At 47.3% G+C, this 287,526-nt stretch overlaps 6 protein-coding genes, 2 non-coding genes and 1 pseudogene across 11 annotated transcripts; 5 read left to right on the forward strand and 4 right to left on the reverse strand.

The window, feature by feature from the left end:
- The first annotated feature begins 18,082 nt into the window (after positions 1-18,082).
- On the forward strand, positions 18,083-19,335 carry MESP1 (mesoderm posterior bHLH transcription factor 1). Its single transcript, XM_075558385.1, has 2 exons — positions 18,083-18,781; positions 18,997-19,335. Exons 1-2 carry the CDS (start codon positions 18,083-18,085, stop codon positions 19,072-19,074), a joined length of 777 nt encoding a protein of 258 aa, XP_075414500.1. The 3' UTR covers positions 19,075-19,335.
- A 6,921-nt stretch (positions 19,336-26,256) lies between these two features.
- On the reverse strand, positions 26,257-121,936 carry WDR93 (WD repeat domain 93). 3 transcript variants are annotated; one of them, XM_075557833.1, is made up of 19 exons: positions 121,792-121,936; positions 76,059-76,156; positions 74,920-75,264; positions 74,120-74,312; positions 70,257-70,321; positions 66,186-66,264; positions 65,479-65,588; positions 63,903-63,941; positions 56,310-56,391; positions 45,139-45,310; positions 43,266-43,336; positions 42,659-42,745; positions 40,448-40,567; positions 39,041-39,254; positions 32,851-32,914; positions 31,670-31,826; positions 31,148-31,349; positions 28,543-28,691; positions 26,257-26,522 (listed from the first exon to the last, which is right to left on the reverse strand). In XM_075557833.1, the coding sequence occupies exons 1-19, from the start codon at positions 121,832-121,834 to the stop codon at positions 26,452-26,454; spliced, it is 2,361 nt and encodes a 786-aa protein (XP_075413948.1). In that variant the 5' UTR covers positions 121,835-121,936; the 3' UTR covers positions 26,257-26,451. The 3 variants fall into 3 exon arrangements, with proteins under 3 accessions (XP_075413948.1, XP_075413949.1, XP_075413950.1); XM_075557834.1 differs by lacking the exon at positions 28,543-28,691; XM_075557835.1 differs by lacking the exon at positions 76,059-76,156 and having other exon boundaries at positions 121,792-121,900.
- LOC142457482 (U6 spliceosomal RNA) lies at positions 81,147-81,253 on the reverse strand. The gene has a single exon (XR_012786210.1). It is a non-coding gene; the product is annotated as a U6 spliceosomal RNA (small nuclear RNA).
- PEX11A (peroxisomal biogenesis factor 11 alpha) lies at positions 88,617-94,742 on the forward strand. Its single transcript, XM_075557832.1, has 3 exons — positions 88,617-88,756; positions 90,962-91,077; positions 92,773-94,742. Exons 1-3 carry the CDS (start codon positions 88,701-88,703, stop codon positions 93,336-93,338), a joined length of 738 nt encoding a protein of 245 aa, XP_075413947.1. The 5' UTR covers positions 88,617-88,700; the 3' UTR covers positions 93,339-94,742.
- On the forward strand, positions 101,255-113,480 carry PLIN1 (perilipin 1). Its single transcript, XM_075557448.1, has 8 exons — positions 101,255-101,299; positions 105,049-105,253; positions 106,704-106,786; positions 108,314-108,578; positions 108,866-109,041; positions 111,361-111,558; positions 112,000-112,248; positions 113,151-113,480. The coding sequence occupies exons 1-8, from the start codon at positions 101,255-101,257 to the stop codon at positions 113,478-113,480; spliced, it is 1,551 nt and encodes a 516-aa protein (XP_075413563.1).
- Positions 121,937-122,144: 208 nt separating the features above from the next.
- KIF7 (kinesin family member 7) lies at positions 122,145-138,439 on the forward strand. 2 transcript variants are annotated; one of them, XM_075557838.1, is made up of 19 exons: positions 122,145-122,347; positions 124,762-125,117; positions 127,795-127,995; positions 128,298-128,691; positions 128,868-129,372; positions 129,794-129,910; positions 130,483-130,710; positions 131,336-131,463; positions 131,817-131,932; positions 132,084-132,236; positions 133,205-133,407; positions 134,041-134,238; positions 134,486-134,611; positions 134,710-134,886; positions 135,751-135,966; positions 136,525-136,731; positions 137,099-137,297; positions 137,367-137,516; positions 137,696-138,439. In XM_075557838.1, exons 2-19 carry the CDS (start codon positions 124,790-124,792, stop codon positions 138,022-138,024), a joined length of 3,975 nt encoding a protein of 1,324 aa, XP_075413953.1. In that variant the 5' UTR covers positions 122,145-122,347; positions 124,762-124,789; the 3' UTR covers positions 138,025-138,439. The 2 variants fall into 2 exon arrangements, with proteins under 2 accessions (XP_075413953.1, XP_075413952.1); XM_075557837.1 differs by having other exon boundaries at positions 137,099-137,516.
- TICRR (TOPBP1 interacting checkpoint and replication regulator) lies at positions 138,395-191,105 on the reverse strand. Its single transcript, XM_075557836.1, has 22 exons — positions 190,353-191,105; positions 180,802-181,081; positions 177,780-178,015; positions 175,998-176,232; positions 170,926-171,052; positions 169,916-170,055; positions 169,131-169,349; positions 166,007-166,158; positions 163,897-163,997; positions 163,558-163,651; positions 163,377-163,456; positions 162,822-163,049; positions 162,289-162,385; positions 160,024-160,078; positions 156,674-156,820; positions 150,443-150,533; positions 146,580-146,641; positions 145,760-145,894; positions 144,682-144,836; positions 140,652-142,698; positions 140,220-140,345; positions 138,395-139,526 (listed from the first exon to the last, which is right to left on the reverse strand). Exons 1-22 carry the CDS (start codon positions 191,013-191,015, stop codon positions 139,414-139,416), a joined length of 5,583 nt encoding a protein of 1,860 aa, XP_075413951.1. The 5' UTR covers positions 191,016-191,105; the 3' UTR covers positions 138,395-139,413.
- LOC142457553 (small nucleolar RNA SNORA69) lies at positions 164,631-164,761 on the forward strand. The gene has a single exon (XR_012786268.1). It is a non-coding gene; the product is annotated as a small nucleolar RNA SNORA69 (small nucleolar RNA).
- Positions 186,914-188,127, reverse strand: LOC142456442 (surfeit locus protein 2 pseudogene; annotated as a pseudogene).
- Positions 191,106-287,526: the final 96,421 nt, after the last annotated feature.

Genomic DNA, 287,526 nt, shown 5'->3' on the forward strand with positions numbered 1-287,526 from the left:
CCAGCACATGGAAGATTCCTACTAGTCCTGGACTTCCGTCTTCGAATTTCCCTCACGTCTGAGAAAAGAACCCACCAGCATGTTTAAACCACGGTCATTTCAGGTGTGCCTGCTTTGGGCAGCCAAATCTAATGCCTGTCTACAGCAGTTCCCAGCGTGTCTTCATCAGTGAACTGGGCCAGGTGGATGACATGCCAGTTTGAATCAGGGCCGCTACCCTGTCCCTACAGTTCACTTGGAACAAGGTGTCTAGCGATGTGCCACAGGCTCTGTCCCAGGCTGCGATATGCTCTTGACTAGCTCCATATGAATGGATTTAATCGGGGATAAAAGGAACTCTGATGGTTTAGTATTTACACATTAGCTGCTAACCCTAAAGTCAGCAGTTTGAAACTATGGCTCACTCTCCGGGGGGAAAGAAATGGGACTTTCTACTCCCGTACAGAGTTAGTCTTGGAAACTCACAGGGGCAGGTCTACCCTGTCTTATAGGGTCCCTGTGAGTCAGCATCAACTCGATGGCAGTGAGAGAGTGAGTGTTTGGGGTAAAATCCAAACCTAGAAAATGCACCGGCTAACCTCCAGGATAAACAGACTGGCGCAGACAGCGCATCAGACCCGGGCAGGTGCCACCTACTGAGCTGGGGGTCAGGAGCCTGGTGTGAGTCGCAGTACACGTGGAAAGGGATGGCAGTCATGCCTCCACCAGTGTTGGGCTCCCAGCAGCAAATGTGGTTCCACACTGTGTTCACAGAAGCAGGTCTGCCATCTAAGGGTTGATGAGTCCTTACCCACTGGGCGGGATGGGCCATTCCCTAGGAAGTGGTCAAAACGGGGACACTGTCTATGAGGGAGGGGTCAAACTCTAGCTAGTGGGAGGAGGAAGACTGGCAGGGGGGGTTGAAGCTAAGCCATTAGAGAAATAGCTGAAGGTCATTGGGGTGTTTAGTGCAAAAAGAAACAAAAATCTTAGGGGCTAGAATCATGAGCTCCTGAGATGCAGAGGAAAAGCGGCAGGAATTATCTGAAGGGCGTTCTCTGAAACCCAGAGGACGTGTTGGGAGGGACAGAGTGCCCTGGTCCTGCAGGTGGTCAGAAAGAGGCCAGCCCACATGCAAGAGCTGGGGTGGACAGCCATCCTGGTCTCTGTCCTTCCACGCGGTCACGGTCCTGGACACACAGACCTGTGATCCTTGAGGCACATCAAAGAACAAGGTCGGATGAGGATGGCGGGAGCTGCTGAAGGTGTGGGGGGTGAGGAGGGCAAAGGGAGGCCCAGGGCCTCTCAGGGTATCCTGGGTTGGGGGAGTACAGAATGAGGCCTCCCCCTCTCTCCTGCCCCTGGGGCTGGGACCACAACTTGATGCTGGTAGCATGTGGATGTTCTTTCTCATTATACAGGCGAGGCAGTTTAGGCCTCTTTTCAACTTCCATGGATTTTGCCCATACCCCCAGCCTCTAACCACCAGGCAAGCCTCGATTGGGCTCCCAATGCACTCACGCAGTTCTGTCCCTGCCAGCACAGTGGGAGACCAGTCAGCTCTGAGGACACCATTTTGTGTCTCTGGCCACACTGGTTCTTGGTTAGCCCAGCACAGGTGTTGCCCTGTCCCATCAGCCCCCTGGCTGCCCAGGGTCCTGCCCCAGCGCTCTCCACCTGCTCTTCTCCCTGGGCAGGCCATGCCCGGCCCTGAGGACAAGCCCAGTACCTGGAGAGAGTCTTTGCCATCACTGGTCCTGTGGATGGAGTCCCTGCAGGCCCCGGGGGCAGGCAGGCTGTCGGCGGATAGGGCGGGGAGGGACCGGTCAGGGGCTGCGGTGTGGGATTCTCATTACCAGAGGCGCCCCGTGGCTAGCCCAGCCGCTCCCTTGGCCACTGCGGTTGCCTTCACACCTCCGCCAGCCTGTTTACACTAAGGTCACCTCCCAGACCCAAAGGTGTTGACTTGGGAACGTGGGTGTCCAGGGGCCTCCAAAACAGCCCGGCAGCAGGTCTCCTCAGAAACCCCACCAAGCATTCCTGGGGTGGGATGGGCGGCCTAAGGAGGCGGAAGGAGGGGGGCCATATTCCCGGGTTGGGAAACGGAAGGGCTGAGAAAGCACAGGGGCATATCTGTACAAGCTCCGATCCAGGAGCTCACCACTCCCTTCCCCGCCTCACGCACAGGCTGATGCACAGGGACGGTTAGCTTCCTACTCTGAACAAGAGAACAAGAGAAACAAAAAACTCACTGCCGCCGAGTGGATTCGGACTCAGTAACTCCCTGGGACAGGGTAGAACTGCCCTTATGGGTTTCAGAGCCCGTGACTCTCGATGACAACAAAAAGCCCTGTCTTCGTCCCATGGAGTAGCTGGTGGTGTCGAACTGCTGACTCTGTGGATGGCGGCCACCTCAGTACCACGAGGCCACCAGCGCCCCTTCATAGAGAAAAGGGGCAGTGAAAACTGGGAAACTGCTTACCAGAATCAGTAAGCCCATGTTTCCCACGGGGGTGTGGCACAGGGCAAAGCCAAGGAAGCCCCTGGCACGCTTACCTGATGACTGGCACCCCGTCCACCCGTCCGCTGACTCACGGCAAGTGTGGAGATCAGAGTAGAGATGTCCTTCGAGTTTCTGAGGCCGTGAGAGTCTATGGGGGCAGGTAGTTTCCACTGCCGGCCTCACGATTCGCCGCCCAACATTTCACCCTCAGCGCCACCTGGGTGCCTGGTCTCCCTGTCGGGGGCTGTGAACCTGGAAAGAGGCATTGATTCTGCAGGAGGGTACTGTGGGGTTGGGGAGAGAGAGAGAGATGCCAGGCATATCCAGAAGCAGAATTTCTGATATGGTGAAAATGTAAACTTGTTGGCTACAGATTAGTTAAGTAAGCACAAGCAGGCCTGTGCTTACCGGACTTATTAATCAGACACTGCTGGCGTGTGACACAGGTGGCAGGGCCAGAGAACCCCTCTGGCATGGTCCTGCCAGGCAGATCCATCTCGGGGTCACCCGAAGGCCCAGGCCCTGACAGCCACCAGGCCAGGTCACAGGGCCGCATCCTGACATGGCTCTGCCCACTCCTTCCAACTGGCCACACAGGCCAATGTCCAGAGCTGTGAGTGTGGTGCGGCAAACCCCGCCACCTCAGCCCAGGCCTCTCCGGTTCAGCGGAGGAAACCGTCCAGAGAGGCTGCATCGCCCTCCCGAGTGAGCGGCTAAGCTAGCCAGGGAAGCCCCTTGGAGACACTGCTCCACGCAGGCCTCCAGGAAAGACCAGTGCCACTGGCCCTCAGCACCCTGGCCAGGCTGTTCCCGGTGAGGGGGGTGTGTGCATGGGAGACAGCCCACCTCGGGCACAGCGGGAGGAAGCCAGGGCCTGAGATGGCAAGCTGGCAGTGTGGTGGTTACTCATTAGACTGTGATCCGCCCGGCCAGCAGTTCGAAGCCACCAGCAGCTCCTCAGGAGAAAGACTGGGCTTTCTACTCCTGTGGACAGAGTCAGCTTTGATACCATGGCATTGGTTTTCCGCGTGGAGAGAACCGGTTCACCGGGAGTCAGGTGGGGCGTTGCTGGCCTGGGAAAGGCTGTGAGGCAGGGCCTGGAGATGGGGAAGCCTGCCCCTGCCCCTGCCCTGGGAAGTGCCAGGTGGGCTAGAACTCAGGGAGTGTGTGTGTGTGGGGGGGTGGGGGTAGTTCTAGGAGTGGAAGTCAGGGAAGCTGGGGTAGGGGGGGGGAGGTGGTTGGTTGGAAAGTACTGGGAGGAGTTCAGGCTCTTACAAAGATAAGCAGATAAGCCCACAGCCACCTGAGGGAGCGGAACTATTGAAAGATGCACAGAATTGGAGCCTGGAAACCAGTCCGGAAGCTGGGTTTAGCCAGGGCAAGGGCTGACTGGAACCCGGGCAGAGGCAGGGGCGCCTCAGCCTGCCCCATTCGAAGTGGGTGCAGCTGCTGTGAGAATCCAGTGGGAACTCAGTGCCGCCTGCCCTGCCGGACAGTGAAGGGCAAAGGGGGAGAGTGGATGACACCTACCCCACTGCGGAGGGAGACCCAGCCTCCCAGCTCATCCCAGAAGTGGGCCCGCGTCCTGGAGTGCCAGGAAGCTCTGAACCCATTGCTGTCTGTCAGGAAAGTGTTCCATTCACTCAGTCATCCCTCCCTCCCTCCCTCCCCCCTCCCTGTCTCCTCGCTCTCCTTATTACTAACGCAATGCCTGCATGCTCAATACAGACAAGGGAGGAAATAAGGAAACTGGAAATGTCCCTGGTTCCACCCACCCGGAGATCACCACTCTTTTCTTGTTGTTGTTGTTCATAGTTTTTAAAAAAAATTTTAATGCTTTATTAGGGGTTTACAACTCTTATCACAATCCATACATACATCAATTGTGTAAAGCACAGCTGTACATTCATTGCCCTCATCATTCTCAAAGCATTTGCTCTCCACTTAAACCCCTGGCATCAAGTCCTCTTTTTCCCCTCCCTCCCCGGCCCCCTCCCTCATGAGCCCTTGATAATTTATAAATTATTATTTTGTCATATTTTGCCCTGTCCGGCGTCTCCCTTCACCTCCTTTTCTGTTGTCCATCCCCCAGGGAGGAGGTCAAATGTAGATCCTTGTAACCGGTTCCCTCTTTCCAACCCACTCACCCTCTACTCTCCCAGTATCGCCCCTCACACCCCTGGTCCTGAAGGTATCATCCACCCTGGATTCCCTGTGCCTCCAACTCCTATCTGCACCAGTGTACAAGCTCTGCTCTATCCAGACTTGCAAGGTAGAATTCGGATCATGATAGTGGCGGGGTGGGGTGGGGTGGGGGAGGAAGCATTTAAGAACTAGAGGAAAGCTTTATTCTTCATGGGATCACCACTCTTAACGCCTCTCCCCACCCCCGCCCCAGCACTGCTCCCTAACCTGGCCTGGGTGTCTCTGCCAATGAGCCTCGAGCTGAGTGCGAGCCAGAGGCACGTAGTTCTTTCCTCCCTGCTGAGTTCAGGATGTTTCGCGTGTCTGTATTTCTACATGGAGACTTCCCAGGCACCCCTGGTGCTCTGTGGTGTGGTGGTGACAGTGTAATTAATCAGTTCTCTCTGTTCATCAGGACGCATCTTTAGACCTAGCTTTAAACCAGCGGTTTTCAACCTTCTTAATGTCGCAACCCTTTAATGCGACATTTTTAATTCCTCATATTGTGGCGACCCCCCCCCAACCATAAAATTGTTTTCGTTGCTACTTCATAACTGTCATTTTGCTACTGTGATGAATCGGGCCACCCTGTGAAAGGGTTGTTCAACCCCCAAAGATGTTGTGACCCACAGGTTGAGAACCGCTGCTCTAAAACATTCTAAAGCTGCACAGGGAACAGGTGAACGCTGCCCCCTGTGAAAAAGTTTAAACGTGACAGACAAAACTAGGCCCCACCCCTTCGCTGAGTCCCCTTAGAATGCACCCTCCCACTCCCAAGTAATTCCTATCACGTTATTATAGTTGGGTGCGCTTCCTGGCCTTGTCTATGTATTTACATACATTTACAGGGAGGGTCTTCTGGAAGTCTGTGGGAAATGAAAAGGTGATGGAATTTCTCCGTGGAGGGTGTGTGTGTGTGGGGGGGGGGGTTCCCTTGCAGTCACCTGAATAGTCTGAGAACTTTCACCTATTTGATGTAGGTTTTCATGTTTTCAAATTCAAAACGACCTCAATTCCGTTGGAAGCCAGCAAGCTCTGGCTGTGTTCCACAGGGGTGTGAGCGCTCAGATTTACCGGAGGAAGTAGGAAATCCTTCAGCAGAATGTTTCTTCATGGAAAGGAAAGACAAGCAAAAACATATGCAGCAGTCTTCCCTTCGTTACGCAAAATGAGCTCTGCTTTCTGACAATTTTAAGGTCCCAACTTTTATAACTTTTTCCCTAATCCCAAAAAACCCTCATAACATTTTGAACACGATGTAAAAGCCAGTGTTTATGCATGATTCAATGTTTTCCCTTTTAATGAGATCTCTTTGCTTTAAAACAACCCCCCCCAAAAAAAAACGAAGAAGAAAATGTTTTATCATAGTTTCTTTTTTATTATTGCTTTTTAAAAAATCATTTTTTTCTTTTCCCCAATATTTTTAAAATCTTTTTATTGGGGCTCATAAGGCTCTTATCACAATCTGTACATACATCAATTGAGCAAAGCACCCTTATACATTCGTTGCACTCGTCACTCTCATAATTCACCTTCCACTTGGGTTCCTGGAATCAGCTTGGTTTCCCTTTTTTTCCCCCCATCTCCCTCCCTCCCTGATCCCACCCCTGGTCCCTTGATAGTTTATAAATAATTATTATATCTTATCTTACACTCCCCGGCATCTCCCCTCACCCGCCTCCCCCTTGCCAATCTCCCAGAGAGGAGGTTACACATAGATCTCCGAGATCGGTTCTCCCTTTCTACACGCCCTTCCCTCCTGGTGTCGCCACTCCCACCGCTGGTGTTGAAGGGTTCGTCTGTCCAAAAGAATTGTATGAGTCCCTAATAAAATGTAAAAAAAGAAAAGAAAAAAAAAGAAAGAAAAGAAAATGATTAGGGCAAAGAATGTACAGATGTGCTTTATACAATTGATGTATGCATATGTATGGACTGTGGTAAGAGTTGTATGAGCCCCTAATAAAACGTTTAAAACAAAAAAAATCATTTTATTGGGGGCTCATACAACTCTTCTCTCAATCCATACATCCATCAATTGTGTAAAGCACATTTGTACATTCGTTGCCCTCATCATTCTCAGAACATTTGCTCTCCACTTAAGCCCCTGGCATCAGCTCCTCATTTCCCTCCTCCTTTCCTGCTCCTTCTCTATCATAGTTTCTACAGCTGTGAATGAATTCTTGTTTTTCAGTTTTGAGCCCCCCTTTTAAGTACAGTTGTTGATAGTGACTGAGAAATCTATTCTGACTCATTATAACCAACGTGTCAAGAACAGGGCTTTCAGGATTTTCTAAAGCAGGGCTATATTCCTAGATGCCTCTAGGTGGGTTTGAATCGCCAACCTTTTAGAGAGTAGCTGAGTCTTAACCATCAGTACCTCTCAGGGGCGCCTGTTGTTTTTCTTCGGTAACAGTGAGTCCGGCCTGACTCACGGGGACCCAGTGTACAACACAGTCCAGTCCTGTGTCAGCCTGACCATTGTTCTTATGTTTGAGCCATTGTTGCAGCCACTGTGTAAGTCCATCTTGTCGAAGGTCGTCCTCTTTTTCACTGCCCCTCCACCTCCAGGAACCGACCTCTCCTGATAAGACGCCCAAAGTACGTGAGACTCTCTAGCCATCCTTGCTTCTAAAGGGTAATATCGCTGCACTTCTTCCAAGATGGATTGGTTTGTTCTTTTGGCAGTCCACTGTACTTTAGCTATTCGTCACCAGCACTGTATTTCAGATGCATTGATTCTTCATCCAACTTTCTCGTGCATATGAGGCCCACCTGAATCCTCAAAGTTACATCCTTGATTTTCAACATTTTAAAGAGGTCTTATGCAGCAGACTTACCCAATGCAATGTATTGCTTGAGCTCTTGACTGCTGTTTCCATGAGCATTAATTGTGGTTCAAGCAAGACAAAATTATTGACAATGTCAACCTTTCCTCCACTTATCATGATGTTACATAATGGTCCGGTCGTGCGGATTCAGGTCTTCTTTATATTGAGCTATAATCTATACCGAAGGCTGTAATCCTTGATCTTCATCAGCAAGCATTTCAAGTCCTCCTCACTTTCAGGAAGCCAGGGTGTGGCATCTGCATATCACAGGTTGTCGAGAAGCCTTCCTCCAGTCCTGATGCCACATTCTCCTTCATAGAAGCCAGCTTCTCTGATGGTTTGCCCAGCATGAATAAGTATGGTGAGAAGCTACACAGCACACCCCTACAAAACATAGTCATTTGATATTTTGCGTTCGGGTAGTTGTTTGTTTTCTTTGTTTGTATCAATGGGGTCATGCCAGATGCATTTTCTGCCACTTGGTTCTGGCCTTCATCAGTTTGTCTTAATTTTCACCCTTTTATCTTTTCTAATTAAGATTAATCCCTCCCCACCGCCCCCATCAGGGGAGCTGCTGGGCCAAGACCATGCCCAGGCTCTTCTGCAGGCCCAGGCCATCCCTGTCGAGCCTGTGAGGGGGGGGGTCAAGGAAGTTGACGTGGTTCTACACAGCCAACAACACACGCCCGCAGCACCTGAGGGGCCGCAGCCTTGCACCTGGCGGTCCTGCAACCGATCCTGGTAGCCTGCGCGGGGCATGATCCACAAAGAGAAGACAAATTCCTTGCCTCAGGCCAAGGGCTGTGTCTTGGAATGACTTTGGTGGAGGACCTGAGGGTGCTGGCAGTAATCAGAGCCTTGATTTGGGGGCCATAAGCAATACTGAGCATGCAAAACCCTTTTCGTTTTGTTTATCATCTGGTCCATTTAAGAGGAATCCTGGTGGTGGAGTGGTTACAAGTTGGGCAGCTAACTGCAAGGTCAGCAATTCGAAACCACCAGCCGATCCTCAGGAGAAAGACGGGGCTTTCTACTCCTGCAAACAGTGACAGTCTCTGAAACCCACAGGCCAGTTCTACCTGTTCTTTAGGGTCACGATGAGTCAGCAGTGACTTGATGGCAGTGAGTTTGGGTTTTCTGCTGGTCAATTTAAGCTCTATCCTCTTCCCTTAGATGTCTTCCAGCATGTCCAGGATGTCCCCATCCTCAAGCCTCTGACCAAAGACTCCGGCCCAGGAGTCCTCATTCCCTGCCGTGTGGCCTGGGCAGTCCTACTTAGTCCTAGAGCCCCTCACTCTGCTCTTCACTGGTTTGACAGTCAGGTACCCTGAGGGGAGGAGGAGGATCACCCCAGAGAACGGAGTGTGGGTCCCAGGCCAGGGTTTCTTGCGCCAGCTCTGGCTTCATGGATAAATTGTGCCCAGAGGGGCCAGTGGCCTGGCTGGAGTCATACAGTCCTTCTTACCAGACCAGAGAGGGTCTTCACCCCTTCTGAAGGCAGCCCCAGCACCCCAGATACATCTAGGTTGTGTCCAGCACACCCCAGCCCACATGCTCCTCACTGTTGTTGGGCCCACTCCAGCTCCTGCCCACCCAACGTGTAAGAGAACTCAGTGCTCCTGGTCCTGTGTATCTGCAAGGTCACCTGAGCCCATTGTTGCAGCTATTGGGTCAATCCATCTCCCTGAGGATTTCCCCCACTTCCCCTGGTTCTCTACTTTACCGATGAGCTCTGGTGGCGCTGTAGGTTAAATGCCGACCCAACCACAAGGTTGGAGGTTCATCCATGGGAGAGAGATGAAGCTATTGCTCCTGTACGATCTAGTCTGATCAAACCCTCTAGGTGAGCCAGGATGCCACTTTGGGGACAAAGGTGTGCCTGACCCAAGCCAAGGTACCTTGATTGCCTCATTTGCATATGAAAGCTGACATTGAATAAGACCAAAGAAAATTCCATGCATTTGAACTGTGATGCTGGTGACGGATATGCACATACTGTGGACTGCCAACAAATCTGTCTTGGAAGAAATACCGCCAGAATGTCCCCTAGGGGCAAGGATGGAAAGACTTTGTCTCACATACTTTGGACCTGGCTGGAGAGACCAGCCCCTGGAGAAGGACATCACGCTTGGTAAAGTAGTGGGGCAGCAACAAAGAGAAAGATCTTCGATAAAATGGATCGACACAGTGGTTGCGTTAATGGGTCTGGGCCCAGGTTATCCACCTGTTCACCTGCATCTGTGTGCACACCAGGAAGGGTGAGAGGTGCAGGGAGAGAGATGAGGAGAAGGTGCTGTGGGCTCAAAAGCACAGGAGCCAAGCGGGCGGGCAGGGGGTGGGGGTGGGGGGTAGGGGTGTGTGTTCAGGTTTTCACCTTGGGGAGTGAGTCGGAGCTCCAAGCAGGGAATGCCCCATTCGGTGCCCTCACCACCTCTCCAGAGAAGGTTTGCAGGCTGAGCTCAGCTGCCAGCTTGGGGCCCGTCCAGCCGGCACAAGAACATGACTAATTGTGAGGGTGGCGTAGGACCAGACAGTTTCATTCCGCTGTGTAAAGTCACTATGGGTTGGAACCAATTCGACAGCACCTAACAATCACAACAATAACATGAATCAGAATCGACTCAATGGCAGGGTTTAGATTTTTTTGGGTGGGGTTGGGGGGCAGGCCGGTTGGAGGTGGAATGGCCTGTGTTTAGGTCCCAAGATCACAGGTGGTTGGGCACCACCCTCTGCTGGCTGCCACTGGAAGTGCAAGGACACTGGACACTGCTTGGGACTGGAGTCTTCCAGTCAGGGATGCAGAATTCTCCAGGATCCCCTCCACGCAAGCAGCTGAGAGTCCCTGCTCCACTTCACAGTTGGGAAAACCGAGGGGCCATGCTGAGTTCCCCTGTACTCGCAGACCTCGCCACCTGTACTTCAGCTGCTTAGCACTTTTGTGCTTCCGTCGCCTCTACTTCCACTTACCCCGAGGCTGGGATGGGGCATAAAGGCACACCCCCGCTAAGGAGCGAGGTGTTATCTTCGCCCTGCATTACCAGCTGGGGTCCCAGGACCACCAAAATCCTGGCACTTCCTCTGGAGCCTTTCCCGGCATCTGCCAAATCTCGCTCCTTTCCTCCCAGCCCCTCCCTCCCTGAACCCCTGAGCTGGGAGTCCAGCTGACCCACGGCAGGATAATCAGATTACCAGGGTCCAGAATAATCTATTCCATATGGCCTGCCAGCTCGGTGGCTCCAATGGGCTAAAGGTGTCAGGAGTGGGTGTGCTCTCAGTGGGAAGGGGCTCCCCTCCGAGCCTTGGGAGTCTCAGCTGGGAGGCTGCTGGGAAAGAGGGGCCGACAGAGGAGAAGCCAGGACCCCTGACCACTCTGGAAGGTGGCAGCCCCTTTTCCAGCCGAACCCAGACTCCGGGCCTCATCTATCCCTTCTTCAGATTGGGGGAGGGGAAACCATTCTAGGGCAGTGTGTCTCAAAAACAACCAACTCTTAGAATTCTGGGGGGAATTCATTCATTCCCACAGTCACTTATGTGCTGTAAAATTAAACCCAAACTCACTTCCATCCAGTCGATGCCGCTCATCGCAGCCCTAGTAGGAGGCTTTATTTCTTGACCTGGGTTCTCGGCTCCAGCCTCCGGGGATTCTGGTTTATAGCGTCCAGCATAGAAAGTGGGTTTTCTTTTCATAGGTCTCTGGGATGTGTCACAAGGTCTAATGGAAGCTAGAGGGCTCCCAGGCCACCAGCCCCTGCCCTGCCCTGGCCTTCCCCCTCTGAACAACCCTGTAGAAGCCAAGGGCTCAAGTAGGGAGGGGAGGGTACGGGGAGAGCAGACACAGGCTTAGCCCCCCCCCCCCCCCCCCGCACAGAGCCAGGCAGGACCCCAGCTCTACCCTTCTAAACTGTGTGGCACAGACAGACACCCTCTCCTTATCTCCACTGTCATGGACACTGTACCTCCGCTTGGCTGTGGGCAGAGCCAGTATGCAGCCCTGCCCACAAAGTGCAGGCCCAAGGACTACCGCCTGATGCCCGGCGGGAATGCCCCGATCTGCACAGTATACTTTGTCTTCACAACCTGGGTACAGCTGGTGCTACCTCCGCCCAGAAGCAGAAGGCCAAGGTGAGGTGGAGAGCAAGGCACCCAAGTGACACGGCTAGTATGAGGTCACTCGAAGTACAGCAGGGCCAGTCTAGGGGTAGACATGTGTCTGCCCACTGCAGAAGCTGCTGGGTTGCCCTGCTTGGAGGGAACACCCAAATCAGTCATTTCTGAGATGGGCGCACTGAGCGGGCTGGAGGGAGAAGAGCTGCTTCCTTCTCCTGGGCCCAGTGTGGTGGGGATTAGGGGCTGCAAGGGGCGTGTTTACATAGCACCTTTGATTAGCACTCCTATGTCAGTGGGACTGGTGGGGGAAATTAGGGCATCATGCAGGAGGGGGCCAGCACCCAGGACCCATGGCCTGACCTGAGGAAACAGGCTGAGTGCAGGCACGGGGAGGGCTGCCTTGTCCCAGCGTCTGGCCCCCATTCGGGCCAAGGATCCCGACTGAATGCCTTGACTACATTCTCACCTCTGCCAGGCCTCCTTTCCCAGCTTTGCACGTTGGGCAGGGGCAGGCCCCCAGGAGCCTGTGGCTCAGGCACTTGTCAAAACACAGGCCCAGGTCCCTGAGGTGTGAAGTGTTCACCCCAGCAGGAGGGTTTGCAGGGTCTGGGGCTGGAGAACTCATTTACTTCAGCAGCTCCCAAATAACCGGCTGGAGGCTGGGGATAAGGACATCAAAGGTGAGAGGGACAAACGCAGGGAAAGGGAAAAGGAGACTGGCTGATTGGGGGTGGGGGGGTGGGAACTCCTATCTACCCCCCACCACCACCACTTGACTCCATCGGTGGCCATAGCCATTGCAAACTGGGCCCCTGAGTTCGCTTCCCAGAGGCTCCTGGAGAGGGAGGGGTGCACATGTGTCATGGACAATGTGTCAGCTTTTGTTGTTGTTCTGTGCCTTCCAATTGGACAACTCACAGGACCCTGCCCACTGCAGAAGGAAGCACTGCCTGGCCTGCTCCCATCCTGGCACGCGCTCGTAGGACGCTTGAGCCCAGCATTGCAGCCATACAGAAACCCATTGTATCGGGGTTTCCTCTTCTTGCCGCCCCTCTGCTTTACCTCACGATGGCCTTTTCCAGGGACTGCCTCTCCCGATAACACGCTCCCACACCGTGTCCACAGCATATGAGATGCCCCCGCTATCATGATCCCCATTCTGCCTTACCAAGCTGGCTAGACCAGAGGATGTGCACTGGGACAGATAGCAACTGGAAACACAGGGAATCCAGGGCAGATGATCCCTTCAGGTCCAGTGGTGAGAGTGGAGATACTGGAGGGTAGAGGGAGGGTGGGTTGGAAAGAGGGAACCGATTACAAGGATCTACATGGGACCTCCTCCCTGGGGGACAGACAACAGAAAAGGGGGTGAAGGGAGACATCAGACAGTGCAAGATATGACAAAATAATAATTTATAAATTATCAAGGGTTCATGAGGGAGGGGGGAGCGAGGAGGGAGGGGGAAAATGAGAAGCTGAAGCCAGGGCCTTAAGTGGAAAGCAGATGTTTTGAGAATGATGAGGGCAATGAATGTACAAATGTGCTTTACACAATTGATGTATGTATATGTATGGATTGTGATATGAGTTGTATGAGCCCCTAATAAAATGATTTTTTAAATTAACAAAGAAAAAAATGTATATGAGAGAAGGTCTCACCAGCCTTGCTTCTAAGGAGCATTCTACTTCTATTTTTTCCCAAAAAAACTTGTTCTTCTGGCAGTTCCTGGTACTTGCAATATTCTTCACAAACACCATGATTCAAATGTATCTGTTCTTTTTTAAAAAAAACATTTTATTAGGGGCTCATACAACTCTTATCACAATCCATACATCCATTAATTATCATGCACCCTTGATAATTTATAAATTATTATTTTGTCATATCTTGCCCTGTCCGGCATCTACCTTCACCCCCTTTTCTGTTGTCTGTCCCCCAGGGAGGAGGTCACATGCAGATCCTTGTAATGGGTTCCCCCTTTCCAACCCACCCTCCCTCTACCCTCCCAGTATCACCACTCAAACCCCTGGTCCTGAAGGGATCATCTCATCTGCCCTGGATTTCCTGTGCCTCCAGCTCCTATCTGCACCAGTGTACATCCTCTGCTTTATCCAGACCTGCAAGGTAGAATTCGGATCATGGTAGTTGGGGGGTGGGAGGGGAGGGAGGAAGCATTTAGGAACTGGAGGAAAGCTGTATTCATTGGTGCTACATCGCACCCTGACTGACTCATCTCCTCCCCTAGACCCCTCTATGAGGGGATCTCCAGCAGCCGACAAATGGGCTTTGGGTCTCCACTCTGCACCTTCCCCTTCATTCACTATGGTAAGATTTTTTTTTCTGATGATGCCTTATACCTGATTCCTTCGACACCTTGTCATCGCACAGGCTGGTGTGCTTCTTCCATGTGGGCTTTGTTGCTTCTGAGCTAGATGGCTGCCTGTGTATCTTCAAGCCTTTAAGACCCCAGACGCTATCTCTTTTGATAGCCAGGCACCACCAGCTTTCTTCACCACATTTACTTGTTCACCCGCTTAGGCTTCAGCAGTTGTGTCAGGAGGGTGAGCATCACAGAATGCCAATGTAATAGAAGAAAGTATTCATGCATTGAGGGAGTGCTTGAGTAGAGGCCCAAGGTCCTTCCACCACCTTAATACTATAAATATAGGCACATAAATCTATTTCCCCATCTTCATATATATATTTGCATATGTACATGTCTTTGGCTAGACCTCCATAAATGCCCTTTGCCTCCTCGCTCTTTCCTCTATTTCCCTTGACTTTCCTCCTGTCTCACTATCATGCTCTGTCCCTACCTGGGTTTCAGCTATACCTCTCTGTTACATTACCCTTGATCATTCCCTACCAGGCCTGCCACTCCCACCTCACCACCAATTTGGATCCCTTGTTGTTCCCTTGTCCCTGGGTTTGTTAACACCACTTCCTTGCCCAACTTTCACATAAATGTGAGGCGATTGAAAAGACCATGGTTTGGGGTCAATAGGCCAGGAAGGTAGAGGGGGAAGAAGGAAGTGAGGAGAAGGGTGTGGTGAGTGGAAGGTGTCATGGACAGGGGGACAACTAGGGAAGTGGAACCAGCATCTAGGAGAGGGTAGGGATCCTGTGACTATTAGAGCAACACCAAGCTAGTGGAGAGGAAGCACTAAGAGGTGGAAGAAGGGGGAAAGTGATGGCGGGGCAGGAGGAGGCACAAGGAAACCGAGGCAAGCTCTAGGAAGCAAAGGCATAGAAAGGGAGATGAACACAGGTGTGCACTTACGCAAATACACTAATCCATAATAATAGTGGTATTGGCCGATGTACATCTATTTATATGACAATACACTGAAGCTGCAGACGGACCTTTGGCCTCAGCTCATACCTTTCCTCAATACAAGAACACTTTGTTCTAACAAATTGGCATTCTGTGATGCTCACACACACACACCCCTACACACACACAATCGCTGGAGACAAAATGGGTGCATAAGCAGATATGGTGAAGATAGATGATGGTGCCCGGCTATTAAAAGATACAGTGTCTGGGATCTTAGAGGCTTTAAGTTAAACAAGCGGCCATCAACAGTGAAGCAACAAGCCCACATGGAAGAAGCGCACCAGCCAGTGCGATTGTGAGGTGTCATCCAGACTGGGCAATGGGCACCAGAAGATTCACAACAAACAGTAAACAAACAAAATGCATTGGTGGGGATGGAGGGGGCTCGGAGTGGAGACCCCAAACCTATCTATGGACAATGGAACATCCCCCCCACAGAGGGGTCACAGGGAGGGGGGTGAGTCAATCAGGGCATAATAGAGCACTGATGGGTCACACAATACACCTCTGTTCCCTGGAGGCCTCTTCACCAACCCCCCCCCACCCCGCTATCATGACCCCACTGCCGCCTCCCAATCTAGACTAGACAGGAGCATGTACACAGGTATAAGCCAGAGATAAAACTCACAACACATGGAACCCAGGAACAGGAATGGGAATAGACATACCAAAAGGGTAGGGGGAAGGAGAGGAGAGGTGGGGAGGGAGGGGGGCACCGATGATCACAATGAATGGCACAGAACCACACACCCCCAGCCAGGGGGAAGAACAACAGAAACCGGGGTGGGGGGGCGGGGAGACAGCGGTCAGTCTGAGATTTGAAAATAATTGACAATCTACAATCTATCAGGGTGCCAGCAGGGTTGGGGGGGAGGAGGGAGGGGAAAAAAGAGGAGCTGATCCCAAGGGCTCCATGGAAAGTAAATGTCTAGAAAAGAGCGATGGGATATATGTGCGAATATGGCGAATACAAGTGATGCATGGATTGTAACGAGTTGTCAGAGCCCCAATAAAATGATTAAAAAAGGAGAAACTACCATGGCTGTGTCGGGTTCACCTTAGCGTTCACCACACCACCCTTGCCCTTCCAGACTGCTGCTGTATTAAAAAGGAAGAGCTTTATTAATACAAAAATACACACAAACCATAAAGCACCTGCTGCCATCCAGTTGATGCTGACTCATTGCGACCCTCCAGGGCAGGGTGGAACTGCCTCTCTGGTTTCTGAGACTGTGACTCATCACCAGAGCCAAGAGCCTCAGCTTTCTCCCGCAGAGTGGAACCATGGCAGATCGTTAAAACTTAAATATCATCTTAAACGTCTAAGTCATAGCAAGCATGTGACAATTCAACCTCCAGGGTCCACAGAACGCGTCAAGCAGACTGCAACAGATTAGACTCCCCTGGGAGAGGAGGCGTCTCCACAGGTCTATGAACTGCTGTTGGCCCACTCCTCATAGAGGGCGACGGAGTATTCTGGGGCTGCTGGGACAGACTGCAGAGGAGGTGTAGAAGGTAATAGAGGACAAGGGCCTCACACCTCACTGCCATGGAAAATCAATTCTCAGAGCTGTCAAGGGCAAGACGCTAAAGATGTCAGTGGCAGTGATGGGTAGAGATGTCCAAGGAGAAGGTGCCAGGCTCCTTCGTTTTCATTGCTACCAGTCAGTTAACCCAGAGGAGATGCAAAGCATGAAATCCCCTGTGCTGTTAGAGACCCCAGCTACTCCTCCTGCCAAAGACCAACAGCCCAAGACCTGATCCAAGGTATTTCATCATCCAGTCGGATGGCAGTCGACACCTGAGGGACCAGAGGTAATGCAGGATACTTCGAGATTTCCTTTGCAGACTCTGCTGTTCGCATATTTTCTTTAGCACCGTGTTTTCCGTTTATATGGCCTCACTTCTTTTCCTTTCTCGAGTGCATTGGCTGGAAGCCCTGGTGGGATGCTGCTTACCCATTGGGCTGTTAACCACAAGGTCAGCAGTTCAAAACTACCAGAGGCTCCTCGGGAGACAGAGGCTTTCTATTCCCATGTAGTGACAGTCTCAGAAACCCACCGGGGCAGTTCTAGCCTGCCCTCTAGGGTCTCTATGAGTGGGAAATGAATCGATGGCAGTGCGTTTGGTTTGGTTGGTTTGCATTGGCTAGAACTTCCAGTACAATGGTAAGCAGGTGTGGTGAGAGGAGACATTTTGCTAGGTCCCCAATATGAAGGAGAAAGCCTTCAGTCTGTCGCTCAAGTCCAGTGTTAGCTGCAGTCTGCAGGTGCCTGCAGCTGAGTGGAGGAAGTTCCCTTTATTCCTGCAGTACTGAGAATCTGTATCCTGAAGAGCTGCTGAATTTTATCCAGTGCTTTTTATTTTTGCGTGTCATTCCCACTCATTGTCAACGTTCAGTTATACCTGCTGCCAAGAAACTGTAGGCCAGTTGTGATAACTGTAGCAACAGGTAAACCTCTTCTCCTGCCGGACTGAGCCAGAAGACTCACTTCTCCCTCTGCTCCAGCAACCTGACCAAGCTCACTACCCAGCTTGTGGGATTTACCGGTAATGGCTTCATCACTGCATCCCTCTCTGCCAACCCACACATCGCTCAAACCACCAAAGGGCATCTGGGACCAGCCAACCTCAGACAAGGATTGGGTTATTGCTGGGTGGGGCAAGGAGTACCTTCTCAAAATCTGCTCTCTTCAGTCTAGCATGCAGCATGGCCCCAGGGTCCCATTATACAAATTGCATAGAAAATTCAAGGATTTACATAAGGTCCTCAACAGGTAAAGGTGAGCCCCGAACTACTGGACTTTCCGCTTTCTGACCTCGCCTCCTTCAAGCTGCTGAGCTGACCCAACACCTCGGCGGGCACCGCTGGCCACTGGGTACAGGCAGGAGGCCCCAGTGGCTGGGCCTGGAGCCCAAGTGAGGGCCCCGGTGCAAACCAGACGCAGCCAACGGGCCTGGCACCTTCTTGGTGCCCCCCTCCCCTCTCGCGTGGTTCAAAGGGTCAGGTCCCACCCACGCCAGGCCCCGAGCCCTCTTTGAAGTGCTGATGCGGCCTGGAAGGGGCCACTTCACACCTCGGGCCCAGCATAAAGCGGCCACGGCCGCGGCCGGCAGCCCGGAGACGCGCCGCCGCCGCCGCCATGGCCCAATCGCTGTGCCCGTCGCTCCCGGAGTTCTGGACGGCCTCGAGGACCGCCTGGGGCCCAGCGCTGCCGCCGCGCTCCGCCAAGGCCCCCGGCGGCCCCTCCGCGCCGTCCCCGGGCTCCTGGGGCAGCAGCCCGGCCAGCAGCCCCGAGCCCAGCCCCGCGCGGCCCGGCGCGCGCCCGGCGCCCCGCGCGCCCCCCGGCAGCCGGCGCAGCGCCCGCGGCAGCCGCCTGGGCAGCGGTCCGCGGCAGAGCGCCAGCGAGCGCGAGAAGCTGCGCATGCGCACGCTGGCGCGCGCCCTGCACGAGCTGCGCCGCTTCCTGCCGCCGTCCCTGGCGCCCGCCGGCCAGAGCCTGACCAAGATCGAGACGCTGCGCCTGGCCATCCGCTACATCGGCCACTTGTCGGCCGTGCTGGGCCTCAGCGAGGAGAGCCTGCGGCGGCGGCGGGGGCGGCGGCGGCTCAGCGACGCGGCGGCCCCTCGGGGCTGCCCGCTCTGCCCCGACGGCGGCCCCGCGCAGCCGCCGCCGTCCCCGCCGCCTCGGGGCGCGTCCGTGGGCGCCGCGGGCCCCTGGGGCTCCGCGCCCGCCTGCCTCGGAGCCTTGGCCGCGGCCGAGCCGCGCGACCCGCCGGTGCTCGACCCTCCGACGGTGCGCGCCGAGGACCCGGCAGTGGCTAGAAGCCCCTCCTCTCCGGTTAGTACCGCTTCCCTGCGCGGACCCGCTCCCGGCGCCCTGCCGGTGCCCTGGCCTCCCGCCTCGCAGCGCACCACCGGTCCGCTGCTCTGCCTCCGGAGCAACCACTTGGGGGGGGGGGGACCACGCGGGTGACAGTGGGGACAGGGGTCGTTCCTCGCCAAAGACCCCCGAGCTGGGAACACAAGTGCACTCACCGTACCCTGTCTCTGCAGCAGCTCCTTCCTGGCGATATGCTGGCCCTGCTGGAAACCTGGATGCCCCTGTCGCCCCAGGAGTGGCCGCCAGCCTGAGGAGCCCACTTGAACACCTGGCACGCAGTCATCGGGCACTGACACCCTCTTGGCCTCTGTGCCTTTGAAGCAGCACCTTTCCAGACACCCTTTCCCAAAAGATGGCACCGGAGATGCTGACGTGGGTGCTCCCCCGGTGGAGAGCTGCCCTGTGGGGACAGCCCAGCTAAGAGGACCTGGAGGGTGGATGCTCCAGGGCGGCCTGAAGACCCTGTTTACTCTGTATTTATTTATTTGTGAATAAATGATTTTGCCGTGTCATTTGGTCGTTCCTTTTTCCTTTACATGGCCACAAAGCACCCCTATCTCCCCTCCAAAGAAAACAGAAGACTTGGGAGGGTTTCTTGAAAAAGACACTGCTTCCCAGTGTGGGTCATCCTGGAAGGGTGTGGGGGCTTCACACAAGAAAGGGCAGCTACTAGAGCTGGCTTCTGCAGCTTTGCTTTGAACTTGGTGGGGAGCTGAATTTTTTTTTAAAAGGGGAAAAAATCTCTCTGTAGCAACCTGGGTGGGGGGCTGCCGCCTGGGGTGTGTGCAAATGGCTAATGGTGCTCTGATGGAAAGGTGGGAGGTTTGAGGCTACTGGGAGGCACCAAGGAGGAAAGGCCTGTTGATCTACTGGAAAATTAGCTATCAAGACCCTGTAGGAGACAGTTCTATTCTGGCACATGAATCAGAGTCGAGTACTTCTGAGCCTGGGGTTCTTTACACCTCTACCCACATAACCGTTTCTCCAAAGAACAGGACTCGAGACTGAGCTCTCAGCCTTCGTAGGAGTTTGCCACCTCTGTCCTTGGAGCCCTGGTAGTGCTGTGGTTATGCAAGGTCAGCAGCTCGAAACCACTGCCTCCGCAGCAGGAGAAAGAAGGGGCTTTGTACTGTAAAGTTACCGTCTTGGAAATGCGCAGGGGCAGCCCCACCCTGTTCCTGTTCAATAGGGCCGCTATCAGTAGTAATCGACTCAATGGCAGTGAGTTTGGGGCTTGGTATCCATGGGTCAGAAAGCCTTGGTGGCATAGTGGGCCTTACACTGAGCTGCCAATCAATAGATCAGCTGTTCAAACTCACCAGCTGCTCCTTGGAAGAAAGATGAGGCTGTCTACACCTGTAAAGATTTAAAGTCTCAGAAACCCAAAGAGGGTAGTTCTACACTGTGAGTCAGAATGGAGTAGCTTGGTAGTGAGTTTTGATATGCATGGGTCACTATGAGTCAGATTGACTTGATGGCAGTGGGTCTGATTTTGATGGGTTTTTTTTAACGGGAAGGAGTCTTGGTGGTACAGTGGTTAATCGTTCTGCTGCTAACTGAGAGTTAGAGGTTCAAATCCACCAGTCTCTCCTTGGGAGAAAAAGGTGTTGGTCTGCTTCCAGGAAGATTTGTAGCCTTGAAACCATTTGAGGGTTTGTCTATAGGACTGCTATGAGTCAGAATCAACTCAGTGGCAACAGCTGTACAGGATGTCTCCTTGCAATGGCACATCCTGGCCCCGATTTTCCCCTCTCCTTGCTCTCAGTTTCCACCCATGTCGCTTCAAAAAACAAATCTCATTGCCATCCAGTCGATGCTGACTCACAGTGATCCTATAGGACAGCGTAGAACTGCTCCTGTGGATTTGGGAGGCTGTCACCCTCCGGGAGCAGAAAGCTGGTGAGTTTAAAGTCCAGGCTTTGCAGTTAACAGCCCATCTTGTAATGCACTATGCCACCGGGACTTCTTCCCATGTTGCTTAGGGACATAAAACCCTATCAGTGGGCCAGGCCTGAGTTCCTGTGCCCTTCTAGAGGCCCAGCAGAAGTGCAGTGAGGAGCCTATCACTCAGCCTGGCTCCAAATCCGTCCATATTCACACAGCTGACCTGGAACCAAGCCAAGATGCCCTCCAATTTAACTGGATGCAGATCAGAGAAAGCACAGCAACTCAGAAAGAGTGTCCTCAGCCAGTGACTATCCTGTTCAACAGGGCAGGTGATGGTGGTGGAGGACACCTTCCACGATGCTCAGTTCTCTCTCAAGTGTCTTTGAAATACTCTGTGTGTGTGTGTGTGTGTGTGTGTGTGTGTATGCTTTGAGATAGAATTCACATCATAAAATTCAGATTTTAGTTTAAGACTGTAACCATCGCTACTATTCAAGTTCAGAACATTTTCTTCACTCCCTAAAAGAAACCCTCTGCCCATCAGCTACCATTTACCCTAGTTCTTGGCAGTCACTACTCTACTTTCTGCCTCTCAAGATTCGCCTGCTAGGGACAGTCCACGTAAAGGTGATTCAGTGCCGTTGATCTGGCCCCAACTCACAGTGACTACACACAACGGAACGCACGACTGCCACACTGAATTCATGGGAAGAGAAAAATACGATATGTGATCTTTTGTCACTGGCTTCTTCCACTCACTCAGCCTGATATTTTCCAGGTTCACCTAGGTTTTAGAATGTGTCTACTTCATTCCTTTTTATTGTCTCACAAAGGTCATCATATGGATGTGCTGCATTTTGTTTATCCATTCATCCTTTAATATTGATCATTTTTATTTAAATAATTTTACTGGCATATATTTACATATTTTACATTTTAATCTTTTTTATTGGGGGCTCATACAACTCTTATCACAATCCATACATCCATCCATTGTGTCGAGCACATTTGTACATTTGTTGTCCTCATCATTCTCAAAACATTTGCTTTCTACTTCAGCCCTTGATATCATCTCATTTTTCCTCTCCCTCCCCATTTGCCCTCCCTCATGAACTCTTGATAATTTATAAATTATTATTATCTTGGTATACCTTACACTGGCCAACATCTCCCTTCACCCACTTTTCTGTTGTCCACCCCCCCAGGGAGGAGGTTATGTGTAGATTCTTGTAATGGGTTCCCCCTTTCTACCACATCCTCCCTCCACCAATTTAATCTTTCAATCATATTACATTTGTATAATCACCACCACAAGTTCACAACATTTTCTTGTCAGACTCATTGTTAGCTTCCCATTTCCCCCTCTCCTCCCCTACCATGCCCCTATCCAGTTACTGTCTTTCTAGATCTACCTATTCTGGATTTCATATACAGAAAATGATACAAAATACAAACAGGAAGCAAACAAAACCTAACAACGACTCAACAAAACAGAAAAACCTCAATCAAAAAGGAAGTAGAAAATAGTAAAAAGCTGATGGGCCACAAGGGAAATCAAATGATAAGGTATTACACTGTAACTTAACGACATCTGTCGTAATCAACTTTACAGTGCTGTCTGAGAGCAAAGCCACATCCCTGGACCGTGATCAGAGGGAATTCACTGGAGGCTTAATCCATGTGGAGACCCCCCAAATCTACCATCATCCACAGCCTTCTGCAAACGGTGTGAACAATCTCAGCTCTGATACCGTTCCCTCCTTCGGATTTGGACTTTATTATTTATAATCACACAGGTTGGTGTGCTTCTTCCCTGTGGATTTAGTTGACACCTTGATAGCTTTTGTTTGTTTTTCACTTTTTATCGTGGTAAGATATATATAAAATAAAAGATGCCATCCTGACTAATTACACTTAGATCACATTCGCTGAGACCCAAGCTCTGAAGAAGCACAGTGGCCACCTAAGGGGGCTAGCAACAACGCTTAGCTTCACAATGCCGTGCGGCCTTCATCACGGTCTACTTCTGACGCATTTCCAGCACCCCAAATTCTGTAGAATGGATCCCTTTTCATCCACCTCAGTGCTCGGGCCCAGGCCTGCAAGGCACAGGAAATTCAGAGTAGGGTGGGGCCCACCACCCTGGAGTTCAGGGTGCACCTTGGCTAGCGTTTGGCTGCCCAGAGTGTGATCCCAAAGTTGCATTGCCTCACACCTTGGCTGACTGCGCCTCTTTCCCACACCTTCCTCTCCCCCCCCCCCCCCTCGCTCCAGGACCTTAACTAGGGTAGAGCAGGAAGTCTGCTCCTGGCTTACCTAGTCTAGAAAATCTATTTGCATGGCAAAGGCCCTGTGTTTTAGGATAGGGAATTAAAGTTATTAGCAAGTCTTTTCACAGATAAGTGGGGCTCATTGGCAAGCCCTCTTCCTTGCCGCGGACCTCCCCTCTGGCTCCAGCCCCGGAGCAGCCCACTGTTTATTAGCACCTGGGTGTGAGTTTTCATTAACACGCTCCTGCTAATAGCGGCCACAAGGACTGGAGAAAGGAAGGAGCTGTCTCCCACTGCTCTGGCACCCCCACCCCTTCCTGGCCAGCCCTGTCCCATATCAGAAAGAAACCCTGCCTCCCATTCCCAGCCAAGAGGACAATGGTCACAGTAACCAGTGTCCGGCAGGGCATGCAGCATGTCAGTCAGCGGAGCCCAGGGCACAGGCTCTCTTCTCTCAACTCTCAGGCAGCCCGCGAGCAGACCACAGTGAATGGTCCCGTATCCGGATGGGACCTTGGAGTAAGGAAGAGCCTGAATCCTGTGTCCCTGCAGATGTTAGGCGTGGCCCGGTGGGATCCAAACTCAGGGCTGTCTCCAGAGTACGTGGGTCAACCACACAGCTTTGCTACAGCTGAGCATGGGTGAGGTCCAAGAACAGAGGGTGCTGAGCAGCGCCTTTGCCCTCACCTGGTACCCTAGCAGGCTGGCTGCCTTGGGTTGACCCACTGAGAGGTGAGAGTGAGTGATGGCGTAGAGGGAGCCTGGCCAGGGCTCTCCTGTCATCCCTGGCTGCCGTCACAGTGTGGACTGGCCAGAACGCCCATGAGAGTGAAACACTGAAAGAGTAGCAAACGTGCTCCAAACCCCACCCTCACTACGACTGAATCCAGGTCGACTCAGAGAGCTCCTATAGGATAGGCTAGAACCTCGCCTGTGAGCTTCTGAGACTCTTTATGGGAGTTGAAAGCCCGGTCTTTCTCCCTTGGAGCAGGCTGGTGGTTTTGAACTGCTGACCTTGTAGATTGTCGCCCAATGCATAACCGGTATGCCGCCTGGGCTCCTTTTAACCATGCGCTGTCTAATTTCCAGTCACTTTAGCCTCAGGGCCACCAGTGGTGGGGCTGGGTGTACGCTTATACCTCTCTTTCAGGAAATGTGGCGACGGAGGTGAGGAATAACTGCTGGTGGACGTTGCATCTGAATCTGGTCATTGGAATGGGCCTGATGGGTACATGTGGGGTGGGGAGTCGCTGGGGCGGGTGGGTGTCAAATAAAGCCTTGCTTGTCCCTGCCACCACCTGGCTCACTTAGCTGCCCAGAGTGGCTGTGTGTCGCTGGGAGCGCTGCTCCTCGTATTTCAAAGACCAACAAGGTCACCAATGGCCGAGAGGAGGGCCCAGTCCTTTGGGAAGGACCTCATGCAGTTAAAGTGAGGAAGACCCTCAGTAAAATGAACCACACGGTGGCACGGTGGCTACAACAATAGGCTCAACCAAAGCAATATTGTAAGACGGGACAGGATCAGGTATCATTCTACACCACACCACCTCCCTCAGGGCACTGGTATTGACTGACTGCCCCAGACGCTCTGCTCTGTCCTCTCTCCTGTAGTGTGATAGAATGGGTTATATAAAAGGTTGCTGTCAGTGAGAAGTGACTTAACAGCCCCTAAGAACAACAACAACATGGCCTCACCAATTCCCCTCTTCTGCATCTCACCAGTAAAAGAAGAGGTGGCCTGGTATGGGCAGTGCTCCGCTTTGGAGGGTAGAGCTGGTTTCTTTACACAGCTCCTCCTGGGCGGGTCACCTCCACTGTTTGGCTCTCCGTGACAGTTAAGGTGTTGTGTCAACGTGGCTGGGCCAGGGTTCTCAGGGGGTTGGCAGTTAAGACCTAATAATCCGCCAGATGTGTGACCTAATACAGTGTAATTGCCTCCGTATTGGGATGTTATGATCAGTCCTAAGAAGATCGGGGAGGAGTGGTACAACACGCTTACTCAGATCATAGCCCTGATCCAGTAAACGGAAAGGATGTCTCCTCAGAGGTGGGGCCTGCTTCCAAGATAAGTGGGCACTGTTGAAAAGTTTGCTTTTTTTTGTTGTTGTTGTTGTTTTTTGTGCTGGGTCTGGAACCTGCATCTGGCTCATTCTTTGATCTTTAGAGAGTCTGGTCGGACCAGAAGGAATTCCTGTAAAGATTTGGTTTTTGCTGTTGTGTCTTCACACTACAAGAGAGAGGAGAGAGAGCAGGCGTCTGGGGGAAGCCCCTCCCGTCAGGGGCAGTCAGTCAATACCAGTGCCCTGAGGGAGGTGGTGTGTGTGTGGCAGAGGCAGAGGGGCGGGGCGGGGGAACAGATGGAGCAGTCAGCACAGCCACCTTCTGGGCTGGGTTCCGGGAGGGCAGTGGTTCTCAACCCTTTCAGACAGTTTCTCAGGTGGTGGTGACCCCCCACCACCATAAAATTATTCTCATTGCTACTTCATAACTATAATTTTGCTACTGTTAAGAATCATAAGGGAAACATCTGATATGCAGGATCTATTTTCATTGTTATGAATTGAAAATAATTAAAACATAGTGATTCATCACAAACAATATATTGTGAAATATTTATGTGTCTTCCAATGGTCTTAGATGACCCCTGTGAAAGGGTGATTCGACCCAGCAAAGGGGTCGCAACCCACAGGTTAAGAACCGCGGCTGTAGGGTGACAGGGACGTGGTTAGCCATCTGTAGTTCTCAGTGGAACCACGTGGTGTCCTCAGAGAGGCAGACCGGTCCCTTGAGCTGCTGAGGACCAGAGCCTTTGTCCAGATCTCTGAGGAAGGGCAGCTTCTAAAGAAGAGGAAGGAGCCGAGCCCCTCAGCCCCTAAGGCCTCTAGGGTCCCCTGGCCAGCAGGAGGGGACAAAGAAGCACCTGTTGCCTTGACAGCTTGCCCAAGCTCTGCCTCGCACCCTGTGTGGCTTCCGGCAGTCAGTCACTCACCCTTGCTGAGCCCGGAAACTTTAGAGCAATTCCCGACCGATTTTGAACCAGCGTAGAGTGGAGAATAGAGCGGGTGGAGAGGAAAGAGGGCCCTATCGCAACTGGAGCATGTTGGGGAATCTCACTCATTTGATGACAGTGGATCCCCCAGACCTATACGGCAGTGGCCTTCAGAAGACCTGGGACTCTAGTCAGAATCATTAGCTGGGCCCTGCTGGGGTCAGGGTAGGGCAGGAATAATGAGATGTACACCAAAGAGACCTGACTTCTGCAAGCAACACCACTGTTTATTTGGGCAGTACATTCTGCCCACCCAAGGATTCTGACAAGAGGCTCCGGGTTGAAGGGCTCCAAAACAGCACCCAGGTCCCTTGGGCCTGAGGAGCTCAGCAGCTGTCACTGTGCTGGGTCCGCAGATGCCCTTGACTGCAGGCGCCTCCCCCGCAGGCCGAGTCACTTGAGAGAGCCCCCTTTCTGCAGCATCAGGGAGTACCGCCGAAGTCGTGTCCAGTGCTCCTGCTCCCGCACCGTGTTCTTCCCCAGCTTCTGGAAACTGTGGGCACACAACGGGTGAGGAGAGGGACCCACTTTGTGCCAACCGTAACCACCCAGGATGACACATTGGCTTCAGCCTGGTGTGTACCGGGCACCGATAAATCTAGCACACTAGACCGTGAGGGTGTAGAAGGGGTGGGGAACTTAGGGAAGAGAAGCCCAATTTAAATCCATCAGAATGTCAACAAGTCCATCCGGCAAACATGTCTTCGGCAGCACCTCATCAGCTCAGGAAGGGTGACAGCAGAGGGACATTGGCAGCACGATGCACCTCACTGCTACGAGTTGATGCCCAGGACAGTGACCCTGCAGGCCAGGGCAGAGCGCCTGTGTGCATCTAAAACTGCTACCCTTGATGGGAGTAGAGAGCGTCCTCTTGCTCCCACAGAACAGCTGGTGGTTTCCAACTGCTGACCTTGCAGTTAGCAGCCCAGCCTGTCATTCAGCCCTGTGTACTCAGAGGGCAACGGCTACCCAGAAAGGAAGGGGGGAGCGACCCTGTCCAGAGATGAAACGTTTCACTGGAGGTTTTGCGAAACCAAGAGTTGTTTGTTTTGAAGACTAACAGGGGCGGGGCATAGTGGGGAGGGAGTAAGAGGAGGGCGCCACCCTAAACATTTTGCCCCAGCCCAAAGTGAGCGGGAGAGCTTGTTAGGAGCTTCGGACCAACAGGATGGGGCACTGCTGAGAGGAGAGACAGTGAGTTGAAACGTGTCTATAGGGGCTGGGGTCTTTTTCAAAGAGAATGCCCAAATAAACGGCATGCACACACACAATGCCTGGAACCTGGCTGAAACAAGGAAGCGAAGCTTGCCTTTATTCCCATTCAACAGTCTGACTATGTGGGGAAGTCGTGAGGAAGCCGTGGTTCAGTTCCGACAGGGTGGTTTTGCTCCGGGGAGGGAGCCATGAGGTTCCTTGAGCTGGTCATAGGGCTGCCCACCCTCTGCCCAGGGAGCTGGTAGGGCAGCCACCCCTGAGACCCACCTCCTGAAAGAAAGCCAGGTGGACAGAACTTGCGGCTTCCTTGGCCTTGTATTTGGCCAGAAATAAAGGGGGAGGAGGTCGTGTTGTGAGCTTGAAATGACAAGCTTGGTGGTTCAAACCTATCACTTGCTCTGCCAGCAAAAGAAGTGGTCTACTCCCATAATATGAGTCAGAATTGGTTTGTGGCAGTGGGATTGGTTTCTGGGGAAAGGGGGTAAAAAGGTGTCTTCTTTTTGTCTGCTGGCTGGTGTCCTGAAATTGCTCTTCTTGTCATCAAAGTAAGGAGGACCCAGGCAGCCAGGCTGGGCAGTAAAGCAGACAACACAGAGTCGGGTGGAAGCAGCACCACCTGGAGGTCTGGGCAAACATCGGCACCGGTGCCTCCTTCCAAAATCCTGAGTGTTTGCTCCTTCCACACTGACGAAAGTGGCACAACAATTGGGACAGCCTTTTGCAAGTTGGAAACTTTTGGTGTATTAGCACATGATCCACTACCTTAAAGTTTCACCTTGTTTGGGGGCCCAGGAGTCTGTCTCAACCTCAAGGAATAAGAAGGGGGGTGAGGAGGTGATGGGGATGAAAGCCCTTTGACCTGGATGGAGATTTGTGGGCAAGATTAATGATGATCCAGGCCGTGGATGATTACTGAAAGTTCTTCCCACAGCTGCCATGTAGTTGACATTTCTCATCAGATGACGTGAGGGGCGAGGGAAGCGTGTTCTTTGGAAAAGAACGCAGGGCAGGTAACAGTTTCTTTCAATCAAAATCTTCCAACTTCTCTCTAGAACCGGATTCAGGATGGGGTTGTCATGAGGGATGTAATCTGAATACTGTGACTTGGCCCCACTAAGTGTTTCATCAAATCGGATCTGTCTAAGGGCGCCCCCCAACCACACACTGTGCCCCCTTCCACTCAGTCCTCCACTGCGGCCTCCTAGTTCCCCAAGGGCCCAGAGTTCACCCTGCTTTCTCAGTGCCGGGTTTGGTCAGCCTGGCCGATCCAGCCCTCTTCCCGACAGAAGGTTTCTCACCGGCATTCCTCTCCACCCCAACCTTGTGGGGTCTTCCTGGAGGGAAGTCGGAGGGCGGGGGGTTGTGATGCCAAGGAGCTAAGCTGTGTTGCCAGAGAGGAGAGACAGCTGGGTAGGAGGATGCCAGGAGGCCTCTGGTATTCTGGATCCTGCGAAGGTCAGGGCAGAAATGACTCTTCTCGATATTAGAACAGTTCCCACCATCAGAGAATTACGCACCCCTTCCCAGACGACTCTTATGCAGGCAGTGTGTGAGGTTTACAAGGAGGGTTTTTCTGGACAAACAAACATCAAATGATATTCTTGAGTGGCATAAAGCCAGACATAAAAGGGAATATGAAAAATGGCCTCAGCTTAGTAGCGACACCTGGAAGGACGGCATCCCGGAAGGAAACGCATGCGCACAGCACGGGTCCTGTGCTGCCTTTTGGTCTAGGGACAAGAGTTCTTAAACTCTTCTTATTTGTTATGTTTCTGAATTCTTCACATTTCTGTAAGGGTCTAGATACCCGGTATCAGAAAGAATCGAATTTTTTAAATGCAGGATGACTCTGCTATGGTAATTATTCTACACCTGAAGCAACTCTGGGGGACAAAGGAAGGCTCAGGGGTGTCTGAGGACCGGTGAGGGGTGTAGCTGAGGGACTGAGGCACGGCAGTAGGAGGTGAGCCTTTGAAACATCGGATAAAGTGGGGCTCACCCTTTCTCAGCTAGTAAAAAGGGGGGGATTAGGTGAGAAATGGGAGCTTGTCAAATGAGCTCATTCCAGGAGCCTCGCCAAGAGAGCGATCAGGAAGCTCCACGCCAGTGACAGACCCCACCCAGGAACACAGCTGGGGACACCCAGAAAAAGGCCCCCCTGCCCCCGCCCTGGAAAACAGCCTTGTCACAGCTGTGGCCTCGCTTTGCACTCTACTTTTGCGTTTTGTTTCATGCCTGCCTTCATCCATTTATCTAAATGCATCTTCGTGGCAGGAAAGCTACAAATAGGGAAAGACAATGCAAAGAACCGTTCAGACTAGTGGCATTCATATAGTGAGTCCTCCTTCACGCACACTCTAAAGTTACAGCTATAACGGATAGATGCTAAAGTTGTTCGCCAGCGGCAGCCCCATCGTCAGTCGCTGTGGAGTCGACACCTACCCCTTAGTGTCCCAACATGGACCCCAATAGAACTGTGCTTATTGGTGCTTCGCGAGGAGCCAAATTCATTCCTGGGACGTTCTGAACATCGCCACTAGGTGGCCCTCCCTGCTTTCCCTCTCCTGCCTGCACTGCCAGCGAGGGAGGCAAACTGGACTACAGGCACTAGGCTCACCCAGTGTTCAAACCCTTCAGCTGCTTCCTGGGCGACAGACCAGGCTTTCGACTCCCGTAAAGAGCTGCAGTCTCAGAAGCCCACAAGAGCCGTTCCAGCCTGTCCTACGAGGCATGAGCTGGAATCAACTCGATGGCAGTGAGTTTCGGTTTGGAGTTTGGGGAGGCAACCCATCACCCCCCTCGTCTTGTTGCTCACGTTGCGTGAGCTCTCGGCTCTGCTCATTCAGACCCCACGCCCGGTGGAAGGAGACACTGCCCAGTCCGGCACCATGGGAACCATCCCCTCCCCACTCTTGGCTGTGGATCAGCCACTGTGATCTACAGGCATTTCATGCTCTTATTTCCCAAAGTAGCCTTCTTCCCAGCCTGGCTTAGTCCGAAGGCTCCGTTGAAACCTGGTCAGCATCCTAGCAACACACAAAGCACCAGTAACAGGTGGGCAGCAGTGCCGCACAGGAAGTGCCCTGGCGGGGAAACAGAATTTGGGTCTCCCACCAAGCCATCATTGTCACACAAACCAAACCAGCGGCTGGGGAGTTGACACTGACCCATGGGCACCTGGCTAGAGGGGAGGGACGTGAGATTAGGGTCGGCAAACATTTTCTGTGAAGGGCCAGATAGTAAGCATTTGCGGCTTGACAGGTCATCTGATCTCTGTTTCAGCTCTTCAGCTCTGCAGTATCAGCAGCTCATAATCAGACAGGGAAAATGTGTCACCAAATAAGGTGCTCTGGTGGTGTAGTGGTTATACACTGGGCTGCTAACCACGAGGTCAGCAGTTTGAAACCACCAGAAACTCCAAGGGAAAGAAGTGAGGCTTTCTAACCCCAGGACGCATTCCAGTCTCGGAAACCCTCAGGAGCAGTAAGAAGTTCTATCGTGTCCTATAGGGTCACTGTGTCCCCTATGAGGTGGCATCATCCCCGTGGCAGGGAGTGTTTGGTTTGGTTTTGGCCTTCCAATAAAACTTTATTTACAGAAACAGCCGCTGGGCTGGATTTGTCCTTCTCCGTCTTAAATTATGATTTCTAATAGAATGATTTTAAGAGGAGAAAGTAGAAAGAAAAGATAGTACTGATAAACCGCACCTCGTGGAAGCCCTTCTCTTCAATCAGCCAAAGCCATGACTCCTTTCCTACCAACCTGCACCGAGAGTGGTTCCTGGGACAGAGTGTGGTGACATCGCTTTCTACCGGAGAATTTAAATGCCGAGAGGCTTACCGTCAGTCACAGCCGGTTTCCCTCAGCCCAGACACGGGCAGGTTTCGCAGCAGAATGCCTCACCTGTCCTGAAGGAAGTGCTCACATCTCTTCTCCAGAGAAAGCACCGGGAAGGCTGCCTTGTGAGATGCGAAGTCACTCTGAGGGATGAGGCAGCTCTCTAAGATCTCTTCCAGGAGGGCGTGCGCCTCGAAGTTAAAGTAGAAAATAGAATTTCGGATCTTTCCAGCCGCGTCCTTGCGTTCCGTGTCATCTAGGCGGTCGTCTGGGGAGACAGCAGGCCATGTTCACTATGTTGGCCGCGTTCTCGGTGGTCTGTGTGGGGCAGGGTGGTCTGCAGAGCACGAGGCCCCAGGCCCAGGTGGTGGGCACATGGGGCTGCTCTCTGTTTTCAAAGGCTGGGCATCTGGGCGGGGCCAGGGGGGCTCCTGTCCGCTGACAGACCTCACCTTTACACAAAGTCGTCCCTCCTGGCCTGTGGTGGGTGGGGAGGGGTCTGGGCGGGGCTGCCTTTGCCAGGTGGAGCATTAGGAAGTCAGGGAAATGGGCCGTGGCCACAGGTCACGATGTGCTCGCCTTCCATACCTCGAAGCAGGAAACACGGATGGTGTGAGGACACGACAAAGACCGGCTTCCGGGCGGCGGCCAGGCGGTGGGGTCTGGGCAGAGCAAAGGCACAGACGGGCTCAGCCTTGGCCACGTTCATGAGGCGCACAGAGCCGTCCCAGGAGAAGATGAGCAGCTGGGAAGGAAGGGAAGGGCTGCGTGTGGGGACGTCGGCGGACTCTCGCCCACACGGGAAGCTTCGCTGAAGCACGGGGCCCTCCCTGGGGTCCATCTTCCTAGAAGCCCTCCCTCAGCTTCGGGGACCTAGTCTCCCATGCCTCAGTCCCTGCTGTGAGCTCGCCTTCCTCTGCCTGCAGCACCCTCGGGAGACCTCCTTCCTCTTCAGCTCCTCTCTGCCTAGGCGTTCTCTGGCTCCAGCCACCACTGGCTCGGGGTCTGCTGAGCTCTGGGTCTGCCTGTCCAGCTGGGCTCTCTCGGGACCTCCTTGGGATTGCCTACAGGTCACTTGCAATCAGGAGGGCCACACTTGGAGGCACAGGAACCCCTCCCCGTGGGACTAGTCCAGCCACAAATGCCTGTGGATTCTATCCCCTCACATGCAGCAAACCACTCTCATCCCTGCTCTGTACGAGCTGTGCCCCCCCCCACCCCCCTGGGTCAAACCCCATCTGAAGCAAGGTCAAGCCCATCCCATTTGCCCCCTGTGGCTTAGCCCCTGGCCCAGCCTGCAGCCATGCCCCTACCACCACCTCCCAATGTGGCCTGCAGCTGTGCTGAGCTTCCCTTACTGCCTGTGGACACCCAGAGCTCTCTTGCCCCCTGGTGGCTGCCTTCTTAGCTCCCCTGGCTCAGCTAAGGTCAGCGACGCTATCAGCTCCTCCATAAAATGCCATCCTCATCCCTGCTGACTGTCCAGACTCTACCCCCACAGCATTCGCCCCACAATCCTTCACGGCCCTTCTTGTGCTAGCAGGGATGCAGTGGGGGGTACCCGGCAGGGGGAGATTGCTTGGTGACTTGTCAGCCTTTCCAATTCAGAGAACTGGAGGCTCCCCGAGGGCAGGGACATTGTCTTTCATAGCTGTGTACCCCAAAGCTAGTCCAGTGCCTGGCACCTTGTAGGTCTTCAGAGAATATTATTTGAAAGGAAGGAAATGAGCAGATTGACTGAGAAGGACTGCCAGGCACTGGGCACCTACCATGCCAGGTAAGGCTGGGACTGGGGCCACCGCACAGACGGTTTCGTTCACGTGCTTTCTGGACCTGCAGGAGCAAGCAGACACACAGACATTCTGCTTCCGGAAGAGTTCCATGGTGTTATTGGTCTCTCCTGGGCAGAACCCCTGGAGAAGCTCTTTTACATGGGCACTAGGAAAAGCCTAGTCCACTGCTCACAGCAGACGAAACTAGGAGCACCCCAAATATCCATTGGTAGGAAGATGGTTAAGTGATTGGGGTTTATTTTAAAATGCAATGAAATAAGCAAAAAAAATTAGTATTGCTATAAAAAGAATAGAAACCTTTATCCAACAAAATATATCAAAACGGGCAGCTAGTGTTTCTTGACATAGCTTCCATCTAGGTCTAGATACACTGCTGAAGGAGTTTTGTTTCATTGTTTTCAATCTCATTCTTTCCCAAATAAATTGGTGCTCCTCTCTTGGCGCCACACTGAAAACGGTGGTTTTAGCACCTGGGGCCCTCACATTGTGCTCCTTTTCAGTGCGTGCCTTGGGGTGCAGGCGTGACAGCAGGGCGGGAGGGTGACGGCATATGCTTTCCCAGTGACATTCGTGGGGAACACGCTTGCTGTCCTTGAAGAAGGAGCAGGGGCACTGGCGTGATGCAAACACACCCCTCGACTTTCCTGCACTCTTCCTTTCAAGCGATGTTTTCAAAGTTCTTAAAGCTTCTTCACAATCAGCCCCTGACACCATCCTGTGTCTGCTGAGAAAACCCATCAAGAGGACCCTTTAGGGATCCCCAAGCACTCCCCACACCTGCTCAGCTGACCTCTCTGCCTGGAGCTGAACTGATCCAGCAGATCTGCTCAGAAGCCCCCATATTTTGACTGGACCTTGTTCTGTGGATTGTATTGGTAAATCCAAGACTCATTCCTCGTTATGACTCATTCTATAAAAATTCCATAAAATCATCTTCACTAGCTTCTTGCTTGAAAGCCTGATAGAAAGATCAGCTCTTGAACTAACTCATCTCTGCATGACATTTGGGGTACCTATCAGCCCCAAAGCTTGGGAAGGCCAACATGTGCGTTTAAAATTTAAAAAAACCAACCCAGGTGACCATGGATATCCATGGTCAGTCTGCGGCTCCTCCGCCACTTTCTGCACTTCCACCGCCATTTCTTCGTTCCTTGGGATTAGTGGTCTTCCTGTTCTTGCTACCTTTGATAGCTCCCTGGCCTTTCTTAAAATGCTTGATACATCTAAAATCTCGATACATTTATGGAGGACAGGACTCCCACAAATTCCCTACAAAGCTTTAATGATTTGGGAAGATATCGACTAGAGTTTTGTTCCAAAATTGATGTTTGCCCTGATTTCCAAATAGAATTCTCTGTGGCACAGAAAGAATATAGATATGTATATATTCTGGTTTCTACATGCACAACTTTACCATGAAGAAGTCCTGTTTAAACTGGTCTGTATGACCAGTGGGTAACTGCTGACAGGTTCTCTCAGTGATACACTGGTCTGAGTCTCTTTAGGGTCTCTTCAAAACAAAGGTCCCTCACAGCTGTGGCTTCCGAGGGCATCGGCTGGGTCAGTTCCACCCCCCACAGAGAGGTCAGCTCCAAGGGATATGGCTGTGGAGGCTGTTCTTGAGCATTCCACAGGGGCAGTTCCTCACAGGACATAGGACAATCACGAAGGCTCATTATGAAGAAGCTTGAACAAGGAAAACTAGACTGGTGCCGGGGAGGAGACGAGCCAATCAGGGTGCAGGTAGCAACGATGAAACATACAACTTTCCTCTAGTTCTTCCTCCCACCCACTATCATAATCCCAATTCTACCTTACAAATCTGGCTAGAACATGTACACTGGTACAGATAGGAACTGGAAACACAGGGAATCCAGGACGGATGATCCCTTCAGGACCAGTGGTGTGAGTGGCGATACTGGGAGGGTGGAGGGAGCGTGGGGTAGAATGGGGGTACTGATTACAAGGATCTACATGTGACCTCCTCCCTGGGGGATGGACAACAGAAAAGTGGGTGAAGGGAGACATCAGACAGGGCAAGATATGACAAAATAATAATTTATAAATTATCAAAGGTTCATGAGGGAGGGGGAGGCAGGGAGGGAAGGGAAAATGAGGAGCTGATGCCAGGGCCTTAAGTGGAGAGCAAATGTTTTGAGAATGATGAGGGCAATGAATGTACAGATGTGCTTTGCACAATTGATGTATGGATGGATTGTGATGAGAGTTGTATGAGCCCCTAATAAAATGATTAAAAAATAAAAGAAAACTAGACTGGTGATAAAAAAAAAATGGTCAGGAAAGTTGCCCCGAGGAATTTCCCCTTTAGGACAAGGCGCATGGTCAAGCCAATCACAGCAGGTCCCTCCTCCAGGCCAGGAGTGCCAGGATTGCTGAGTGAAGCTGAAGCAGCCAACCTTGAGGGCAAGGGCCGTGGTGTGGGAGACAGTACCAGCTGCGGCAGTCAGTCCCATTCCACAGACAGGAATTCCTACGGAGGGGTGGGCCATCACTGGATTCCTCAACAGCAGGGCAGTACTTGACCCAACCTTAGAAAAGTCGCACTATGTCAGGTCAGCTCTCGTCCCTCCACAGCCGATCTGTTCAGTCAGGATCTGAAGACCCAGCGCCGGGGGACAGCAAACAGAGCCATCACCACAGATGAGGGCAACTTTATTCTGCATGCCCCCAAAACCTTCTGGGAGCCACTAAGACGGGAGGAGATCATCAGCACACAAAGCAAGTCTCTATATTTTTAAGGCACCGAAGGAGATGAAGCCAAATGACGTACTGAGAGAACTTGTCTGCAGCCATCCACTGGTCACAGAAGCATGAGAAACAGGTTTTGTTTGGAATAAACCAATTGTGTTAGGCAGGGTTCTCTAGAGAAACGGAACCAGGACACATGACTCCACAGATAAAAGGATAAGAATCCTTTCAGTGAGCAGGATAGGAATCCTACACAGTGGGGAGGAATGAAACCGCAAACTCGTCCACAGAGGGCCCAGTGCAACTCCATTCCACGGAACACATGACATTTTGAAGTTCCTTCCACTCCTGCGGTGACTGGTCCAAGGCCAAAGAAACCATGGAATGTGCCCTCAGGCAAGACAAGCAGGTGGGCAGCTAGAGCAGGCAGAGAAGTTGAGTGGCAGCAGCAGCAGCGGCGGCTGCGGCGGCTAGTCGAGCGGGAGCGGAGGAAGCAGTCCGATGGATCCTCAAGAACCGCTGAGAACGGAACAGCAAGGGAATGGAGTGGCAAGGTCCCCAGGGAATGCTGAAAGTGGACTTCGGGGCCAGGGCGTGGTGCCCCAACAGACTGGACTGGAAAACGCTCCTAAGGGCCAGCAAACGATCCCTGAACTAACTACAAGCTTTTCTCTTGTGAACTGTTTTATTCTGTTCTTTGTCAGTGGTTTGTTTTTGTTGTTTTGTTGTCTGGTTGTATACTGTTGCTTTGTTTTCCTCTGTCTAGTTTTCGTGCATGTTAGTGACTCCACAGGTCTGTCTGAATAGGACAGGCTGGATGAACTATCTGGAGGAAAAACAACGGGACCGACAGTTTTGGGGGGACTTGGGGTGGGGGGGTAGGAGGGGGTAAGGAAGTGGTGTTAACAAACCCAGGGACAAGGGAAAACATGGGACCCCAAAGGGTAGAGAAGTGGGAGCGGCAGGCCTGCTGGGAAATGATCAAGGGTAAGGTTGCTTAGAGAAGAGGTATACTCTAGCCCAGGTGGCGATGAAGCATGGTAGTAGGGCAGGAGGAAAGTCAAGAGAGATGGAGGAAAGAGCTAGGAGTCAAAGGGCATTCATGGAGGTCTAGACAAAGACATGTACATGCAAATATATATAGGAGGATGGGGAAATAGATCTATGTGTCTATATTTATAGGTCAAGTATTAAGGTGGCGGAAGGACCTTGGGCCTCTACTCAAACACTCCCTCAATGCATGAATACCTTCTTTTATTAAATTGGAACTCTATGATGCTCACTCTCCCGACACAACGGCTGGAGCCAAAGTGTGTGAACAAGTAAATGTGGTGAAGAAAGCTGATGGTGCCCGGCTATCAAAAGAGATAGTGACTGGGGTCTTAAAGGCTTGAAGATAAACAAGCGGCCATCTAGCTCAGAAGCAACAAAGTCCACATGGAAGAACACACCAGCCTGAGTGAGCGAGTGGTCCCAAAGGGATCAGTTACCAGGCATCAAAGAACAAAAAATCATATCATTGACTGCACACCTCCATGATAGGATCGCTGAAGACAAATGGGTGCATAAGCAAATGTGGTGAAGAAAGCTGATGGTGCCCGGCTATCAAAAGAGATAGTGTCTGGGGTCTTAAAGGCTTGAAGGTGAACAAGCGGCCATCTAGCTCAGAAGCAAATAAGCCCACATGGAAGAAGCACACCGGCCAGTGCGATCATGAGGTGCCCAAGGGACCAGGTATAAGGCATCATGCAAAAAAAAAAAAGATATAAGTGTGTGTATGTATGTGTATATATGTGTATATGTATATATGTATGTATATATATGTATATATATATCATATTAAATGAAGGGGGAAGTGCAGAGTGGAGACCCAAGGCCCAAGTGTCGACCAATGGAGATCCCCTCATAGAGGAGTTTAGGAGAGGAGATGGGTTAATTAGGGTGTGAGGTAGTATCGATGAAGAACACAGCTTTCCCCCGGATCCTGGATGCTTCCTCCCCCCCACTACCATGATCCGAATTCTACCTTGCAGGGCTGGATAGGACAGAGGCTGTACACTGGTGCATATGAGGGTTGGAGGTACAGGGAATCCAGGGTGGATGATACCTTCAGGACCAAGGGTGTGAGGGACGATGCTGGGAGAGTGGAGGGTGAGTGGGTTGGAAAGGGGGAACTGATTACAAGGATCCACATGTGACCTCTTCCCTGGGAGAGGGACAGCAGAGAGGGGGGGAAGGGAGACTCCGGATAGGGCAAGATATGACAAAACAACGATGTATAAATTACCAAGGGCATATGAGGGAGGGGGGAAGGGGGAGAGAGGAGGGGAAAAAAAAAGAGGACCTGATGCAGGGGGCTTAAGTGGAGAGCAGGTGCCTTGAGAATGATTGGGGCGGGGAATGTATGGATGTGCTTTATACAATTGATGTATGTATATGTATGGATTGTGGTAAGAGTTGTATGAGTCCCTAATAAAATGTAAAAAAAAAAAAAAAAAAAAAGAACCGCTGAGAAACAGGTCTCGATGGGACCTCAAGCTCTAAGCTTGGCAAGGAGACAAGATCCGATCCACAGGTTGGCTCGGTTCACAATAAGGCAGCGCACGTTGGATGAGCTCCGGCAGCAGAGCATCGGTCCCCCAGCCAGGGAGAAAGAGGGAAGAAAGCCATTTATCTTGCACCCTCCCATCAAACTGCAACCTGAGGAAACTGCATCCACATGTTCCCATGGAAACCTAGTTGGCACAATAACCATAGCACTCGGGCATGTATGAACTGGAGGTCCTGTAAGAGTATGTTTGGGACTCTTCTCTGGCATGACGATAGGCTGCTTCATGTGACCAGCCTTGCCCAGTGAGATAGGCAAACTGAGCCCCGGCCAAATTGCTGTCTGAAGCCAGTCAGCATTGGGTGGTTTGCTATGAAGCAATCCATACCTCAAAGGCAGTTACCTTCCAGGGAAGAGGGAGAAGGATGAAATCCAGCAACAGTCTGCAGGGAGCCTTGATGGAACTGGAAATGATCTGTCTGTCTTAGGCTTGGGGTTGGGGAGAGGGACTTGTAGCTCCTTATTCTTCACACTGGATACATAAATTGTATTGATTCATTCACCAGCTGAAAACCTCTTAAATGTTAAGAACAAACCCGGAAGGAAACCGATGAAAGATTAGACGATTTTTTTAAACAGAAATAAAATCCTATTTTTTTCTAAGAAATAGAATTCTCTTTATGATGATCCAGGATGTGAAAATAGTAATTTGTATCATTGCACACATTTTTTTTCATCACCTAAAGCAGAAAACAAGCCATTGGTGATCTTGAGACGCTGTCTGGGAAAGTGATGACTGGGGGGCAAGTGGGGCCCCTGCGGCTGGTGGTGAGGTGGTTGTTTTGATACTGCCAAGTGCCACCATCTGTCTGGTGACCCTTTGCTCCATCCTGCCCTCCAGCCACTGACCTCTCAACAAGCACACTGATGGTGGGTCCTTGGGTCCCTGTGGCCGTCACCAGGTGGATGGAGGCGTCTGTGCCCAGCACCACGCATTTCATTTTGGATTTCACTGGCTCCTCGGGGTACATGTTCAGCCGTTCACGAACCACGAAGTAGTGCAGGAAGTGAATGCTCTGACAGAGACAGCCCTCGGGGAGAGCAACGACCCCATAGGGGAAGCCTGGGGAACCAAAAACACCACACAAACAGGTTTGAACAGGGGTTGGGCGCCAACACGGATGCAGGGGCTGTGACCAGCGAGCACAGCAGGGACTTGTAGGTGTGGGGCAAAACCAGAGCTCTGAGGGGGACGGGGACCGCCCCGTGTCTTTTGGGAAAAGGAACGGGTCCCTTTCTGAGGCAACTCCTTTGTGTATTGATAGAGGGGTTGAAGAGGTCAACTAAGCCCTGGAGGAGGCTAGAGCCAGCACTGGGACAGCCCAGGTGGGTCCTGAGTGGAGGCTGACAGCTGACTGTAGAGGCTCATCAGTAGCAGAGGAGGTGTTTCAGAAGGAAAGGAGGTCTTTGTGTGTGTGCCCAAGCAAGAATCCCTCGACATTCAGCAGAATGAAGACCAGTGAATGGGCAAGAGCTTGTGGAGTCCCATCATTCTTCCTCCTCTGGGGTCTTTTTGGCGGTCACGATCGTGTGGCTGGTGCAGTACACAAATTCAGAAGGGTCTGTGGTCCATATTGATCTTAGTGCCATGTGGCAGAAGAGCGGGATGGAGACTCCCCGGGACAGGCCGGTCCATAGGGAGCAGGGTGTTCCCACTGGGTTGTTTTCTGACCTCGCTGCTAGGAGGGCTGCCTACCTCATGCTCAAGTGAAACCCGCGTCCAATGGTAAGATGATAAGGCACTGATTCATGAATCACTGTTTTAAAAGTTTGGTTAGCATCGACACCTCTCTAGCAGCTGATCGATCTGGGGTAAATGGACAGACAGGTGATTGATTTTTTGCACCCGAATGAATGGCCTCAGCCCTGGGGGTGTTGCTGGTTTTGAGCTGAGGGCTTCCTAAATGTCGCTTAGCTCCAGTACCAAACCCGAGTGGATAAGCAGGAAAGTCTGTGGGCTGGGAAGCGGTGAGGGAAGCCATCAGCCCCTCCCAGAGGGGTGCTAGATAAGGCAGGCAATGGACCTGGTACAGATCAAGCCTGCAGAAGTAGGTGGGGGGTGTAAAGATTCAGTTTGAAGTATGTGCAAGGGATGCCTATTGACTGAATGAGCGAGGCAGCAGAGACACACCCCAAGGGGGGCTTCAAGGACTTGGGGGGTAACAGAAGGCCGCAATCTTCACAAGGGTTCCGGAGTTCTGGGAGCCCGTTGCCTGGCGCCCCACGTGAGCGTTAGGCAGTGAAGCGGGCACTCACCTTCGGCCAGGTTCCACAGTGTGAGCACACCGTCCTCGCAGGCCAATACCAGGTCGGAGCAGGAGCTGCTGACCGCCGAGGCTACGATGGGTGCTGCACATGGCCACACGCCTTCGGGGTCTGGAGGTGGGAGGACACTACTTACCAGGCTGCCCCCCTGGGCCCCAAGCCTGCCCATCGACTCCACCCGGACACTGGAGAGCCAGGCAAGTCTACTTCCTGGGCGTGTAGGCACGAAAGCACCTTCCAGCACTCAGCCGGCTCCCTGCCCGCTACACAGTGCTCCCCTCTTCCCTCAGGGGAGCATCCCTGGGAGTTGCAGTTATTATTCTGCTGCGCATGTTGAATAAGAATTTGCTCAAAAAAATATTCAGAAATCAATTTTGGTGAAGAGGCACAACTTGTTTTACCCCGACTGACTTTTAGAGATGTGGATTGCATCTAAATCATAGTGTCTTGAAAAACAATATTTGAAAGCATGGAGAATAACATATGAATTCTTTTCCAAATAAATGTAAACAAATAACAAATGGAGTAGCTCACTTTAAAATAGATGGCTTTCCCGGAAAGCATTTTCATCTACTGAATAGCTAATTAAACAGCCTGAGTTCATATTGGGAAAAATGTACTCTCTTCTTTGTGTATCATACTAAAAACAATGGAAATGTGGATTCCTTTCTTCCACTTTGCCTCCTAAAAGAATTTATTAGACTTACTTTAGAAATAAAGTGATTTAAAATGAAAAAAAAATGTAAAAGGAATTTGCTTGGTGCTAAAGATGGTGGTCAGAATTTTACCTGCGTAATTTAGTTGAGTTCTCTCAAAGAGATCCTAGAAGTTAGGTCCAGTAACACTTTTAAGGATGAGGAGACTGAGGCAGAGATAAAAATGGGCTACCCATGTTTGGGTCGGGTCCAGACCATGCAGCCGCTTCCCCCAGCTCTCCTGACAGATAGCCTGCTGGACTGTGTGGCCCTTGTCCCCCGCCTCTCAAGGCCAGAGCTGGACTGTGCAGCCCCTGCCTCCAGCATTCCAAGGAGCTTCTCTCTCCGGGCCGGGTCTGTCCAGCCCCTTCCCTCAGTGTTCCGGGATGATTTATTCACAGACCACATCCAGACTCAGACCCTGCAGCGGCAGCACCAGAAGGCCTTCCTTCCCCTTATCAGCCCATACGTCCTTGGCTCAAGCCTCACTGCCAGCTCTATTTCTCTGACCTAACTCCTTGGGTCTCGGAACCTGCCCAGGGGCTCAAAATGCCCCGCCCCCTTTCTCTGCTCTCCCTTCCCTCCCAGAAGTTCTTTCCCTGCCTCGGTAAAGTCTTTCTCAACTTCACATTCCTGGCTGAATTCTACCTCTGCTGGGCATCTCCGTCTCCAACCTCTCAGCCCAGTCAGTATAAAAGCTTAGATGAGAAGCGAGGCTGCTTGGGAGAGGAATTAAAGGAATGTAATCGCTTCTCTGACTTTTCTAACAGTACTCCTGAAGCATAACACTGAATTATACCACAAAGTGAACTCGCTTATATGACTGCTTCTCTGAATTTGTGGAACACAGACACAAGGGGGCTTCAAAAAGTTGGTATATATAAAAGAATGAATGAACAGCTACAGATATTTTTCTATGAACTTTTGAGGACACATGGACACGGACACATACACGAGATCCCATGTCCACTGTCACTGAGATGGATTCTGACTCACAGGGACCCTAGGGGACAGAGAACTGTCCCATAAGGGTTCCCACACTGGAAATCGTTACAGGACCTGAGGAGAGGCTTGGGGGGTGGGGGGTGGGGATTTGAATGAGTGACACCACCACTACCTTAGTGTTTTTCCATTTCAAAGAGCTTTTATATTCAGAAACTCTGGATTTCACTATTCACAGCAAATGTCGGCACTGGATAAAAACGGTCTAACTAGCTCCTATTTCAGACCACAAAATAGGGGACCAGGACAGCGAAATGACTAACCTGGGCCACAGGATTTACGGGAGGTGGGCCCCTGTGACAGGAACTGGCCTTCCAGTCACGCCATCTTTCACCTTAGCTGCCTAAGGGATCCCATGAACCTATCCTTGGAGGCATGATCATTCCAGGTTAGACCCCGGGGTTACACCACAACACCAAGCTCCCCCCGTCTGGGGCCCCACACTCCTAGGAACGCCCCTGAAGCAGGTGTGCTCAGGGCCCTGCGCAGTTCGGCAGTAACGTACCAACTTTGTCCTTCAGAGTCCGGTTAAGTGAATAGAGGAGGAAATTATGACTCCCGGACCAGTACACACCGAGGAGACAGGCTGCCCCTGAGAAAGGAGAGAAGAAAGACACAGGGTCGCCTTCCCATCGGTTCAGCGGGTGTTAGCCCAAGAGGAAGCTGGTTTGAAATCCAAAATGGTTGGTTCTAATGGGCACCACCCACTAGAAAGATGGGCTTCCCAGAGAGGAGGGGCTGGCACGATCCTGAGGGCTGACTCTAGGGCCCACCAGCCTATGTAGGCAGGAAGTGTGGTCACAAGGGCACTTAGGCTGCTTCATGCCCACTTGGCTGCAAATTTATATCTAGAAGTAGACTGGGGGGATGGGCACTCATCCCCTCTTCCCTGGAGACAGCACCAGCCTGTACTACCAGGAAGTGTGGGCTCAGGGACCCAAATCCAAACGGAAACCCGTTAAGTTACAGCTAACAGCTCAAATTCCACCTTTACCCCCTCCCACCAACAATCATCCAAACCCTGGGCCAAGCAGGGTTTGCTCTGTGGAAGTCCCTAGAGGGGAGCTTTGCAGAAGGATGACCCAAGGGGCACAGCACCCCAGGAAACTCACCTGAGGGGCTCTTGACTTCCGTTGGCATGGCAAAAACCGAGCTCAGGGGCAGGAAATGGAAGGTAGCCACGCTGGAAGGGAGAAGACATCCGTTAGAGCAACGGGAGGCTCTTTGGCAAGGAGAGGAGCTGGTAGATCCGAGGACTCAGGCAGAGGGCTGGTGACGATGGCCTTCCTCCTGTTGCTGGGCAGGCCACCAGGCAGAGCGCCTTTTATGGCTGGTTCTGGTGGGACAAGCAGACCCGGGACCTGCTGAGGGCAGGGGGAGACCTGAACTGCCACGATCCATGTGAGTGGGACTAGCTTCAGACATCACCGTGAACATGGACAGGTTGAGGTGCTGGAGATGTTCCCAGACCAGTGGGGTGCAGGGCAGCACCCCCACCCCAGAAGGGTTTTTTCTTGGAAATCAGCTGTGTCCTGAGAAAGGATTCCTTCACTTACAAAGCTTCCTTATTCTCTTCCCCTGGGGACAAGACAACCTGTGGGGTGCTGGTTGATCAGCTCTCTGAGAAAAGAAGATAAATCCTGACTTAGAGGGTGTGCGGATTTCTCTGGAGTAAATCAGCCTACCATGAGCAAAGTGCCAACTGACATGCAAACTTCTTCAGTCATCTCGGTAGCTGGTCAGGGGATCCAGCTCAGGGCACCACGAAGCCTTGCTATGGTCCCAGGGCAGGCGACCATCGCTATAGCTGCTATAACCGAGCCTCGGTAGCTTGAGGAGTTCCAGGCCCACTTGGCAATGAGAGGAGCGGTTTCTCTTTGCACCCACCCACTTGGGAGCCCACCCCAGCTGTGAGAGATGACACTCCAGGGAGAGAGCCAGCCCAGCTCACACCCATCAGCAGCCTCGGCTCTGTTTTCACCATTGACACACAGGAGGGTAAATGAGGCCCTAACTGCCGACCAAGGTGCGGGCAGCGACACACGTCAAGAAGCACACACACAGGTTACACTTCTAGACTGGAAGCAAATGGAGAGGAATGGGAACAGTGGCGGCTGACGTTCTTCAGGACCACCTGTGGTTTTTAGATCATCTAGAAAAAAAAGTTTTTTCCTCTCTACCCACTACCATGATCCGAATTCTACCTTGCAAGTCTGCATAGAGCAGAGGATGTACACTGGTGCAGATAGGAGCTGCAGGCACAGGGAATCCAGGGCGGATGATACCTTCAGGACCAGGGGTGTGAGGGGTGATACTGGGAGAATAGAGGGTGAGTGGTTTGGAAAAGGGGAACCGATTACAAGGATCCACATGAGACCTCCTCCCTGGGGGACAGACAACAGAAAAGGGGTGAAGGGAGACGTTGGACAGTGCAAGATATGACAAAATAATAATTTATAAATTATCAAGGGCTCATGAGGGAGGAGGGAGCGGGGAGGGAGGGGAAAATGAGGACCTGATGCCAAGGGCTTAAGTGGAGAGCAAATGCTTTGAAAATGATGAGGGCAAAGAATGTACAGATGTGCGTTACACAGTTGATGTATGTATGGATTGTGATAAGAGTTGTATGAGCCCCTGATAAAACGTTTAAAAGAAAGAAAGAAAATATTTTGAAAAAATATGTCCTGTGTCAAACTAAAACAAATTCTGTTCTGAGTCTCCACAAGCACATCGCTTTCTTTTAAATCGCTGTCATCTTTGTTCTAACAAGATTTAAACCGTCTATACAGTGTCTCAAAAGATCTGCTGACATTTCCTGAAAAGCCTCCTCTCTCAGAGAGCGTTTCGGGCTGGGCTGCGTGGAGCAGCTCGTGTGTGTGTGTGTGTGTGTGTGTGCGTGTGCGTGTGCGTGTGCGTGTGCATGTGCGTGCGCGCGCGCGCCAGGAGAAGAGGAGCCTGGCGGCTCCAGGTGGTCCTCTTACTCACCTGAGTGGCTCCTCCTCCCAGTCCCCTTCCAGGTATTTCTTGTACGTGGCGTTGAACACAGCCCTTTGTTGCTCCCACTGACTGTCCTTGATGAAGTGGTTCTGGCCAGAGCCCAGCCCAGAGCTGTCCTCGATCTTGGCAAAGACTTCCAGGGGGCTCTTAAATGTGGTGCCTGAGGTAACAATCGTTTGGAATTAATCAAGTTACTGGACTTCCCTCTCTGGCCCATTTCCCCTCCCATGCTTCCCATCAGCCTTGCTCAGCACCTTGGTCTGTGACACCCCATGCTCAGCCTTCTCCCCTGTTCCACACACGCACCAAGCCCAGGAAGAGTAGATGCTTCTACAGCTCCACCCCCATCATTTCCTCGGTTGATGCTGTGGACATCAAGGTCTATGATGCTCCTGGAGACCTAAAATCGCCGGTGTCACCTCCCCAGCTAAGCTGGGCACCAAGCCACTCCCCGCTCAGCAGCCCTGCTGAAAGCCCACATGACCAGGCAATCCCATTGTCTCCTCAGGCGGATGTGTAGCCAACTGCTTTCATTTAACGACCTATTTCCCCCCTGGCAATCCGTTTCCTCCCACTCCCCCTGCCAATAACCTTTCATTTCCTTTTGTTCGTCTGGTGCTAATCCCACAGTGGAGCCAGATGATCTATGTTCCGGTTCACACTCCGAGAGCCAGAACTTTGCTCTCTTTGGAAGGTGCTTATGTCCTGCAAGTTGGCCAATAGGCCCCACCGTGCTCTAGGCCCCTCACGAGGGCAAACCGTGGCCAGCAGTTTCTTGCACAACTCATTAGAGGGAGCCCTCTTGGTAGAAACAAATGTGTGCTATAAGGCAGTAGTGCCTAAGTCTGGTCCCAGATCACCCGTTTGACCACCTGGAAACTTGTTAGCGTAGCCAATTCTCAGTCTCCAACCCTGATCTGTTGACACCGAAACTCAGCTGCTGGGGTCCAACACTCCAAATGATTCTGCGATTGATTGCTAGAGTTTGAAAACAGCCCGTAGGTACTGTACCCCAAAACCCACACCACTTGCCACAGAGCTGATTCCAACTCCGGTAGCCCTAAGTGTTACAGAGTAGATCTGCTCCATAGAGCCAGCTTTCCTTTCACGGGGCCACTGGCCGGGTTCCAAGAGCCAGCCCCTCGGTCAGCAGTCAAGCACTTAGCTGTTTGTGTCCCCGGGGGCCTGGTAGGTACGACACCCCTTGCTTTTTCATTTGACAGTGCCTTTTGGAGATCACTTCATAATGCTTATTATTTATTCAAGCTTTTAGATTGTGAAATGTATCATGTTCAGAAAGCGCATGAACGTAGCTCTTAGGAAATGATTCTAATGTAAACATCTAGTAGTCTCTACTTAGGCCGAAAATGGAACCCAGCCAGGTACTTAGAAGCTTCCGGAAGGGTTCCTTTCCCATCCTAACTCCTTCTCTCTGCCCAAGAAGCAACAGCTTTCCTGTCTTTTATTGCAAGCCTTGCATTTCTTTATGTAGTCTGCCTCTCAATTAGGCGTGTTGGTTTAAAATCAGATGTGTGAAGGTTTTACTCTTTCACTCTACTTATTCAATGTGAATGGTAAACAAATGCATTCACGAAGTACCAGAATTACGATATGCAACCTGTGACGTGCAGATGACACAACCTGGCTTGCTGAAAGCCAAGAGTACTTGAAGCACTCGCTGATGAAGAGCAAAGAGTGCAGCCTTCCTTTTGGTTTACAAGTCAAAGTAAAGAAAACAGCAAATAGACACTTAACACCATCGCTTCGTTTTACCAGACTTTGAATTATGCGCTAACGGAGCCGAGCAGCATTAATTCTATATCGGTTCTCCTGTGCTCAATATGACGCACGTTTCGGAGAATTACCCACTTCGCTTAATGAGCTGCGGTTGCTTCATTTTCTTGGCTGTGTAGTATTCCATTGAACGCATAGACCACAATGCAGCTGAACTCTTATTGAGGGACATTTCAGTTGTTTCGGGTTATTTAAAACAGTACCATGATTAATATCCTTGTACGTGTCTCTTGGTCCCTATTTACTTGCCAACCTAGAGGGTGTACACCTAGAGTCACAGTGATCTGCTTGACCTGGCTTGCTCAGGAATTTCCTAGGGTTAGCAATGTCAGTGGCACATCCCAGGAACCCTGGAGCCCTGGGCAAACTGATGGTCCACACCCTCGCTAACACGCTGTGTGGTCAGCCTTTAAAACATGTAGCTATTCTGGTGTGTAGCGATCTCTTCTTGTGCTTTCACTCTGCATTTTGTCTATAACTGATGATGCTGGGTATCTTTTCATGTGCATTAGTCAGTTGAATGTTTTATTTTATGGTCTGTATAATATTCTTCACTGGCTTGGTACTAGGTTATCTTTTTCTTAATCTATAGAAATCCCTTATACATTGTGGCTATGGATTATATATGTTTCCACTCCATGGTTTATGCTTTCATGATCTATTTTTGGAGGGGAGGTTGGCATTTAAAAAATTATTATTAATCATTTTCTTGGGGGGGGCTCTAAAAAATCTTATGACAATCCATCATTCAATTTTATTAAGCAAAGTTGTACATATGTTGCAACATTTCCAAAACACTTTATTTCTACTTGAGCTCTTGGTATCAGCTCCTCTTTTTCCCCCTCCCTTCCCTACCATCCCATCCTCATGAATCCTTGATCAAGTATGTTATTGCTATTATTTCATGTCTTACACTGTCCATTGTGCCCCTTTACCCACATTTCTGTTATTCATTCCCCTGGGGGGGTGGACTATATATCCAACCATGTGATAGGCTCCCCCATTCTTCCCCTTCACCGCCACACCTACCATCCCCCTACCCTCATATCATCGCTACTGTCACTACTGTTCTTTAGGGGTTTACCTGTCCCCAATTCTGTGTGTCAAGAGCTCTTATCTGTACTAATGTGTGTACTCCGGTCTAGCCAGATTTGTCAGGTAGAACTGGGTCATGGTAGTGGGGAGGAAGCATGCAGGACCTAGAGGAATGATGTGTGTTTCATCAGTGCTATACTGCACCCTGGTTGAATTGTCCCTTCCTTGTAACCATTCTGTGGGGGGATATCCAATTGTCTACAAATGGGCTTTGGGACTCCCCTCCAACCCCCTTCATTCACATCGATATAATGGCTTGTTTGGGATATTTTGATACCTGATATGTGATACTTTTGACACCTCATGATCACACAGGCTGGTGTGCTTCTTCCATGTGGGCCTAGTTGCTTCCCTGCTAGATGGCTCCTTGTTTCACTTCAAGCCTTTAAGACTCCAGACACTATATCTTTTGATAGCTGGGCATCCACTTTCTTCACACACTTGCTTATGCACCCATTTTGTTTTCAGTGATCGTGTTGGGAAGGTGAGTATCAAAGAGTGCCAAGTTATTAGAACAAAGTGTTCTTGTGTTAAGGAAGGCCTTGAGTAGAGGCCCAAAGTCCGTCTGCTATCTTAATACTTATAAATATATGTACATTGGCCTCTATCCCTTTCAATATAAATATATTTGCATATATACATGCCTATAGCTATACCTCTGTAAATAGCTTTTTCCTCCTAGTTCTCTCCTCTCTTTCCTTTCACCTTTCTCCTGCTCCACCATCCTGCTCACCCTCGACTTGGCTCTCAGTAATTCCTCTTAGATACGCTGCACTTGATCAAACCCCACCAGGCCTCCTTGCCATCACTGTTAGATCTCTTGTTGTTTCTTCATCCTACGTTTGTTGGCTTCCCCCACCCCCTCTCCTCCCTCCCCTCCCCATCCTCTCCCATGTTCCCCCTGGACCACCGTCCCATTGTTTCCTCCTTGGGATTGTTTGTCTTGCCTGTCTGATATAGACAGACATAGGGCGGGAAAAGAAACAAACCCATAAAAAACCGATCCTTCCAGGTCTGTCTGCTGATCCATATGAGTGTTTCCCAATAGGGTCTGATGAGGTGCCAAGCCCTGTCCCCCGAGTCAAAAGTCTATTTTTAGGATTCCCAGGGGACTTGACTACTTTGCTCCCCTTGCTACCCTGTTACACCCCCTTCACATTTCACCCTGCTGTGTGTGGGGCAGACCGGGCTCACTTTCTGCACAGTGTCTCCAGTGCTGTCCCCCATAGCGCCATGGGTCAGTGAGGGCACGTCCTGTCTTGGGATGGGGTCGACCGACAGTCCTCTCTCTGCACTGGCTGCTCCAAGCAGGGATGTTGTCCCTGGGCCTGGGTAGGCCAAGATGAGGTTCTCTCTCTCTCCTTCTCCCTCCCTCTCCCTCTCCTAGTGCTTTCATAATCTTAATGGTGTCTTTCAATGACTAGAAGTTCTTAATTTTTTTTATTTTGCTTTTAAAAAATAGAAATTTATTTCATCAGTTTCTCCCTTGTCTGTAGTCCTTGGTGACTTCCTATGGCACCTCTCGTCCCTGTGTATAAACAACCCCGTGTGAAATCTGTTCCTTCTTTTAATCATTCAGTCATGATTACATTTAGAATCCATCTTTATAATGTTCTAGTTAACCTAATTTTTTTTTTTTTTACAAAACCTGTTTTTATAAAACCATTTTATTGGGAGCCTCATACAATTCATCACAAATCCATACAAACATTTTCCTTTTTCTACACAGAGGCCATAAAGATATATTATTTTCTAAAGCATTTTATATTTGGAATTTTTAAAATATATTTTGAATTTTACATGTATTCCTCCAGTTCATCTAGGACTTATTTTTCTTTGGTGTATGTAGGGTCTGGTGGCAGCGTTACTGAAAACAGCAACAAGAAGAAACAAACAAATCTTTACAAAGCTTATTCTGCCCATCTTTCCCACCTGATTAAGTGTCTTAAGCTTTCTGAAGCTGGCGCCTGTCCCATTGGAGTTAAGGGCACCAACCAGAAAAATGCTCAGGATTCATCACGTCTACATATTTTATAGATGGCCCCAAACATCAATACTGTGGGATTTCCTTTGTCTTTGCGTGCTCTCTCGCTTCTCACCCCGTATCTGAAAAGCCAGCTCTCTCTGCAGACACTTCCCAGGCTCAGACTCTCCAAGGTCGGTTCAGTCCAGTCCGGTCCCTGCTGGCTCCTGCAGCAGAAGCAGTGGCTGTGGCACCAGAGCCCTTTAACTCTTTCCTCGCCAAACTTTGTTGCAGCTTGTTAGTGGGTCTGTATTAGCCCTAATTTCCTCTTCCTTTCTGAAATAGCGGCTCTCCTGGTCTCTATTCCTTTTAAGTCAGCTAATTCTCAGGCTTTAGACAACGGGCCAGCTCTACCCTTTATGTGGCTATCCTAAACCCCTTTCACCTCATTTCCTTTGACTTCCTGTTCCCTACAAACCTCAATAAATCTATTGAAGGTCTTGCTCTGTCTCTTTGAAAGATTTAACAGTGTAAGGCAGGAGCCAAGCAACCCCCTCCCACCTCCTGCCCCAATATAGACAAGAACTATTAAAATGATCACCAATTCTCCCCTGCTCTATAGTGCTGCCTCTATCATGTACCAAGTGCCCATTTACACATGGGTCTGCTTCTAGCTTTTCTACTGTTTCTTTTATCTATTTTTTCCTATCTTATTATTGTAGCCTTACAATATATTTTGATAGAGCAAATCCTATCACATGCTCCCTTTTTAAAGTTTTATTAGTACTTTTTCTACATCTCATACAATTCAATCATAGCAAGGACTACAATTGTCATCATATTTAATTCTAGAACATTTTCTTCTGCCTTGTAGTCATTGCTATTCGTGTATTATTTTTTCTAATTGTGACAAAATGTACACAAGAGAACTTTCTCCAATCCCACAACTTCTACTTGTACAATTCAGTGTCACTGATGACACTCTCTGTGCTGTACAGCCACTAATGAGATCCTTTTCCCAACGACTCTACCACCACTGACATAGACAAACTCAGTGCCCCTACACAGCAGCTCTTCCCCCTTCGCCTGTGGTAGCCACTGGGCAAGGCTGTTCTCTTTTGTTCTTAATGTGGTATTCACATATCATATACCTCCATGTTAGATAACGTTTAAAATAAGATGTGTATCACAGTTTAGTGCTCCCCCTCCTCCCGAATTCATTGTCTGCTCCCCAAGTCCTCTCACCCTCCCTATCTCCTTCCTGCCACCCCCAACCCCCTATAAACTTTGCATCAGTTATTATCTTTATGATCTGCTCCTTCTGTGCTTCACAACTGGGAAAGCCAACAGAAACCAACAAAATAAAGTGGTAAGGATAAAACAATAATATAAAGATAAAAAAGTTACAAATAAGGAGTGAAAAAGAAAAGCCCACCAACAATATTTTAAAAGCCAGGGAAGACATGTTTTGTCATGGAACAAGGAAGAACTACTTGGACCTAGAACAATTTCAGGCTGGGTCATGAGGGAGGAGAACTGACCAAGTATCAAGTTTGATCCAGCATAATCAAGTTTACAATGATCTCTATCTGACAGCAGAGCTGTTCCAGCCCCTCGCCTGAGTACTCTGACTGGTCACTCTGCAGATCAGGTGTTCATGATTTGAACTCTGATATTTCCCCCTCATATATTTGGATTTTGTTATTATCATCTTCGGATCACGCAAGCTGGTATGCTTCTCACCAGGTTCTTTTACAAAAATTGCCTTTGGGGGTCATTTTAACCAATTTTTAAAAAAAGCTTTTTACTATGAATGATAGCAGTTTATAAAGCAGATCAGTATTCCATTCAATGATTCTTTCATTGACTGCAGTCCCCACAATTTCACATCACTTAGCCCACTTCCTCCCTGTGTTTCTGTTAGGTAGCTTAGCCTAGGGAATTGGGAAGTCCATTGACGCGTGCCCAGGAGAGCCCGCAAAGGACAAAGCTGGATTTTCCCTTGGGTGGGCTCGGATGGGCGGTACACCTGGAGCAGCCCACCTGGGCCAGGTGACTGCAATTCAGCCAATGGGATCAACCTGGGGTCGTTCACCACACCTCCCCCGGGAACCCTTGAAAAGGCAGGGACCGAGAGGGAGAGGGGGCTTGTCTTGTCTTGTCTTGCTTGGCTGGCTGTCTTCGTGGGAGGAGAGAGATCCTTGCGTGATCTGGGGCAGTCTCTGCCAGGCCGCATGGTCAAAGGAATCCTAATGGTGCTGCGTAAAACCTGAAACTTCTTTTAACTCTCATTAAATTCACTTGGATCACGAGCCCGGCTTCGGCGTGAAATCTTTCTCACGCGGAGCCAAGGATTGAAGTTGGAATCTAGCCCGGAGAGAGAAACCTAACATTTCCACTCCTTCCGAACTTTGCCCTTAGGTAAATGCTGTCTTTTGGCTCGTAAATGGTTGATTAGTCTCAGGATGTTCAAGTGCTCGTTAGTCTATTAGAGTCACAGTTTCTACATCTTTGGGTTCCTTCAGTCTCCGTTCTTCTACCAGGGAGAATCAAAGCAAACCCAATTTATTGTCATTAAGTCAAGGCTGACTCCTTAAAGAACTTGCCCCTATGGGTTTTGGAGACTAACTCTGTACAGGAGCAGAGAGCCTCATCTTGCTCCTGAAGCGCCTCTGGTGGCTGTGAGCTACCGGCCTGGCATTTAGTAGTCCAATGTATAATCCACGACACCACCAGGCTCCGACCAGGGAAGGCAGGAATTAGCTATTCTTGGTCATTTGCATTTCCCTTTTGTTTTTAACTGGTTGCAAACTATCCCTTTGTGCACGTGTACCCTATTTTCCCTAACCAATCCTTACAGATGCATAAATGATCTCACACTGGGCATCTTTATTCGCATAAGGGGGGTACACCCCCAGAAAACGGACTTGCGCTGGGCAGAGTTGAGCTCTCCTGGTATAAATGCTTCCCCCTTGGCAAGCATCAGCAACTTGCTCCGAGTTTGTGCACCCACTGGGAAGGCTCTCTCTGGTCAGCTTTTTTCATAAAAGCAGTTTCCCTCAAACCTTGCGATGGCTGATTGGGCTGAGCTGAAGCAGGTTAGGGCCCTGCTTCCCTGCACATCCCCAGAGGTCAGCAGCAGACAGCAGTGAGGCCAGATGCTCCAGGTTCAAAGAAAGCCGCAAGGAACCCACAAGCAGTTCTCGGAGTGGCCAGACACCATATGCAAACTGCCATACATTCCACTGCCCGTTTAAAAACCCGCGCCCCTAGCCACTGAGCACGACTTCCCTGACCTGTTGGCCTCGGTCATGGAGCCTTGTCAGGGAGATCCCTCTAATAAAGCTACTTCTGTTTCTGCTCTCCCTGGTCCTCGTTATGTCTGTCCGTCTCCCTGTGCCTTAGTTTCACCTTTATATTTGGTGCCCCAAACCAGGGAGAGGTAGGGACACGGGCTCTGTGCCGTCCCAGTCCTGCTTCAGCTGGGACTTAGCCCACCCCTCCTCTCCTCTCGAACCTCTGGAGCCTGTCTGAACGAGTGGCTTCTGGTCAAAATCTCTCTGCGTATGTTCGTTCTGTCTCGTTTGTCTTTCCGGACATTGAGGACCAGCAAACTCATATGGGAACAGAGGGTCCCCGTTTTGGGGTGCCACGAAATGGGTTTATGCTTCCACCCTAGTACTAAGGGGAGCTGGAAATAACTGCCTTCCCCCAAAGGGGTGCCACGCTAAGGATCGTTTCTCCGGTCTCTCTTCCCTCATGTAGCCCCCAGCCCTTTGTCTGTGTCTACTTTCTGGGGTTTCTACTGGTAACAGGACTCCTGGCTCTGGGCCTGGCAGTCACTGCGCCTTCAGACTGGACTAAGGTGCAAAAGTTATCTCTGAACCTTTTTCTACTTACTTGTGTGCTTTGGGTCTGCAGCTGCGCAGTGCCTTCTCTAACATTTTCTACTTCCCCCTTTCTCTCACCTTGAACAAAGACCTCTGACCAACCTCCATTATATCGGCCCCAAAGCCTGGCCTCCTCCCTCTCCTTGGTTTCCATGGTCTCTCCCACTGATCCAAGGTCCCTGCGCCAGGGAGCCTTCCTGGCTGGGAGTAGTCCAGGACTCTCCGCTGGGCCCCGATCTCTGATCTGGATGACCTCAGGGTTACCAGACTTTGTGTGTTAGGTGCGGATGTGGATCAGGGGATGCCCTTTTCCTCTGCCTGTACACCCTGCAGTTTGAGACACCATGGAAAGTCCTCTGTCTGAGCCCCCTAAGGACAGTTCTTTGGGGTGCCTACTGGCCAATCGTACTAAATTGGATTTGGCTCCTGATCTCTGTCCGAAGGGCCTGGTCTCTTTCTGTAACCAAGTTTTGCCTTAAAACCAAGTGGACAAAAAAAAGAAAATGACTAGGGCAAAGAATGTACGGATGTGCTTTATACAATTGATGTATGTATATGTATATGTATGGATTGTGATAAGAGTTGTATGAGCCCCTAATAAAATGCAAATAAATAAATAAATAAATAAATAAATAGATTTAAAAAAAAACCCAAGTGGACAATGAGTCACGCGGGCCAGAAAACGGCACTTTCAATTTTAACATTCTCCGCGACCTTGACAATTTTGTTGATGAGCTCACAAGTGGTCAGAAGTTCCATATGTCCAGGTCTTTTTCTTTCTTTGCTCCCGTCCCTCTCCATGTACTACCTGTCACCCTGCTCAAGTTCTCTTAGCCAAATACTCTCTTAATCAGCCCCGACAGTATACCCCTCGTCTTTCTCCAACACCCCTTGAGTCTTTGTCTCTGTCCCCAGTAAGGCCTCCTCCATATTCTGGGTGCCCCTCACCATCACTTCCCTCCGCTACGCCCTGTGAGCATGCAGCTGTGAAATTATGTCTCCTGCTTGGGGAAAAATGCCAAGGAAACTCTTGGACACAGCTTACAAGAACAGCACTATGGGGAAAATTCAAGTGTATACATGGTTTTCTTGTTTCAAAAAAGGTGAAATGCCGATTGATGACAAATCTCATTCTGGATGTCCATCCACTTCCCGAAAGGATGAAAATGTTGAGTCCGTTCCACCAGGTCAGACTGTTAATCATGCTTTCTATTTAGAGGCTCTGAAAAGATTGCCTAACAGTGTGCGACACAAAAGACCTCATTTGTGGCAGACGGCCACCATGACAACGTACCTGTGCATGCAGCCATCTCAGTGTGCTAGTTTTGGCAAAAAAAAAAAAAAAAATAGCATGCCTGTCTTGCTCCATGCACCTTACTCACCTGACCTCACTCCATGGGACTTGTTTTTGTTTCTGCGAATGAAGAGGGACATGAAAGGACAGCGATTTGATGATGTAGAAGAGGTGAAGTGAAAAAAAACGAGGGAGGTGCTGTCAGCCATCCAAACAGAGGAGTTTGAAAAATGTTTCCAAGAATGGAATTGCAGGTTTGACAAATGTATTAAATGTAATGGAGAGTACTTTGAAGGTGATAAGGTTGTTTTATAAAAAAAAAATTAATACATAGCTTTGAAAATTTTTTCCTTTTTTGGGGGAGAGGGGGTGCCCCCTCGTATAGCTGATATCATGTGTGAGACCTTATCCAATGTCCTTTCCTCGGAAAGAGGATTTTCCTGCTTGCTGCGCAGACTTCAGCATAACTCCTTTGACCACGTTTTTGTGGTGACGAGATGCCCCCCCCCCCCACCCCAAGCACCTGAGGCAGGTAGGACTTAGGCTCTCTGCTGCAAACTGCAGGAGAAAGCGACGTGGCAACGTACTTCTACAGAGTTCAACAGCGGTGACTCTATGGGGCGGTTTGACTCTATCCTGCAGGGTCACTATGGGTCGGAATCAACTTGACAGCCATGGACTTTTAGGTATTTCTTCCTGCTGCATTGAGTCGGCACTGACGCAGTTGCAGTGAGTTTGTTTGTTTTTGTCTCCCTTGCTAGACCATCATTTTCCTGCTCTAGTGCAGGAGCCTTGTCTTACTGAACTCACCTTTGTACTTGGTGCAATATTAGTCTCAGCAAATTGCTGATAAATGAATTAACATGCGTGTACGCTTGAATTCCAACCAGGAAACATGTCTAGCTGGAATTTCCAGTTCTGTTAGTTAACTGTATCCTTAAAATATTCGTGTGTGTATAATTTTTAGGCTTTAGCGTTTATGAGGCTTACAATTTTTCCTCTTCAAAACCATGTTTGCAATTTAGGCATTGCTGCTAATAAATAGAAAATATGTGAAATGCAGAGAAAGGCAAAAAAGGGGGAAATGGCAATAGAAAGGGTGGACTGGTTGAATTATACTGACCTGTAATTGGCTTGAGTGGTTTAATCTTCATTAGGTAAACTGGAAGACTCATTTTAGCATCTCCTTTAATAACATTTGCATCCTGCAACATGGAAGAGTTTCCAAGAACCATTCATGTAGGCCGTGGCCTCATTCCTCGTTTCCCCAACAAGTTACAAAAGGCAAATGACTGCCTTGGGATCGCATTATTAGTGACCGGGTACAATGAACTGCACTGCATGTTGTCATCCCCCAACCCCCAAATATGTGTTGTAAATCCAAACCCCTATACCTTTGGTTGAAATCCCATTTGAAAAGAAGGTTTTCTTTGTAGGCTACTGATGCATGTCAGTGTAGAGTGTATCTTAAGCCAGTTTTGAGAGAGAAAATGAGCAGATTAGGCATATAAGCAAGAAAGCATGGGGTGGGGGGGGGGGCGGATAGATACCAGGCCACATGAAAGAACAGAAACTGAAGTCATAAAGGCCTTTCCCTCCCTAGTTCTGGAGAAAGCCTTTCTCTGGAACTAATGGCCTACATTTCTCCTAACGGTGGGAAAACACAGTTCTGTCTAGTAAAGCCACCCACTTGTGATATTTCCTTTATAGCAGCCCTAAGAAACTGAAACTTCTAGAATGCTCTACCGAGTTAGTACTTAAAACCAAAGGCGAGAGCCCCCACAGAGCCTTGAAGTAGCCCTACCCCCAGCCACTTTCACTTTCTGACCCCACCAAGTTGCCAAGGGAAGGGCAGTAGCCCCGGGAGCCTCCTGAGCCATGTGGGAGGGCGAGGATGAGCAGAAGCAGGCAAGACCAGCAGCTGAAGGAGAAAAGAACCAAAGAAGAAGGGCAGACTTAAGGGAGCGCCAACACTAAGATATGCAAACAGAGAGCTATCTTCTTTGTCCTCCCCAATTCCACTGGAAGGATCAGCAGAAGACCCCTCCTGACTGTCTTTCGTGACAAAGCTTTTGACAAACAACTTTGAAGGTGTTACTATGTGTCATTTGTCTCTCGTTACTGAAAGAACCAAACCACTCCTAAACGTGCACGAAGTGCTGATCCTGTATTCTTTGAATCTGCTCATATGTGGCTTTCATGGCGTGTCATTTTCACACCTCCCTTCCCTTTACTGCACATATCCAATAAAACTGTCTTTCCCACTATCGTGATTTTGTGATGACTTTTCCTGAGGACACGACATCATCAGGCTCTCATTTCAGCTGGCTGGACACAGGGGTGGTAAACTAGCATATAATTTTCTTTTTTCAGACAGAAGGGCCCAGGAAACCTACAAGCACTTTAAACACAGAGACACAAATACCCGGATGCTCACAGAAGCTGACCTAGCAGGCAGCGGGGCACAACACAGAGGCTACACCGAAGGACTTAACATAGAGGCCGAGCTGAATGAACTGAACCCTACCTCAAGGCTGCTTGCACCTTTGGACTGAGGGCCGGGGTTCTTGGACGGGAGAGGAAGCAGAATGTGGCCTCCCCAGGATTGTGTAAGTGGTGGCCATTGGATCTTGGGGAGAACCCCTGGCTGGGTGGGTGTCCAGTGGAAAGGGACCCAGGACCACCATACCTGCGGTACCTCAATGCCCACCCTGCAGTGACAGGTTGGAATCCCTAGAGCAGTGGATCTGTACTTGGAAGAATTGACTCAGGAAGGTCCCCACTGACATCGGCCCCATACTTAGGGTCAACAGAGCCCAGTAGAAGGAGAGATGGAACTGTGCAGGACAACCACTCATGGGTGCGGCTCAAGGTAGAATGGTACTCGCATCGTCTCCTACAGTGTCGGGAGAGCTGGGTCATTGGGAAAACTGATGATGATGATGATGATGATGATGCAATCGACTTATACTCCAGGGAGGTGATTGGCAAGGCTAGACTTCTTTGTTTATGTGGGTTTTTTGCTCTCCTGCTTATAGCTTGCTTTTTTGTGTTTTTCTTTCTCTTTTTCTTTTTGCGGGTGTGTGTGTTCTGTTTGTTTGGTTGTTGGTTGGCTGATAGCTTCTATTCATGCAGTTGATATTATAGGGTTGTGAATTTGTCATATTGCAACTGTCAAAGTAATCCGGAGATGTGCAAACCCAAGCATACGCAGATGGAGTCCTACCTAACTCTAGCCCCAATTCAAGAACAGTTAGTTCTTACACCGTGTCCCTGCTCAATACTCAACTTCATGAAAGGATCACTGAAGATAAGGGTGCTACAGCAAAGTCTGGTGAAGAAAGTAGATGGTGCCCAGCTATCAACTGGAATAGTGTCTGGGGCCTTAAAGGTGTGTATTCAAACAAACAGCCATCTAAGCGAGGAGTCAACTAAGTCTACACGTAGGAAGCACACCAGCTTGTGTGATCCAAAACTGACCATTTAAAAACCCTCAGATGGTGAAGGGAACAGTATCAGAGCTAAAATTATGAAGACCCACTTTGTAGAAGGCAACGGAAGACAGTGGAAGCCCAAACCCATCTGCAGAGTCTCTAGTCAGACTGAGCCGCTGGCAGGTCCGCTCTAGCCCCAAGCAAGTCTCACAGCCTTCCTATCAGGCACAGACCAATGCCATCTTGATTATGCTGAGCCAAACTCAACCCTTGGCCAGGTGACCTCCCTATAGACCTGACCTGAATTGGTTCTGGGCGCAAGTATCTCTTACTTGTTCCACGACAGAAATGTCTTCCCTGCTCCTTTTGAATAATGGTAGTGGTCTTTTCTTTCTTACTCATCATTTGGATTTTTGTGCTTATATTTTATTATTATTTAATCCTTACCACCTTATTTTGATTTTGGCTTTTACTGTTTCTGTGGGGTTTCCCAGTTTGTGATGCACAAGGAGTGGATGCGCAGTGATAACTGATACAACGGACGATAGGGGATGCGGGCGGGGGGGAGTGCGTGATAGAGAGGGAAAAGGGGGTTTCAGGAATGAAAAAGGAAGGCTGGCGTGGGGAGGGAGCACTACAACTGACTGTGATCGCACAACTCATTATCCCTATAATTAACCCTATAACATCAACGGCATCAATAGAAGCCATTTCCTCCATGGCGGGGGAAATGTTCTAAAATTGATATGGTCATGATTGTACAATGCTCATTGATATGGTTGAACTACTGAATTGAATAGTATGTAAATTATGTGCCAATAAAACTGTTTTACAAAGACACAAATATCTTAAAGGCAAAAGTTTGAAAAATGATAAACCTTGTTTAAAATACTGAAATTTGCAGTAGCTATATTACAATAAGAAACAGTAAATTCCCCCAATAAAATGATTTTTTTAAAAAAAGAAGAAGAATTACTCGAGGGGGAGAGTGTGGAGTGGAAACCCAAAGCCCATGTGTAGGCCCCTGGACATCCCCTTATAGAAGGGTCTCAGGGAGGAGATGAGCCAGTCAGGGTGCGATGTAGCAATGGTGAAAAATACAACTTTCCTCTAGTTCCTAAATGCTTCCTCCCTGCAACTCACTATCATGATCCCAATTCTACCTTGCAAGTCTGGCTAGGCCAGAGGATGTACACTGGTACAGATAGGAACTGGAAACACAGGTAATCCAGGGGGAGATGATCCCTTCAGGACCAGTGATGTGAGTGGCGAGAATGGGAGGGCAGAAGGAGAGTGGGTTGGAAAGGGGGAACCAATTAAAAGGATGTGCATGTGACCTCCTCCCTGGAGGGCGGACAACAGAAAAGTGGGTGAAGGGAGATGTCGGACAGGGCAAGATATGACAAAATAATAATTTATCAATTATCAAGGGTTCATGAAGGAGGGGGGAGCAGGGAGGGAGGGAGGGGGAAAAGGAGGAGCTGATGCCAGGGGCTTAAGTGGAGAAGAAACGTTTTGAGAATGATGAAGGCAATGAATGTGCAGATGTGCTTTACACAATTGATGTATGTATGGATTGTGATAAGAGTTGTATGAGCCCCTAATAAAAAGTTTTTTTATTTATTTAGAAATTATCAAGGGTTCAAGAGGGAGGGTGGAGGAGGGAGGGGAAAAATCAGGAGCTGATACCAAAGGCTCAAGTAGAAAGCAAATGTTTTGAGAATGATGCTGGCAACAAATATGCAAATGTGCTTGACACAATGGATGTATGTATGGATTGTGATAACAGTTGTATGAGCCCCAATAAAATGATTTTTTAATTGAAAGAAAAAAAAGAAACAGTAAATTTCAGAGTAAATATTACCAATAATAAAGAGGGTTGTTAGAAGATGATTAAAGGGTCAATTTATTAGATTATATAATGTGTCCAAATGCTAATAGCACAGTTTCTAAACGCATGACGTAAAAACCCACAGAAGTGAAAGGATCAATAGAAATCTACAATTTTAGAGATTTAAATACTCCTCTGTGAACAAATGGTAAAATAAGTAGGAAAAAACAGTTAATATATAGCAGATGCGGAGGAAAATCAGGATATAGAGGACTTGAATTAGTTGACCAGTAACTTAATGAATAGAAATTATTTTAAAATACACATAGAACATGTACTATAAATAATTCATTGGTAAAGAGAGAGATTAAAAAAGTACTTTCTGAATGAAAATGAAAATGCAGCATATTACCATTTATGGACTGCAGCTAAAGCAATACTGAAAAAACAGAAAACATATCCATTACAACAAGTCAATTCCTACTTTTAATCCTACTGATGGCGAACCTGTGTGCTAGAGAGTGAAGTTGCTCCTGAGGACTTTCTTGACTAATCTTTACAAAAGCACTCCATCGACCCTTTGTTCTGCAGAGCCCTGAGGTTGATTCACCGACCTTTGGGTGAATAGCCAAAAACAAACTACTTCTATCACCCAAACTCTTTACAGCAGTGCTTAGATATAGATTTAAAGCACTAAATTCTTATATTAGAAAAAAAATCCCAAACCAGTGACAATGTAAGCAGAATAAAGGAAACCATAAAAATAAAATTGGAAATCAATGGTACATACAAGAGAAAAGTAGAAAGAACAAAATAAAATGAAAGCTAATCAAGAAAAGTTGAGAAGATCAATAAAAGTCACATATGTATACTACCTATCCTGTTAAGGCATTTGTCTGGTCCTGTAGCAAGATCTTATAAACAGTGGCAGAAAACTGCCAGAGAAAAGTGTTAAAGAATTGTTAGAAGAAAACATTAAATTGTGAAGAGACGCGCATTCAAGAAGCCATATGAATCTCAAAAAGAAAACCACCATGCCATATCATAGTCACACTTTGCAAGACCAAATAATCCTGACAGTAGTTTGGAAAAAAATGAGAAGTTACCTACAAAAGAGAACCAATAAGACAAGCTCTGATTTTTCAGGAGAAGCCAGAAAGCAAGAAGACAAATGAGATGCCATATCTAAAACCCTGAGAGAAAAAAACTGCCAATCAAGAATCATACACTCAGTAAAACTGTTCCCTAAATATGATAGCAAAATTAGGGCATTTCAATATAAACAGGAATAAAAAGAACTTGCAAACACCAGATTAAATTTACAAGAAATTCTAAAGAGAGTTCTTCAGATAGAAAACCAGCAAGAGTACACAACAACGTGATGTTAACATAAATGACAATAGTATGCATTACTCCATCTAAAAATAGAAGCATCCAAAGTAGAACAAACCAACAAGGCTGAAAAAAAGAAACCAGAGGTATTAATTTGTAACCAGGACAATGACAAGCAAAAAGAACTTCCAGATAGAGATGAATTTCCAAGTGGAGAAGTCAAGTAAATTTCAAGATTTAGAATAGACTGTTTTAAACTTGGACTCCGGATAGGGCAAGATATGACAAAATAACGATGTATAAATTACCAAGGGCTCATGAGGGAGGGGGGAGGGGGAAAGAGGGGGGAAAAAAAAGAGGACCTGATGCAAAGGGCTTAAGTGGAGAGCAAATGCTTTGAGAATGATTGGGGCAGGGAATGTGCAGATGTGCTTTATACAATTGATGTATGTATATGTATGGATGGTGATAAGAGTTGTATGAGCCCCTAATAAATGTAAAAAAAGAAAAGAAGAGAAAAAAAAAGAAAATGATTAGGGCAAAGAATGTACAGATGTGCTTTATACAACTGATGTATGTATATGTATGGACTGTGATAAGAGTTGTATGAGCCCCTAATAAAATGTTTTAAAAAAACTTGGTAATAAATAAATTATAGGGTAACCTCAAAGAAAAGAAATAAACTTCATCAATTTAAAAAAGGAAAGTCATGAAGTTTTGGTAAACACTAAAACAATAACAATAAGGAAAAGGACAAGAGCCCCACAAACAAAATTAACTCGGCACAGAAAATTACATGGAACAAAGAAACCAGCGAAACCCATACACACACACACAGAGACAGAGAGAGCACAAAATGACAACACTGAAAAACAATGACTCTGAATGTCAGCACCATATGGACGAACCTGGAGAACATTACGCCGAGTGGATAACTCAGTCACGAAAAAGCCAGTATTGTATGATACCACGATTGTAAGAAGTTTAGGAAAGGTTTTCACACTACGGAAAGACATTCTTTGTTCGTTACAAATGGTGAGAGGGAAAGGAAGAAATTATCGACTAGAAGATAGGTAAGCATTAACTTGGGTGAAGGGGAAGACACTACACAGTAAGAGGAAGGCTGGGGGAAACCAGCATGAAAGAGGTGGGGGAACACTGAGAGGGGTGCTACATATACAGTCCCACCACGAGAGTGACTGACACAGACACATGGACAGACACTCAGGTAGCACCAGTGTGGGAAGGCACAGGAAAATATGCCCACAAATATAGAGAGGGCTGTTACAGGAAATTTCTACCTGGGTAATGACGTTTGCCACAAATAGATGCATACGCATCGAAGGGCATACCGAAACGTAGGCATATCCAAGTACCTTAGCAGAATGAGTCACCGTGCCTGGGAGCTCAGGACCATGGACTCCGGGGACAAGGTCAACTGACATAGCACAGCCCACAGAGACAATGTTGTACACTGCTTTGGTAGGTAGTGGCCGGGGTCTTAAATTTGTATGAGCAGCAACTTAAGGTGCAACAAGTTATCAATCCCTATCCAGAGAAAATAAAATAAAAATGAAGGAAAAAAAAAGAAGAAAAGCAAAGATTCACAGAAATGATTAGTCCCACAGAACACAGGAGCGCATGAATGTCAGTCTTCACGATGACGAGCCCAAACTAGACGGACCTCTGAAAGCACCGCCAGCTGCTCTGAAAGCGATCACACCAGGAGGCCAGGATAGGGTGGAAGGAATACGCAACAGAACTTAGAGACAGGTGAGGCCCCGAGACTCTGGTCCTTAGTCACCCTGCGGGTCTGGAAACGAACTCGCCTCCGTAGCACAGTTTTCAGTCAGATATAAACGGGTCTATCAGGGGACCGATAACAGCTGAGGCTCTGAACACCGTAGAAAAAGCACTCATTTGGGCTGCATTTACCCCAGGAGAGAGTTCAGAGGGGTTAGGAAAGGAGGTAAAGAAACAGGAAACACAGGGAGGAAGCGGGATTACGGACGGTGTATTGTGCGGGCTGTAACCAATGAGATGAAACAACATGTGTAGGAAGAGTTAGTGGAAACATCCAATTTATAATAAAAAGTGGTTTTTAAAAAAAGTTTCTTACCATTTCTAAATGATCTGTGGTTGTGGCATCAGTATTGTTCTGAGGAAATAAATGAAAAATTAAAAATAGATTTTCTAAACCACGGGGTAAGGGAGACAGTAGTGTAAGATATAAAAGTAATAATCATTTATAATTTATCAAGGAGTCATGAGGGTGGGGGGAGAAGAGGTTCAAATAGAAAGTAGATAGAATATGATGGCACCATATGTACAAATATGGTTGATAAAATTATGTGTGGATAAAGAGCCTCCAACAAAATAATCTTTAAAAAATATTTTCTAAATGTCTGTTCCCTCACACTGTAATCTTAGATTCTCTTTCTAGCCCCTCAATTAATCTTGTGATAATGTGACATAATTCAGGAGACATTGAGGAACAATGTCTATTGACCCTCTGGCCCATCCATAACCCTGTTAACAAGAAATCGTTCAGATGATGGGTGAATGGGGATAGCGAGGCCAGTTAGGAGCTCTTTATAACCATCTAAGTTGACGTGAACTCAAATGAACAACTGTCATCAACGATGTTGACAATTATATTTCAGGAAGATGAGCCTTAGAAGGCGCCCTGGTGGTGTAGGAGCTACAATTTGGACTGCTAACCACCAGGTCAGCATTTCAAAACCAGCAGGGATACGGTGAGAGAAAGATGGGGCTTTCTACTCCTGTCTGCCGGTCGTCTCAGAAACTCACAGGGGCAGGTCCGCCCTTTTCCACAGGGTTGCCATGAGTCGGCAGTGACTCAATGGCAGTGCATTTGGTTGGGTTTCTAATGAGACCTGGTGACGCAACCAGATAAGCATGGGACTGCTAATTACAAAGCCAGAAGTTCAAAACCACAAGCCAGAGAAAGATGAAGCGATCCTTTTCCCTTGAAGATTCACAGCCTCAGCACTTCTATATTAGGTGGCAATGGGTTAGAAGTGACATGATAGCAGTGGGTTAAGTGTATTTTATACTAAAATAACTACCACTATAGTGGTTATAAGTTGGGGGGCTATTCGAGACACACACACACACACACACGCACGCACGCACGCACGCACGCGCAACCTACCCAAACCAGTGCCATCTAGTCCCTTCCAACTCAAAGCGACCCTGGACAGGGTTTCCGAGACTGGAGATTGTTACGGGTGCAGAGCCTCGTCTTTCTCGTGAGGGACAGCTGGTGGATTTCAACCAACTTTGCGGTAGCCCAACACCTAGCGCACAGCACCACCAGGGCTCTTTGGAATGGGAGGCGTGAAGGAATGGTTTCCGTGAAGGACAGGGGCAAATCGATCTCTGAGGCAGCTGACAGCACAACAGACCCTCCTCCCAGAAAAATGCTGCGGGTGGTCTCTGTGGGGGGGAGGGGGACTGCCACGCAAGGGGATACAGAGGTTCCCACTAACAACTGCACTTTCACGGTTTCCTGTCTTGTTGGAACCACAGTGAATTGATGGGGGAGACCGTGCTCCTGTCGCCCTTCCTGCTTCCAGCCGTGTCCCTCTTGACGTTCCAGTAAGACAGTCGGCTAGAGATTCCGCGGAGGGTTGGGAAGAAAGAGACCCTCTGAGCAGTAAGATAGCTCCTACCAGTTGCGCTGCTCTCCCTCTTTTCTTCAGAGCGTTGGTGGGGTGCTCCAGTTCCCTGAGCCACGCCTCCTTGGGCAATTTATACACATCCAGCCAAATATCTCCGGCTCCTGCGTTGGGAAACCAGGGACCCATTGAGTAACCAATTGCAAGCAGGCGGCCTGGCCTGTCTTCTCAGAACTGCTGGCAGCCACCTCTGTACCAGGCACCCTCCAAACAGCAACCCTGACAAGCTGGCAACGCAGGTCTGCAATCGGTATTGCACACCACGGCACGCCCCCTCGGGGCACTGCTGTCTCGGGGAAACTCTGCTTCGCGCCCCCACGTGCTGCTGCAATACCGCTTTGAACCAATTGCGGGCTGTGCCCCATGCCTAGGGTTTCTGTGTTCCAAGTGGTGACTTTCATCGATGTTTTGGTCTCAGACTTATGTGCGCCTGGGGAGGAAGGTGGCAAGCGCAGAATCGGTAACTGGGAGGGCGAGTGGCTAAGAAAAACTCCGCATTGGGAAAGGGGCCCCCAAGAGCATTCCCCTGACACGTATTGGTGCAGTTGTGGGAATGCTTCCTGCTGCAGGGACGTCCTTAGCTTCTAACTCGAATACCACCTGCCAAGCTGGGAGAAAGTTGCTCTCCCGTGGTGTGCGTTTCTGGCTAAAGGCGACCATCTGGAAGAGACGGCAAGTCTGAGGGCCGTAGAGTGGCTTGCCTTGTAGGAGGAAGGCTGCAAAGTCGGCTCCGTGAGAGACCTCCGCCTTCAGACAGGTGGTCTGCTTGCTGGTGTCGTCCTGGAGAAGAGAGAGACATCGATAGAATCAGCTCGGCCCAGGGACAGAGACGAACCTGTTTGGGGGGGCTTTGTGGCTTCCTGGAGTGCGCAGGGCAGGCAAAGATGCCTGCGCGTCATGGCTTCCCACGCCCCACGTTGGGGGAGGAACTGGGTGTAGAGAAGGGCACCTTGCATTATAAACACTTGTGGGGATTCAGGCTTCCCAACCTTACAGACGTACACTGCCACTCAGTCACTGAATGGGAATGAGTTCTACCTGACACAGAACATTCTAACAGTTGCCGAAAGGATGGCTCCCTCTAGACGCCCACGGAGATGGAATGTGCCCCTCCATGAAATCTGTTCAAATTTGGGGCGACGGGGGAAAGACTCAAGATGTATGGTTAAAATGCACCTTTCGGCACTCAGAGGAAGACAAAAAGGCGGCTAGGTTAGTGATAAGCAGCCTTGGTGGTACAGCAGGTTAAGCTCTGAGGGAGAAACCCCAGGGAGCAGCCCTGCGCTACTCTGCCCTAGAAAATGGCTCTGAAGTGAGAGCTGCTTTCATGGGAGTAGGGAGACGAATTATAGGGCGCATTTGTGGCTCAATACTATTAACTAAAAAGCTGGCAGTTCAAACCCACCCAGCACTCCTGGAGAAGGCTCTCTGAAGACCTGCCAAGAAAACACTATGAAGTAGTTCTGTTCTCTCCAACAGTCACTCTGAGTTGGAATCCACTCAATGGCACACAACATCTTAAACTAACAAACTCCTCAGTCTTTTAAGGGGACAGCTTGCTTGAAAATGCTTTATACCATTATCAACTTTTTGCTATGGACATTTCTAAGCATATGCAGAGAAGATATATTCAAGTTGCGCAATTTTCTACAGCATATAACAAATATTATTTTATTATCTTCCACACTTATTAAATATTTTTGTATTTTTTAAATTAATAAATCTTTTTATTGGGGCTCATACAACTCTTATCACAATCCATACATACATCAATTGAACAAAGCACCCTTATACATTCTCAAAATTCGCCTTCCACTTGGGTTCCTAGAATCAGCTCGGTTTCCTTTTTTTCCCCCTCCCACTCCCTCCCCGCTCCCCCTTCCCCCTTAATAGTTTATAAATAATTATTTTATCTTATCTTACACTGCCCGGCGTCTCCCCTCACCCACCTTCCCATATTTTTTGTATTTACTTTTATTTTTTAAAATCATTTTATTGGGGACTCATACAACTCTTATCACAATCCATCCATCCATTGTGTCCAGCACATTTGTACATATGTTGCCATCATCATTCTCAAAACATTTTTTCTACTTGAGCCCTTGGTTTCAGCTCATTTTTGCCCTCCCTCTCTGCTTCCTCCTCCCCCCATCAACCCTTGATAATTTATAAATTATTATTTTGTCATATCTTACCCTGTCTGACATCTCCCTTCACCCATTTCTCCACTGTCCGTCCCCCAGGGAGGAGGTTATATGTAGAACCTTCTAATCTGTTCCTCTTCTCCCTCACTTTCCCTCCACCCTCCCAGTGTTTATCACCACTCTCACCACTGGTCCTGAAAGTTCATTTGTCCTGGATTCCCTGTGTTTCCAGTTCCTATCTGTACCAGTGCACATCCTCCGGTCTAGCCGGATTTGTAAGGTAGAATTGGGATCATGATAGTGGGTGGGGGCGGGAGACGGGATGAAGCGTTCAAGAACTAGAGGAAAATTGTATGTTTCATCATTGCCACACTGCACCCTGACTGGCTCATCTCCTCCCCATGGCCTTTCTGTGAGGGGATGTCCAATTGCCCACAGATGGGCCCTGGGTCCCCACTCCCCCTCATTCACAATGTTATATTTTTTTGGACTTTGATGCCTGATCCCTTCGACGCCTCATGATCTAAGCCTAAGAAAATTAACAATAGTTCTTTAATACCATCTAATATATTTAAGGTGCTTTCAAATTTCCCCAATTGTAGCATAAATCATATATACATAGTTTTTTTTCTTCAAATGAGGATCCAGATTAGGTCCATACATTTTATTTAGGTAATAAAGTTCTTACTAAACCCAATTCTGATTCAGAAACTCTACAGGACAGTATAGAACTGCCCCCACAGTGTTTCTAAAGTTGTCAATCTTTGCAGAAGAAAGCCACTGTATTTGTCTCTTGTTGGATGGCCGCACTTCGCTACAGCACCCAGATCTGCAGTGATCTCTTTGTGAGGCCTAATGCCAAGTAGGGTCATGTCATAAGAGCTAATTGTTCTTAGACTGGGACTATGTGTGCGGGTTTTTGTTTGTTTCAAAAAGTTGTTCAATTCTGTTGGCTATGATTTTGTTGAGAAAGTTTGTCTGTGTTCATGAGGCGTGGAAACCCAGTGGTGTAGTGGGTTGAGTCAGGCTGCTAACAGTAAGGTCAGCAGTTCAAAACCACTAGCCGATCTGTGGGAGAAAGATGGGGCTTTCTGCTCTCATAAACAGTTACCGTCTTACCCACAGGGGCAGTTCCACTCTGTCCTATGTGGGCAGAACCAACGGAAGGCAGCAATGGATGCTCATGAGAAATATTGGCCTATAATTTTCTTAGTTACTGATGTCTCTGCTTGTCTTTTGGATTAGAGTTTATTCACTTCTTAAAGTGAATTTGGGAGTATTTAATCTTTTTCTATATTTTGGGATAGTTTAAGTAGAGTTGATATCAGCTCTTCTGTGAATATTTGGTAGAACTCACTAGTAATGTCATCTGGGTCAGGATATTTTTTAAATGGGGATAATGTTTTAAAATGGTTGATGGCAATATTTGTACACATCTGCTTGATATAATGGATTTACGAACTGCTATAATATATGTAAGAGCCCCCAATAAAATGATTAATAAAAAATTTAAGCTGGTATAAAAATGGATTGAAAAGATAATGACATTTTTCTACAAATTTTTCCCCTTTTAAAATCATTTTATTGGGGGCTCGTACAACTCTTATTACAATCTATACATACATACATACATTGTGTCAAGCACATTTGTACATTGGTTGCCATCATCATTCTCAAAACATTTTCTTTCTACTTGAGCCCTTGGTATCAGCTCATTTTTCCCCTCCCTCACGAACCCTTGATAATTTATAAATTACTATTTATAAATTAGTATTATTGTGTCATGTCTTACACTGTCTGATGTCTCTCCTCACAACTTTTCTGTTGTCTGTCCCCCAGGGAGGGGGTTATATGTAGATCTTTGTGATCAGTTCCCCCCTTCTGCTCCACCTTCCCCCTCCCCTCCTGTCTACAAATTTTTAAAGCTTTCTTGTAAACAAAGAAATGTAGCGGGTGTGAAACTGACTGCCATTGATGTGATTCTGACTCACAGCAACCTTACTGGACATAGAACTACCCTCACAGGGTTTCCGGACCCTAAACCTTTACAGAAGTAGACTGACTCCTCTCCTCTCCTCCCTTTCAGTCAGTAGTCACGTGCTCAGCACACTGTACCATCAGCGTTCCTTAGGGAAGGTGTGGAAAACACCACCTCAATCTGGTGGTGGCGGCTAAAAGATGGGGTTGCTCCATTGGGGGAAGCATCTCAGAGGAGGACGTGTCTAAGTTGCTCTTGGCGGATGGGACGGGATTAACAGGCACACAGGATAGGAGGTAGAAGGCAAGGGTCGGCCAGCATTCCAAGCAGAGGGACAGCACAGGCAAGGGCACAGGATATGAAACAACCTACAAGGCTTGGGGATTTTGTATTTATTAGACACGGGTCTGGACTGGAGTCCCTCCGTCATTTTCTTCCCGTGACAGCAGGGCAAATAAATCCAGAGCACTTGGCATGTTCCTTCGGATGGTGAGGCTTCTTTAATTGCTTATTTCTGAGGATGCTTTCTGACCCCAGAAGTCTCTCTTCCTTCCCACACTAGGACAGCTCTCATCACCTCTATTTTAAAACTACACTTAACATGCCACAGTAGCTAGCCCAGTTTGATGTGAGAAAGGACAGGAACTCACCACTTCATTGATGGCCTTGATCAGGAAAAGGACTTCCTTATAAAAATAAAATAGTCGAATGATCCCTGAAAGAGAAACGCCAGTGAAAATGGAAGACAAAGAAATGAGGCAAAGGTTACGTTACTTTGTGAAGCTCATGCACTCATGTTGAGGCAAACTAACCAAAGCAACTCCATTTTGTTGGCTGTTAGATGACGTGCCGCTTCCCCCTCCCATCTCAGAAAGCCCTGCTAGTAATTGATTTCAGAAAATACTCATGTGTACCCAGAATCAAGCCATTGTAATTAATCCTGTTATTCTTTAATATTGGTCCCATTTGATGTTGTAACCAAGATATTATCATTAACCTTCCTATTCTTATTTTGTTAACCAGTGTCGGGGTATAAGGCCAGCCCCCCCTCACAACTAATCGCAAGTTCAATAGGTGCAATTGTACGGTTGAAATATAGAAATAATACAATAAAGTCATTGAGAGCACGAGAGATAGAAGAGAGATGGAAATAATGGAGTCAGACACATTTCATGGTAGCATGCTCACCTCCTGCATGGCCATAATCTTACTAGCCAGGTCAGCGCACAGCATGGACCGAGGTGAGGTGGGGAGGAGACAGCCGGCTGGCCAGAGAGAGTCAGCCCAGGCCGGAGACCCTGTTTATTGCTAACCAAAGGTTATATCTACTTAGGGGGGTGTGATTATAGGTAACTACACAGGAAGGGGCAGTACAATATAGGCATACAAGCAATAGGAGGGAGATATACAATGGCCATAGGTTTAACAGGAAGGGGATGAGCTAGGGCTGTACACATGATAGGCAGGGGAGGGACTAGAGGCAAACATGTGACAAGATGGGCGGGCCCTAGATTCATGATGGCGGCCTAGCCTTGGTCACCCTTGGGTGGGCTTCACCTCTCTGGGCTCTCAGGGAAACAATTTATTACTATCCTTATCAGAAGGGAGTGGGTCCTACTTGTTGTGGGATAAACAGTGGTGACTGCTTCTCTAGATGGCTAATAACCCTTAGGAAGAATAACCCATGACCTACTTCTTTTTTTTCTTTTTTTTAGTGTGTGTGCTGCCTAAGCCAGCACAACCCCTGACCTACTTCTGTTGACCTCCAAGTGTATAGGCATCTGCCAAGTGTAGCTAGCAGCTAAGTTTGGCATGTATTTGGGGGAGACAACTTGGGAGAAATCTTTCTGTTTCCCACAAACCAGGATGTTATAATCAATCTTGCTATTGCAGTTTAACAAATGTACCCTGAACCACTCACTTACTCTAAAGAATATTAATATCAATTTTGCTTCTGTCACCCCCATTTGTTACAGAGGAAAGTCCCTGATAAATGAGTCAAATTATCTTTGTGATCTTTGCCTCTATAAGCTGGTTAGTAATTTCTTTTGCTGCTACTGATTAGGGAAATGCTTTTCGTTTCCTGGTAGCCCAGCTAGCTGAATAAAAAACACTTCTGAATTTCCAAGACATTTTAGTGGCTGCCATTTATTTGAACCCACAACAATATCTCCTTCCCCGCCCTTGCACTGCCCAAGGTCATCTCTCCCTCTCTGCTTGCTTCTGTGCCTCACTTCAGATGCTCAGGTTCCTTTCTCTCCTGAGGCCTCTTCACCCACCCGAGGCCTACCCTCCTCTCCTTGAAGACTCCTGTAAACCCCCCAGCCACCCCACTCTGCCTCTGGGTGTCCATCTACCTGCGCTGGCATATCATCCTGAACGGCTTTGCATTGTAACCCAGTTGTTTCATAGATTCCTTGAGCTCATCTTTCTACTCTCTATGCGCAGGCTTTGCCTTTATCGTCATCATGTCGACATGAAGCCAACTAAACACAGCACCATGTGATGAGTGAGATGGCTTCTTTGGGTCACACGCCTCCTGAATATCAACATCTCCACTCAGATATCCTCCAAGTGCCTCCAATCTGCGCATAGTCAAAGTCAAGCTCTTCAGCTCCTGGAGCCCTGGAACCTTGTTTTTGAAGGGTGGCTAACATGGAAAGCAGCACCGTTATTGCCCCACCAAACACACATTTGGCCACTCACCAAGTTTGTTCATCATATTTGTCTTCTCAGCTTTTAAAACACTCCTAATTTTGAACTCATTTGGGGCGTCCAGATCTACCCAGTAGATGGGTGGAAGAGACATCTGGCACTCCTCGGTGAAGATGACAGTCAACTACGCGTAGGCAGTTCTGCTGTCATCTGGGCTCATTATGAGTTGGAGGAGACTCGTGGCCTGAAACAGCCACTCTTGTAGACTTACAGAAACGATATTTTTTAAAAACTCAGCTCAACAAGCTCCTTTGTTCCTCACTACACTTCCCCAAGTGTTAGTATTTTACACAATGATAGTATAATTTTCCTTCTCATTTTAACTGCCCCTGCTTTGGTGTGGACGCTTGGAAATTTCTCATTGATGAATACAATAGTTCCTTCTTCCTAGCCTCTCTGACTCTCACTTTGACTTTCTAAACTCTTGCAGGGTGCCATGTCCCTCTCTAGCTTCCTGTTCTTCAGTGTGCCACTGCTGGTGTGCAGACTCTCTGCTTTGAGAAATACATGCTGTGATAGAGGATCCCCATGACCACAGGCACTTTCTGCTCCTCGGGTTGAAACAGTGCCAGCTCCCCAACCCCCCGCTTCCTGGTCAATGCTGGTACTTGCCTTTTGATCGGCAACAAGTGGAAGTTCCCGGCGTTCAAAGACAGTAGTCCGGGTCACCCAGAACCACAGAGGCTTCTATTTTCAAACGTAACAACAGGGCAGAGGGCCCTGCACCCAGTATATGAGGAGGAAGCTGTCTGTCTGCAGTCCCTCGGTTTGGTTAGCTTGACCTGCCCAGTGTTGGGAGCCCTTCTCTGTGCCTGCGCCACATTCTGCTTCATCAGGAGGCAGGCCCACCCACCCTCTGCACCACCCCTTGCTGCTGCTGTGCTCTTTTAGTATCTGGAGACGAGCAATAGCACCAGCTCACCGATGTAGGCCAGTCTAAGGTCTTCTGTACCACAGGATGGGGGCAGGGCTCCTTCTCAGGCTGACTGAGAAAAGCAAGCCCGGGCTTATGTGGAGGCAGGATTGATGAGTGGGGCTGCAGTGCCTAGTACTGATCTTGCCTGTGTCACTTACTTCTGCAGGGCTTCAAGTAAGTTATTGACCCTCTTTGCCTCAGTTGCATTTTCTGAAGATTAGGAGTAATAACTTGTCCTTACCTCCTAGGGTAGAAGTGAGGACGGAGTGGGCTAACTCGGGAAACAACGGAGTAGTGCCCTACTTGCTCCACAAGTGTAATTTTATGAACAGGGAGCACTCTCCAAGCCTGGCCCCACCACACCTGGAAACCCAAACCGAAAAAACCAAACCCCCAGCCATTGGGTGGAATCCAACTCATAGCCACCTGACACAGGGTTTCCCAGACTGTTAATCTTTTTTGGGAGCCAAATAACCTCATCTTTCTCCCCAGAGCAGCTGGTGGGCTTGAACCGCTGGCCTTGCTGTTCGTAGTTCAATGCTTACCTGGCAATGCCATCAGATGTCCTTCCTCGCATCTAGACAGGAGATTAAATTGAACAACAATCTCAACCCTTATATTCTTTTCTTCTCTATCGTGCCGCCAAACAATGTTAACCGACTGCCACGGAATGAATGCCAACTCACAGAGCACTAGGGGACGGCGCAAAACCCTGCATGGAAGTAGGCTGCCACACCTTTCTCCCACCGCGCCAACTGATGAGTTTGAACTGCTGGCCTGTTGGCTGGCAGCTGCGCATGTTAGCCACTGTGCCACCAGGGCTCTTGTACACGCCCACAGGCACCTGCAAATGAGGCTACCAGGAAAGTGAGGAGCAAGTACCCGTTTCATCCAATGGAGCAATAAGTATTTCATTCCCCATGTCTGTGACCACGACGGACGTGACATCAACCTTCAGCTTCTCCCAAGCACATATTTGCGTAGCTTTGCACACATTATAGACTGAGAATCCTTTAGCTCCTCCAATAAACAGATAATCTTTGCAAATTGCCATGCAATGTGGCGTTGTGCTGAGCTGGGAAGACAAAAACAAACAAACACGGATGATTTTCAGTTGCCATGGTTTTTAAGCAACCGTGGTATAACTTTCGAGGCGGGATGAGAACCTTCCCTAGACCCAATACCATCCATAAACATCGTGCATAGTTCGCTCTCTTGCCGAAGCAGCAAGAAAGCCATTACACCACTTCTGGAGGAACACAAAGCAGCTGAGAGTAAATGCACCCTCACAACACCAAGTGTGATCACAGGCCCTGTGCTACGTGGACAAAAGGTCCATTCCCTGTACTTGATGCTTCTAGAACACTGTGGGTGGTAGCTGAGGCACTGGCAGGTTCTCCACCACCAAACAAGAGATTGAATGAAGACATTCAACAAAAATTCTCAATAGCAACCTCTGAGTAAAAAAGAGCTACATAATCTTCAGTGAACTACAATACCCCTTCCCTCCCTCCCCAGGCAATTACCAAATTCATTTAAATCAATACTAGCATGTCTATACATCCTCTTTCAAAATGACACCCATCTGATTGGTAAGAAAGGCTTTTCTTGATCAGGTGTTTTCACTTATGAAGCCTCAGCTGAGAAACGGAGATTTCCGATCTCCGCCTGCAGCTTGTTACCTTGATCTCCACAAATGGAGGGTAGATGGTAGGCTGGATCCCCGTGAACTCGGATTCCCTTGATGCCTCCCTTTTCTCGATCATTTCCCACGACCGGTTAAACAGAAGGTTCACCAGCTTGTTGATCATTCGGTAAGGCTGAGGCAGAGAGTCTAGTTCCCGATCCACATCCCAGAAGCCATAATCAGCTTCATCATCCTTAGGCCAGTCATCCTCTGATGGAGAGGGCACCTCCAGCCGGCCTCTTTTTGTATAAATGTTTCGCTTCTTCTTCTGGGTCTGACTTCCCTTAAGAGACGACATCGTGAAAAGCAGTACTGGCGATTTCTGCGAGACTCTGAAAAGCTGATGAAGAAAATAAGCAACACACTGAGAAGAAAGGGAAGCCACTGGAAGTCAGCACTTTCCCCGCACGACAGCACAGGGGAAGCATTTCTTCTAGAGATGGGCACATCGTTCTAGGAGGACGGGGTCTTCCTATTAGTGATGAGGGCAGCCTGTGGGCGTTGATGTTTCCGACGCCAGCCCGAGGTGACATGGCTCTAATGGAAGGACAGGAATTCTGTGTCCCTGTTGTCCCCTTCACCTCCTATCAGGAGAGTAGCTGTCAGTCCGTCCCAAATAGAGCTCACCCTCCAACCCACTTGGGTTTTCCATCTCTGCAAAGGTTATGCCCAAGGTAGCTGGGCAGTTGGCCAGGCCTCTCGAGCGCTCCAACCCCACTCTGATGTCAATTCAGGCACTTCTGAGCCTTGCTGATTACTTTGCTTTCTTCTCCACCGTTACTGCCACCCAGGAGCTCTGGAGGAACAGTCCCTGTGGGATCCAGCCCCACATCCAGATGAGTCCTAATGGGCAGTTGTGTAATTTCGGGGTAATTTAAGGAGATGTAAGACAAGGCGTGCGAGGGTTCACTTCTTCCAATGGAGACCGGAACCAGAACGAGGGAGTAATGTGTTTATCTCGGGCATGCAAGCCACAGTGAGCACATATGTAACAGGAAGGGATTGTGTTAGAGGCACACAGGGAACACGAGGGAGACAAGCAATAGGAACGTAAGGCACTAGAGGTATACATGTGACGGGAAGGTCCACATATAACAAGACAGGCAGAATCTAGAGTTAAGAAGGCCGCCTAACCTTGCTTGTCTGTGCTGGCTTGGCCTTCGATGTGATGTCTCGGAGCTCTTCTCCAGGAGAATAATCTATGACCCTCATCAGAAGGGAGTAGGCCTGCCCTAGGGTGGGGAGACAGTAGGGTCTGATTGCTTTTGATGACAAACAACCTTCAGGCAAGTAGCCTTCCAGCAGTTGACCTTCGAGTATATAGTAGCACCTTAAAATCGACATCACTATGGGGCAACATCATGGGGAATAACATTTACTTAGGATAATGTGACCCCATGAATGTGAAGCTCTCTGTCCACAGGAGCCCCAGCCTCCCAGCCCCCTAGCATACGAACAAAGAGAATTTGCCTGCATACACTCCCTTCTCCGTTCTGGTTCCCACAAGGACTCAGGGCCTATGAGATTTTTCAAAGGCTTACAAAAATGTTGGAGACATTGAAGGGAAAAAAAGTTACTTTCTTGAAAAAATAGAACACCAAGATCAAAATATTTACATAGTTATCATTTCTAGCCTCTACTCTGTGTGTATGAAATTCAAGTCTAAGAGAATAGAATTAATTCTCTGTACTTCAGCAAACTCAAATGATACACATTATAAAAAGGTATTCAACATGTTACAACTAATAAAAGTAACGTGGAAGATGCACACATTTTGAGATGTCTCGTACGTAGTGGGGTAGTCTTGCAATATCTGAAGGCATGGGGCCCATGCAGCTTTGTAGAGTTCTTGCTGTCATCGTCTCTTCTCATCTGGATGCTCACATAAGCCCACACCTAGCTTCCTGATGCCCACCTCAGGCCCACTGGAGCCAGAGGGGAGAGTCCACATCCGAGAGAGGCCCTGCTACCTAGCCCCTACTGCCTCTCAGCCTCACCTCTTCCCAACGACTTCCATCTCCCCTACTTCAGCCATAATGTACCCCACCAAGATCCCCGTCATTCTTCCAGCGTCTTCTCTTCCCTCCTTCCCTTTCCATCTATTCTGAATCCAGGGGCAGAGTGCTTCATTTGCCACCATGAGAAGAAGAGGGTATAGTATAGAGAAAAGTGGAATGCTATTCAGCAAAGTAGAGTAGCTTTGTGGACCTTCGTTAGCTGATGTGACACATCTCAAAACTCAAAGAAACAGCTGCAACTCTCCATTCATAATCGGAAGATGTGGTCGTCTGAGGCAGACTACAGAAACAAACTCATGGACACACATATGTGTATAAGACGGAGTTTTATATAAAGGGCAATTGTACATTAAGAAAGCATCCCAACCTAGTCCAGTCCAAGCCCATAAATCTGATATTAGCTCATATGTCCGATACCAATCTTTAAAGTCCTCTTGTGACCCAGGAAACACATGCAAGAAGATCGCAGCCCAGTGGGATGGAAGTCTTCTGGGTCCAGTGGTGGTGTAAGCATCTCAGTGCTGGCAGGGGTCTCCATGTGGCTTCTCCAGCACCCAGGGCTGCATCAGGGTAGGTCCAAGTGGCTTCTCTAGCTCAGGTCACGAGCATAGTTCCAAGTGTCTTGTCAGCTGCAATGTCTCCCAGGGTGTGAGTAAAGTGAGAGTGTGTCTCCCGACTCCAAGGAGGTAAAACAGGATTTCCCAGATTTCTCAGAAGGCCATGCCTACACAGAGACCTCATTGGCTATGACCCGATTGACAGGCTAGACTCCACCCCTTCACTCTTAATCCTCTCAAGTCCCAAATGGACACAAGACTATGTAACTACTACAGCAGGAATGTATGAAATATGAATCTGAAAAAATTGAAAATAGTAAAAAAAATTAAATGAAACACATAAAGATTGATAGCCTAGGCATTAGTGACCTGAAATGGGCCCTTATGGGCCATTTCTAATTGGATAGTCATATGCTCTACTAAGCCAGGAAGGACAAATTCAAGAGCAATGGCATCACATTAATAATAAAAAAGAACATTTCAAGATCTACTCTGAAGTACAGGTAGCAGATGACTGAGTGGAGAGCCAATGTTTTCAGAATGATGAGGGCAATGAATATATAAATGTGCTTTACACAATTGATGTATGAATGGATTGTGATAACAGTTGTATGAGCCCTTAATAAAACAATTTTTTAAAAAAGAAGCAGCAGATGACTGCTACCTCAAGGGCAGTCATCTCAAGCGTGCCCAATGAATGGTGGCCTGGAACTAACTGTATAACTAAAATAGTATATTTACTCTTTGAATGCCCTCGTTGCTTCATTCTGACACATATTAATCTAGTAGACATACCTCTGCTGTTATGAATATTATTGAAGGTTTTGCCCTATCAACAATCCCCAACCATATATGTAAATAGTATCCAGTCACTTAGGATTTAAACTGTATAAGCCAACAATTCATATATTATGGTTCATAGCTAGCCTATACTCATATAATTTCCTTTCCTCAACAGTGTTTTAAATACTCTACCATTGGCTAAACTAATGACACTATTAATGAACGTGTAGTGGTTAAGTATTGGGCTGTTAACAGCAAGGTGAGCAGTTCAAAATCACCAGGCAACTCCTTGGAAGGAAGATGAGGCTTTCTACTCCTGTAAAGATTTCGAGTTTTGGAAATGCACGGGGCAGTTACTCCTTGTCCTACCAGTGGTTCTCAACCTTCCTGATGCCGCGACCCTTTAATACAGTTCCTCATGTTGTGGCGACGCCCCCAACCATAAAATTATTTCAGCTGCTACTTCATAACTAATTTTGCTACTGTTATGAATCGGGCGACCCCTGTGAAAGGATTGTTCCACCCCCAAAGGGGTGTCGACCCACAGGTTGAGAACCGCTGTCATATATGATCACTATGAGTTAGCAATGACATAATAGCAGTGGATGTGATGCCCTAGGGGGATGGCTGATAACATTCTCTAATATAAAATGACAACGACGTATCTAAAGTGAGCCAGAGACACATATAAACCATACACGAATGGATTTGGAGCTTGCAATTAATTGTAGCCCCAATCTAAGAATAATTAATTCTTATGATATGGTCCTGCTTGATTCTTGACCTCATGAGCGATCACTGAAGATATGGGAGCTACAGCAAAGTGGAGTGAAGAAACTAGAAGATGCCCAGCTATTAGAAGGAAGAGTGTCTGGGATCTTAAAGGTTTGTTTCCCAACAAGCAGCCATCTAACAGAGAGGCATCCACTAAGTTCACATGGAAGAAGCACTTGGTCCAAGAATTATAAATAATATAATCCAAATCTAAAGGAGGGAATGGTATCAGAGCTTAAATTGTGAATGACTGGTTTGCAGAAGTCTATGGAAAGCCCAAAATCCATGTGCAGAGTCTGCACATATATGAAGCCTACACATATGTGAATCCCCTGACCACAGCTGAGATGCGTATAGTCTAATGAGCATTGCAAAGTGAATATGGAAGATGTAGTTAGGTTACAATGTATTATCATTTGATCTTTTGACTAATATTTTTTTCTTGGTCTTTTTTTTTTAAATTTTATTAGGGGCTCATACAACTCTTATCACAATCCATACATATACATACATCAATTGTATAAAGTACATCCGTACATTCTTTGCCCTAATCATTTTCTATTTTTTTCCCTCTTTTCTTTACTTACATTTTATTAGGGGCTCATACAACTCTTATCACAATCCACTCATATACATACATCAATTATACATACATCAATTGTATAAAGCACACCCATACATTCCCTGCCCCAATCATTCTCAAAGCATGTGCTCTCCACTTAAGCCCTTTGCATCAGGTCCTCTTTTTTTTCCCCCTACCGCCCTGCTCCCCCCTCCCTCATGAGCCCTTGATAATTTATAGATTGTTATTTTGTCATATCTTGCCCTATCCGGAGTCTCCCTTCCCCCACTTCTCTGCCGTCCGTCTCCCAGGGAGGAGGTCACATGTGGATCCTTGTAATCGGTTCCCCCTTTCCAACCCACTCACCCTCTACTCTTCCAGTATCGCCCCTCACAACCCTGGTCCTGAAGGTATCATCCACGCCGGATTCCCTGTGCCTGCAGCTCCTGTATGCACCAGTGTACAACCTCTGCTCTATCCAGACTTGCAAGGTAGAATTCAGATCATGGTAGTTGTGGGGGAGGAAGCATCCAGGATCTGGGGGAAAGCTGTGTTCTTCATCAGTACTACATCGCACCCTGACTGACCCATCTCCTCTCCTAAACCCCTCTATGAGGGGATCTCCAGTGGCCAACAAATGGGCTTTGGGTCTCCACTCTGCACTTCCCCCTTTATTCACTATGGTATATGTATGTGTGTATATATATATATATATATATATATATATATATATATATATATATATATATATATATATATATATATTCATGATGCCTTATACCTGGTCCCTTTGGCACCTCGTGATCACACAGGCTGGTGTGCTTCTTCCATGTGGGCTTTATTGCTTCTGAGCTAGATGGCTGCTTGTTTATCTTCAAGCCTTTAAGACCCCAGAAACTATCTCTCTTGATAGCCGGGCACCATCAGCTTTCTTCGCCACATTTGGTTATGCACCCGTTTGTCTTCGGCTATCGTATCATGGAGGTGTGCTACCAATGGTATGATTTTTTTGTTCTTTGATGCCTGATAACTGATCTCTTCGGGACCACGTGATCACACAGGCTGGTGTGTTCTTCCATGTGGGTTTTGTTGCTTCTGAGCTAGATGGTCGCTTGTTTATCTTCAAGTCTTTAAGACCCCAGACACTATCTCTTTTGATAGCCCAGCACCATCAACTTTCTTCACCACCTTTACTTGTTCACCCGCTTTGGCCTTTTGACTAATTTTAAAGTATCTGTTAAAAAAAAAGTGAAGAGGAAATATACATGGATTAATCCTCTGGTGAAATCTCCTATGATCACAGACCAGAAATGTGCATAGCCTTGCACCAGGCAGAATGCACTGGCAAGTGGAGCATTACAGATTCAGTTAGGTTAAAATTTAATACCTTATCATTTTATATCCTTTTGGTCCATTTTAAATTTGTCCTGATTTTTAATATTTTTCTTTCTTTTTAACTGTGATTTTAAAGTTTTCATTTTTATTGTTGATAGTATTTAAAAATCTTTTAAATAATTTTCTTTTTTAAAAAAATATGGAATGCTTCACGAATTTCCATGTCATCCTTGCACAGGGGCCATGCTAATCTTCTCTGTATCATTCCAATTTTTGTATATGTGCTGCCGAAGCAATCACTTAAATAATTTTTTCTATGTGAAATATAGTTAATCTACAGAGTCAGTCCCTGGATTAACAGTTCCTTGGGGGTATGGAAGGGAAGGTGGGGTGAAAATGGGGACCAAACGATGAGCACAAGAATGAAAAATTTTTTTTAACTGATTGTCGTAGATGTGATTGAACTATTGAATTGTATGGTATATAAACTATCTTCCAATAAAAAGGTTTAAAATAAAAAGATCTATCCTGTGAAATATACAATTTTCCTCTAGTTCTTGAATGCTTCCTCCCCCCCACTATCATGATCCCAATTCTACCTTACATATCCAGCTGGACTGGAGGATGTACACTGGCGTGGATAGGAGCTGGAATCAGGGAATCCAGGACAGATGAGCCCCTCAGGAGCAGTGGTGAGTGGTGATATCGGGAGGGTGGACGGAGGGTGAGGAAGAAAGGGGAACAGATTACAAGGTCTACATATAACCTCCTCCCTGGGAGACAGTCAGCGGAAAAGTGGGTGAGGGGAGACGTCGGATGGTGTAAGATATGATAACATAAAATAATTTATGAATTATCAAGTGTTCATTTGGGAGCAGGGAGGGAGGGGAAAATGAGGAGCTGATACCAAAGGGCTCAAGTAGAAAGCAGGTATTTTGAGAATGACGATGGCAACATATGTTCAAATGTGCATGATAAAGTGATGTACATGTGGATTGTGATAAGAGGTGTAAGAGCCCCTAATAAAATGATTTTTTAACAAAAGAAAAGAAAAAGATCTACCCTTAAGTACAATGTTGTCAGTAATAATAGAATAATACACACCTACAAGGAAGGTTAGTTAATACTACTATTATTCAAATGTGTGCACCAATCACTAAGGCCAAAACTGAAGAAATTGAGACTTTTTATCAACTTTTGCATCTGCAATTGCACAAACATACAGTCAAGATAAATTGCTAACTACAGCTGATTGGAATGCAGAACCTGGTGCAAGGAAGGGTTGATAGCTGGAATGTATGGCTTTGGTGATAGAAATAACATTGCAGACTGCAAGACCAACAGCTTCTTCATTGCAAATACCTTTTTCGACAACACAAAATTTAAATTTGTTCTAGTTTTTATTTTCTGTTTTCTTTTGTTACAGTTTTTCTGTGTTCTATTTTGTTATTGTCATTGGGGTTTTCTGTTTGCTTGTTTTGATATGATTTTCTTTATATGAAAACCAGCCTCAGTAAATCGATGAGACAGTAACTGAATTAATCATTTCTTTGAGTTATGGCAAGGGAGGTTGGGGGGAATGGGGAGCTAATAATAATGGATGCAAAAATTAAGAAAATGTAAAATTATTGTGGTGACTACACAACTCTTTTTAAATATATTCAAACCATTGACTTGTCTTATATGGCAATAAAACTTTTAAAAACTTTAAAAGGTAGAGTGTTATTAATAAATTATAATATATAACACACGAATAATTATTAACAAGCTACATGGTTTGTTTTTTGCTGCAATTGGTATGGTTTTCAGTGACTAATTTTCCAGCGGTCTATTTTTCCTTCCTGGTCTGTTCTTAGTCTGGAGGCTCTGCTGAAACCTGTTCACCATTGTGACCCTCTCATACCAGTGGAATTGGTATTACACGCAAGCTACCACAGTAGGACAAGCAGGCAAACTAGTGGGCTCGGGAGGGCAGGGGATCTGTATTGGCCTTTAAAGAGATACATATACCAAGGAAACAAAGTAGTGAATCAGAATGAGACCTACACATTTATCAATAATTTCTTTTTGACAAAGATGCAAGAACAGCTAAGTGGAAAAAAGGATAGTTTATTTTTCTTTGTTTCTTTTTTAAATAACTAAATGATTTTATTGGGGGCGGGCTTGTACAACTCTTATCAAAATTCACACATACATCCATTGTGTTAAGCACTTTTGTACATTTGTTTCCCTCATCATTCTCAAAACTTTTGCTTTTTCCTTGAGCCCTTGGTATTAGCTGCTCAGTTTTTCCCCTCCCTCCCCACTTCTACCTCCCGCATGAATCCTTCATAATTCATCAATTATTATTATTCTGTCATATCTTACAAGGTCCCACGTCTCCCTTCAAGGACAGTGTTTTTAAACAAACGTGGGATCAGTCAGACCTCCAGGGCAGTGAATCACTGAACGCGGCTCTTCTAGCCATAGTCTTTGTACCTCCCACAACAACTGATTATGTCCTGATGGGTCTGAGTAAGAGAAACCAAAAAACTCAGTCAATTCTGATTCAAAGCAACCCTATAGGACAAGGTAGAACTTCCCCTGTGGGTTTCCAAGACTGTACCTCTTTACTGGAGTAGAGAGTCTTTTTCCCCAAGGAGCGGTTGCTGGTTTCAAACTGCTGACCTTGCAAGTTACCACTATGCTCAGGTAGAAGATGGAGGGAAATGTTGATATGATTCAACTGTAAGTGAATGCTAACAAGGCTACTTGTGGTTGTAAAACCTGTAATGCTGAAATGGGAATTGGTCAATGTTGCCATCCTGCTGGGTATAAAATGAAACATACCGGAAGCAGGAAGGGAGCAGGGGGTCTGACTAACGAGAAAGAAGAACCACTATGACAAACCTGCTCCAAACTGCTCTCTGTTGCTTTTCCCATGTCAATGTCTTCTCAACACTGCCCACATTTTCAGCATAGGGTTGAAGCACCCTAATGATTGAACTTGCTTTCTCTAATGCCTTTGTAATGAGTCATTTCTCAGGGACAGAGGATAAGTTTGTTACAGATAAGATGAAAATAAGTCTTTTCTTGTGATAAGTAAAAATATCCTGAGGGCCACGGGCTGGTGAGACCCAAGGATGTATCTGGCCATCTTGCTTCTCTTTTGTCCTAAATCGGAATGTATTCATGATGAGTTCTGCCTGCTGCTGTAACCAGAGGTGCTCTGAAGAGCAGAGGGAAGGGACGTGGCGGATGCGGAACAGAAGAAAATGACGCATGATGCTACTGCCTCTCTGGACAAGGGGTTTCAAAAGGATGCAGATGAAGAAATAGATTGTGCTCTAAATGCACTTTAAGGAATAAACTATTTAAAATGCAAAAATAAGAAGAGTCAAAAGTGGAGTTCGTCTTTTGAACACCAAGATTCCTGCACATAGAACCCCCTCAATCTGGGGGTAAAAAGCTGCGACACCAGAGAAGGAGCAGCAATGGAGTGAAGAGTCAAAGCCCAAGGCAGAGGGGTGGGATTTCCAGCCCAGGGATCAAGGAAGGCAGTGTCAGTGTACGGGAAGTTTGCTGCTGGCGTGGGGGGTGCGAGGCTTGCTGACCCACGCAGCTGACACGGAATGCCTTCTGGCTGAGGCTTAAGGCGCAGTGGTGTGCTCTTTGGGCACTTATCCGCAGCACGAACCGAGCTGCGTAACAGTGCCTGAGCAGTGCTGAAGTCAAGGGGCCATGTGACTGCGAGAGGAATGCCTAGGGGCACAACTGAGAAGAGGCTGTCCAAATCCGAGCTGTATCCTGAGCATTTCGAATCCTGAATTGTAACCTGTTAAGTCCCCTCATACACTCCATAGTTGCGAGTATGCTGTGCGTTCTGTATGGCCATTGCAAGGGCTTAACAAACCCAGCAGGAAACAGTGCTGGGGGAGGGGAGCAGCTGGAGTCAGGAATTGATAAATAAGGAAAGATAATGGAATCATTCAACTCTGGAATTGTAGGATATGGAAATTACGTGCTGATAAAACTGCTGGGAAAAAAAAGGTTGGAAGGTGGAGACTTGTTCTGGCCTCTGCCCTGTAGGACTGGGCCTGAATTTGATTATCTGCCCTGATGAAGTCAGAGGAGGTCAGACACCTCTACACCTCCCTCTGGGGAGAAATAAGGAGCCCGGTAGTTAGTGGTTACAAGTTTGGGCTGCTAACTACAAAGTCAGCAATTCAAAACAACTAGTTGTTCTTTGGGAGAAAGACTGAGCTTTCTACTCCTGTGAAGAGTTACAGTCTTGGAAGCTCACAGGGACAGTTCTACCCTGTCCGATAGGATCGCTGTGAGTCAACATCAACTCCCTGGCAATGAGTGAATGATGGGGAAAAAGAAAAAAGAATTCCAACCCATATCTTGTACCATATACAAGTGGATCATAGACCTAAATGTTAAACTATAAAACTTTATAGGAAAAAAGGACAAAAAAAGCTTTTGTAATCATCTATTCAGAATATTATCCATTCTCATATATGTACAATATCAAAAGGACAATCTATTGAAAAATATATAATTTAAGCTTTTTTCAAGCTTCAAAACTTCTCTTCAAAAGACACAGACTAAAAATAAAATAAAATCAAAAAAAAAAAAAGAAAAGAGGAGAAAAAAAGAAAATGATTAGGGCAAAGAATGTACAGATGTGCTTTATACAATTGATGTATGTATATGTATGGACAGTGATAAGAGCTGTATGAGCCCCTAATAAATTGTTTTTTTTTTAAAAAGAAAAAAAAAGACACAGACTGAAATTTTTTTTCAAACATATAATTGGTAAAGCACGTGTATCCAAAATACTTTAAAAACAAACAAAAACTCTCAAAAGTCTTTAGTAAGAAAATAAACAGCCTACTTAAAAATGGGCTAAAGTTCTGACACTTAACCAAAGAAGACACACAGGTGGCAAACGTTGCGTGCCTCGTCTATTCTGACTCATAGTGACTCAATATGACAGAGTGGAACTGCCCCTTGGGTTGCCTAGCGTGTTATCTTGATGGGAGCAGATCATCTGGAGGCCAGATCCTTTCTCCTGCAGAGGCAACGGTGGGCTCCAAGTAGCTGTTTTACCACTAGGGGTCTTCAGATGGAAAATAGGCATAAGAGAAGATGCTCAACGCTGTTAATCACGAATGAGATACACATTTAAATCATAAAGAGCTACCATTCCATGTGTTAGAATACCTAAAATGTCCAAGCCTGCTCATACAACGAGTTGGTAAGGGTGTGACGGAATAGAAACAGTCATCCACTGCTGTTGGGAAAGTAAAATAGTCCAGTTTGGGAAACTGTTCAGCAGTTACTGAAACACAAACATCATAAGAGTAACTCATTCCACTCCGAGTCACTTACACAAAAGAGTTGAAAGTGTATGCTGACCTATTCACTGCAGTTTTTTTTAGTAAAAGTCCTAAACAAACAATGTAAATAGTCATTAGTAGCCAAATACAGAAATACACTCTCATGGACAGTGGGAATACAAAATAGTACAGATGAGTTGGGAAATATTTGGGCAATATTTTTTTACAAAGTTAAAAACACTAACTATATCATTTGGCAATCACATATGCAAGTATTGGCCCAAGAAAAATCCAAGTTTATGTTTCATATGAAAATCTTCACTTGAATAATGACAACAGTTTTATTTTTAAGTGCCCCAAACTGACACCATAAGCATATTTCAACAGGTGAATGGGTAATGGGTTACGATATGGCCATATAATGGCATACTACTTAGCAATAATAATGTACAAACAGCAGAAAGGTACAACATGGATGACACTCAAATGCATTGTATTTAGTGAAAAAAGTCAAATACAAAAAGCTATATACGCGCCCCCACTATCATAATCCGAATTCTACCTTGCAAGTCTGGCTAGACCAGAGGATGCACATGGGTACAGATAGGAACTGGAAACACAGGGAATACAGGGCGGATGATACCTTCAGGACCAGGGGTGTGAGTGGTGGTACTGGGAGGGTAGAGGGAGTGGGTTGGAAAGAAAGGATCTACATGTGACCTCCTCCCTGGGGGATGGACAACAGAAAAGGGGGTGAAGGGAGATGTTGGACAAGGCAAGGAATGACAAAATAATAATTTATAAATCATCAAGGGCTCATGAGGGAGAGGGGAGCGGGGAGGGAGGGGAAAAATAAAGAGGACCTGATGCAAAGGGCTTAAGTGAAGAGCAAGTTTTGAAAATGATGAGGGCAATGAATGTACAAATGTATTTTTTGTACAAATGTATTTTATACAATTATGTATGTATGGATTATTATAAGAGTTGTATGATCCCCTAATAAAACGTTTTTTAAAAAAGCTATAAACCTATTGTAAGATTAAATTTATATATTCTAGAAAAGAATCATAGGTATGAAAATCAGCTTATATAATTGTGCTGTTTCCTCGCCTCCATCACTAGTTGACATAAGATCAATATTCAACAAATGCATATTGAATTCAGTATTGTCCTGCCGTAGGCCATAAACATAAGAGACTATCACTTGCAGGGAATTCCATTGCCAACAAAATGAATGAATAAATACATGAGGCCAAGGAGATCTACTTCGAATGCCCCTTCTAGAGTCTAGAAGATGTGCAGGGCACCTATACCCCTGGGATTCTCTGTCTACATGACCACAGAACCTCCATGAGTGCCTTCCCCAGCTCTGTCCTGAGGGCAGAACCAGTTGCAGTGAGAGCACTTCTAGAGGGCAAGGGTAGCCACCACATGGCTTTTTTTCAGGGGCATTGGCAGCATTTGGATGTGGCCAGTTGCACCCTTATATGAAAGGTCAGCACAGGAAGAGAAGGGTAGAGGGAAGGACAGGGGGCCAACCCTCCCCACAGCACCACCTTTCAGTGATAGTCAAGGAGTCCAAGAATTCTGAAAGTAACCCTGGCCTTCTAGATCATTACAAAGGTATCTTTGTTAAGGTAGCAGAACAGAACAGAACCTTACTTGATCATGTGCTTGCTTGATCTACAACTTTTAAGCCTCAAAGCGTGTGATGTGTGAGTCTCCAGCTACATCCTCTACCCCAGGGGCTGCAAGTGTTAGGGCAGGCTTGTCCGAGGAAGTAACGACTACAAAAATCAGTGATCTTACACTGTGCTACTCGAAGGTCCATTTTCTAAAATGCCTGCTAAGGGATGGTGGGTCACCAGGGCTGCACAAACGCCCAGGGGTGTAGAGTCACTATACATGATGTTTGTTTTGACCACCACACATAAGTTGTTAATATTGACCCTTTTAGGATTTCCTTGGGTAAAAATGTCCTTTCGGTCTTCAATAACCCTCACAGAAAATTCTCACATTTTACTCAGCCCGCACGCTAGGCGTACAGGACGTTAAGCGACTCGTCCCCGTGATAACCGTTGGTTCCCCAGGATCTGGAAACGGAGGGATCGCTCCGGGAAGGATTGTTCCCACCACGCACAGACTCAAGGAAGTTGTCGAGCAGGGCAGATCCACCCGGGATTCCACCCGACTCGGGATTCCTCGGCATCTCTTCGGGTGCAGACCTGAGCGGACCTAGGGGAAAAGGCGGGTCGAGGAAAGCTAAGGTTAAGGCGCCGCTTACCTGGCCGGGCGGCTGGGGCGTCTCCCTAGTAACGGTCACTTCCGGCCGCGACCGGAAGTCCGCGGAGTCGCTCGGCCGGCAGGAACCCCGCAACAGTCCGCCGGCGCACCTGTTTGCGCGCGCCCGTGGCCCGGGCGCGATGGACGTCTTCACTCACTTCAGCCAGCAGACCCAGGGCCGGGAGCGGCTCTTCAGGTGAGTCGGCGCCGGCTCCGGACCAGAGGGGAGTGGAAGCCGCGCAGACGCCGCGGAGGGAATTTGCTTCGCGAGCCCCGCCGCACCCTCAGTGCAGCGGGCCGGACCCCCGCACGCGAGCCCCTGGCCTAGCACCCAGCCTCCGCGAGCCCCCGCGAGCCGCCGCGGCTGACACCGGCCCACGGTTCCGGCCCAGGGAAGACGGTTCTCCCGCCCCAGTCTTTCGGAGCCTCCCCCTGCTTTTTCAAGAAGGGAGCTTGGCGCTAGCGATTGGGGGCCAGGGCACTGCCCCCTCTGGTGGCCTCACTTACCCCCTGGAACACGATCCTTTGTGGGATTATATATATATATATATTTTATCTTCCATCATTTTTCGATCCTACCCCATTGCAATACATGGCAACGCATAATACATCGTCGGAGGGTTGCAGACAGGGCGCCCTGCCTCCACATGCTGGGCTACATGGAATAGCCAACGGGGATTGTGTTGTGAATACCACGCACCTGGTTGATTTTGCCCAGAAAGTAAAAACCACAACGTGGGTTACAGTTTAGCTTTCTTTAGCAGCTCTTCCGAGCCTGCAATGCTGTGCTGACACAGAGACCGATTCAGATCGGCCATTCCAATAAGTTGGAAGCCGAGTATTACTGTTAATGCTTTTTTTCTTCCTTTTTAAAAAAAAATGTCAATGCTTTTTACAACTATTAACAACTTTATGAGGTAGACTTAAATTATCCCCATTTCATAGATGGTGAAGCTGAGGCAAAAGGGAGCTAAACGTGTACTAAGTTCACGAGCAGAGGTTCGGGCCCACACATTGCTGCTACATTGCTCACTTCATAACTACCAAGCCCTGCTCAGGAGTTGCGCATCCGCTTACAAAATGGTTCCCTTGTGTGCAAATAGTGAAGTTTGCCAAAGCGTTTGGTTTAGGGTGCACTTAATTCAGCAAGATGGGAGACCACTAGCATTTCTCAGCTCTCTTGCTGAGCGCCCTAAACAAACTGACATTTAGAAAATGCCTGGTGTTTGGATCAACTCCGAGTCTAGACCAAATCTGAGAAAGGAAGATTTATTGACATGGCCAGCTTGAGTTCCCCCTGACCAGAAAGCATGGCACTGAGACTGACTGACTTTGATTCTGATTCTTGTATTCCCCCTTTGCTTTATTCCCAACCACAAATCCACCATTTGGGAGAAATGTTCCACCTTTTTCTTGGGAGTGAATTTAGAGCCAAACGAGGTTCAAATGAGGGCAGGAGGAAGCAGCAACTTCTTTATCCAGTAGATTTGTCAAAGGCATTTGGCTGTTTGAGAGAAAAATTCATTTATTACCTTTCTGTCAGTAAGGCAGTTACTCACAGGTATGAAAATAGTCACTTTAAAAAAACTTTTGATAAGAAGGAACAAACCCAATGCAGTTGTGTTTATTTCAACTCTTAAGAACCCTAGAGGGCAGAAGAAGGGTGTTCGATACTGTGAATCTGTAGGGAAGCAGACCTCCATCTCTTTCTCCCGCACAGCAGCTGGTGAGCTCAGGCTTTTTGGTGAGCAGTGGAGAGCTTTGACCACCCCACCATCCGACCCCACATTTGAGGATATAAAACCCCACACCAGTCCACTGCCCCTGAGTGCTTATTAAACAGGAGCTTATTTATATTTTATATAAAATATAAAATGCAGTTTTGAAAGACATATTAGATATACTAGTGTGTATCTGGTCTTTTCATTTGTCAAAAATTAAACGGTTTTCAGACTGGCCTTTTCATTTGATTCTGGTTCAAGTTTGTATCGTTTCATTTAGGTAGTAGGTTAACTTTGGTTAAAAAATGTTCATTGTAAAGTCTGGAAACTATCATACACTGAATAAAATTATTCTACCTCCTTCCCAAGCACACACCTCATTTCCAGTGAAAATTTCATTAATAAAAGAATGAATCTTACAGATTTAACATGAGGGAGATTTTTGTTTTAACTTCCCACTTGGACTACATCTGTTTTTCTGCGTTCCTGCAGAGTTCTGTTGCATTGCCATTGTGTCCCATTCCCTACCCTTTTGCCCTGTGGACTGATGTGGAGAATTCTCTTCTAAGAGCTGCTTCTATCTCAGAAGCTTTGCTTTAGTAAGTCGTGTTTCTCTTTCCTGTCCTTCATGAATCAAGTTTTAATTTGTAAATCATTTTCATTTTTCTTTTCCATTTCAGAGCCACTCAGTACACATGCATGTTACTTAGATATATGTTAGAGCCTAAAGCTGGCAAAGAGAAGGTGGTCTTGAAACTCAAGAAACTGGAGTCCAGTGTGAGCACTGGCCGTAAATGTAAGTACCCTGTCTCTATAAGGGACAGTGACTCGGTTTAGAATCCGTACTCGGTCTCAGCCCCTGTGGCCTCAAGAAACACTTCCACGGTCATGAATTTCTAGTCAGTCAAGTTTATTCATGAAATCAGTATGTAAGGCTGCCCTCATGAAATGACAGGCCAACCAGGTTGGAGGTTTGTCTGCATACCAGGCACAGATGCGCTCCTACGTTCAGAGGTGAAGCTAAACCAGGTCTTTCTGTGTAATCAGAAGCACTGGGACTCACAGTGCATGAGTTCGCCTTTCGTTTGTAGAATCACAGGTATTTTGACAAGCTCAAACAGGACGATCTGGCTCCTGAGAGTTCTTGGTGTGCTAAGTCCTGGATCCCCTGCTTTTTTTGTGATGGTTTCAGTTGAAGGGAAGTCAGTGTTGTATACTCATTTAATTCACTCATAATAAATCATACTGGGATAGCACATGCTTTTATTACGAATACTATGATCATTTATTAATTTTTGATCAACTATTTTTGAGCACCATTCAATACAGGTTTATCGTCCCAAACTTTCTGGGAGAAATAAGGTGACCTGGTACAAAGAAGGATAAGAAATTTAGTGTCCAGTCCTGTCCGGAATAAAGGAGAGTAAAGGCATTTGGGAGGAGGTAGAACTAAAAAGAAAGAGTGTGTCTCAGGATGGTTTCTTACAGCAAAAAAGACTAGAGTTCAGGGCAAACCATTGTTGTGGAGGCTCTATGAGGAAACTAGCTTGATAGGAGACCGTGATTGTCAAAACAGGAGGGGGTGAGCATTTTAGGTGACATTAAAGGCCAAGAGTCATTTGACTTGAGATTCTTTAGTATGTTAGAGTTCAGAGGTCCCTAGTTTCAGAAGCCCATAAGGGGCTTATTCAGTCACAAAGCGAGCGAATGGAAGTGCAGTTACGGGAACTCAGGAATAGCCATGGCTTATACTATTCTGTGTTATTTTTATAAGATCCTGTCAGACATTCTCCTGAAATCTTAGGTTTCCCGAGGTAGCTGCTTGCTGAATGTAAGGGTGAGGAACCTCGTTGAATCCCTTATAATATTTGAGGCTATGACTCAGTCATCCTCAGTTGACACGTGATAAATTTGTTGAGTGACGCATCCCTCGTTGACTGAGTTACACACCCACCTAAGGACATGCTATTGCAAGGGTTATTGAATTCAATTAGGAGTTGTGTTTCAAATTGCCTCATCTGCTAAAACCTGTCATCTCTACTTTGTTTGGAGTTTGGACACAGAAACGGCAAAGTGAACATGGTATCTTTTAGCACTTTTATGTGGAAGCGAATAGAACTGTCAGACATGGGATGCTCCGGGAGAACGTTTCACCTGGCGTTCATGCTCTCTGGGCACCGTCTTTCCTTCTCGAGAACTGTAGCTGGCAGTGCTCAAATGTAACAGGTCCACATTCACTATTGGCCTTCCTGGAGTTGGGTTTCAGCTGTTCCCGGGAACGAGGAGGTGAATTTTCAGACCCACTGTCCTTTGTGCCTTCCAGGATCATTGTACGTGTCTTGAGCACACTGTAGAACCCTTCTCCTCTCCTGGGCAGACAGCCTCAGACAAAAAGCCCGTGCTGACCTCTCACTCAGATGCAGGAATGGATTCTGCCTTTTCGTTGCACACCAGTGAAGTAACTGTTAACCATTGTGGGTTCTTCTTGCAGGGTTCAGACTAGGAAATGTGGTACATGCTGTACAGGCGACTCAGCAGAGCATTCATGTCACTGCCCTGGTGCCCCGCTTATGCCTAACACTAGCCAACGTAAACCGAGTGGTTTATTCCGTCTGTGACACCATCCTCTGGGTGAGAAGTGTAGGGCTCGCCTCTGGCATCAACAAAGAGAAATGGCGAGTGTGGGCTGCCCGCCACTACTACTATTCTCTGCTGCTGAGCCTGCTCAGGGATCTGTATGAAATCTCCCTGCAGATGGACCAGGTGGCACGTGACCGGGCCAAGAAGGAGAAGTCCCAGAAACTTCCTGGGCACAGTGTGGCTGATGAGGAAACAGAATGGCTCCAGTCCTTTCTCCTTCTCTTATTCCAATCCCTGAAGACACATCCTCCCTTGCTCCTGGACACAGTGAAGAACCTTGGTGATATTCTAAACCCTTTGGACCAGCTAGGGATCTATAAGTCCAATCCTGGCATCATTGGCTTTGGAGGTCTTGTGTCCTCTATAGCAGGCATCATCATGGTGGCATATCCTCAGATGAAACTGAAGACCCACTAGGACAAGATTAGCACCTGCTTCAGAGAGTGACCTACTAGTAGAATGGACATTTGCATTCATCACAGACCGTGTCATACTGAGCTTAAGGACTTGTTCATGCATTTAGCAACCTGTGCTGTGAGAAGTGGGGCCAGGGTTGGAGACGAGGAGGAACATGAAGGTGTATGGGAAGAAACCCATCCGGACAAATAAAGAAACATCAGGATTCATTAACTTTTGGGTTGTTGGATGAGTGGTTTTGCACAACTCTCGTAGGTGCGGTGCCCAGCACTCTCATCGATCTAGAAGAAGCCCCTTCTTATCTGTGATCAATGACTTTCCCTCCACCACAGATGCCAGTGGTAGAATGGAGGGGAGCTGGTTGGCCTTCCCATCAGTGCATTCCTGTCCTTGCACTGCCCAGAGACAGAAATCCCCGGGCGTCTTCATGCTCTGTAAACTGTGCTTTTGGAAGAGGTCAGAAGCAGGCTATGTAGCTATGGCAGATAAGACATCTGAGGTGGGAGAAATTGAAGTAGAGCTTACATTGAAGGCCAGTATCTCAGTGCTGACTTATAACCCAGTTTTCTTTCTGGGATGCCTCGCGGCCTCTGGTTTTGCAGAAGGGTGAGAATCTCCTGGGGCCTGTTTTATGCCTTTTACCCACCCCAAATTCAGAACTTCCGTTAGCCAGTGATTGATCTTCCATTCTACAAAAACTAAAACCATAATTAACTTACCAGCTAAATTGTTTTTTATCAGAATCCAATAATAGTGCAGTTTTATATTAATTAAATGTCATCTGGATTGACCCAGTTAAAAACTTGATAACTACTTAATCTAGTATCATAATTTCAAATCAGCCTCCGAGGGAGGTAGGAAAGAATCATAAAGAGCCAGGGAAGAGGACTCCTGCCACAGCAGCAGTTGTCAACCTGCAGGTCGTGACCCCTTTGGCGGTCGAACAACCCTTTCACAAGGGGTCACCGGATTCATAACCGTAGTAAAACTACAACGAAAATAATTTTATGGTTGGGAACTGGATTAAAGGGTCACGGCATTAGGAAGGTTGCGAACCACTGTGCTAGAGTATTACACGGATGGATGGTCGTCTGAGTGTTGAGTTATTTGTGATCACAGGTCTAGATTTCGGGAAGTGAGGTAGAGAAATAGGATACCATCCAGTGGCATGTCAGTGGCAGCCCTACCAAATGCAGCCATCTCACGTATCTGAGTGGAAATGAGAAAATGTGAAATAAATTCCTCATGAGTATGATGGATAAAGACAAGACTCAAGTTTTGGGCGCTGTGTTTTTAAAATTTGTCCAGCAAGGCATGAGATTTGAGAGAATATTTTAGGAATTTTAAGAGAAACGAAAGGTACTATAGCAGGGCAAATAAAAAATTAACTATTTTTACATTTTCTGGGTCCTCTACTGTAATAATTATATTTAATAAATTTCTAGACAAAATGAACTCCTTGTATCTGTGAATTTGTTCTGGGAATGGAGAAGCAATCCAGCCGATCTAATCCTTAATCTGAGTTCACAGGTGGAAGACTTTGCTCTGATAAAGAGTTCTGATAAGAAAGGTTTATTTAAAGGTATAGACTTGGGGTTGAAAGGCCTCTAGAGTGATCTCTTGCAGACCACTCCCCTGAGAAGGATCCACTACAGCAGCCTGTCCAGGATTGCGGACTTGTGCCTGGAGAAGCCTGCTCTGAGCTGTGGTGGCAATGTTAGGTAAACTCCATCTTGGCACTTGTGTTCCTGCAAGTTGGGATGGCTGGTGGGGAGTTTGGGAAATGGCGCCTTCTCTAGCATTTGGTACGTTTCTGTGCATCTGTCTCTTCTCTCACCAACCCTTCCCAGCCCCAGCTGTCACTGTTCTCTAAGGACTGAACCGAGCAAAGAAGCCCCTACTAGTTGTACAGACCAGCAGACTCCCAACTGAACATCGTTACCTGAGATGTTTGAGTGCAGGGCTTGATTCTGGGGCTTTGCCTTGTAAACAAGGTGGTCAGGGCCCCTGTTCTGGGGCAGGAGCAGGGCAAAGGCCACAAGGAAAGGAGGAAGCACTGTTTTTCCAGCTGCTGCTGGAAGCAAATCCTTCCCTCTCCCTCAGGGACTCCTCTGGGCCCTTTCACCACTTCTCACCTCTCACCCACATTCCACACTCCCAGCTGAAGCTGCCAAATGGGCGGCTTTGTCAGCAGAGCTTTCATGCCCGGTGCCCTATGGTCGCTCTGGCCCAAAGCCACAAACTTCTCCAAAGGCCTAAAGCTGCCCTTTAGCCCTGGTTTCTCTTCAAATTCACTCACAGATGATTTGTCCGGAATCTTGAAGTCAGGGCAGCTACTTAGCGATCTTTCTCCTTTTCCATCACTGTTTACATTTTAATTATGTTCTAAAATTGATTGTGGTGTAAATTTTTAATGATAATTATTGAATCGTGAACTATATGTCAATAAAGTTAAAAATAAAGGGCCAATTAGATAAATATTAAATTTACCACATTTTTTTTTTCACAAGAGAAAAGCTTGTAGTTAGTTCAGGGATCGTTTGCTGGCCCTTAGGATCGTTTTCCAGTCCAGTCTATTGGGGCACCATGCCCTGGCCCCAAAGTCCACTTTCAGCATTCCCTGGGGACCTTGCCACTCCATTCCCTTGCTGTTCCGCTGCACTCCCCCAGTGATTTGCCTCGATGTGGTGGGATCAGGTCAGGTGCAATTCCCACACTGTGTCTCCGGTGTGGTCCCCTGTATCGCCCTTAGTCACTGATTGGCATCATTTCTCATAGTGGGGCCAGCCATGTTGTTCTCTCTGTGGACTGGCTGCTCTACTCAGGAACATCATCATCACGGCCTGGTAGGCCAGGCTGTGCTCCACTCTCTTCTGCCCCTTCATCTGCTCCCGTGTGCTGTGATCAGATAGGTTCATCTCCCGGAGCTGCAGAGTCAATGTCGTCCTTTGGAACAAATTCTTTTCGGGGGAGGGGCAGGAATCCCCTTAATTTTTGGTGCTGGGGCCAGCCTCCCAGACCTCTCCACTGGTTCCCTACTCCACGCTGGGATATTGCATTCACACCTTGCGACACTGGGTTGAAGTCTGGTCCCACTTTCCCTGTGGAAATTTACATTTTTATTACTTATTTTGGGAGGTGCTTGATTTGACTCCTTTTTCATTAACAGTCTTAATGGCATCTAATTCATGTATATAATCCAATAGGTAATCATATTTAAGAGAGTTGTACAATCACCACCATCAATTTACTCTCTTAGATTCATGAGTATTAGAGCCCCCAGCCTCCCCTGCTATGCTCCAAGAAAAGTCACTGACTGTAGGATTCTGTATATTTCAGATACAAAAAGCACACTACCCCCAACAACAACATTAACGAAACAAAAACACCAATTGAAAACAGAAAATATCAAAAACTAGGACAAATTTTAAATAGGTCAAATGGGAGATCAAACGGTCAGGTGTTCAGTTGCAACAATCCACACTTTTCAATGCACCCTGCACGATGGGAGTGGTCAGAAGGGATTCGCCAGAGGACTAAGTCACGTATATTTCCCCCTCTTTTTTTTAACTACTACAACTGTAAAATAGTTCAAAAAGGAGATCAAGTGATAAGACAATTACATGTTAGCCTAACCACAGCTGCCATAATCAACTGTACAATGCTCGCTGCTAACAAGGCAATTCACCTCCCTCAGCTATGCATTCACGTGTGGATTAAATGCAAATGGATTTGGGACTTCCACAGTTAATCCACAGCTTCCTGCAAACAGGGTTTGCAATTTAAGCTCTGATACCATTTCCTCCAGTGGATTTGGATTATATTATTTATAATCCTGGGATCACAAAGGGGGATGTGTTTCTTCCATGTTGACTTAGTTGATGCCTCACTCAGAGGGCTGTTTGTTTGAAGGCAAACCTTTTAAGACTCCAGATACTACCGTGTTTCCCCGAAAATAAGACCTACTTACAATTTTGCCTCTTGCTGAAATAGAAGGCATCCCCCGAAAATAAGACCTCCCCGATAAGGTGCCGCAAAGCTACTGTAACTCTGGACTCTGAACCGCAGCTCACTGTTGGCCGCAGGGCAGCCAGAGCAGGCAGGAAGTGCGATTATATATACACCACAGATTGTTGTCCATGGAAATAATGGTAGTAACAAGAAATTCTTGTAGGATTCACAGTTTGTCTGGTTATGCTGGTTTGTGATAACTACTACTGTATCATATACAGGTAATAAATTTCCTTTTTGTTGTTCAACAATAAATGTGTACCGTATTCTTCATGAAAAAACAAGACATCCCCTGAAAATAAGACCTACAGCATCTTTGGGAGCAAACATTAATATAAGACACTGTCTTGGTAGTGTTGCTTAAAGCCAGGGGCCATCTAGTTTCTTCACCACATTTTACTAGATAGCACCCATATCTTCAATGATATATATCTTCATGATGGCGCGTGTCAAGCTGTGCCACGTCTTAAGAATTAATTTTTTCTTAGGGCTGGAATTAAATGGGAGCCCCAAATCCATTCATATATCTATGGTTTATATATGTCTCTGGTTCACTTCGGAGACATTTTATTAGCAAACATCCCCCTGGAGTATAAGGCAATACCATTGATAGTCATTAATTTAGCCAATGTCATAGAATTTGAAACATTATTGAAAGAAGGAAATTATACAAGTATAGGTCAGCTGCAATACTTGAATTATTGACTTTTAGAGATTAAACTCAAGTGACTGGATACTATTGATATTAACAATGAGTGTTGGTGATAAGAGGGATACTTTCAATAATGTTCATTCACATAGGCAGAACCAGGCCTACCAGATTAATGCACGTCATAATAAAGCAAGGAGGGCCTTAGAATATGAAATAGATGGTAATTCCGCAGCTATTGTTCACTGTGTACCCTCGAGAGATCTAATTGCCAGTTTTATACCTTGGGATAGCAGTCCTCCGCTGCTCACACTGAGCAGTGGTGCTCAACCTTCCTCATGCCTCCACCCTTTCATTCAGTTCCTCAGGTGTGGGGACCCCCAGCCATACAATTATTTTCATTGCTACTTACTTCATCACTGTCATTTTGCCACTGTTATGAATTGTTAAATCTGATAGGATATATTTTCATTGTTACAAATTGAACATAATTAAAGCATAGTGATTAATCACAAAAACAATGTATAAGTATATATTGTGAAATATTTACTTCTAATGACAAGTAAATGAGATTTTGTCTTGAGGCATGGTGTAGCATGGTAACAGTCTTCACACCAGGTACTCGTATGTGGGCGTATCTGCGTGTGGGCGGACCCCCCTGGAGGACCCGCCTGAATAGAGGAGCCGCGCCTGGGTTCCTAAGACCATTGGAAATATGTGTTTTCCGATGGTCTTAGGCAACCCCTGTGAAAGGGTCATTGGACCCCCAAAGGGGTTATGACCCACAGGTTGAGAACCACTGCCCTAGGGAGTTTCAGCCATAAGTCTTAGAACTACAGGGACATTTGAGGAATAGCCCAGTTCCCTTCGTGGGGTTTCTACATCTAAGTGCTTCTGATGTGCCACCTCCCTCTCGTGACCTCTCATCCCTTGCATTGTCAGATCAGAGATCCAGATTTATCACCAACCCTGTGGCAGAGAGCACTGCCTCTTCCTCATGTTACTCGCAACATACAACTGAATAGAGGAGTGGATAATGGGTGTCATTCCACCCACAAGGAGATGAGTTTTGTTTCCTTACTCACTTTAAGAGGCACAGTTCCATCATCTTTGAAGCCAGGCACTAAAACATGGACTCTTGTCTGAGTCCTTGCTAAGAAAGGGATGGGAGGTGATGGTTGTTTGTGCATTGATCAGTAATGTCATCCTGGTCAATACTATCCCCTCTCCAGACTTAAGGGAACAAAAATCCAGTTGACTCACTCACTGCACATTCTGGTGGCATCTTAGATAAAGTTGAATACACGTTCTTGAACTCTAGAGATTTACAGAGGTTAGAATTGCTGCCCCAAAGACTGGATTCCCAAGAATTTAACCTTGAGCCCCTAGTTCTCGTTTTTCAACAAGCGATTTTAATTCTGGGTTTAAAATCTTACTGTTAAACATTCACTCCTTTCACTTGAATGGGATCTTTTTATTAAATTAAAAACATTCACTCTTGTTAGTAAATCATATAAGATAAAAGAAATGGGTTGAAATCTGTCCCACTGGCCCCTCTATGGAAAAGCACTGAAGATTGCAAAATGACATGGACCCTTTGAGTTTATACATTTAATAACACATGTCCCAACATCTTTCTGGAAAAGAAGGTTGCTTTTGTTTTGTTTTTGATAAGTGGGGGCTAGAAACATGTTACAGAAACGAGATTTCATGCCTCTGGAGTAGTAACTCCTTAGCCTGGATCTCCTGCAGCTCTAGGATCCTCCTCCAAGTCGGCTGAATCTCCCTGGAGAAGTTAGGATATGCCTAGGAGACCTGGAGTCAATTAACCATAGCAACCAGCTCCCCCCCCCCACCCCTGCCCTGTACTCTTCCTCCCTGCCCTCCTCTAACTGGGAGGTGTTAGTAGCATTGCCCAAGACTCCCCAGAGCGACTGGAATCACTACTGTCCAAGGAGACATTCTCTAGCCTGGGACTCGGTGGAGCTGAGGAGGCGGTGAGCTGGATTAAGGGTGGGAGCAGCAGTTGGGGGTGAGGGTGGGGGGTTGGGGAGTCCTAGGGCATCCTTTTTACTGGGGGTGGTTCCTGAGGATTAAAGGGAGGGTGTCGAGAGTAAGAATCTGGTCTGGGTCACCTGAGAAGTTGTCTAAGGGATGGGGTAATCTGCAGAAGACAACTGCGGGACAGATTATTCCGGGCCCTAACCTTTTCCAGGACAAGAATGAAACAGCCGCTTTAAGAGAGGAGCCTTGGAATGATGAAGGCAATGAATGTACAAATGTGCTGTGCACAATGGATGTATGCATGGGTTGTGATAAGAGTTGTATGAGCCCCTAATAAAATGATTTTTAAAAAAATGATTAAAAAAAAAGAGGAGCCTTGGTTGTACGACAATTAAGCACGTGGCTCCTAACTAAACGGTTGGTGGTTGGAACTCACCAGCCGCTCAGCGGAAGAAAAAACCTGGCCCTGAGGTCTTGTGACGACGTGTAAGCCGTGCTGCCCCGTGGGCAGTTCCACTCTGCCCTCGAGGGTCACTCCGAGTCGGAACTGACATGACAGCACACAGCCACCTTTTCAGCTGACTGCACGTAGAGGGGCGGCCTGTGGGTACACTTGTGTGGAAGTTGAGGAACTTGGACCCATAAGACTGTGCACGTCTGTGAAGATTTAAATGTCTCAGAAACCCACAGGGGCAGTTCTACTCTGTCCTACGGAGTGGCTCTGCGTCAGAATTGACTGGGTGGCCGTTGAGTTTGGTTTGGTGGTCTGCAGACTTGAAGGAGGCCTGGTGACATGGTGGGTTACTGCACCAGGTTCAGGCAGGAGAAAGACGAGGGGTTCTATTCCTGTGTAAGGACAGCCTCTGGAACCCACAGGGACAGTCCTGTTGTGACCTCTAGGGTCCCTATGCCCGGAATCAACTTGATGGCAGTGAACTTGGATGTTGTTGTTTTTTTAAAGAGTTAATCTAAAGCCTTTTCTCTCTTACTGCTTGCCCATCATTTCTCACCCTGAACCCGTTCAAGAAACATCTGGCCTTGACAAGTGGCTGGTGGAGCAACCCATCCCTAGGGGCTCCTTGTGTGTGACATTCACTCTCTAACCTCCCTCTCCTATCTGAGGAACTTGAGATCTTAGGCAGCCTGGGCCCGGTTGGTGGCGTGCAGGGGTAGGGAACTGCCTTGGGGATCTCAAGCCGGTGGGCTCTCGGATGACCCTTGGACCTTCTGCTTTGCAGCTTGAAGAGCTAGAATGGCAGTCAGCAAGTGTGCAACCATGCTGGATGAAGAACTCCCTGTAAGTGACTTGGGTTTGCATGAGCCAGGGACTATTGAGGAAGGAGGCAAGGGCAGGCAGAGAGGCAAGGCTTAAGGGCAGGGGTCCTCAAACTACAGCCCGCGGGCCACATGTGGCCCAACGAGGACATTTATCTGGCCCGCCAGGTGTTTTTTGCCCATTTTGTTTTCTCACTTCAAAATAAGATATGTGTACTGTGCATAGGAATTTGTTCGTAGTTTTTTTAAAACTATAGTCCGGCCCTCCAACGGGTCTGAGGGACAGTGGACTGGCCCCCTGTTTAAAATGTTTGAGGAACCCTGCTCAAGGGACTAAGAACAAGCTGTATCTGCATTATACCAGAGGCTCCAAAAAGTTTGTGGGGAAATTTAATCCTCTTTTAATTCCAGTTTTCCATGAACTTCTTGTAGCCTCCTCCTGCCTGTGCCCGAGCACATTAACTTTCATCTCTTCTTCTTGTCCTCAGTGCCTTTTGCAAGGGGCTGTTCGAGGACCTGAAAGACCAAAGGCACCTATTAAAAGCCAGGCCCCTTTGGGGAAAAGGACAAACTCTGGCCTTGGAGAGGGAACTACTGTTCTGAAAATCCTGCCAGGAGTGGGCCCTGTCCACTGATGTACTATGCATGCATATTTGGTTATATGAATAGAGACCCTTATTTTGACCCCAGGGGACATCCTTCAAATTGCAGTCTCATTAAGTGGCACCTATGGGAGTTGCAGGATGCATAATGCGCACGGCTATATATGGGAATGGGCCAGCAGCTCAATAGGTCCAGTCCGAAGTCCCTGATCTAGTTGACATTATGACGTGAACTGGTTTTGACAATTTTAGGTGTGCCTAATACCACTTGACGGGGTCTGTGTGATTCAGGCACACTTCCTATGAATTGTGAAACCTAAAATTCATGAACTCATGCAGTGCCCACATTGCCCCAAGGTAGGCTTCAGCTAGTCTTTGTACTAGGAGATGCTGTGTACGGGTAAGTACTGAATAATCAGAGTCCACCCACTGCTCTAGAGGATGGAGGAGAACTGCTCCACAGGGGTTCTGGAGACTGTCGAGCTTTATGGGGGCAGACAGAGTCATCTCCCCCTGAGGACCTTGCAGTTAGTGGCCCGATGCTTGATGCACGTCACCACTAGAGTTTCTTCCATCAGAACACAGGGGCATGAAAAAATCAGATGCGTACGCCAGCCAGCCTAACAGAAGGCCGACTACTCTCTGTCCCTCTTTGGCTTTGCCTAAGCTGTTTCTGAAAGCTCTGTCCAAACAGTTAATGCAGATGTTTTCTGGTTCACAGTCATAATCTTGGTCCAGTTCAGATTTTAAATTGGCCTACAGGATCAAAAGTTGAAAAACCGTGGCCTGCTTTGCCTACATTCATATGGGTCTCCTTGATGGGATTCCTCAGGAGCCCTTGTGGCATAGTGGTTAGGAGCTGCACTGCTGACCATAGAGTCGGCAGTTTGAAACCACCAGCCACTCTGTGGGAGAAAAATGGGACTTTGTGTTCCTGTAAAGCAGCAGTTCTCAGTCTGTGGGTCATGACCCCTTTGGGGGGGTTGAACGACCCCTTCACAGGAGTTTCCCAATTCATAATAGTAGCAAAATTACAGTTATTAAGTAGCAACGAAAATAATTTTATGATTGGGGGTCACCACAACAGGATGAGCTGTATTAAAGGGTCACGGCATGAGGAAGGTTGAGAACCACTGCTGTAAAGAGTTAAATCTTGGAAATTCACAGGGGCAGTTCTGCCCTGTCTTACAGGGTCCCTGTGAGTAGGCACTGACTTGATGGCAGTGAGTTAGTTTTGTTTTAGTTTTCTAAGGGTTTTTCTAACTGGGCTTCCTATAAATTGAACACTCCCCCCAACCCCACCCCCAAGCACTGCCATATTCAAGGCCGCAAAGAGGGCTTGTACTTGTGTCAGACCCTAGAAAGGTTTCTGTTGTAACTTTTTAATTTAGAAAATTCTTAGCATCCATCAGCGTAGACAGAGCCCTTCACTAGCTCCAAGCATCCGTAACCCATGGCCACTCCTGCCTCGTCCTCACCCATCCACTGCCCCCCTTGAAGTGTTCTGAAGCAAACTTCAGATATCAGGCCAGTTAAAGCCTGAGCCGGAAGCCTGGCTCTGCCACTGACTGGTTGTGTGATCCTGGGCAAGTCATTTACCATCTCAAGTCTATCTCCTCATCAGCAAAGGGGTAATGCTAATGCTGACCATGGTTAAAATTACCCAGACCCGTGTCTGAAGCAGACTGACACCGAGAAAATAATGGTTTCCTCCACGTGGCTGGAACCCACATGCTTTTACTCAAAGGCCAGGGTTGTTTTGTTCTTATTTCACTAATTCTTGCAGGCACAACGAAGTTTAACGATGTCACTACTGCATCAGTAAGAGCACAGAAGTGACTACTGAGCAGTGGCATCATCTTCCACGATAGCCACAGACGCAGGCCATTCCTAGAGCACTGTCTTCACGTGCCAGTGCTTGGTTCTAAGAATGACCACTCCAGACTGCACGGTGTCCAGAAGAGGCAGCACCAAATCAGATTGTTCATAAATGACGAACTGGAACCAGTTAGTAGGTAGTAGGACTCTCCGAGGGACTGCTTTTAAATATGTAAAGTGCAAGGAACCCTGGTTGCACTGTGGTTTAGGCATTGGGCTACAAACCACCAGGCCAGTGGTTCAAATCCACAAGCCACTCTGAGGAACAAAGATGAGGCTGTCTTCTCCAGTAAAGACCGACAGTCTCAGAAACCCACAGGCACAGTTCTGCCCTGTCCTGGAAGGTTGCTATGAGTCAGATTCAACTCTACGGGCAGTGAGCGAGTAGATGAAGCTCGTGAACGATGAAATTGATTTGTTCAGGGTTGTTCCCAAGGTCAGGACTGGAGCCCTGGGAAGAGACAGATTTCAGTCCAGCAAAGCTGTCTAATCGAGGTCCAGGCCATTCTGAGGGGTGAGCTCCTATCAAAGGAGGCTTTCAAACAGAAGTCGACCAGAGACCCCGTGGAAAGGATTCTTGCTTCAAAGTTCCCCTGTAGACTTGAGATTCTGTGATGTGGGGCAGGAGGGCAGATCTGTGCTTAGCCATCCTTCTACCCCTCAGTGCCATTCATTTATTCAGCTAACATGACTATGGGCAGGCTTTCTGCCACGCACTGAGGATACAGAGATGACAAAGGCTCCAAGAGGCGCTCAGGAAAGGAAGGGGTGGCTGCGAGGGAAGAGAGTCAGGAAGGTGGTGGTCGAGCTGGGTCCAATGGGAGTGGCACTTCAGCAGGCAGAGAGGTCTATGGGAGGGCAGGTGGGCCTTCTAGGCAGTGGGCCAGTTTACACAGGCAGGAAGACAGAATCCCAGAAAGGCCAAGGAAATGTTTGGATGACTCACCAATCCTGGGCAAACTCTAACTCTGGACAGGGGTGCTGCTGCCCCCTGTAATTTGGAATAGGTTGATATTGAAGTCTTTGGGATGGGGTGGAAGTGAGGTAGGTTTGGCCCTTGGAGTTCAGATGGCAGTTCTGCAGAGCCTGGATCATGACCGGCAGGGCATAGGAGACTGGCTCTCAACTTCCCTTGTGGGAACTCTGACCAGGACTGGGGTAGCCTTGCTTTCTCCCAGATTGCTGGATTCACCCTAGTCCCATCCATGAATTTCCTGGCCCTGGGGCTGCCCTCCTGGACGAGGAACAGGGAGGCAGGCTGATTTAACCGTCTCCCTCCCTTCTATACCAGGAGCAGGAGAATGTGCTGCAGAGGGTCCTGCAGCTGCCGGTGGTGAGCGGCACTTGCGAGTGCTTCCAGAAGACCTATACCAGCACCAAGGAAGCCCACCCCCTGGTGGCCTCTGTGTGCAATGCTTACGAGAAGGGTGTGCAGGGCGCCAGCAACTTGGCTGCTTGGAGCATGGAACCAGTGGTCCGCAGGCTGTCCACCCAGTGTGAGTCCTTGTGGCGGCCTGCAAGCTGCCTACCTGTTCACTGCTGCTCACTCCTGCCTGCTAGTCTATTGAATTTCCTGGTACCTTGCGTGTCTGCCTGTCTGCCCGCCTGTTTAGCTATCTATGGCTCATTACATGGTCTGCCAAAGCATTTTCCTAGGATGGCAAGCACGGGCCAGAGAATTGGAAGAGGGTGTAGGGATAAGCACAGGTGTACAGGCGAGCCCCCAGCGGGAATCCCCAGGCCATAGCCTGTCTGAGCTTAATGCAGCAGCGGCAGCAGCAGCAATAGGAACAAGCAGACTCTGGTACAAAAGCAGACAGCGCGCACTAAGGCTGACCTGGAAAGGCTTGGAGCAGCGGAGAGGGATGGTATTAGCTTGTGACTTTGGGGGGTGGTGGTGGTGTCAGCAGAGCGTGCATGTGGGTCTTACCCCCTCACCTCCCTATCTTCCACCTCACCTCCATCTTGCTCTAATTATTCTGCCTCATTTGAAAATATGGTCTCCAAGGCTTTTTGACAGAGTTGAGGGAAATTCTGACCGCGCTAAGTAGACCAGGACCTCCCACCATTTTAATTAGAGAATGCTGGGTATCTGAGGATTCTGCATAGCCAACAGAAGAGGAGAGCCAGGCCCTGGGCCAGCTGTGCTGCCCACAAGCTCCTTAACGTCCCAGAGCCCCACTTTGTCCAAAGAGAAGACGGCCAACTCACGTGCACTGTGCTGCTCGAAACCGCTCATGACGAAAAGCCAGCTAGCTCAGGACGGAGCAGACACAAGTTCATGGAGCACCACAATGAAAGGCATGGGACTTTCCCACGGGCTGGCTGAAGCCCAGCTCCGGGCAGGGTCGCTGGAGGCCTTTGCTTTCTCCCTCTTCTTCCCCGTGACCCTGTCCAAGCCCCGCTTCTTGGAACAGAGTGGTTAAAAGAAAGGCCCGTGTGGGGCCTGCATGGACCGTGATCGGCAATTTGTCACCTTTAGACCCAAGGCCCAGGCCTAGCCCAAGATGACCCAGCCCAGCGCCCCACTGCCTTCCACACTCACACCTCCGTTCTCCTCCCTAGCGCTTGCCCATTGCTTCTGGTTCCGGGGTGAAAGCCAGGGAGGAGAACCAGAGAAGACGCCGTTGGTGCTGTTTCACACATTTCCATCTCCGGCACCTCCCCACAGGTCTGCAGGCCAGGCACCATGGTTAGCTTCCTTGTTAGCACCAGGTGCCTGAGGCTCAGCTTGGCTGTGTCTCACTGGGTTTCAGTGCAGGCAGGTCGAACTCCAGAGCCCCCCACAGAGAGAAAGGATCACCCCGCTCACCGAGTCACAGTGGGTAAGAAGTAAAGATGGCAATGGGCCTTGGGTTGAGAGATGCGAGGCTCCTTCCTCCCTGGGCCCAGAGGATGCTCTGAGATGCTTACAGGATTCACCCCCAAATGGCTGTTTGCTTCCAGTCACAGCTGCCAACGAGCTGGCCTGCCGAGGCCTAGACCACTTGGAGGAAAAGATCCCGGCCCTCCAGTACCCTCCCGAAAAGGTAAGCTCCCTCCTCTCGTGTCCCGACAGCGCAGCTCAGGGAGGGGAGCTGATGCGTGGCTGTGAGTCTTTTTGTTTCTCTGGCAAGATGGAAAGGGCTGCCTGCCCACAGGGTTGCAGGCTGGGCTTCCTTCTCCCCAACCCCATCTCTGGATCACCCCACACCCACACCCCACACTCTGCCCCTTGCCCCTCACCAAAGCAAGTGCCGTTTGGTCTGTGTTTTTCTCCAGTGAGGGGCTGGAGATTTTGCCAAGGATGGTCGGGAGGGGGCTCCCAAATCTATGCTTGGTGGAGGGCAGAAACTATCACCAATGGAAGGGGCTGCTTTTGGGTCCAGCCTGGAGCCCGCCAGCCCCCTGTGTACATCTGGGCTGCGAGGAGCCTTCCTGGCCTGGGCCCTGGCATTGGAGCTCAGTGAACTCTCACTGGATCACTGAGTGACTCCATCCCCTTAAGCCCATGGGTCACACTTGTCAGGATCCCAGGGTTGTAGCTCCATGTCCCCAATGTCCAACCTTTTGTGGACCCTGAGACAAAGAGGGTCACTTCATCTGCATGCACAGTTGTTAGGTTGTTGCCATATAGGCCCCTGAGGGAGCTCTTGGGAATAAACTTCAGTCCCTGCCCTCATTCATCTCACTGGCTACCTCCCATCCCACAAGCATTCCCTGACTCTTACTCGGGTCAGGAGCCGCAGCATGCCTCATAGGGAGCCTCTCATCTAGTCCTTGCATCGGTCCTTTAGGAGAGGGGTGCTGATCCCCAGTCCACAGATGAGAAAACCAGTGGTGGGCCCTGCAGCCTTGGGAGCAGGACACAGGAGTGCACGTCCACTTGACCTTGAGGCTTTTGCTCCTTGCCCCCAGTGTCCAGATAAAGGGCATGTCTTTGTCCCATAGGAGCTTCCAGATTAATAGGAGAGAAAGACAAGGTAAATTCCATCCAGCCAAACCCCAAACCCATTGCCATCAAGTTGATGTCCACTCTTGTTGATCCTGTAGGACAGAGTAGAATTTTCCCACGGACTGTCCTAGGCTTCCATTGATCTGAAAGGAGCCCTGGTGGTACAGTGGTGACTAATCAGGCGGCGATCCACGTGGTGGGCAGTTTGAAGCCACCAGCAGTTCCTCGGGACAAAGACTGGGCTTTCTACTCCCATAAACTCAGAAACCTACAGGGGCACTGGCTTGATGGCCATGAGTTTGATTCTTTGTTAATGCATCAGACAGCCATCTTTCTCCTGCAGAGCTGGTGGGTTTGAACTACCAACCTTTTGGTTAGCAGCGGCTGAGGGCTTCCCCACTGTCACCAGTGCCCCTCGATACCCATAAACCAACGCACGTGCAGATGGCATACATTCTCTGAGAAGGACAGGGAACACAGACAATGCCAGTGTGCATTAGGGTGTCAAGACAGGATGACCACGGAGGTGGCCTGTGGGGATGCCCTCCTAGGATGAGAAGGCCTTCCTGGAAGCTGGGCTCAGGGGCCCGCAGGACCCACACGCTGCCCCTCACCCCTCCAGATTGCCTCTGAGCTGAAGGACACCATCTCCAGCCGCCTTCGCACAGCCAGGAATAGCATCAGCGTGCCCATCACAAGCACTTCTGACAAAGTCTTGGGGGCCGCTCTGGCCAGCTGTGAGCTTGCCTGGGAAGTGGCCAAAGACACGGCCGAATTTGCTGCCAACACCCGAGCTGGCCGGCTGGCCTCTGGAGGGGCTGACCTGGCCCTGGGCAGCGTGGAAAAGATGGTAGAGTTTCTCCTCCCTCCAACCAAGGATGAGTCAGGTATCTACTGCTGGGGTCAGGACAGGGAGCCCCGTCCCCGGGGGATTACAGGAGGCAGCCGGGGCTCCCCAGATGTGGCTTTGGGCTCTGCAAAGGAGAAGGCCCCATGGGATTCTCAGAGAGATTCCTAATCATTTAGCCTCCTCCCCAAGTCTGGAAGTGGTGAAAATGAGTTGCCCAATTACTAATGAGTCTGTGGGGTGCTGCTTTCCAGCCCCGAATACAACCCACATTTCCCCAGCCCTCTTTGATCAATCTCCCCATCTTTCCTCCAAACCCCTCCCCAGTCCCTGGTCCTGGACACCCGAGGACCCAGAAGAAGTCTGCCAAGGACAAGCCCAGCCTGATGAAGAGGGTTGGTGCCCTGGCCAACACCCTCTCCCAGCAAACCTTTCAGACCACAGCCTGGGCACTGAAGCAGGGGCACGCTGCAGCCATGTGGGTCCCAGGTGTGGCGACCCTGGTGAGTAAAGGCCGTGAGCACTGACAGGCCCCCAGCCTGGCCGTCCTGTGGGCTGCCTCTACCTCCTGCTCCTCACTGTCCCTGGCTGAGCTCTCTCTGCTGCCCAGAGGACATTCTGTCCTGGCTCTCAGAACTTTAGTTTCACAGACAAGAAGCCATCAGAGGGATGGAGGGCATGTCCACAAGGTGAGAACTTCAGGGCAGGCTGAGCTTGCTGGGATGGTTGATACCCACTTCTGTCTCATCTGTGCTTCCCCGGAGCACCTGCCCCAGCTTCTGTCCCAAGTGGACCTCTCACTGGGGTGCTCCCCACCCCCGCCTACATGGAAGCAGAAACTCATCTGTTGCCACTCCTCTTAGCACCCTGAAGTAAACAAAGCACAAACCCCACAGAGAGCCCCATGTGGCTCCGTGTCCCTGGCTTCGCCTCTAGGTCCTTCTATAGTGCACTCCCACTACACTTAAGAAAAAGCTGCCTTTTGTAGACCCGGGAAGGACTAACCTCTCCACACTGGCCCTACCTCCCCATGTGCTTTAGCAAAGTGAGCTGGTTGGTTTTGTTTGTTTTTTTCATAAGGGACTTTCATAAGAAACCAAGTCCAAACAAAGATAAAAAAGACAACATAAAAGGTTAGCCAATAAGACAACCACTTTTCAGCCCTCATTTGGATGATGCTTTAAAAGCATCATCAGTCATTTGAACCTACTACGCGCCGCATGCCGTGGCTCCGGTGGGGAAGCAGGCCGAGGCGCTCCATTCTGTCCTCTGCTACCTTGGTTTTGGCAAGCTCCAGGGTTAGTTACCCTTGAGGGCCAAGGCTAACCCTCCTGCCCCGCTGTGCCATCCCACACCTGGTAGAGTCCACTGTGTGACACCATTGACCTTACATATAATGGTGGGGGTGGAAACTAGGCACTGCCATCAAGTCAGCTCTGGCTTATGGCAACCCTGTGTACTAGAGTATATAGGGTTTCCAAAGCTACAGCCTCATCTTTCTCCCAAGGAGTCACTGGTAGGTTCGAACCACCGAACTTCCAGTTAGCAGTCTAACACCTAACCAACACAGTCCCACCAGGGCTCCATAGGGGACACCCAGAGGTGCTGAATGAATCAAGCTGTGTCTGTGTGAGCACCAGTTTAGGTCCATTGCCTCCCATGGGGACACTTGATTTTTTTCATCCTTTAAAGAGGTCAGGAATATCTGCTAAAGCTAACACACACACACACACACACACACACGTACATGGTGATCCAGAGAGTCCATGCCTGGGTGTAAACCCCTCAGAAACAAGTATCTTTGTCTACCCCCTGAAGACAAGTAGACAGGAGCTCTGGTGGCATATGGTTACATGTTGGGCTGTCAACCACAAGGTCAGCAGTTCGAAACAACCAGTCGCCCCAAGAGAGAAAGATGAGGCTTTCTACTCTAGTAAAAAATTACAGTCTCCGAAACACACAGGGGCAATTCTACCCTGTCCCATAGGGTCGCTATGAGTCAGAATCGACTGAGTGACGAGTTTTTATTCAATTTTTTTTGACAATGAGTTTTGAAAGATGAGTAGAATGTTCCTATATGCTTCATCCTTCGCCAAGACCTAGAAACAAATGTCCATGAACAGTAAAATGGTTAACTAACTGGTGGCATAATTACACTGTACAGCAGGGGTCCTCAAACTACCGCCCACAGGCCACATGCGGGCCAACCAAGGACATTTATCCCTCCCGCCGGGTGTTTTTGCCGCCGCTGCCTGTCCTGCTTAGCAGCCTACTCGTTCAGTGTGCATAGAAATTTGTTCACAGTTTTTTTAAAAAAAACTATAGTCCGGCCCTCCAACGGTCTGAGGGACAGTGAACTGGCCCTGTTTAAAAAGTTTGAGGAGCCCTGCTGTACAGTGTCACAGGAATGAACCAGGAAGGAGCTCCTATATGCCGCACACCCAATGAATCTCACAACAGAATGTGGAGAAAAAGAAGCTATTCATGAAATTACTGTACGTTACATGATGTCATGTACACAACATTCACAACGTACACAAAACTAATCTAACGCTACAGAAGTCAGAATGGCGGTCCCCTTGCTGGGGGGAGGGAGACTGGGAGTTTTGTGATCTTCTGGGTGGTGGTGCACCAGATGTATGTTTGTAAAACCTCACGGAGCTGTATCCTAAACACATGTGTGCATGGAGGAGCATTCGGCTTCTCACTCCGTGAATCACCTGCTGAGGCCAGGCTCAGCTCCCCTCAGTCCCACACGTTGGGGCAGGAGCCCCTGGCCGCTGGGGCGATGGTGCTGAAGCCAGTGATGCTTCCGTCCTCAGAGCAGTCTGGCCCAGTGGAGCACCTCAGTGGCCATGCAGGTGGTGTCCCGGCGGCAGAGTGAGGTGCGGGTGCCCTGGCTGCACAACCTCACCGCCACCCAGGAGGAGGATCACAATGACCAGACAGACACCGAGGGGGAGGAGACAGAGGAGGAGGAGCAGGATGGCCATGCAGAAGAGGAAGAGGAGCTGAATGAGGTGAGAGAGACAGAAAGAGCTGCGGGAGGATGCAGGCAGGGCCAGGGCCCACGGCAAGGTGGGAGGGGTGAGAAACAGGCACAGGGTGACCCGCCCCAGGGACATGGTACACAGGTGCAACCAGTCCCCCCACCCCCCCCCACCCCCCCGCCCCTGCTAACGAAGGACTTCTGTGTCATTCTCCCAACTGACCCTCCCAGTAGGGTCAGGCATGGCAGAGGTGATTTTCCCATTATGCAGCGGAAGAAACTGAGGTTCAGAGAGGGAAAACAACTTACCCAGAGTCACCCAACTAATGCAGACTCAGGCCTAGAGAGATCTTGTTTATTTCTCAGAGTCCGTGCCCCCTCCCCTGCAGCTCTGGGAACAGAGCTAGCAGTGGGGCCAGGGGGCCTGGGAGCTGCTGCAGGTAGCACTGACTGACCCTGCTCTGGCCCCCAGGTGACAGCCCTGCCTGGCTCCAAAGGCCTTTTGGGCAGGGTGACGCACACGGTGTGGACAGCCCTCCACAGCAGCCTCTCGGCCGTGACATGGGCACCTGCTGCTGTGATGGGCATGGCGGGGAGGCTGCTGCACCGCACACCTGCTCCCCAGACGGTCTCTTCAACCAAAAAGAGGGCTATGTCCCTGTCCGATGCCCTGAAGGGCGTTACAGACAACGTGGTGGACACGGTGGTGCACTACGTGCCGGTGAGTCCCACCCTGGGCCAGCCCTCCCTCTCCCCTTGGGACTGGAACAGGATGGAAAGAGTGAAGGGCCTGCAGTGTGCCCTTGGGCACCCTCCTACAATCCCCAGTGCCCCAGGAAGACTCTGCTGTGATGGGGCCTTGACTGTGTCTAAGGCCCCTCCCAGCACCAAGAGGGAAGAAGCTCAGGGCCTCTCCTACCCTCTCCCTGTCCTATAGGATGCTGGTGAAGGAGCCTCCTTCTTTCAGGGGGCCAACCCTCCCCAGCTCCCAGCGGGAGGACCAGGCAGGTGTGCTTGCTGCTCCCTGGGAAGGGGTTGGAAGGAAGCTTCAGGGGGCTTGGAGGGGTGGACCCTAAGTCCCAGGGGACAACAACTGTTCCATTCTTATTCCATCCCCAATACCAAACCCAAGGGATGCTGATATCCCTTTTAGGGAGTCCTTGACATGCCCAAATTAACTCTGGGAGGCTGGGCAGGGGAAGGGACCCCCTTGTAAGAGGCTGAGCTAGTCAGTCACTCATTTGCACTAAGAGGTCTGGGCAGTCGGTCTGATCCCTTTGAGCAGAGGGCCCCCAACTGGACTGGGCAGCTGGCCGGGGGTTTGGCAATGGTTTGCAAGCTCAGTCTCTAATTCTGGTCCCAGGAATTCCGCCTTTGAGAGCTGCTGTTCCCCCACTGAGGGATCTGGATCAGAAAACTTTGGGAGGGGCTTGGTTCACCTTTCCTGAGGGGCCTGGCCTGTGGAGACCTTCAGAGCGCCTTCTACCCTGGAGTCCCCCGCCCTTCACCTGAGCCTGTGACCCACCCTTGGGGGATGGGGGGGGACTAAGTCTGGCAGGTGATGGGTCTGAGGTCATGAATGGGGGCCAAGCAGAGACCCTAATGTGACAGCCAGTTCCTCAGCTCCCTAGGTTATCACTGATGGAGCCAGAGAGCGAATTCCGGGACATTGACAACCCGCCCAGCGAAGCCGAGCGTCGGGGCTCCGGGGTCCCTGCCACCAGCCCGGAGTCCTCCCCGCGCCTGGCTCAGCCCCGTGGCTCGCTGCGCAGCGCGCCCGCCTGCCCGGATCTGGGAGACAAGCTGGGGACGCCCGTCGGGCCGCGCGCCGGCTTCCCGGTGGTGCCGCGCGAGAAGCCCAAGCGCAGGGTCAGCGACAGCTTCTTCCGACCCAGCGTCATGGAGCCCATCCTGGGCCGCGCGCAGTACAACCAGTTGCGCAAGAAGAGCTGAGCCGCGGCGCTAACCCTGCGCCTCCACCCAGTGCGCTAGGGGCATTTTCTTTGTCAAATAAATAGAGTCTGTGCGTCCAATTCACGTGTTCCCCGCCCTTAAAACTCCGAGCCTCGTTTCGCCACGCTGCTGTTCACATCCCAATCTCCTTAGCAGCTTTTTTTGGCCTAGCTGTCAGGCCAAATTTGAAGGGAAGTGGCCTCCTGATTCTATGACTTGTTTTTATTGTATTTTTTTCCCTGAAAGAATAAATAGTCAACTGGAGGGTTCCAACAGGAGTCCTTTTCATTATACACCGAGTCCTATATGGAATTAAGTAGTTTGGCTCTCAGCAGACTGCTTGGAAGGAAACTCGGTGAACGAGCTCCTCTGTTTAAAAATGTTCATGTGGGTTCCCGGCATCTCTGACAGTCCCAGGTCTTCAGTAGCCCGACCTCCATATTTCCGCCCTTCCGCCTGCCTTCTGAACACTGGTGCCCTCAGGGGCGTGGGTGACAATGGTTCTCTCACCTTATAGTCCTTATGACAGAGATCCTGGTGGCCACAGCTCACCCCAAATCCCACTGTAGAAAATGCTGCTGGTAGCTGTTTTAAGATGGCCCCCAATTCATGACCATCTGGGCACAAGGAAATCAGGGTGCTGCGATCAGAGGGTTTTCACTGGCTGATTTTCAGAAGAGATGCCCAGGCTTTCTTTCTAGTCTGTATTTATCTGGAAGCACCACAAACAAAGCTATGGGCAAGCTCCACCGACAGGTGACAAATTAAACCCAGGTCTCCCACAAGCATCAGGGTAGCCAGCCCCTGACAACATCACAGGTCCGTAAGAGCAATGGTACAGTTATAATGTATAGAGTTCATAGTAAAGTCACGGAAGATAGAGAGAATAAAATGAAGGAGTCAGACACAGTTTATGGTAGCATGCTCATCTCCTGCGTGTTCATGATCTCAGCAGCCCCGTCACACAGAGCGGGGGCATAGGAGAGAGATTTATTTCTAGCAAAGGCTTATATATACTTGCGGGGGGGGGCATGGTGAGCAAGCCCCCTGATTACAGGTCACTACAGACGTCACAGGAAGGGGTTGTACCATAGGCGATACAGCAATGGGAGGGGGACGATCTAGAGGTATACATGAAATAGGAAGAGGAGGGATTAGGCGCACAGATGTGACAAGATGGGGCGGATCCTGGATTCATGATGGCAGCCTAACCTGGATGGTCCTGGAGCTGCTGCTTGACTTGTTCTGAGCGCTACATCAGGAAAGCAAGCCACTGTCCTTAACACCAGGGAGTGAGCCCCAATAATGGCAGGACAGACAATAGGGTCAGATTGGTTGAATGCCTTCAGGGAGAATATCTCCATGCATCTGACCTCCCACCATGTGCCGACAAGCAGCCTCTTAGGTTTGGCATATATCTGAGGGAGACAAACTGGGGGAAAGCCTTTTTGTATCCCACACACGAGAAGGTGAGACTTCCACTACAGAACTACTGCACACCACTGCCCTACTTTCCCTGCCTGCCCCCAACACAACACACCATTAATCGTTGTTAAGCCTAGAAAATACTTGCATGGAGTTGAAAAAAGTCAAACATTGTGAAAACACACTGCAAAAGGGCATGTAGGTTCTTCCCTGAGGTTCCCAACACACCCGGACCCCAAAGAAGCAGGAGAAAGCCCAGAGACCTCTCCGTCTTTGTAAGCACCCATACATGCACGTCCCCCAGTGTTGCAGTGACATGCCAGCCAGTCGGTTTCAACTCGTAGAGACCCTGTGTACACTAGGGAAACACCGCCCCATCCTCACCATTGTGGTTCGAGCCCACTGAAGCATCCCCTGTGTCAATGCATCTTGTTGGGGGACTTCTCTCTCTCTGCTGACCCTCTACACTTTACCGAAGCTTGATATCATTCTCCAAGTACTGCTTGTTCCTGCGAAAAACAATACTCACTGCCATCAACTTCATTCTGACTCAGTGATTCTGTGGGACAGGGCAGAACTGCCCCTGTGAGTGCATTGGACAGAAGTCAAATCCTGAGATTCACTTTTATGGGAGTAGAAAGCCTCATCCTACTCCTTCAATCGGGTAGTGGTTTCGAACTGCTGACCTTACAGCCCAATTTGTCGCCACTGTGCCACCAGGGCACCTTCCCGCCCAATAACATATCCAAAATATTTTTTTAGATGAAATCTCACCATCCTTGCTTCTAAGGAGCATTCTGGTTGTATTTCTTCTAACATAGATTTGTTAGTTCTTCTGGAAGTGTGTGGTAATTTCAATACTCTGTGGCAATTCCATAATTCAAACACATCCATTCTTTTCTGGTCTCTTTTATTTTAAAGCTTTCATATGTATATGAGAACACAATGGCTTGGGTTAGGTGCACCGCACTCCTCAGAGTGACAGTTTCTCTTTCACAAGGCCTTTTTGCAGCAGATTCGAATACTTCATTTGATGTCTGGCTGCTGCTTCCATGAACTCCACAACTTGACCAAGTATATTGTGGAGCCAAGTATAATGAACTCCTTGACAATGTCGATCCTTTCTCTGCTTATCCTGATGTTACCTATTGGTTCAGTTCGAGGATTTTGGTCTTCTCCCCATTGAGTTGTCATCCATATTGAAAGTTATAATCTGACCTCATCGGCAAGTGCTTCCAGTCCTCCTCACGTTCAGTAACAAAATTGTGTCAACAATATGACAGGTGTTTGAAGAGCCTTCCTCCAATCCTGATGTCACCCCCCTCCCACCCTGCCATAAAGTCAAGCTTCTCCAATTATTTGCTCGGCATTTAGACTGAATCAGTACGGTGAAATGATACAACCTGACACACATCTCTCTGGATTTTAAAGCACACAGCATCCTTTGTTCTGTCTGAATAACTGCCTCTTGATCTAAGTACATGTTCAGCATGAGCACAAGGAAATGTTCCACAGTTTGTTATGATTGGCACCGTCAATTGTAAACACAAGTGCGCATGATTCTGGATTCTCTGCTTTTAGCTAAGATCCATTCTGACAGCAGCAATGAGATGCCTCATTCTCTATCCTCTCCTGAACTCGGTTTTAACTTCTGCAGTTCCCTTCTGATGGACTTCTGCAAGTGTTTTTGAGAGGTCTTCAGCAGAATTTAATTGATGTCATATTAATGCTATTATTCATTAATTACCACATTCTGTTGGGTCACCTTTCTTGGGAATGGGCACAAATATGGATCTTTTCTATTTGCTAGGCCAGGTAGCTAGTGGTCTTCCAAATTTCTTGTCATGAGTGGGTCCGGTTAAGGGATCTTTCTAAAGCTACTATGACCAGAGCCCATGGGTGATGCAGATCGTTCAGTACTCGACTCCTAGTCAAAAGGCTGGTGCCGTGAACCCATCTGTATTGGACAGGGTTCTCTAGAGAGACAAACCAAATTTCTAGTAATTATATATAAATATATTTATAAAGGTAGATATATAATTCAAGAAATGAACCATTAAATTATATACAGATAGATAATACAAGAAATTAACAGTTAAATTATAAAGCAGTGAGACACTAGCAGTCCTTTAAGGCTTGAGAGCTGCCAGTTGCCAGTCCCCTTTTGTAGAGAGAGCTGGGCTATATATATATCCAGGCAGCAAACAGCAAGGCAGGTCCCCAACTGTCATCAACTGTCAGTCCCCAGCTCCAGAGTCCACAGGCTAGGCATCCCACAGGTAGTGTACCCCTTTAAACTGAGGCACAGAACAACCAAGCCATTTATCCCTCTGCCCTTCAGTTAATCCGACTTGTATTTATTGGCCAGGCTGGCACAATAAACTATAGCACCATCTAAGGTGCCTCAAAAGACAGGCCAAGCAACCTGCTTCTGGAAGGTCGCACCTATAAAACCCTCTGGACCCGTTCCGTTCTCTCCACATGGGGGTCACCATGAGGCAGAACCAACTAAGAACACCACCACCAGGATGAGATGACAGGGCCCAGCCTCGTCCTGGCAGGGCTCCCTGGGGCAGCTGCTAGAAAAGGGACTGGGTGTGGAAATACTCGCTGTCCCCAACCTCGCAGGCAGAGGAGCTGCCCTCTCTGCAGCCCAGGAGAGCCAGGGCCTCCACAGCCTGCAGCAAACACCCACATGCTGGCCTGACCCAGGAGCCTCACTGGACCTTATAGAACAAGACAGTCCAGGAATAAGTCATACAAGTCCTTTTCACCAATAAAAGTCTCTTGATGAAGGGACAAGATGCTCTGAGCCTAGCCTCAGGAATTCTGAACATGTCTTGGCCAGGCCTCTGCTCTAAGGATGTTTGCATCCTTGGTTAGGCTGGCTGCTCGGGGAAGTACTTTGGGGAGCCTTTTTTGCCATGTGAGTGTAAAGGTATCGTCACACTCCGTATCCTCAGTAGCTCTAGACTAAGAAAATCAAAGGCTCCCCTCCAGAGAGCTCATCTGTCCCCCTTACAGATACACCGCCAACTGAATCACAACTTTTGGTGATAGAAAAGGACTATTATACTACATTTACATTTTTTCCTCTCTTAACAGGTATTTTTCAGTGAGCCCTGGTGACGTAGTAAGTTCCATACTGGGCTGCTAACCTCAAGGTCAGCAGTTTGAAACCACCAGATGCTCCACTGGATAAAGACTAGGCTTCCTGTTCCCACAAAGAGTTAACAGTTTCAAAAACTAAGAGGCAGTTGTATTCTGTCCTGTAAGGTCCTGATATGGCAGGCTCGACTCGATGGCAGTGAGTTTTTGAGAACAGAGAATGACATACAGCTACACTTTCTGAGCGTGCTAACAGTTTCCAGGGCTCCTCACACTTTTAAACAGGGGCCAGTTCACTGTCCCTCAGACCCGTTGGAGGGCCGGACTATAGTTAAAACAAACAAACAAACAAACAAACAACTATGAACAAATCCCTATGCATACTGCACCTATCTTATTTTGAAGTGAAAAAACAAATGGGGCAAAAACACCCGGCGGGCCAGATAAATGTCCTCCATGGGCCGCAGTTTGAGGACGCCTTGAACTTTAGGCACATACCTACTAACTAAAAAATGGCAGGTGGGTTGAGTCCACCCACAGGTATCTCAGGAGAAAGGCCTGTTGATCTAATGTTGAAATAGCAGCCATTGAAAATCCATGAAGGACAGTTTCATTCCAAGCCACACGGGGGCGCCATGTGTTGGACTCGACTCCAAGGCACCCTGTTTGCTTGGGTTTGAATGTTGAATGAGTCTTAATTCTTAATCAGCTTTGTCCAAAAGTAGTGCTTCCAGTAATTTCAATAACAAGTGGTGCATGTACCACTAAAGGGCTAAAGAGGACCTCTTCTTCCCACCCCCTAGGTTTTGGGTTTTTAAAAAAAATCATTTTATTAGAGGCTCATACAGCTCTTATCACAATCCATACATCCATCCATTGTTTAAAGCACATTTGTTCAATCATTGCCCTCACCATTCTCAAAACATTTGCGCTCCACTTAAGCCCCAGGCATCTGCTCGTTTTTTCCCCTCCCTCCCCGCTCCCCCCTCCCTCACGAGCCCTTGATAATTTATAAATTATTATTTTGTAATTTCTTACCCTGTCCGTCGTCTCCCTTCACCCACTTTTCTGTTGTCCGTCCCCCAGGGAGGAGGTCACATGTAGATCCTTGTAATCAGTTCCCCCTTTCCAACCCACCCTCCCTCTACCCTCACAGTATTACCACTCACACCACTGGTCCTGAACGGATCATCCGTCCTGGATTCCCTGTGTTTCCAGTTCCTATCTGTACCAGTGTACATCCTCCGGTCTAGCCAGATTTTTAAGGTAGAATTGGGATCATGATAGTCGGGGAGGAGGAAGCATTTAGGAACTAGAGTAAAGTTGTATATTTCATCGTTGCTACATCACACCCTGACTCCCCAAGACCCTTCTGTAAGGGGATATCCAGTGGCCTACAAATGGGCTTTGGGTCTCCACCCCTCCTCCCCCCTCATTCACTATGATAAGATTTTTTGTTCCAGGACCTCTTCTAAAGTGTCCACTGCACGCACCTCTTACAAATTACCTTTAGATTGACAGAAAACTCTCAGGTAGTGCAGAAAGCCCCTGTATGTCCCTCCCCTGGTTCCCACCATCCTTGCCATCGTATATTAGGAGTGAACAGGTCTGAGTCCTGGGGGACATGAGATCTCTGGGAAAACCATTGGCAGAGTTCCCAGGAATGCTTTCCTTCACCCAAAGAGAGCACCCCACGACACAGCTGTCTTCCTCTGGCTGTTTTGTGTCTGAAGGTAGTGCTCTGACACTAGCATGGATGGTAGAAGGGAGTCATGGATCAATCAGGATCCTTGGTCATGTTCCCACTGCCTGGGCCTGATCCAGAGCCTCACTCCCTTTGGAACTCCCTATAGAGAGCTAACCAATGGCCCAATTGCTAAAAGTCTTTTAACATCATGGTTTCTGTTCCTTGGGGATAAGGGTTTCCTAACAGCAATCTAGTTGCAGAGAGAGAATTTTTATAGCCCTTTGTCATCTAAATGGAGCCCTGGTGGCATAGTGGTTATGCACTGGGCTGCCAGCAGACAGGTCATCAGTTCAAAACCACCAGTCACTTCCCAGGAAAATGAGAAGGAGGCTTTCTACTCCTGTAAAGAGTTACAGTCTTGCAAATCCACAGGCGCAGTTCTACTCTGTCCCACAGGGTTGTTATGAGTGGGGATTGACTTGATGAGAGTGAGTTTGTTATATTGCTTCTCCATGACAATCTTCTTCAATATACGTAATAAATCTCATGACATTAGAGTTAGCTATTTCTGATGACATTTTAAAAAATCATTTCTATTGGGGGCTCATACAACTCTTATCACAATCCATACAGACATCAATTGTTTTTTTGTTTTTTTTCATCATTTTATTAGGGGCTCATACAACTCTTATCACAATCCATGCAGATATCAATCGTGTAAAGCACATTTGTACATTCATTGTCCTCATCATTCTCAAAACATTTGCTCTCCACCTAAGCCCCTGGCATCAGCTCCTCGTTTTACATCAACTGTATAAAGCACATTTGTACATTCCTTACCCTCATCATTCTCACAACATTTGCTCTCCACGTAAGGCCCTGGCATTAGCTCCTCATTTTTCCCTGCCCCTCCCCGCTCCCTTCTGAAGACATTTTAAGCAACAAGTACACTTTCAGATTTTAATGAGAATCCAACCATGCATGGTGTTCCCAGTGTAAACCCTCCATCAGAGATTTCTCAGATGAGGACTCCATTTCCTGAAGCTTGGGTGTGCACAGCCCCCATCATGTCCCCTGTCTCCCCAGGGGCCAAGCTTCCCTGGACAGCGACTTATGTGCAACTCAATTTTTAAAATGTTCAAATGTGAGAATGTGCACATCTTTTTAACCTGGGAAGATGGACATTTCCTCTTTGTTTTTGGCTGAGGATGAGGTTGGTACTCCAGGATCCAAATTCCCTGCTGTCCAAAACAAAATAAAACAAAAACTCCAAGAAAACCAGATTCACTGCCATCCAGTGAAGTCTAACTCATAGTGAGGCTACAGGGCAGGGTACAACTGCCCTTGTGGGTTTTTGAGATTGCAACTCTTCAGGGAGTTGAACTCTCACTCACTCACTGGCTGTGGATATGGACTGATAGGGACCCTTTAGGGCAGGGTGGAACTGCCAGTGAGTTTCCAAGACTGTAACTTTTTATGTAACTTTTAACAGGAGTAGAAAGTTCCATCTGTGTCCTGCAGTGCTGGTGGTGGTTTTGAACTGCCGACCATGAGGATCACAGCCCAACTGGTAACCGCTACAGCAGCAGGGCTCGAGTGGAAGCAAGAGATGGAAGAAGCGGGGACTCTGAACTGGGCACAGGGGCTGTCTGATGTCCTCTCTGGAGAGGTGATTTCTAGAAGACAAAGATGCCCTCTGTGGGACTTGTTCTGTTTCCAGGCATGCTCTGTGGCTGCAGTGTGGGCATAGAAGCCACGTTGTTAGTTGCCATGGAGGTGATTCAAGCTCGTGACTGAATGTTTTCAGTGGAACGGCTCCATGGGGTCATTTCAGAGGTAGATCTGTAAGTTTGTTTTCAAGGGGCCCCTGGGTGAGTTCCCGAGAAGCTAGCTGTGCCATCTTTCACTCTTTGGGCCGCACAGGTATTCCTTGCATCAGTCATAGTGACCAATAAGTCTGCCTGACAGACAGCCGCTCTGCGGGAGAAAGATGAAGCAGCCGGCTCCGGTAAAGGTGTACAGCCTCAGAATCGACTGATGGTTGGGTTATTTTCGATCGTCTCCGGGTTAGCAAATGCATCCTTTACTCACGTGGTCGGAGAAGTCCCGAGTTCGTTTCCAACTCCTCACTCATTGCATCTTGCCGCGAGACTCGCCTGTACTCGCTGGCCTCGCTGACTGAATCCTCAGCGCTTTGCCTGCGTTCCCAGCAGGAACTGCGCGCCGGGGCTGAGACGCCAGGCAGCGCTGCGGAAAAAAGGGACGTGCAGCGCCGCCCACCAGCCCCGCCCCGCCCGCGGGCCCCGCCCCGCCCGCGGGCCCCGCCCCGCCCGCGGGCCCCGCCCCACCCTCGGGCCACGCCCCAATCATCGGGCTCCGCCCCGCCCGCGGGCCACGCCCCCTCCCCGGGCCCTCGCTCCATCATCGGGCCCCGCCCCGCCCCGTCCGCGGGCCTCACCCCGTCCTCGGGCCGGCTCCGCGGCCCCGCGCGGCTGGCGCCTCCTCCTTCGCTAGCCCCGGGGGGCGGAGTTGAGGGTGAGGGGCGGGATGGTTTTGGGGCGGGGGTCCAGATGACGGCATCGCAGCGCGCCGTGCTGGGGCTCCGAGGCTGACTGCTTGGCCCAGGACTGCGCTCCTAGCAGAGCAGGTGGGTGCTGTCCAGGATCGCGTGGAGGGCGAAGACCCGGAGGGATTGGGGGAGGCGCGCGCCCGACCCCTTCGTGTGCAGCCGGGGGCCGGGGGCGCCGGGAGCCAGGGCGTCAGCGGAGCTCTGAGCATGAACGGAAAGCGTACCCCCGCCCCCCACGCCACCCCGTGTCCACTGGCCTTCGTCGCGCCCGCCCTGGACTAGCGGCGCCCCTTCCAAAGTAGGAGGGCTGAGGCCGGGGCCCCGGGCCTGGTCTGAATGAGCGAGCGTGCGGCTGCCAGGCCGGGCCGCCCGCCCGCATTTGTAATCACGTCTCCAAAACTTTTCGTGCCGTCGGTGCGCGGAGCGCTGTGCTGGGAGCGGGGCGCAGTGGCGTGAAATGGGAAAGGATTCTGGAAGCTAGTGAAACCCGGGTGCGAGTGCACGAAGGCCGAGTTACCTCCAAGCCCCAGGGCTGGACACCCTGCAGGGATTGAACGAATGCTTGCCTGGCTGCGTGAACTTGTGCTGAAGTAAAAATAATATAATAAAGTGCTGTGGCCTGAGGGAGGATGGGGATGCATCTTTGGATAAAGATTCTTAACTCTTTGCTGGGCAACGTCTTAGTGTAGGACCTTGTGCTGGGTGCTGGATGTATAATACAAAGGGGACAAAGAGGGCCCCTGTCCTGGGCTCCCAGAGGTGGGTAAGATTAACAGGGAACCAGAGTGGTCAGTGGCCTAATGGGGTCGGTGGGTGTGAGAGAAGAGTAGAGTGGCAGGAAGCTGAGCTTCTCCTTGAGATCCTTACAGGAGGGTATGCCCAACTCAGTCCCTCAGGGGTGACGCCCCTTTGATCACATAGATAGACAAGGGAAGACAGACATGGGCTGATAGGGAAAAGTGAGGTGACAGGGTCAGCAGGTTTTGAATCCCAAGGGTACATACGGTTGGGGATGGCATGAGCTTATTGGCGTTTTTTTTTTTTTTTTGAAAGATGCCCCTGGCTGCAGGGAGGGGCCATGGAGGTTGAGACTGGAGAGAAGCTGGTAAAAAGCTGGTCACCCTGTTTTGCTGACCCTGCCAGAGCTCCCAGGCCTTGTGAGAAGCGATAGCCTTGATATCTAGATGCTGGACTGGGCAGAACTTGGGGGTGGGAAGAGGAACCTTGGGGTCTGGGTGGGTTATGCATTGATCTGCTGTCAGGGGAACCAGTCCCTCACAAATCATCACAGGCCCGGCAGGAGAAATTGTACAGCGATAATGTGTAAAGATTACAGTAAAGTCATAGAGAATAAAAGAGATTGGAGAGAGAGTAAAGTGAAGAAGTCAGACACATTTCATGGTAGCATGCTCACCTGAGGCCCGCTTGGTGGTCCACGTGGGGATGTGGAAGGTGGGAATGGCAGGAGAGTGGGAGCAGGGCAGGAGGACAGGGTGAGAGGGAACAGGGGAGAGTGACTGGGGGAGAGGGGTGAGGGCCAGAGGAGAGAGGAATCGGGGACTAGAGAGAGAGCTTTTTTTCTAACCAAGGCTTATCTATCTTTTGGGGGTGTGCAAGCCTCCTAATTACAGGTAAAGACATACATCACAGGAAGGGGTTGTACTATAGGTGATACAGTAATAAGAGGGGGAAATGTAAGGGTATACACGCAATAGGAAGGTGAGGGATTGGGCGGTACACATGTGACAGGATGGGCGGATCTTAGATTCAGGATGGCAGCCTAACTTTGGATGTCACTGAGCAAGTTTGACCAATTCTCTGGCTCTCCATGGAAATGATTACTATCCTTATCAGTAGGGTGTGAGCCCCACCTACAGTGGACCAGACAGTAGTCTGATGGCTGAATGCCTTCAGGGAGAACATCTTTAAGCATCTGAACTCCCACCATGTGCTGGCAAATAGCCTCTAAGGTTTGGCATATCTTTGGAGAAGACAAAGCTGGGGGAACGTCTTTATATGCCACAGTCTGCTACCCTGAAGGTCAGTAGTTTGAAAACCAACAGCCACTCCGAGGAAGAAAGATGGGCATTCTATTCCCATGAAGAATTGCAGTCTTGGAAACCCCTAGGGGCAGTTCTACCCTGTCCTATAGGGTCCCTACAAGTCAGCATCGACTTGATGGCAGTGGTGGATGTGGTAAAGCAAAGGAAGAGACTGGGAAATCTGGGAGGGTGTTAGCGAAAGGACTTCCTTGGCATTAAGGCCTTATTTAGCAGCAATCGCACCAGGAACCTGTGTGTCTGCAGTGTGTTGCCCATAGCACCCAGGCACTAGACTGTGTGTGTGAGATGTTCAGAACTTTGATCACTCTCCTCCGACACCCCCCATGCCCCTCCCCCATCAGGACCGTCAGGACCTGGCTCCTGGTCACCTTTGGGGCAAGTCCAGTGTCAGAGTCAGGTGCTAATGGCGGAGACCTCTTCTCTCTGCAGGACCTGGGGCAACCCTCCACCTCTGCAAATGGGGCTGGAGGCCCAGAGACCTCCAGGGGCGGAGGAAGCCCCAGTGAGAGTGGCACTTCGCGTCCGACCCCTGCTGCCCAAGGAGCTGCTGCACGGGCACCAGAGCTGCCTCCACGTGGAACCGGGATGCGGCCGAGTCACTCTGGGCCACAATCGCCAGTTTGGCTTCAATGTTGTGCTGGCTGAGGACACCAGACAAGAGGCTGTGTACCAGGCCTGCGTGCAGCCCCTCCTGAAGGCCTTCTTTGAGGGCTTCAATGCCACCGTCTTTGCCTATGGCCAGACGGGCTCCGGGAAGACGTATACCATGGGGGAGGCCAGTGTGGGTGAGTGACCCTCCTAAATTGCTGCTCCTACCCTCTTGCCCCTGTATGCTATTGAAGGGGGCTGGAGGAGGGGAAGCAGGGGGCATATGCAGAGATCTGCAGCCCAAGTGGTATCGGTCATGTGGGCTGGGCAGGCCAGGAATCAGCCTTTGGTGCCTCGATGGAAATAAAAGGGTGTCGGAGGTGAGGGGCCACACTGCTGATTCCAGGAGGCAGCCAGAGGTTGGCATGTCTGGAGTTCACCGGATGGCTGTGAGAGATCAGGAACCTGTGTTCTAGTTGGACAGTTGGAAATGACAAGTGTTTTGGGGGAGGCGTCCTGGAGTTAGTGCAGGAACACCCCCCCCCCTTTTAGGCAACATGAACTACTTTCTCTTAGGTTATACGTGTTTATGGTAGAAAATTAGGAAACTACAGAAAAACCCATGCACCAAACAGAACCTACTTGCACCAGCCTTTCAAAGCTCACTCTGTTAGCTTTTGGTTTCTTTGTGAGCATCAATAGGCTTTTCAGAAATGGGATTCTATTGTACCTCTTCTTTTGTATCCTGATGTAGTTTCTTAGGTCAAAGCCATTTCTCTGTACCATGAGATATCCTTCAGTCTCATTTTGAGTGGCTGCCTCGCATCCCACTGTGAATATAAAGCCTTTTTTTTCCCACCAGGGGCCTTGTGGCATCGTAGGATGGCCTTTTTTTTTTAAATTTCTTTAGGACACTTCTTTTTTTTAAATACATTTTATTGGGAGTTCTTACAGTTATTATTACAATCCTTAGTTCCTTTAGATCAAGCATAATTGTACAATTGCTGCCTTCATCATTTTCAATACATTTTCTTTTCTTCTGGAACTCCTTATCAACTCCCATTTATCCCCTCCCCTCCCCACCCTACCACTCCCGTTATCCCTCAATATATTATATGTTATTATTATCCAGTTACCTAAAATTCGGATGTCTGCTCTGAGTAGGGTTATATAGTCATCATTGCTATCAGTCCCTGCTCTACTACTTCCCCTCATCTTTGTTCCTGTGTCCTCAGGGAGTTCTTACTCCCCTTCCTGTTTCTGAGGGGGCTGTCTAGCTTGGATTTCATGCATTGAAAGAGCTTGATTGCACCATTATATAAACGCAGGTCTAGCAAGATTAGTATGCTAAACTAAGGCCATACCAGTAGGAGGAGGAAATTGTAAAGAACTAGAGGACAGTTGCGAGCTTTGTCAGTGCTCTACGGCACCCTGGATATATCGACCCTTTAATGGCTCTTCTGCAAGGGACGGTCCCATTGTCTTACAGGTGGGCTTCACCTTGCCTCTGCTCCTTCATGTCATTTTGATTTACTTGTTTTCGAACTTCCAATACCTATTTCCCATCAACACCTCATGATCACACACGCTGGTGTGCTTCTTCCATGTGGGCTTTGTTACTTCCCTGCTAGATGGCTGCTTGTTTAACTTCAAACCTTTAAGACTCCAGGTGCTGTATCTTTTAATAACCAGGCACCTTCTTCACCACATTTGCGTACGTACCCATTTTGTCTTCAGCGATCGATTGGGTCAGGAAGACGAGTATCATACATTGCCACATTCTTTGAACAAACCATTCTTTTACTGAGGAAGGATTTAAGTAGAGACCCAAGTCTGTCTGCTTGCTTATTGTATTTACTTATATATACATACATAGACAAATGCACCTATGTTTATATAGTTATATCTTTACATATATACATATCTATGTGTATGTATATACATACTTTTCACTCCCTGGTTGTTTCTTCTGTTTCTTTTTTCTTTTCTCTTGCCCCACTATCATGTTTGCCATTGTTCATCTCTCAGTAATTCCTCTTGGGTGCATCTCACTTGATCAAACATCACCAGGGACACTACACCCTCTTCGCCATCAGATGTGGGTCCCTTGCTATTCCCCTGTCCCCAACATATTCACTCACCATTCCTTTCCCCGCATCTCACTGCCCTCCAACCTTCAATCCCGTTGTCTCCTTGAGATCGCTTGTCCTGTCTATCTTAGATAGATAGACACATCCTAGATATAATCCTTTTTTAAAGGCTTTTAGATACCCCCAGTGGTGGTGTGGGCATGAGACTGTAGGCTCCCATAAAGCTACATAGTCTCAGAGAACCTAAGGCGCAGTCTCTTCTGTCCCTTACAGGGTCACTCACTGTGTATGGGACTCCACATGATGGTGGTGTGTCTGTTTATTTTCTTGGTTTGGGTAATGGAGTATAGTTGATGGGAATGATGTTCTCTCAGCAGGACCTGATCTCTGTTGGGGATGTAGTGTGGAGGGGGTGCTTTGAACCATTAGAAAACCCAGACTCTCCCTGCCATGAGCCCTATAGGACAGAGTAGAACTGACCCTGTGGGTTTCTGAGACTAACTTTACGGGAGCAGAAAACCGCTTCTTTTCTCCAGGGAGCCACTGGTGGTTCAAACTGCTGGCTCTGTGGCTAGCATTCAGACACGGAGCCCATTACACCACCACCCAATCCTCAAATGCCACTAGCCCTGCCTAGTCTGGCCCCTGACCACCTGAGCATGGCCTGACCCAGCTTGCCCAGCCCATGGCGGCTTTGGCGGTTACCTTGTCCACCTCAGGGTCCCAGCCTCTAGCCTTGGCCAGCTGCAGCCACGGCAGCAGGCTCCCTGCGGTGTCCCCCCAGCCTCCCTCCATGAGGATGAGCAGGGCGTCATTCCGAGAGCCATGGCCGAGGCCTTCAAGCTGATCGACGAGAACGACCTGCTGGACTGCCTGGTGCACGTGTCCTACCTGGAAGTGTACAAGGAGGAGTTCCGAGACCTGCTTGAGGTGGGCACTGCCAGCCGTGACATCCAGCTGCGGGAAGATGACCGAGGCAATGTTGGTAGGACCCTGCTCTTCCTCTTCTAGTAGGCTTCAAGAGGGGCACCTGGCGTGGGAAAGCCTCACCTCTGCGAGGGGACGTACCAGTGTGGGAGGGGCACCTCTCCTGTATGCACAAGTTCAGTACATACTTCTGCTCCCAGAGTGAGTGGCATTGTGGTGGGCATGGGGGGACACAGCCAGGATGGGAAGGGTGCTCTGTGCATTGGGTGGGGGAGGGGCGACCTGGGCCAGGAAGAGCAAGTATAAAGGGTGGTGTAAGGTAGCCACTGCCCTGGGTCTCACAGTTGGCTGTGCCCACAGTGCTCTGTGGGGTGAAGGAGGTGGACGTGGAGGGCCTGGACGAGGTGCTCAGCCTCCTGGAGATGGGTAACGCGGCACGGCACACCGGGGCCACGCACCTGAACCGCCTCTCCAGCCGCTCCCATACCGTCTTCACCGTAACCCTGGAGCAGCGGGGGCGTGTCCCCATGCGCCTGCCCTGCCCCACCGCGGGCCAGCTGCTTGTCTCCAAGTTCCACTTTGTGGACCTGGCGGGCTCCGAGAGGGTGCTCAAGACCGGCAGCACTGGCGAGCGCCTCAAAGAAAGCATCCAGATCAACAGCAGCCTCCTGGCGCTGGGCAACGTCATCAGCGCCCTGGGCGACCCCCAGCGCCGCAGCAGCCACATCCCATATCGGGATTCCAAGATCACCCGGTGAGCCATCCATTTCTGCCCTGCCGCTTACCTGGCCGCTGGGAGTGGGGGCGTCAAGCGTGCTAGCAAGGGGTGGGGACGCCCAGTGTCCGAGGCCACGGAGGTCTTTGCACAGAAAACAGCTGGGTTTGGCGGGGCCTGGGCGTCGCTGACCCACCTCGCCTCCGCACCCTCAGAATCCTCAAAGATTCCCTCGGGGGCAATGCCAAGACGGTGATGATTGCCTGCGTCAGCCCCTCCTCATCTGACTTCGATGAGACGCTCAACACCCTGAACTATGCTAGCCGCGCCCAGAACATCTGCAACCGCGCCACCATCAACTGGCGGCCCGAGGCAGAGCGGGCGCTGGAGGAGGCAGGGGCCGGGGTGCGAGGGCCGCCTCGGCACCGCTCGGAAACGCGCATCATCCACCGAGGCCGGCGCGCCCCGGGCACCGCCGCTGCCGCACGCCAGGACACCGAGTGCGCGCGCTGCCGGGCCCGCGCCGACGCCGCCTGCAGCCTCCTGCGCCAGCTGCAGTCCGAGCCCGGCCTGTCCGGCGTGGCTGTGCGCAAGGTGCGCGACTGGCTGTGCGAGGTCCAGGGCGGGCGCAGCGCCCTGAGCTCCGCCTCCGGGCCGGACAGTGGCATCGAGAGCGCCTCCACCGAGGACCAGGCTGTGCAGGGCCCACGAGGGCGCAAGGTGGACCCCAGCCCCTGGACAGGAGGGGAGGAAGGGCCGGGAATGGAGAGGGTTTTTAAACAGCCTGTTCTGCCCATTAGCGGAACTCCTTCAGAATTCAGTCATTTCTCTTGATTGACTGGTCACATGTCTCTTAGCCTCAGTTGACCCCAGGGCCTGCCTCTGTGAGGTGGACCACCTACCTGCTCACCTGGGGGTTCTGTGAACGCAGGGAGAACTCAGCATGCTGCTGAAGACTTAGCCCATTCTAAAGCACTGGGGACATTAGCAATAATAGGATTCATTAGCTGAGGCTAGCCTTGGAGACTCCGGGCCAGGTGGGGGCTGCTGCCCTCCTGGCAGGCAGGGCAGTCCGGTGTTCCAGGGAGAGACAGGCCTGCCAGGTCAGCTCTGCCCTGAAACTGCCCTCCCTGTCACCTAGGAGGCTGAGGGGGGCCAGCAGCTGCAGACCCTGCAGAGCCAGGTGGCCCGGCTGGAGGAGGAGAACCGAGACTTCTTGGCGGCCTTGGAAGACGCCATGGAACAGTACAAACTGCAGGTGGGATGCCTGGGGCTGATGAAAAGGGGGTGTGTGGGTGGATGGACTTCCAGGCGGCAGTGTTGCTGGGTGGTCACGAGCATGCTGGACGATAAGGCTGTAAGGGCAGTAAGATGGGACATAGCCAGGCCCTCCCTCCCTCTTGGTCCTCAGTGACCAGAAGGTCGGCGCTGGCACCCTCTGGTGGTGGTTATCGGCAGTAGTTGGATGACTGGGAGGGACGGGGATGGATGGGCAGGGGAGTGAGACTGGTCCCTGTGGCCTACAGGTGACCAGGATGTTGGACATTATGGCTCCCTCATCTGGTCATCTCTGGCCTGTATCCCAGAGTTATTGGTGCTTAGCCTAACCCCTCACACTGGTTATGTGGCCTTGGGGTGTCCAGTTTCACTTCCGCATCTATAAAATGGGTACGCAGATTCTCATTCTCCTTCCCGGCCCATAGGCCTTGTAAGTTTTAGGGTTCTTCAGTCTCCCCCATCTCCTGTTGGTAGGCACCCGTGGCTCTTCCACCCCCATGTCTGTGTCTCCCATCTCCACACCCCGTCTCAGCGCCCCTCTGTCCCTTGCAGAGTGACCGTCTGCGTGAGCAGCAGGAGGAGATGGCGGAGCTGCGGCTGCGACTCGAACTGGTGCGGCCCAGCTTTGGGGCCCCGGGGCTTCTGTGGGGCCTGTCTCCGAGGTCTCTTGTGCTCCGGCCTCACACAGCCCCCCTAGGTGCTGCCCATACCCACCTGCTGGGCATGGTGCCCCCTGCCTGCCTTTCTGGAGAGGATGTTGGTTCTGCTCAGTGGGGAGAGGTGAGACGGGCTTGGGGCCCAGCTGTGAGATGAGGTGCTCTGTCAGGTGCCCCTGGCAGAAGGGCTGGGAGACCTCTCACAGGGGTCAGGTGCTACTGGGTGGCGGGTCCCCGGGATGGTTTCTGGCAGTGAGTGGAAAGTTTGCACAACTCCAGAGATGGAGAGCTCACTCCTCCAAGGTCACACCCTGTCTTTGGATGGCTCTTCGCACCTTCACTGTTCTGAGCTGTCTTCTGTCTCCTGCTCTGTCTGCTTTGACCACACAGGCTTTGGGACAACCTCAACTCCCTGCCTGGAGGCTCTGGTCCTCCGTTTTAAAGCCCACAGGGCTGAGGTGGGAGGACTTGGGTGTGCAGAGGTCTGTAAAGAGTAGAGTAAAGGCATGCAACCCCACTTCCAGAAGGGCATTGCTTGCTGCTTGTGGGGATGCTGATATGAGAGAAGCCTTGGGGATAGACAACCTGTGCGGAACATGGAAAGGTGACTGTCACCTGTGGTGATTGCCACAGAGATGCAGAAGGCAGGTAGAGATGTGGGGAGGCTGTGTGAAGCAGGCACACCGCAGCTCAAAGATGGCTGATGAGGACGGAGGCACCCCGTTGTGAAACTGTCACTCCCCTGGCAGCTGACAGGTGACAGCGAGGCCAGTGCTGGGCTGCTTGCGGAGGCAGACAGGCTGGGAAGCAGCTCTTCAAGTACATCGGAGGAGGAGCAGGGCGGAGAGCCTCCAAGGCGGAGCTTACACCTGCGCAGGTGAGGGAGCCCTGCCTGAGCCTGCTGAGCATGAGGCCTGGGTGGGTTGAGACCCACCTGCAGCCTCTGTTCCCAAGCTGGAACTTTCACCCCTGCTGGCCAGGTGCAAGAGTGGGAGGGGCTGTGAGCTTTGAGCTGAGCTGAGGACTCACTGGGCATTGCGGGGTGGCCCTCAGTGCCCCCAGTTGCCAGGCACTTCCTACGCTGAGAGTTTGGTGAGATTTGCCTCCTGGGTGACATCTGACCCTAGGCTGTGGGTGAAACAGTGACCTCTTTCTCCATCCTAGTCTGGGAAGTGACTAAGTTGGGACAGAGAGTGGGGAGTAGTATGCAGCCCTGCTTCCACCTTCCAGAAATGGAATCAGCGGCTGGAGCCCGAAGGCGGGTGCCCACCAGAGGAGTCTACCAGACAGGAGAGGCCCAGAGCTTCCACTTCAAGAGCTGGGTGTAGCCCTCCCGGTGCCCAGAGGTGAGCTGAGTGCGGTGTGGTGAGGGCCCCCTTCCCCTCGCTATGGTCCTGGGCTGACACTCCCCCCTTTAACCCTTTGCCTCTACCCTCTCCCCCCGCCCCCGCCATCACCAAGCGCCCCCGACCCCTCTGATCAGTCTGCCTGTTGCAGCGGTTGGAGGCAGCAAGGCCCCGGCCCGGCACCGCCAGGCCCCCGCTGCCATGGCCTCTGAGTGGCGACTGGCCCAGGCCCAGCAGAAGATACGGGAACTGGCCATCAACATCCGACGGAAGGAGGAGCTCATCGCAGAGCTAGTCCGCACAGGTCGGCGGTGGCCCCTCCCCAGCTGCCACGTTTAAGTTGTTAGAAGGTGCTGCTAGCTGAAAGGTCTGGCAGGAGAAAGCTGTGGCCATTTGCATTTGTAAAGATCGAAACTTTGGAAAGCATGGGGTGGGGGCCTTGCTACTGTCCTACAGCGTCTGGGAGTCAGAGCTAACTCTGGCAGTGGGTGCACTGTGGTGGTGCCGAGCAGGAGTTCTGGAGCTAGCCGCTCCCAGCCGGGTGGCCTTCAACAAGAAGCACAACCCCTCTCCAAAGGATTGCTGGGAGGGGAAGAGTTCATCCAGGTCACGTGCTTGGGGTAGTTCTCTGTAAGCACCGCCTAGATTTTGTGGCATTTGTCTCAGCTCGCCATTTTGTTCTTTGCAAAATCCCAGGTGTATCAGATAATTTGATCCCCACGCCTCTCTGTATGCCTCTTTATAAAACGGGCCCTTTTCCACCCAAACTTAATGCCACCAGCCTGCCTGTCGTATCATGAACGTCACCTACTGAGCACATACCCTGGCTGATTGCACGGTGACCGTTTCTGGCTGGCTTGCTCGAAGCGGGCTGCAAACAGTTGCACACAGTAAATGTGCTGGTCCGGTCTCCAGAGTTCCTCCTCTCTCACCAACTCAGCCCTGTGGAAGGCTCCGCGTGTTCTGGACTTCTCTCTTTACTTTCTCATGGGGTCAGGCAATTTGTTCTTCTTTCCCGCTCTCGTGTTTCCTGCAGAAATGGAAGTTAATTCTGGAAGCTTTCTTAGAAGCAGCTTCCAGTTCTGGGTTTTCATGTGTGTTAGGGAAAAAGACAACTGGCTCCCCGGGCCACTGCTGAGGATGAGGCTAATGTCGAGCGAGCTGACTTCCAGGGATATGTGCAGCAGTGGTGATCGGGCTACAAGATCTCTTGGTAATGCACAGGGTGCTCTGGTGGAGGGGTGGCCTGTGGTAAGGTGGCTCCACTTCCAGGGAAGGCGGCCCAGGCCCTGAACCGCCAGCACAGCCAGCGCATCCGGGAGCTGGAGCAGGAGGCTGAGCGAGTGCGGGCTGAGCTGAGTGAAGGCCAGAGGCAGCTGCGGGAGCTGGAGGACAGGGAGCCCCAGGACGCCGGCGAGCGCTCCCGGCTCCAGGAGTTTCGAAAGAAGGTGGCCGCAGCCCAGAGCCAGGTGCAGGTCAGTGTGTGGGTCCTGACACCCTCCGGCTCTCTGGTCAGGCTGACTCAGCTTCAGGCTCTGCAGAGGAGACAAGTGGAGGGGTATGTTGGGAGTGGGCACCTGAAGGAAACCTACCCTATAGTATATAGCAGGGACTTCAAAATGTTTGTGGGAATTTCCATCTCTTTATATTAAGCTATCCTTCCTTTCACCCCTTCCTTATCAACCATCCTTCTGTCTGTCTGTCATAGACTCAGCTGTCTGTCCATCATGCTCAGCCCTTCTTTCATCAGGTGTCCAAGAGGCCACACACTAGACAGGCTGCCTGGGTTAGAATCCCGGCCCCACTTATTGGCCATCTTCTGTCACGCCTCCCAGCTGCTCCATTCCTCAGCTTTCTAATCTGTGGATAGGGGCGGTAACAATCATGCTGGGCCCTGGTAAGGCTTTTAGGATTATTGAGTCCACATAAAACCCATGAAGCAGTGCCCGGGCCACAGGAAACGCCCCAGAAGGATTAGCTACTGGTACTGTTATGGTGCCCCAGTCACCTGCCGGTTCCCCATCTGTCCGCCCCTCGATCCATTCATCCCCGCTGGTGGAGCACCCGGCCCCTGGAGGCTCAGGGGAGGCGGTATTGGTCCGTCCCAGGTGCTGAAGGAGAAGAAGCAGGCGACAGAGCGACTGGTGTCACTGTCTGCCCAGAGCGAGAAGCGGCTGCAAGAGCTGGAGAGGAACGTGCAGCTCATGCGGCAGCAGCAGGGCCAGCTGCAGCGACGGCTGCGTGAGGAGACCGAGCAGAAGCGCCGCCTGGAGACCGAGATGCACAAGCGGCAGCACCGCGTCAAGGTGGGACCCATACCTGCAAGGAGTCCTCCCGGGGCGCCCTGGCACCCACCGCCTCTTGAACGCAGGAAAAGCAGGCCACTTAGCCTCTCGGGGTTTGTGTTTTCTTCTGAAAGTGAAGAGTCAGAACACACAGGCTAGAGAGAACTGGGTGAAATGTCAGAGGGGGTCTGGCACCTGGGGAGCTCTGTGCGGGGCTTTCGGGAGGGGGCGCAGGCAGGGCTCTAAGGAGGTGCTGCTCCTGCCCCAGGAGCTGGAACTGAAGCAGGAGCAGCAGCAAAAGGTCCTGAAAATCAAGACGGAGGAGATCGCAGCGTTCCAGAGGAAGCGACGCAGCGGCAGCAACGGCTCCGTGATCAGCCTGGAGCAGCAGCAGGTGGGACCTGGGCTGAGGGCCAGGTGCCCCTGGGGGAGCGCAGCCTCTTCCCATTGGACCTTAGCTGATGGCTCAGCCGCCTCCCCTCCACCCCTCAGAAGATCGAGGAGCAGAAGAAGTGGCTGGACCTGGAGATGGAGAAGGTGCTGCAGCAGCGCCGCGCACTGGAGGAGCTGGGGGAGGAGCTGCACAAGCGTGAGGCCATCCTGGGCAAGAAAGAGGCCCTGCTGCAGGAGAAGACAGGCCTGGAGAGCAAGCGCCTGCGGTCCAGCCAGGTGAGCTTGCTGGGAGCGGAGTTCCTGCCTGCTGAGGTCCGGGGAAGGGAGTCTCCTCCAGGTGCAGCTCTGTCCTACTGGCCTCTGGATCCTCGGGGAGCTCAGAGCTGCCGTGTACGATGATGACGTGTGGGCAGCAGACCCTCCAAGTTCCCTTCCCACAACCACCTACTCAGGGCCTGTGCAGGCAGAACCTGGAACAGCAGGTCCAGGAAGGTAGTGTGGCCAACCAGAAAGAGCCTGGCTGGCGATGGAGGCAGACAGACCTGGGGTTGGAACCCGACACACATGCACTCCCTTTTCAATAAGAAAGCCAGATAGAAAGGCCTGCTTCCTGTGGTCAATGGAATCTTACATTGCCAGAGGGCATGTCAGATGCAAACCCACTGTTCCAGTGGCATGTGCTTGTCTTGAAGGCCTAGACCAGTGTGCAGGAACCCCACCTGGCCTTCATGGGCACATTCTGCCAAGTCCAGCCAGCTTCATGCTACAGCTGGATCATCCATATGCCCCTTGACCTCACTCTGCACAGCAGGCTCCCAGGACTGCCGATGCCCAGAGCTAGCCACTTGGCCCTCTGCCTTGGCTTAGGAATTTGTCCATGTCCTCCCGGCCATCTCTGGGGCCCTTGCTCTAATGACCTGGCCTTAGCAGCCATCAGGCCCCAAGTTTCTGCATTATTGATAACCAGACCCCTCCCTGAGCAGCGTGCTCTAAGCTGCTATCAGGGGGCCGCTTCTCTGCGCCTGGTTGTTGGTGTGGATGGAAGATGGAAGGCCCCATGTCTTCCCTGACCACGGTGACGGGGTTGTTTTGTCGTCTTTGTGGTGCTACTACTGCTCAATCGTGCTGGTGCTGCCCCAGGCCCTCAGTGAAGACATCGTGCGAGTGTCCAGCCGGCTTGAACACGTGGAGAAGGAGCTCTCTGAGAAGAGTGGGCAGCTGCGGCAGGGCAGCGCCCACAGCCAGCAGCAGATCCGCGGGGAGATTGACAACCTGCGCCAGGAGAAGGACCTCCTGCTGAAGCAGCGCCTGGAGATTGACAGCAAGCTGAGGCAGGGCAGCCTGCTGTCGCCCGAGGTACACCATTGCCCTCCCATCTGCCCAGTGAGCAGCGTTTTGCTCGGCCCGCTGCTGCATGCCAGGCCTGGTTAGCCCTGTGTCTGTAACGCAAAGGAGTTGGGCCTGGCTGACCTCTCAGTTCCTTCCCAGCTGGAATGTGGGCTCATTGTCATCAGACATCTCACCCCGCTCAACCCCCGCACAGGAGCATGTGCTGAACATGCTTCACGTTCCTGTGGCCCATGGAAATGTGCTTCCACACAACCCCCCCAGCAGTTCTCAGGAGCCCGTGGCACACATCTCCTCTCCCGGGACTGCTCCTGTGTGCACATCCTGCAGCCCCTCAGAGGTGCCTGGCTGGCTCTCACCCATGGGCAGTGAGCAGCCCATTCCGGCCATGGAGGGTAGAGAACCTTTCTCTGGACGTACTGATGCCTCAGGATGAGGGGCTACAAAGGCAATTTGTGGCTGCGTGTTGAGCCTTGTAATTCCTGTGGGTGCCTACGCCTTCTTATGGAGCGTGTGTGCCGACGTGGCAGGAACCCTGCACCTCTCCCACACCCCCCTTTCCTGCAGGAGGAGCGGACGCTGTTCCAGCTGGACGAGGCCATCGAGGCCCTGGATGCCGCCATCGAGTACAAGAACGAGGCCATCACCTGCCGCCAGCGGGTGCTGCGGGCCTCGGCCTCCTTGCTGTCCCAGTGCGAGATGAACCTCATGGCCAAGCTCAGCTACCTCTCCTCCTCGGAGACCAGGGCGCTCCTCTGCAAGTACTTTGACAAGGTGGGGCCCCTGCCCAGGAACGCATGCGGGAGAGCTGTTGGCACCTCCAGCCAGTGCCCCTTGTCCTCCCACTCTGAGCTGCCTCAGTCTCTTCAGAACCTATTTTTGGTGACAAAACCGAAAACCAATGCCCCTTCTCATGGGCCCTTCACAGGGGGCTGAGTGAAGTGCAGATGCTTTCCGTTGTTAGCATGGTGGGGCCCGTGGGTGACCTTTAGCTGGCAGGCATTCTGTCCGTGCAGTCCAGCCCAGCACGCACTGAGGCAGCCCTGGCCCCGAGCTCCAGGCTCTGCCCAGCTCAGTAGTGAGATCACTTAGGACTTGTCACTGGAAGGCGGCGCCTGAGTGTGGCCTGGCCTTGGCGCAGGTAGTGACGCTCCGAGAGGAGCAGCACCAGCAGCAGGTCGCCTTCTCGGAGCTGGAGATGCAGCTGGAGGAGCAGCAGCGGCTGGTCTACTGGCTGGAGGCGGCCCTGGAGCGGCAGCGCCTGGAGATGGACCGGCAGCTGACGCTGCAGCAGAAGGAGCACGAGCAGAACGTGCAGCTGCTCCTGCAGCAGAGCCGAGGTGAGGCCCTGCTCGGCCCACCTGCCCAGCCCGGGCCTGCAGCCCTCACCATTGCTCTCTCCCCTCTAGACCACCTCGGGGAAGGGCTGGCGGACAGCAGGAGGCAGTATGAGACCAAGATTCAAGCCCTGGAGAAGGAACTGGGCCGCCATGCGCGGATCAACCAGGAGCTAAAGCAGAAGCTTGCCAGTCTGAATGCTGCCCCCGGCCAGAGCAAGGGTAATTTTTGCCTGGTGTCACTCAGCCGGACGGTTCTCGGCCCTGCGCTGGGGGAAACGCGTAGACGTAGAGGCCAGCGTCCTTGGGCTCTTCCTGGGTCACTCACTGGTGGCTTGTGGTGCCGGGGCACTGGGAAGGTGTTTGTACCTTTATGACTGACAGTTTCCTGCTGGTGGCAGGTGGTGAGAGGAGGACCCTAAGCCTGGAGAATCGACCATTCTCTGGAAATGACGAGGAGCCTCACCCAGCCCCAGAGCATCCCTGGCAGCCCCCCCTCACTGAGGGGCCCCCCCGCACCCTGGTCCGAGCTCCGCTGCCAGCGACGTGGAGGCGCTCGAGCCTGTGCACCGACGAGCAAGGCTGCCCTGAGGAGCTGAGGCAGCGGGAGATGACCGAGACCCTTGGGGGGTGGGGACTGCCTGGGGCTGAGGGACCCCTGCCCAAGCCCCGGTGGGAGCTGCGGAGAGCCAGCCCTGGGATGATTGATGTCAGGAAAAACCCCCTGTAGGCTTTGGGGCAGACAGCAGAGTCTGGTCCTGCTGGGAGGTACTCCTGCCACCATGGTGCTTTTAGGACAGCCCTCCCTCACACCCTGGTCTCCTTTATGTGAATGGGAGTCAACCAATTTGGGTCATAGGCCAGAACTAGACTCAGTTAAAAAGTAACCTACCAGCACCAGGTGGCCACGGCGGCTGTTGCTCAAGGGCGTCAGAAGGGCCAGCCCAGTTCCAAGTGGAGTCCACAGCCACAGCCAGGGGTGCACCAGACACCCTCCAAATGGTCAGTGGCCACAGGTTTGTAGTTTAAAGGGTCATCTATGCATAGATGTACATACATATATATGGGGAGGTTGGGCACTTCACACATTTTTAAAAGGTTTTTTTAACAGTCATTTTATAATAAACAATGTCTAAAGGAAGGAACCAGGAGTCTCACTTTGAGGTTGATTTATAATAGTACAAGTCAAAAAACAAAAACATAGTACAAGTTAGTGTGGGGTAGTGTGGCGTCTTGGATAAGAGCCTCAAAAGCTTCCGAGTAAGATAGTTTTGAATCGCCCTCCCTGCTAGCCAGATGCCTGGCCAAGAATGACCACCACACTGGTCTGGGGCACTCTGGGCCTGCTAACATCAGGGGCCAGTCCTCCACTGAGTCAGGTTGACTCTAGGAACCATCAGCTGGACTGTGGCCAGCCAGCTGGCCTCCAACAGGACCATCCGACAATTCAGCCAGAGGCGATGTAAAAGCCCACCACGTGGCCACCTCCCACACCGTTGGAGCTTCACATTCTTGTTTGTCCCATTTACTGAGCACGCCCTGTGCCACAGCAGCGGTGAGGACACCCCCCAGGGAGGGTCTTGTCTCCCATTTCATAAGCAGGGGACGCACACAGCAGTCTTCTGACTTGCTCCCCGTGGAACTGGGGGACCCCCCGGTGGTGTAGTCCCTGCCGGGTTTCCTGACCTAGGCAGCTTGTGAAATTAAGCACCAGCCACAACGCCCACTCTCTCCTTCAACTTTCCTACTGAGGGGCAGTCCGCGGGAGGACGGGTTCCAGGAGGGGCATTAAAGCCTGAGGCCCTGGAGCCGGACTCTGAAAAAAGACAAAAAAAACCCAGCAGTGGGCGAGCCCAGGACCTGGCCGGCTGCCCTGCACCTTTGGCCTGTTCTCGATGGGGCTAAGCAGCCCCGGTGGCTCTGGCTTAGGTGCAGCAGGGCCCAAGCTTTCACGTGGCGCAGGAAGGCCCGGGTCGATGAACTGCAGTTGTGGGCACAGTGCTGAGAACTCCTTTATGAGAACAGTGGGATTTCTGACAATCCAGGCACACGGCTGCTCCCAGCACCCACTCGGTAGTGTTTCTGTAATTACGAGTCCCACAGCCTAGTTCTGGGCCAACTAGCTAATCAGCTTCTTCCGCGTGTACGTTCTGCTGATGGGGCGTCTCCTGGAGAACGCACGGCTGAAGGGAGATTCTTCAGCATTGGGGGGAAATCCATCCAGCTCCTCATCTGGAAAGAGGCAGAGACTTAGAATTCAGGAAGTAATGGAAGGCAGCGCAAAAGACAATGGGCTTAAACTGCTAGAAGGTCACCCCTGGGGGTGGGCTTGCTGGCTAGTGCCCCACCTCCAAGTTACCCATGTCTTACCACCCGCCACCCTTTATGCCGAAGCACCCAGCTGTGTGTGATTCACCTGCTGGCCCCAGGGGAAGAAGTGTTGAAAACAGTCATTTCACCTCCTACCACACCTGCCTTCTCCCTCAGTTCTATAGCAGGAAACCCCTCAAGTCAGTGCCCTTGAACAAGCCAGATGTTTTCACCCCCTCGGAAGGAGGAGGATACCCTAAAGCCTGAATACACCAGAAAACATGGGCATAAAGCATGGGAATGCTGGCTCCCAATGTGCCCTTCAGCACGGCTGTACCTCCAAACCCTTTCAGAATCTAATCATCAAACCAGCAATGGCAATACACTCTACCCTGCCAACGCCTACCACGTCTGTTTCCTGGAGACGGCACCATCAGCACGAGTTTGTGTGGGTTTCTATGGCGATGCACAGAAGCCCTACTGCAGGGTCTCTCTGGGAAGGGCACACGACACTGGTGGCAGAACTCACTTCAGCATCCCCCAGAAGCCATTTGCCTGACCACCTGAGCTAACTCGGGAATCCCCCAGATCCGGGACCTTTAGCAGACAAATTACCCCTGGTGTCTGTATGCTGAGAGGAAGGCGTCCTTCCCTGGAACAGCAGTGGAGACTGAGTCAGCGCCTGGAGACCACTGGCAGAAAGGCAGCCCCGCACCACAAAGCCGGAGGGCGGGGTGGAACCTAGATATAGAATCCATGGTTAATACCGTCATGCAGGCTCCCTGCTCGAGAGAAAGCAACCCACTGCCAGCGAGTGAATTCTGCAGGGCAGGGAGGACTGCTCCGCAGAGCTTCCCAGGCTGTAAAGCTTTATAGGAGCAGACAAGCTCATCTTCCTCCTGCCAGGGGGCTGAGGGTTTGAACCCTGAACTCTGTGCTTAGCACCCAATGCTCAGCTCACAGGGCCCCCAGGTTCTGGCTCCTTTGCCTCCTCCCATGACCCGCTTCCCAGAAGCCACTCAGAAGACGAGTTTCACAAACACTCACCTGACACAAAGGCCCCTTCCCCCATGGAGGGGAGCTGCCCTCCACCGGCAGGGAGCGACCTCTCTCCACTGCTCCCTTCCTCGTCTTCTCTCTGGCTGTCACAGTGGGTGCTTCGGGCCCAACCCTCAGCTTCTTCCTTCGCAGAGAGGCATCTCAGGGAGCCCCACCCAAACGGTTCCCGGGAGAAGGCGTCCTCAGTCATCGGTACACTGTCCCTGGGAGGTGATTGGTCTGGCAGCTGACACACCCCAAGTTCGAAATCCGCCAAGATTTGAATCTTGCTGAGGGGTCGGTCCATCTCCTCCGGCTCGGCTGCCCTGATGCCTGGAAGGTCGGAGCTGGCCTCCCCCTTTCCCCCACCGCCCGCGCTGCAGTCCATGGCCCGCTTTCTCCGGGGCCAGTCTTTAATTGTGTCCGGAGGCGTCTTCCCATTGTGCTTGGGTGATGGTGTCCAAGGAACCCCAACCTCTGCTTGAAAAGGAGAAGGGGTGCTGGAGGGGCAGCGGGTTGGGGTCCAGGCCTGGCAGATGTGTATCTGCCCCCCGCTCTTGCCGGGGGTGCTGTGCGAGGAGCGGACGCAGGGGGGTGACATGTAGCTGCTGTCGGGTTTAGCAGAGGGCCTGTTGCCCCAGGACCCCAGCTCTGGGAAGGCGCTCTCCTCTCCCAGCCGGCAGTCCTCCTTTCTTAGGGGAGGCTCAGCATCTAACCCAGAACCCGCTTCAATCTTTTTAATCCGAAGCCTCGGGAGGCCAGACGCTTGCATCTCCAGCTCAACCTCGTAGGTCTTCGGGCTGGTGGGGGCATTCTGGGGTTCTCGGTGCGCTGCCTCCTGGTCCTGCTTCTCGCCAGCTGAGTGGCGGAGGCTGTGGGAAGGCAGCAGGGGAGAGCTGGACTCAGAGGCAAAGGGCGGAATCCCCTGGCGAGACAGAGGGGCCTGCTCGTCACAGACAGCAGTCTGGAGCACCTGGCCTCGTTCTGGTGAAACGCTCTTTCCCAAGTGGTCCCTGTTATGGGGGGCCTCCTCATGGAGGGTGAGGCAGTCCGTGTCACTGGCAATGAGCAAAGGGGAGGAGAAATGCCAGTCTCTTCCCAAGCCAGCCCTAGGGTCACTGGGGCTTTCCGGAGAAGACCTTGGGGCGAAGCTCCCTTCCTTCTGGCCGCCAGTTAGGCTACCCACAGGGGACCCTGAGGCATTAGGCTGCGGCCCTGGGAAGCACTTCCCCACTGGGTTACAACTCTTTCTGTTCCTTTTGGCAACTTTTGAGGGAGGTGGAGGAGCGAGGGTATCAGATTGACCCATGTGTGAGTTGGTTGGGGGGGTTGAGAGCCCATGGGGTGATTTCTGGGGCACTTCCCAATCCAGTTCTCTAGCGGGGGGAGAGTCCACCAGAGACTCCCTCCGTGGCCTCTTCCCAGAAACATCACCTGAAGGAGAGCTAGCTGGCTCCTCTGGGGAAAGGGGCGAGGACGAAAGCACAGGTGGACTTTCTGCTCTTGCTCGGGCTTTGACCAATGTGCTGGGTGTTTGTGCTTGTTCTGCCCCCTGGGACGTTCCAGGGACCTGGGGAGCCTGGCCTTGCCGGTTCTGGTGGATGTCTACCGTCTCTCCTGGCAGCCCCAAGGCAGCCGTTTTCAAGGGCTTTTTAAGACAGTGTCTGACAGGAATCAGGACCCCACTCCTGGTCTGGACATTTGGCGCTGGGCTGGAAGGTACTGACTGTGACCAAGTAGCAGTCTGCAGGCTCTCGGCGGGCTGAGCAGCGTGCCCTCTGGGAGTCCTTGGCATCTTCTTTCGTGGAGGGCAGGTGAGGCCTTGTGCCAGCAAGTATCCTTTTTGAGGCGTTAACGTCAGTGCAGAGGGTGAATCACAGCCAGACGAGGAGGGGTCCTTTGGGGGCTCCTGAAACGCTGCCTGTTTTTCAGGGGTCATTTCTGCAGGGGATCCCAACAGCCTTTCTGGGGGGTAGCCTGGAGCCTGTGGTGTACGAGGGGGCCTTCCTGGCGTGGCTGTAGATCTTGGGGATTTCCAGGAATTCTTCTTGGGCGTCTGGAAAGACAAGTGCACATCTCAGGGCTAATTGTCCTAACTGGCAGTCGCTAAGGCAGTGGTTCTCAACCTTCCTCATGCCACGACCCTTTCAGACAGGTCCCCAACCATGTTATGTTCGCTGCTACTTCAAAGCTGTCAATTTGCTACTGTTATGAATCGTAATGTAAATCATCTGACATGCAGGATGTATTTTCATCGTTACAAACTGAACATAATAAAATTAAAGCATAGATAGTGAGTAATCACAAAACAATATGTAATTTTATCTTGTGACATGTGTATGTGTTTTCCAATGGTCTTAGGCGACCCCTGCGGAAAGGTCGTCCGACAGCCCACAGGTTGAGAAGCGCTGCTCTCGGGAGTGCTTCAATCATTTCGAAGATGATCAGGAAGGCCTCTAGCGATTCAGTCAGCCAAAGGAACGAACCCTTTCTCCCACCTCCCCACACACTCAGATTTGACTGTGGACTTGCTCCAGCACCTACCCGTTCCCAATTCTCCTCACAACAGTGACGCCGAGTATCTTGCATAGTCCAGTGGAAACATACTTGGCCTCTCATTGGATCACTCTGCTGACAGTCATCCACTCGCTCTTCCCCTTTCTTCAGCCAAGACAGTCATTTCTGCTCTTTGCCCCGAGGAGCCTCTGGGCACCCCTCATCTGCTCACCCCCATTCGACAAGGGCCTAAGTGGTTATAGGCTCTGTATTAGCCCCGAGGGGGGCTGGTGGTTCAAACTCACGCAGACAGATGAACAGATCTGCTTCTGAAGGCCAGTCTTTCAAGGCTCCCTGGAGCAGTCCCACTCGGCCCAGACGGGGTCAGCAGGATGCCACCACGCCACCATCACAGTGCACTCTTACTTACTAAGCAGTGTGTAAGGAAGGGGACTGGGGGTTCCACTTCACACGCCCAGGGGCGTACTCCAGAAAAAAACTCGTTTTAAAGTGTCTCTGGGGTCAGTGGATGTCTGAAGACACGCTCTGTCAGGAACCCACTTGACTTAGTCTTATTAGGGTGCTTTCGCATAAGGGTCCATCAAAATGGTGAGCTTCAGGGGACCAATGGGATTCAAGAGAGCAAGGAAGTCTCGGAAGGTAATTTGCCTCTGGAAAGATCACAGCCTAGGGAACGATGGGGCAGTTGCACTCTGTCACAGAGGCACCAGGAATCACTGGGCCCAGCTGGGGAGGGGAGACGTGAGCAAAGGCAGAGAACAGACAGGTAACAGATATGCACCAGCCAGTGTTGCTGGGAGGGAGGCGGGCTGAGGAGTTAGGGTGGAGAGCGCAGGAGGAGGCGGCCAAGACACTGACCAGGGCTCTAGAGTTCTGTGATTCTTTTTGAACCCAAGTTCCATTTTAGAAAAAACAGAATGCCCTGCTTCAGCAGACAGCAAGTCTGCAGAGTTTCACACCAGATGAACGTTTCTAGAGGCCACTCGCTCTGACCCCTGTAGAGGACGGATCTGAGAGGGCAAAGTCACTGAACTGTCCCAGGTAGAACTCAGGAAGAGTCTGAACAAGAGCAGGAATTGCCCATAAAATGGGCAGGACGGGGCTGACTGGGCCAAAGCAAAGGGTGACTTCCAGGATTCTAACACGGGTGACTGGATGGAGTGGACAACCCAACTCAAACAAATGACCAATTACTGTCCAAGGGGCTTCAGAAGGTCTGTGGCAAAACGGAGTGAAAATAGTGGATTCCCCCAGAACTTTTGGAAGCCCCGTACAAATTCAGACCAAGCTTCTGGGGAGGCTAATTGGCAGATGGAGTTACTTTCATCTCCTCCCGACAATCTTGGCCTCAACTAAACCTGCCATCTTCAGTCCCCACCTACCCAACAAGCATTCCTCTGATCAACCCCAAACCCAAATTTCTACCTGCTTTTAATTCCGTAAGGTGGTCTGTGGGGCCCCTTGGCCATGTCTCTGTATTCCCCTAAAGCCCACCACTTTGAATGTGCTAGAAGAAGTATACCTGATAAGCTGTAGATAGCTTCGAATCTGTGTTTCTTGAAGGCCTTTTAGCCTGGGCTGAGACCTTCTCCGAGGGGCTGGTCATTTCAGACACTGCCCCAAAAAGAAGTCTTTTGGGAGACCGAATACTTTGAACTGGGGAATTTTCTCTTTGACCTACAAATGAAAAACAAACAAAAAAGATAATATTTTATTCCTTCACCTCGTCTATCTTCTCAATACTGTCACAAAGAGATTAAAGTCCTTGAAAGGTACTGGGAGCAGAATCGTACCAATTACATCAGCAACTGCAATGACTGACTCTGGGTCAGACTTCCCATCAGCCCCAGCCCCAGCCCATCCAGAAGAGATGTAGGCAATGGGGAGATATGGTTCCAGTAACAACTAAGCTGCAGGGGCATGACGACATTTTATCAAAGCCGTGTCACGAGTGAATGTTACTTTCTATGAGCCAGAGTCACCTCTGACTCCTCGCCACCCAGCAGTCCTGTGCCGCCTCACAATTGCGAATAGTTTGAACCCACTGTTGCAGTCACTGGGTCCATCCATCTGAGGACCTGCCTCCTTTCCCTCCCTCCACTCTGCACTGGGTGTGATGCCCCTTGCCCAGGACTGGTCTCTCCTCACCCTCACCGCTAAGGAGCACGGAGACCGTAGCTCCTCCGAGAGAGAGAGAGAGAGAGAGAGAGAGAGCTGGGTGTTTTCTGGCCGTGTATGGTGCATTCTGTTCACCACCAACACTGGAACCCAAATGCATCCATTCCTCTGCGGCCTTCCTTCTTCAGGGGCCACCTGGCACATACACGGAAAATACCGTGACTTGGGCCAATAGCCGCTTAGTCCTCAAAGTGACACCTTTGATGATGGTGTGAACTTCACTGTAGGAATCCACAGGACTGACTTGATCTTGGCAAAACATCTGTTCATACAGCCGTTGCCTGAGCCTCAAATACACAGACCTGTTCTACTATGCACTTTCCCAATATCAAAGGAAAAAGGCTACAATTCCTTTTCCCCCCAAAACACACTTCCCCCACCACATCGGAATGGATCTATGAAGCAGGCGGGCGCCATGTTACCTGACTTGTCGTGCTGAAAGGAGTGAACTCTCTGAACGCTTCGAGACTTTGGGTGAGATGCTGAGTAGAAGGAACAGGAATGTGTCTTGTTGGCTAATAGTTGCTTGATTCGAGGACTGCGTCTCAAATTTTGATCTACAAAACCAGAACCACAGTCAGTACTACTGAGGAGCAGGGCGTGCTTGACGTTTCCCCATGTAGTCAGAAATGGGTAGGGATCAGGCAGCCCAAGTACAGGGCAGCAACTCTGAAACGCACGGCTTCCAGTGTCCCGAGCCTACGAGGACCTCTGCAGAGGCCCCCGAGGTGCACTGGACCGCCGTCTTCAGAAGTCTCCCAAACTGCCGCCCTGAGGCGTGGAAATCAGCGTGGTGACTCAGCAAGTACAGAACATCAGGTGTTTGCATAGGAGGAACATCAGTTCAAATATAAGAATATTTCAGAGTTGCGGGGTTCCTAAGGGAATCTGAAAAGGTTGGCATGTCTAGACTTCCCGATTTCTGCACTGAACAGGAGCGTTCTGCACAATGAAAACAAGAGAGAGAATTTGTTTGGACTTGGCCTCCTATTGGTTTAGGTACGCTGTAGCACCAAGCACAGCGTAGGTTAGACTTCACCCTCGATCCCATTTCTATTGGGCAAAAGCATTTCTTCTCCAGAAATTCTCTAAGTAAATTCAGTGTCAAAGAACATTCTGCTACGGACACACATTGAGCCAAAATGGTGAGATCTGGATCGTCACCGTTTCTGTGAAACACCTGAAGATCTGCTCGGTAACAACACACGTGCAGAAAATACACTAACTGTGGGTTAGGCTCACCAATTCCTTCTTTTTCAGGGGACTCCTCAACAATGTCAACGTCAGGACCAGGATCAGAGGACCTTGAGAAAGGAAAAAAGCACGAGGGTTGTTCGCATCACTCAGCGAGCTGCAGCCCACGATCACCGGGCTGGCTGACACTGGTGTTGCCAAGTACCCTCTTTACATGACTGTCGAGCAGAAAATTGATAGAAAAATTTCTTGATAATTAATTTCGCAACATCAAATTAATCCATCATGTTCACACCCAGTAACTTAACTTCCCCTGCCTTCAGCATGAGCTTGATCGGGATGAAATGGAAGCACAGTGCAGGCAGAGCAAACAGATAGTGATGAACCCAGGCTTGGCATGAGCCTGGGTGTACCAAAGTAGTGCAAATAAAGCAGGTAAGCGGCAGTCAACGGCCAGGTTGGACAGGGAAGCCGTGGTCAGGAGCAATGGGAAGAAACCTGCTCTCGCATACAGGTTTTAAGATCACTCTGCTTATGTGGGTTGGATGGAGGGGTGAGAGACCAGTTACAAAGCTACTGGAAGAGCAGAGGCAAGAGGAGTTGGTGGCTGGGAGATGGCAGGAAGTAGTCTTCCTTGGGAAAGAGAACTAATGTTGGATGTGTATGAGATGACAGAAGGGAGAGTTGAAGATGACTCTGAGACTGAGGTAGTTAAGAGTGCCATGAAGTGATCATGTCAAGACCAGGTGGTGGTAATGAACAGGTTAAGTAGTATGTTATATGTGCTAGGAGGGAATTACGAGCAAGGTGAGAGGGCTGGCCAACCGGACACCAAGATTTATGAAGCTAAAAAACAATAGAGAATCTTAGTACATAACAAATGAACATAAAAAGGAAGTCTCAAACAGGCCAAAGCATGTGTGAGAATCTGAAAAATGGAAGAGATGGTATTGCAACCGCGAGAAGTAGAACAAACTAGCCAATTAGTGGCACAAAAGTGACTGATCATGCATTCAGGGAAAGGTGTTGCACAAACAAAAATGAACTCTCCCAAATCGGGAGTGAAAACCCATGTCACCCTGAAGTATTTAAATAGTCACTGGAATTCTCTATATAACCAACGGCCAAAGCCAGCTCACTGCCATCCAGTCCGTGCTAACTCAGTGACCCTGAGTTTCCGAGACTCTGTTTATGGGAGTAGAAAGCCTAACCTTTCTCTCGTGGAGCAGCTGGTGGTTCTGAACTGCTGACAGTGTGGATCACAGGCAAACTCTCAAAACACACACACACGAAACAAACACGCAGGAGGGATGGTAAGCATCAAATTCAGCAAGTAGAAAAAATGTGACGTGCTACCAGTGGGCTTCAACTAAAAATCTGAAGTTTTAAATTTATCTTTATAATATGACAATTTGTATAATCTATTTGATACTGCTGGAAAGTATTTTAAAAATTGTTATATAATTCACAAGTTTGCTCTTTCAAGACAAAATGTACTACACTTAATAGTCTTTTAAAAGTATATTTATAAAGTTATGCAAATCTTCACAACTACTTTCAAAACATTTTCCACATCCTTAAAAGAAAGCTTGTATCTGACAGTCACTGCCCACTCTTTCCTTCCCCCACAGCCCTGGCATCCACCAATCCTCTTTCTGTCTGTATGAATTAGCCTATTCTGGACATTTATTTTATGCATTTTTATCTCCATATAGACATAGTATCATAGTATCTCCAACATAGTGGTCTGTTTCCTTCTACTCAGTGTGTTTTTAATACTCACTCATATCATAACATGTTTCCTTTGTTTTCATGCTGAATCGCATTCCATTGTAGGTATCTTTTGTTTATTCATGGTTTCCTTATTCACCGATTGAAGGACATTTTGGTTGCTTTCTCTTCTTGGCTTTCATCGACATTACTAGCTATGAACACTCGTGTGTAAGATTTTGTATAAAACGCTGTTTTTAAATTCTGTTGGGAGTGGAACTGCTGAGCCATGTGGTAACTGTGTTCAACTTTAAACACACACATTTGTGTGTGAAAACATGCATGGATCCTTTTGCGTTTAACTTTATGAGGAATTGCCAAAGTGTTGCCCAAAGAAATGGCATCACTGTACAGTTACTCACAATGTGCGAGGGGGCTCAGTTTTCCCGTACCTTTGCTTGCAATGTTTATTACTGTCTGATTTACTTAGGTTTTATAAATTATTATGGCTGCCTTGATCGTTAAAGAGATGGGTCAACACGTGGCTCCCAGAAGGGGCTCCACCAGAACAGCTGCAAGGCTGGCGCAGGGCGGGCTGCACTGCATGCTGCTGCCCACGGCAACATCCTAAGGCAGCGTTTCTCAACCTGGGGTCTCGATCCCAAACAACCTTTTCACAGGAGTCGCCTACGACCATCAGAAAACATATTTCCGATGGTCTTAGGAACCCAGACACCGCTCCTCTACCTGTCTCTGGGCGGATCAGACCATGAGTACCTGGTGTGAAGACTTACCCATGCTACACCATGCTTCAAGACAAAATTTCATTTACTTGTCATTAGAAACCAGTATTTTACAATATATAAAATGGCATATTGTTTTCGTGATTCATCACTATGTTTTCATGATGTTCCATTTGTAACAATGAAAATACATCCTGCATATCAGATATTTACAAGACAATTCATAACAGTAGCAAAATAGCAGTGATGAAGTAGCAACGAAAATAACTTGATGGCTGGGGGGTCACCACAACACGAGGGACTGTCTGAACGGGTCACAGCATGAGGAAGCTGTCCTAATGAGTACAAAGCAGGACCTCACTGTGGTTTTACTGACATTTGATTCTCAGTCTTGCCGATCCTATGGCTGGTAGTTCTACTCTGTCCTACAGTCACTTGAGAAATAACTTGTCAACATTTATGCTATTTTTAAATACCAATCATGCTCAGCACCTTTTAAGTGCAGACTGGCCATTTGTGTATCTTCTGTAGAAACATGCCTAGTCAAATCCTTGGCTCAGACTTTAATGGTTTATCAGCCTTTCCATCATGAGACGTAAATCTTCATATTTTCTAGATTTAGTCCCTTATCGTACACATGACTTAAAAATATTTTCTCCCATTCTGTGGGTTGTCTTTTCACTTTCTCGATCGTGTCCTTTGGACATGAAACTTTCTACTTTTGATGTTATCCAATTTATTGAATTTTTCCTTCTATTTGCATTTTGGTGCCATATCTAAGAAGTTAATGCCCAACCCAAGGTCACAAATATTCACGCCTATGTTCCCTTCTGAGAGTTTAATGGCGTTAGCTCTTTTTATGCTTAAGTCTTGAAATGGTTGTGTGTTACTTTGTTTATCTAGTATCAAGTAGGGATGCATGCATTTTGTAACCATATTCTTTATATTGGACTATTTGCACTATTTTGTAACTTCAAAAAAGAAAACTGTTGAATACAGGTTGCCATTTCCCAGTTCCCAATGAGATCTTCCAATCCATAGACTAGACTTTGGTGGGAAAACACTACAATGCAAACTCAATGCATGGGTTATAAGGCTATTGATTTCTTCAAAACATCCTGACAGTAATCGCTGCAGCTGCAGCCAGCCACATGTTCCATCTGCTCTCACTCTCTCTATCGACACAATGTGCACTGCAGCTTTTGTGTCTGCTTTAAGGGTGCTAAGAATCAAGAGCTGGTGCATCAGTAAAACATCCTGCATACACTTTGAAATGCCGTATAATTTTACTTCGTGACGTTACTATGGTTAAGCTGGGTAATGCACAGAATGTACTGACTGGTTTTTGATTACATGCAGCAGTTAAAGCCTAAATGCAAAGCAGTGAAGCGGCGAGACAAGCCATGAAGCAGACAGAGGCTCACAGGTTGCTGGGAAGGCTGGGTGGGCACTACTCACCTGCCCTTGATCTGTTTATGGAGCAGTCTTTTGGAAATTTGCTTATGTTCTGGAGTCTCTGCCACACTCTTAGTCAGCAGTTTATGATAGTCTAAAATGTAAACACAGCATTCATTTATAAATTCCACATAGCCTGCAACAAACCTAAGGCAGTTTGAACTTAACACGTGGCTTCTTTTGAGCTGGGGTGGATCCTGATGGCCCGCAGGCTAACGTCTAACGACAGTATTCAATGTACCAAGACACAGCAAATCATCAGCACTACTGCGTAACTGCCTTCACTGGAACACGTTTGTCCTGAATCGGACTTTATCAAGAAGGGTCAGGATTGGAGGACGGATCTTTAACAGCCTGTGATCTACAGATGACACAACTTTGCTTGCTGAAAGCCAAGTGAAGCATTTACTGATGGAGGTAAAGAGAATATAGCTGTTAGTATGGGTCATATCTCATGCAAAGAAGACAAAAATCCCCCAAATGGACTGAAAAACAACATCACAATAAACAAAGAAAAGATTGGAGGTGCCAGGAATTTCATTCTACTTGGATCTACAATCAACACTCATGGAAGCAGCAAGACCACGTTAAACCGTCAGAGAGCAGAGGTGCCCCTTTGAGGACTAAGGTGCGCCTGACCCAGGCCATGGCATTTTTAATATGCATTTTACATGCGTATGTGCAAGCTGGAATACAGTGTTGGTGAAGAACATTGATATCACCTTGGGCTTCTAGAAGAACAAATACATCTATCTTGGAGAAGCATCACCAGAATGTCCTTTAGAGAAGGGATGACAACTTGGTCCCAAGTACTTTGGACATGTTATCAGGGAGGGTCAGTCTCTAGAAACAGACGTCATGCTTGGGGAGGGCCAGAGATACACCAGGCGACTTTGGATGAGATGGGCTCACACGGGGCCTGCAACGATGGGTTCAACCATGAACACTGAGGCTGGCACAGAATGTTCTGTGTACTCGCTCTCCGAGTTGAAACGGACTCACTGGCATCTATCAACAGCAGTGCTTCTCAACCTTCTCCATGCCGCCGCCCTTTCAGACAGCTCCTCATGTGGTGGTGACCCCCAACCTTAAAATTATTTTCGTTGCTACTTCATAACTGTAATTTTGCTGCTGTTATGAATCATCTTATAAATATCTGATATGTAGGATGTATTTTCATTGTTACAAATTGAACATCACTAAAGCATAGTGATCAATCACAAAAACAATATGTAATTATACATTGTGAAATATTGATCTCTAATGACAAGTAAATGAAATTTTGTCTGGTAGTATGGGTAAGAGTCTTCACGCAGGGTATTCCTCTGTGGGCATATCTGCATGTGGGCGGACCTGCCCAGAGACGATAGAAGAGCGGTGTCTCGGTTCCTTAGACCATCAGAAATATGTGAAAGGGTCATTTGGCGCCCCCCCCCAAGGGGTTGAAACTCACAGGTTGAGAACCGCTGCTCTAGTTAGCTGTTCTTCTATCTATGATTAATTGTAATAATCAGTTGTCAGAGGAGAGCTGGGCTCCAGAAGGTTCTCAATGGCTACTTGTTTAGAAAGATTGCCAGGCCTTTCTTCTGAAGCATTTAGGTCAGCTGGGACTTCCAACCTTTCTACCTGCCGTTGGTACCAACCTGGGACTCCTGGCACCCACTAGGATGGCTATATAAAAGAGCATAGACAGTAGTAGGTTTTGGTGAGGATGTGGAGAAATTAGAACCCTCATTCACTGCAGCTGAGAATATAAAATTATGCAGTTACTTTTAAAAATAAGTAGGCAATTCCACAAAAAAGCTAAACAGAGTTACTCTATTACCCAATAAGCCCACTTTTAGGTATATACCTAACAAAATTAAAAACTTAAAATTTCCATATAAAATCTTATGCACAAGTATTCATGGAAGCATTATAATAGATAAGGAAAGGGAAATAACTCAAGTGCCCATCCATTGGTGAGTGAATAAATGAATTGTGACAGACCCCTACACTGGAATGTAGCCCAAGCAGGACAACAAGTGAAGCATGCTGCCCCAGGAAGGCACCTTGAGAACACTGTGCTGAGTGAGAGGAGCTGCAATCCCCAGGCCGCACACTGCATGAGGCTACAGAAAGTTCACAGACAAATGGAATGAAGAGACCGTGAATTCCCCGCACCATCTCGGCAGCCCCCACATGAGCCATGTGTATGGAATGAGGAGATGTCTACAACAGGCAAATCTACTGAGACAGAAAGTAGACTGGTGCGGCCGAGCGCTAGGAGAGTCCTGAGTGCTGTGGGGACAATTTCTTCCTGGGCGAGGAAAACAAATGTTCTGGAGTTGGATAATGGTGGTAGTTGCATAACTTCTGTGAATACGGAAAAACAACCCAATTGTGCACCTTCAAGGGGAAATTGTATGGCACACAGTCCTCTCTCAATTAAAAAAAAAACATACAAAGGACAAGGTGACAAAAACCGTCACTTGTACACAAAAACTTGTGTACAATGGGTCAAAGCCAAATACTACCCTTTGTTTTTAATTGGTTTTATTAAATAGAACAAATATGTAAAAAATGAAATCATGTTTAAAGAACCTGTCTAAAGTCTTTCTCTTTACTTGCTTATCTTCACTGTATATAATCTTCTGTGGCAATCACCAGCCACTTACTTACTACCAAGCCCATATCCCTTCCCAGCTCATGCAGGTTCATCAGCACACAATGTCCATTTTGCTTTATTCTCTTAGGAATTAAGGCTTACAACTAAAACGGAGGGCAAAGAGAAGAAAAAAAACCCCATGGCTAGTGGGTGAACAGGGCACTAACCCAACCAAGGGTAATAAAGGTGTTTTTTTTCATTTTCAATAAGGTAATGAAGGTATTATTTATATCTCAACAGGAGTGGAAAGAGGGACCAGACTTCAAGCCAGTGTGCCAAGACGTGAATATAACTTACCTGCATGAAGCAGGGAACCAACAGAGAGGTCTGTAGGCCGGCCCCATTCCCAACTATGCGGACACACCCACCTCCCCTCCCAGAAGAATGCACTTCAGAGGACAGCACTGAAGCTCCAGCTCTAGAGAGGGGGACGTCTGACCAGAGAACACAGGAGCACACGAAGAGGGAAGGAGAGAGTGTAACACATCCTGGCCCACCAAACCCTTAGGATGATATTCCTGCTCAGAGAAAACATTGTACAGCAAGGACCATAGGGCCAGACCCACCATGAGACACAGACATGACCACTGGTCCCGAAGGGATCATCTGCCCTGGATTCCCTGTGTTTCCAGTTCCATTTGTACCAGTGTACATCCTCTGGTCTAGCCGGATTTGTAAGGTAGAACTGGAATCATGATAGTGGGGGGTGGGGGGAAAAGCATTTAAGAACTAGAGGAAGGTTGTATGTCTCATTGTTGTTATAGTGCACCCTGACTGTCTCCTCCCGCGACCCTTCTGTAAGGGGATGTCCAGTTGCCTAGAGATGGGCTTTGGGTTCCCACTCAGCATTTCCGCTCATTCACAATGATACGTTTTGTTATTTGATGCCTGCTACCCGATCCCTTCGACACCCTGTAATCACACAGGCCAGTGTGCTTTTTCCATGTAGGCTTTGATGTTTCCCTGCTAGATGGTCGCTGGTTTACTTGTAAGCCTTTAAGGCCTCAGGCGCTATATCTTTTGATAGCCGGGCACCATCAGCTTTCTTCACCACATTTGCTTATGCACCTATTTGTCTTCAGCGATCGTATCGGGAAGCTGAGCTCATGGAATGCCAGCTTAATAGAACAAAGTATTCTTGCATTGAGGGGGTACTTGAGTGGAGGCCCAATATCCATCTGTGGCCTTAATACTAAACCTATAAATATATGCACATAGATTTACCCATCATCACATATAAATATATGTACATGACTGTATTTAGACCTCTCTAAATGTCCTGTGCCTCCTAGTTCTTGCCTCCAATTCCTTTTACTTGTCCCACTAACGTGCTCAGCCTTCATTTGGGTTTCAGTAATTCCTCTCAGTTACACTGCCCTTGATCAAGCCCTACCAGGCATCTTACACCCTCCTCGTCACTGATTTTGGATCACTTTTCCCTTGTCCCTGTGTTTCCCTCACCTCCCCCCTCCCATGTGTATTGAGTATTTTAAGCTTCATATTTTTTTCGAACAAGTCTTCTTGTCTGCTTTAAATGGCAAATTCCTCTAAGAGAGGACTGTATCTTAAAACTCTTCATACCGTCACCATCAATATACAGTAGACAGCTAGACTAAATGTCCATATTATGACATGATAGGTTCCATTTTCCAATGTGTTCATTTCAGAAATATGTATTCCATCTCACTCAAATTGCTAACTGAAATTGCAAAACAAAACAAAAATGATGTAATTACAGGCTTTCTAGAAGGTCCAGCTGCCCCAGCCTGCCTCCTGATGAGGGTGAGGTAGTTACACAATTTCATGTCAACCTGAGAAAAGAATGAAGGGGTGGAGTCTATCCTGTCCATCAAGTCACAGCCTCCCTTCCTCCCCGGAGGCAGGACACACTCTCTCTCTGCTTCACTTTCCTGTTGACAAGCCACACAGAGGCACGTTGATGGCAGCCAGAGCCCTGGAGATGCCTCCACTGCCATCGGATCCACAGGACTTTTCTACCCACCAGCCAATGATATTTCTATATTCAGCATCATTGCAAGGGCTGTGTGAGTCTCAAGAGGAATGCATAGGCTAATATCAGACTTATGGGCACATATCAAACTTATGTACTTGACCCAGACTGGGATGTTTTACTGATGCATAATTACTTCTTGATATAAAGTTCTTCACTTATGAGTGTCTCTAGATCTGTTCTCTCGTCAACCTGGACTAACACAGAGGGCTCGGAGACACCTCCTGCAGGATAAGGGTCATCCTGAGATAAAAGGGTCACTGGAGATGTTCTGCTTGAGTAGAAGGGCTGCCTGCCGGTGAAACAACTCAAAAGCCTTGGATTTTCATCTTACAGTAAACTGGAGTCAGGAAGAAAGAGACAAGAGGCAGACCATGAGAAGTCTGTCTTATAAGATTGATTGTCTAGATGTTTTCCTAATATCTGGTATATGAGGGGTACCCCCAAAACCAGAATTGCACTGAGTCGAGTGGAGCTTTGGTAAAACATATTTTTCCCTGCTGGGTGAGCACAGAGCAACTTGCTCTGAGCTCGTGTGCCCAGCGGCGTCGCATGGAAAGGTTCTCTGGTTACAATCAATTTTTTGTAAACACAATTTCACTCAAACCTCATTTTTTGTGATGACAGATTTAAGAGAACAGTGTGCGGCTGTGTAATTTTCTTTCCTGCTCAGGAAAAATGCCGCAGAAACTGTTGTGATTGATGTTGAACACAGCTTACAAGGAGAGCTCTATGGAAAAAACTCAAGTGTACAAGTGGTTTTCTAATTTCAACAAAGATGAAATGTCAATTGATGACAAACCTCATTCTAGACTTCTGTCAACTTCCCAAACGGACAAAAATGTTGACATGTAGTGCATTTGTAGTTTGTTCCACCAGGCCAGACTGTTAATTAAGCTTTCTATTTAGAGGTTCTGAAAAGATTGTGTGTGTAGGTGTGTGACAAAAAAGGCCTCATTTGTGGCAGGATTGGTTTTGCCTCCACGACAATGCACCTGCTCACACAGTGCGCCAGTTTGGGGCAGGAAACAACATGCCTCTCTTGCTCCACGCACTTATTTTTACTTCCTCGAACGAAAGAGGACATGAAAGGACAGATGTGATGACACAGAAGAGATGAACAAAAAACAAAACAAAACAAAAAAAAAATCAAGGGAGGTGCTGCCAGCCATCCAAACAAAATGAGTTTGAAAAATGTTTCCAAGAATGGAATCACAGACTTGACAAATGTATTTAAGTGTAATGGAGAGTACTTTGAAGGTGATAAGGCTATTTTGTAGAAATATTTAAATAGATAGCTTTGAAAAACATTGGGGTTTCTTGGGGGCACACCCCCTCATATATTTCCTATAGAGATGAGCAGTAACCGCTGTGCTAATCTGTAGGAGTGGGGAGGGACCAGGATTAATTCTGTTTCCAGACTTGGCGGAAGAGGTAAAATGTACCCAAGGGTAAATTTACCCGATGGCAGCCTCAGAGCAGAGAAGCAAACAGACTGAGATCGAATGAATTTTTGCGGCAAAGAGGATTGGTTTGGGTCCAAGAAACTCCTTCCCGTTCCCCTAAAATGTAGTACCTTTAGTTCTCTTGAAGTTGTCAGGTTTATACTCCAGAGCCTCCACAGCTGACAACGAATGGCTTCGAAGAAACCCCCGCTTTAGTGATTTCTTTGAAGGAGAACGCATTTCCCGGTTGAAGAGATTTCTTCGAACTTTGGTCACTTCTGGAAAAAATAAAATTTCTCATTAGCAAATGCCCAGTCTGAGGAAACAGAGGTGCTTAACGAAACCAGTCTAGAGAGTAATTGCTGTATTCTCCTTTACTGATAGACGCATACTCCCACGGCACATCTAGGAGCCCGGGGGTGCTGCCAGGTAAGCTAACTGCAGGGGACCAAGATGAAGCAAGCTGCGTGAGTAGAGACAGGCAGCTTTGAAAACCCTCATGAGTTAGATCATTTCGATGGCAGTGGGTTTCTTTTCCCTTTGAACCTTTTACCTCTTCAAACTTGATTTAAACTCAACTTTTCAGGCATACAAGTTCAAATTATTTAAATTAAAAGTTTTCCTCCTTAAATGGATATATTCTTCAGAAATCACTTGTTCAATGTAGGTAATTTATAGCCCTTTTAACATATCCTAGTTGTATGATGATTCTTCCTGGTCTTAAACCTTTTGCTTGCCTGGTTTTCAGCTCAGCCTGCAGTACAGAACGTATTCCTTCAATTCCCAAGATTTCATTCCTTTTCTTAGAATTATTTGACCAGTTTTTGGGTTATTTTAAATTCTATTTTGAGTGTCAAAATAAAAGTAATTCTAAGATCATCTAGACAGAACCAAAGTTAGGAAACAACGCTGTAGAGGAGTGCAAGATGACACCTATCAGGATGGCCTCTGACCACGACTACGGGGAGGCTACCTACAAGGTCATTAAGGGCATCCCCCTGCCCAAGAGGTTTATTGGCACATCATTTACATATCATACAATTCAATAGTTCAGTCATCTGAAGGAGAATGGTACAATCACCATATCAATTTTAGAATACCACTCCCTGCTTAACTCGCTTTTAAAATGAGTTGTGCATTCACAATCAGTGCCAGAGCCCCGTCCCCCCTCACCTTCATTATTTATTCCTGAAATCCCCTTTCCCTCGGTACCACTTACCCCTGCACTCCCACCAACCCCTGTATCAGTTATTATCACTATGCATTCACTCCACTTCTGCTTCACAAACTGGGAAACCCAAGAGAAACAATAAAAACCAAAACAAAATAAAGTGGTAAGGATTAAATAATAACATAAAGGCAAATACACAAATAATGAGTGAGAAAGAAAAGACCCCGCCAACATCCAAAAGGGCAGCAGAAAAATTTGTCATGGAATAAAAGATGCTTGCACCCAGAACCAATTCAGGTTGGGTCTACAGGGAGGTCAACGATCCAGCATAATCTAGATTACAATGGTATCTGCCTGGTAGTAAGGCCGACTGAGACTCTTGTCTGGGTTAGAGTGGACCTGCCAGAGGCTCAGTCTGACGAGACTGTGCAAATGGGTTTTTGGACTCCCCTTCTACAAATTGGGTGTTCGTAATTGTAGCTCTGATACATTTTCCTTTGCCATATTTCAATTCTTTAATCGTCATCTTTGGATCACACAAGCTGGTGTGCTTCTTCCACGTGGACTCAGTTGAATACAAGACACGATTTTGATTGATAGCCGGGCACCATCTACTTTCTTCATCACACTTTGCTGTAGCATCCTTACCTTCAGTGATCATTTCACGAAAGTGAGTATCTAGCAGGCCCATATTATCAGAACTGTTCTTGAATTAGAGGCTAGTGTTATGCAGGAGCCCATACTTCATCAGCTTAGCCATGGGGTTTGCACATCTCAGGTTTATTTTGACGGTCATATGACACAATCAAAACTCTACGAGACTAACTGCAGCAATAGCAGCCATAAGCCAACCAGTAACCAAACAAACAGAATACACACACACCCCGAAAAGAAAAAGCAAGGTACAGCAGGAAAGCAAAGCCACATAAACAAAGAAGTACAGCACTGTCAATCACCTCCCCTGGGGTATTATTCGACCACACCCTCACCATCATCGATTTCCCCAACGCCTAGCACTCCAGACGCTGTGGGTATGAGGCGTCTATGTGAGGGCAGTGCCACTGTGAGCCGCATGCCTGAGTTTTTGTCCTACAGTTTGCGCTCTCATTTGACTGGCTCTGTTGACTCTATGGGGACTGATGCCTGGAGGGCCCTCCCCGGATCAATTCTTCCAAGTTCAGATCCCTGTTCCACAGATCACCACCTGTTGTGCTACTGCAGCGTCCATTGAGGACTGCCTGGATGGTGATCCTGGGTCTTTTTCCACCGGATACCCACCCAGCCGCGGGTTCCCCTAGATATAATGACAGCTACTCTCCGCCCCTCCTCCCATCCAAGTACCCCAGCCCTCAGTGTAAGGGTGCAGGCAGCTTCTGGCGTAGCCCTTGCATTCTGCCATGCTGCCTGCAAGGTCAGCTCTCCTGATCAAGATGAATTCTTCTTTGAGCAACTCATTTCAATAAAGCTCACAGGGAGGAGCACCTATTTACCGCTCACCGACACAAACATGAATGTAAAGGACACCAGGAGCCAGCACCGACGTTTCAAAAGCAGGTTTTCCATCTCCCTTCTGAGAGCTCTGTCACCTGACTTAGACTGCCTGGGAAACTAGTTTCTGACCTGCACGCCACATTTAATTTGTTATTCTCTCTTCTTCCCTCAACTTTCAAATAATGTAAGATCTAAGGAAAATTTCAAATACAATATACATACACCCTTCATCGGAATGCACCAACTGTTGGCATCTGCCCCCCTCTTTACACACATGCACCACCAACCATGTGATTACGCTGCAGACAAGACCCTTCCCCGCCTCCCTGTACTTAAGCTCTATCTTGAACCACGGGGAAGTCTCTCGTCTTACCACAATGTCATTATTATACGGAAATCATTATTACGTACCTAACATTGATATGATATCATTGAGCACAAAACCCCTATTTACATTTCTCTAGGTGTCCCAAAATATCCTTTATAACGTCCACCCCTAAATTTAGAATCCAGGCAAGGATGACGCAATATACGTGGTTGCCAGCCTAGCTGCCTTTTGCATAAAACAGTGGCCCTTCTGAAACACCTTGCATGGAAAAGTCCCTCTCTTTTTTGTCTTCAAGGACTCTATCTATCAAGATCTCAGGTCAATTATTTTGTAGAATGCAATACTTTGAGATCGTACGAAAACCATTTTCATTGGGCATTATATTTGGACATGTTTTATTAACAATGTATAGTCATATGCCTTGGCTCAAATGCACACACCCATAATGAAGCTTATCAGATGGTAAGCATGTACCCCGAGTAAACAAATACCTTGTACGGTGTCCTTCATTGAGAGTGGAGGCTGCAGCAGAGTAGAGCAAGAATTCTGGAATATGAGGAAAATTCAGTAAGAAAAAAGCCTAAAAGCATCTATTTAAAATAAAATGAACAGAAAACCCTGAAATGAAACACTTTCACCTTTGCAGCTCCACTTGTAGGACTCGACAATAGAAATGGTCATAAAATGCGCAGAACCAAACAGCTTGCAAGGATACAATATCTGCTGCTGTACTGCTCTAAAGATATAAAATCAAACCCTGTATGCCCCCAAAGAATGAAGCAATTAATTGATACACTCATCTGATGCAGGCATTAAAGGAGTAAGGAAAGCAGGGTAAGTAAAACAAAAAAAATGAGGTTGTGCTCTGTAAATCTTCACCTAATAAATAATAAAGAAAAAGTATTGGGACACACTCACAGAAACTTTTATTAAACAAAAGTACCAAAATGTGAAATTATCGTTTCTCTGCGTATCTTACATCTAGGTCTGTCTACTTCTGAAGGCAGCATTTCCAGCTTTCTAACCCTCTCTTAAAGAATTCTCTTGATTTGTAAATTCTGTTAGGAGTAATTCTCGCATGACAAAATAATAATTTCTAAATTATCAAGGGTTCATGAGGGAGGGGGAAGCTGGGAGGGAGGGGAAAAATGAGGAGCTGATGCCAGGGCCTTAGGTGGAGAGCAAATGCTTTGAGAATGATGAGGGCAATCAATGTACAAATGTGCTTTACACCACTGATGGACGTATGGATTGTGATAAGAGTTGTATGAGCCCCTAAAAAACAATTTTAAAAAGAGTAATACTCGCACCTTGGGGAACCTCAAATCATATTCCTCTTAAATATTCTTTTGAGATTTGAGAACAAAAAAGATATTTGAAGGGGAAACTTCCAGGCTACAGAGTGGATAAGATCTGGTTTCCTTACACCATTCTCTGGGGACAGCCTTGCTACCCTTAAAGAATCTGCAGGTGCACTGTAATGTAGGGGGTGGGGGGGAGGGGAGGACTTTAGCAATCTGCCAGGCTTTTCCTTACCAATGTGGTTCTCATTTTTCTGAAAAGTTCTTCATAACAAGCCCCTGTGAACATCCTGTGTCCTTTGAGAAAAAATCTATCAAAGGTACCCTTTTCAAACGCCCAATTGTCACAAGCTTCTGAGCCAACCTCTTTGTCTTGCATTTACCTGGTCCAGCAGTTACCTTTGGAGCCACTGTCTTGAATAACCTTCCTGAAGGTACTCTTAACAAGTACTGTATATATTCTAGTATAAGCCGCCTGAATATCAGCCAAGGCACCTAATTTTACCACAAAAACGGCATAAAAATGGGAAAACCTCAGCTTATACACGAGTATTTGTGGTATGTTACTGAAAGAACTTGTCTGTGGCCACCCCACTGCCTGCAAAGACATGTTTAAACTTGTTTTGCTGAGAATAACCCATTCATATTCATTACAGTATTCTGTTACCCCTGGATGCATAGTGTTTCATTTTAACTAAAAGATGATTAGTCTACTATACTTAGTCTGCAATTTTCTACATCGTAGACATCTGTCTTTGTTAATCCCTAATTTTTAGGGGCTCTTTGCTAATCCCATGTGCGTGCAGGAGAGGTGTACACACCCTTACACATATTGGCATATACAGAAAAAGGTGTGCGAAGATACACAATATATAAACTGTTCTTAGGGATTACTTTTGGAAAATGGGTGGAGTCACAATCTCAGAAGAATTGAGATGATTGATTTGGGCAATTAAAAAGTGTTAAAGCATTCTTAGTTTCTTTTCTTTCCTTAGCAAGGCATTGATTCCACTCAGTAAATAGCTTCCAGTTGGGAATTCTTTGGTAACCAACAACTTTCAAATTCTTATAAATAGAAAAACAATGACCCCCCAATTTTGATAGTCTTTTCGTTGTCAATTTGTTCAAGCGCACAGCCTGCAAAGTGCTTTTCAGTGTACCACCAAAGTCCAGTGACCTCTTTGTCTATGCTAATGACTATTTTACGAATATTTCTATCCACCTTCACAATTGCAAAGTCGTTTGATCATTCCAGCTCTTATTTACTTGCTGTTTTAGTTAATTCCTTAGTCAGTTGGTATTTCTCGGATCACAATTTTACGTGCATGAAAATGTTTACTTTTTCTTCTGCACCTTGAAATGTCCACTTCCTAAACGCGGACAGAGCCACTCCCTTTCACTCTCTTGCGCCACCCCGAGCCAGAGCGGACACTTTCAGGGCGGGAGAGAACTCACGTTTTTTGCAGCTCTCTTGGACACTTTGGGGACTTCAATCTGTCGAAGATTCTGGGAGCCTTCTGCGATGCTTTTATGTCGGATTAATGCATTTTTTCTTTTCAAAGCAGGAGACAAATTTAGATAGATGTTATAGTTAAATTAGAATGGAAATGAGGTCTTAAAAATAAAGGGACAAGCCAGTTGGCCTAGATTTATTGCTCTCCTGCTTCCCTCATCTGAGACCTTCAAGAAACTGCTATCAATTCAACCAGCTATGAATAGTGGGAAAATTCAAAATTAAGCAGAAAACCCTAAGCTTACTGCATAAAAGGCTCCCACAACTCCTGACAGTCAAGAAGGGCTATAAAATAATAGTGCATATTGCCTGTGTGATAGAGTGCCAGGTGGGCACTGTTCACTTAGACTATTTGCCTTGGCGTCAGACACACAGGCAACTATCACTCAATAAATTACAAGGACAATGACAAGTGGACCCAGTTAACGATGTTCTTTGCAGCTCTGGAGCCAATAGAAGCTCCTGTGATGCCTACCTTCTCTTCTTGGCCGACCTGGTGCGAAGCTCCTCCAGTTGGCTGGAATCAGCGCTGCCTGGTGGCACTGATTGATGAGTGCTCGGGCAAAGAGGCGACTTGCTCTCCTGTGTCATGGAGTCGTCACTGAAAAAGTCTGATGGAAGGGCACTAGCCAGCTTCTGAGGAATATCAAACCCAAGGCTGTTGTAAAGAGTTCCCAGTGTCTCTGGGACAGAGTCAGTGTACCTGTGAAACAACACCATGAAATATAACACTGAAAGTCATCTTTTCCCCTCCACGCCCTCCCTCCGGAGTCCTGCCGGCCTGGTGGGTTACACACTGAGGTGCTAACTGCAGGCTCTTGGTTCGAACCCACCAGCCTTGGGAGAGTGAGTTAGTGTTGGAAACACGAAGGACCTTTCAACTCTGACAGAGTGGGAGGGGTTAGGTATAGGACCCCCCCCCTGCCCTCACCTAGCAGAAAACAGTAGCCTTGTGCTTCCAGAATCACAAGTGCCAGTGCCATCAGGAGGTAGCTCTTGCTAACAGAATTTCAACGAAACCCTCACTTACAATCCCAAAATTTCCTCCAGAAACTTTGTTAGGCAGGCGGAATCCTCAGTTAAAGACACTATGCGCAGCAAACCTGCCACCTGCAGGAGAGTACAGAGAATGACCACGGGCCCTTGGGCAGGGAAGCTAGAAGCATTGAGGCACTGCCGCTCCCAAAGCTCTCGCGGAGCCGTCGACTTGCCTCCTCCACGACTTGTTCCGCATCACTGGCACTTTCTTGAATGACAGGGCACTGTAGACACAGCTCCAAACGAAGAAATACTTGAAGCTGGCACCTTTCGAGGAAGAAACACTTGGTCATAGCTACACTCACCCAGAAACGAACAGCTCTTTCCTCAACACAAGGAATCACAAAAGGGTGCCTACAAATTCCCACGATGGCTATTAGGTGACTGTGTTATATAAAGAATCAACACAAAAACATCTTTCAAGCAATTGGCAGTCTACTTTAAATTGATACATGCAAATGTTGGAGTTTTGTTTTATAGCAATGGTTAAAATTTTTTTAAAAGTTACTTACTCCCTGACTTTGACTTCCTTATCCAATATCTTTCCTAGATTCTGCCGAAGATCTTTACTGGTTTTTAAGAGGTTCTCTTTTATTTGTTTCAAGCAGTTCATCTAAAATTAAAAAAATATATGAATTCCATTGGAGACTATTAGTTACAATGTTATAAAATTATTACTTAAATACATTATTTTTAGGATCCTTGGTGGCGTAGCAATTGCACCTTGAACTGTTAACCACGAGGTCAGTAGTTTGAATGCACCAGCGGCTCCTCGGGAAAGCGTAGGCTTTCTACTCCTGTTCAGGGTCACCATTTTGGAAACCCCTGGGGCAGTTCTGCTCTGTCCTGTACGGTTGCTATGAGCTAGAAATGACAGTGAGTCTGGTATTTTTAAGATCATCGCCATCATTGTGTTTTTGTTTTTTTTTGCCATCATTGTTTTTAAGGAGCTCCAGTGGCACAGCAGTTGGTAGTTAAGGCCCAACTGGCTGCCCTGCAGGAGAAAGGCCTTAAGATGCGCTGTCGTGAAAACAGAGCCAAAAAAAGCCCCAGCGGGAACAGCTCAACCCCATCAGAGTTGCTTGGCATCCGAGCACTGTGGCAGCACTTGACATTAACAACAGCAGTCTTTCATTTCTTTCACTGCTCATACTCTCTGTGGGGAAGTGAATACTCTCTCAAAAAGTTGCCCTTTCTTTCATCTGAATGAAAAACTGTGGAGTCAGTATTCTCTTAAAAGGGCCTGAAAGCAGGCTGCAATTACAGGCTCTGCTTGTGGAAGTGCTGCCATTGTCCTACTGAGAGAAAGGATCATGTCGGCCATCTTTGGCTTCGCCTCTGTTGGGGTAAATTCATCATCCGTCATCAGGCACAATTCTGAGAAAAGTACAAACACACAAAAAGGTGCCCTGATGGCATAGTGGGTTATTTGTTGGGCTGCCAACCTCAAGGTCAGTTAACCATAAGGTTAATAGTTTGAACGGTCCCATCAAGATTTATAGCCTTGGAAATCCTGCAGGGTTGCAATGAGCCAGAATCAACTCAACGGCAGTGGATTTGGTTTAGTATATCTTTAAAAAGAGCATGATAACTAAGTACTTGAGAACAAATGGCAAAAGTGAGTAATTAAACAAACACAAAACTATTAATTATAAAGGAGAGCTCTGGTGGTAGATGGTTACAAATTGGCTGTGATCTGCATGGTCGTCAGTTCAAAACCACCAGCAGCTCCTCTGGAGAAAGAATGGGCTTTCTACTCCCAGAAAGAGTTAGTCTCAGAATCCCATTGGGGGGTGTGATGAGTCAGCATTCGCTCCACAGCAGTGAATGAATGATTCATTATAGAGGAGTCCAGATTTTAAATTAATAAAACCACCTGGTCTAAAACAGTGGCTCACAATACTCTGTGCACAAGAATCATCTAAAAAGCTTTTCAAAAGTACAGATACTCAGACCCCAAGTCCCTAGAAATCAATACCGCCCTCTGGGGGCACTGGAAAAATCCACACCCACTGCCATCAAGTCATGTCCAACTTGTAGCAACGCTAGAGGGCAGGGTAGAACTGCCCCCTATGAGTTTCTGAGAAGGCCCTTTCTCCCTCAGAACTGTGGGTGGTTTTGAACTTCTGACCTTGTGGACCACAGCCTAGCATGTAACCACAACACCAAGGCTCCAGAGGGCTGCAAAAGCAGACCCTTACACTTCATCCTGGATTATGGACTATAGTACACAAGCTTTTAAGCGCCAGGGGTGCATGGAGTAATTTTTTCTCCCTGAAAGGGGGTAGCAGGTCAAATAGGTTTGGAAATCTATGGGCTATAAGAAACTCAGTAATTAGCATTTTAAAAAATGTTCTAGGTGATCCTAAAATGTAGCCAGGGTACAAGACACTGGTTTGATCCACACAGTGAGCATGCAGCTCAGACAAGGGCACACTTACATACGAGAGGGATATGTAAGTATCCTCCCTCCAGCCTCTTTCCTTGATGTCCGCCTCACTTCTTCTGAACGACGTCCTTCACAATAGATCTTTTCCAAGATACACAAACCAAGCCCAGCAACAACCAACACCCCCACCCCCGTCACATCGACCACAAGCAACAGCACCCCAACGTTCTTACTTCTAATTCCTTGGTGCCTTGGGATTTTAAGAATGCTTTAAATGTTGAGATCAGGTTCTGAGCACATGAATACAACGGGATTTCTCCAGTGGCCACAGTCTTTTGGTAATGTTCATGTATGTAAGATAGTAGCTCTTCCTCAGTTTTAAAATCTGCAGGGGGGGGGTGGGATGTGGGGTAACAAACACGTCAAATCCAGCATAAGTTCTCATTATGGTTAAAGCAGCTGGGGAGATGTTGGTTCCTGGGAGACTTCTGGCAATGTCTTGATTATCACGACTTTTGGCATCTAGTGGGGAGAGGCCAAGGCTACTAGAGTAAGCATCCTACACCCCACAGGAAAGGCCCCGATAACAAAGAGTTACCCGTGGCCAAGCATCAACAGTGCCCAGTGAGAAACCTTGGTTGCAGAGACGGTGGTTAACTTCAGGACTTTGAACATCAAGTATGCATGTTAAAAAAATTAAGTAGCCACCAATAAAAAGAAATGTTCTACAACTTCCAAATGTAGTAGTAAAGAAAACTTGATTGATTCCATAGATTACAAAAGGGGGAACAGTAAACAGGAAGCACAAAATAAGATGTTATAAACTCCAAATTGCCAGTAATTATAATAACTGCAGACAGTGTAAACTTATGAGTTAAAAGATAAAAAACTCAAACTAGATTTGAAAAAATGATGCTATCTGAAAGACACATCCAAAACATAATGGTCAAAGAAGCAGGAGCACAGGAAAAGATATAGTAGACAAATACTAATACAAAGAGAGCTGATGTCGTGATATTACAAATCCTAAAATAGACCTGAAAGCATAAAGCTAGTAGGAATAAATTAAAGTTAGTACTCACTGACAAAAGACATAGTTGTGAGGAAAATATAAACAATTCCAAACTTTACGAATTTGTCAAGAAAGCTTCAAAATATGATTCTAGTATGTTAGAACTGCACATATACATCATAGAAGACTGTAACATTGCCTTCACTACAGATGGAAGCAAAAGTATGAGAATGTTTACTATTCAAACAGTAATAAATTAAATGTAACGGACATGTATAGAACTAGTGTCTAACACTTAGAGAACAGACATTACGTCGCCCCACCAAGCAGGTACAAAGCTCAGTCTCAACAGTTGGCACACACCAAGTCTCAGCAGCCCAATTAGGGGACTTCCACTATTTCCAAGAACAAATGGAACAGTAACAAAATCTGCTCACATCAAACTTAACGCCACGGGGGCAACTCTGACTCAAAGCAACCCATGGAACAGAGCAAACCGACCTTTTTGGGTTTCTGAGACTAAATCTTTATGGGAGCAGAAAGCCTCATCTTTCTCCCAAGAAGTGGCTGCTGGGTTCAAACTGTTAACTTCGTAGCTAGTTAACAGTTTAACTTGTAACTCATTCTACTAGTAAGCCTGTTTGATCACCTATTGGGTCATAAACAAGAGTTTCAGCAACTATCAAAGTATCAGTCTCTTACAGACCATGTTCTTTGAGCCTAGCCCAACAATATTAAAAAGTACTTACAAAAATGAAAACACCCCCTAAAACATGAATGGAGGGACCCTGGAAGCAGAATGCATTTTAAGGGGTTGGCTGCTATCCAAAAAGGTGATTGGTTCAAATTACTAGAACAATGTGGCAGTGGGCTTCAGCACTAATTACAGCCTTGGAAACCCAGTGGGTCAACCCTACTGTTCTATAGAGTTACCATGAGTCAGTAGGATTGGGATTTGTTTGGGGCATGTTAATGGCATTAGAAAATACTTTGGAGTATTAATGAAAACAGAAAATTGCAATTTTGCATAATACAGCTAAATCTAGATTTAAGGAGAAGTTTAGAGACTTAAATGACAATTTGGGGAAAGAAGAAAAATTAAGAACTAATTAGACTAGAGTCCAACACAGTAAGTTTAACAGTATAGCAATAGCAACAACAAAAGAAGTTTAACAGAAGAGTCAATCCAAACACTAAAGGAAAGTAGCAGTAAAGGACCAAAACGAATGAAACAGAAATCAGAGAAAATTCAGATTAACAGAAGCAAAGGTTTGTTTAAAAAGCCAAATACAATTCAGAAACCTATATAGCAAGATTGAGCAATTTTTAAGAGAGAAAAGAAATAAAATGTAATAGATCTGAAAAAGATAAGAGTAGACATTTAAAATACTATTAGGAATTAAGATCAAGGTCCCCTGTTTTCAGACGGGTTATCTGGTGTTCCTGCACCATTTCTTGTTCCATTGGCTTACTGTGGCATCTTTATCAAAAATCTCTTGCTATTGCTGCACCGGTATGTTTCTGGACAGGATGGAAGTGATATTAGTACCATAATGTCTGCTGTCTCTTGAATGTATCACTCAGGTTCCTACCTTCCTTTACTAGCACATTAAAGATTTTCTATCTTACTCAAAATGACTAGCATCTATGGACCTAGAGTTCTTATTTTCGGCGGGGGAAAAAAAAAATCTTCACAGCAGCAGAAAACTTTCATTCTAGAATTTCCGAAAGAATTCCTGAGTAATATTATGTAATTATTGCCTGACATTCATAACCCAGTGTCACAGTCATCCCAGAGAACTGGCACTGGCACTGTTGAGCTACAAATGTACCCTGAGAATAAGAAACATACCCCACTTCCACTTATTTTTAAAAAGGAAGAGGAAAATAAAAGCTACTAAGCTAACAACAAAAATGCTACTGAACTAAACTCAGCTGTCCCACCTGGGAAGACCTCGATAACCTAGCCTTGGAAGACTCATGGATATTTTCTTACTCTTATTCCCTCCCATATGTACAACTTCTTTAACTGCTTGTCCTGGAGCCATAGTCCTTCATTGTGACTACTTATGTTAATTCCCACCAGAAACACCCTTTTTGCAAACTTGGCTCATTCTTCAGAGTCTAGGTATTGTCTCCACTGGTTACCCTGACGCCTCCTCAGCCTGTTCCTGATTCAGACTGACTTCCCCGTTCCCCCTAGATGAGCATGTACATTGTTTTGGACGCTTGACTCTTCCGTGGCATGAGTTCCATCTTTGTGGCAGGATCATAAATCTAAGAATAAGTCAAAGCCTTGTGATTTACTGTATTCCCCACAGCATGCTTATATAATGGAGGAATACCTTTAGCTTTAGAACTTCTTAATGTTCTTCCTTTGTCTTCCGACTTATCTGCTGTCCTTCCACCAGCTGTCTTTTGGATCCCCTTCTCCCGAGCTCCATCTGGACTGCCATCTGGCTGCAACTTCTGAGCCTTCACGTTGAGCCTTGCAACATTCAGCATCTTTAAGGACCGGCACATGGTATTCATCTTCTGTCTGACCGGAGTACGTGGTAAGCCCCCTAGAGAAAGGACAGTGTGGGGAAAAGGTAAGGTAGCCTTCACGCCTGTGTAATCAAGAACTGCTGTAACACAGATTCCTGTGGAATTGAATCCTAAAACCAGATCCCTTTGAACTGATCTGGATTAGGTAGCTCTTACAATCTCTTTCTACCCACAGTACTTCTAATTGAAGTTGAAATCACTCATAAAAGATTGTATGTATGATGCATTTTGTGCTATTACTTATAATATAAAATTTAAAAATAAATGTGTAACCTTAGGAAATTATAAACTGTGTCAAGCAAAAAGGCTGATAATAAGTGAGGGCAGCAGATAAATATTTACAAGCAACCACAAAGCTATATTTAAATTTCTACTGGAGTGGAAATGAAAATGGTTCATTCATTAACAAGGTAGGATAATCGGTGATTTCTTATCAATGTTGTGGCAACCTATTTTCAACTTTGAAATCTGAGAATTTTTCCTTCTCTATTCAGTTTCCATTTCCATTTCAGGGCAATGCGCACGGTTGGAATTTAAACGTTGAAAAAGACTGCCTCAAGCAACAGCCATCCTGAGTGCGTACGTTTTCTCCTGCCGTCACCCTGACTGACTGCTGTAGACTCTTCACGGGACTTTCTCTGGTAGAACTCGGAGAGACAACAGGTCACTTCGTGTTCGGTTTTGCAGGACTCGTCCTGATGAGCGGAGGCAGCTTGAAGTAACCTGTGAACGAAGCAAGATATTTCCTATGAAGCCAAAATTCTGATTTCCCAAACTGCTTTAAAAAAAAAAAAGACACCTTCCTTTTCTAAGTCAATCAACGTGTCCCCACAAGATGCCTTTCAAAATCTTTGTTCTCGGGAGGCCATCCTCTTTGTAACCCTCACAAAAGGACTGAGCAGACTGTGCACATGGGAGGTGTGAGTGCCTGGCTTACTCAGAGGTAAAGAGGACACACGGTCCTCTTGTGGGGCAGGCAGATGCACCGAGGTGCTTGGAAGCACACTGTGTGATTGATCAGCCCTTCGCCAACACCACATGCCCTCCTGACTACGACTCGATGGCACATCTTGATATCCGAGAGTGGAAAGCGTATCTGTTTTGTTTTTAGCTCTTTATTCGTGGCCAAGAGCACACAGACTTTATCCTTTTCTGTAATAGTTGTACATAGCATATGGGAATATTATTGGCTTTTAAATCCATCAACACGGCTGAATTTTCTTATCAGTTAAATCATGTATGGAATCTTTTGTTATGATTGTCTTCACAGGAGATCTATCCTCAAATACTTCCTAATATCTAACTTCTTTTTCTAGTCTCATATTATGTAAAACCTCAACATAAAAATTATTAAAACAGTATGAAATGATTAAAAGCAAATGACCTCAATATAAAAAAGGAATTAAACAATAATGTATGAAATGTTTAAAAGCAACAATGGCTGGTTCCTAGGAATTTTTTTTTTATGATTCATTTTTGTAAATAGTATTTAATATTTTTTTACTGTCGTTAGGGAGTGTGGTTTGTTAAGAAAGGCAGGTAACTGAGAGTTGATGTAATAACTAATGTGTAGACATTAAAAAAAAGCATTACCAGAATGATTCCATGAAATTCGAGCTGGCCCCATTGAGGTTAGAGAAAGGAAACCACTTCTCCACCAGCGCTGCACTCCAGGGAGCAGTGCAGTCAAGCTCTCGCTGGGTCCATTCTGGCACAGGAGCTACAGGGAACAAAGGGTCAAGGGGCGTGGGAGCTTTAAAACCAAAGGAGAGCATCCGTGCATCTGTTCCTCCCCTGCAGTGCCTTCCTCCAAAGCACACACAGAGAGGCACCAGAACAATTTATCTGCACCACAGACTCCAAAGCCCATGTGGTTTATGAGAAATTCTACTCCAGAAATGTACAAACATAATTTAAAGTCTTCGTTCTTGTTATTGGCAACATATCCCATCATCTTACTTCTGTTATCATAAAAATAAGTTGTTTTCTTATGTACCCCTTAAAAGTAGCTTTAATATAAGAATAGATTGTATGTATTATAACTGATCCAAGAGACATGAAGAATTATGACAGTATAATGAACTGTCATGTGATAAATTGGATGGATAAATTCTTAAAAGCATAACTTACCCAAACTGACTCAAGAGGTATTAGAAAGTCTACAGACTAATAACAAGCAGAGATCAAATCAGTGATCAAAAACTCTCCCCTCCCCCCCAAAAAAGTCCTGGACCAGATAGATGGCTTCACTGGGGAATGATACCAAACATTTCTAGAACTGACACTAATGCTATTTAAACACTTCCAAAAGACAGAGAAGGAAAGAATTTGTCCTAATTTATTCTACAAGGCAAACATAACCCTGATCCCAAAACTAAAGAAACCACAAGAAAAGTAAGGTCACTATCTCTAATGAACACAGATGTAAAATTCCACAACAAAACACTAGAGAACAGAGTCCAGCAGCATCGTAGGACAGTGATACACGATGGCCAAGTGGGATTTCTTCTAGGAACGCACGGATGAGTCAACATCAAAGGAACATCAACAGAACAAAGGAAAAGCGCTGCATGATCCTCTCCATGGAATCAGAGAATTAAATGAAATCCCATGTCCTTTCTTGATGAAAACTCTACAGATGACTGGAATAGGAGGGAAATCCCTTAACATAATTCAGAGCACAGAGATGAAAAAGCAACACCAACATTGTAGTTAATGGAGAAACACAGAATTTTCCCCTTAAAATCAGGAACAAGGCAGTTGTGTCCATTCTTCTGTTCAATATTATATTAGAAGGTCTAGTCAGAGCAATAAAAAAATTAAAAAGCTATCATCTTTATTCATGGAGACAGCCCAATAGACAGAAAATCTAGGGTCTACAAAAAAAGACTCAGCACTAATAGAAGAACTGAGCAAAGTCGCACGGTACGAGGACAACAAATGGAAATCAGCTGGGTTTCTAAATACCTGCAGTGATAAGTCTGAAAGGGAAATCAAACAATTAGAAAATGAAGAGGCTCGAATCTTTGGGTCCATTTCTAAGAACACCCATGAAACTGCACAGGCCATCAAGGGTATGCATATTTGGAAAGCCACCAAGTATTTGCAAGATGTCCCTTTGCAGAAGCAGTGTGTGCCTTTCCGACATTACAATGGTGAAGTTGGTATGAGTGTCCAGGCCACAGTGGGGTCGGAGGCCCCCAAAGAGTGAATTTTTGCTGCATATACTTTAAAAAGTAGCGAGTAATGCTGAACTTAAGGGTTTAGATGTGGTTCTCTGGTCACTGAGCACATTCAGGTGAACAATGTCCCCAGGATGTGCCACCGGACTTACAGAGCTCATGGTCGGATCAATGCATACATGAGCTCCTCCTGCCACATTTAAATGATCTGTACTGGGCGGGAACAAAGTGTTCCTAAACCAGAAAAGGAGGCTGCACAGAAGAAAAGGATCTCCTATAAGAACCCAAAGAAGTGAAAACTTGTGACTTATGAATAAATTACGCTTAAAATAAAAAAAATAACTATAAAATGACCCAGCAATTCAGCTCATAGGCATACACCCCTCGGACCAGAAAGCAGAGACTCAGATAATTATAAACTACTGCTCAGCACAGCACCAGTCACAAGAGCCAGAGGAAGCAACAATCTAAATGGCCATCAACAGAGGACTAGATCAACAGATTGTAGTACTGTATACACCAGAGTACTGCTCAGCCAGGGGAAACGAAGGCTTCACAAATGTACCGCTATATGGTTGGAACTGAGTGAAATAAACCAATTACAAGAGGACAAATCTTATATGACTTCATTAATCTACAGAGACTAAGTCTTACTAGTGGCTACCAGGGGCAGGAAAGAAGGACAGCGTTGGAAAAGTGACAGATTAAGGGCAGAGGTACAGAGTCCATCATTGCAATTGCTGTCAATAAGCTATGCACATGGTTTCATGGGACATCTCAGGTACATGGCCCAATTCCATGGTTAGTGCTTCTGTTCCATTTTTCACTTCACTGCTTGCAAGTGGCCAACTGAGTCACAATTCACTTGGGGCAACAGGAGGAGTCAGGCATAGGAGGACGAAGTAAATGTGTAGCTAATGTCTCCACAAACAGCTGCCCCCTTTACCATGAGACAGAACTGAATGATGTCTGGCTACCATTACTGACTGAGCCTTTTAATCAAAGGATTCTAATCAAAAGGGGCAAAGAAGAACAGAATTTCAAATTCACCAAGATTCTAGACTTCCAGGAGCCATGAAGGTGAGGTGAGCCTCTGAAACTATTAAGCTAAAAATATCTTCTGAATTCTTAAAGCCAAATAATAGTCTAGCTGAACTAGTAAAAAAAAAAAAAATCAACACAGGCGATTGAATCTTAAGGAGCAGAGGACATGTGTTAATGGGGGAGGATTGATTCAGAAAAGACGGGTGAGAATAACCAGCCAACTTAAAGATGTGCTCCCTGTCACAAAATTGTACATGTCAAAACTGTTGAACCGGAGCATCCTGGGAACAGAATTAAACTGAACGAGAATACCGCAATAGTATAGCAGCATAAAACTGCAGAATTTATTGGGCCACAAACCGCAAGGCCAGCAGTGTGAAACTGCCAGTCCTTCTGTGGAAGAGACGAAGTCTTGGAAACCCAGAGAGGCAGTTCTTCCCTACCCTATAGGGTAATTATGAGTTGCACTCATTTGATGGTAATGAGCTTAGAGGCTGGTTACACCAAGCGGTTCGACTTGAAATCGTAAGACTTGGCATTGTACTTTTAGAATGAGTCTTATGATGGGAACACAGAAATAGAAATTTCAGTAAACTCAGTGACCCCGAGGCCCACCCAAGACTCCACATAGGAAATGATAAAAGCTTGGCTAGTCTATGTAAAGAAAGAAGGCAACTTCAGCAAAGCTCCAGAAAGTTTGAACCCGGACAAGGACGGACACTCATCAGAAAAGGAAAATTCAAATCTGTTCTACTAAAACAAGTGATAGGAAAATAAAACAAGTGATAAGGAAGTGGTAAGACTACACCCTGTCCCAGTTTGTGAGGCCCAGAAAAAGGCAGCTCCATTGTATTCCAGCTCTCAGTTTTAGTGCGCTTAAAGTCTTCACAAATCATTCTGAGACAATAAAATTCTAGATCCCCTTGAGTGAGAGACATTAGAGATGAACAGAACACAGAGCAGCTCTGAAAGACGTTCCCATTACAACACGAATCAAGTACAAAAGTGATGCTCAGACTGAAAAAAAAAAAACTCTGGAGTCACTGTCAACGTCTGTCACCCCGCATTCCATCCACAACCCAATCCTGTGGCTTCACCTTCAAAATATATGCAGTACCGTATATACTCGAACATAAGCCGACCCGAGTATAAGCCAAGGTACCTAATTATTACCCGGGAAACCAGGAAAACCAATTGACTCGAGTATAAGCCTAGGGTGGGAAATGCAGGATGTGAATTAACACAGAGACCAGCCACAGACACATCCTTACCAGTTCAGCTGCCGATGTAATTGAATCACTACGGGTGCTTCTGCGAATTGGAGCCGTCCATGTCATAGGACGGCTCTGATTGGTTAGATGTGAGTAAACAAACATTCAAAGCCCTGCAGTGTCAGCGGGGCTTTGAGTGAACAGCGGAGGAACGGCAATCACCTGCGAGATGTTACAGCTTGCTGGGGTATCAGTGACCCCGTGTATAAGCTGAACCCCAGTTTTTCAGCACTTTTTTTTGTGCTGAAAAACTCGGCTTTTACACGAGTATATACGGTATATCTAACATCTTGTAACCACCTGCTTTGTTATCCCCCCAGGTCTGAGTTACCACCCTCTCTCCCCTGGATGAGTGTAATCTGTCTAACTGGTCACCCTGCTTCCACCTCTTCCTCACTGGTCAACTCTCAGAACATCAGCCAGAGTAATGCTGCAAACACACTGTCAGCCTGCATCACTGTGAAGTCTCCAAAGATGCCCTTTCTCACTCCCAGCAGAAGCCCGTCTTTTCAGTGGCCAATAAAGTCGTCCTACACCATTTGGTTCTTTCATTCTCCCTCTCCTCTCCCGTTTGGGCAAGCTGAACAGGAGGCAGCAGCCTGTGGAGGACAGCATGCTTGGTAGAGGGTTCCCACAAAAGGAGACCAGATGAATTAACACCGTGGTCACAACAATGAGTTCACCAGCAACCATGGTGAGGCTGGTACAGCACTGGGCAGCATTTCGCCCTGCTCCACTTGGGTCATGAATCGTGATTCTCCGTGAAATTGACCTCGCTTCCTACCACTCTCCTCTTTGTTCCTTTGTCAGCCATGCAGGCCGCCTTGCTCGAACTCAAACACTGCAGACACCTATCCGAGGGCTGGTTGCCCATCAGAAGCCAAGCATTCCGCTTGCTGCGCCACTAACACTCCTTTCACTCAGTCTGTACTGAAGACATTAAAACCAGGGTGCTCCTCCAACTTTGACTTCAAACTGTTTTACAGTCTTACGCCTCCTCCTCAAAAGTGCTGCAGATTTTAATTGGCCTGTAGAATTAGCTTGCTTTTATCTGTTTTACAAAGTACTGAGATTCCACTAAGTAGTACCTGGTGGGGAGAAGTTCTGGTGCTGGAGAAAACTGTAAACTGCCACCCACGATCCGATAGCCATAACTTCAGAAGCTTACCAGGAAGAGCAGGCTCTTCAAGCGGATTATGAATCTGCTTCACTACATCATTTGCGATATAAGACAAAAGGGAAGTTGTGTCCTGGGAGGTCTCTGCCATCCCCCTTTGGAGATAATGTCTTTGGAATCCAGCATCTTCAGAGAGGAGGACAGTGAGAAGTGCAGCACTGGCGGAGAGCGGGGAAATAACCCCGGTGACGGGGGGCCAGCCTTCACCAGGGTCCACACTGGCCACCTATGTAAGAAACCCTCATTAGTTGAAAACGTTGTTGTCAATCATGCCCAATGCAAAAAGTAGCCTCAGAAAAGACAGAAGGATCCTTTTCCTAATGATGGTGACATAAAAGGGGAAACTTGACGGTTCTCAGGGACAGGACTTACCAATGAGGGACATACAAGGTCACCAGGAATATTGACTGAGCCCCTGCGAATGCTCATGACTTTTTAAAAAAATACTTTTATTGGGGGCTCTTACATCTCTTATCACAATTCATGCATTCATCCAGTGTGTCATGCACATTTGCATATATGCCGCCATCATCATTTCCAAAGTAGTCTCTTCCCACTTGAGCCCCTGATATCAGCTCCCCATTTCTTCCCCCTCATGACTCTTATCACCCACATTTTATAGAGGAGGAATTGAGCTTATTAAGTACAGTAGCCTGTTTTAGATGACCCATATGGTAAGGAGCCAGGACCAAGAGCACCTGACGCCCAAGTCCATGCGCACTTTCTCTTTCTTAACCAGGAAGCTGTGCCACCACCAAGTGATTTAACCAAGATGACAGAGTGGGCAGCAGAGGGCAGACCCTCCCTCAACTGGATCTCTGACTCCCCAGCCTGAGTGCTTCACAGTGGGATCCAGGGTACAGACTCAATCTGAGATTACAGAGGCAAGAGACAAACCAAGGTAAGGAATTAGCTGGCAGGTTAAAAAGAATCACCATGTTTGCCTTTAGGCCAACTGTGAATGTATGTGCTCTTTTCCAAAGGACATTTTCTAAGGTTATGCAATGCGTCAACGCTACTCTATCTAATTTTACAATGCTGTAGCGTTTTCTTAAACGGAGTATATTACAAAGGTAGTACAGTTATCACAGAACATTTAAAAAACAAGCAGTCACCAATAACTCCACAACCCTAACATAACCACTCCACATGGCCCACTTCCCTTTTCCTTAGGTGAATGTAATTTAATAATTTCTATTCAGAGCACATTCAATTTGATGAAGTTTCTTCACTAAGAAGCCCTTTTTGGGTCACAATACAGATAACATCATTTTCACCACCCTCTACCCAAATCATCAGTTCAATGAGACTATGTTGTGGAGGGCTGTTAGGAATTGCCTTACATCCCCCAAAATGTGTTGACTTCCTAAGCCCTGTTCCTACAGATGTGATCATGTTTGGAAACAGGGTTCCACTTTTATTATGTTAATGCAGCAGGTCATAACCAGCAGATAGTGGATAACTAACCCAAATCCCTTCCGTGGTATAAAAAGGTCTGAACAGATGCACAGACACGCACGGGAAGATGGACAACATGCGAGTCTGCCAAAGCAAAAGGATGCCCAGGATCACTCATGAGCAGACACCAGATCCTAAGAGAAAGGTTCACAGAAGGAATCAACAGAACCCCCAGACCTGTGAGAAAATAAATGTCTGTTCTTTAAAGCCAATCATCTGTGAGCTTTCTGTCAGAGCAATAGGAACATAATCCCCTTATTTCACGTCACGAGTAACCACCAGATAGACATAACTTACCACCCGGAGGATACCTACCAAATGCAACTCTTCAGCAGTCAGCATACTTGCCAGCTGCTGAAACAACTTGCGGTTTGATCTGGCTTGCTCAGGACTCCGCAGCATCCAGCTATCAGTGCTCAGAGTGCCGCTCACTGGGAGCGTCCAGTGGGCAGCCGTGCCTTTGAGAACAATCCTGACAGGCGTCTGAAAATGGTTCTGATTCAAGGTCAATGGCTCAAGGGTGACCTTGCATGCTTCTTGAATCTCTTTGCCTGTTAGATAAAAGTATTCAAATTCTAAAATAAGAAAACTACTCTAATCTGGTCAGCATAATAGCAACATATCCCACCAGGCCTTGAGGACGATGATCCCAATTAGAGCAGCCAGTCCATAGAGAGCACCACACGGCCAGCCCCACTATGAGACACGACACCGCTCAATGACCCATATCCCTCCAGGGAACAACACCAGAGACACAGTGTGGGAACTGCACCTGATCTGATCCTGCCACACTGAGGCAAAACACTAAGGCGGTGCAACAGAACAGCAAGGGAACAGAGCGGCGAAGTCCCCAGGGAATGCTGAAGGTGGACTTTGGGGCCAGGGCGTGGTACCCCAACAGACTCGACTGGAAAACACTCCTAAAGGCCAACAAACGATCCTTGAACTAACTACAAGCTTTTCTTTCTTGTTGTGTTTTGTTTTTTGTCATTGGTTTGTTGTTTTGCTCTGTCTTGTTTTTGTGCATGTTATTATCTCCGCAGGTCTGTCTAAATAAGATAGGCTGGATGAACAATCTGGAGGAGAAAACAATGGGACTGACAGTTCTGAGGGACATGGGAGATGGGGGGAGGGGGAAGGAAGTGGTGTTAACAAAACCAGGGACAAGGGAACAACAAATGATCCAAATTGGTGGTGAGGAGGGTGTGGGAATCCTGCTTGGGCATGATCAAGGGTAATGTAACCAAGAGGAATTGCTGAAACCCTGGTGGGGACTCAGCATGATAGTGGGACAGGAGGAAAGTCAAGGAAAATAGAGGAAAGAGCTGAGAGGCAAACGGCATTTATAGAGGTCTATATAAAGACATGTACATATATATGCAAATACATTTATGTATGAGGATGGGGAAATAGTTCTATGTGCATATATTTATAGGTTTAGTATTAAGGTAGCAGAGGGACATTGGGCCTCCACTCAAGTACTCCCTCAATGCAAGAATACTTTCTTAAACTGGCATTCTATGATGCTCACCTTCCCAATACAACCACTGAAGACAAAGCAGGTCCATAAGCAAATGTGAAGAAAGTTGATGGTGCCCCGCTATCAAAAGATATAAAGTCTGGCATCTTAAAAACTTGAAGGTAAACAAGTGGCCATCTAGCTCAGAAGCAACAAAACCAACATGGAAGAAGCACACCAGCTTCTGCGATCACGAGGTGTCAAAGGGATCAGGTATCAGGCATCATCAGAACAAAAATTTTTACCATAGGGAGTGGGGGTGGGGGAGTGGAGACCCAAAGCCCATTTGTAGGCCACTGGACATCCCCTGGCAGAAGGGTCTCGGGGATTTGACGAGCCAGTCAAGGTGTGATGTAGCAACGATGAAACATACAACTTTCCTCTAATTCCTAAATGCTTCCTCCCCCACCCACTATCATGATGTGAATTCTCCCTTGCAAGTCTGGCTAGACCAGAGGAAGTACACTGGTACAGATAGGAACTGAAAACACAGGGAATCCAGGGTGGATGATCCCTTTAGGACCAGTGGTGTGACTGGTGATACTGGGAATGTAGAGGGAGGGTGGATTGGAAAGGGGGAACAGATTACAAGGATCTACATGTGACCTCGTCCCTGGGGAGAGACAACAGAAAAGTGGGTGAAAGGAGACATCAGATAGGGAAAGATGTAACAAAATAATAAATTATCAAAGGTTCATGAGGGAGGGGGTAGTGGGGAAGAAGGGGGTAAAATGAGGAGCTGATGCCAGGGGCTTAAGTGGAGAGCAAATGTTTTGAAAATGATGAGGGCAATGAATGTACAAATGTGCTTTACACAATTGATGTATGTATGGATTGTGATAAGTGTTGTATGAGCCCCTGATAAAACGATTAAAAACAACAACAACAACAACAGCAGCAACAACAACAAAATGATAGCAACATACAAGCTTCCACCGTAACTGGCCAGAATGTACCTTGGGTTTACATGAGCCTGCAGATTCTACCTCTGAACCATCAGTGCCTCATATTATAGGTACAGTGACTAAAAAATACATTAATGGCAAAAAACAAAATAATAATAAAAATAATAAAATTGTCAGTTGAGGTACTGTCTTTTAGTTCATGTCAGACCTTATAGTGCGTTAAGAGTTGTATACAAAAGGAATTATAAAGGTACAACTTTAAACTAAAATTTAATTATGACTTAGAAAGACATCATTTCTTAAATCCATAAACTACAGAGCATATCTTATGAAGAGGTTAAGTTCTAAAATCATGTGTATAATGGAAATTGCCCAAATAAAATTACTCTTGAAAATTTCTTAACATGTACATGATGTGCTAATTTTTATTTTACATCTCTATATGGTATTACTTCTCTATGAAAAGATAATATATTCAGAAATGGGGTTCACACCATAGAGTAAACTATAAATCAAACAAATTTATCAAGATTCTAACATGTTGATCTTATAACTGGCACCATTTTGTGCTTCTGTAGATAAATTTATTTTCCTAGTCAATCATTGCTTCCCTAATGCCTTCAGTTCTTAGGAAGTATAATGAAATACTATCCCCATCTGCTCGAGTATCTGAACATGTCATTCTTCTGTAAGAACAAGCGGGGAAACTCTTCAAAATCACCGACATGCTCTAGTTACACCTGCGGCTGGCAATATTCAATTCTTGTCTGTGGAACATCTTTTCATTTTTCGAATGATATGCATTATTTGCGTGCTTAGGCAGCGGGAAATGCTGCAGACATTAAAAGCACAGGTCTGCCTTGAAGCTAGTATTACTAAAACCAGACAATACTTGCAGTTATTATTTGCTTACCTGCAACAGGGAGAAATAATGTCCCTTCTGCCCATGGAAACGATGCTTCATATTCACGAGCATTGTAAAGCAGGCAGTTTAAAGCGGAATCCGTTGGTAAAGCTGAAATCCACGAAGAGAGGGGAGGTGGGCTTGCTCGCTTTCTCTCCCTGCTGAGCAGCGTTTGCCCAGCTTTGGGGAAATCTTGGCTGAACATTTCAGATGGCAAGACTGTACCCCCCACATGGTGGAGAAGCTCACACACTGTCTGGAACCCAACGTGGTCTGGGGATTCCCACAACTAAAATACAAATCACCAAGAACTTTCGGTTAAGGCAAATTAGTTAATTCATAAATAAAAGATAATCAGGAGGGTATAGCTGATACTTCTATAAAATGATCAAATTATACAATTGAAGGATTTGTTGAACCACACGCAAGTAAGGACCGGTATCCAGTTGATTGCACACCTCAAGAATATAATTACTACCTAATATGCCTTCAAGAAAGCATCTCGTGTATTTCTATCAAAGAGTAAAATCGATGCAAATCACTGAGTATAAACCATAAAATGCTACCAGTAGGAGGGTCATCATATGAAATCATTATGCATCAGAAACAACTGCCTTCCACACGAGGGCACAGTATCCGGGGAGGGAGGCAAGAAGACCTCCCCCTCCACGGTGATCTCCCTGACGTGCCCCTCCACATGTCTGCTAGGGGGCTACACTGGTCTTCTCCCTTCTATCCTCACGCTTTAATCATTGCCCCTTCATCTTTTGTCTAGCATCTTGCAGTAGTCTACATACGCTGTGTCCTGTGTCTATATTGCCCTAAATTCCCAATCACTGGCTTAACAGTCAAGAATGGAATGGTGTAATCACCACCCATGTGACCAGGCCAAGGGTTATAAGGGAGGGGTCCAGGGCAATAGCCTTACTTAGGTCCAGGCCCTGATCTGAAGTAAAGGAAATTTCCTTGGGATGTGGCCACTACCACATTTCTTATAGGAGCTAACAGAGGAAAGGAGATCAGAGTCTCAGTCTAAAAAACAGCCAGGACTGGAACATGTCCCTTGGACCTGGGGTCCCTGCTATGAGAACCTCTACCAGAGGTTCTCAACCTGTGAGTCACGACCCACCTTTCACAGGGGTCCCCTAATTCATAAGTCACAATATTACGGTTATGAAGTAGCAATGAAAATAATTTTATGGGGTGAGGGGGGAATGGGGAGGGAGGAGAAAAATGAGGAGCTGATGCCAGGGGCTTAAGTGGAGAGCTAATATTTTGAGAATGATGAGGGCAATGAATGTACAGATGTACTTTACACAATTGATGTATGTATGGATTGTGAAGAGTTGTATGAGTCCCTAATACAATGATTATATTAAAAAAAGAAAAGAATTTTATGGTTGGGGGTATGTCACCAGAACAGGAGAAACTGTACGAAAGGGTCGTGGCATTAGGAAGGTGGAGAACCACTGTTCCCAGGGGAAGATTGAGACCAAGACACATGTCAAACTCAGGTCACAGGTGTTGAAAGGAGACAAAGAGCCCAGAGTCTTCCGCTAGAACCTGAACTTTGATTTCAGACTCCTAGCCTCCTTGACTGTGAGCAAATAAATTTGTTTAAGGTCATTCCATATTTCACTTTGGAACCTAGCGTTCTTGCTGGAAAGCCATTCCTCACTCCTCCCTACCTTCTTTCAACAAACGCTTATTGAGAGACCTCTATGTGCGATGAACTTGTAGGAAATGGTCTCTGACTCCCAGGGTAAGGAGGGAAGGAGCAGGGCATAACACAGCAACACAATGCCGTATTTCTCATAGCACCGTAAGATAGCAGTATGGGAGCCTAGAGGAGGAGCACCCATCCTAGAATAGCTTCAAGCTAGTTGGCAGAATCTGCAGGTGAGTTAACATTTTGAAACTACAAATTACTATGCAAATATGAGGGGTTAGAACTAGAAGGGTCTTCAAAGTCATTTAAGTCACCCCAAGCATTCAAGTTCGGAGAACTGTTCAAGATGATAGTAAGGCAATGATGGATCAATCCAATAGAGGGCTATCTTTCAACTATGAGTCGTGACCCTTTCATAGATTGTAAAATTAACTGAGCATTTCAAAATCAGCATTAATAATAATAATAATGATAATGATAAAAGAACAGACCTGTCATGACAATGTAACACGGTCACTACTCGGGTATCAGGGTCTATTTACCTGAGCAAAGGCAAGAGAGTTCAGCTGCCTTAAATCCTGACTAAGATTTTATGCCAAAAGAAAATAAAACAAAAATTAGCTGTTGTAATGATTTCAGCTAGAGGATGAGCCAGGTTGTGGGGTGGGGATTGCTTATCATGTGAGAGGTAAAACGTCAAGAATTGAAAAGGGAATGTTTTGATTGAAAAGTGATATGTGGAGCGGAGCTGATGTCAAGGAATTCAAGGAAGAAAATGTTTTGAAACTGATTGTGGCACCAATTGTACAAACTGCTTGATGAGACTGAACTATGGAATGACATGCCATCTAGATTAGCACCTAATAAAATGATTTGGGGGAAAAAAGTGACATGTGTGGGTAAGGGTGGCTGAGTGATTTGAACTATTGAATGCAGAACTGCTAGTCTGAAATATACACCACCCCACTCACAATAAAAAATCCATAAAAAAGTTACATGCACACATGGTTTGAAAAAAGCTATATTCATTTTTCCATTTTACACATCTGATAGAATAATTGGTATACCAACCATGGTAGTATCTTCAAATTTGGAGATTTATAAATGTCCACTAAGCTGAGAGGTGGCACCACATCTGTTTGGTTCACTAATGGTGTCTAGTCAGGACCCATACCAGGTCTGGATTAAATATATGTTGCATATGTAATTTAGCCCTAATCTAAGAACAATTACCATATATACTTGAATATAAGCCGACTCGAGTATAAGCTGAGGTACCTAATTATTACCTGGGAAACCAGAAAAACTGACTGACTCGAGTATAAGCCTAGGGTGGAAAATGCAGAAGCTATTGGTGAGTTTCAATAATCTAAACAAATTAAAATAAAATTACTAAAAATTGAGACATCAGTGGGGTAATGTATTTAAATATTTATTTTAAATAAAAAACATAAATAAAAGGACAAGTCATTTAACATTAGTAAACCAGCACAGTAAGTGGAAAATAGGTTCAGCAAAAACAATAAAGTATCAACAATGATATCTTAAGACTACTATTCCCTGAGTTCAATCAGCAACCAAGCTAAAATGTAAAGAGTTAAAATCCTTTAAAACTGGATTCCTCATCATCATCCGTATCCCAGTGAAGAGCTTCAGCTGGTGTGAGGTCATCATAGACGCTGTCCTCACTGAGATCGCCGTCATCAACATCACTGCTGTCATTTTCATACAAAGCGCAGTCTTCTCTGCCATCCATAGCATTACTAATGCTACATTTCTGGAAGGCACGTCGCACCATGTCTTCTGGAATGTCTTCCCATGCATCTCGAACCCACTTTGCTATTAAACTCTATGTCAGGCTTCATGAGATTTCTTCCTTTTGTTAGTCGGGCTTGACCAGATGACATCCATTCATGCCACATCCTTCGCACACGGTCTTTAAAAGGCTTATTCAAAGATACATCCAGAGGCTGCTGTACAGATGTAAGCCCACCTGGAATAACGGCTAAAGTCACTTTACTAGATTTTGCCAATTTTTTTATGTCATCCGATGGGTGAGCTCTGAACATATCCCAAACAAGTAACCATGGCTTTTTCTTTAAGGCTGCTCCTGGTTGTCGGTTCCAAATTTCTTCCAGCCATTTTTTTTGTTCCGTCTTCATCCATCCAGCCTTTAACATGTGCACGCATAGTAATTCTTGGTGGGAAATTGATCTTTGTAGGCAAGGTCTTTCTTTTAAAAATCATGACAGGACGCAGCTTATTTCTATCAGCCAAACATGATAGAACAACTGTAAAGTGGTTTTTTTTTTTTCATTTCCTGTGGTTTTGAGAAAAATGGTTTTTTCTCCTAAACTTGCCACAGTTCTGTTGCTTGGAAGATCAAGTCATGGCAGTTTCATCCATATTCCCAATATCTGCCAGGTCATAATTATAAATCCTTCTTTGTTTTATAATAAATGACTGGAATTATATAATTTTTTTCTTCAAGGTCTTGTGGCAATTTCTGGGAAATCTTTGTTCTTTGTCTCAAACAGGCCAAACCTATTCATGAAGCGGGTACACCATCCTACTGACGCAGCAAAATTTTTCAATGCCTGGTGTTTTATATTTGTCATCCTTAGCCATTTGTAGAGCACCCATGCGCATTCCCATGCATATTACACAGTAACCATTTTGACGACACTCCATAACCCATTTATGTAATTCACTCTCTAGAGCCCCATAAAAAGACGTTAAACCGTGATGAGCTTTTTTAACTTTTGGAATCTGTTCCAAGTCAGCCTTCATTTTCCGCCACTCCCTCACTTGCTTTTTGTCTACACAGAATTCCCTACTTGCAATACTGTTATTGCTGTCTTCTGCTCTTGACACAACCTTCATTTTGAAACCAGCCTCATATGACTGGTGTTTATGTTTTGGTTCAAGAGTATCCATTTCTAATAGGATAAAAAAGCAAGACTTTGAAAAAGAACTTTCATGGTAATGCCCCCACCACCACCACCCCTCCCCAGCTGGGAGGAGGTAGAGGAGTCCATGCTGGTGGGGGATGCAGGATGTGAATTAACACAGAGACCAGCCACAGACACATCCTTACCAGTTCAGCTGCTGGTGTAAGTGAATCACTATGGGTGCTTCTGCGAATTGAAGCCATCCATGTCATAGGACGGCTCTGATTGGTTAGATGTGAGTAAACAAACATTCAAAGCCCTGCAGTGTTAGCAGGGCTTTGAATGAACAGCGGAGGAACGGCAATCACCCATGAGATGTTACACCTCGTTGGGGTACCACTGACCCGTGTATAAGCTGAACCCCAGTTTTTCAGCACATTTTTTGTGCTAAAAAACTCGGCTTATACACAAGTATATAAGGTAGTTCTTATGACACAGCCCTGCTTCATTCCCACAAAGAGATCACTGAAGACATGGGTGCTATATCAGAGTGTGAAGACATGGGATGCTGCCTACTTACCAGAAAGAATAGCATCTGGGGCCTTTAAAAAAATTATTTCACTGGGGGCTCATATAACTCATCACAATCCATACATACATTCAATTGTGTCAAGTATGTTTGTACATTTGTTGCCCTCATCATTCTCAAAACATTTGTTTTGTAGTTGAGCCCCACACCTGGGGTCTTAAAGGCTTGTTTTCAAATAAACAACCATCTAAGTGAGGTGTCAACTAAGCCCACCACACTGAAGAAGTATGCCAGCTGTGTGATCCAAAGATTGTAAATAATATAACCCAAATCTATAGGGGGAAATGGCATCAGAGCTTAAATTGTGAGCCCCTGGTTTGCTACTGATGACAGTTGAAGCTCAAAATTCACTTACATGGTCCACACATGGATGAAGCCTCTGGTGATCCCTCCAGTCAGGCAGAGCACCGCAAAGCCGACTATGCCAGAAGTAGTGAGGTCAAATGTACTATCTTATCCTTTGACCTATCTCTTGATCCATTTTAAAGCTGTTTGTTTTTTAATAAATGTAGATCCCCTCTGATCCTGGATCAGGGAAGTGAACAGCCTTGCTAATGCGCAGAACGCGTGGAAAAGAGGGTTGCTGTAGATGCAGGTAGGTTAAAATTTAGCACCCTATCATTAGCGCTCCCTTGTGATATATTTAAATTTGCTCTAGTTTTTAATATTTTCTGCTTTTCTTTCTTTTTTGGGGGGGGGTAGGAGAAATAGGTATAAATCTCATTTTATGCTGTATTTTATCTTAGTTGTGTTTGAAAACGTCTTGATTTTTGGAAGACACATCAGAAATAAATACTGGCATTTGTCGTGTGCAGTGTGGTCTGGCGCCCCCTGCTGGGCCCAGTCACCTCCGCTGCTGGAGGACTGGCTTCTCGGGCAGGCCTGGCTGGGGGCCTCTCCAGTGCAGGGCACACTGGGCAGCCCCACGCAGGGGTGGACCGGAGCCTCCTGGGGCCCGCACCAGCCCCTAGACTAGCCCAGCTGCTTCTTGGACCCGAAGCTCCGAGGTCTGCAGTGGTGGCCTTTCACCTTCTTCTTCATTGAGCCCAGCTGCCTCTTCTTGCACTTCGGGCCCGAGGCCCCAGCCCCTCCGTTCCCAGTCCTTGGCTCGCTGTGGACTGTGGCGTGTCATCCTCGCTGTCCATTGGACAGTGCCCAGCACCGTTGCCATTCTGGGTCTTTCCCAGGTCCTTCCTTGTGAACAGCTCGGACGGGTATAGGTCGCTCATGCTGTCCTCACTCTGGGCTCCTTCCTCCTTGCTTGGCTCAGGCTCCCCAAAGTCTCCCCTTCCGCCAGACGGCCTGGTGCCGGTGCCTTCATTCTCTCCTCGCCGCGGCCTTCTGCTCAGCAGGCAGGCCGGACATATTCCAGGCCCTGCTGCTGGCATTCTGTAGACTGTGTAGCGCCGCTCTCTGGCAGCGGCGGCCCCGCGTGTGTCTCAGCACCTGCTCCGGGCACTTGTTGATGTGGCGCAGGGTCAGCTTGCAGAACAGCTAGTGCAGGTTCTTGGTGCTGGGCACAATGTGCGGCTCGAACTCGGCGTAGTCGAATGCAGGCACCGCGCGCACCAGTCGCTGGTATTTCTTGCCGCGGGTGTCGACCTGACGCTCTGGCAGGCGGCACGTCACCTTGGCGCCGCTGGGCTGGATGCGCAGAGCCGGGTGCTGGCGCAGGAAGTCGCGCATGTTGGCGGGGAGCTCGTCTGTGCTGGGCAGCCGGCGTGGCGCATTTTCTGCTTTTCTACTGAGGTTTTTATCTGTTTTACTTTCTTATTCTTGTTAGTTTTTGTTTGTTAATGTTTTTCTGTATAAGAAATCCAGGATAGGTAAATCTATAGAGACAGTAACTGAATTGGTGGCTTAGTGGTTACACGTTGGGCTGCGATCCGCAAGTTTGTTACAACCACCAAGCACTCTGAGGGAGATAGATAGGGCTTTCTACTTCTGTAAAGTTAGTCTCAGAAACTCAGGGCCCGTTCTGCCCTATCCTGTAGAGTCACCATGAGTCAGAATTGACTCGATGGCAGAGAGTTTGGTTTTTAGTTTGGTGGAGCTATGGCAGGGGAGGGTGGGGGAAATGGGGAGCTAATAATGATGGGTACAAGAATGAAGAAAGTGTTTTGTATATGAGAATTATATGCCAATAAAACTATATATCACAAATCAAAGACATACAGACTCCCCATGTCTAAGGGTCTCTTGATCTTTATCCATTTTCTTTGCAAATACTTCATGTGTTTGGATCCCTTCTCCTGTACCTGTGAGCTTCCTCCTTCCGTTTCCAGACAGGGAATTATGCAAAGCAAGACCTGTTCTTCCCCACTCCCTGCCTGAGACCCTCCATAGACACAGGTAAGTCTTCCTGTTGCCTCTGTAGCTGGTGGAGGCTTGTGAAAAGAAAAACGATAGGTCAGCACTAGGAATCAACCACCACGTTGCAAAAGGTTTAAGATCATCTTATTGCCCTTTTCCTACTGTACACAGCTTACTTAGCAAGGAAGACAGAGTCAGAAAAACCCAACCACCCAGAAGCAGAATGACTGCAACAAAGGAAACTTTAATGAGACCCAATCAACTTGCTATTTTAATGCTACTCTGTGAGAGGACAAGAAAAGATTATCCATGCTCCACCTTATCACACTTATTATCACAATTATTTCTAGCCCAAAGTTAATGATTCCAGAATGGAGACTTTGATTTGATTTGATACCAATTATCCTAAACTAAACACTTAAGTGTTGCGTTGTCCAATATTTGATTTGCTGCACTGAAAAGTTCTTATTTCTGGAATTCCATGATCCCTATCAAAAGTTTTCAAAAACTCAAAGCAAACTCACTGTCATCGAGCCAACTCTGACTCATAGCCATTCTACAGGACAGAATAGAACGGCCCCTGTGGGTTTCAAGGCTGCAAATCTTTCCAGGAGCAGAAAACCTCAGCTTTCTCTCACAGAGCTGCTGGTGGTTTCAAACTGTGGTTAGCAGACCACTATGGCGGAGGGCACCTTTATCAACTGCTTACTTGAATGTTTTTTGTCCTTCCCTCTCCTCTCACAAGCCACTGTTCCTTATTTGGCATTGCCATACCGTATTCTTGGACTTTGTGTAAGAAAACACACTGGAAACAACATACCATACAATTATTTACTCTTTGTGAAATTATTTTCCACCTGAAACCCTGCAATTTAACTCATGTCTGGCTTAGTGACCTGTATTTTCAGCAAGAGGGGGGTCAAATTTTATCTGGTTTAACCCTCCAAAGGCTTTCCACTGCAACTACAACCAAACCTACTCAGACAACATTCTCACTCACCCACCATCAAACTAATTCTGGCTCATAGTCACTCTACAGGGACTGGGTAGAACTGCCCCTCTGAGTTTCAGAGATGGCAATTCTTAAGGCGGGTAGAAAGCCTGGCGACTTTTCCCCACGGAGCAGCTGGTGGTTTCAAACTGCTGACCTTGTGGATAACAGCCCAATAAGTAATCACTAAGCCACCAAGGCTCCTTCTCATACAGATTAGCCCTACAGGTTGGCCCTTTCTACTTTTTTCCCTCCCTTTTCCATGGTCACCTAGGCCTCAGCAGGCCTTGCCTTTTTGTTCCTGGACCAAAATGAACTCGTTTCCAGCTAAAACCTTTACACCTGCTCTTTTCTTTGCCTGGCTTTGCCCCACTTCCACATGCCTCCTTCAATTTTCAATTCTCTGCTCAAAACATTCATGGGAAGTAGAGTTCAAATGGAGTAAAATTACTAAGGGTTAGGCATGAGGGAGGAATGGAGACAGAAACGGGGCAGAAGTGGAATAAGAGCTATATTGTGGGGACTGCAGTCAGTAAGATGAACCAAAATGTGTATGAAATGCTGAGTGGAAAACAAACTTTCACCTAACAATACAAAGTAAAAAAAAAAACAAACAACAACACAAGAAAGCATTTTTTCCCCCAAAACTTTTTGGAGCCCTCATACTTCTACATGCCCTCTCCCACTCCCCAAAGTATTATCTGAAATCTTATCATAAATGCTTGTCTAAGCCACTACAACAGCGGTCCTCAACCTTCCCAATGCCCCGACCCTTTCATACAGTTCCTCATGTTGTGGTGACCCCCAACCATACATTATTTACGTTGCTACTTCATCACTGTCCTTTTGCTACTGTGATGAATCGGGCGACCCCTGTGAAAGGGTCCTTCGACACGCCCTCCAGGGGTCGTGACCCACAGGCTGAGGACCTCTGCACTAGAAGGTAAACTTCACAAGGGAAGGGGTTTCATTTGCCACCATCTACCCCGAGCAGTCAAAATTCAGCAGGTAGTCAAAGAGGCTTCCTCGTGAATTGATGATTTGTGTATTTAATGAAGCGAAAGGAGGGAAATGCCCCGCATCACATCCGCGCCTTTCTCATCTTACCTCGGCCCATTCGGTGGTATCGACCCAGTACAAGGTGATCTTCCGGGCGATCATGGCTTCCTGGACAATCCTGGACAACAACTTCTCCATCACCTGCTTGGGGGTAGGGGGCGGGCTCTGGGCCTGGGCCTGGCACCCCCACAGGAACTGCAGCAGCTCGCGGCGCGAGCGCGGACACGGGGCCAGCAGGAAGACCGCGTTCGCCAGGCCGCCGAGCGCGCCCTCGGCCTCCTGGGCCTCGCTCTCCTCGCCCAGCAGCCTCCGCCCGCGGCTCCGTAGGAACGGCTTGGTAGGCGACGTGATCTCGGGCCGGTCCCACTGGTAGTCCAGCAGCGTCTCCATCAGGGCGCTGTGGGTGTGGGTGGCCCGGGGCGCCGGGCCCGGCAGGTGGGCGCCGTGGGCCAGGTCCTCGAGTCGGGCCTCCAGCTCCTCCTCAAAGTCGTCCCAGGAGCGGGCCCCCAGCTCGCGGAAGCCGGACACGCGGGAGGGCCGGCTCCGCGCCCCCTGCGAGTCGAAGAACTTGAAGGCCCAGTGGACCCGTGCTAGGCCGAAGCGGCAACTCAGATAGGTGAGGAGACGCAGGGCAGCCCGCCGAGCCGGGCTCTGGCGAGCGGCGCCGCCCGCGGTGTCCAGCAGGATCATCACCTTGTGACTGCAGGCCATTCCGACCGCGCCGCCGGGCCGGGGCCCAGGTCGCGCCGCGCCGCGCCGCGCCGCGCTCGCCCAGACCCCCGGCTTCAGGCGACCAGCGTCGCTCCCTCACTCCCTCCGCAGCTCCGGGTTGAAAGCCTCCCGCGCTCGCCAAGCGCCGCTGCCATTGGCGGGGTTAGCCCTGTCGGCCAGCTTCCGATTGGCTGTTTGCCCCACGTAAACTACGTGAGCAGCTTCCATTCTAGGCTCTGATTGGGAGGGCGGTGGAGAAAGCTTCGCCTGATTGGTGGACAACGTGACTGTGGGCGGGGCGCTGTGGTCGGGAGGACCTTAACATTCATTGGCCTGAGCCTTCGTTTTAAAATTTAAAGAGGGGTGGTCCTTCGGGGGCGTGTCTTGACTTTTGCTTTCGCGGACGAAGGCCCGCGTTTGGGCGATTGTGCGCAGGCGTGGGTGCAGTTCGCAGAAGGCGATTACCAAGTTGATTTCATACCTGAAAGGAGTTTGGGGATAATTAGTTTCAAGTGGTCCTAGATGTTTTATGGCCTGTAAGTCGATTTTTCTGTAGTTGGAAAAATAAAAAGTAAAAGTTTACTCCTTTTGTTCTAGTAATTTTGAGGGAATTTTAGTAATAAAAGGCATATGTATGAACATGATGTTTTATTTGAGAAAAATGGGAAACTACAAATGAAAATGGTTAATACGATGAGGTATATCTTCAAGAGAAAGATCGTGCAGCTTTTAAAAATGTTTGGTATGTAATGTTGGAATTAAAAATATATATTAGTTTATTTAGAAATAATACAGGAACTAGAGTGAAGAAAATAAATGTGTACAATTTATTTCAATCTAAGTAAAATGTGAATTTAGAAAAAACCTAATTCACTGCATCATTGAATTGTACATGTAGAAGTTGTTAAATTGGGGTCAAGTAGAAAGCAAATGTTTTGAGAATGATGATGGCAACAGATATACAAATGTGCTTGACACAATGGATGTATGTATGGATTGTGGTAAGAGTTGTATGAGCCCCCAATAAAATGATTTTAAAAAAAGAAAATAGTAGATTTAATAAGTGATACATTTAGAGCAAGTTTTATAACAAGTATTTGAATCAAGAAACAATATGGATACAATTTTTAATTTTTGAAAATTTAAGTCAATACAGTATATACTTCTGTTACATTATTTGAAATTTCAATGAAATAAGCAATTTGTTTCTTGTGCTGGTGAAAAAAGAAATTGTTAAATTGATATTCTGCTCTGCAAAGTCTCAACAATTTTTTTAAGGTTTATGGCGTACTGTAAAACTACATGTAGTAACATTCCCCAAATTTCTATTTGTATATTTTAAAACTGCATGATAATATGGGGGACTGGAGTTGTTCATGATTTTCTTTGGTGGTGAGAGCATGCTGATTGTTAGACTGGGTTGACTAGAGAAGCAAATCCAAGATGTGTGTAAGAAAGATCTTTATATCAAAGAGCAATTGTTTATTGAGAAAACATCCCAGCCCAGTCCAGATCAAGTCCATAGCCCGATATTAGTCCATCTGTCCGATAATAGTCTAGAAATTCCTCTTCAGATTCACGCAGCACATGCAAATGATGCCACATACAGGAAGATTACAGGCTGGTATGTGTAAAGTCTTGTGGATCCAATGGCGGTGGAAACATCTCAGCACTGGCACTGGTCTCCACGTGGCTCCTCCAGCTCTCAGAGTGTCTCAACAGGATGGTAAGTGAAGCAGAGAGAGTGTGGCCCCCATCCTGAGAGAGAGAGGAAGTTCCCACAATCTTCATGAGAAGTCCACGCCCACAAGGGGACATTATCAAGCTGTGTCCTGATTGACAAGCTAGATTCCACCCCTATTATTTATCAAGTTGAGATGAAATTAACACAGTGATTTAAGAAATTTTTTTTACACTTTTCCTGAGTTTCTACCATATGTTTTTAGTTTACTTTTACATTCAGAGGAAAAAATAGTGTGGAGAAAAGGGGTTGTAAATAGAAAAATCCACAGCTGTAAGGAAGCTTGTTAATCCAAGTGGGACCTGCTCCTGTCATTGGTTTTAGCAAACTCATTGCTATTCAGTCCCCTTGAGCTTATAGAGACCCTGTAGAAACCGAGTAGAACAGCCCAGGGCGGTTTCTGAAATTTTAAACCTTTACAGGAGTAGAAAGCCTCATCTTTCTCCAGCAGAGCTATGGTGGTTTCAAACTGCTAACTTTTTAGTTTAATAGCGACCCAAACTATAACCCACTGTGCCACCTAAGGCTTCTTTGGTTGTAGCAGGAGAGGAATTGACGCTCTCTCCAGCTAGGACTAAGGAGCCCTAGTGGTGTAGCGGTTATGTGTTGGGCTGATAATTACAAGATCAGCATTTGAAAACCACCAGCTACTCAATGGGAGGAAGACTCAAACTCACAGGGACAGGTCTACCCTGCTCCATAGGGTTGCTATGAGCTGGCATCAACTCAATGGCAAGTGAGTATGATTCTTTGGTTTTCAGCTAGGCCTGAGAAACCTAATGGTGTAGGAATTAAAGCACTCACTGTCAATGCTAATGAAAAGGTCAGTTGATTCACCCAGCACCCACCACAGGGGAGAAGAGGAGGCAGCCTGCTTCTACAAAGATGTACAGCTTTGGGAACCCTCTGAAGGAGGTAGTTCACTGAGGTGACATTTGAATAGTCACTTGGCGGTGAAGGAGAGACCTGGAGGACACCCGGGGGTGGAGGGGATGGGAGAGAAAGGTTCCAGAAAAAGAGAATTCTCTCTTTCCTCGTCTCTCTCCTTTACCAAGCCATAGATCCCAACTTGTCATGGCTCTATAGGACACAGTAGAACTTCTCCTGTGGGCGTCTAAAAGACTATCAGGATTTTTAAAAATCATTTTATTCAGGGCTCATACAACTCTTATCACAATCCATACATATATCAATTGTGTAAAGCACATTTGTACATTCATTGTCCTCATCATTCTCAAAACATTTGCTCTCCACCTAAGCCCCTGGCATCAGCTCCTCGTTTTTTCCCTCCCTCCGCGCTCCCCCCTCCTTAATGAACCCTTGGTAATTTATAAATTATTATTTTGTAATTTCTTGCCCTGTCTGTTGTCTCCCTTCATCCACTTTTCTGTTGTCCGCCCCCCAGGGAGGAGGTCACATGTAGATCCTTGAAATCGGTTCCCCCTTTCCACCCCACCCTCCCTCCACCCTCCTGGTGTCACCACTCTCACCACTGTTCCTGCAGGGATCATCCGCCCTGGATTCCCTGTGTTTCCAGTTCCTCTCTGTACCAGTGTACATCCTCTGGTCTAGCCAGAACTGTAAGGTAGAATTGGGATCCTGATAGTGGGGGTGGGGGAGGAAGCATTTAGGAACCAGAGGAAAGTTGTATGTTACATGGCTGCTACATCGCACCCTGACTGGAGGCTCGTCTCCTCCCTGAGATCCTTCTGCAAGGAGCTGTCCAGTGGACTACGAATGGGCTTTGGATCTTCACTTTGGAGATCGACTCCCCTCTTTATCCCCCCACCCATTCACAAGGGATTGTCAGTTTTTATGGAGGTAGAAAGCCTCATATTTCTCCTATGTAGTAACTTAGTGATTTAAACTACTCACCTTGTAACTCACAGTCCAAGGCATAATCCAATACATCACCATGGTTCCTGTGAAGAGCCTTAACCATTTTCTAACTTTACCATTTTTCTGATTTCACTTCATTCAGTCAACAATATTTACAAAGAAGCTACTTTATTGAGTACCTGCTACACCGTTTTAGCTCTGGAGGGTAGGTGTGTGAAATGAAATCTCTTGTGAAGAGGAGAAATTAGACAAGCATGTAAGTGGTAAGGTTTCCAATAATGCTTTGGGGAAAATGAGGGGATGGGGAGGGGGCAGTGAAAGTAGAAGTAGGGCTGATTCAAAGAGTTCTTGGAAGGAGTCCAGAAAAAGAGTAGCAAGTGGAAAGACCAGCCCCAAGGCCGCAAGGCACCTTTTACAGCAATGGAACCAGCCGTAGAGTCAGGGATGGGGAGATGTGCACCTCCGGGATTTCATCTGCTAACTTCAGAAGTACCGTAGACCTTGTTTGATTTTGTTTTTCAAAAGTAGACCTTTCTTGTGAGGGCCCTCTGAGTGGCCACAAATCTCCAACCTTTTTTGTTAGCAGCCAGAGGTGTTGTCTGCGCCACCCAAGACAGCAGCTTCTTCAGGAGCTAGCACTAGCTTATTCTCCTACAAATAGAGGAAGCTGAGCTACAGCACATGTGGTAGAGCCAGACATGTTAGCGAATTCAGACACCAAAGACCGGGGTCTTCCCAAGGTACAATACCATATTTGCAACATGGGTTTAAAAACCAGCTCCCTAAGGAGCAACTTAGAACATTTTGAAGCATAATAAGAATGATGTGTATTTTTCACCACATTCGTGTTTTTTCAAAGGAGCCTCATATGAAAGTTAGGGTTTGCAAAAAATAGAACGATAAAGAACACTGGCGATTGATTGGTTAGATCTTTGATTAAAAGTATGAGAGGGGACTTTTTGCCTTGGGTTCTCTTTTCACTCTTTTGAAGAAGTCTTTTGATGCACATAAGCGTCTTATTCTTAGTAGGTCCCACTCATCTATTTTTACTTCTATTGTGTGTGCTTCCTTTGTTACGTTTGATAGTATGTCTATGCCCTCCAATGGGGCTCTTAAATTTGTCTCTATTTTCTTTTAATCTTTTCATATTTCTTTATTATAGTTCTTTTAAAAATCATTATTGGGGATGTCCCTATTTTCTTATTGATGATCTTTGCAGATCAAGATTTACATTTAGGTCTTTGACCCATCTTCAGCTTCTTGTACATGGGTGAGGTGGGGGTCCTTTTTAACATTTCTGTAGATGGAGATCCAAGTTTGCCAGCACCATTTCTTGAAGAGGTTATGTCGATTTCATTTAATGTCTTTTGGCCCTTTGTTGAAGATCAGTTGTCTGTAGATGGACAAGGTATCTTTGTTTGTTTTCTTTAGTTTTTAAATTTTATTTTTTGAGGTGTCTTATTACATTATTTTCCCTCCCCAGATCAACAATCTGCCATCTGTTTCCAGGGTGGCTTTATTTTTAATTTTATGTCTTCTCCTTTCCATCCATGGAGCATTATTGGTGAATCTTGGTGGGAGTAAGGAATAGGTACAAAGGAAGAATACGTCTTAATCTCTGTCCTGGGTGTCCAGCTTTACCCTGGGTGGTACAAGCTGTGCTGGATTACCAACCCAAAGGTTGATGATATGGAACTACCCAGTGGTTCCCAAAAGAAAAGCTTGTCAGTTTGCCTCCACTAGGAACAGAATAACAAGACAAAAATAGCTCCTGCCATAGAGTCAATTCTGACTACTAGAGATGCTCTGGGAAAGAGTAGACTTGCCTCAGAGGGTTTCCCAGGCTGCAATTCTTCTGGAAGCAAGCCAACTGCTATCTCGTCCTCCCACGGAGCACTGGTGGATTAATAGGCAAGCACTTAACCACTGTGCCAGCCAGCAGAGCCTTGTGGGACTCAACTCTCCTTCCCTGCCAGTGAGTTGATTCTGACTCATAGTGACCCTCTAGGGCAGTGGTTCTCAACCTTCCTAATGCCACGACCCTTTAATACAGCCAGTGTTGTGGTGACCACACCCCACCGTAAAATTATTTGAGCTGCTACTTCATAACTGTAATTTTGCTACTTTTATGAATCAGACAACTCCTGTGAAAGGGTCTCTTGACCCCCAAAGGGGTCACGACCCACAGGTTGAGAACCACCGCTATAGGGCAAGGTAGAACTTCCCCAGTGGGTTTCAGAAACTAACTATGGGAGTAGAAAGCCTCATCTTTCTCCCATGGACCAGCTAGTGGTTTCAAACTGTTGATCTTGTGGTTAACAGCCCAATGCTCAACCCACTGTGCAACCAGGGTTCCTTAGGGATCAGTCCTACTCTACAACACACGAGGTCCCATGAGTCAGAGGCAACTGACAACCGCTAGCAACAGTAGTTGCCCTCCAAAGGAATTTAAGCCACACTATGCAAAATGCGTTAGAGACAGTTCAGTGTTAAAGTGAGTATTTAATCATGCATAACCAAAGCCACCTGGGAAAAAATACAAAAAGACATCAGAGTGATTCGGGATGGGCAGAGGTAGGTTGGGAAAGGGAGAGTATATGAAAAAACGTCTTGTCACAGAGGGAAATCTATGCCTTTAGGCACCAGGCAGTTCAATGAAATGAGAATCTATGAGCATTAGAGATGCATAGGAACTGAAAGGGACAGGACTATGGCTCAAAGTTATTCAGTGTGTGCAGGTTGCAGCTCAGTGTAATGTGTGGAGTGCAACCTCAATGGAAAGAAAACAGACATCCTTAAAGGTGAACCAACAAATAGCATCATGATCAGCGGAGAAAAGATGGAAGTGCCAAGGATGTCATCTTGCTTGGATCCACAATCAGTGCTCATCAAAGCTCACAATCAATGCTCATGGAAGCAGCAGTGAAGAGAGCAATGGATGCTTTGAATTTAGGTAAATTTGCTGCATGAGACCTCTTGAAAAGCAAGCAGGTTATTGTGAGGACTAAAGTGCACCTGGCCTGTGCCATAATGTTTCCAATTGTCTCTTATGCATATGAAAGTTGAACATTGAATAGGGAAGACCAAAGAAGAATTGATGCCTGTGAATTATGGTTTTGGTGAAGAATATTGAAAGTACCATGGATTTCTAGAAGAACAAACAAATATGACTTGGAAGAAGTACAGCCAGAATGTTCCTTAGAGGCAGAGATGGCAAGACTTCAAATGGACAATCTTCAGGCAACAATTTCTATCCTCCTCCTGGATAGTGCATTCCTTACAGTAAGTAGGCATCAGCCTCTGGGGCTTCCACAGACCAGAGCTTGGGCTCCTTCATTTATATACCACCTCCACCACTACCATCACCCACTGTCGATTTCAACTCATAGCAACCTTATATAGGGTCCCTGAGGCTGTAAATCGTTAATACCATAAACCCAAATGTAGAGCCGTCATGTCAATTCTACAAATATTTATGGAAGCAAAAAGCTTCAAGTTTCCCCTGAGGAGCAGCTGGGGTGTGAACTATTGACCTTGTAGTTAACAGCTCAATACACCCAGGGCTCCTCAGTCTTTAATACTCACTACAACCAAGTTGGTTCCAACAATAGTGATCCTGTAGAACAGGGTGGAACATCCCTTGAGACTATAACTGTTTAGGTGAGTAGAAATCTCATTTTTCTCCTGCAGTGTAGCTGGTGAGTCAGAACTTCTGACTTTGCCATTAACAGCCCAATTAATAACCCACTTCGCCACCAGGGCTTCTTGTAATCTGTAATAAAATAAATATTAAGTAAACAACAGTCTGAGTGGTACAAATGGTTAAAGTGCTTGACTGCTAACAGAAAGGTTGGTGGTTTGAGTCCACGCAGAGGCACCTCAGAAGAAATGCCTGGAGATCTTCCAGAATATCAGCCATTGAAAACCCCATGGAATACACACACGCAGTTGCTATGAGTCAGAACTTACTCAATGGCAACTGGTGGTTAATTTTGTATACCTTCAGAATTCTCCATTAAAAAGTAAAGGACTCTAAATCAGTCTTAAAATGTTGTGATTATTCCTGACTCCTCACTCTCCTCTTAGTTCTACACTTTGTCAGTTATAAAATCTTGCCAATATTGCCTTTAAAAAACAGTAAAGGAGGAGAAAAATGAGGAACACAGAATGATCACCTTCATCACGTGTTACTACGAGTGGGAATAAAATGAAGACTGGGAACTAGCATTGTGTTTTGTGAGGTGGGGGACACTGGATTCCTTGACTGTGAATACAGCCAAGCCGAAGGTCTCTTCATAAAGGAGAGCGGTGGAATGAAGTCATCACTGAGGGCACCCACTTTTCTGTCGTTCACCCTTGTGCAGGGAGAGCTGAGGTTTTTTGGTTTGTTTTTAACATAGGAGAGATTGCAATATGCTTGCATGCAATTGGAAATGATCATGGAGTCAAGGAAAAATTGAAACTGACAGAGGGATGGGGAAGGAGAAGTTTGTCAATGTGGTTCAACTCCATCTCTGGAATTGGTGAGCTCCATTCTTTATTCTGGAAGACAGTGGACTGAGATCATTCTAGGCTGTACTCCTATTACTAAAAGGGAAGGAACCCCGGGACGGTGGTGGTGAAGTTCTCCAGTGCTCATCGAAAGATCAGCAAGTGAGGTGAACAAGCGGCCATCTAGCTGAGAAGCAACAAAGCCCACATGGAAGAAGCACTCCAGCCTGTGCGATCACGAGGTGTCAAAGGGATGAGGTATCAGGCATCAAAGAACAACAAATCATATTATTGTGAATGAGGGGGAGTGCTGAGTGAGGACCCAAGTCACATATGTAGGCAACTAGACATCCCCTTATGGAAGGGTCGTGGGGAGATAAGCCAGTCAGAGTGCGATGTAGCAACGATGAAACATACAACTTTCCTCTAGTTCCTAAATGCTTCATTCCCCCCCCCCCCCACACTGTCACGATCCCAATTCTACCTTACAAATCTGGCTAGACCAGAGGATGTGCACTGGTACAGATAGGAAGAGGAATCACAGGGAATCCAGGGCAGATGATCCCTTCAGGACTAGTGGTGAGAGTGGTGATACTGGAAGGGTGGAGGGAAGGTGGGTTGGAAAGGGGGAAGCGATTACAAGGATCTGCATATAACCTGTTCCCTGAGGGACGGACAACAGAAAAGTGGGTGAAGGGAGACATTGGACAGGACAAGATAAGACAAAATAATAATGTATAAATTATCAAGGGTTCATGAGGGGGGGAGCAGGAAGGGAGGAGGAAATGAGGAGCTGATGCCAGGGGCTTAAGTGGGGAGCAAATGTTTTGAGAATGATGAGGGCAATGAATGTACAAATGTGCTTTACACAACAAATGTATGTGTGGATTGTGATAAGAGTTGTATGATCCCCTAACAAATGATTTTAAAAATAATAAAATTTAAAAAGAAGAAAATTATGATGGCAGAAAAATGAAAAACGTGATGATGGAAACATGGGTACAAATATGTTTGCTACAATTGATGTATGGCTTGTTATAAGAGCTCCCAATAACATGATCTTAAAAAATATAAAGAAAGAAAGAAAAGATCAGCAAGTGGTGGCAGTCTGCTTCTGTAAAGCCGACAGACTTGGAAACCAGATGGGGCAGTTCTACCTGTCCTGCAGACAAGCTATGAGTCAACTGCATGACAACCTGCCTGGCTTCGTTATTACTGAAAGGAGCAGAAGAGAATGGATATTGGGCAATAACTAGCAGCCTTAGACACACCTGGATTTGGGGAGTTGCTGGGCCAGAATGACAAGGGAAAGGGAAGCATGAGGGATTCAAGGACGTGTGTCGGGGAGAGCTTATAATGCTGTTTTATTTTTTCTGACAAAACTAGATTGGAATAAGTAGCTGCTGGTGTGAGTGTTTTGGCTCAACAACTGTGCCGTTGTCCTGATGTTTTCACAGGATCGTAATCGCAAGAAGACTGCAGACACTCGATCTGCGTTCAAGGCAGGCGGAGGATGGGAGAAGGACCAGTACAGTTACCGCCATTCCCTGCAAACAGGAAACGTTCACAGAAACGACCCCTTCCATCTTAACAGAGGGAATGAAATTGTGTTCCCCCTCCCCAGTATGTGCTGGAATTCGAACCCCACGATCTGTTTGAAAATAGGGTTTCTTTGTTAAGTTAATTAGGCTGGGTCCTAAATCAAAACTCGTCTGAGTTGAAGAAGAGCAGAGGATTAGCCACAGCAGTGTCAAGTTAGGGAGCTAGACAGGTGCCAAGGGAGGAATCAAGAAATGCCTGGACTTCTGGCAAAGAAGGAATCGACAAGGCTGAGACCCTATTCGGCCTTTACACACCAGAGCTGTGAGAAAATAAATGTCTGGGTTTTGGGGATTTTGGGGGGGGGGGGGTAAAGCTACCTACTGTGGGATTTCTGTTTCAACAGCCCCCAGGGAACTAACACACCATCAGACTTTGACCTAAATCTCACCTGAAATGGGTTGTAGGACTATCTCCATCTCTCTAAGAATTGCGCTGACTGAGAGGTCTAGCCTGGTCTAGATGGATCATTTACACGGATGCTAAAGATGCCAAAAATGACGGTAGGAGCACGAGTGAAAGACATTGACCCAGAGGCTAGGATGCTCAGTAAATAAAGAAGACCAGGGGATATAGCCAGAGAGATTGGAGCGTCCCAATTTTCTATGGATTTTAGAGATTTATCCGTTGTTGTTGCTGTCAAAATTTCCCCCATTCCACTTTGTCTTCAGTGATTGTGTTGGGAAGGTGGGCATCATGGAATGCCAGATTAATAGAACAAAGTGTTCTCGCATTGAAGGAGTACTTGAGTATTTGAGGCCCAATGTTCATCTGCTACCTTAATACTAAACCTATATGTCTATAGATCTACTTCCCTATCGTCATATAAAACATATTTACATATGTACATGTCTGTATTTAGACCTCTATAAATGTCCTTTGTTTCCTAGTTCTTTCCTCTATTTATTTTTACTTTCCTCTTGTCACACTGTCATGTTCAGTCTTCATTTGGGTTTCAGTAATTCCTCTTTGTTACATTGCCTTTGATAAAGCCTACCAGGCATTCTATACCCTCCTCGCCACTGATTTTGGATCTCTTGTTGTTCCCTTGTCCCTGGTTTTGTTAACACCACTTCCTTTCCTCCCACCTCCCCTTATTCCATGTCTCCCTGGAACCGTTGGTCCCGTTGTTTTCTCCTCCAGATTGTTTATCCCACCTATCTTATCTAGATAGACATGAAGAGACAATAATATGCACAAAAACAAGGCAGAGCAAAACAAAGCAACAACACAACAACAAAGAACCAATGACAAAAAAGAAAACCCTATAAATAGCTCAAGGTCTGTTTGTTGACCTTTAGGAGTGTTTTCTGGTCAAGTCTGATGGGGTGCCACACCCTGGCCCCAGTCTATTTTTAGTATTCCCCCAGGGACTTCATTGCTCTGCTCCCCTTGCTGCTCACACCCTTAGCATTTTACCCTGGCGTGGTGGTGTAAGTTCGGGCACAATTCCCACACTGTGTCTCCAGTGTTGTCCCCGTAGCACTATGCATCAGTGAGGAACTTTGTGTCTGGTGGTGGGGCCAGCCCTATGGTCCTCTCTGTGCATTGACTGCTCTGAGCAGGAATAGCGTCCTTGGGGCTTGGTGGGCCAGGATGTGCTCCCTTCTCTCTCCCTCCCCCTCCATTTGCTCTGTGTGCTCTGATCAGACGTGTCTCTCTCCCTGAGCTGTAGCTTCAGTGTTATCCTCCGAAGTGAATTCTTCTGGGGGGAGCGGGGGCTGTCCACGTAGTTGGGATTGGAGCCAGCCTTCTTTGTTATATTTCATAGTAGATCTGTACCCTGCAATAGGGCTCTTATGCTTGTCCTTATTTTCTCATTGATGATTGTTATAGTTCTGGGTTTACATTGAGTTCTTTGATCCATTTTGAGTTAATTTTTACCTCAGGAAGATAAAAAATGAATAACCAAATTAAAAATTGGGCAGAGTGCACAACTCTTCTTAATATGATTGAACAATTAAATTATATGATATGTGAAATACATGATATTGAAACTTTTTTTAAAGTGGGCAAAGGACATGAAGAGACTAATATTGACTATTGCACTGAGATACTGTGGTAGTTACATAATCTGGTGTCAATTTGGGACTTAAGAGGATTAAGAGTGAAGGGGTGGAGCCTAGTCTTTCAGTCGGGTCGTAGCCAATGAGGCCTCTATGTGGGCATGGCCTTCTGAGAATTCAGGGAAATCGGCATTTCCTCCTTGGAGGCAAGAGACACCTCTGTCTCTACTGACTCCCTGTGAGGCATCCCTAAAGAGAAGCCACATGAACCTACCGTGATGCAGCCCTGGAACCGGGAGAAGCCACATGGAGACCCCTGCCAGCACTGAGATGCTTACACCACCACTGGATCCAAAGACTTTCTTCCTACTGGCCTGTGATCGTCCTGTATTCGGCATCACTGCATATGCTTCATGAGTCTGATGAGGACTTTATAGATTGGTATCAGACATATGGGCCAATATCAGACTTATGGGCTTGGACTGGACTGTGTTGGGATGCTTTCTTAATGTACAATTAACCTTTATATAAAACTCTCTCTTTTACACATGAGTGCCAATGAATTTGTTTCTCTAGTCTACCCAGACTAACACGGATACCCTTTTAAGTTGGAACTAAGGCCACTCCCAGAGGTCTCTGAAAGTTCAATAACAATGAGTTCCAAACAGCAACAAACATGTAAAGGAATGCTCCTGACCACTAGCCATCCAGGAGATGCAAATCAAAACAAGGGTGAGCAACTACCTTACACCAGCATTGAGAGCAGCGTTCAAAGAACAGATAACGAATGCAGAAGAGGCCATGGACAGGCTGGAACCCTCACATACTGCTTGTGGGACTGTAAACTTGTACAACAACAACAAAAGTGTACAACCATTTTGGAAACCGATATGATGTTATCTCGAACCACTGTGAATAGGAATCATGTATAATCCAGCAATCCCTCTGCTGGGCATATGTCCCAAAGAAGTAAGAGTCATAACATGCACAGACAGATGCACATCCATCTTCATCGCAGCATGGTCCACAATATCAAGATGACAGAACCAACCTAAATGTCCATCAGGAGAAGTCTAGAAAGGAACACGGTAGAAAGGAACACGGGTATACACATATGATGGACTAGTAGACATTCCTGAAACAACAAATCAATGTCGAATCCACAAAGGACCTGAAGACTTTGGGCCTGAAGATGGGCCTGACAGACATGACTGATAGACCTGAAGAAGATTATGCTGAGAGAAATTAGCCAACCCCCAAAGGATAAATATTATATGAGCCCACTGATATTCGGAAACCAACAAGGACCACAAGATAAAGACTCGCAGAACAAGGGAGCAGACTTTGGAGACTGCAAAGGAGAAAAGGTAAGGGAGGGGGTGGAGCAATAGGCTGGACTATTGATGGGTGTTGACTTGGGTAAAATGGAGGGTGGTGATCTTGGGGCAGGGGATGGGGCAGGGAGATGGGAATGGGGGAGTGGACTCCTGGAGAGTTTGATTAGTGGTTTGGACTGCTGAGTGCAAAGTTGATGATCTGAAATGTAAGCACCCACCTAATTTACATTAAGGAAATTATTTATACCAATAGATAAAAAGGTTGGGGTTTTGTAGAAGAGGGAAAGGCAACATACTCCCATGCCAAGGCCGTATGGAATGAGAGTAGAAGGCCTTCAGTTTAGAAGGCTAAAGGGAAAGTGATTTCTTCATGGATTAACAAAATGTCAATTAGGGCAAGGAGGGAAAGGGAATATTAATAGACAACATAGGGATTTTGCTTATGGGTGATGAGTAACTTTAGAAGACATTATAGAGTCTTCTAGGGCTTGTTGTAGATAGAATATCCAGGGTTTTAACTGTACTTCGTAACAACAGTAGTAATACGTATCTACTCCATCTCTGTCTAGAGCCAGAAGTCGGGAGCCATTGTTTTCATTAAGTATCTCATTGTGTTACATGAACACTTTCTCATTAAGAGGTTGCTTCACACACCAGCTTGTGTGATCATGAGGTGTCGATGGGATCAGGCATCAAAAGATCCAAAACAAACAACTACATTGATACGAACAGAGGTTTGGAGTAGAAACCCACAGCCCATCTGTAGGCAGTTGGATAACCCCCCACAGAAAGCTTATAAGTGTTGTGGATTCAAATAAATGACAGCCACTACAATGGCTTGATAATTCAGAAGGGTCTTTATTCAGTTATAACCAGACTGCTAGAATCTAAAAGCGATTCTTTGATTGCAGTCCGGAGTCCAAATTTCAGTTCATCCCTAAGGCCAAAAAACCTCATTTACCACCTGTCTAGGGTTCAAGCAGAAAGCAAAATGAATGGGTTAATTGTAACTTCGAGAAGAGTAAGCATGGATTCCATGGTACATTTCTTGTCATGAAAGGAAAAGTACACAAATGGATGATAACATCCTGGTTACCATAACAAAATTATGCTGTAACATCCTGGTTATCGTGAGAAGATTAACCACGCCATTCAGATCACAACATCCAAGGGAACAATATTGAATCAGAACAAAAAATATATTGAAGAATAATCAAAACTGGAGTGTCCAGAACCTGGGGACCTGGGAATACATGCAAAAATTAACCACCAGCAGGGACTTTCCCATCAGGGTAGGGAGAACGGGCAGTCAGTTACCTGGCAGTCACCTTTCTGACACGGGAGAGAGGAACAGGCAAGGCACTTTGCAGCTGACAAAAATGCGGTTTCTTTTGCCCATCTGCGTCAAGAAGGAAGGGATGAGTCAACCAAGGTGCGGTACAGCACTGACGAAACCCACATCATTGCCTCTAGTTCCTGAATGCTTCCTCCCCACCTTCCCCACTCCCATGACTCAGTTCTACCTTACATATCTGGCTAGATGTGAGAACATACATTGGTACAGATAAGAGCTCTCGACACACGGAATTCAGGACAAATAAACTCCTCAGGAACAGTGGTGGGAGTAGTGATATAGTTGGGAAGGGGGAGAAGAGAAGGCTAGCAGCCCAACATGTTACCAGGACTCCGTGAAGGTAGGAAACGTGCTTCATTTGTTTTTGTGTCTCTAGTGCCTAACAGGGTAACTACTCAAAATATTTTTTAAATGTTTCGTTGTGTGTTGAGTGAAAGTTTACCTAGCAAATTTGGTTCCCTTGGGACAATTTTTATGCCAATTTTTCCATGTCATTGGTTCAATGTTCATGAAATGTCAGCATTCTTGTTATTTCCATTTTTTAGTTCTATTTCCATTTATTTAGCTTCCCTGCCCCTCTTTGCCATCTCATCTTTGGTTTGGGTAAATATTGACCATTTGGTCTTACGGAGTTTAAAGGAGTACATGCCTCATGGGTGATACTGGTTTGTTTGTTTTTCAAAGCTAATCTCTAAATTGGTTGCAAGGAGACCTGCGGGAGTGGTCTTAGTTCCAATTAAAAAGGGTATCGTCTGGCAATAGTCAAGGGATTTCTTCTAGCCTCCATCAGTCCAGAAAGTTTGATCCTTCCTGGGAATTTGAGTTTGGGTCTGCATTTCACTCCCATTTAAAATAGGACCTTCTTTGTGTCCCTGAAGACAGTTGGTTGTGGTACTTCTGGTGGCAGACTAGAAGAGACGGCTTGTGTGGGCTGTTAGTCCTTTGGACTAGTTTCTTCTTTGCATCTTTGATCTCTCTTTCCTTTTTGATCCAGATGGGAAGAGGCCAATAGTTGTGTTGTAGATGGTGGTTTGCAAGCTTTTAAGACCCAAACTCACTGAACAAAGATTACCTTTATGAACTAGGTCAGGCCAATTGACCGAATCATTCCAGGAAGCTATGGCCCAAGAGTTTAGCCCAGTAAACCAATCCTGGGAGGTGTTTGGATATGTCTATAAATGAATTATGCAAGCATATATGTAGCACACTCAAACGCACATATATATCCTTATGCTTACATATACATAGATACCCATATATACATATGCATGTACTCACATGTAGCTTCCTATACAAGTTTAGCATGCATACATACCTCTATATCCGTACACATATTATTTAATTATTTTTATCTTTTCTACTTTTATTTATTTGTTCCTAAAGTTTTATTGGCACATAATCGACTTAACTTATAATTCAGTAGTTCAATCATATCAAGACTTGTCAAATCATTATTTCAACTAATCCACACAGATATTTTTTATTGTTATTGCTCTTGTTGCAAAATTGTATGAGTATATGCTATGACATTTATCGTGTTTATTCTTGTTCCCCTCAGTTTTCATTTGCTTTGGTCAAGTTGTGCTGCCTTCTCCCATACTGTGTATTGACTTTCCCACCACCGGAAGTAATACATTTCCACCATTGAGTGAAGGAACCCTGATGACACAGTGGGTTAAGCACTGGTGTGGGTTAGACAGGGTTCTCTAGAGAAACAAAACTAGGACGCATACACACACAGCACAAAGGAAAACAGCAGCGACTTAGTCCACACAGAAGTACAGAGGGCTCAGTTCAACTCACTTCCAGGAAACAGTTAATATACTGGAAGTCCTTCAACTCATGAAGGCTGCTGGGTCCAAAGTCAAGGAAGCAGACAGCCGAGTCTTCTGCAGGGCAATGCAGGCAGTGTGGTCACAGGTGGCGAACAGCAGGCGGTCACCAACAGTCAGCACAATGACAAGATCTGACAGTCCCAAGTTCAAGCGATGTACACACCAGCAGCATGGCAAAACAGATCTCGAAGGAACCTCAAGCTCTAGCAACATGAGCCATATGTTGGCAGTCCTGCAGGTAGTGTAGTTGATGAGTCGAGGCAGAGAACTAGCAGCCACATACTGGTCCAATCACCAGAGAGCAAGAGAGAGAGAGAGAGAGAGAGAGAGAGAGAGAGAGAGAGAGAGAGAGAGAGACAGAGACAGAGACAGAGACAGAGAGAGTCACGGGGCTCGCCAAGCCATTTATCTCTTTGCCCTCCAGTCAAGCTGCGACCTTATTAATCCCACATATTTCTATTGGCCAGGTTGGCACAATAAACCTACCTGTCATAATTGGGCTGCTAACTGCAAGGTCAACAGTACAAACCAATCAACCACTCTTCAGGAGAAAGAAGAGGCAGTTTACTTCCTTTAAGTTTTAACAAAAGCAGAATAGAAAGAATCTGTCATGTTATTAATTTCATTGCTCACATTATTTTAGCTACTATATTTGACCATATCTAAAGATAGCACACTGTGTAAGATAGAATTAATACAAAAGAATAACTGAATATATGATTGTCTTATGTATCAGCTGAAGTTTGGCAAACAATAAATTTTCTAGTAAAGAAAATAATAGAAAAGATTTTTCCATCTAGTTTTTTTGGTCCCAGGGTTGTGGAGACTGATTTTTGCTTGGTCCTTAGCCTCTTGGACTGTTTCCATATGCCTCTCAATTTTTCTTTCTGTTTGATCTGAATTTGGAGAGAGCAACAGTTGTGTCTTAGATGGCTTCTCTTGAGCTTTTAAGATCCCTCTCATCACTCACTAAAATAGGACTTAGAACCCTGTCTTTGTGAACTATGTTACTGTTGGCTGGAATTTCATTAAGGAATTTTGTATCTATATTCATGAGGGATCTTGGTCTGCAGTGTGTGTGTGTGTGTGTGTGTGTGTGTGTGTGTGTGTGTGTGTGACCTTTCAGGAGTCTTGGAGGCACAGTGGTTACACATTGCCCTGCTAACCGCAGTTTAAAACCACCCGCCTTGGGAGAAAGACAAGACTTTCTGCTCCCATAAAGAGCGACAATCTCAGAAACCCATGGGAACAGTTTACTCTGTCCACAGCCTCGCCGTGAGTCAGCACTGACCCAATGGCAGTGCATTTGGTTTTTGATGTGGTCTTATCTTTGCCTGGCTTCGTTGTAAAGGTTGTACAGGGTTTCACAGAATAAACTAGAGATATTTCTTCTTCTTCTGTGTGCCGGAATAATCTGAGCAAAATTCGTCAACTCTTATCTGAATTTTTAGTAGAATGTTACAGTGATGACGTCAAAGCTGTTGTGAATACATTATTTTAAAAGTCGAATTCATAGTATATTCATTCCTGAGAAGGAAAATAGGAACGTGTGTAAATACAAATAAATTACCACCAGAGGGCAGCAGTCCGTTGGAACCGACCAAGCTTATTCCAGGATTAAGTTGACAACTGCCATCTTTTTTGGTGAGCGAGAAGCAGAAGTCTGGGACTTTAAATAGAGTTCGGCTCCCAGAGGGAAGAAAGGTCTGGGGGGTGGAGGGGGTGGATGGCAGGCTGTACCAGGAACACCGGTTCCACAGAAGGGGAGAAGCCAGGCATTTCTGAATGCTAGTCAGAGGTGCCCTGATGCCATCATAAGTTACCATTGGGCTCTCCTTTCATGGAGGACACAGGGGGCTATCTACCCTGTAAAGATTTACAGTCTTGGAAACCGTGGGGGCAGTTCTACCCTGTCCTGTGCGGTCACTACAAATCGACTCAAGGGCAGTGAGTTCAGAGAGCTTGCAATCTCCCTCAGGAGCCTTGGGGGCGTAGTGGTTAGGTGTTGGGCACCTAAGCGCAGCGTGAGCAGTTGAAACCCCTTGCCTCTCCCCGGGAGAAAAAAGAGGTTTTTTACTCCGTAGCAGTGGGTTTTGTTTTGTGTTCCTTCTCTCCTTCTTTTTATTTGTGGACTGTAACACACACAGAAAAACACAGTTGCCCAGCTCCGTTGATCAGATCGATGACAGTGTCCCAGTAGGCACCCAGGGTATGGGGCCTGATCTTTTTCCCCTCCCTACACCCTTCCTTCTTTCATCCTTTGTCATCACCTAGTACCCCACCCCCACCTCTACCTCCCTAGCTTAATTCTATTTTATTTCCTTTTTCAATGGAGAGTTTACTTTGTTGTATCTTGTTACTGTTGTTATTTTTTGTTTTGTGTGTGGCTGTTTGTTTGGTTTTTGCATATTTTTGTGTATATGAAATCCGGGATAGGTAAATCTGTAGAGACAGTAACTGGATTCATTGTTCCTTGGGGTACTGCGGGGGAGGTTGGGGGGACCTTGCTAATAATGAGTACAAGAAGGAAGAACATATTCTAAAATTGATTGTGGTCATGATTGTACAGTTCTTCTTGATGTGATTGAACTATTGTGTGATATGTGGACTTTGTGCCTATAAAACTGTGTGCTTTTTTTTTTTTTAAGTTTGGGCCTTATCCAGTGGGACAGACTCCCTGAGTGATGTAAACAATTAACACACCCTGAGTTTGCCCAGAGGTGCCTCCGAAGATGGGCCTGATGATCAATGTCTGAAAACAGAGGGTGCACTATGGTCTTGTGTTAGACGGGATTGATTCGAGAAACAAATCCAAGGAGGTGTGTGTGTGTGTGTGTGTGTGTGTGTGTGTCAAAGAGCAATTGTATATTGAGAAAACATCTCAGCCCAATCCAGATCAAGTCCACAAGTCTGATATTAGGCCATATGTCCGATACTAGTCCATAAATCCCTCTCCAGACTCACGCAGCACATGCAATGATGCCAAATGCAGGAAGATCACAGGCCAGGGGGTGGGTCCAGCAGTGGTGGAAGCATCTCAGCACTGGCATGGGTCTCCACATGGCTCTTCTAGCTCTCTGACTGTCTCAACAGCAGGAAGGGGAAGCAGAGAGAGAGTGTGTGGCCCGCCTCCAGGGAGAAAAGAGAGGACATTCTCAGAATCTGCCATGAGAAGGTCATGCCCACAAGGTGGCATCATCAGGTTGTGACCTGATTGACAGGCTAGACTTCACCCCTTCACTCTTTATAGTCTCTTGTTGACATGAGATTATGTAACTACCACAGACCATCCCTTGTCAACTTGACACTTTCACACAACTCTTTAGTCATATAGTTTTTAAACAAACATTAGTAAAATCATATTTGTGCCTAAAAGGATAAAACTAAAATGCATATAACTCAAAATGCATCAGTCTTATTTAAACATAATATGTACTCTATAAATGAACTAAACAAAAATATTCTATACTTACCGATTGCAGTGATGTGTACACCTACACCTTAATCCTATAATCCTTTGAATATATGCTAGCACCTATGGAAGTGTGTAAGCCAGGCACTTCATGCCTTTATCTGCCCAATTTGGGGTCTTCACTTACATCAACTCAGTGCTCTGAGGAGACAATCATATTCTTTGATGTGAAGAATCTTCATTCCGGTTGGAACCTTGTGAATATGAATCCATAAGCAAAGTCAAATCAGGACAGGCTATCCATAAAGTCAGCAAAAATACGCACCAATTCACAGGCTCAAAAATCTTCTCTTCATAAAGAAGAAATAGATATGGTTACCAAGAAACTACCAATAAAAAAGCCCCCAGACTTGATGGCTTCACAGGAGAATTCCACCAAGCGTTCAGGGAAGAGCTGACAGCGATTTTCCACAAATTAATCCAGAGCAAAGAATAAGATGGCAAACTCCCAAACTCATTCTACGAAGCCAGTATGACTTTGATATTCAAACAGGGCAAGATTCCCACAGGAATAGAGAACTACAGACTGATATCTCTAATGAACACAGATGCAAAAGTCCTTAACAAAATATTGTCCTATAGAAAACAAATGTATAAAAAACATATCATCCATCATGATCAGGTGGGATTCATTTCAGGGACGCAGGGATGGTTTAACATCTGAAATAATATTATTCACTACATTGATAAGAAAAAGGATAAGAAACACCTGATAATATTGATAGATGCAGAAAAAGCATTTATTATACATAAATCCTTTTATTGGGGGTCGTTACAGCTCTTATAACAATCCATACATCAATTGTATGGAGCACGTTTGTACATATGTTGTCTTCATCATTTTCTTTTTTTTTTATTTTAACAATTTATTAGGGGCTCATACAATTCTTTTCACAGTTCATACATATACATACATCAATTGTATAAAGCACATCTGTACAGTCTTTGCCCTAATAATTTTTTTCTCCTCTTTTCTTTTTTTACATTTTATTAGGGACTCATACAACTCTTATCACCATCCATACATATACATACATCAATTGTATAAAGCACATCCATACATTCCCTGCCCCAATCATTCTCAAGGCATTTGCTCTCCACTTAAGCCCCTTGCATCAGGTCCTCTTTTTTTTCCCCTCCCTCCCCTTTCCCCCCTCCCTCATGTGCCCTTGGTAATTTATACATCGTTATTTTGTCATATCTTGCCCTATCCGGAGTCTCCCTTCCCCCCTTCTCTGCTGTCCCTCTCCCAGGGAAGAGGTCACATGTGGATCCTTGTAATCAGTTCCCCCTTTCCAACCCACTCACCCTCCACTCTCCCAGCATCGTCCCTCACACCCTTGGTCCTGAAGGTATCATCCACCCTGGGTTCCCTGTATCTCCAGCCCTCATATGTACCAGTGTACAGCCTCTGTCCTATCCAGTCCTGCAAGGTAGAATTCGGATCATGGTAGTTGGGGGGAGGAAGCATCCAGGATCTGGGGGAAAGCTGTGTTCTTCATTGGTACTACCTCGCACCCTAATTAACCCATCTCCTCTCCTAAACGCCTCTATGAGGGGATCTCCATTGGCCGACACTTGGACCTTGCGTCTCCACTCTGCACTTCCCCCTTCATTTAATATGGTATATATATACATATACACATACACATATATACACATACATACACACACTTATATAGTTGTTTTGGTTTTTTTTGCATGATGCCTTATACCTGGTCCCTTGGCACCTCGTGATCGCACTGGCCGGTGTGCTTCTTCCATGTGGGCTTTTTTGCTTCTGAGCTAGATGGCCGCTTGTTCACCTTCAAGCCTTTAAGACCCCAGACACTATCTCTTTTGATAGCCGGGCACCATCAGCTTTCTTCACCACATTTGCTTATGCACCCATTTGTCTTCAGCGGTCCTATCATGGAGGTGTGCAGTCAATGATATGATTTTTTGTTCTTTGATGCCTGGTAACTGATCCCTTTGGGACCACTCGATCACACAGACTGGTGTGTTCTTCCATGTGGACTTTGTTGCTTCTGAGCTAGATGGCCGCTTGTTTATCTTCAAGCCTTTAAGACCCCAGTCACTATCTCTTTTGATAGCCGGGCACCATCAGCTTTCTTCACCACATTTACTTGTTCACACACTTTGGCTCCAGCCGTTGTGTCGGGAGAGTGAGCATCATAGAGTTCCAATTTAATAAAAGAAGGTATTCATGCATTGAGGGAGTGTTTGAGTAGAGGCCCAAGGTCCTTCCGCCACCTTAATACTTGACCCATAAATATAGACACATAGATCTATTTCCCCATCCTCCTATATATATTTGCATGTACATGTCTTTGTCTAGACCTCCATGAATTTTCAAAATATTTTATTTCTGTTTGAGCCCTTGGTATCAGCTCCTCTCTTTTCTTCTCCCTTCCCCACACTCTCATGCTCATGCACCCCTTGAAAAATTATAAATTATTATTATTTTCATATCTTACACTACCTGCTGTCTCCCTTGGTCCACATTATTGTTGTTCATCCCCCTGGGGAGGTGAGGGATGTATTGTGCATCATTGTAGTCGGTTCCTCATTTTTCCCCCTTCTCCCACCACCTTCCCCATACCCTCATGGTAACAATACTCCCATTGCTGTTCTTGAGGGGTTTATCTGTCCTGGATTTCGGATGTCAAGAGCTCTTATCTGTACCAGTGTACTTCCTTCGGTCTAGCTGGATTTGGAAGGTAGAACTGGAAGAGGAAGCATTGAAGAACTGGAGGAATGTTTTGTTTCCCTTGGTGCTGTGTTGCACCCTGGCTGTCTCCTTTACTTGTGACCCTTCTGTGAAGGAATGTCCAATTATCTACAGATGGGCTTTGGGTCTCCACTCCGACCACCATCATTTGCATTGATATATTTGTTTGTGTAGGGTCTTCTGGTGCCTATTACCTTATCCTGTTGATACCTTGTGCTGTAGGTACATAATCTGTTGTCAATTTGAGACTTAAGAGTGAAGGGGTGGAGTTTAGTCCAGGTTGCAGCTTGAAGACCTCATTTGGAGGTGCTCGGATAGATTAATAGCTCCCTGGAGGTGGGACACACATACACTCCCTGGGAGGCATTCCAGCTGACAAGACACATGGAGCTACGCTAGTGTCCTGAACTGGAGAAGCCATGTAGAGAACTCTGCCAGTGCTGAGATGCTTACAATGCCACTGGATCCACAAGACTTTCCACCCACTGGCTTGTGATCTTATTGCATTTGGCATTATTGCATGGCTGTGTGAGTCTGAAGAGAACTTTATAGATTGGTATCGGACATATGGGCTAATACTGGACTTAAGGACTTGGATCTGGATTAGGCTGGGATGCTTGCTCAATATTCAATTGCTCTTTTTTATTCACATATGAGTCTCCTGGATTTGTTTCTCTAGTCTACCAGGACTAACACACTGGCTGGTGTGCTTTTTCCATGTGGGCTTTGTTGCTTCTCTGCTCAATGGCTGCTTGTTCAGCTTCAAGCCTTTAAGACTCCAGACACAAAACTTTTAATAGCCAGGCACCATTAGCTTACTTCACCACATTTGCTTATATACTCATTTTGACTTCAGCAATTGTGTATGGAAGATGAGCATCACAGAATGCCAGGTTATTAGAACAAAGTGTTCTTATACTGAGGGAGTACTTTAATAGAGACCCAATGCCCATCTGCTACCTTAATGCTTATCATTTAAAATTATGTACACAGACCTCTATCCCTATTGTTATATATTAATGTATTTTCTTATGTGCATTCCTAAATTTATGTCTCTATAAATATCTTTTGCCTCCTAGATCTTTCCTCTATTTCGTTTTGCTTTCTTCCTGTCCCATGATCTTGTTTGACCTGCATGGGACTCTCAGTACTTTCTCTTGGCTACATTGCACTCGTTCAAGCCCCATCCGGCATTCTACACCCTCCTCACCATCAATTTTAGATCTCTCATTATTCCCTTGTCCCTGGGTTTGTTGGCTCCCCACTTCCTTTCTCCAACCCCCTCCTCTTGCTTTTGGCCTTGTTGTTTTCTCCTTGGGACCAGTTATCCTACCTCTCCTATATGGATAGACATGAGAAAAAGAAAAAGAGAAAACCCAAAATAACAAAAACAAACAACAACAACACACCAAATAACCCAAACCTATAAATAGTCCCAAGTGTGTCTGCTGACCCTTCTGAATGTTTTCCAATCTAGTCTGGTGAAGTGCCACGCCCTGCCCACCGAGTCCTAGGTGTGTTTTCAGGATTCCTTGGGTACTTCATTGTTTGTTCCCCTTGTTGTTCTGCTGTGCTCCCTTCGTATTGTGCTACACTGTGTGTGTATGTGGGAGGTCAGACTGGGCACAATGAGAGGGTGTCATGTCTTACGGTGGGGGCAGCATCATGGTGCTCTCTGTGCATTGGCAGCTCCGAGCAGTCTTGTCCTCCTCAAGGTCAGATTGTGGATCTCTCTCTCTCTCTCTCCACACACACACACACACACACACACACACACACACACACACACACACACACTATTAATGTGTTCCCCTGCGGTCTGGGCAGCCCCACCACTCTCCCCAAGCTCTATCTTCACTGCTGTTCTCTGGAGTGCATTCCTCTGGCAGGGGGTTGACGTAGCTGGGACTGGGGCCCACCCTGCAGACCTTTCTGGTGGCTCGTTGCTTCGTGCCAGTCTGGTGCCTCAGGTTGAATTCTGGTCGCTTTCTCACTTTACTGTGGAGACAGGAACCATACTCTCTCCCTGTGTGGGTTAGTGCCATGTTTCTCTGCTATCCATTTCCTCCTTTAGAAAACCATTTGACAACATCCAAAACCCATTCTTAATTAAGACGCTCAAGAAGATAGGAATGAAAGGGGAATTTCTCAAGTTAATACAAGCTATTTATGAAAAGCCAACATCCAACATCAAAGTCAACAGAGAAAAGACGGAAACAGTCCCACTTAAAAAGGGGAGCAGACAAGGATGCCCCTTGTCCCCACTTCTTTTCAACATCATATTGGAGGTTCTAGCTAACAACATAAGACAGCTGAAGGACATTAAAGGTATCTGTCTGGGAGAGGAGGAGGCGAAACTATTGCTATTTGCAGACGACATGGTTCTATACATTGAAAATCCCAAAAGCTCCACAACAGGAGTGTTGGCAGTGATAGAGGAATAGGGAAGAGTGGCGAGATACAAGGTCAACCCACAGAAGTCTGTTGGTTTGCTATTTACATCGGACAAGGCCATAGAAGAGGAGATCAAGAAGGCAGCACCCCTCACATTAACCAAGAACAAACGGAAATATCTAGAGATATATTTAACCAAAGAAACAAAAGATTTATACAAGAAAAATTATAGAATCCTACTACAGGAAACCAAAAGCAACATCCACAAATGGAAGAATATCCTATGCTTGTGAATCAGAAGACTCAATTTAGTAAAGATGGCAATCTTACCCAAGGCAATATGTACCTTATATACTTGAGTATAAGCCGACCTGAATATCAGCCAAGGCACCTAATTTTACCACAAAAACTGCATTAAAAATGTGCTGAAAAATCAGCTTATACACAGTATATATGGTAAGTTTAATGTTATTTTGATTTAAATATCAACAACCTTCTTCAAAGAATTGGGGGAGGAAAATGACCACCAATTTCATATGGAAGGGAAGAAGCCCAGAATTAGCAGCAAATTCCTCAAGTAGAAGGACAAAGTCAGAGGGCTCGCCTTGCCTGACGTCAACACCTACCACACAGCCACAGAGGTCCAAGCAGCATGGGGTTGGAACAGTGACAGATACTCAGACCAAGGGGAAAGGACAAAACTCCAGAAATAAAAGCATCAACATATAGACCACTGACCTTGGCATAGAGAATACATAGGCTAACTGTAATAGGGAAGGGTAGGCCTACAGACCAAGCTGAAATCAACAAGTGGGATATACTAAGAATAAAACACCTGTGTGTGTCGAAAGATGTCACCCAGAGAGTAACAAGAGAACTCGCAGAATGTGAGAGGATTTTTAGCCATGACACAACAGACAAAGGGCTTATTACTAAAATCTACAATACCCTACTAGCCTGCAAAAAGAAGAAAACAACCCCCTGAAGAAGTGGGCAAAAGATCTGAGCAGAAGTTTCACTAGGGAGGAGACCTGAATGGCCAATAAACATGAGAAAATGCTCCTGATCACTAGTCATCAGATAAATGCAAATTAGAACAATTATGAGACACCACCTAACACCCTTGAGGCTAGCCCAAATCCGAAAACCAGAGAGCAGCAGATGTTGGAGGGGATGCGGTGAGATAGGAACTCTCCTGCACTGCTGGTGGTCTTGTAGATACATCCAGCCTCTGTGGAAAGCGATCCGGTGATATTTAAATCAAGTGGAAATTGAGTTACTTTTCGACCCAGCAATCCTTCTACTGGGCACCTACCCAGAAGAGGTAAGAAATAGACCACGGGCAGTCATCTGTGCTCCAATGCTTATTGCGGCGCAATTCACAATCGCAAAGAATTGCAAACCACCTAAATTTCCATCGATAGACGAGTGGATTAGAACACTTTGGCACATACGCACAGTGGCACATACGTCACTAAAAAGCACTGAAGATCACATGAAGCACATTGTCTCATGGGAAGAGTTGGAGGCAATCATGCTAAGCGAAGTTAGCCAATCACAAAAGGATAAGTACAATCTGAGTCCGCTGAGGTAATTATAATCAGCACCGTATGCATAGAAGAAAAGCCACCTATCTCACACTTTAAGCAGCGGTTCTCAACCTTCCTCATGCCGCAACCCTGTAATATAGTTCCTCGTCTTGTGGTAGCCCCCAACCATAAAATTATTTTTGTTGCTACCTCATCACTGTCATTTTGCTACTTTTATGAATCATCATGTAAATATCTGATATGCAGGATGTATTTTCATTATTACAAATTGAACATCATTAAAACATAATGATGAATCACAAAAACCATATGTAATTATATAATGTGAAATATTTATTTAGTTCTATCTTTGTTTTTTTCTGTGTTGTGTCTTTGTTGTTGTTTTAATCATTTTATTGGGGGCTCGGACAACTCTTATCACAATCCATACATCCATCCATTGTGTCAAGCACATTTGCACATTTGTTGCCATCATCATCATTCTCAAAATATTTGCCTTCTGCTTGAGCCCTTGGTATCAGCTCCTCATTTTTCCTCTCCCTCCCTGCCCCCCCCATGAACCCTTGATAATTTATAAATCATTATTTTGTCATGCCTTACACTGTCCGACGTCTCCCTTTACCCACTTTTCTGTTGTCCGTCCCCCAGGGAGGAGGTTATATGTAGATCCTTGTAATTGGTTCCCCCGTTCTACCCCACCTTCCCTCTACCTCCCGGTATCACTCACCACTCTCACCACTGGTCCTGAAGGGTTCATCTATCCTGGATTCCCTGTGTTTCGAGTTCCTATCTGTACCAGTGTACGTCCTCCGGTCCAGCCGGATTTGTAAGGTAGAATTGGGATCATGATATTGGGGGGGGAGGGGTGTTGGGGGGAAGGAAGCATTAAAGAATTAGAGGAAAGTTGTATGTTTCATTGTTGTTACCCTGCACCCTAACTGGCTCATCATCTCCTCGCAACCCTTCTGAAAGGGGATGTCCAGTTGCCTACAGATGGGCTTTGGGTCTCCACTCTGCACTCCCCTTCATTCACATTGATATGCTTTTTTGTTCTTTGATGCCTGATACCTGATCCTATTGACACCTCATTGTCAGAGTCCAGCTCCGGGAGGGCTGAACTGGATACCTGAAGGAGGTGTGGAGTCGGCGAACACAGATGAGACAGACACAAGAGATGTTCTGGTGGAAGCAATCTCTGCTGAGTTCTTCCAAACAGCTTTATTTATGCCATAAAAAGTTTTGCAAATCACTACATAAAAACAATGCTTTATGATTATGCAAAATCACCCTTATTGTTTCCACTAAAACCTGATAAAAGACCATTATAAGGTCTGTACTTTTTTCTGTCCCTTTCTGTCCACTTCCTGATTCTTTCCTGTACTGTTTGTCTTATAAGTTACATGCTCTTCTTGATTGAGGTGTTTCAGAAAATTTGGTTAGACCCATATCCTACTCACTGCCCTATTTTTTGCTTACAATGTTTCTTTCCTGGTTGACTAACTTAAACATAATGAAACTACCTCTTATGCTACTTCAAAGCCTAATATCTACAAGCAGAGTTAAATGCTTCTCAAATATTTTCCTTTACAAATTCTCCCTTGGTAACTGTTCCATTATCTACCTATGTCTCTTTTATTGTTGATACTCCTGAGGCACCATGGGGAGCCAAACCGTCTGATTCTTTGCCATAAACTTAGTGTTTCCCCTTCTACGTGTTTTCTATTAATGTTTACTACTCTCTCTCCTTCTATGTAAGCCCCTGTTCAAGGTAAAGGGGCGTCAGTTGGGGGAGGCAGTCTATAAGGTCCTCTATATCGGGGAGGCCAAAGAGTCCCCCACTACCTAATCTTAATGGAATCCAGGGTTTCTTGGTGGATTTCATTTTCTCCTCTGACCTGAACTTTGGGGGGTTTTTTGCTCAATCAATTCCCACATATCCTTCTCAGAATTCCCAAAGAAGTCTCGCTGTCTCAGTCTCTCCAATGCCTCAGTTAAGGAAAGCCCCATCGTATTGAAGCAAGTTTTAGATCTGGTTTCATTCATCCTTCTCAAGACTGCCCTCGCATCCACGCCACGTGCAGTAGACATGGCAATGCATAAAATTCTCAAGAATGGACTTAAACAACAGTAAATATGTGAGGGATGTTGGAGACCCTCGCTGGGAAGCTCTGCTCTGCAGAAGCTTCTTCCACCAGGCTGGAGCTTTGCTAGGCAGCATGGCTGGGATGGCTCCCAACACCTCATGATCACACAGGCTGGAGTGCTTTTTCCATGTGGGCTTTGTTGCTTTTCAGCCAGATGGCTGCTTGTTTATCTTCAAGCCTTTAAGACCCCAGATGCTATATCTTTTGAAAGCCAGGTACCATCAGCTTTCTTCACCACCTTTGCTTAGAAATATTTATTTCTAATTACAAGTAAATGAAATTTTATCTTAAAGCCTGGTGTAGCTTGGATAACAGTCTTCACGCTGGGTACTCGTATGTGGGCATGTCTGCCTGTGGGCAGACCCGCCTGGAGATGGATAGAGAAGCGGTGCCTCAAACCACTGCTTTACAGGCTGAGAGGTACAGGCAATCAGGTGGGGACAGACCAAAACTAAGGATGTACCTGTCATTCAAACACAAAAAAAGAGGAAAGGGGGGTGTGGAGAGAGAAAAGAGGGGGGAAAGGAGGGACACGGTGGCACTGGAGGATCAGGGCATTAATCCACCCGGAGGAGGGTATTATTCATGTCTCCACAGAAATTGGAGTGTGAGTGCAGACCCCACCATGGCATGCCAAACCTTGAGGGCAATGTAACCACCTGGAGCAACTCATGAACAGAGAGGTCTACAGGGATGGACAAACTGACCCCTAGAAGTCTGTGCCACAGAGGACAACAGTAAACTTGCAGGTTGGGGAGAGGGGCAGACTGCTATGCCCACACGGAAGCAAACCAAGAAGAAGAGAGAGTGTGGGACTAGATGCCGCACTGCTACCCAATCCCTGAGGACAATGTCCCTCCACAGAGCTTCTAGGGCCCCAGAACGGACTGTAGGGCAGACAAGAGCTCGAGCCATGATGTCCCCTCACTGGAGCACACCATGACAGAGGACAATACTGGGGACACACGGTGGGGAGTGATCCCAGTCTGATCACCCCCACAGTGGGGTGAACCAAGAAGGGAACATAAAAGATCAGCAACAGGAGCAAAGCAAAGCCACAACCCCCTTGAGGAGCCCCCCAAATAGACTTTAGGCTAGGAGGGGCATTTCCTGGAACCTCCAGGACCGGTGGGGAGATCAGACAGACCTGGAATTATGTTAGTTTTCGGATCTTCTTCTTATTTTTTTATTCAGTCTTTTTTTTTCCTTTTTGGGTTGTTTCATTCTTGTTGGTTTGCCTACCTATATAAGATAGGCATGGGGAGCAAGCTTGAGGAGAATGCAATGGTACTGATGGTCCCGGAGGGACTTGGGGGAGAAGGAGCTGGGGAAAGGAGTGGTGAGCAAACAACGCCATAGACAGGGAACAAGTAGGGAATTAAAATCACAACAAAGAGTAAGTAGAGATCCTGGGGGAGTTGGAGCAACAGCAATCTAGCTGAGAGGAATTACTAAGAGACAGAAGAAGGGTGAGCATGATGGTGGGGCAGGAAGAAGGTAAAAGGAAACAGAGGAAAGATCTAAGAAGCAAAGCTATGAATAGAGGTATAATCATAGGTCTGTACATATGTAAATAAATTAGTTCATTAAAATAGAGGCATTGGCCTATATATATATATATTTATATGGCAATACACTGAGGTAGTGAAAGGACTTCCCTCTGCTCAGGCCCTCCCTTAATGCAAGAACACTTTGCTCTAACAACCTGGCATTCTGTGATGCTCACCCTTCCTGCACAATCACTGAAGTCAAAATAGGTGCACAAGCAAATGTGGCGAAGAAAGCTGATGGTGCCCGACATCAAAAGATATAGCATCTGGGGTCTTAAAGGCTTGAAGTTAAACAAGTGGCCATCTAGCAGAGAGCAACAACCCAGATAGTAGAAGCACACTAGCCTGTGAGATAATGAGGTGTCAACAGAATCAGGTAACAGACACCAGAAGACCCAAAACAAAGCAAAATAAATATTTGACCACAAGGGGGTTTGGAGCAGAGATCCCAAACCCATCTGTAGACAATAGGGCATCCCCTCACAGAAGGGTCACATGGAAGGGACGAGTCAACCAGGGCACAGTATAGCACTGATGGAACACACAATATTCCTCTGGTTCTTTGAGGCTTCCTCATCCCCCATAGCATAACCCAAGTCCTGCCTTTCAGTTCTGACTAGACAGGAGCATGTACAGTGGTACAGGTAAGAATTCACGATACACAAAATCCAGGGCAGATAAACTCCTCAGGAACAGAAATGGGAGTAGTGATACTAGGAGGGTAGGGGGAAGGTAGAGGTAGGAGGGGAGGAAGAGGGAACCGATTGCAATGATTGACCACACCCCCTTTCAGGGGGATGATCAACAGAAATGTGGGTGAAGGCAGGCAGCGGTCAATGTAAGCTATGAAAACAATAATTTATCAAAGGGTAATGAGAGTAGGAGGTGGGGGAGGGAGGGAAAAGTGAGGCGCTGATACTAAGGGCTCAATAGAAAGATATGTGCAAATATGCTTGATACAATTGATGTATGGAATGTGCTAAGAGCTTTAAGAGTCCCCAACAAAATGATTTTTTAAAAAATCTCTTCATCTGGTTGGGTTCTGGTCAACTCAACGTAGGCTGCCTCGTCTTTAGACCATGTCCCTGTCACAAATTCTCAACAACCCTTGCCCCCTTGGGCTAGGTCAGGCTAGCCAACCTGTTGTTGTCTTCTCCTTTATTCCCTGTAAGCCAGATCTACAGATGTCAGTGGCCAGACTCAACCTGGCTTGCTATTGCTGTTTCTCCCTCTTTCCACTCAACAAGTGGATCCAGGTGGTCACCTAGCAAGCATTTCAGGCTGTCCGACGGCTCTCTTTAACGTTCAGTCCTAGAGAGGAGAGTTTCTTCATGACTCCAATCACTGGGGAGGAAGAGAGATGGGATGTTGGCAAGGAAAGTATTTATCTCGTTGCCCTCCAAACTATGACCTGATTAAAGGCTGCCCACGTGTTCTTATGGAGGCCTAGTTGGCACAATAAACCTAACTATCACAAGTCCTTACCAAGGCTTTGAGTCAGTACAAATGGATTCCGTCATGGCTGATGCAGCGAAATTGAAGTATACCCAAATTAAAAAATGTAAGTGCACTGGAATAATAAGCAGAATAGGAAACATTGTGGCTTGAAGCCACAGTGAGTCTTTGCAGGGGTTTGATGTGGATGATTGGAATATTGCCCATGAATAATCGAGTGTGACATACATTCAGAAGAGCACAGTCAGCTGCTATCTTTGAGCCTGGCACCATTGTTCAAGAGTAGACCAATCAAGAGGTTTGGCGGCTATGTGGTGCCCACACTGCCTTGCTTTCTAAGAGGTAGATACATTTCTATTATGCTTTGAATAGACCTAAGATTTTTCCTGATCTTGTTATTCACCCGCATTTCTAAATCTGGACTCATCTGGTTTCTTTGGCCATCACTGAAAACTAGTTTGGAGCCTCTGCATCTTACCCTTTGCTAGGTGGTTTAGCTTAGGGACTGGGACATCCATTATGCATGCCCAGAGGTCTGAGCTATGGACCCATGAAGGAGTGGTACACTGCGCATGCTCAGAGGTTCAGGTTTCCGATCAGGAACGGGAGGTACACCTGGGTGGGCACTGCACCTGGATTGGCTCACCTAGGCCAGGTGAATTCAGTTCAGCCAATGGGGTCAACCAGGGTCATCCACCATGCCTCCCCACAGAATAATTGAAATAGGCAGGAGCCTGGCGCTAACCATGTGACTTTTCAAGCAGCTTCTAGGGAGGCTGCATGGGGTGAGGGGCCCTGCGGGTGTCTGTGTAAACCTGAAACTTCTTCCAACTCTCATAAAACTCACTTGGATCACAAACCAGGCTACGGCGTGAATTCTTTCTCACGAGGAGCCAAGGGCCGAGGTACATCTGTCCCCTGAGAGACCTAACACCTTCACTGCCAGCCATTTAAGTCTGACCCTGCAGGTCAGGGTAGATTCCCAAGGCTGTAAATCTTCCCAGGACTAGAAAACCTCATTTTCCTCTCTCAGAGCTACCAGTGGGGTTAAACTGCTGGCCTCTCAGTTAGCAGCCAATGTATAACCCACTATGCCACTAGTCTCCTTGGGTATGGCCCACCTTGTGGTTACACAGTGGGCTGCTAATTGCTAGTTTGGCAGTGCAAAACGACCAGCACTTCTAGGGAGAGAGAAGAGGCTTTCTACTCCCATAAAGAGTTACAGTCTCCCCTTCCAAACCCCCCCAAAAAAGAGTTACAGTCTCCCCCCCCAAAAAAAAGGAGTTACAGTCTCAGAAACCCACAGGGCAGCGCTACTCTGCCTGCGCTATGGGGTCGCTATGAGTCAGAAGCGACCCCACGGTGGTGGGTTTGGGTTGATCTCCCTCTAGGGTTTTAGCTCGCATTGCTTCCCTCCCGAGCTTCCACGGCCTCTTCCTCCTGGCTGGTGGTCAGGATGATGGACCTCCGTGGACAGTGGAGGGCAGGCCACCGCTTCCTGCTCCCACCCAGCTCCGAGGTGGGTTTTGCTCCTGTACAGATGTGTAGCCTTGTCAACCTTATGAGACACTCCTACTCTGTCCTCCAGGGGGAAGAGTCAGAAGAGACTTGATGGCAGTCGGTCTGGGTTTTCTCCTTCGAAAAAGCAGCTAGATATCTGGACAGTTCCAGCTCCAGGTGGGCAGGTGGTCTTGAGGTCTCAGGTCTGCGACGTTTCATGGGCACAGCGAATACGTGAAGACAAAGGACGTGTATCATCCTGGGTGGGGCAAGGTCAGAGGGAGGCTCTCTCAGGATATGAGTTCTCCTCCCCAACAGCCATTGGCCCAAGTCTCCGTTTGGCTCAGGGGCTCTACTCCCGAGTTACCTGGTGGTCTCCGTGGGAAGCCATCCAGTTGGGATGATATTTCTGGGCATGAAGAGATAGTGTTGGTGTCCCTGCCCTTCTGGGAATTGCCAGTTTGCCTAGCTTCTCTGACAGCACCGGAGCAAGGTGACAAAGCCATGATAGAGAGGAAAGCCGAGCAAAATGTAATGCTTATCATTACACATCTTCTGAGTGCCTAGCATCGTGCTGGGAGCATTCATCTCTAATCCTCCAAACACTTTTCTGCTCAGTGGCTTTTATCTCCATTTCTGTAGCTCAGAAAGCTGTGCTAGACACTGCTGGTTAAGTAGTCCCTCTACTCACTAGAGAGGCAGAGCAGGGGGGCTGAGATGAGGTAGAGGGTGCAGAAGTGCTAGGCTGAGGGTGCTTGCCCCTGCCAAGTCATCTCTCTGACCTCTGATTCCCTTCCTCACCCACCTTCACCCTCCTCCACCCCCAAGTGAGGTCAGAGCAGTTCTGTGGGACTGGCCCTCCCTTTCCAATCAAGGAGAACCAGGCCGTGGCTGAAGCCCGTGAAGCGTGGCTCAGGCCTGCCTTATCAGGACCATGCAGTGCCCGCCCGGAAACTCCTCACCTCCAGGCCTAGGGAAATGGTCTGGAACGCCGCTCCGTTCAGCTCCGTGGGAACCCAAGGATGAAGGACAGGTCATCTGGGGAGGAAGTCCAGGCTCCTCCTAGAAGCCAATCAGGACAGCCTAATAAGACTGAACCTCCTTATAAGAGCAAACTTCTCTGAAGCCAGTTGTGCAAGGAGCCAGCGGCTGCCAGACAGGGCTAAGACACTTCTCAGCCTCAGGCCCTGTCCAATAGGGGGCAGCCTCACTGGCCCCCTACTCTCCACCCTTCCAATCTTGCAGCAGTAGGTCACTAGGCCTCTCTGACCAGGTGCTCCTGGGAAGATTCGAATTGCTAACCATAGCTGAGTGCTTACTTGTGCTGCTCTGAGACTCCCTGGGGTACCCTCCCCTTTGAGGAAGGGGCTCCATCGCCCCTCAGTACTGTTGGGAGAGCTCCCAGAGGCTCCGGGAAGGGAGGTGGGGTGTTGGGGAGGTGGGGAGGAATGGAGACCCCAGGTGGGATGGGGAGGGGAGGATTGCAACTCCCTTACAGAGGCATGGCCAGAGCAGAGGAGAGGCTAGAGATCATTTGGAGAACAGGCACCTTGCCAGGCCCTGCAGCCCTAGGAATCTGCCCCGCCTCTTGTGGCCCTGCAGTTTCATGACCTGAGCTGAGGCCCAGGGCCAGTCATAGGAGCGCCACGGGAAGATTTCTATCACATTGTGGATCCATACCGTTGGTGTTGAGAGTAGAGGCCTTGGTCTTAATTTGTTCTTCAAAAGCATAGTGTCACATGAAGCACAGTTTATCTGATGAAACTGTGGCCAGCTTGGAAAGCTGATCGCGGCCGGCCTCCTCTGAGACCGAAGGGAGGTTGCCACGATGCTCCAAGAATACTCACTGACGGAGGAGAACCAACTTTTGTGGGAGGCTTTGTTTTACATCTTCCTCAAGGCTCAAAAACCCTTGTGGAGTTCAGAAATGGACTCTAAAGAGCCTAGACAGATAGCACCCCTTTCCACCCTTCCCTGCAGCCCATAGGCCCACAAGATGGGGCCATCTCTCTCCCCTGCATAGCATTTGGGGGTGAACATAAGGACTCAGTCAAGAAGTAGAAATTTATTTGTAAGAGCTCCCCAATAAAATGATTAATATTTTTTTTTAAAAGAGGGAAAAAGAATTTGCCAAAATGAGCCAAGTATGCACTTAAAATTCTGCATTTCACTGTATACAAGTTTCATCTAAATAAACAAACACTGAACTCTCATTTTTATATATACATATATGTTCAAAATATATAAGTACATATATTTCATATATACTTAAATATATTTATATACAAGTATATATTTAAATATATTTATTTGTTTTTTTCATATGCCGATGTTCCAGACCACTTCCATTTCTACCTCCACGGGACTGGGAGTGAGGCGAGGGTTCCACATATGCATAACCAGTCACCGTTAAGTGGACCCCAGCTCACAGCCACCGTGGGGCAGAGTAGAACTGTGTCCCGTAGTGTTTTCAGTGGATGATTCTGTGGAAGGAGATGATCGGCAGACCTTTCTTCCAAAAAGCCTCTGGGTAGACTTGAACATCCAATCTTTTGGCTAGAAGCTTAGTACATTAGCTGTTTGCACCATCTATGAACTCTAGTTAACAAAAAGGCAGCCTGAAACAATTAGGGGGTGTGAACCGGATGTCTGCAATGCACATTGGAGGCATTCACACTGTTTGATTGATGAGTGGGTTGAAGGGTGGAGAGAGATTTGATAAAGCAAATATAATAAAATAGTCATCATAGAATCTAGGTAACGGGTATGGGAATTTCCACTGTAGAATTTTTTTTACATGAGTTATTTTTGTAATACAGTTGGGAAGCATGAGGGAGGTGTGGGGAGGCGAGGTAAAGGGGAGCTGATATCAAGAAGTTCAAGAAGGAGGAGAATGTTTTGAAACTGATTGGGTTAACCATTGTACAATACTGCTTGATGTGATTGAACTATGGAATGGTATGATATCTCATACCATTAGATCTTAATAAAATGGTTTTCAAAAACTGGAAAAAATTGCTATATTATAGAGTAATCTGTAAGATTTAAGTGTTTTTTTAAATAAATAATTTTATTGGGGGCACTTACAGTTCTTTTAACAATCCATACATCAATTGTATCGAGCATATTTGTACATAGGTTGCCATCATCATTTTATTTTTAAAATAATTTTATTGAGGGTTCGTACAACTCTTGCCAAAATCCATGTGTCAAGCACATTTGTACATTTGTTGTATTCATCATTCTCAAACCATTTTCTACTTGAGCCCTTAATATCAGCTTCTCATTTGTCCTCCCCCCACCTTTTGAACCCTTGATAAATTATTATTGTTTTCATATCTTACACCATCCACTGTCTCCCTTTACCCACATTTCTGTTGTTCGTTCCCCTGGAGGGGGGTTGTTATATGTCAATCCTTAAGATTGGTTCGCCCTTTCTTCCCCCATCTTCTCCCTCCCGTCATGGTATCACTACTCCCATTGTTGTTCCTGGGGGGTTTGTCTGCCTTGGATTCCGTGCGTCATGAGCTCTTATCTGTACCAGTGTACATGCCAGTTTGTAAGGTAGAAGTGGGGTCATGATAGTCGTGGGAGGAAGCATTCAAGAACTTGACTAGAAGAATGTTATGTGTTTCATTGCTGCTGTACTGCGCACACTCAGCCTTTCCTTGTGACCCTTCTATGAGAGGATGTCCAATTGTCTACAGACGGGCTTTGGGTCTCCACTCCAACCCCACTCATTCTCAGAAACTTACAGGGACAGTTCTTCTCTGTCCTACAGGATCACAGTGAATCAGAATCTATATGATGTCAGTCAGTAATCCCCCCCCACCCCCAAGAAACAAAGCGCTGCAGGTCCTGCGGTTCGCAGCACAATGCGCAACCACTACCCACCAGGGCTCCTCCAATTGTAAAGGAAGGAGCAAAACTCTCTGACTCTATACATATAAAAGCCCAGGGATTCCACAGAAAGTTACTGGAACTGCTACAAGGATTCCATGAAGTGACAAGGTACAAGATCAATATACAAAAATCCTTTGGATTTCTCTACACCAACAATGGGAACCCAGAAAAGGAAATTAATAAGAAAACAATACAATTTATAATAGTCCCTAGAATAAAATTCCTTGGGATAAATCTTACCAGGGCCAAAAGACATACCAAGAAACCTACAAAATACTATGGAAAGAAACCATCAAAAGAACCAAAACTACTTACAGAGTTACAAACATAGAGGCGTACATAACAAGAGAGGTATTGCCCCATCTACCTATATTTATATGGCAGTACATTGAGGCAGTGGACTGACTCTGGGCCTCTACTTAAGTATTCTCTCAACACAAGAACATTTTGTTATAATGTAGCATTGGGCGATGCCTACCACCCCAGCCTGATTGCTGAAGACAAAGCAGGTGTATAAACAAATTTGATGAAGAAAGCAGATGGTGCCTGGCTATTAAAGATATAACGTCTGGGGTCTTAAAAGCTTGAAGCCAAACAAATGGTCATCTAGCTCACAAGGAAGAAGCACACCAGCATGTGCGATCATGCGGTGTCGTCGGGAACAGACATCAGATGTCCAAACATAAACATCATCACGGTGATGGAGAGGGGTCAAGCTAGAGACCCAGAGCCCAACCATGGATAGATAATTGGACGTCCTGTGCAGATAGGTTGCACAGAGGAGGAAGTGCACCCAAGGGGGCAGTTGAGCACCAACGAAGTACACAACACTCCTCTAGTTCTTTAAACTTCTTCCCTCCAGGATTATGATCACAGCCCAATCTCACAATTCCCGCTAGACTAGTGTACAGACAGTGGCACAGACAAGAACTTTCAATATATGGCATTCAGGAAAGACAGACCCCCTCACAAACAGTAAAGAGAGAAATGAATCCAGGAGGATAGGGGAAGGGAAGTGGGAGGGAGGGTAAGTGGAAATGGATAACAATACAGCAGAATAACCCCCCCTCGGGGAAGAGTACCAGGATAGTAGGTGAAGGGATAGAATGGGTGGTGCAAGATATATATAAATATTAATAACAATATAATACATTAAGGGTATTCAGGGATGGCAGGGTGGGAAGAGAGGGGGGAAACGAGGAGCTGATATCAAAGGGCTCAAGAAGAAAGATAATGTTTAGAAATTATTAATGCCAATAATTGAACATGTGCACTTGAGATAACGGATGTACAGTTTGTTATAATATATATATGAGCCCCCCCAAAATGATTTATTTCTGGGGGGTGGAGAAACCGAAGGAGACTGACATAAATGAAAAGCAAACCATGCTCATGGATTGAAAGACTTAACATTGTGAAAATAGCAATACTACCCAAATTAATCTATGGCTATCATGTAATCCTGATCCAAATCCCATAGAACTGCTTTAACAAGATGGAAAAAGTAATCCCCAATTTTATATAGAAAGGAAAGAGATCCCAAATAGCTCAAGCATCATTGAAGAAGAGCCAAGTAGGAGGCCTCACACTTCCCTACTCAGAACTTAGTACACAGCCATGATGGTTAAAACAAACTGGTACTCGTAAAAGGACAGACACATAGACCAGTTGAACAGAACTGAGAACCTAGAAGCAACCCATCAAGTTATGGGCAACTGACCTTCAACAAAGGGTCAAAGTCCATGAAGAAGGAAGAGTCTCTTTAATCAATGATGTTGGCAAAATTGGATGACCATTTGCAGAAAAATCAAACAAGATCCATATTTCACACCATGTAAAATGAACTCAAAATGGATCAAAGACCTTCATGTTATACCTAATATGATAAGGTTCCTGATGACAACACAGGAACAAAACTAGGGGTCCTAACTTAAGGTACAGATACAGTATCAAACACAGTTGAAGTGTACAAATAACAGAAGATAAACTAGATAACTGGGTCCTCTTAAAAATGACATACTGATGATTTTCACCAACAGACTTCACCACAAGAGTGAAAAGAGAACCTGAAGACTGGGAAAGACATCTTTGGTGATTACATATCTGACAGGGGTCTGATCTGTAAATATAAAGAAAACTGCAAGAACACAACAGCAAAAGAAACAAATCCAATTTTTTAAAGGAGAAAAGAGCATGAACAGACACTGGCAAGTAAAACATTCAGGCAGCTAACAAACACATGAAAAGATGTTCGTGACCATTAGCTACTAGAGAGACACAGTCAAACCACAATGAGATAGCATCTCACCTTTGCATAAATGGCACCAATCATAACCAAAACAAACAAAATAATATATGCTAGCAAGATTGTGGGAGATTAGAACTTGTGCGCACTGCCGGTGGGATCGTAAAATACTACAGCCACGATGACAAAGAGCATGGAGCTTCCTTAAAAAGTTAGAAAAGGAAATGTTATCATCTAGCAATCCCACTCCTAGGATTGTATTCTAAATATATGAGCAATGCCGCAAATAGACATATGCACACCCATGTTCATTGTAATGTTATCCACAATAAAAAACGATGCAAACAACCCGTTTTCATCAACAGATGAATGAATGAATGAAAAAAAACTACACCTACAATGGAATGCTTCACAATAGTGAAAAATAATGAGTCTGTGAAACAGTTTCTATCTGGAGGACATTATACTGCGTGAACTAAGTCCATCACAAAAGGTAAGCTATGGTAGGATACCACTTTTATAGAAAGTCAAGAATAGGTTTACACACAGAAAGCAGCATTCTTGATGGTTACAGGGACAAGCGAGTCTGGAGAGGGAATCACAGGATTGTAGCCACTGCTAATTACGGTGAAGGCAATGGCAATTGGCGGTACAGAGAAATTCAGCACACCATGACCAAGAAAAATCAAGACACTGAGAGGCATGCACAAGGTAAAGGACAACAATAGCAAATGCTGTAACATATTATTCTTCAATATCAGCAACAACAAAAACCCACTCCATTTTTGTGAGTGGTTACATAGGTAGGTATGTATAGGTGTGGGTGAGTGTGCCGGAAGGAATACGTGTCTATTCAGATCCATGTGTAGTTGGCATTGGGCTTGTAGTAGGTAGAGCCCCAATCCATCTGCTCCACATAGATTCTGAGTTTCCTCTGACCTCTCCACTCCCCTGACTAGCCAAGGGAGGGCCAAACTCCTCCGGTGATTTTCATTGTCATTGAGTCAGTGTGTCCTTGATGAGCACTGCCATCCGGGGGTCACATAGTCCTGAGTCATGCCCTAACGTGTTGGTCAGAAGGCCCTGGACCCCACGTGTCAGCTGTTCTGTGTAATGTTCGTGTCTCAATCAGGTTCCAGTCCCTCTTCTCTAGTCCCAGCTGCAACCGGGATGTCTTGATCTGCCTCCAAGCATGCTTCGGTGACAGTGTCCTTTGTCCTCCTGCGTCCCTTTCAAGCCCCGAGTCTCTGCAACCCCACAGACGTCGTTAGCACCTCGTGCTAACCGTGGACTTCATCTGGACGTATGATTCTGCCCGGTCTTGGTACTCTATACAACTTAATTAATGTTCTCTTTAAATCATATGTGAGGTTTGGGGTCACTTTTGTAACCAGGAGGTGACTCCGTTAAGAGAAGGGGTAAACGATTTTGCCCAAGATGCACCATCTACTCCTGGAATAGTGAGTGGACATTTTGAAGGGAGAGAGCCCCCCACCCACATATGAGGTTAAATTTTTAAAAAATGGTTCCTTTATCTAGGAGGAAATTAATAGATTTTCTGGCTACCTCAAGGGTTACCCTACACTTCCTCCCACTGATGGGAAAGTTATTCACAGGAGCCAACCAGTGAAGCACCCCATCAGTTCAAGGCCGTGTTATTTGAGGTCACCTACCTGACGGCCTTCCAGCCCTTGGGAAAGTCCCTCTTCCAATGGCTGAGATTCTGGCATAGGGCATGACTTCTGAAGATTCTTCCACCCAGTACATTCACACTTCCAGTGACCAGGTTTCCTGTATTGGTGCCAATTCCCTTTAATGAACCTTGGAGCAGCTGTCCCCGTGGTGCAGCGGTTAACTGAGTCTGCCTTTTCTCCTTATGTCTCTCCACCAGGGTCCTCTCCATCTCCTCTATACCCCCATTCTAGAACACCGAGGAAGCCACTTTTGATACGTCTTCCACGGGAGGAGGGTGCCAATGGATCCATTCCGAACTTGCATAATTTACTCCTGATATCTGGGAGAGACTGAGTTAGAAATGTGTCTTTTTTTTTATATCCACACTTGAATTTATTAAAAGTTTCCATCACTTTATATGTATGCAAGCAAGCATAAACTAAAATAGCTGATTATAGAATATTGGTATTGTAATTATATATAGAATATGTTTATACATATAACACATTTATATATCTTTTTTTAAAATCTTTTTATTGGTGCTCATAAGGCTCTTATCACAATCTGTACATACATCAATTGAGCAAAGCACCCTTATACATTCGTTGCACTCGTCACTCTCATAATTCACCTTCCACTTGGGTTCCTGGAATCAGCTCGGTTTCCCTTTTTTCCCCCCATCCCCCTCCCTCCCCGATCCCACCCCTGGTCCCTTGATAGTTTATAAATAATTATTATACCTTATCTTACACTCCCCGGCGTCTCCCTTCACCCGCCTCCCCATTGCCCATCTCCCAGAGAGGAGGTTATACATAGATCTCCGAGATCGGTTCTCCCTTTCTACACGCCCTTCCCTCCTGGTGTTGCCACTCCCACCGCTGGTGTTGAGGGGTTCGTCTGTCCTAGATTCCCTGTGCCTCCAGATCCCCACTGCACCGCTGTACATCCTCTGGTATAACCAGGTCCGCAAGGCAAGGTAGAATTGGGGTCATGATGATTGGGAGGGGAGGAAGCGTTCACAGGAACTAGAGGAAGGTTTTGAGTTTCATTGTTGCTACACTGAACCCTGAGTGGCCCATCTCCTCCTCACTACCCCTCTGGAAGAGGTGTCCAGCTGTCTACAGGTGGGCATTGGGTCTCCATCATGCACTCCCCCTCTTTCATGGTGATGTGATTCTCACCACCACCCCACCTTTGTTGTTGGAGACCTGGTCTCCTCTGTCCTTCATGGTCACCTATGTTGGTGTGCTGCTTCCGTGTGGGCTCGGTTGCTTCTGGGCTAGATGGCCGCTTGTTTGCTTTCAAGCCTTTAAGTCCCCAGACGCTATATCTGTCAGTAGCCGGGCACCATCAGCCTTCTTCACCACACTTGCTTGTGCACACTTTCGTCTTCAGGATTATGTGAGGAAGGTGATCACACAATGATTGTTTTTGTTCCTTTGTATCTGCTACATGATCCATTCAACACCTTGTATTCGCTTAGGCCGTGTGCTTCTTCTCTGTGGGCTTTGTTGCTTCTGAGCTAGATGGCCGCTTATTTGCCTTCAAGTCTTTAAGACCCCAGATGCTATATCTTTTTGATAGCCGGGCACCATCAGCTTTCTTCACCACATTTGCTTACACACATGTCTGTCTTCAGTGATCATGTCGGGAAGATGGGTATCCTGCAATGGCTGTTTAGCAGGGCGAGGTGCTATTGTATTGGGGGATTATGCATGAGGAGGCCCAATGTCCATCTGCTACCCTACAACTGAACCTATAAATATATGCATATAAATCTATTGCCCCTATAATCATAAATATATTTACATATGTACATGTCTGTATTTAGGCTTCTCTGTATGCACTTTGCCTCCTACTCCTTTCCTCTATTTCCTTTCACTTTCCTCCTGACCCATTACCATGTTCAGCCTTCATTCTGGATTCAGTAATTCCTCTCAGTTACCTTGCTCTTGGTCACTCCCTTCCAGTCCTCCCCTCCTCTGGTTTTGAACCACTCGCTGTTCCCTTGTCCCTGTGTTGGGCGACACCTCCTCCCTTCCCCTACCTCTCACGCTCTCATGTCCCTCCAGGACCGTTGGTCCTGTTGTTTTCTTCTCTCATTATTTGTCCAGCCTATCTTGTCTAGGTGGACCTAGAAATGTGTCTTTTAACACAATCTTTCCAGCAGAATGCTCAGCGTTCACGTCAGTATGTTTAACTTCGGCTTCTCAAAGTCTTTCTAAGAAGGCAGTTGGATTCTTCTGTAGCCCTTGGTTGGTGGTTGCTAATTTGATATAATTGATTGGTTCTGTTGAAATTTCTTTATTCTTTGTAAAATACAGAAGACCAGTGGTCCCTTGGCCACCTCCTTTCTGCTGAATCATAGCCCCAGTGCGGTTCACATACGGTATCACTTCTGTCCGTGGTGGGGAATTATAATTCTGAGTATGCATTGTACTGAGATATGCCAAGGTTTTCCTTTTAATATCCTTACTCTGGAGATGGTTAAAGCCACGTGAAAGATCAGATTGATGCCTTTCCAAGACAAGCCAAAGACGATCTTTCTCCATTCTTCAATTAACATGTTCCTGGGGTCATCTGGAACATGTCCTAACATATTATTAATGCTTACTGAGTCATGCATGGTGAATGGGGCTTTGATCCTGACTATATCATCGGGTCCTGGGGTTTCTTGTAAATGAAAGATTTGAGGGTCCCTGGCCTTGGGAAGAGGCTTAGGTTCTATCTGCCCTGCTGCCCTGCTACATTGATACTTTCAAGTTATGGATTAGGAGGTGTTGGCTGCTGGGGTCTCAGGTGGGGAGACTGAGAGCCAGCTTTTACACTCTTGGGTTCTGGTTTATTTTCCCCCAAGCTCTGCAAGAAGGCAAGATCAATATCACAATGCCTGCACAGTTGGGAAGCATTTCACAAGGCCTTAAAAGCCTGTAACACAAGGAGATCTCTGTTCACTTTCTTTGCCTTTTGAAAAATAAGTCTCATTATAAGACAGTATATTAATTTAGACTGCTATTTTGGGGCCAAATCACCCTGCCATCTAATTTATACTGAGGCCAAGCCATGTTGAAAAAGAATATTCTATTTTTTTTCCTCTTTGGGGCCTGAGGGCCACACTTGTCTCAGTTGTTAAGGCTGTACCCTAGAGGTGTGTCCAAAGTTACTGTGTTGAACCAAACTCACTCACGGTCATGGAGTCGATGCCAACGCATCAGGACACTGTAGGACGGGGCAGAGCTGCCCCACAACTTCCCAAGACTGTGTACAAGAGCCGAACGCCTTGTCGTCCCAGTCTCAGCCTGAAGCATCACCACAATGCCACCAGGGATCCTACAAAGGCAGACTGGAGGGATGGAAATGAGGACGACTAGGAGGGAATGGGAGACTGCTGACACATGACTGGAGCTGGGGGAGAGCACCCAACGTCATGAATGACTTGTATAAATTGTTGCATGGGAAACTTATTTGCTCTGTGAATTTTCACCTAAAACACAATCAAATAGTCCAGAAAAGGAAAAGAAAAGAAAGCCCTTTGGGGTATGTATTAGTCTGGGTACTTTAAAGAAACAAATCCACAGAAACTCATGTCTAAGAGAGAGTTTCATATAAAGGTTAAGTGTACATCAAGAAAACATCCCAACCCAGTGCTGCCCAAGCCCACAAATCCAACATTAACCCATATGTCCGACACCAATCCACAAAGTCCTCCTCCATCTCACAAAACAGACACAATGATGCGGACTGCAGGGGGAAAGCCGAGTCAGTGAATGTGTAAGCATCTCAGTGCTGGCAGGAGTCTCTACACGGCTGCTCCAGCACCCAGGGCTGCATCAGGTAGGTACATGTAGCTTCTTTTCAGGGGTGTCTTGCAGGGAGTGAGCCTTGCCAGCTGAAACAGGGATCTGGCTAAGGCAGCTGCACCTGGTCCGACCATCACAAAGCAAGAGACCCGAGAACTGGAAAGGAAAGGCTCACTGAGCCATTTATCTCTCTGCCCTTCAATTGACCCCACGTGTTTATCAGCCAGGTTGACACAATAAACTGACTACCTCAGCACACATCATTATTCTGACTCACATGGCCTCCCATGAGTCGGAATTGACTCCAACGCAACTGGAAAAATAAAAGGAAAAAAGATATGTGAGAACAAAATCCAATCCTCCATCCCCATTGGATTCTGGTTTGAACAAAGCATCTGAAGACTTAGGGGGATAATTGAGGCCATCTGAGTCAGGACTAAGTTCTCAACGAAATGAAGGAATCTGTTGACTTTGCTAAGTGGTCTGATGAATATTTTGAATACAGAACCATGTTAAATTTAGTAAATCTGGGTGCTGAGTTTATTTAGTCTATGTGTGCTGAAAAGCAAAGGTGATACTCTGAGGACTATGGTGTACCTGAGCCAAGTCACGCTTTCTCACTCGCTTCATCTGCATGTGAAAGTTGGACATCGGAGAAGGAAGACCATAGCAGAATTGATACATTTGAATTGTGATGCTGGTGACCATCGAAAGTCCCATGAACTGCAGAGTGCTCTTAGAGACAAAGACGCCCAGGCTTCGTCACACACTTTGGCCATGTTGTCAGGTGAGACCCGTCCCTGGAGAAGGACATCATGCTTGGTAAAGGGGAGGGGCAGCAAAGGAGAGGAAGGCCCTCAGTGAGATGGAGTGGCATAAGTGGCGGCCACGATGGGTTCAGGCACAGGAACGATCGTGAGGCGGATACAGGACCAGGCAGGGTTTCCTTCTGTTGTGCATGGGGCTGCTTTGCATAGGCACCAGCTCGATGCGGCTGTTGAGCTGGTGATTTAGGTGAATATGTGCCATTCTTGATGGCTGCCTCTGCACTCTTCATTGTTTTGGGATATCTTGCACTTCTGACTTGTTGCCTCCAAGAAGTTTATTTTCCCGACTTTCTTTGCAGCTAGCACATACACATGTGACCTGTCCTCCAGGGATCAGAGGCGATCAGAGGACAGACCATTCTGTCCAGGAGCGCCACTTGGTGATGGGGGAGCAGAATTGCCCACCTTCCAGATGCAGCAGTGGCAGAATGGTACGGTCGTATCTGGGGCCCAGCACTATCATGTATGGGGATGCCTGGACCCACACTTAGTTGAGATAGCAGTATAGCCCATAGAATTGCCCTGCCATATTCCAGCTGCCAAGCCTGGTCTTGTGACCTCACAAAGATTCCTCAAGGTTCCTGCTTAACTGAGCCAGAGTTACAATTTAAATTAGCTCTGTTGTTTACTAACAAAAACCCCGCGTGATGAATACACCAAGAGATCTCCTTAGACCTATTTCTGTGAAGAGGGACCGACATTAAGAGGGGGTACCCCCCAAAAAAACTGGAATATTTTTTCAGAGCTATGTATTTAATTTTTTTCCCCCAAACACTGTCACCTTCAATTACTCTCCATTACACTGAATGCATTTGTCAAATCTGTGATTCCATTCTTGGAAACATTTTTCAAACTCATCTCTTTGGATGGCTGACAGCTCCTCCCTCGTTTCTTCCGTCACCTCTTCTAAGTCATCAAATCACTGTTCTTTCATGTCCCTCTTCATTCGCGGAAACAAAAAGAAGTCCCATGGAGTGAGATCGGGTTTGTAAGGCAACAGAGACATGCTGTTTTTGCCAAAACCTGGCACACTGAGAGGCTACATAATCAAGTGCATTGTCATGGTGCCCAAAACGGTTTCCCATCTGCCACAAATGAGGCCTTTTTTGTGGCATACTTACACAAACGTTTCAGAATGTCTAAATAGAAAGCTTGACGAACAGTCTAATCTGGGGGAATGAACTCCAAATGCCCTCTGAGTCGACGTTTTCCTCTGTTCAGGAAGTTGACGGATGTCCAGAATGACGTTTGTCATCAATCAACATTTCACTTTGTTTGAAAGGAGAAAACCACTCGTACACTTGAGTCTTTCTCATGGTGCTGACCTTGTCACCTGTGTTCAACATCACAACAGTTCTGTGGCATTTTTTCCTGAGCAGGAAACAAAATTTCATAGCCACCTACTGTTCTCTTAGATCAACCATCACAAAAAGCAAGGTTCGAGGGAGCTGCTTTCATGAAAAATTCTGTGACCAGAGAGAACATTCCCAGGCAATGTCACTTGGTGCACTAACTCAGAGCAAGTTGCTCAATGCTCACCTACTGGAAAAAGTGCAGGCTATGAAATTTCTGAGGTACCCCTTGTATATAGGCAATTGTTCTTTGATAGAAAGTTCTCTTACACACATATGAGTATCTCTGGATTTGTTTCTCTAGTCAACCCAGACCTACACAATCACGTAGATCAAATCAAACCTACTCTACTCATCTTTTCCATGGACTTCTAGAAGCTTGGCTACAAAAGTCAGGACTTTATTAGTTATAGGTGTCCACTCTCCAAGGATGCAGAGCCAACTATCTATGTATGGGAACAGATTAGTGGACAGAGTTTGATTGCCGGGCCATTTCCTGTCTTCTCATGATACCTGTTTGGATTTGGGCGGCTCTCTTGTTTCGAGCTTGTTTTGTTGTGTTATGTTTTCATTTTGTGAGTGGAACAGGTGGCTTTGACCTAGGTATGAGTTATATTTTTATTCTTCCCCAGTCTGAGTCAGTTTGGGCAGAGGAGCATCGCATAGAATGGGGAGAGCCATTCATTTTTTTTTTTTTGAGCCATTCATTTTTAACTAGCATCTCTGGCTGACCAGCTCATATTTCAGTTCCTCTGACCAGAGGCGCAGGAGGAGCTCTGGAGTCAGCGTGACCCACGTACAAAGCCCGGTCTCTGCCTTGGGTGGGATGCTTGTGGCACTGAGGAGTCTGGCTTGTACACGCTGCAGATAAACAAAACCCCTCCCTTTCCCCAGTCCCCAAAGCTCTGCTTCCCTGCACATCAAGTCCTGGCCTAGAGGTCTCACGGTACCCTCTTTACTCTCTCTGTCTGACGAGCTTCGCATAATTGTTCATTGTCAAGCAGAAACTGCCTCTTCTAACAGTTGGTGGAAGGTGGCTGCCCAGACGTCATGTTTCTCAGGTCTTTGGCTGCAACAGCACCTGGTCACACAGCAGCTGACCTTTCTTTAGGGTGGTGTGACCGTCCGTCTGCTCAGACCCTCCTGTGCTGCAGTGATTCCTGCTTTTCTGGGACTGCCTGCCTTTCTCCTAGTCTCCTGGGCCTATCCTTTCCTACTAAAACAATAGGAAAAATACATAAACCTATACTTTGTAGACAGCTATATGCTTCAGAAAGAAACAATTGCTCTCCCTCAGAGGCAACAACCATCCTGAATCTAGAGTCCATTGTTCGCATTCATTCCCCATCTATAAATAGTTTTATTGGCATATGCTTCCCCCATCATACAATTTAATCATTCAGTCATATGAAGAAGGCTTGTGGCAATCATCACCACAAGCAATTTCAGAACGTTTTCTTCTCTTACTCATTGTTGTTAGCGCCCCGTTCCCTCCCCCAAACTCCCCTGCCATGCCTCTAAGTAATTATTTTATTTTATTTCAAATTCCACAATTTCTACTTGTAATTCACTGTCCCTGATGATACTCTTTGTGCCGTACAGCCGCTATTGATATCCTGCAGGAAACAAAACTAGGAAGAGAGTGGATGCGGGCAAATTGTCCACATTCATACGTTCAAGAGTCTGGGAGGCCAAGGGGGAAACCTTCACGTTAGTGGGTTAGTGGGTTAGGCGTCCACTCACATTCTCCCAAGCTAAAGTCATCCCATTTATAGCCCCTCCATAATAATGCCAAATTTAAGGTGCTGTTTGCAAACACATGGTCATTTACTATACACCCTTGAAGGTCAACTGCGGCTATCTGCCAACCAAAGACATCAGAGCCTATTGTCTGTCCCACCCTAAGTAGGGCCCACTCCCTTCTGGTAAGGATCATAAATGGGTTCCCCTGGAAACTTGCTCCAAGACACCTAAGGTCAAGCCAGCTGAGAGACCACCAAGGTTAGGCTGCCATCTTGACTCTAGAGCCCACCCATCTTGTTATGTATGCACCTTCCTGTCCCATGTGTGCTTCTAGTTTCTCCCCTTCCTGTTGCATGTACCCCCCGAGCTTGTCCCCCTCATGTTATGCAAATGCCTCTAGTACAACCCCTTGCTGTTATGTATGAGCCCGAGATTATATAAACTCGTGAGATTACATGATGCTCTCTCTCTCTCTGCTCAGACCTGCTTCCTGAAGCAATCCCAGAGGTGAGCCCTTGCATGCTTTATCTTGTCTGATGTCTCTTTAATTTACCCCTCAGTTACACAACTGCCCCTTAGGGACTCATCGGTTTGTGGGGAGGGTGGTCTCCCACAATATCCTTTGCCAAATTACTCTACCACCACTGGCATGAACTCAATCGCCTCTACACACAATATTTTCCCCTTCACCTATGGTCACCATTGATCAAACTTGGTTTCTTCTCCCCAGGGTTTTCTTGATATAGTATTCACATATCATATACTTCCATGGCTAAGTAGTTTTTTAAATGAATTGTGTAATCACAATCAGTTCTAATACTCCCTCCCTACTCTCGCGTTCATTGTTTGCTCTCCAAATCACCTCGCCCTCCCTATCTCTCACCCCCACCCCACATCCCCTATAAACCTTTGCATCAGATATTATTTCTATGCATCCACTTTGTCTGTGCATCACAAACTGGGAAACTCAACAGAAACACTAAAAAATAAAAACAAAATAAAGTAGTAAGAATGAAATACTAGCCCACCAGGCCGTGAGGATGATGTTCCTGAGTAGAGCAGCCAGTCCACAGAGAGAACAACATGGCTGGCCCCACTATGAGAAATGATGCCCCCCAGTGACCAAGGGCGATACAGGGGACAGCACCGGAGACACAGTGTGGGAATTGCACCTGACCTGATCCCACCACACCGAGGCAAATCACTGGGGGAGTGCAGCGGAACAGCAAGGGAATGGAGTGGCAAGGTCCCCAGGGAATGCTGAAAGTGGACTTTGGGGCCAGGGTGTGGTGCCCCAATAGACTGGACTGGAAAACACTCCTAAGGGCCAGCAAACAATCCTTGAACGAACTACAAGCCTTTCTTTTGTGAAGTGTTTTGTTTTGTTCTTTGTCAGTGGTTTGTTTTTGTTGTTTTGTTATCTGGTTGTATACTGTTGCTTTGTTTTCCTGTCTTGTTTTCGTGCATGTTAGTGTCTCCACAGGTCTGTCTGAATAGGACAGGCTGGATGAACTATCTGGAGGAAAAACAATGGGACCGACAGTTCCGGGGGGACTTGGGGTGGGGGAGGGGGAGGGGGGGTAAGGAAGTGGTGTTAACAAACACAGGGACAAGGGAACAATATGGTACCAAAAATGGTAGTGAGAGGGGAGTGGCAGGCCTGTTGGGGAATGATCAAGGGTAAGGTTGCATAGAGAAGAGGTATAGCTGTAGCCCAGGTGGTGATGAAGCATGGTAGTAGGACAGGAGGAAAGTCAAGGGAGATGGAGGAAAGAGCTAGGAGTCATAGGGCATTCATGGAGGTCTAGACAAAGACATGTACATGCAAATATATATGAGGATGGGGAAATAGATCTATGTGTCTATATTTATAAGTTAAGTATTAAGGTGGTGGAAGGATCTTGGGCCTCTACTCAAACACTCCCTCAATGCATGAATACTTTCTTTTATTAAATTGGAACTCTATGATGCTCACTCTCCCGACACAACTGCTGAAGCCAAAGTGGGTGAACAAGAAAATGTGGTGAAGAAAGCTGATGGTGCCCGGCTATCAAAAGAGATAGTGACTGGGGTCTTAAAGGCTTGAAGATAAACAAGCGGGCATCTAGCTCAGAAGCAACAAAGTCCACATAGAAGAACACACCAGCCTGTGTGATCGAGTGGTCCCGAAGGGATCAGTTATCAGACATCAAAGAACAAAAACTCATATCATTGTGAATGAGGGGGAGTGCAGAGTGGGGACCCAAGACCCATCTGTAGTGAACTGGATATCCCCTTACAGAAGGGTTGTGTGGAGGAGATGAGCTAGTCAGGGTGCAGTGTTGCAATGATAAAACATATTACTTTCCTCTAGTTCCTAAATGCTTCCTTTCCACCCCACTATGATAATCCCAATCCTACCTTACAAATCTGGCTAGACCAAAGGACATACACTGGTACAGATAGGAACTGGGAACACAGGGAATTCAGGACAGATGAACCCCTCAGGACCAGTGGTAAGAGTGGCGATACCAGGGGGGTTGAGGGAGGGTAGGGTAGAAAGGGGGAACCGATTACAAGGATCTACATGTAACCTCATTCTTGGGGGACAGACAACAGGAAATTGGGTGAACGGAGATGTCGAATAGTGTAAGACATGACAAAATAATAATAATTTATTAATTATCAAGGGTTTATAAGGTAGTGGGGCGGGGAGGGAGGGGAAAAATGAGAAGGTGATACAGCGGGCTCAAGTAGGAAGCAAATGTCTTGAGAATGATGATGACAACAAATTTACAAATGTGCTTGACTTGGATGTATGGATTGTGATCAGAGTTGTACGAGCCCCCAGTAAAATGATTTTAAAAAAACACAAACAAAAAGAGGGAGTCCAATTGACCAAGTATGAAGTGTGATCCAGAATAATCAAGAATCAACGATCTCTGCCTGCTAGTCAAGCTGCTTGAGACCCTTGCCTGGGATCAGAGGGCATCTGCCCTAGGCTTAATCTGACTAGATCCTCTGCACATCAGTTTGGGACTTCCACTCTCCTCCATAGCCCTCTACAAATTTGGTGTTCACAATCCTGATACTTTTCCCTTTGTCATATCTGGATTTTTGTTATTATCATCTTTGGACCACACAAGCTGGTGTGCTTCTTCCACGTGGACTTAGTTGACTCCTCACTTAGATGGCTGCTTGTTTGAATACAAGCCTCTAAGACCCCAGACACTATTCCAATTGATAGCTGGACACCATCTACTTTCTTCACCACACTTTTCTGTAGCACCCTTATCTTCAGTGATCCTTCCGTGAAGGCAACTAGATCGGAGGGCCATGTGATCAGAGCTAACTGTTCTTGCACTGGAGCTAGAGTTCAGTGGGATTAGCGTTAAGCCCAGAATCCGCCTGCTTATACATGGCTATGCATGGCTCAGATTTGCTTTGACAGTTGTATTATGACAAAATCAAATCCCCATAAGACCAACGACACCAACGACAGCAACAAACCAGCCAGCCAGCAAACAAAAACAAATTTAAGGCAGAAAACCAAAAGCCCTTAGAAACAAAACTGTAAAATATTGTCCATCATCCCCACTGGGGTAGAAGGCAATTGCACTGATACCATCAGTGACCTTTCCACCGACACAGCGCCCCGGACACTAAGTGTGAGGAGTGTGTGTGAGTGCATGGCCACCGTGAGCCGCAACTGATGAGTTGTTACCCTACACAGTTCAGTCTCCCGTGCGACTGATTGAGCTTTGTTTACCCTAAGTATGGGGATTGGTATCAGGGAAACTTTCCGGATCAAGTCTTCCAATTCTTCCTTACCCAACAGATCAAAGCATGTGGTATTGTAAGGTCTCTCTCTCCGGGCTAAATTCCAACCTCGGTCCTTGGCTCCACACGAGAAAGAATTCACCCACACGAGAAAGAATTCACGCCGAAGCGGGACTTGTGATCCAAGTGAATTTAATGAAAGTTCAAAGAAGCATCAGGTTTTACGCGGCACCCATAGGATTCCTTTGACCATGCGACCTGGCAAAGATCTCTCTCCCAAGGTTTCCTCCGAAAAAGACCAGACAAGCCCCTCTCCCTCTCGATTCCTGCCTTTTCAAGGATTCCCGGGGGAGACGTGGTGAACGACCCCAGGTCGGTCCCATTGGCTGAATTGCAATCACCCGGCCCAGGTGGGCTGATCCAGGTGTAACGCCCATCTGAGCCCACCGGCTGGAAAATCCAGCTTTGTCCTATGCTGGCTCTCCTGGGCATGAGTCAATGGACTTCCCAATCCCCAGGTTAAGCTACATAACAGTATCACACTGACGGACTAACTAAATCTAACCTAAAATTGATTTCCATGAAGGATTTATACATTCAGTTAATACAGTTGAAATAATAGTATATTTAGTGGCTATTTGGCAACAACAAAAAAATGCACGAATTTTGGTTTTGCAATTTTTCTTTCATAATTTGGGGCCAATGTGCTTTTTCCTTCAGGTGGGAAGTGTGTCGCTGGGATGAAACCCTCAGGAGCCCGGGCTCTGAGCCAGATGCCCTACCCGCAGCTTCTCATGCCCACCATTCGGAAAGACCAATTGCTGGAAAAGGACATCATGCTGGAAACGTCAGAGCGGCCATGGGAAAGGTGGAGAATTCTCCATGAGATGGGTTAACATCAAGAGACTCACACATACTAATGACCAGGAGGAGGCAATAGTTTGTTCTGTTGTTGATGAGGTCACTGTGAATTAGTGCCGGATCCACAGCAGCCAATAACAGCAGTTGACTTACTGTATTTTAACACAACGCATTGTGTAGCCACCGCCCATGTTATTTTCATAAGTGTACTACACCAGCATTTTAACTTGTTGCTGACTTCCATTTCGATTGTTTTTTCCTATTCAACAGATTTCATGGTAAGGCCTGGTTTCGGGGCCTGTTGGCAGGGAGATCTGGTTCCCAGCAGCAGCCCCTCCACAGCCGAGCTGTGGAGCTTCTAAAGCAGTGCATCTCCCAGCAGGACTCCTTTACAGCATTGCAAAATACTTTTTCCAGTGCAGGCAGAAATCACTGTTTCTGCCCAGGAAACAGCCCTCCCCAGGGCCAGAGAGGCCACTCCAGAAGAGGGGGAGGCCAGCAAGTCACAGCCTGAGGGCCTCATAGCCACTGTGCTGCTGGCTAGCCGCCCTCCCCAACCCCCCCACCCCCGCAGACTGTGTTGTACACCTCCCACTCGCAAAGACTGCAGGGCGGGTGTGAGAGCCATGGGTTCAGGGGAGTCGTTGTTCCTTTCTGGGTGAAGCAGATCTAACTGCTGTCTGGAGGGGCCCTGAGGGCTGGGCAGTGCACGCCTGCACTCTCTTCCAGTGGGGCAGGAGTAGGGCATGTTAGGGCAACACTGGGGACCATGATGCCCATACTTGGGCTATGGAAGCCGGTGCGCAGCCCCCCTCCCTCGCCATCCTTCTCCCGGCTAGTCGCTGGTGCAGGGCTCCTGGGGGAAGCTGGGCTACCGGGAACGCCATACTCTCAGGCTCAGCCCTGAACTTCCCCAGAGCAGAGGCACAGCGTTACCAGTTAATTGTCAGATTATCAAGATACTACTGAACTGGATGCGTGAGCCTGATTATACAATATGATCAAAAGCAACACGCGTCTGCACCCTGTGCCTGAATTCCTTACTCAATTCCGTCATTTCTGTGTGTCCTAGGTGATTTACGTGGGCGCCTCCAACTCACCCCCACCCCCAGGAGTCTTTCCAACTCCGGCAACCCTGTGGGCCAGCAGAGAACCAAGCCTGGGAGTTTGCACATATGTAAAAAGCTGAAGCTTCGTCCCAAGGAGCAGCCGGTCCTTTTGCACTGTTGATCTTGTAGGTAGCAGCCTAACATGTAGCCCACACCACCAGGCCCCACACCCATTTGCAAATGGGGCTCCCTCCCAGGAACCAAGCAGGGAGAGTGGCTCAAAGAGGCCCTGTGATTTGCTCTGGCCGCATGGCCAACAGAGGCTGAGTCGTGTCTGGGTTTTGGATCTGCATCTGGGTGTTTCCAAATGCTGCCCGTGATTTTCAGGACTGCTGCCGCTGCCGAATACCCCTCCTGTTTGGGCTGTGAGAATTTGTGGGAGCACAGGCCTGTGGGTGTGGGGGGAAGGTGATAAAGGACCCAGGGGATCAGACTCCCTGACCTCACTGTGGCTCCCTGTCTTTATGGACCCAGGGGGCTGTTTGTAAGTTCACTCCCCTGCAGGGACAGCACTGGGGGGAGGTGGGGGGACAGGGTGCTCAAACAGCACGGGCCAATAGCATTAGAGAAGGGATACCAAAATGATTATGTAATTTCTGTTCGGTGCTTTAGGGGAAATTTATGATGTTTAACAAAAGTATCTCTTTAATTCAGCAGTCTAGACCTATGGGGGGGGGTCGAACGACCCTTTCATAGGGGCCACCCGATTCATAACAGTAACGAAATTACAGTGATGAAGTAGCAACGCAAATAATGTTATGGTTGGGGCGTCACCACAACATGAGGAAATGTATGAAAGGGTCATGCATTAGGAAGGTTGAGAACCACTGCTTTAGTTCCTTATAACGAGAAACATTCCTACCAGCTCAGCTTACATGTCTCAATATACCTACAAGGCTGAGATGCCAGACTAATGTGCTTTGTGTACTTGCTAATGGTCCAGTAAAGAGTTACACTCCTGGAAACCCAGAGCAGCAGTTCTACCCTGTCCTCCAGGGTCACCATGAGCCAGGATTGACTCGATGGCAGTGAGTTTGTTAGGCTGTTGTTGTTGTTTGGTTAAATGCTGCAGTCAGAGGCTTCCCACATGGCCTCGTGTCACATGCTACACCTACTGCCTGCTATTCTTTCGTGGCTGTCAGTGTTTTTATAGCCACTCTCTGATGGTTTAGCGACAACATTGTGCTAAATAGTATTTGTGAGCCTGTATCAAGTCCCATGGGCGAGGAAACATCTTGAAGGCTTTTGCTTAGTTATCACTAATGCTGTAATAGAATACTATTGTAATTCACCGCAGAAAAATTTTGCACACAAGCTAAGAAATACTACAACAATGTGTATTTATCACATATTAGTCTATATAGGATCTGGTACGGAAAGAGGTATGGAAATACATACAACGATATGTATTTATCACATATTATTCTATATGGGATCTGGTACAGAAAGAGGTACGGAAATACTACAACGATATGTATTTATCACCTATTAGTCTATATAGGATCTGGTACGGAAAGAGGTCCACTGTGGGGGCGATAGCCACTGCTCCTTTCCCTTGTCCCACTACCCTCAAGTCCTTCCCAGCACCCTGCTCAGGCCCTTGACATGTGGCTGGGAAGCAGGCTGGCTACCTTCCTGCGGCCTGTTGTCTCAGTTGACTGCCTCGCTCCCACACAGATCTGCCCTTATCTCAGGCCATCAGAATCACTCCCTCCATGGGGCCACAGCTCAAGGTCACCTCCAGAGACTGCCAGAGCTCCCTCGTTGTACAAGTCCTCCTGTGCCTGGGCTGGAATGGGGGTGGGGGTGGGGTGGAAGTGCGGTGCGGGTGGGGGTTGTTTTTAAAAAAACCAAGTCTGTGCTTGGAGTGTCCTCTTTTCGTCGGTGCAGGAGTGAATGGGGTGGAGAGATGACAGGGCAGAGACTTGCAATCAGAAGACCAGGTCTTATCCCAGGCTCTGTGGTTCCTCAGTACATAGCCTTGGGTGAGTTGCTTGCTCTCTCTGGGTCTTGGTTTCCCTCCCAGCAGTCTGTGACTAAATCTATCCCTTCATCTGAGAGCTGAGCCTGTGCTGTTTCAGGAAGAAGTCTCACTGACCGTTCAGCCAGGAGCAGGAAGAAAACACTAAGCAGCCCCAAACCTGGCCCAGGGGACAGAACGGGGGAGCAGAGCAGGAGCAGAAAGGGAGACAGGAGTTCTCAGTCTTGGTAGCATCCCAGAATAATCTTTGGAGCTTTGGAGTCCCACACTAGACCAATTAAGTCAGACTCCCTTTGGAGGAAGGACCTCACTGCTGTGGAGTTGACCAGACACATAGGGATTCTATAGGAGGAAAGTATAAATTCCCCCTCTGACTTTCCAGACTCAAATCTCAATGGGCGTCAAAATCCTCTTCTTTCTCTCATAGAGGAACTGGTGATTTTGAACTGCTGGCCTGCAAGTAGCAGCCTACCCTGTAGAGTACATCGTGTCACCAGGGCTCAGGGAGGAAGGCACAGTAGTGAGACAATATGACCTTGGAAATAAAAACAAAACTGGAGATTTCATGATAGTTTTGCCAGATCAATGACTCCTTCATAAATGCCCTTTTGCCAACAACATAAAAGGCGATTATACACATGGAGTTCAGCATGTGGAAAACACAGGAATCCAATGGACTACATTTGTGGGAACAGACAGTGGAGAGGCTCAAAAATAACTGTGGAACCGTACACCAGTTGCACAAATTAAGTTCAGGTTGGGGTTGAAGAAAATTAAAAGAAGTCCATGAGAACAAATATTTGAATTTGAGTATACCTTCCCCGAATTTCAAGAAAATCTGAAGAATCGATCTGACTCATTGAACACTGAGGACAGAAGACCTGACAAGCTTTGGGAGGACATCAAGAACATCATACATGAAGAGAGCAAAAACTCATTTAAAAGACAGTGTGCTAGTCCGGATAGACTAGAGAAACAAATCTAGGGAGACTCATATGTGTATAAGAAAGAGTTTTATATCAAAGAGTACTTTTATATTTAAAAAAAACCCCAGTTCAGTCCAGATCAAGTCCATAAGTCCAATACTAACCCCTATGTCCAATACCAGTCTATGAATTCCTCTTCAAACTCATGGAACACATGCAATGACACTGAGTGCCAGAAGATCACAGGCCAGTGAGTGGAACATCTTGTGGATCCATTGGTGGTGGAAGCATCTTAGTGCTGGCGTGGGCCTCCCCGTGGATCCTCCAGCTTCAAGGCTCTGGCTCCATCAGGGTAGCTCCATGTGGCTTGTCATCAGGGATACGAAGCAGAGAGAGAGCGTGTATCTGGGCTCCAGTAAGCCATTTATTTCCATCACACTTCCAAATGAAGTCATCAAGCTGTGGCCTGATTGACAGACTAGACTCCACCCCTTTTCAAGTTGACAGGAGATTATGTAACTGCCACAAACAGGAAGAAAAGAAAAGTTCAAGGTGATGTCAGAAGAGAATCTGAAGCTTGCTTTTAATCTTGGAGTAGAGAAAGCAAGTGAGAGAAATGAATCTCTGAACAGAGAATTTCAAAGGGCAGCTTGAGAAGACAAAGTAAAATATTATAATGAGATGTGAAAAGACTGAAAAGGAAGAAGACACCCAGCATATCTCAAGCTGAAAGAACTGAAGAAAAAAGTCAAGACTTGAGTTGAACTGTTACAAAGATTCTCTGGGCAAACTATTGAATTATGCAGGAGATATAAAAAGAACATAGAAGGAATACAAGGAATGCGTTGACATTCAACCATTTCAATAGATTGTACATGATCAAGAATCAATGGGGTTGAAGGAAGAAGTCCAAGTTCCACTCCAGGCACTAGCCAGAAACAAGGCTCCAGGAGAATTGACACAAGACCAAGTGAAATGTTTCCACAAACTGGTGAAGCACCGGAAGCACGCACTTGTCTATGCCAAGAAATTTGGCATGCCAACCGAAGGGAAGAGATCCATATTTGTACCAATCCGAAGAAAGAATGTGTAAATTATCCAGCAGTCTCACTGATGTCAGATGCAAGGAAAGTTTTGCTGATGATCATTGAACCATGGTTGCAGCAATACATTGATAGAGAGCTGTCAGAAATTCAAACTGGATGCAGAAGAGGGCATGGCGGGAGGGATATCGTCACTGATGTCAGATGGATCTTGGCTGAAAGCAGAGAACACCAGAACGATGTTGACCTGTGCTTTATTGACTACACAAAACATTCAACTGTGTGGATCCTGACAAGCTATCCACAGTATTGAGAACAATGGTAATTCCACAACACTTCATTGTGCTTATGAGGAACCTGTACATGGGCCAAGAGACAGTTATTCGAACAGAACAAGGGAATACTTCCTGGTAACATCAGAGAAGGTGTATGCCAGGGATGCGTCCTTTTACCATACTGATTCGATCTGTATGCTGAGCAAAGAATGCCAGAAACTGGAATTTATGTCAAAGAACAAGGCATCAGGATCGGAGGGAAGCTTATTAATAAGCTTCATTATACAGATGATACAGACCTGCTTGCTGGATCAAATACTGCAGTCGACCGGATGGATTATAACTCAGTGTAAAGAAAACCGAAATCCTCAAAACTGGACCACCGTACAACATCATTATAAAATGGAGAGAGGATTCCAGTTGCCAAGGCACTGGCTTTCCTCTTGCTTGGAATCCAGTATCAATGCTCATGGAAGCAGCCCTTAAGAACTCTCAGGATACCTAGCATTGGGCAAATCTGCTACATAAGATCTCTTTAAAGTGTTAAAGAGCAAAGATGCCACTTGAAGAGCAGCGGTTCTCAACCTGTGGGTCACGACCCTTTTTGGGGTCGAATGACCCTTTCACAGGAGTTGCCCGATTCAGAACAGTAGCAGAATTACAGTTATGAAGTAGCAACAGACATAGTTTTATGGTTGTGGGTCATCGCAACATGAGGAACTGTATTAAAGGATCACGGCATCAGGAAGGTTGAGAACCACTGCTTTAAGGACTAAGGTGTGCCTGACCCAAGCCAGGGTGTTTTCTTTCTCTCTCTTTTTTTTTTTTTTAGTATTTATTTTTAAATTTTTAAAATTATTTTTATTTATTTTATAATAAATCATTTTATTGGGGCTCATACAACTCTTATCATAATCCATCCATACATTAATTGAGTAAAGCACCATTAGACATTCGTTGCCCTCGTCATTCTCAAAATTCGCCTTCCACTTGGGTTCCTGGAATCAGCTCATTTTCCTTTTTACCCTCCCCCTCCCTCCCTGCTCCCCCCTCCCTCACGAACCCTTAATAATTTATAAATTATTAGTTTATCTTATCTTACACTGCCCGGTGTCTCCCCTCACCCACTTTCCTGTTGCCCATCCCCCAGAGAGGAGGTTACATGTAGATCCCTGAGATCAGTTCCCCCTTTCTACACCCCCTTCCCTCCCAGTGTCGCCACTCGCACCGCTGGTCCTGAGGGGTTCATTCGTCCTAGATTCCCTGTGTTACCAGATCCCCACTGCACCGCTGTGCATCCTCTGGTCTAACCAGGTCTACAAGGTAGAATTGGGATCATGATAATGGGGGGATAGGGGGAGGAAGCGTTCAAGAACTAGAGGAAGGTTTTGAGTTTCATTGTTGCTACCATGAACCCTGAGTGACTCATCTCCTCCCCACTACTCCTCTGCAAGGGATGTCCAGCTTTCTACAGATGGGCATTGGGTCCCCATCACGCACTCCCCTCATTCACGGTGATATGATTTTTCCCCCCTGCCTTTGTTGTTTGAAACCTGGTCCCCTCGGCCCTTCATGATCACACATGTTGGTGTGCTGCTTCCATGTAGGCTTTGTTGCTTCTGGGCTAGATTGCCACTTGTTTACTTTCAAGCCTTTAAGTCCCCAGACACTATACCTCTCAATAGCCGGGCAGCATCAGCCTTCTTCACCACACTTGCTTATGCACACATTTGTCTTCAGTGTTTATGTGAGGAAGGTGATCACACAATGATGGTTTTTGTTCTTTGGTGTCTGCTACCTGGTCCGTTCAACACCTTGTATTCACTTAGGTTGTGTGCTTCTTCTCTGTGGGCTTTGTTGTTTCTGAGCTAGATGGCCGCTTGTTTGCCTTCAAGTCTTTCAGACCCCCTGCGCTATATCTTTTTGATAGCTGGACACCATCAGCTTTCTTCACCATGTTTGCTTATCCATATGTCTGTCTTCAGTGATCATATCAGGAAGGTGGGTATCATGGAATGACCGTTTAGCTGAGCAAGGTGCTATTGTGTTGAGGGAGTGTGCGCGAGGAGGACCAATGTCTCCCTGCTACCCTACTCTGAACCTATAAATATATGCACATAGGTCTATTTCCCCCATAATCCTAAATATAGTTACATATGTACATGTTTGTATTTAGGCTTCTATGTATGCCCTTTGCTTCCTACTCCTTTCCTCTATTTCCTTACGCTTTCCTCCTGTCCCACTACCATGTTCAGCCTTCATTCTGGTTTCAGTAATTCCTCTCAGTTACCTTGCCCTTGGTCACTCCCTACCAGTCCTCCCATCCCCTCCCTGGCACTGGTTTTGAACCACTCGTTTTTCCCTAGTCCCTGTGTTGGCCAACACCTCCTCCCTTCCCCTACCTCCCACACTCTCATGTCCCTCCGGGACCATTGGTCCCGTTATTTTCTTCTCACATTGTTTGTCCAGCCTATCTTATCTAGCGGACCTGCAGATATAGCACCCAAGTGGCACGTAAGAACATGGCATCGACAGCAGCAACACCGACATGCTGACAGACAAAAAAGCCACTGACATACAAGCCATGGTGTTTTCAATGGCCTCAAATGTATGCAAAAGTCAGACATTAAATAAGAAAGACCGAAGGAAAATGGAAGCATTTGAGTTATGGTGCTGGAGAAGACATACTGAAAGTACAAAAGAACAAAGCAATCTGTGTCGGAAGAAGTACAGCCAGAATACTTCTTAGAAGTGAGGATGGCAATTCTTCATCTCATGTGCTTTGGACGTGTTATCAGGAGAGGACCGTCCCTGGAAGAGGACATCATGCTTGGTAAGGTAGAAGGGCGGTGAAAGAGGATGGATCGACAGTGGCTACATCAGTGGAGCTAAACATAGCAATCGGGAGGTTAGAAAAGGCCTGGGCCATCTTGATCGCTGCACAAAGCATTGCCATGTGTTGCAACTGACTAGACAGCACCTGACCACAGCCCCCTGGGGGTGGGACCACACATTGTGTTGTCTCAAAGCTCCCAGATGAGTCCAGTACAGAGAATAAGAAGTTCTGTTTTAAGAAGTTCACGCTTGCATAGAAACTAGACTTAAAGGACCCATTGTGGGTAGAGCAGGGGTGGGGGCCATCCAGGCTGTATTAAACAAAACAAAACAACTCACTCCCATTGAGTCAGTGCTGACTCATAGGGAGCACCTGTGGGTTTCAGAGATTATGGCTGTTTAGTGGAGTAGAGGCTAATTTTTAAGTTGATAATTTTGTCTGGCTTGTGAATGTTATAAATAGCCAAATGGCCATTGACAAGAAAAAGGTCCCCAACCTTGGACAAAGGAACTCCATATTCTATTACCTGGAGATCATCTTTAAGCCTTGAACTGAAATGATCCCAGGAAGTCATCTTTCAATGAGCCAACGAGGTAGCGCCATCAGTGAAGGAGATTCACCTGGGATGTTTCCTATATGGGATGTGGTAACAGCAGCTCTCAAACACAGAGAGGTTTAGGGGACCATGTCCAAGTTAATGGTCATGAAACAAGTTGGGCAGAGATGGGGAGAATGGCAGTGCAATGTGAAAGATGTAACCAAGGACATACAAAAATGTCAAATGGGGAGACGCCGGACAGGGCAAGAAATGACAAAATAACAATCTATACATTATCAAGGGCTCATGTGGGGGGGAGCAGGGAGGGAGGGGAAAAAAAGAGGACCTGATGCAGGGGGCTTCAGTGGAGAGCAAATGCTTTGAAAATGATTAGGGCAAAGAATGTACGGATGTACTTTATACAATTGATGTATGTATATGTATGGATTGTGATAAGAGTTGTTGAGCCCCTAATAAAATGTTTTTCAAAAAATAAAATAATAATTTTTAAAAATGTCAAATGGACGTGTATTTTGTTATGCATATTTGTGCCCAAAATATTTTCAAAAGTAGAAGAAAAAGCTTTGTGTTAAAAAGCAATAATCCTTATCTGAATCTCTCGTTAAACACAGCCGGCTAGACCCCAACCCTGAGTTTTTGATTCAGTAGGTCTGGGGTGACATCCAAAAATGCATTTCCACCAACCTCTGCTGTGATACCACTGTTGCTAGGAGCGTGGGATATGAGGTGGGGGCCACCTGAAGCTGGAGATCCACACGAGTCCAAGCTGGTCTTAGAAGGGAGTCTCTGGGAGGAGACATGGGCAGGAGGATGTGGCTGATCTTCCATGTGGTAGTTACATATATACTTTGCTGTCAATTTGAGAGGATTATGAGTAAAGGGGTGGTATCTAACCTGTCAATCATTGTATAGCCAATGTAGACTTCCCCTGAGGATTCTGGGAATTCCTGTGTTTATTCTTTGGAGGCGGGAGACACTCTGCTGACAAGACACATGGCGCTACACTGAGATAGTCCATGCCCTCGGAACTAGAGAAACCACATGGAGACCCCTGCCAGCACTGATGCCTCTACTGCCACTGGATCCACAAGACTTCCCACCCACTGGCCTGTGCTCTTCCTGCATTCGGCATCATTGCATGTGTTGCGTGAGTCTGAAGAGGTCTTTATAGATCAATATCAGACATATGGGCTAAGATCAGACTTATGGACTTGATCTGGGCTGGAATGTTTTCTCACTATTCAATAGCTCTTATACAGAAAACTCTTTTTTGTTTAATTTCATTATTATGATTATTTTTAAAGATCATTTTATTGGGGCTCTTACAGCTCTTGTAACAATCCATACATCAATTGTATCAAGCACATTTATACATATGTTGCCATCATTATTTTCTAAACATTTTACTTTATATTTGAGCCCTTGGTATCAGCTCCTCTTTTTTTAAAGTAATTTTATTGGGGGTTCATACAACTCTTATCAGAATCCATACATCCATCCATTGTATCAAGCACCTTTGTACATTTGTTGCCATCATCATTCTCAAAACATTTGCTTCCTACTTGAGCCCTACTTGAGCTCCTCATTTCACCCTCTCTCCTCGGTCCCCCCTCTCTCATGAACCCTTAATAATTTATAAATTATTACTATTTTGTCATGTCTTACACGTTCTGACGTCACCCTTCACCCACTTTGCTGTTATCCATTCCCCAGGGAGGAGGTTATATGTAGATCCTTATAATCAGCTCCCCCTTTCTATCCACCCTTTCTCCACCCTCCCAGTATCACCACTCTCCCCACTAGTCCTGAAGGAGTCATCTGTCCTGGATTCCCTGTGTTTCCAGTTCCTATCTGTACCAGTGTATATGTGCTCTGGTCTAGTCAGATTTGTAAGGTAGGACTGGGATCATGACAGTGGGGGGAGCTCTCTCTCATACACATAGGAGTGCCCATAAACTTGTTTCTCTAGTCTACCCGGCCTAACACGTTCCATAACATGATTTCTCCATGCTGCCTCCCCCCACCCCCTGTGCCCAATCTCAGGAAAGACATCAACACCTTGCCAAGGAATTGAACACAAGACTAGTGTTTCTTCAGGATGTCACACATGGGGAGACCCACCTTAAGTTGGAGCCAAGCAGGTTTAGCCTAGTTAAACCATAGGTGGGATGAAAGGCTATTACATCTTTTTTCTTTAAAGGCCTGGGGTGCCACATGAAAACCAACCCCCCCAAAACAAACAAACAAACAAACAAACAAACAGTGCCATCGAGTCAGTTCTGACCCTTAGTGCCCCACAGCACAAAGTGGAACTGCGCCTTGGGGATTCCAAGGTTACACATCTGTGTAGCAACAAACCGCCTCGTCTTTCATTGTGACACGGCCAGTGGGTGCCAACTGCAGAGCTTCCAGTGAGCCACCCACTGCTTAAGCCCCTGTGCCACCAGGGCTCCTTCACAGAACGACAGCGGCCATGGTTAGAGAGTCTTCCAGGGACATCCCTCTGGGCTTGGTGGTGCTGGGTAGGTTCATCTTGCTGATGCATACCTCTTTTTAACCCATCACTTGAAGTGTTTTCCTCTCGTTCTCTAACGCTGACACTTCTCCAACCCCATTTCACTTCCCTTCCTGTGCTGGCTTTTGCTGTTTTTAGGTGCTGTGAAGTTGGTTCTAACCCTAACCAACTATGCGCATCAGAGATGCACAACATCCTGTGAGCGTGGAGCCCCTTGTTGCAGCCGCTGTGTCAATCCATCTTGTTGAGCATCTTCCTTTTTTGCCTACTGCCCCTTTACTTTACAAACCATGATGTCCTTTTCATTTCTTTTTAAAAAAAACATTTTTATTGGCACCTAATCCCCATATCATACAATTCAATAGTTCAATCATATCAAGAAGAAGTATACAATTATTACCACACTCAATTTCGGACCACCCCCTCTTCCCCCATGGTTAAACTGCCTTTAAAATGAATTGCGAAATCACAATTAGTTGGAGTGCTCCCTTTTGCCTTTACTGATTACTCCAGAAATCCCCGCACCCTCCCTATCTTCCAATCCTCACCCCTACACCCTCTATAAACTCTTGCATCAGTTACTGTGGATCTAGGCAGCCACTCCTGTGCCTCACAAACTAGGGAACTCAACCGAAACAATAAAAACCAAAATTGAAACAAAGTGGTGAGTATAAAATAATAATAGTGTAAAAATAGAAATAATGAGTAAGAAAGAAAAGACTACCATCCATATTAAAAAATCCAGGGAAGAAGTTTTTGTCATGAAACATGCAAGAGATACTTGTGCCTAGAGCAGATTCAGGTTTGTTCAATAGGGAGGTCAGGTGGCCAACTATCTTGATCCAGCATAATCAAGAGTACAATGATCACCTTTTCACAAAGATGGCGCCAAAGACAAAGAAGGAATCTCCTGCCCCTCCCAAAATGGAAGCCAAAGCAAAGGCTTTAAAAGCCACAGCCACACACAAAAAAGAAGATCCACACCTTCCGGTGGCCCAAGACCCTGAGACTAAGAAGGCAGCTCAAATACCCTTGGAAGAGCGCCCCCGGGAGAAATAAGCTGGGCCCCTTGACCAGAGTTTTCCAAGAAGAAGATCGAAGATAATAACACACTTGCTTTCATTGTGGATGTCAAAGCCAACAAGCACCAAATCAAACAGGCTATGAAGAAGCTCTATGACATTGACGTGGCCAAGGTCAACACCTTGATCAGGCCTGGTGGTGAGCAGGAGGCATGTGTTCGACTGACTCCTGATTATGATGCTGATGTTGCTAATACAACCGGAATCAGCTAAACTGAGCCTAGCTGGCTAATGCTAAATATAAACGTTTTCAATACATAAAAAAAAAGATTACAATGATCTCCGTCTGATAGTAAGGCTGTTCAAGACCCTGGCCTGTGGCTAGTGGGCGTCCGCCAGAAACTGAAGCCAATTAGTTCCTCTGCAGATGGGTTTTGGGATCCACTGTTCTGCATAGCCTTCTGCTACTTGGGTGTTCGTAATTTGAACTCTGAGACTTTTCCCTCTGTTATATTTGACTTGTTATTGTCACCGCTGGATCCCGCAAGCTGGTGTGCTGTTGATGAGCTTCTCTTGGCACATCCTTACCTGCTGATGACACGTTCAAAGTACACCAGCTGAAGTCTCAGTCTCTTCACCTCTAAGGCGCATGCTGATTGTTTTTCTTCCAAGACGGATGAGTTTGTCCTTTTGACAGTCCACGGTGCTCTCAATATTCTTTGCCAGTCCATAATTCAAATGCATCGATTCTTGGCCTCCAATGAAACCCATTCTCCAAGAACTTCTGATCGACTCTCACTGGCTACTTCCCACAACTGTTCAGCACTTCCTATGCCAACTAAGAAGAGTGTTCACTTTGTTATTTTTCGTTTGGTTGTTTTCTCAACTTCCTTATACCAGGATGGTTTCAGGAAGAGCTTAAAACAGTTTAAGATGATCAAAGAGCCCAGGCTTCGGGTGGCATCTGAGTTCGGGTTGACTGGTGTCATTGTTTCCCTTTCTTTTGTCTTTTACTTGCATCAATAAAACTATGAGCCTGAGATTATTCGAACAGAAACATTTGTAGTTCATTTATATCCTCAATGAACAAATTTTTGGGTTTTTTTCAGTGAGTATTTTATATATTAAATGAGTAATGAAACCGACTCGGATGATAAATTCCAACTCTGATAGAGATTGTGCTCCTTGGGGCAGTGATAGTGGTGGTCAGGTGGGGCCTGCTACACACACCCTCTCACTGCCCACCCCCCCCCCGGGCAGGGTTCTGCTTGTCTTTCGTCCGTGTTTTACGTGATGCTGTGTTCTTCCTTCATTTTCACATAGCACTGATTTTTGCCTAGCAACATGGTCTTTGGAACCTATCATGTTCATAAGTGAGGAGTTACTGTCTATGTCAAGGAGCTACTACGCCAGATCCTGTTAAACCCCGGGTCTAAGGAATCCAACAAAACAGACCTAGTCTCAACCCTAAAAGGACGTGAGATGGGCAGTACCTATTGCTGTACAACAGACTGGCCCCCGGATTCTGCAACTTCACACAGCAACCGCTTCATTTCCTCACCACTGCACGGCCAGCAGTTTGGGCTGGACTTTGCTGGGTGGCTCTTGTGGACTCTCACGTGTGGCTGCAGTCAGCTACTCACTCAACAGGAATGGAATGACCTATGGTGGCCTTACTCCTCGGGCTGGCAATTGGTGCTGACTGGTGGCCGGCCCAGAGGTCTCCAGCGGGCTAGCTTGGGCTACTTCACATCGCAGCAGTATTCCAAGACACTATGCGTAATGCACAGATGTGAAACAAATCCCATGGTCAAGCGTAAAGTCAGGAAAGAGACTTAAAGGCATGGCTGTGGGAAGACACTATTGGTTGGGACTGTAGGAAGGGGCTTTAACTGGTTTGTGGAAAAATGAAATGAAAAGTTAATGGAATTTTCCCATGAACTTTTTGACGCCTCCTCCTGCTGTAACATTCCATTATGATAACAGCCACATAAACAGCAATTACAAACTAGAGTTCCTGCTGTGCTGGAAGTGAACTTGAGGCTATGAGAAGATAGTACCAGAGAGACCTCGCTTCAATGGTAGCTGGGGAAGGTCTCTCTGAGGGGGGCATTTACACTGAAATCCAAGGAAGGAGCAGCCACATGAAGACAAGGCAGGCACTGGAAGAGGACATCTACGGTCTCTCTCTTCTGAGTCTGGTCCCTAGACCAGTAGCACCGTCACTGGCTGAAACCTGGTAGAAATGCAGTATCGCAAGTTCCACCCTGGACCCATCACATTAAAATCCGCATTTTTGGAGGATGCCACGACATGCTCTACATTTTTGGTGAGTAGGGACTGGGTTCTTATGAGTACTACTGGTCTCTCCCCATCCAGAGAAAGAAAAGTGATGAAAATCAGAGGCCACATAGAAATTAGTCCAATGGTCCTGTGACCCACGTGAACCTCAGCCTCGACAACCTGAGACAAGAACTAGATGGTGCCACGCTGCCACTACCAACTGCCCAGAATGGGATCACATTGGAAGGTCCTAGATACAGTGGGAGAAATATGTGGACTGAAACTCAAAATCATAAGAGACCAGGCTTACTGGTTGAATAGAGACAGGTGGGACCCCTGTGACTATGATCTTTAGTCATCCTCCAGGTCTGGGGCTCAATTACTAGCCCAATACTAGACAGGTATCTGAAGGATGCAATCACACTAGTGAGGCTCACACATCTTAGACCAGGAGTCCTCAAACTACAGCCCGTGGGCCATATGCGGCCCACTGAGGACATTTATCTGGTCTGCCGGGTGTTTTTGCCCCGTTTGTTTTTTACTTCAAAATAAGATATGTGCAGTATGCACAGGAATTTGTTCATAGTTTTGTTTGTTTGTTTTTTTTAACTATAGTCCAGCCCTCCATCGGGTCTGAGGGACAAGTGAACTGGTCCCCTGTTTAAAAATTTTGACGACCGCTGGCTTAGACTAACTCACCATGTAAGACCAAAAGGACCGCCTTTACCCAGGGGCAAAGTTCAGAGGGCTAGGAAGAATGGGGAGTAGAGACAGGAAACACAGAAAGTGCGACAGGTACATTGAGGGAATTGAAAGGAACAAACTCGAACAAAAAGGGTATGAATTGTTGAGTGTAAAACTGATGCTCTTCACCCAATCTCCAATAAAAAATATTAAAGTGTTGCTATAAAATCATAGAAACCTCTACTAAAATAAAAAATATCTAACGGTAAAGCTAGTATTTCTTCACATATTCTCCATCTAGGTCTATACACTTCTGATTGATGGCAGAGCAAAAGAACAAAAATCTGCATTTGAAGAACTTTGACAGGTCTTTCCTGTGTGTATTAAAGTTGGAGCTACTCCTGACAAAGAGAGCCGAGCTGGAGGGGCAGGGAAGAAACAGCAGAGTTAGCCGTGCCAATTGAGTGGGTGCCTCGCCGCATAGAAGTTTCTGCCGTGCTCGCTCGACCTGGCAGAGGAGACCTTTGGTCCCTATTTACAGCTCTGCAGGGAGGACAGCCTTGGCTCAGCAGGTATCACCCAGAGGGAAACACCTGGAACCAGAGTTCTGCCAGGCTTGGCCAGGCACTAACAGGTGGGAATGGCAAATGGGACCTCTGTTTGTACAAACACCACTCTGGCTGGTGACAGCGAGGGACCAGTCATGGAGCCCTGGTTCTGAGAGAAGGCCTGAAGCTCCCTGGGAAGGTCAGACCCCCGCATCTGTTTGCTCATCTGGCCTTCCACATGTGGAAGGCACGGAGGGGCTCTCAGGTCCTCTCAGCCGCAGGCCACCAAGGAACTTTCATGGCGGGCAAGTGGGTAGCATTCAGCTGCTGGGCTTGGGTGGCCATGTGTTCCACTGGCCCAGGGCAGTCCAGTTTACACCTGCTATCCTGGTGTAATCATTAATAATGTTCGCTTCCCAAACTGTCCCAGTTTGGATGATAAATAAAAAGGGCACTCACGTCACAGCCCAAGTTTTCCCACAACTGAGACGGTCCCCAGCCTTGGTCTCAGGAACGTGAACTCTTACCCCATTGCTGACAGGGCTGCTCCCATGGCAAAGTGCCACAAAGTATGCAGCTTGTAAGAATGGACCTAATAATAATACAAAAAGAACAGAAATGTAGTCTCTCAGAGTTGTGGGGATTTGGAGTCAGCAATCCGGGAATTGGTCATATTAACCCTTTGGGGGGTTCTGAGGGGAATCTGCTCCATGCTCTCTCCTCGCTCTTGGTGGCAACTGATGACCCTTGGCTCTATCCTCTGCCTCTGTCTTCCCTCCGTGTGTCTTTCTGTGTGTCTTGTTTCCCAAGGACACTTGTTTGGGGATTTTTGTAGTTGCTGGCTGCCACTGAGTCTGCCCTGGCTCCCAGATCCCACATAGAACACCGTCTTTACCATTTTTGCTATTCTCAAATCCACTGTTTTAGCACTTTGTATTTTGGGACCCTTCTAACCTAGAGGACTCATCTTTCAACCCTACGCTGGACAATGTTCGGTTATAATCCATTGGGTTTTTAAGTGGCTAATTTAACTGGCCAATTTTCAGAATAGATCACGAGAACCTTCCTCCTAGATTAAATCTGAGCTCAGCTGACACCTGTCCACTATGGCATATCAGTGGCACAGTGCAGTAAGTGGCGTGGGGGTGGACATATCTGACCTCCTCTGCTTCCTCAATTGCCACGAGACAGGGGTCAGACAAGCCTCCACGCTCTAGCCTTCATTACCTACTCTGGCACCAACCATTCCTCCCCCGTCCCCCTACATCTGTGCTGCGTCCCATAATTTGTCATAATGGCCACACACAACTCACAGACAGTACTCACAATTAAGGGGTTTTTATGAGGTAAGCTAGTAGTTTGCCACCAGTCAGGATCAGCAAACCACCAGGACACAGTCATTGACAGCCTCAGCCAGCAGCTAAGTCTCTCTCGGGTTCTCCGCCTCTCAGTCACGTGGCCCATTAGCCTTTGCCTCCATGGGCCAGACAACCAACCCACCTGTCACTCTGTCCCACACGTCACAATCTTGGGCCACATAAGGAGAAGGGAGCCCACGGTCTCAGCATTGCTCCTCTGAGTCGCCATGCCACGATCGGGTCTCGGTGGCCTCCTCCTCTTGTGACAGAGAGCTTGACTGTACTCTTTCATGGTCCTTGGGTTTTCTCTCTTCTTCAAGGATGACTCATCCTCACAGCCAGGGGGTGGCAGCGAAAACTGATCAATCCCCTCCATTAGTGTTTCACGGGCTTTGTTTGCACAGTCCCACTAATCATTTGGTGGCAGTCACAGAGACTTGGGTAGAAGAGCCATATGAAGGAATTTCAATCCACCACACATAGCTTCTGGAATCATAGCAATATGCTAACCAACACGGCAGGATAAACTAAGGAGTTGACATATCAGATGGATTAGGACCCACCATATTCAAGGATGAGGATAAACTGAGGAGCTGACAGATCAGACGGATTAGGACCCACCATATTCTAGGATGATCTTGTGTTAACTGATAGCATCATCAAAGACCTTGTTTCCAAGGTCACAGATACTGGGGATGAAAATGTCAGCCTATCTTTTGGGGGACACAACTTAATCCAGAACACTGGGGGACATTGGGCAAGGCCCTGTTCCTCTCTGGCTACCAATGCCTTCTCTCTGAATTGAAGGCTGGATCAAACAGTGCTTTTGAGTTAGAGACTTGCACCCTCTCCTCTCAATTCATAAGGTGATGAGGACCTGGGCCCTTCTCCAAGGAGGCTGGTGACATAGTGGTTGAGCTCTCACCTGTTAACTGAACAACCAGTCGTTCAAAGGCACCAAGCAGTTGGGATGTGGCAGCTTGTTCCCACACAGAAAGCAGCCTCAGAAGCCTCAGAAACTCTGTTGTGCACTGGTGTAAATCGGGAGGCCCCTTCTCCAGTATCTTTGCCTCCATGGCCTCTGGGGCCCCACATCCCACTAGTTTTGCTTCCCCAGACCCAGAGACATTTCTAAGGTATGGCAGGCACGTCATGTGCCATGGCTGCCACTTGGGGGAGGGACAATAAGCAGTTTCTATTGGCATTGCAGTTTCCGTTGCCTGATCATTCTGCAATTTGACACTCATTTCCAGAGGCAATCTTTTCCATGGATGCACAACTACACTCTTTCTGTGCCCACAGCTCCCAGAGGCCCAAGGCGGGGGTCTGTGTCTTTGCCAGTGAGGAATGACCTCTGTCAGTCAGGCCATCTTCCCCTGCTTCATCGGGGCCCATCTTGAGCCTGCACTTCTTCCTGGAGCAATGCTTGGGGCAAATTCCACACTCACCTGTGAGTTACCCTCCCTCTACACTGTTAGGAGGACCATCCTGTCGGATTAGAGACAATGTCCATGCGGTGCCCAGCTCACGCTCAGAGTCCACTAAGCATCAACGTGTCTGTCCCTTTGGATGTAGTGTCTCCCCTCCTCCCATGGGAGAGAGAAAGCCCGGAAGGCCGTGACCTGTGTCTGCAGAGCTGGTTGAGCACTACAGGGGGGGATTTGCTGACAAGGTACATCTCTTGTCAGCTCCACCTGAATACCCACCACACCTTTCATTTGATGAATGTTCGGGTGGAACAATAGCGACACCTTAATCCCTGGGAGATCATCCTAGAGCCTCCGCAATCTCTGCCCTAGTTCCCACTCCATGAGTCCGTCTAGCTCCCTTCCCTGACCGTGCTCAGTTCCTCTCAAGTCCAGGAGCTCTGTCCTCCCTGAAAGAGCACCACCCGGTAGCCTGACATTCCCCGAGCTGACGCGTGGCCCTCTCTGAACGCTGGTTTCTTTCTGTTTGGACCAGGGACGACATAGCCTCACCTGTTGGAGCAGTGGCAGTTGCATGAGGCCGTATGTGACAAATGCAGGCTTCCCTTCCCGCCACCGGTTCCCATTCTCCACGTGGAGAAGGTGCTGTTTGCTGTGGGGCAACAGCCAGCAAGCAAGACTCCTCCCAGGGTCTGGTGACTGCTCCTGCTTCACGAACTCAGAACACCTGAACTCTCTGCCGGCCAGCGATCGAAGTGGGCTCACAGTGAGCCCCAGGACAGGGGAGACCTGCCCTGTGAGTTTCCAAGGAGGAGCAAAAAGCCCTCCGACCAGTGCTGGTGGGCCGCAGCCCAAAGCACAGCCACTTGGCCGCCGCCAGGACCCCATAAACAGCCCCCGCATTCTGCAGCTTACCACCAACTTTCTTTTCGCTCAGGGTTTCGTGGCTCATCCATTCTTGATGCTCCCAGCTGGGCTGTTCTTGCGGAGGGCCTCTCAAGCCTTGTGATCCAAGGCTGGAGGGGGCAGCAGACACGTGCAGGCTTGACTGGGCCGGGAGTCCCTGACGCTTCTCCCTGCACAGGGCAGCCCGTCTGTGCCGTCAAGTAGACGGCCTAGGCGCACGGGGCTCTCCTGCTTGGCCGTCCAGGCTTTATAAGACCAAGAATGGAAAACAGCCCGGGACCCAGGAGAGCTGCAGGCCTGAGCCACAGGGATGCTCCGAAGAGAAAAAGCAAAAGAGCTGGCCGCCCTGAAGAGCGTGGGCCCAGGGAGGAAGCCACCACTGTGCCTGCTGCGTGTCCGGAAGCCTAGTGCCGGAGAAGAGCACGAGGCGCATGCTCGCCTCACGCGGGGAGTGGGACCGTCCCTACGTTTGGCTTCCAGAGTGGGAGGTTCAGATGCACCCCTTGTAGAGATGTCCCCCACACACCGTGGGCGATTCTCCCAGGGAGCGCTCAAGGGAGACAGAGGCCAACATTGCAAAGTGACAAAGGTCGGGCTGTTTGAGCGCACGGATTCAGAACCCTCCACAAGCAGCAAGCACCGTGCTGAGGAAGAGGAGCAGACAGCCGGAGAGGGCGCTCAGAGGGAACCAAAAGCAAACAGCCAAACTCACTGCCACCGAGTGTCCTCCCGGTCTTTCACAGCCCACCAGAACAGAGCAGAACCGCCTCTGTGGGTTTTCCGAGACGACCATTCTTGACGGGTTGAGAAAACTCGCCGCCCTCCCACCTGAGAGGTCGGTGGTTTCAAACTGCTAATCCTGACCGCCGAGTGACCACTGTACCGCCAGGGCTCCCTGAGGGCGCACATCAACCCCAAAGCCCGCTGCCACCTAGCTGGCCCTTATCAAATGGTCCTCAGTACAGGAGGGTGTGCACGTGTTGGTCCTAATGGTTCCTCCATGTCAGGGGGAGCGTTTTAATTTTTCTCCAAAGGAAATCTCAGATGAGAAAATTCTACCTCTCTAACAAGACATTCTTTCCCCTTCGTTTTCCAGCTCTGATCATAAAAATAACATCATTTTCCATGGTTGTAAGCAAATACCTGGGAGGTCGAGGTTACCTGTCAGGCTAGGGGCTGCTCACTGAAAGGTTAGTAGTCGAGATGACCAGCCTTTGCTCAGGAGAAAGATCGGGCTCAGACACACCACCCCCCCAGCCCACCCCCGGGGAAGTTCTACCCTGTCCTGTAGGATTGCGAAGAGTCAGCATGGACTTGATGGCAGGGAGGTTTGTAAGCAAATCCCACACAAATGCATCTGGTTTGGTTTTCTAAAAAGCCACTCATCGCTGTAGTTGCCTTGGTAATAGTTCATCCAGCAGAGGCATGGGTATTAACTTAATCGCCAGCGATTGTTGGACACTCAGGCCTTCGATTTCCCACTCTGAGAAGTGGCCCCTCAGGGAGGCATCCCTGTCTGCCTTGTTCTCCCCTGCAGGTGTCTGGAGAAGGATTCTGTTCTCCTGGCATGCTTTTCTTTTCAGAGAAGCAAATCCTTTCACATTACTCGAAGGAACTGGGGCAAGTAGCAGTTACCATACAGATTTGCGTGTGAGGGAATCTCCGAAACGCCAACCAACCAACCAGGCATGGAGGGGAGAAGGGGAGCAGTCATGTAATGGAAACAGATGCAAGGTCTTCTCCCGAGACCTTTGTTTGCCTGCATTGCGGTAAGCATATAGGTCACATCACACTTTCCTTCCACTTCAGTCCTCTCACACGTGCAGTTCCATGGCATGGCTGTATCATGTTCAACCTTCCCCACGAAGCTTCTTTGTAGACAGGACTCGCCTGAGTGAGACAGGGAAGGGATTCACTGGGGTGGTTTGGGGCAGATTACAGAGTCGGAAGGATGAATGGAAGGAGGAAAAGAAGAAAGGGAAGAAGGAGAGGGGAAGGAAAAAGGAAGGGAGCTGCCCCTAAATTCATATGGGGCCAAGCCTTGGAGACGACAACACCAAATCAAAAACCAACCTCACTGCCACTGAGTCCATGCTGACACATGGGGACACATAGGACAGAGGACAACTGCCCCTGTGAGCTTCGGAGTCTATGGGAACAGAAAGCCCCCTCTTTCCCCAACAGCGTGTACTAGTGGTTTTGAAGTGCTCATCTTGCAGTTAGTAGCCCAATTCATAGCCACTACACCACCAGGGCTGGACAACACAATGACCAATAAAAATCACATGATATAACTGATTCAGGGAAGACCCTCTCAAGCCCTGGAATACTGCCTCGTTGCCACTGGACATGCCAGGAGACTGGCAGTCACAACTAACGTGGATACCACATATAGTCACTCCTGCTCCTCTCACCCATCCCTGCTACTTTGTTTCCATTTCCAAGTCTGACCTGGATGCTCCAATACTGCAAAGGACGTTGGGGGGGGGGGTGTTGGACAATTTCCACTTCTATCATAAGAGGTAAGGAGCCCTGGTGGGTTATGCTGTTAACTTCAAGGTTGGAGATTCAAACCCACCAGCCTTTCCAAGGGAAAAAGATGAGGCTGTGTAAAGATGAGGCTCTAGCAAAGATTCACTGCCTCTGAAACTCAATATAAGGTATTAGGAGTAGGAATCAACTCAGTGGCGGTGGGTAAAGTCTCTATCATAAGAAAAGCGCACCCCCCAAGCTCTGGACCGGCATCCAGATGCGGGAAAGCAACAACCAAAGTCTGCTATAGATCACAAGCCACTGGGGAGAAAGGTCCAAACAGGAATAGCAACCTCAGGTGCCTACAGTGGGTAAGCAGCTAGGTCCTGAATTGAGTGGAGAGGGCTGAGTGGGCACTCGGGTCAATGTGTTGCCATGCAGAAAGAAGGGACCTGTGGGACAGCTTTGAAACTGCCAAGAAACGTTAGAAATCTAAAGGAAAATATTTATGAAATATCTCCTGTGTTTAAGTGTTGGCAATGTGCAAGCCAAAGAGGACACATCAGAGGGCTGGATTTGGTCCAAGGACAGTTATGTTTGTTTGTTTAAATCATTTTATTGGGGGCCCATACAACTCTTATCACCATCCATCCATCCATTGTGTAAATCACATTTGTGCATTCATTGCCCTCATCATTCTCAAAACATTTGCTCGCCACTTAAGCCCCTGGCATCAGCTCCTCATTTCCCCCCTCCCTCCCCGACTTTTTTTTTTTTTTTTAACGTTTTTATAAAGGAAAGAAAGCCCCTAGGTGATCTCACATCCAAAGCCAAAGTCATTGTCATCAAGTTGGTTCTGGCACACAGTGACCCTATAGAGCAGGGTGGAACTGCCCCTGTGGGTTTCTGAGACTGTCACTCTGTACAGGAGCAGAAAGCCTGACTTTCTCCCTTAGAGCACCTAGTGGTTGCAAACTGCTGGCCTTGCAGGTAGCAGCCAATACACATTCCTGCCCCCCCCCCCCGCCACACACATTTTATAGATTAATCTGATACTATATTTTGCTTTAAGGAGTCTTTAGTGGTGCTGTGGGTTAAGCATTGGGATGCTAACTGCCAGGGTTGAAATCCACCAGCCTTGCCTCCAGAGAAAGACAGGGCTGTCTGCTCCGATAAAGATTCACACCCCTGGAAACCCTCTTAAGGGCCACTATGAATTGGAATTGACTCCATGGTGATGGATAAAAGGACCCTGTTTGGACATAGAGGTTTCCTTCTGTTATTTTAATGAGGTCATACTAGTGTAGGGTGTGTTCTAAACCTAAGCATTTCTAAGTTTTATAAAGAATGTGCATACATGCACACATGCCTATATACCCGATGGACACACATGCCCGTATACACACAGAAAAGACCAATGCTTTTTTTTTAACATTTTATTAGGGGCTCATACAACTCTTATCACAATCCATACATATACATACATCAATTGTATAAAGCACATCCATACATTCCCTGCCCCAATCATTCTCAAAGCATTTGCTCTCCACTTAAGCCCTTTGCATCAGGTCCTCTTTTTTTTTCCCCTCCCTCCCCATTCCCCCCTCCCTCATGTGCCCTTGGTAATTTATACATCGTTATTTTGTCATATCTTGCCCTGTCCGGAGTCTCCCTTCCCCCCCTTCCCTGCCGTCCCTCTCCCAGGAAGGAGGTCACATGTGGGTCCTTGTAATCAGTTCCCCCTTTCCAACCCACTCGCCCTCCACTCTCCCAGCATCGCCCCTCACACCCTTGGTCCTGAAAGTATCATCCACCCTAGATTCCCTGTGCCTCCAGCCCTCATATGTACCAGTGTACAACCTCTGCCCTATCCAGGCCTGCAAGGTAGAATTCGGATGATGGTAGTTGGGGGGAGGAAGCATCCAGGATCTGGGGGAAAGCTGTGTTCTTCATCGGTACTACCTCGCACCCTAATTGACCCATCTCCTCTCTTGAACCCCTCTGTGAGGGGGTCTCCATTGGCCGACACTTGGGCCTTGGGTCTCCATTCTGCACTTCCCCCTTCATTCAATATGGTATATATATATATATACACACACACATATACATATACATACACACACATATATACACACATATATCTTTTTTTTTTTTGCATGATGCCTTATACCTGGTCCCTTTGGCACCTCGTGATCGCACTGGCCGGTGTGCTTCTTCCATGTGGGCTTTTTTGCTTCTGAGCTAGATGGCCGCTTGTTCACCTTCAAGCCTTTAAGACGCCAGACACTATCTCTTTTGATAGCTGGGCACCATCAGCTTTCTTCACCACGTTTGCTTATGCACCCATTTGAAAAGACCAATGCTTTATGAGAATCTGCTTGCAGACAAAGGAATGCCCAAGATTGCTGGAGGCACCAGAAACTAGGAGAGGGGCCAAAGAAGGAATGGACACAGACAAGACTCTGATTTAGACTTGAGTCTCCAGAACTGTGAGAACATAAGTGACTGCTTTTCAAAGCCACCCATGTGGCAAGGGAGCACTTGAAGACTAAGACCATCTCCCTTTCTCTTCCTCCACACTTTCTTTCTTTTCTCCTTCCTTCCTTCCTCATTCCTCAATCCCTTTCTATTTTCCTCCTCTCCTCTCTTCCCATGGCATCCCCCCTTTCTCACTCCTCCACATCTCCAGAGCACTTGCCAGGCACAAGGGTCCCATGGGGGCAACACCCACAGCTTGCCCTCCCAAGGGGCTGCCACAGTCTGGAGAGGGAAGCAGTCAAGTCCCCGGGTCACTGTCAAGGCTCAAGGCCATGAGGGAGGGAGCGCCCCTAGAGGTGGTGCCTGCACTGACTCCTGACGGTGCATGGAAGTTGGTCAGCAGGGAAGGTGGACAAGAGCCCCATGCTGCTTTAGGTTACTGGCTGGCCCTCTTTGGCTGAGGCAGGTTTCCTGATCATCTTGTGCCACTGCCCCGCTAGGCCCCAACAGCTGGGCCCTCAGTGGCCCTGACTGGCTAGGCTTGGGCTCACCCCATACATGGCACCAAATCAATGTCTCCAGGCTTAAGACTTGCCAGAAAGGGTCTTACATAACTGCACCTGGCAGGTCATGCCAGGGCCTGCAGCTCCCACCATCAGCCCAGCACTTCTTCTTTCTTTGAGCCCAGGTCCTTCTGCTGCCTTTCAGCCAATGTCTTTGTCCAAGGCTTTAAAAAATGAAGAAAAACCAGTGTTCTTGCTCGGTGGGAGTACCACTCTTCATCTTCTAGGAAGCTGCAATTAGACTTGATGCCCCTCCCCCATCTTTGTTATGTTCTTTAAAAAAATCATTTTATTAGGGGCTCATACAACTCCTATCATAATCCATACATACATCAATGTGTAAAGCACATTTGTACATTCATTGCCCTCATCATTCTGAAAACATTTGCTCTCCACCCAAGCCCCTGGCATCAGGTCCTCATTTTTCCCCCTCCCTCCCCACTCCCCCCTCCCTCATGAGCCCTTGATCATTTATAAATTATTATTTTGTCATATCTTGCTCTGTCCCACGTCTCCTTTCACCCACTTTTCTGTTGTCTGTCCCCCAGGGAGGAGGTCACATGTAGATCCTTGTAACTGGTTCCCCCTTTCTAGCCCACCCTCCCTATGCCCTCCCAGTATCTCCACTCTCACCACTGCTCCTGAGGGGATCATCGGATCATGATAGTGGGAGGGGCGGAAGCATTTAGGAACTAGAGGAAAGTTGTATTTTTCATCGTTGCTACATCTGCACCCTGACTGTCTCCTCTCTTCCCCAAGACCCTTCTGTAAGGGGATATCCAGTGGCCTACAAATGGGCTTTGGGTCTACACTCCATACTACCTCACTCATTCACTATGGTAAGATTTTTTGTTCTGATGATGCCAGATACCTGATTCCTTTGACACCTTGTGATCTCACAGTTTGGTGTGTTTCTTCCATGTGGGCTTTGTTGCTTCTGAGCTAGATGGCCGCCTTTAAGACTCCAGACACTATCTCTTTTGATAGCTGGGAACCATCAGCTTTCTTCACCACATTTGGTTGTTCACCCTCTTTGTCTTCAATGGTTGTGTCAGGAAGGTGAGCATAATAGAATGTCAATTTAATAGAAGAAAGTATTCTTGCATTGAGGGAGTACTTGAGTGGAGGCCCAATGTCCTTCTGCTACCTTAATACTAAACCTATAAATATATGCACATAGATCTATTTCCCCATCCTCATACATAACTATATTTGCATATGTACATGTCTTTAGCTAGACCTCTATAAATTCACGTTGCCTCCCAGCTCTTTCCTCTATTTCTTTTGACTTCCCTCCTGTCCCACTATCATGCTCAGTCCCCACCAGGGTTTCAGCAATTCCTCTTAGTTACATTACCCTTGATCATGCCCAACCAGGCCTCCCACACCCTCCTCACCACCGATTTGGATCGCTTATTGTTCCCTTGTCCCTGGGTTTATTAACACCACTACCTGTCCCCCCATCTCCCCCTCTCCCATGTCCCCGCGGAACTATCGGTCCCGTTGTTTTCTCCTCCAATTGTTCATCCAGCCTATCTTGTTTAGAAAGACCTGCAGAGATAATAACATGCACAAAAACAAGACAACACAACCAAGCAAAAATATACTACAAAACAATAACAAACCAGTGACAAAAAAAAACAAAACGAAACACAAGAAAGAAAAGCTTGTAGTTAGTTCAAGGATTGTTTGTTGGCCTTTAGGAGTGTTTTGCAGTCCAGTCTGTTGGGGCACCATGCCCTCGCCCCAAAGTACACCTTCAGCATTCCCTGGGGACCTCGCCACTCCATTCCCTTGCTGTTCTCTTGCACCCCTTTAATGTTTTGCCTCGGTGTGGTGGGATCATATTGGGTACAATTCCCACACTGTGTCTCCGGTGTTGTTCCCTGTAGGGCTATGGGTCAGTGAGGGACATCATGTCTCATAGTGGGGCCGGCCATGTGGTCCTCTCTATTGACTGGCTTCTCTAATTGGGAACATCGACCTCCTGGCCTGGTGGGCCATGATGTGCTCCACTCTCTCCTCCTCCCCCTTCATCTGCTCCCGTGTGCTCCGATCAGATATATCCCTCTTCCGGAGCTGTAGATTCAGTGCCATCCTCTGAAATGAATTCTTCTGAGGGGAGGGACAGGCGTCCACTTAGTAGTTGGGATTGGGGCTGGCCCCCCAGACCTCTCCACTGGTTCCCTACTCCATGCCAGCATGTTGCATTCACATCTTGGAGCACCGGTTGAAGTCTGGTCCTTCTTTCCCTGTGACCAGCTTTAAGCAACGCAGTGAGGGAGCAGAAATGTGTTTTGGGGGCTTCTCTGCTCTGCTGCTCCTACCTCCATCCTGCTACTCCCCCGCCCCCGGCCCCCAATCAATTTGTCATTTGTGGACCACGATTTGCTAAATAAAGCCCTTCAAGTGTTACCCAAGGTGCCCGGTGGCCAAGTGGGTAAGGGAGTTCAGTTGCTAACCAAAACGGTCAGTCCTTTGGACCCATCAGGTGCTCGGTGGGAGAAAGATGCGACAGTCTGCGTTGTACAGAATTACAACCTGGGAAACCTGTGGGGGAAGTCCTACTCGGTCCCACAGGGTCTCTATGAACTGCAATCCACTCATTGCAACAAGTGGGTGAGACATTGGGTAAGCGCTCTTTTGGGCAGAAACGGGAGTTGTGGGGGGCAAGCAAGTGGAAAAAGACCCCGGGCAAGTGAAAGCCACTCCAAGGACGCACGAAAAACCAAGCCTCCCCCTCCCCTCGGTGACCTTCCAAACCCTGATACAGGGGCTAACCGTGGCAGATAACACTAAACATGGCTGCAGGCAGCCAAATTGCAATAGAAAATCCCCCAGCTACTCCCTCCCCAAGACCCGGGCGATAAAACTCCTCCCCTTTCGCCCGGACAGGGAGACTTCTCTGGCCCCAACTAGGGACCCGGAACCTCGCCTGGGAGCTCTGAGCTAAACTCTAAAACTATTTTCTGCTTTTGCTTTTTTTCTTTCTTTCTGTTGCCCAAATTACCGGCCCTGCTGCTAACTATAAAGTTGCTGATTCAAACCTATCCACGGACCCAGGAAAGAGTTGGAGATTGTTCCCATAAGACTACAGCCTGGGAAACACTATGAGACCATGTTGCTCTGTCACGTGGAGTGGCCATGATAAGAAATCAACCTGACTGGCCCAGACTGCACTGTGACACTGAGGCAAGCCACTAAAAGTGTACGGCAGAGCAACCGTGGGAGCAGAGCAGGGAGCCCCGAGGGAGTACAATGGACAGACTCTGGGGCCAGAGCATGATACCCCATCGGACCTGACTGAAGGACACGGCTAGAAATAAAAAATCAGAGCTTGATCTATTTGCAGGTTTTTCTTTCTTTAAAAAATTTTTTTCTTTTAATTAATTTATTCTTCTATGGGTGATTGGTTTCCTTTTTTGTTGTCATAGCTGAGTTCTCACTCATTGCCTATCTTGCTATGGCTTGATTTTTGGTGCATATTATTATCTCTACAGATCTATCTAGATAAGATAGACTGGATGAATAATCTGGAGGAGAAAACAACGGGACCAATGGTTCCGGGGGAGACAGGAGAGGGAGAGGCAGGGGTAAAACCCAGGGATGGGGGAGCAACAAGTGATCCAGAATCAGTAGTGAGGACGTGTGAGAGGCCTGGTAGGGATTCAGCAAGGGCAAGGTAACCAAGAGAAATTACTGAAACTCAAGTGAAGGCTGAGCATGATAGTGGGACAAGAGGAAAGTAAAAGGAAATGGAGGAAAGAACTAGGTGACAAAGGGTATTTATAGAGGTCTAAAGACTGGAATGTACATATGTAAATATATTTATATAAGAGTGTGGGGAAACAGATCTATGTGCATATATTTATAGATTTAATATTAAGGCAGCAGATGGACATTGGGCCTCCACTCACTTATTTAATGCAAGAACACATTGTTCTATTAAATTGGCATTCCAGCATGCACACCTTCCAGACATGATTGCTGAAGAAAAACATGTGCATGAATAGGTGGGGTGAAGAAAGCTGATGGTGCCCGGCTATCAAAAGATATAGCATCTGGAGCCTTAAAGGCTTGAAGGTAAACAAGCGGCCATCTAGCTTAGAAGCATCAAAGCCCACATGGAAGAAGCACACCAGCCTGTCTGACCATGAGCTGTAGAAGGGACCAGTTAACAGACATCAAAGAACTAAAAATCATATCAGTGGGTGTCCATCTTCCTGATACGATCACTGAAGACAAACGTGCGCATAAGCAAAAGTGGGGAAGAAAGCTGACGGTGCCTGGCTATCAAAAGGTATAGCAGCTGGGTTCTTAATGACTTGAAGGTAAACAAGTGGCCATCTAGTTCAGAAGCAATAAAGTCCACATGGAAGAAGCACACCAGCCTGTGTAACTACAAGCTGTCAAAGGGATCAGGTATCAAATATAAAAGAACAAAAAATCATATCATTGTAAATGTGGGTGAGTGAAGAGTGGAGACTCAAAGCCCATCGGTAGAAAACTGGACACCCCTTTACTGAAGGGTTGTGGGGAGGAGATGAGCCAGTCAAGGTACAGGGTAGCAACGATGAAACATAACTTTCCTCTAGTTCTTAAATGCTTCCTTCCCCCCCCCTCCCACGATCATGATCCCAATTCTACCTTAAAAATCTGGCTAGACCAGAGGATGTACATTGGTACAGATAGCAACTGGAAGCACAGGGAATCCAGGAGGACAGATGACTCCTTCAGGACCAGTGGTGAGAGTGGCGATGCCTGGAGGGTAGAGGGAATGTGGGGTAGAAAGAGGGAACTGATTACAAGAATCTATGTATGGCCTCCTCCCTGGGGGATGGACAGCAGAGAAGAGGGGGGGGTGAGACATCAGATAGTGTAAAACATGACAAAATAATAATTTATAAATTATGAAGGGTTCATGAGGGAGGGGGGAGGGAGGGAGGGGGAGGGAGGGGGAAATGAGCAGCGATATTAAGGCCTCAAGTAGAAGGCAAATGTTTTGAGAATGATGATGGCAACAAATGTACATATGTGCTTGACACAATGGATGGATGTATAGATTGTGATAAGAATTGTACGAGCCACCAATAAAATGATTTTTTAAAAGAAAGCAAATAAGGAAGTATATGATATTTAAGGCAAAACTAAATAAAACAAGCAAAAAATTTTTTAAAAAATCAACTTGATGACACCTAATAACAAAAGGGTCTTTTAGGCGAGTTGGGGGACTCAGCTGGTTTGTACCAGTTCAGCAGAACTGATGCCTAATGTTTTGCTCAGTTCGGTGAACCAGCTGTTCAAATGGCACTGGGAATCAGGGCTCTCTCTAAGGGGGAAACCACAAACTCACAGTCCTTAATCTTTTTTAACATACATTTGTCCAGTAGCTTATTCTCAGCTCCCATAGTAACGTCCATTCCATCCAGCTCACTCTCCCTACTATGGAGCCAGTGCTGACTCACAGCCACGCCCCTGTGGGTTTCCAAGCCTGTCCCTATTTACTGGAGAGGGGAGCCCAGTAAAACATTAGGCAGGACTATGCTTGTAATAGTTATTGATCTATTTCATAAAACTCGTTATGCCTTTGATGAAATATTACATTTTCACTCCCTTGTGTTTGTTACCTCAGTAAGCAAACAGACCATAAAGAGAAACAGTGCCAAGCAGCCTGCGAGTGACATGCTGCCGTGGGTTTCAGCTTCGCATTAGGCCCCACATTCCCACGAGATACGGGGAATTTGGCAGTTCCTGAAAGTGCTCACAAAGCTACAAATAGTGTCAGAACAATGCTGTCAGTTCGGCAGAAGCTAAAGGGGTTTTTCAAAGATGAACATGAGAGAAGGGAAGTTGCCTACCTGTTTCTAATATATCCAACACCGTTACTGTGGTCTAGTTGGCCTACTTCTGAAGGGATAGGATCTTACTCTTACGGAGAAAAGACGATTCCGGATAAACCACACAGTCAGTGATGCTCGAGAATATTGAAAGTGAGAATGCCAATCAAGAAGCAATATGGAAATATCTTAAACAACAGTTTTATTGCTTTTTTGTCAGGGGTTATTTACTGTTTTTCCATTAGTATTTTAAAACTCTTTCTTAGAACATAATCTAGTTTTGTGGACCTCTTTTGTTGTTCTTACTTAACTATTAACTGTATGAAATAATAAGCTACCTTTCAGTATATTGGATTCTTTTGTATATTGTTTTTTATACTTAAAACACTCATTAGTTTCATTATTGCTACACTGAACCCTGAGTGACTTATCTCCTCCCCACTACCCCTCTGCAAGGATGTCCAGTTGTCTACAGATGGGCATTGGGTCCCCATCGTGCACTCCCCTCATTCACGGTGACCCCCCTCACCTTTGGTGCTTGAAACCTGGTCCCCTCAGCCCTTCATGATCACACATGTTGGTGTGCTGCTTCCATGTGAAACTTACAACCTTCCTCTAGTTCTTAAACGCTTCCTCCCCCCAACTATCATGATCCCAATTCTACCTTGCAAACCTGGTTAGACCAGAGGATGCACAGTGGTACAGTTGGGATCTGGAAACACAGGGAATCTAGGACAGATGAACCCCTCAGGACCAACAGTGAGAGTAGCGATACCGTGAGGGAAGGGGTAGGCAGAAAGGGGGAACCTATCTCAGGAATCTACATATAACCTCCTCTCTGGGGGATGGGCAACAGGAAAGTGGGTGAAGGAAGATGCCAGGCAGTGTAAGATAAGATAAAATAATCATTTATAAATTCTCAAGGGTTCATGAGGGAGGAGGGAGTGGGGAGAGGGGGGGAAATGAGGCGAGGAAGGGGGGAAAATGAGGAGCTGATGCCAGGGGCTTAGGTAGAAAGCAAATGTTTTGAGAATGATGAGGGCAATGAATGTACAGATGTGCTTTACACAATTGATGTATGTATGGATTGTGATAAGAATTGTATAAGTCCCAATAAAATGATTTTTTTAAAACCACTCATTAGGACGGTGAAGTGATTGTTACATTATTTGAATCCCACCACTGTTGGAGTCCATGTAGAATACCGAGTCTCTGAATAAATTCAACACCCTCTTCACAGGTCTCCTGGTGATGGCTTTCAAAGGTGTCTAAAGGCTGGTGCCAGGATGAGTTGACCCTGAAGGTTTGATGCGGGGCTTGGAAACCAGAGTGCATGGTTTAGAGCAAGGACAAGGCCAGAGATCCACTGAAACCATTGAAGGGAAGAACAAGTAAACACACATGGTGTGGAATAAACAACATCTTAGTCAAGTATATTTGGAAACACAGGGAGAGAGGCTGAAGTGGCCTGGGGGAGGGCGTGGGGAGCATGCTGCAGGGAACACACAATCAGGATAGAAGGGCCTTTGGTCAGATGAAAGGGGCCTCTTGCCAGGCTGTAACAGAATCCAAAAGGGTTGTGAGAACAGGCCTCCCACCAGAACTGGTAGGGACAGAAGGGCCGGGGCGGAAGGAGCGTGCTCTAAGGTTGGGAGATGTGTCTTCCCTGGGGCAGTGATAGAAGGTGGTTGGTAGTGCCTGGTCCACTCTGGGAGGACACCACTGTGGCCCAGATAGGAGGGGCCAGAACATAGCAGCAACTCAAAGAAATGACTTTCTAGTAGAGGACTTTGGCACTAATGTGTCTACACAGGCCACCTCACCTTCCTTTTCACTCCATTATCACTGGTGGTCATCTCAAAGCCCTCGGAGCACATCCTGAATGCTCTCCGGTTCCAAGGCACAACCCATCTAAGTCCCAGTAAAGGGAGTTGGGAGGGGAACGGATGTGGCACAGTGATGCCTATGGGACCATTGGCTTCTCCTTGGACTGTTAAGCTCCCATTTTACCCAGGAATATAGCTTCCCTGGCTGTGCTCAGGACATGGTTTGGCATCTTTCTACGAGCCCAAATCCATACCGCCTGAGAGAAGGTGATGGTAGGGCACCATGGGGCACCTCTCCAGCCTTGAACTAGCCATTGAGTGTGGGGCCAGAGAAAGCTGAGTCTGGGTGATCATGATGGAAGCATTAGGGGGTGACTTCTAAGGTGCAGTCACTCATTCTAAGAAAAGCCAGCTGTCATGACACGGAGATATACTCAAACATCCCCCTGCCCAGGATTGTAATGGTTGAGTCATAGGGTTGATGGAGCCCTGCTGATACAATGGAGCCTTGGTGGTGTAGTGGTTATGTATTGGGCTGCGATCTGCATGGTAGGCAGTTCAAAACCACCAGCAGCTCCTTGGGAGGAAGACTGAGCTTTCTACTCCTGTCAACAGTCTCAGAAATAACTGGGGTCACTATGAGTGACCATTGAATCTATGGCAGTGAGTGAGTAGGTGAACTGATGTTGTAAGGGGTGCTATGGAGATTTGACTCACATCAACCTTTATGTATCAGAGCAGAACTGTCTCATAAGGTTTTCTTGGCTATGTTTTAGGGTACAAAAGAGACTCCCTTCTCAAATATGATTTAAGGAGAACATTTATTAAGTCTAAGAGACAAAGACAGCCCAAAGACACAGACACGTCATCTGGATCAGGGGCGCTGATAGGATGAGGTCAAAATGGCGTGTGAGAATTCAAGCTGGGACATTAGTTAAATAAGGCGTGGAACAAAGGAAACTGTCACACATTCATGATGGGTGGGAGATCAAGGCATCACAGTTATGGGTGGGATTACAGGAGCAGGACCAGGGCAATGATTGAGACATATACATTGGGTTAGATAGAAGGGTTTACAAGACTGGTCCACGCCCTTCCAATCAAGGCACTCAGGGAGAGACAACACTGCCTCTCAACTCTTTGCCACTTGGGAATTGTAAAGAAATATGATGCCTGGACTCTACTCCAAGTCCCCAAAGCTCCTACACTGCAGCAAGACTGAGAAGACTTGCTCCCTCCAACACCCAGCCTGGTGCCCCTGCGTTCCCCACCCTCTTAGCCCTCCTCCCTTCCTCTCTCTCCTTCTCCTCACCCACTCACTGCCATCAAGTCAATGCTGACTCAGAGTGGCTCTTCAGGACAGGGTAGAACTGCCCCTGCAAGTTCCCCGGACTCTAACTCTTTATAGGAGTAGAAAGCCCCGTCTTTCTCCCACATAGTGTCTAGTGGTTTTGAACTGTTGGCCTTGCAGTTAGCAGCCCCGGGCTTCTCTCCCTACTCTTCCTCTAGCAACATGCAAGAAGCTATCTCCCCACCTACCCAGACCCACACCCATGTCTTGGGCACACACAGTATGTTCCAAACTGACTTTGACATCATTTTGATTCTGCATTTGTAAAAAAAGAATGTAGGAGTGTGCACCCCGAAACATCTACCCTAAAAAACAAATCACTGTGCTAATATACATATGCAGTGGAGTGCATTAGTTAATATGACTTTTCTAGCCACCGTCTCTGTAACTTCCTCCAAATGGCTGGAGAGGACTGCACAACTCTGAGGCGTGTGTGGTCCACCAAGGGGGATTAAATGACTTGCTAATACCGTGAATAAGGTGCATAACATTTTCGTGGGTTTGTGGGGATGGAGACATGCAAATAAAGTACATAACATCATAAAGAGGGACTTAGTCAGCTTTGCCTTCCCATTAGGCTTTAAAGGAACCAGCCTACAGATGGAAAAGGAGCTTCGATGACATAGTTGTTACATGTTCTGCTGTGATCCCAAAGGTCAGCAGTTTAGAACAACCAGCTGCTCCTGGGACAACTATGGGGCTGGCGACTCCTAGAAAGAGTCTCGGAAACACCAGGAAAGCTCTACCCTGTCCTAGAGGGTTCCGATGGGGCCACAGTGACTCGGTAGCAGTGAGTTGAGAGACAGAAAGGTCGATCTCCCACCACCAGGACTAACGTGCATCCTTAGGACCCTTCACAGAGACTCTCCTTGATCCAAGAGACAGTGGCCAGAGGACCTCGAGAAGCATGGACAGAGAAAGTGGCAGCCGCAGCGGTAGCACCAAGAGGCTGCGTGACACGTCACAGTGGGCTTGCTGGCCCTGGAGCGTGACAGCCTTGGAGTGCCTTTGGCAGGCTTGCTGGAGGAGCAGGTGGCTCCGGACACTTCTCAGTGGAGCCAGGTCTGCCAAGCCACAGAACTAGAACTGAGCACCTTCGGGCTGAGGCTGGTTGGCAGAGAGCTAAACCAGCTTTGTCACACCTGCCTAAGCAGGGCGGAGGCTCAACAGTGCTGAGGTCGACAAGCCCTTACCCTCTTCTCCCTCTGCGTCGCTAGGCAAATGCTTCCTCTGCCCAGTTCGCCCTTGTCCTCTGAGCCAGCCTGATAAATACCTTCATGTCTGACATCCGGACACCCACCTGTGGTGTGACTTCAGGCAGGTGATTTGACCTCTCTGAGCTAGACCTTCCACCTTACAATAAAAAAATAATGAGGATGAACAAGTAAACAAGCAAACCAAATAAACTGAGTGCTTTGCTTTCTGCCCAGGCCCTGGGAGCTCCTGGTTGGTGAAGGTGGTTGCTCTTACGAAGCTCTGTTCCTCCCTTCCCTGTGACTCCGGGCAGTTGGTTTGTGAGCAAGGAGTCCATAGTGTCTTCCCCACTGACCAAGCCCACTGGAAGGGCCCGGATGTCTTGGTGCCTGCTTCAGTGCCTGGCATCAGCCGGGCACTGAGTAAGTGTTGAGCTGCCGGCGTGTGTCTGGCCCTGTGCTGTTGGAAACAGAGAGCTGGGTGAGTTGTGCAGGGTTTAAGCGGTAATGGAGGGACTCCCCATGAGCTTGTGACTCCTAGGGCTTCTACCCCAAGTTCTTGGGTGGACTGTTCCTGGCGGATTCGGGAGACTCCAGCTGCCAATAGCACAAGGACTTTTCAGCTTTACAAAATTTCAAACTGCAGAAAAATCGCAAGCATACAATGAATCTACACATCCCCACCATCCGGGTTCATTACCTTTTAAAAAATTATTTGTTATATTTTTTGTGGTTGTTGCTGAGACTATACATCGCAAGACATACAGCAACTCAACAATTTCTACATGTACAATTCAGTGATGCGGATTACATTCTTCCACTTGTGTCGCCCTTCTCAGCCTCCTTTTCTGAGCCAGTCCTTCCTCCGTCACATCAACTCACTGCGCGCTGAGGTTTCAGTCTAACCTTTCCAGTTGCTGGTGTCAAGCTGATCCCATAAAGATAGGTACTTCCTAAAAGAGCACAACAAAGCAGCCGCTCAAGGTTGGTGTTGCTGTTGTTCTGTACCATCGAGTCCGTTTGGACCCATAGCAACAGAAGGAGATACCACCCAGTCCTGCCCCGTCCTCACAACCGTTCGTATGTCTGAGCCCATTGGTGCGGCCACTGTGTCCATCCATCCTCTTGACAGTCTTCCTCTTCTTCACTGCCCTCCACTTTAACAAGCACGATAAAGCGGACTGGTCTCTCCTGACAAGTCCAGAGTATATGAGATGAAGTCTTGCCATCCTTGCCTCTAAGGAGTATTCTGGCTGTACTTCTTCCAAAACAGATTGGTTTGTTCTTTTGGCAGTCGGTAATACTTTCAATATTTCTTCTCCAGCACCACAATTCAAATGCATCGATTCTTCTATGGTCTTCCTTATTCAATGTCCACCTTCCACATGCATAGGAGGCCACTGAAAATACCATGGCTTGGATCAGGCATACCTTAGTCCTCCAAGTAGCATCCTTGCTTTTCAACACTTTAAAGAGGTCTGTGCAGCAGAATTGCCCAATGCAAGGTGTCCTTCTATCTCTTGACTACTGCTTCCATAAGCATTGACCCTGGATCCAAGCAAGATGAAATCATTGATGACTACACAATCTTTTCTCCATTTATCATGATGTTAAGTATTGGTCCAATTGTGAGGATTTTGGTTTTCTTTACACTGAATTTTAATCCATACTGAAGACTGCAATACTTGATCTTCATCAACAAGTACTTCAAGTCCTCCTCACTTTCAGCAATCGAAGTTGTGTCAGCTGCATATCATAGGTTGTTAGTAAGACTTTCTTTGATCCTGAGTCCTTATTCTTCTCCATATAATCCAGCGTCTCTGATTATTTGCTCAACGTATGGGCTAAATAAATTTGGTGACAAAATACAACACACACACACACACACACACACACACACACAATTTCCTGACTTTAAATCATGTAGTATTCTCTTGCTCTGTTCATACAACTGCCTCTTTATGAACGTACAGGTTCCACATGAGCACAATTAAGTGTTTTAGAATTCTTATTCTTCTCAAGGTTGTCCATAGTTTTCATGATCCACACAGTTGAATTCTGTAGGGAACCAACCCCCACAACCGAACTGGTCCAAGGGCAGCTGTGTGATGGAGGGGTAAATTAAAGAGACATCCGACAAGACAAAGCATACAAGGGCTCACCTCCTCGGTCAGGACTTCAGGAGCCAGGTGCACGCAGAGAGAGAGAGAGACTATATTTCCAATGGAGGCTTCTCTATTCAAGGGGGCGTGCAAGCCCCCCTTAATTACAGATAACCATAGACATAACAAAGTGGGCTGTACCTTAAACCTAAAGGGCCCTAAAAACATTGGAGGAGTAACCTAATACCAGTGCTGGGGGCAGGGAAGGGGAGTGGCTGTCTTCAGACAGCCTTGATAACCAAAGCACATGCCTGCTCCTATAGTTAAGGCCCCCACCTGGATAGCAATCCGCCAGGTGCTTGTAAGAGGTAGCTTTAAGGCAACACTATCATGGGAGGATGTAGTGGGGAACAGTATTCATTATGAGAATGTGATTGGGATTCATCTCCAGCTCACAAGGGTGAAGGCCTCCCTTTACTGCAGAAACAGCCTGCCGGGCTTAATATATAAGAATAAAGGATTCGTCCATAAACCATCTCTTCCATTCTCTGTTTCCCACAGAACGCCTTTGCATAGTCAATAACATACAAGCAAACATCTGTCTGATGTTCTCTGCTTTCAGCCCAAATCCATCTGGCATCAGCGATGATATTCCCTGTTCCACGTCCTCTTCTGAATCTGCTCAAACCATTGTTGATTGGTCTCCAGCAAAATTATTACTTTCTTGTAAAATTTTACTTACTCTAAACTTGTGCTTTGCTAAGCATGATGTTCTTCTCCAGGGACTGGTCTCTCCTGATAACACGTCCAAAGTGTCTGAGATGAAATCTTGCCATCCTTGCCTTTAAGGAGTCTTCTAGCTATACTTCTTCCAAGACAGCTGATATTATTCTGTGATTTCATGCATTCTCTTGGGGCGCCTCTCCCTGGAATGGGTACAAACATGGATCTCTTCCAGTCTCCCATCTGGCCAAGTAGCGGTCTTTCAAATTTCCTGGCATAGATGAGCGAGTGCTTCCAGTGCCTCATCAATTTGCTGAAACATTTCCATGGATATTCCATCAGTTCCTGGAGACATGTTTTTGGATAATGCCTTCGGTCCAACTTGGACTTCTTCCTTCAGCACCATTGGTTATTGATCGTATGCTACCTCTTGAAATGACTGGATGTTGACTAGTTCTTTTTGGTACAGTGACTCTGTGTAGTCTTTCCATCTTCTTTTGATGTTCTTGCATCAGTCAATATTTTGCCCATAGAATCTTTCAATCGTGAAGCATAAAGTTTGAATTCTTTTCTTTGATTTTTAAGAAGACCAAGGAGATATTTTTGGTTTAAGGCTTAAAGATCATCTCAGGGCAATAGTTTTAAGTGTTCATCCAGCCTCCATGGATCTGAGACGACTAGATTCCACAAGGATTAGAAATTCTGTGCTTAACTCCCCACCCCCACCTCACCCCCCTTTGATTTGGCTTCTTCTATAGGATCTTTGGTCAAAATGTTCAGCAGTAGTAGGATGGCCTTGATTCAGTATTTTTGGTTTTCCTCATGCACATATGTGTGCACATACATACATTTTTCTAAACCCATTTGAGAGTTGTAGACTCCATGACATTTCACTTCTAAATGTTTTTTTCTTCAGGTATCTCCTTTAAAACCACAATACAGGGATCACACTCAAAAAGCTTAATGTGGCTGCATCCAATTATCTAACATGTCTTTGTTAATTAAATTTCCCTAGTTCTTCTAGTTGTGCTTTCTATCCCGTTTGTTCTGATCGAGGAGCCATCAAGGAGTAATTAAAGTACTGCACATACTTTATGTTTATTGAGAGCCCCTGAGTAGTGAACATGGCTAACACATTTAGCTGCTAATTGAAAGGTTGGAGGTTCAAATCGACTCAGAAGCATCACAGAAGAAAGACCTGGTGATCCGCAATTGAAAACCCTGGGGAGCGCTGTGGTAGATACATAATCTGGTGACAATTTGAGGATTCAGAGTGAAGGGGTGGAGTCTAGCCTGTCACTCAGGTCGTAGCTTGATGACCTCACTTGGAGGTGCTAAGGAGATAGCTGGAGGTGGGACACATACTCAGTCCCTGGGAGACATTTTTGTTGACAAGCCACATGGAGACAGACTGATGGCAGCCAGAGCCTTAGAGCTAGAGAAGGCACATGGAGACCCCGCCAGCACTGAGATGCTTCCATCGCCACCACTGGATCCAGTAGTCTTTCCATACACCGGCCTATGATTGTCCTGAATTCAGCGTCATTGCACGTGTTTTGTGAGTCTGAAGAGGACTATAGATTGGTATTGGACATATGGGATAATATTAGACTTATGGACTTGATCTGGACTGGGCTGGGATGTTTTCCCAATATTCAATAGCTCTTGAATCTAAAGCACTTTCTTATACACATATGAGTGTCTATGAATTTTTTTCTCTAGTCTACCAGGACTGACACAAATGCATAGTTCTGCTCTGACAATGTGAGGCCACCCGTGGAGTCAACTTCAATTTGGAAGTAACTGGTTGGTGGTCATCACCTATAAAAGTTCTTCTCCCCACTTTTTTGTCCCTCATGACATCTGCATTTATCAAGAATCCGGATTGCCTTAAACAAAAAATATTCCGCTAAGTCTTAAAATCAAACAATAGTTTAGCTTATTTAAGTAGTAAAGAATATCTATCTTGAACATTGCACTCTGTGTGTGTGTATAGTGTCTTCAAATAATGATTTTAATTTTGTCAACAACTTTAAAAAATTTTGTCAACAGCTGTATTGGCATGTAAATTCATATACCATACAATTAGACAATTCAACAACATCAAGAAGAGTTTGGCAATCATCACCATGGTTAGTTTTAGAACATTTTCTTTATTCTCATACTCATCATTATTAGCTCCCCATTTCCCCCCAACCTTCCCTGCCATACCCCTAAGGAACCATTCATCCAGTTGACGTCTCCATAGATTAACATTCTTGGATTTCATATACAGGAAAACATTAACAAAGCACGAAACAAACAAAAGTAGCAAGAATAGCAAAGTAAAACAGATTAAAAATCTCAATAAAAAGCAGAAAATATTAAAAACTAGAACAAATTGAAATGAATCACAAGGGAAACATTCTTTAGCAACTACCTCTATCGAATCAAATTGGCAGCAGCAACTGGAAAGTTTCGATAGAAACCTTCGTGGGCTGTGAGTTAATGTTTCTGGAGGAGGAACAACTCAGAAAAGGAGGATGAGAATGGCCACACAAGTTGAAGCCTGGGATTAATGTCACCAGTTTCTCATCTAAAAGTCGTTGAGCTTAGTGTATGCTTTGCTGTACATATTCTCAGTAACCACCAATAGAATAAATAAATGAAATGTTCTTTAAAACAGCAAAGAATCCAGGCCAGTTTTCCAGAATGTCTTTCCATTGGAGTGCTTCCTCGTGATTAGATCCTGGCTGTGCATTTTTAGTAGAAATAGCACGGACAGAAAGCTGTGTTCTTCTCACAGTAGCCCATGAGGGGTCATGGGACGTCCAGGTGTCTTAGAGATCTTGTTTTCAATCCCATAGGTTGTCAAAAGAGGAAAGAGTTTGCAGAGATATCTACCTACACCTGCTTCTTTGCCCCAGAGGCCAGTTACAGTGGAGATTTCCCCATGAAATGAACTTATGTATGGCACTGAGGGACTGAAGGAAGTCAGTGTATGGCTTCTCCAAACCCCTTGGCGGCAGGCGCAACGTGGCCAGAGCTGCATCTCAGCCACACAATTGGAGCCATGATTTAGGGCCTTCTGGGAGAGCCTGAAGGAGTCCTGAGGGGGCTGTGGGTTAAACGTTGGGCTGTTAACCATGAGGCCATAGGTTCAAACCCACCAGCAACTCCTCAGGCAAAATATGGAGGCTGTCTGCTCTGGCAAAGACACACAGTCTCAGACACTTAAAGGAGAAATTCAGCACTTTTGTTTTGTTTTGTCTTATAGGATCTCTATGAGTTGGAATCAGCTCAATGGCAGGTGTTATTGTTGTTTTCATGGGGAAAACTCTTCTGGGTTTTTCCTTTCCAGGGAATACCAGAAGAAGATGCCATCGCATCATCCTGTATGATCTAAGGATTGTAAATACTAAAATCCAAGATCAGAGAGGGGATTATCTTAGAGCTGAATACAGGTCCTTAGCACCTGGCTTGCAGAAGGCTATGGATGACACTGAAAGCTCAAAAGCCATTTGCAGAGACTCCACTGGAATTAAACCTCCAATGAATTCCCTCAGACCATTGGCCAAGGCTGTGAAGAGTCTTGCCCTCAGACAGAGAGCATCAAAAAAAATAATTAACGCAGATAGAGTTAAACTTTAACATGCTATCAGTGGTTTTCCATTTTGTTCCATTTTTAATTTGTTCTAGTTTTATTATTTTCTGCTTTTTGGGGACTGAAGTTTGTATTGGTTTTATTTTGTTGTTGTTGTGAGGTGTGGGTTGGCGTTGTGTAATTTTCTGTGTATGAAATCCAGGATAGGTGTACCTATAGAGACAGGAACTGGATTAATAGCTTCTTAGGGTAATGGCAGGGAAGGATGGGGGGAAATGGGGAGCTAATAAAAATGAGTACAAAAATGAAGAAAAGGTTCTAAAATTGTTTGTAATGATGACCATACAACTCTTTTAAATATATTCAAACTATTGAATTACATAGTACATGACTTATCTGTCAACAAAACTGTTAAAAAAAAACAGAAAGGAGATACCATTATGCCATATAATAAAACCAACCCTAATTTATATCTCTGAAACTTGTCATTTGAAAATCATTTGTAATTTATAAATTATTTTCCCACTCATTTCAGTCACAAGTGATAAGAACTACTGCTTCAGGAAGCACTCACTGCCTACCAGGTTCTGTGTTAAATGTACCACATGCATTAGAGTCCCACTGCCCTCACAACAATCCTGAGATGTAATACTGTCATTGCCATTTTATGGATGGGAACGAGGCACAGAGAGGTTGAGTTAGTTAGTTTATTGTGCCAACCTGGCCGATAAACTCATGTGGGGTTAATTGAAGGGCAGAGGGATAAATGGCTCCATGAGCCTTGCCTTTCCAGTTCTCAGGTCTCTTGCTTTGTGATGGTCGCACCAGGGTGCAGCTGCCTTAGCAGTTCCCTGCTTCAGCTGGCAAGGCTCACTTCCTGCAAGACATCCCCAAGAAGAAACCACATGGACCTACCTTGATGCAGCCCTGGGTGCTGGAGCAGCCGTGTGGAGACCCCTGCCAGCACTGAGATGCTTACACATTCACTGACTCAGTTTTCCTTGTGACATCATTGCGTCTGTTTTGTGAGATGGAGGAGGGCTTTGTGGATTGGTGTCTGACATCTGGGTTAATGGGTTAATGTTGGGCTTGTGAGCTTGGGCAGCACTGGGTTGGGATGTTTTCTTGATGCCCACTTAATCTTTATACAAAATTCTCTCTTATACAAGAGTTTCTGTGGATTTGTTACTCTATAGTCCCCAGACTAACACAGAGGTTAATCAACTTGCCCCAGGCTGCCCAGGTAAGAATTAGCAAGGGTGGGACTTGGTTCCTGGCCCCTTTCAATCTCTGGGGCCAGGTACTAAGCACCTTGCTGCCTGGTCTCCTTTGAGCCTCATGAGAGGCTGAGGTCATGACCTTGGCAGATCTGGAAAGATCACTTGCAGAGCGAGGAATTAAGACCCACAGAGGTGTGTTCTGATCAAATTTGCGGAACTGGAACCAGCACCCCAAATTTCTGGCTCTAGTCTGCTGCCCTTGCCACAACCTTGGGCTGCCTTTGGGGCCAGGGCCAAAGACGCAGGTAGCTGACATTGATCTGCCAACAGAGATTGGCAGAAAGAAAGGTAAAGGCTGTGCCCATCCCATTCTGTTCCTCCAACTTGGACACTAACACCTAGAGTGGGGAGACTTTCTTTCACCCAGCAGGCGAATCTGTCCTGCCTTTGCCTCCAAGCCACCGCCTTCTTAACATCTGCCAAAGTGGCTACCACACCCTGCCTCTCCCCATCTGACCTATTCACCAGC

This window comes from Tenrec ecaudatus, chromosome 9, assembly GCF_050624435.1.
Source record: "Tenrec ecaudatus isolate mTenEca1 chromosome 9, mTenEca1.hap1, whole genome shotgun sequence".
Taxonomy (NCBI): Eukaryota; Metazoa; Chordata; class Mammalia; order Afrosoricida; family Tenrecidae; genus Tenrec; species Tenrec ecaudatus.

Excerpts from the sequence above, each read along its gene's own strand:
- KIF7 (XM_075557837.1), top strand. The coding sequence starts at position 124,790 with ATGGGGCTGGAGGCCCAGAGACCTCCAGGGGCGGAGGAAGCCCCAGTG. Across the intron at positions 128,692-128,867 it reads CGGGATTCCAAGATCACCCG|AATCCTCAAAGATTCCCTCG; the intron begins GTGAGCCATCCA and ends CCGCACCCTCAG. Across the intron at positions 133,408-134,040 it reads CAGCCCAGAGCCAGGTGCAG|GTGCTGAAGGAGAAGAAGCA; the intron begins GTCAGTGTGTGG and ends GGTCCGTCCCAG.
- PEX11A (XM_075557832.1), top strand. The coding sequence starts at position 88,701 with ATGGACGTCTTCACTCACTTCAGCCAGCAGACCCAGGGCCGGGAGCGG. Across the intron at positions 88,757-90,961 it reads GGCCGGGAGCGGCTCTTCAG|AGCCACTCAGTACACATGCA; the intron begins GTGAGTCGGCGC and ends TTTCCATTTCAG. Across the intron at positions 91,078-92,772 it reads TGTGAGCACTGGCCGTAAAT|GGTTCAGACTAGGAAATGTG; the intron begins GTAAGTACCCTG and ends TTCTTCTTGCAG.
- PLIN1 (XM_075557448.1), top strand. The coding sequence starts at position 101,255 with ATGGCAGTCAGCAAGTGTGCAACCATGCTGGATGAAGAACTCCCT. Across the intron at positions 106,787-108,313 it reads TCCAGTACCCTCCCGAAAAG|ATTGCCTCTGAGCTGAAGGA; the intron begins GTAAGCTCCCTC and ends TCACCCCTCCAG. Across the intron at positions 111,559-111,999 it reads AGGAAGAGGAGCTGAATGAG|GTGACAGCCCTGCCTGGCTC; the intron begins GTGAGAGAGACA and ends TCTGGCCCCCAG.
- TICRR (XM_075557836.1), bottom strand. The coding sequence starts at position 191,015 with ATGGCCTGCAGTCACAAGGTGATGATCCTGCTGGACACCGCGGGCGGC. Across the intron at positions 170,056-170,925 it reads AATTTCATGGAATCATTCTG|GTTACTTCAAGCTGCCTCCG; the intron begins GTAATGCTTTTT and ends CTTCGTTCACAG. Across the intron at positions 163,652-163,896 it reads AAGGAAGTCAAAGTCAGGGA|GTGCCAGCTTCAAGTATTTC; the intron begins GTAAGTAACTTT and ends CTTCCTCGAAAG.
- WDR93 (XM_075557833.1), bottom strand. The coding sequence starts at position 121,834 with ATGAGTGAGGAGTTGGAAACGAACTCGGGACTTCTCCGACCAC. Across the intron at positions 43,337-45,138 it reads TGGGAGGAGGAGCCACTCAG|CGTGGCTACCTTCCATTTCC; the intron begins GTGAGTAAGAGG and ends TCTCCCTTCCAG. Across the intron at positions 31,350-31,669 it reads TCCGTGTTTCCTGCTTCGAG|ACGACCGCCTAGATGACACG; the intron begins GTATGGAAGGCG and ends CTGTCTCCCCAG.
- MESP1 (XM_075558385.1), top strand. The coding sequence starts at position 18,083 with ATGGCCCAATCGCTGTGCCCGTCGCTCCCGGAGTTCTGGACGGCCTCG. Across the intron at positions 18,782-18,996 it reads CTAGAAGCCCCTCCTCTCCG|CAGCTCCTTCCTGGCGATAT; the intron begins GTTAGTACCGCT and ends CTGTCTCTGCAG.